Source organism: Cyprinodon tularosa, unplaced genomic scaffold, assembly GCF_016077235.1.
Source record: "Cyprinodon tularosa strain WSP-4 unplaced genomic scaffold, ASM1607723v1 ctg197, whole genome shotgun sequence".
NCBI lineage: Eukaryota > Metazoa > Chordata > Actinopteri > Cyprinodontiformes > Cyprinodontidae > Cyprinodon > Cyprinodon tularosa.
Window position 1 is genome coordinate 3,739,569 of NW_024038720.1, and position 288,358 is coordinate 4,027,926.

General features: G+C 36.7%; 10 protein-coding genes and 2 long non-coding RNA genes across 14 annotated transcripts; 4 read left to right on the forward strand and 8 right to left on the reverse strand.

Annotated features, from left to right (window-relative positions):
* Window positions 1-23,860: 23,860 nt before the first annotated feature.
* LOC119782797 (glypican-5-like) lies at window positions 23,861-200,092 on the reverse strand. The gene is made up of 9 exons (XM_038283955.1): window positions 199,729-200,092; window positions 194,942-195,103; window positions 172,013-172,473; window positions 171,691-171,924; window positions 170,865-170,998; window positions 170,621-170,746; window positions 114,300-114,420; window positions 92,368-92,521; window positions 23,861-24,440 (listed from the first exon to the last, which is right to left on the reverse strand). Exons 1-9 carry the CDS (start codon window positions 199,871-199,873, stop codon window positions 24,286-24,288), a joined length of 1,692 nt encoding a protein of 563 aa, XP_038139883.1. The 5' UTR covers window positions 199,874-200,092; the 3' UTR covers window positions 23,861-24,285.
* Window positions 200,093-200,517: 425 nt separating this feature from the next.
* Window positions 200,518-202,961, reverse strand: LOC119782791. Its single transcript, XR_005280707.1, has 2 exons — window positions 202,736-202,961; window positions 200,518-201,525 (listed from the first exon to the last, which is right to left on the reverse strand). It is a non-coding gene; the product is annotated as an uncharacterized LOC119782791 (long non-coding RNA).
* A 6,772-nt stretch (window positions 202,962-209,733) lies between these two features.
* On the reverse strand, window positions 209,734-217,699 carry LOC119782683 (ephrin-B2a-like). Its single transcript, XM_038283745.1, has 5 exons — window positions 217,337-217,699; window positions 216,587-216,870; window positions 215,568-215,660; window positions 211,546-211,638; window positions 209,734-210,555 (listed from the first exon to the last, which is right to left on the reverse strand). Exons 1-5 carry the CDS (start codon window positions 217,441-217,443, stop codon window positions 210,167-210,169), a joined length of 966 nt encoding a protein of 321 aa, XP_038139673.1. The 5' UTR covers window positions 217,444-217,699; the 3' UTR covers window positions 209,734-210,166.
* A 23,201-nt stretch (window positions 217,700-240,900) lies between these two features.
* Window positions 240,901-243,714, forward strand: LOC119782668 (C3a anaphylatoxin chemotactic receptor). Its single transcript, XM_038283726.1, has 3 exons — window positions 240,901-240,995; window positions 241,583-241,694; window positions 241,948-243,714. Exons 2-3 carry the CDS (start codon window positions 241,590-241,592, stop codon window positions 242,884-242,886), a joined length of 1,044 nt encoding a protein of 347 aa, XP_038139654.1. The 5' UTR covers window positions 240,901-240,995; window positions 241,583-241,589; the 3' UTR covers window positions 242,887-243,714.
* Window positions 243,715-247,060: 3,346 nt separating this feature from the next.
* Window positions 247,061-254,210, reverse strand: LOC119782675 (centromere protein Q). Its single transcript, XM_038283733.1, has 8 exons — window positions 253,998-254,210; window positions 253,844-253,904; window positions 253,674-253,764; window positions 251,629-251,697; window positions 250,310-250,439; window positions 248,315-248,434; window positions 247,814-247,888; window positions 247,061-247,540 (listed from the first exon to the last, which is right to left on the reverse strand). The coding sequence occupies exons 1-8, from the start codon at window positions 254,088-254,090 to the stop codon at window positions 247,358-247,360; spliced, it is 822 nt and encodes a 273-aa protein (XP_038139661.1). The 5' UTR covers window positions 254,091-254,210; the 3' UTR covers window positions 247,061-247,357.
* A 1,122-nt stretch (window positions 254,211-255,332) lies between these two features.
* Window positions 255,333-260,273, reverse strand: mrpl16 (mitochondrial ribosomal protein L16). The gene is made up of 5 exons (XM_038283850.1): window positions 260,041-260,273; window positions 259,395-259,466; window positions 258,703-258,851; window positions 257,937-258,230; window positions 255,333-255,696 (listed from the first exon to the last, which is right to left on the reverse strand). Exons 1-5 carry the CDS (start codon window positions 260,105-260,107, stop codon window positions 255,505-255,507), a joined length of 774 nt encoding a protein of 257 aa, XP_038139778.1. The 5' UTR covers window positions 260,108-260,273; the 3' UTR covers window positions 255,333-255,504.
* A 1,727-nt stretch (window positions 260,274-262,000) lies between these two features.
* Window positions 262,001-264,056, reverse strand: txnl4b (thioredoxin-like 4B). Its single transcript, XM_038283851.1, has 3 exons — window positions 263,894-264,056; window positions 263,652-263,803; window positions 262,001-262,491 (listed from the first exon to the last, which is right to left on the reverse strand). Exons 1-3 carry the CDS (start codon window positions 264,023-264,025, stop codon window positions 262,326-262,328), a joined length of 450 nt encoding a protein of 149 aa, XP_038139779.1. The 5' UTR covers window positions 264,026-264,056; the 3' UTR covers window positions 262,001-262,325.
* A 1,129-nt stretch (window positions 264,057-265,185) lies between these two features.
* trmt10c (tRNA methyltransferase 10C, mitochondrial RNase P subunit) lies at window positions 265,186-267,041 on the forward strand. Its single transcript, XM_038283845.1, has one exon. It carries the CDS (start codon window positions 265,436-265,438, stop codon window positions 266,924-266,926), a length of 1,491 nt encoding a protein of 496 aa, XP_038139773.1. The 5' UTR covers window positions 265,186-265,435; the 3' UTR covers window positions 266,927-267,041.
* On the reverse strand, window positions 267,018-273,107 carry blzf1 (basic leucine zipper nuclear factor 1). 3 transcript variants are annotated; one of them, XM_038283847.1, is made up of 7 exons: window positions 272,731-273,107; window positions 271,509-271,578; window positions 270,574-271,028; window positions 270,168-270,367; window positions 269,910-270,038; window positions 268,008-268,236; window positions 267,018-267,920 (listed from the first exon to the last, which is right to left on the reverse strand). In XM_038283847.1, the coding sequence occupies exons 2-7, from the start codon at window positions 271,531-271,533 to the stop codon at window positions 267,735-267,737; spliced, it is 1,224 nt and encodes a 407-aa protein (XP_038139775.1). In that variant the 5' UTR covers window positions 271,534-271,578; window positions 272,731-273,107; the 3' UTR covers window positions 267,018-267,734. The 3 variants fall into 3 exon arrangements, with proteins under 3 accessions (XP_038139775.1, XP_038139774.1, XP_038139776.1); XM_038283846.1 differs by lacking the exon at window positions 272,731-273,107 and adding an exon at window positions 271,871-272,026; XM_038283848.1 differs by lacking the exon at window positions 272,731-273,107 and adding an exon at window positions 271,670-271,743.
* Window positions 272,166-282,790, forward strand: ercc5 (excision repair cross-complementation group 5). Its single transcript, XM_038283841.1, has 15 exons — window positions 272,166-272,391; window positions 272,512-272,687; window positions 272,764-272,879; window positions 272,962-273,063; window positions 274,760-274,823; window positions 275,801-275,950; window positions 276,026-276,236; window positions 276,484-277,317; window positions 277,389-277,663; window positions 278,367-278,486; window positions 279,413-279,626; window positions 279,749-279,893; window positions 280,001-280,201; window positions 280,445-280,529; window positions 282,066-282,790. Exons 1-15 carry the CDS (start codon window positions 272,304-272,306, stop codon window positions 282,570-282,572), a joined length of 3,288 nt encoding a protein of 1,095 aa, XP_038139769.1. The 5' UTR covers window positions 272,166-272,303; the 3' UTR covers window positions 282,573-282,790.
* On the reverse strand, window positions 275,610-278,031 carry LOC119782741. Its single transcript, XR_005280703.1, has 2 exons — window positions 276,009-278,031; window positions 275,610-275,890 (listed from the first exon to the last, which is right to left on the reverse strand). It is a non-coding gene; the product is annotated as an uncharacterized LOC119782741 (long non-coding RNA).
* Window positions 282,791-283,054: 264 nt separating the features above from the next.
* mettl21e (methyltransferase like 21e) lies at window positions 283,055-286,480 on the forward strand. The gene is made up of 5 exons (XM_038283849.1): window positions 283,055-283,373; window positions 284,595-284,755; window positions 285,290-285,407; window positions 285,511-285,608; window positions 285,897-286,480. Exons 1-5 carry the CDS (start codon window positions 283,286-283,288, stop codon window positions 286,212-286,214), a joined length of 783 nt encoding a protein of 260 aa, XP_038139777.1. The 5' UTR covers window positions 283,055-283,285; the 3' UTR covers window positions 286,215-286,480.
* The last annotated feature ends 1,878 nt before the right edge of the window (window positions 286,481-288,358 follow it).

Sequence of the window (288,358 nt, forward strand, 5' to 3'; positions counted from 1 at the left end):
TCATTAACATGCACTTACATATTTCTTTTTATTCCCAGAAGACTGGAAAGGCAAATAAAGAGAGATGTATTGCAAAGGAATATTAAGTTAATTTATTTCTCTGGATTTCAACGATAAGAATGAGCACAACACTGAAATTAGCATGTTTTTGTTTGAGCAGCAGAAGCAAACCAGCCCATCCTACAACCTTGCATTTTTGCGTAATTTGATATGGCATGTACAATGTCACCTCTAAAAGAAGAGGACTGCCAAGGTTAGGGACATTGAGAACTAAAAATTTGGACTTACTACTTTTACCCTTCAGTCTGTCCCCTATAGGCTTTGACCTTTATCGGGCTGTAAAGGCTTAGTGTGTAAAGCAAATAACCTCTGTTCCAGAAACACAGCACCTGAGACCCCTGGTCATGCAGAAAAGGTTAGCCTTAGAAAGTGTTACAGACCCGCTGCTTAAATTAACAATGGGAGATCTGTTTTAACATTTTGCACAAAAGATGAAAAAAAAAATGTGTTTGCTCTCATGTTTGCTTCTGTGGGATTGAAAACCAACCAAGTAATGACCAATGAAAGCTGTTTCCACATTACACAGGATCATTATCACAGCACTGACCTCTCCAAAGGAATCAGTGTAACAAATTAAGCCCTGAGCACACGCTCACCCGTTGGGCTTGTTATTTGTTCTGTTTGTATTAACACATCTTCATCACAACTTTTTCATTTTAAAATCTGTGGACAAAACACCAGCAGATGTGCAAATAATTTTTCCCGGTCATGCCTATAGTAGGGGGTATTGTCTTTGAAAAACTTTCTACTTTAACAGGCGCCAGCATGAAATTAAATTCTAGAAAAACAGTGATCCAAAGATTTTAAGAGGACATAGAGGGAATTTAAATGGTTGTTCTAAGATGACTTGGAATTTAATTAAAACAATTAGTGTTGATTTTAAACAGGTTAGAATCTATTATCAAGTGCACATTCATTTCAATTTATTGCATTAATACCTAAGCAGGATTTTCTAATGCAGAGTCAGTTTTTCGTGTGAATACAACAACAGAAACAGGAATATCATTAAGTCATTTCCCTCTAGAACAAATTTTTTAAACCTTTCTATTAAAATAGGAAATGTGTGCCATTATCACGAACATAAAGTTTAGAAACGCTGCAGAACTTTTCACTTTGAACAAAAATTTAAAGTGAAGGTCCTAACAGCAGCTTAAAATATCTCAGAGGTTATGTTTAACCAACAGCATGTAGAAAGGAGGATACTGTAGGACTGTATATATCTGCCCTTACCTGAAGGCACCACAGGGTGAGAATCAACAAAAAGTATCTAGCACAAATTTTTACTCAAGCATCACAGCTGATTTTACACAGAGCACCAGAAGGGAAATCTGTCCTCAGTGTGCTTGTGTGACTCACAGTCAAGGCCCTGAGAGCCACAGGAAGCTCCCACGACACAACAGTTGACCTCTTTAAATTCACTCCTTGCCGAAATCTATTTAGGAGAAAGTGACTGATTAACACCCACCTACCCAACAAAACCAGCATGGCATGAGGAAGGCACTGAGGCATGAACCTTAATTGTAGAATGCAACAAGCAGAGGCCTGAGGAAAGATGCTGCAGTGATTAACATAAGGTCCTCCCCAATGTCAAACTGTCCAAAGGTAAATCTGTGGAGTAAAAGTTAGAAAACCAAGTACACTTCAACTCTCCCTGATTGTTTCAAGTAGTGGAAAATGAAAGGAATAAGCAAAAATCATATCCAGTGTTTCATAGTGAAATCAAAATTTTAGCTATAAAGTCAAGATCCTGATGTTATGACTGATAAAAAAGACAAAGAGGGAAGTGGTTGGTACAAACATAATTAATAGCCTGCTCTCCACTCCAGATGTTTTAAAGATTGTTAATATTTTAAATTGTGAAGTCTACTTTGTTTGGTAGTATGCACTTTCCTTCATTTCAAGCTTGCAAGACATTCCAAAAAGTTTGGGTACTTTAGATAGCCAATGGACTAGTTTCCTGGTTTTGATAGAAAAGGTTTTAACAAGCTAAGAAAAGTTTACCTTCAGACGTTTTAACAATCCGAATAAGAAATTTCAAAGTTGTAAAAGAATTAAAACAAAGCTACAAATGGTATCGGATGCAAAGATTATATCTTTAAAAATGGTGGGTAGATGCACTTTTTTAAATTTCTTTGGCTTTGACAAGTAGAATATCTTCCATTAAAGAACAACATGCCACCCTGCAGACATGAGGAAAAGGCTGCTGGACAAGAGAGTGTGATATGAGTACAGTAATCTTAACGCGTCAGTGATTGTGAAGAGAATTTGATTGAAACAGCAAAGTAATACCAGATATGGTTTTTCAAGGAATAAGACTTCAAAGTCCTCATTTGTTAAAATGTGTTATAAAGCTTCAAATGCAGAAAGAGATTTCACTGTATTAAAAAATAAAAGAAAATCAACTACACCATTCAACAGTCCTTCCATCCGACAAAGAGAAATACATGGCTGATATAAAAGATGTGACTCAAATATTAACTTTCATAATTAGATCAGAATATTTGATGGGTTTAAAGATTTGTGACTGAGCTTGAAATGAATTGATGGTGTGGGTTAGGGAGGTCAGATTATATACTGCAAAAAGCCGACAGCTTTTTAATCATGAGGCATTTTAACATTTTTAAGAACAAAATGTGGCTGAGGAAGAGTAGAAGGAAGAAAATTGTGCATATTTTCATTTCAGAGCCTGCACTGAAGAAAAGATGTATTTATGAACTAAGATTGTAAAGCCTTATAACTGAGTAAACCAATGGTTTCAGAGGTGGCATCCTTTCGTTTATTATTTAATATGCTCACTCCTGCAAGCCATTCAATAGGATGCAGATTAAATTAATATTGGTGGTTGTGTTCACATTATGATTTTTAAGTCAGACTATGATTAAGTCTTAATATACTTTATTTGCTTGTTTTATTTCTAGTAAAGAGAGTGTGTGTTTGATGCTCAAGATTGTGTTTTTACGTTCTAATATTGGCAGCTTTGCCAAAGAAAATCAAAAATTTACAAATTTATCTTACATTTCCTGAAAAAACATGAGTGCTTTTGGATAGACAGTTACTATTATGTGGGTTGTGCTTGAATCAGCGCGTCTCTTTAGATAAGAAAAAGAGTGGTGGTCTAAAACACTTTCCAACCAACAAATTGTCTTAAATTTAAGATTCTAGAAGGATGACACGTATGGGGGTAGAGATGCACCCACATTTGATGCATCAACGTTATTGGAGCATGAGGAGGATAAGGCCACCTCCATGTCCTTGATCTTGTTTCTCTTGTAGACCACTACTGGGTCAAAGAATCCAGTTTGATTGACTGAACATTTCAAGTAAATTTCAGAGAAGAATGCAAGGGTGACTTAGTAAGCCCCGTTCCATGTCTGAGCCTGGATCCTAAGCACATGAACACAACTGACTCATCTCTGAGATTTGAATTAGCCTCCATGCAGAAGTTGGTGGCTGCATTGCACTCTACTTCGATCTGGTAAAAGGTTTGATCACCCAGTCGTATTTGGTAGAAGTCAAAGTAAAAAATCCAGAACACTTATAGAGAAGAAAAACAGCTGATGGTGCTTTATTTGGTCAGAGTGATGAAAAACTTTCCCTGGAAAGTCCTAAGAGCTGAATGTGGAGTCTGCTGTGATGTGCAATACTGACTTTTCTTGACCTGATTATAAGCGAGACATTGGTGAAAGATCCAATAAAAGGCAAATATTGTTTTTTCTAAGCTGTGTGGCTGATTATCTGCAAACCTAGAATGTTGTTTCATCAATACCAATTTATGTAAAATGTGATTTACATGAGAAAATATCTAATTTGCCGTAATTTTGGTATTTTTCCTAAGGAGATTCAAGCTGGCAGAAACAGCACCGGGTTCAGAAACCATTACCCTGATGACTTTATGCTTGGCAAATCAAACGAATATTGGTATGTGCAATATACTAGGTAACAGTGAAAAAATAATTCATTTGAAAGTTTTAAAAAATTAAAAAAGGCAGGTTTCTGAGTCAGGCCCTAAGAGTCGCAAACTAAAGTTTAAAAAGGGCAGAAAGTCAGCAGATAACTGTCAAATACTGTTCCTGTTTGATCTTTATTGTTGAGTCTTAATAAGTATGTTTTTGTGCAGTTTAGAAACACAATAAGCATCTGCAGCCACACAAAGGTTGAAGGTACCCATTAGAACCTTTGCTGGAGCTGTGATTGCATCATAGCTGGGGATGAGTGAGGATAATGCTGGGCTTTGCTGGGGTTGCTGAAAACACAGCAGTGAAAGTGAATTGAGAATCACAGCCTGGTCCAGTTTTTCCAAAGAGCTTGTATCTTAAGAAAGCTGGTGTTTTCCCACAATGATAAAATGTGCTGATGGCTTTCTCTGCTAGCTTCTTTTATTCCAATCCTTCTTGACATGTTGAAGTTATTCTCGCCAGAACTACAAAGATTATTTATCCATGACCCATAAATAAATCATTATCAGCCTTCTGGATTATTTCACCATTCAAAAAAAAAGAGAAGACTGTAATCAACAGTGTCTGATTTATTTTTACTCAATGTTTAGAACACAGTTTGTTATGTGTTTTCATTTCAGCAAAAATCATTTGCTGCACTATTGCTAAACAAATGCTATGAGTGTGGTACTTTTGTGACTTGCAAAAACGTTATGACTAGGGAGCACGTTACAATTTTTTGAAACTGTTCAGTGCACGCTGTTTAAAGTGTTTGGGGGAACTGAAGTCGGTGGTTATACTAGCAGACATGCCTTACCATTTTTTAAAAGACTAAAATGTATTGCTTATTCGGCTTTTGTTACACATTCTTGTATACAGAAAATATTACAATGGTAATAATAAAAATTTTATAAAAAAAAACAACAATTCTTCTTGGATTTTTTACTGCGCTGTACATCATAAATAACTATTTCCTTGCTAAAAGTTGTTCAGTTGTTTAAGTTTTGTGACTATTTCATGAGTATGACACCATCATATTGTGAATTTAAAAAGTGGTTGAAGACTGTTACCTGCCCACCAATTTCCTCCGTGTGTGCCCTTTCTCTAGCTTATTGGTGCAGCTCCCAGCCCTCACCTCGGTCAATCATTCTTCAAAATTCTGCACTTGAAGCTCCCAATCCAATCAACGACTTACATCATCAACTCATTACATCAACTTATTCCACTGGCCTCCCTATGCCTCCCCTCATTCTTCCGTGTCTATATTCCACCACCAGTGTCAGACTCTGGGGGAAAAGACATTTCTATCCAAGGGGATTGAGCACCAACATCTTCTGCTGGAGTCTGAGAGCCAAAAACATATATTTTAAAGTGTCAATACAGCTTTCGAATTGCTGCTTTTTCTATATGTGTCTCTCCAGGTTAAAATAACATTAATTATTATTATATGTCATGCTACTTCCAGGTATTTGTTTTTTGCAAAGTTATGCAGCATTGAAGTTATTCTCTTGTTACACTTAGATTTGTGCTTTCACAGAATTCTGTGAAAAAATAACTTTTTTTCACAGAATTCTTTAACTATTGATGTGATTGAGCCAAAGTGGGAAACCTTCAGAGATTAAGAAGCCTGTGCCTTAAGATACCAGTACAGGCTGACCATCTGAGATTAACCTTTGGTAGAAAGAATTGCTTTTGCTAAATCCAACTATCTCTAAGTTTTAAAAATATATCAATACAGGTATATATACCCATATATTGTATGTATAAATATATCATGTATGGGTAGGAACGGTCTGAAAGGAATAAGAGCAATAGATGGGAAAGTTACTTTAGAAGGCACGTCTTTTAGACTGGTTAACCATCTTAATTTAACCTTATTTGGAATTTACAATTTTAAAGTAGGTATTTGAATAGGCTGTTAACCTCTTTTATGTAGGCCCCTGAGCCTCTTAGACAATTAGATAATTTTCACTCTAGTGCTAATATTTCATAGCCTGATGAACCAGACTAAATGTGAGATTAAATGTATAATTTAGTCTTGCCCCGATGAATGAGACATCGGAAGATTGTTGATGAGAAAAAAACGTTGTTTTTCAAACCATGTCTGTGGCTATTGGCCAATGCTCTGACCAATGAGAGGAACTGACTGTGACGTAGTAAGCACGACAGAAAGCTGGTGGGGGAATGTAAACAAACAGCCTGTCGGTAAAACAGCGAATACGTCATTCTTAAAAATGAATGGGCGTAGAACCTCTTCCTGCTCACGTTTCAACGAAAACCCCAAGTCTAATCCTTCCAAAACTGATTCCAAAGCTGAGTCAAACGAGAGCTGTTCAATAGTTGCCATCTTCATTGTTGTGCTTTTTCCAGCGTCGCGCAGCTTTGTCGTCTCCGCCCGCTTTGCATCCAGAAATTCAAAACACATCTCTGCCTTGTGATTGGCGTTCTAGAAACGGGGGCATTGATGGAGGCTAGACCGGTGAAAATTATTTTGGCTGCTGGCAGGTGGGGCTAGTTTACTAGGCTAATTATTTCATACTGCATATTAGAATCTACAATAGTTTTTCCTTCTTCAGTTATTATATAAAATTTTTTTTTCAAATAATTATTTTTACCCTGATTTAAAAAAAAATTAAGTCTTAAGTTGAGTTGATTTAAGTTGAATTAATTGCAATTTTAGTTATTCTCCTCACATTTGTTAAATTCACAATTCAAGGGAGAATGCTACAATCCCAAAAAAGAAATTAAAATTAAAATGAATAACAATAATCATAGTTTTTTCTTTATTGAAAAAATAAGAGATTAAATACAAACTAATATAAATTGAAGCAGTTTTAAATTGCTTGGTTTATAAACTTAATCAATACTAAAAGTCCTGTACTACTAAAAAACAATACTATAAATAAATATTAAAGTTTACCTATGAGATTTTTTTTAATTTTCCAATGTTTGAATAAAATAGTCAGGTAGAATAAAGGTTAAATAAAATTAAGTTTTTTTGTTGTTACACTGCATATTGTTAAAATACACTGAGGTAAAAGAAGGATCAAGATTTCTTATTGTCCCTTCAGGTTGTGTTAAATGACAGTAAAATGTCAACCTAGAGATTTGTAGTTCTCAAACGTGTCACGACTTCGCCTGCCATAACTACTCCTATTTCAAAACCAGACTGCAAGGTGTCATCCTCCCACAACGGTATGAAGAAGCACTTGAAAAATGAACAATCTGCTATAATGACAAGTGACATGGTGTGGCGTTTTCTTTATATGCATTTCATGAGCAAAGACTGACCTGTTTTTCGTGGTCCCTGGCATTGAAAAATCTATATGTGACTGATTTATGATGCGCCCACTCACACAGACAGGTGGGATGTATTTTGTTTAGCTAAGTTTAAACATGACTTGAATCAGAAAACACAATAAAAAATTAGGACATGTTTCCAAAAGAAAGGTTAGACAGAATGGTGTTCTTCTGCATGACATTTCATCAGCACATTTCTATGTTAATAAAGAACTAATTACATAAATCTCTCAGCAAACCACTTTCCTTTTAAAAAACGCCCCAACAAGGTCATATAGAGGTCAATAAAAGCACTGCTTAAAAAATTTATAAAAACCTGAGGGCTACAATGCAAGTTCTGCTAATTTAATTTTGAATAAATAAATGGTTTATCTCTTAGTGATGAGCCCTGCTTTGTTCTAAAAAACACAAGGCCAAGTTATCCAAGTACTGTAGCATCCATATAAAGCTCAATACTAATTGAATGATGTTCTTTGAAGGGAAATTTCGAAAGTAAACCACAGTTCACAATAATGTCTTGTCAGAAACCCAAACGCAGCTTATAGATAGATAGATAGATAGATAGATAGATAGATAGATAGATAGATAGATAGATAGATAGATAGATAGATAGATAGATAGATAGATAGATAGATAGATAGATAGATAGATAGATAGATAGATAGATAGATAGATAGATAGATAGATAGATAGATAGATAGATAGATAGATAGATAGATAGATAGATAGATAGATAGAAGATAGATAGATAGATAGATAGATAGATAGATAGATAGATAGATAGATAGAACATTTGATTCAGTTTTATTGCAAATTAAATTGATCTATTTGTCTTGAAAACTGCTCTCTGGTGCAATTTGTTCTCAACCAGGTCTTTCGAAATTAACTTAACTCAGCTATATTAAAACAGCAGATTTGACATTAAGTCCATTGTCCTCTAATTGTCCTTAATAACTTGCAACACTCAGTGATGCCACAGAAAGTAGGGTGGAGACTGTAAATATTGAGGTCTGAGAACATTGTTAATAGATTCTCTGATGACACATTTCATCTTGGCATAGATTGTAATTGGTTTTTACATGACAAGTAATAGTGCCAGGGCTTTAGAGACAGTGAAACAAAATCCCTTGAAAATAGAGACCTATGAAATTAAACCTTCGTTTTCAATTTTCTCTCCCACAAGGGTTGAGCAATTAAACGGATTTAACCCTGTGCTGTATAATAAGACATAAATAAAGTCTGTCTGGTGGTGTGTGTGTATGTGTGTGTAACATTCTTTCTAAAACATATATACTTACCTAGACTGGTGTGAATGACTGGAAAGGTTCAACCTCATCTGTAGTAACAAATACAAAAAGTGCAGTGCATATTCATAGGATAAATTCAGTTTTGTGTCAAACTCATTGACATTTTCCAAACATGTGCAAAGACATTTGTTTGTTTTTTACCTTCATATTCTAGAGATATCTGTTTCTGTCTCTCTTTTTTTCTCTCTGTGGATTTACACAGCAGAGCAGTCCTGGATAGCGGAGACAGAGATTACTCCCCCTGATCTTTTTACAGACACGAAATAGTTCAGTGCAAACCCTCCCTAAGGGATTTGCCACCTCTGTACTGAGAGACTGTGCATTAGCATCCATCAGTGAAGGGAAGGAAAACGGTTTTATCCTCTTCGACCCATTACTTACTCAAAAAAAGAAATGGAATGAAGAAAGCCAAAGAAGTGGATGATATCCTTGTCACTATGGTGGATAATCTGGAAAGCATGCCGAGCCGGAGTCATACTGAATCAGAGCCAAAAGCATTGTCTTTTTCTTCAAATGATATAGAGAAACATAGCTTAACTCTGACACCACCAACAATTTGTCATGTCTAAAATATGTATAAGGGGCCAGTTTGTCTCCTGCTGTCAAAATACTTTTGCTAAAAAACTGTGGAACTAATGGTTTACCATGATAACAGATATTCATTAATTTATTTCATCATTTCCCTCCACCCATCTTATCTATCTATCTATCTATCTATCTATCTATCTATCTATCTATCTATCTATCTATCTATCTATCTATCTATCTATCTATCTATCTATCTATCTATCTATCTATCTATCTATCTTAGACTTAGACTTAGACTTAGACTTCTTTATTTGTCATTTTGTATGCACAGGGTGCATACAGAACGAAATTGCGTTACATACAGCTTATGAACGTTGCATTGATATTTCACAATGGCACGAGTTATAGAAAAATACAAAAAGTGCAGCAGTGGTCAAAGTGTGAACAGTGCAGAGGATAAGAGACAGTGTGCAAGTTGCAGTGGTTCAGTGCAAAATGGCATTTGTGCAAAAAATGCGTTATTGAAAAATACAATGAGATGAACAATTTAAAGGGCTAAAAGTTAAAAGTTCAGCAGCATTTGATGCCCGATAATGTGCAATAGGTGCAGAGTTCGGATTGTGGATCAAAGGTTCAACAGTCTGATGGCAGTGGGGAAGAAGCTGTTGCACAACCTGGTGGATCTGCAGCGGATGCTGCGGAACCTCTTTCCAGAGGGCAGCAGGGAGAACAGTCCATGGTGGGGGTGTGAGGGGTCTTTGATGATATTACGGGCTCGGGACACACAGCGCTGTGATGAAATGTCCTTAATGGAGGGAAGAGGAGCCCCAATGATTCCTTCCGCTGTCCTCACCACCCTCCTCACATTCTTCCAGTCAGAAGCTCTGCAGCCTCCACACCACAGAGAGAGACAGCTGGTCAGAACGCTCTCTATGGTGCTTCTGTAGAAGGTTGTGAGGATGGGCGGGGGCAGGCGGGCTCTCCTCATCCTCCGCAGAAAGTACAAGCGCTTCTGTGCCCTCTTCACTAGAGATGAAGTGTTTACAGTCCAGGTGAGGTTGTCCGTGATGTGCACCCCCAGGAACTTTGTGCTGCTGACCACCTCCACTGCTATCTATCTATCTATCTATCTATCTATAACAGATTTTGTCATAATTTAACATTTGTTACCATATTTTATTTTATTTTATTTTTTGCACCCGCTAAGAGGTGATGATAGTGCTTTAAAAAGGACCTTGATGTGCAAGATGTCAAATTATTTCTGGAAAATGCCCCTTTACTCTCTCATAATTTAAACATTAACTTGTGTCATAAACTGAGCTGGCAGTATCTGGCCTGGATACACTCATGTGTCAGGCCTCAGTCAGAAGCTTACATTGAGCAGGAGTTCCACCTTACACAAGAGATCTATGGGGTAAAAAAGAGGTTGGAACAGAAAGAGAGGGCTGTGGGTATTGGTAGGAAGGTGGAATATGGGTGAGTAGATATAAGCATGACTTATGTGATCTGAAAATGTGAAATTTTGGAAGGTTGGCTTCTCTAGCAAATGGGTCACTGCACATGGTGAGAGCTGGAGAGGTTCTTTGTAGTGGCAGCCATGTTTTTTGTGAGCTGTATTAGTAAATAGGTCACTAAATAAATAGATTTTTTTTCTTGTGGAAATTATTTTGAAAAGATAGTGCTCTTGGATCAAATCTGTGCCAAATGTGTAACCGAACTGACACAAAGAGGAGGTAATGTGTGCATAGGAAAAAATGGCATCCAAATGTATGACTCTGAAAAGTAAATATTCAATTATTTTTTTCCATAAAATATTTAAAACTGACTAATGAGCTGTTAGTCTGAAGCATTTCTAACTTTATCACCATTTAAATTTGTTCTCTAAGCAAGCATTTCGCTCCCAAAGACCTTGTTCTCTGTTTTTCTTATCAAACTGTAGGATCACTTGACACCTCAGCAGTATATCTGCAGTCATTTGCAAATTGACAGATGAGCACATGCATATTCCTGTCCTATTTGGGGTTAGTCTCACACTTAAAACAAGATTGTCAACTCTTGGAGAGAAAATCCACCATGCAGCCTAAAAAAGTCAATTTCAGTCAATTTCAGTTTAAGGTAGCAGACAAAAGAAGTTTGATACTGTGATGGCTAAAATAGCTGTGCCTGCTTTATAATTTAGATGCATGACTCAAATAATAAAAAACTGAATATGAAACAATTCATTTTCACTTTGCTTAGATCAAAGGTTGCTTAACAATTACCAAAGAACCTGAAAACACGTTAAAGGACGGATGCTGAGGATAAAATGACGTATTGTAAAACCTATGCTCTAGTGCTATGTGATAATCTGGAAGCAGTAGGTGGCAAGACAGCAAAAAATACTATATGATGAGAATGTTTACTCCCTGGTCAGCAAGAAAAATAACATGAATCCATCAAAAAAGAGGGTGAGACAGACTGGGCTTCTTTTTCCACCAGCAGAAGTGAAATTGTGGGTAAGTGAATGTGAGTTTCATTAAGTTTTCAGAAAAACCGGATAGAGCATTTTTATTCTAAATGATGTCAGTTGCTATATTTGTATTTGTAAAGTATTATGAAATATGTCTTAAATTCGGGGTGTTGACCTTGGAATTGGACTTACCGGTAGCTGTAAATATATATATTAACATAGATCTGTGCTGGGACATAATAAATTAGAAATTCTACCTTTTGCAGGTCTACAGCAGCACTTGACATGGACTTGGTTCAGACACTACAACATGCTTCACTTTGTAACAGTAATTATTTTGTATGTTCTGATTTGTACTTGGTAGATGGATGAGTGTTACTTCAGTGTGGGAGGGATTTATGTAAAAGTTCACACAGAATTGCAAACTGCACTTCTGCAAACACTGGAAGTGATGAAACAGATCAAAGCTGGGCATTAAAGCCTGTATTTTTATGAGCTATATCTTCCTTGGCAAACATAAAAAAATACATTTTCTTGAACTGGTGCCAGTATTTATATAAACAAAAAATTCTAATATAAGATATAACAAAATCAGGAATAAGCATACTTTGGTGTGGCTCTCGATTTAATACATGAATTACCGGTGCAGTTAAAATAAGTTAAGTCAGTTAGGATTTACTGAGATAAAATATTTCCAGCAATATTGGAGACACACAAATTGTCAAATTGACATTAATATTATCTGCTGGATATCAACAAATGTTTTAAGACATTCAGATGAGCTGTGTTCGCCATTTGTATTGACTTAGATTTTGACAAACTTTATTGTCCTTTTGTATGCACAGAGTGTATACAAAACAAAATGTTGATGCATAAAGCTTTTCAAGAGTGAACATTGAGCCTCATACACTGGATGTATATCACCTGTGACAACGTTTTATGTCTTTTCAAATTCAATGCATTATATTTCCAGACTTTTCCAAGAACATTCTATGATATGAATATTTCTTCATCCTGAATTCATTGTTGCTCTAACATGTTAAGTATTGTAGTATTTTAGAAGGTTAATGCCAGGGGTCCCAAGTTTTTTTCTACCCAACAATTCTTTCTGGATTTCCCTATAGCTTACTCCATCTGTCTCCCAATGAACTACTGTATAACCAGCTGTCCTACCTCTACAGTGAAAAAACTGTCACTATAAAACCTAATTTTTTGATTGCAAGTATTATTTCAAAATAGGGTTTTCTTTCTTTTTTTTTTTTTTTTTTTAGGTAGGTGCTCCTTTTATAGTGATATATCATATAAATGTATTAAGATAGTTGTGGTTAAGAAATTTGTGGTTGAACGGTCTAATGCCATGAAAGAAACTCTTCATCAGGAGTATACTGTTTACAAGTTTATGATGCTAACACGTAAATATAGCACAAATTATCCAAGGAAGATAGAGTTGTTGCTGAAAATATGCTGCATTAAATAATCTGTATTTGGGAAAAAAAAAGGCCGCTGTGGGTCTAAATTAAAAAATCCATGTGGACATAACAGAGGTGGAGCCTTAAATCTTGTGACTTAGGGCCGGATTTATCAAAGGTTTGCGTGTATTAAAACGTGAGCTATTTCACTGCGCACGCAAAAAAATGTACAAACTGATCTATCAACAGCGTGCTAAAAGGATTTGGTCTTTAAAACGTGCTAAATAGCGTCTCTTATCCATTTAGTACTTTTTCTGCAATGAATATTCAATATAGGGCGTTTACACGCAAAAGTGCGTCTTGTGGGAGGATAACATGTAAATATATTAATTTAGCACTCGCAAAGTGATTTATCAAACCTGAAAGCAATTTTGCTAACGGTATCTGACTCTATATTTAACACGTTTCAAAAGAAGGTGCAAATGGTCTGTATGCGTAATTGCGCACACATGGCAGCGGTTATTGTCGCAAGAAGGAGAAATCGAAATGAAGCAAGGAGACGCAGAGAACGCATTTTTTCACTCCGTGTGAATATTTTTGGAATGAACTAGGAAACGATCATCAAAACATATCGTTTATCCAGCATTGCCATTTTGGAGCTGTTGGGGGAACTCCGAATGGATTTGGAGCCAGGCACAAGGAGGACCCACGCAATACCAGATATCACGAAACTCCTTGCAACATTGCACTTTTTTGCATCTGGGATCTCCCAATCTCGTTTTTCAGAAGTGCTGTCCGACGTTCTAAATGCCATGTCGCCCTGACGCCCTACCGGAGAACCCCGACACCCTGCGCCTGTGGAGCAACATGCCAATGCAGTCATCTTATCCACAGTCACTTCTTGTGAGCCATTTGGTATGTGCATTTTTCTACAGGCCGATAAAAAACACCTGTTTTATTTTTGTTTGTGTGTTTTTTTCTTACTGCGGTGAAGTAGAAATTCAGCCACATACCACCTTAGGGAATAAAGGTTGCCAAAGTTTATATATATATATATATATATATATATATATATACATTTCTTTTTTTGGAGGGGGTGGTGTCACTGTAAGATTAAAATTTCTTAATGCACTAGTTTGCACAAACTACAAACTACTTTGCCGCAAACCACAAAACGCGCAAAACCATCATTTAAATAGGGCGTCTCCAACAGTTTTGCGCCTGCCACCAGTTACGCAATCGCTCTTGTTAAATCACCCGCAAACCATGGTTCAGCCCCTCGCGCAAAATTCCACTTTGCGAGCGCAAATTACTGCACGCAAAATTGGATCTTGAAAAATCCGGCCCTTAGACTCAAATCAGTCTTGAGTCATTCATTTTAGGACTTGGAAAAAATGTTCAGAGACTTGTGATTTAACTCAAAAATGAATCAAAAACTTGTGATTTAATATTCAATTGCACTGCTTTCATCCCATGCTGAGATAAATACAGTTTGAAAAAATAAAACAGGAGAGATGATTTACATTTTACATATAATTTAACTTTGCTTTATTTTATTTTTAACGACTTGAAATTTGAAGTTTCAGACTTGGGATTTAACAAGGATGTTACCAGTCTTGACTTGGGTCGACTGTTATGTTATTGCTTGACACTTGAGTTGGGACTTGAGTAGAAAGACTTGAGACTTACTGTAGACTTGCGAAGAAATGACTTGGTCTCACCTCTGGGAGAGTTTACCAGAGGTTAATATTATAGAGACAGACTATAATAGACAGAACAGCTGAACCATAAAGCCGAACAGCATTGTGCTAAACCTACAAAAAAATCAATGAATGAAAGGATGAATAAATGAATATTTATTTTAGGTAAAATAAAACGAAATTATGATTTTTTTTAAGACTTGTTGGGTAACATTAATTCCTCTGAAGCAGTTTATTAATATTTCTATAACAAACTGTAAAGAATTAAGCTTTTTAAAAACGATCTTCACCAGGAAAAGTTTTAAAAATATAACTAAGTGTTGCCTGTGATTGAATGGGGATGATTAAAGCTGAGGTGTGAGTTGAGCCTAAACATTAGATATTGTCAAGGTCACATTAATCGTTTTAGTAAAACAGAAACCTCAACGGGAAAAATGAAATTAATCTTTGTATACATTTAAGCAGTGCTCAGCATTAGTCTGCTTTCAAGGTCTCGGGAGTCTTTCTTTAGTATGAAAAGATAAAGACTCAAAGGGAAAGGCTCATAACCATCCGAGGCCTTAACTGTATGCAACTCTATAAACTATAAAGTTAATCTTATAAGACCCCATGTGACTTTGAGACAAAACTCTTTTTACATTTGTTCAAAAGATTATCACTCCCTAAAATGAGGAATTAACCAGTATCACTCTTTACCTTTAAGCCTTTGTGTAAAGAATGAAAACCTTACTCAAATACTCAAATATAATAAGAGAGATTAACCCAAGAATAATAACACATTTGGACTTAGTAACATAGGTAAACAATAAATTAGAGTGATTTATTTAATGTGGAGTTAAAATAAAAACCTTTGCCAACAGGTATTTCAACATAATCAATTACATAAACTAGTCTTAAAATTTTTGTCAACCAAATTCAAATAAAACATTTTTATAAAGCTAACTCCTAATATGAAATATCACAACATTAATTTTTAATCTTTCTTTACTTGAGAAACCAGTCTCTTGACTCAGATGACTCTGTGAATTATAGACCTATATCCAATCTTCCTTCCTTATCTAAAATTCTTGAGAAAATGGTTGCTAAAGCAGTGTGTGACCACTTACACCATAATTAACTTTTTGAAGGGTTTCAATCTGGTTTTAGAGGTCATCATAGCACTGAAACAGCTCAGGTTAAAGTCACTAATGATATTCTTGTGACCTCAGATATTAGACTTGTATTGATACCAGTCCTGTTACATCTCAGTGCTGCATTCAGTGGAGTCAGTAATAATATTTTTTTTAGAGAGGCTTGAACATTTTGTAGTAATTAAGGGAAGAGCACTAAGCTGGTTTAAATCTTATTTGTCTGACTTATCATGCTATAGGGTTACCCGTTGAGTGACTACAGGCAGACATAAAACCCTGGATAACTCTTAACTTTCTGCCTCTGAATGCAGATGAAAAGAGGTCCTGGTGTTATTTTTGATCAGAACCTTTCATTTAAATACCATATCAAAGAGGTTTCTTGAATGTCTTTCTGTCTTCTCAGGAATATTGCAAAAAATAGAAATATCCTGTCCAGAGGTGATGCTGAGAAACTAGTCCATGCATTTGTTACTTCAAGGCTTGACTGTTGTGATTCTTTAATATCAGGAAATCCTCAAACTGTACTAAAAACTCTTTAGCTGATCCGAAAGGCTGCAGCCAGAGTTCTGATGAAAATTAAATAGAGATCATATTTCTCCTATGTAAACTCCCTTTATTGGCTTCCTGGTAAATCCAGAATAGAATTTAAAGACCTAAATGGCCAGCTCAGTCTTAAGTCAGGGATCTGATCATTCCTGATACTTATCAGGCTCCTCTCCTGTGTAACCAACTTGTCATGATTTTGGTGCTGATGACTGGCTTGAGTGTTTATTCCATTTACCTGTGTAGCTCCTCACAGTTTCTCATCACCATTTATCTGTGCCACATGCTCCAGTCTCTATTTAACCTGCCTGCTTCTAGTCATCAGTGCCAGATTATTCGAGCCTTTGCCTGCCTGTTATCGTTCTGATCTGTTTGCCTGACCTGTCTTTAGACTCCTGATGACCGAACCTGGAACTTCTTCCTGACACCGACCTGGATTTCCCTTTGGTACCTTAGGTAAGGGAGACACCTTATCTATTAAGCATAAAACTTTCCTTTTTGAGCCTATACTTAAAAAAAGAGTGATGCTTGCTTAGTTGCTTGGTGAGTAGGGATGTAGGAGAAGATAGAGTGAACAGTGCAGTCCGGCAAAGGGAGACTTCAGTCTGGACAGATGTTTCTCCTTGGCGATACTGTGGCTCTATCTTTCTTATACCTAATCCAAAATGGCTTATTCTGAGCTATTTTTTGTATTTGTGCTCTTGTCCTCTGCACTGTCGCTACATGCATGCTCAGTATGAGGGATTGCTAAAAAGTCAACGACACAATTCAAGTGAAGGTCGTCACCAGCAGGAGCGTGTATTGCAGGTCAATTCTGGATCAAGCCATTTAGGGAAGTGTTGGCCTAGTGGGTTAAAGCAGTGCGTTTGTGCTCTGAGAAGGTTGCAAGTACCTGGTAGATCCCCACAGCTTGAACTCTGGGTTCCTGAGCAAAACCCTTAACCCCACACAATGGCAGCCCACTGCCCCTCAAGGGGTTGGGTCAAAATGCAGAGACTGAATTTCCCAATTGTGGGACAATAAAGTGATTTAAATGTAGTTTTCCTAAGCAATCTGACAGTATTGTCTCTGTTAAGTACCTTGTGTTATGAATTTGCGCTATATAAATAAACTGAATTGAACTGAATCTGAGAAAAATTATCCAATACTGATAATGGGAAGGCTATATGGACCATCTAACTTTCAGATAAGATTAAGATCTGGATGTTCTGGTAAGCAGTTTATTCATTAAATTGTAGCTTCTTGAAGTTCCTGAATAACTCGATAAATGCTATCATTTCCATCCATTACAAGATGAGTTCAGTGATGGGCAGTAGCGCCGCTACATGTAGCGAAGCTATTAGTTTAACTACATTTTCCAGTAGCTTGACCGTAGCGTCGCTGCTTTATTTATCAAGTAACTTTCCTGTAGCGACTTTATTGTTTTGATCAAGTAGCAACGTAGCGTCCACAAACGCTACAAAATCCAGGGCAAAACTAAGAAATGAAACCAGGTTTTCTATTTTGAAACAACAATCAGCCACAAGCTACTGTAAATAGCAGTTTCAGCTGACGCTCTTATAAGTGGCGTAGTAGCACAGGCACACTCAGTAGGGTTAAACAAGCGCACCCTTTCCGAGGCTGTCGTTCTATTGGCTGGAAAGGTTGCTAGGCAATGATCCAACTGCAGTCTGAGAGAGCAAAACAAATCCGCAAGCAGAGCCTACGGATTTGCGAGCGTAACAGAGCGCGGTTTGTGCGCGAAGAGAAGGAGGCAAGCGAGAGGAGAAAATATCTGTGCAAGAAGCATTAAATCTGAGTGATGAAACAAAGAGAGAAGAGAAAATATTTGAGAGAGAGCGCATGTTTTGAGTGTGAGCATTGTAAGTTTTGAGAGCAAGAAGATGAAATTCTTTTCTCAAATTGAAATGATGTGCTCTTGCATTATGGCAGGATAATTCTCCCATATCTATGTGCCACTAAGATACTCTAATTAGAGAGCAGTAGTGAAACTTCCATATTGTATTTTCATGGCCTAGTTTACCTGACAGGATGTTTACATAAATCGGTTTTTAGGCTGTGCACAGATAAGATTTTTTATGGAGGAACAGCTCTACCGTATATAAAATAAATACATAAATAAATAAATGCTCAATAAATAAATAAATAAGCATTCAATTAATTGCCTCCAAAAATACAATGAATAAATATGTAGGTAGAAATTAAATTAAATGGTGAGACATATATATATGTATCTCTTAATTAGCTTCTTTATTTTTTCACCTTCTTTTGTAAACAGTTTTGTTTGTTACTTGAATCAACTGTTTAATTGAGGTCTTTTGTAGGGTTTTGTTTTCCCTAGAGATGTCCATTTAATGCAAACTCATAGCCATGTCTCGGTGTGTAGAACACTACACAGTACCTTTCATTTGGTTCTAATAACAGCAGATTGTTTACTAGTTTGTCTACTAGTAATTACTTTAGTTTTTATTTTAATATGCTGATCATAAAGCAATGTTTACACTGTGATATGTCATTGGCTGATCTTTAATAAATATTTTAACTAGTGTGTCAGACTCATTTTGAATTGACATTAGGTTGGTACAACGTTAAGTAGCTTCTGATGTAGTTAAGCTACTTTTAACACATTAGTGTAACTTAGCTTGCTATAATTCTTTAGGTGGTAGCTTTTGTGTAGTGAAGCTTAATTTATTGTTGAGTAGCTGATAGCTTAGCTCACTACACTGGACAAGTAGCTTGCCCAACACTGGATGAGTTCAATCTTAAATGATGTCAGAGTATATAGCATGTCCTCATTAGGCCCGAGCAGCGAAGCGCTGCGAAGGCCTATTGTATTTCGAAAGTTTCTTATTATTATTCTTGTAGCACTTTGAATGCATTTTACTTCTTTTCTTTCAAATGTTTAATTTATAAATGTTTACCAAAAAGACAGTCAATTTCGGGCTGTAAACATTGGCTAGAAATGTACTTCACAGTCAGTTGGGCTGTTAATCACAGACCTTCGTTTTGTTCAAACCAGGCCTTCGTTCAGCTCTTGCCTCTGGTCATGACTGCTCACTAAAGCGTGAGATAACAGATTTAAAAGGCAGCATGAGGGCACAGTATGGTTCAAGTTCCTCAGACAATAGACAGCTATGTTTACAAAGAGAATGAACACTGCTTCTTGTATCAGTGTTGTTACACACAAGCAGAACTTTTTCAGTAATCTTTATTTTGATGAAATATTGTGTATTAGGAACTTCTAAAATGTAATATTGTATCAATCAAAGTTATCTTTAAAAAAACAGAACACAAAAAAATAACATAAATGGGAAAAACAAAGTTGAAAGTCCCCTGTTATGCATTGATTTTAATGTTCTACATCTAAATAAAATATAACTCACCGTGCAAGTTCATTACAAGAAAACAAAAGATTTTTTTTTTTTTTTTCCTGGAAATGTTTCATATCAGAACAATCTGTCTCATACTTCAACTGCTTGGGTTTTTTGCAAAATTATAATAAGTTGAATAAATCACTTGAACTATAGGTTTGTAAATTGTAAAGTATTTTTGAATAAAGAAAAAAAAACAAAATAGTGTTTTTACAATAATTATTTAAATTATGCTTTATAAGTCTATCTGTTCTCATCGATATAACAAATTTTGACAAGTTTCGGTGAAGGAAAAGCTTTTCAGGTTACTATGTCATTAAGATGGCAGAAATTACAGGATCTTACCTCTTTCCTTGCTCCTCTACAGGAGTGAATAAAAACAAAATCATTCTCTTTAGCTACAGCAGTATCACCATAACCTTACATCTATATTTAGCCTCAAGGAACCTTTGTTTCAGAGACTGCTGGGTGTCAATGGAGACTTGACACTATTCTTTGGTCCTGTCATTAACACGGCTGTTCAAAGTATAATGCCACTGACTTTGAGTGTGGCAATATTTGGTTTCCAGGGAGAAGCAGGGACTTTTCACAAGTTTCGCTTTTAAGATCTTTGATAAATGATTGTAACCATGTAGGAATTTCCAATAACGAGACCAAAAATAATAAAAATAAGTAAAAAGGAAAGAAAGGCATATAGATACAGTAAATGTTGAGAATGTAACAAACATCTCATTGGGCAATTCAAACTGGTCTGTCTGTTAAAGTCATTGATAATAATACACAAAAGTGTTCAAGGATTTGTGCTCTAAAAATTATTGTGTGAAAAATTATTAAAAAAAAGAAACTAAAGAATAAGATATGTAATCATTTCTTTTATTCTATTTTTGTAAAATGATGCTCAGATGTATTTGTTGATGTGTACGATAAGTGATACATGCAAATCTACACACCCTTCCTTTAGGTGCATTTATGTACTTTTCAGGAAGGCTTCAGTTCTTATTTGACTAGCATCATCCATGTCCGAGTCCGTCTACTAATGACTTCCTCAAGGCTATAGGCTGTCTAGATTCAGCGCAGGAGTCCAAAGTTAATTTTCTAACCAGGATAGTGTTCTTACTGAGTTAGGAGCAAAAATTTGCCCAATTAAGAAGGAGCCAGTGGCTTCTGGAAAAATGACTTAGAGAACCCCAACCCAAAGAAATCCATAAGAATTTACATTTAGGTTGTTGCTATTTTTCTTCACCGATATTATGTTGTTGAAGCTGAGCAAAAAATCTATTTAAAAGAAAAAGGCAAAATAATAAAGCAATAAAATCTGAGTGTATGATTATTATTATTATTATTATTATTATGATTATTTGGTTTTCTTTCTGGACAGATTTTTGGTTATTAAGGATTATCAGGTACGGGTCTGAACTTGAAAAATCAATTTTTAAGTGGCATTAGCACTGCTCCATAATTTTTTTTTTCTTTGTTAACTGAGCCTTTAAAATTGCAAATGTAAGAACAAAATCAGAATTAGAAGATGCAAGCCCATGGCCCATGGGTCAGGTTTGGTGCCCAACACACTAGTTTCATTATGCATGCAAATTATCATAGATCATTTTTTATAAAAAATATAACAAGAATGATTTGTCTCAGATTTTCACTCCCAATCTTTCATTTTATGAGCTTATCCATGTCCTTTAATCCCTTTGTTCAGCAAACTGAAAGTGAAAATATCTGGATTTTACATATGGGTCTACTTGGAAAGCGTTTTAGTTCAACAATACCATGATCTTTCTCTCAATCCATTTGTGGAAATCATGAGAGAAAAGGAATCCCTGGTTCCTTAAAACCTGATAAACTTTACAGGTTCCCATTTTTACTTCCACGTCTCAACAGAATAAAACACATTAACTGAAATCAGACATAATGTACACAGATTACTTGACTGAATCTTTTATACAGACTGCCGTACCTTAATACGTGGGGAGGGAGGTGTCAGGCATTAAGAGTGGCTTGGCATCTGAGAGAGAGTGAGAGAGTTGAGACAGGAGAGAAAAGAGAGAGGAGAGCAACTACCAGCAGACAAAGAAAGAACAAAAAGATAGCAGAAGCTCTGGAAATGTCAAAACAATTTTTGACTTCAGTTTAAATGCTTAATCAGACATTTTACAATTATGCTTCAGACAGTAATAATTACCTATGTCGATGTGCAGTTTTTATTGTTGCATTGTAACAATCATTAATGTAGTTAATAATAATGGTCAATAATTTGGCCATATCACATCAAAAAGACTAATTACCAATTATCCAGTTGTCTATAAAGTAGACAGTGCTGAAAGTTCATCTGCACATTCTATAAAATTACCGCCCCCCCACCACCCCCTGCCCAAACAATCAAATGGCAGTTCTGTCTTTGCTTAACAGATCCTTGTTTTTGTTTTTAAAGCAGTACCTTTGACAGACTCCAGTTTTTGAGAGGGATTACTCTACTAGGTTACATGCAGGAGTTAAACCTATTATGTTTTTTGTGCATAATTGGCTTGGGTTTATAGTGGGTGACTTAAAAGACTACTACTCAGTGGTGTTGTAACATCTTATGATTGATATGTGCCATTTAAGATAGAAAATACTTTATTTATACACAAACTGATATATAATGTATGCATATTGTTGAGACATGAATTATTGAAATTTTGAATTGTATAAATTAAAAATGTCAGAGAAGTTGGTGGTACAGGTATCAGAGAGATTTGTCAAAAATCTCCAGAGATCAAACTGAATGTTAAAGATAGTAAGGGTGGCCTTTTTATGATTTTACTAATGAAGCAGTTGGTTTGCATGTTTGTTGTCCAATGTGCAGATTTATTTGCAAGACAACTCAACTTATTCTTCTCTGTTCTATTTGCTGTAATTCTATGGGTTAAAAAGAAAGATACTGAAGACAGGAGAATAATTATTTACATGTCTTGTTGAGACCAAGCTTATTTTTTTTCACTAAGATTGTTTGCTCTTTGTTTGACATTGTCCTACATCCCAAAAGGTCCTATATTTAAATACGGTAATTTAAAATCATTGCCCATTTTAAGATTTTGAATTCTCCATGCAATCCTGTGTAGTTGGCACAATGTTACTTTTGATTATAGCAGAAAACTCTTCAATGTTACAGCAGCAAAACTAATTCTGATTGAGATTTAAACAGAAGCATTCAGTAGAAAAGACATACAAATTAACACTCGAGTGAAGCTACATCTGAACACTGCGACAATGACAGTCATCTGAAAGACTATCATTGAAACATAACCACTGCATTTAGCTAAGAGGTTTCCTTATTTTTTTAAATCATAATTTACAGGATAATTTCAACATTTTAAAAGCATGGGCACAAAAGGGCTCAAATCAGTGAAATACCTCTTTTTTAATTGAATATAATTCACAGCATTGTACTTTTACATAAGAATTGATGGTATAAATTCAGGAGCATAATCTATTGCTGCATATTACACAATAAAATAAATAATCTAACTTGGTTTGGGAGGCGCTTGGCCCTTCTTAACATGTCTGGGTAAAAAATTACACTTTTCTACTATCATTAAGGGCTTCTCTCTCCCAGCCACTGACCAAAAATGCATGACTAACATTAAAATAAATCTATTTTTATTTACATGTATCAGGATAAAAATCTGTAAGAAACACACCAGCTTTATGCAGTCAGAAAGCAGGTCTAGGCAATCATATTTTTCTTCGCTCGTGGCTCCTGAAGCTCTCAGCCCTCATCCAGGCCTATGAAGGCAGCGTTGGATTGAGTTTGAAAGATGATAATAGACTCCTGAGGAAACTAATCTATTTCTAAGGAAGAAAGTGCCATGAATTCTCTCACATGCACCCTATCTACACCTTTCCACTCTTCTCCTTCTGCAGTTTTCACCCTGCAGTTGTATTACTGTACAGTTCCCTGAATAAACTATAAAGCATCAATTAATCTTGATTTTTGACGGTTAAAAAAAGATAGTATTTCATACATGCCTTACAGTTCTTTTAAATTTCTTTATACAGTCATAAAGTACTTGAATAAAAAGGGGGAAAAAAGTTGGGGCCAGTTTTCACACAGAGTAATTGTTATGACAACCTTTTATGAAAAAAAACGCATTTTCACCATATACAAATATTTCAACTGCAGAAGAAATAAATTCCTTTTTAAAACAATCTGCACACTACTAAGTTTTGCAGAAGTACAGTAGTGCATACATATTTACAGAGTATTTACTTAATGTACAGTAATGTAACTTATTATAGACCATACATTTATAGCATAGGTATTTTCTTATGCTTCCTTTCATAAATAAGTCATTATAAGCATTTAGAAATGTCCACCTCACCTTATCCAATCTTAACTTATCAAAAATAACTGATTTCTTAAAGCCATGATATGCAGTCTTACATTTAGCTCAGTAGAGGTTGTGTCCAAGGTGGTATATCACAGCCAATGACGTCCAGTGGCTTTTTCATCTTAGGGCAGACAAACTAAATATCTAAATTCAATCTTTAATGGGGCAAAGAGACAGCTGTTATAAGTCCAGGATCATTTGTAAGCAGGGTAATGCTAGGACCCAGATAACTCCAGTCAGTCTGAGGCTGTGAGAGTTTCCATTTATATTTGAGTCCTTGGCAGGTGGATGATGATAATGATGATGTTTGTAATCACCGGTCACATCTGGACTCACTGCAGAGAGAGCAAAGATGAAAATTAGCGTTTGAAGGATACTCATTAACAGCATAACTCAAGTATGTACTGCGATTTTACATGTTAGAATGACATGGGTGATTTATTTAAGAAGTTTTTATAGCAACAAACCCCATAAATAAACAAAGATTCAACACTTAATCTTTCAAAATTCTTGCATTTTCTTATCTGTTAAAGAACTGTCCAAATATTTACCTCTGTTTCAGACCTTTGAGTTGCCAAGAGCTTTTTAATTTGAAGCCAAGATTTGAATGCTAATTGGCTTGTGCATACATTCTCAGTGTGATCAAGTGATGTGTACTTTAAACCAAGGTTTATTCATGAAATTTCAAAACACTAAATAAACCAGTAAGATTATAACATAAGAACTTGGTATAGTAATCACTTGAACCAGCTGGAATATTTTATCTTATTCTCCAAGGACCTTTATATTCCTTATTCTGAATTATTTGTAGACTGCTGTTATTTTAATACCAGGGAAGCTTGTTTTGAGGAAAACCTGTTTAATAGAGTATGTTGATGGGGAGTTGTTTCTGTGCTAAACCTTGTTTTTGATAGACCGCATCTAATTGTTTTATATAAAGTAGGCTCATATGGTTGTCAGCACTGTTGTCTTGCAGCAACAAAGGTCATAGGTATTCTCCCCATGTATTCCTGGTTTCATCCTAGTATTTAAGAAAAACAGGTTAGGTTAATTGGCCACTTTACATTGCACTTAGTACCAATTGTCTGTGTATGTGTGTGTGTGTATTGTTATATGCCATGTGTATCTCTGTGATGGACTGTGGACCTCTTCCTGGATGTAAGCCCCCTCTTGCCCACAAACTGTTGAAAATAGACACCACCTATTCCCTCAACCCTATAGGGCAAGCTTAGGTTTAATTAATGGACACATGGATAGACTTTTAAGCCAGTTGTAATACACCTTTAAACTTAGTAATTTTTTTTCTTCCCTTTTTTGATGTATTTACAATTTTCCTTTTCACATTTTTTGTTGAATTATTTGCTTATCTTTTTGCTTAGATGAATTAAGGACATCTTATATCCTTATATTTCTAACATAATTTTTATTTGCATTGTAATTTTGTGAAGCACGTTGTGTCCTCTATGTCTGTGAAAGGTGCAATATAAATAAACATTACTTACTTGCTTACTTACTTGCTTACTTACATAGACATAGCCGGAGAGATATTTAATTTGAATTTTGAGAGATCTTACCAGAGGGCTGAAACACTTTTTACCTACTGTTTCTATACTATTTCTATTAATTTTGTTTATTCTATGATTGATCTATTGTTGTAGGGTAGGGGTGCTTTTTTTATGTCACGGTGCATTGATCTTAATCTTGCTTTAATGGTAGCAAGTGTTTATTTTGTTTACAGCGCTTTGGTCCTGTGGGTGTTTAGATAAAGCTAGTATAGTATTGTACTTTGCAAAAGGACAATGTGTAGCCTGTGTAATTGCTGCGATTCCTGAAATCAAAAGCAGTGATAAAGGACAGAAAATTAGAAAAAAAGCCTTTTTTGTTAATACACCCTCTCACCCCCCTTTCTTAAGGCTAAGAAAGTAATATATTATCCTCAGTTACTTTGCAAGATATTAGATATGTCTTACAGTAAAATAATGGCTTTTCCATCATTGCTGTTTCTAGCTATCACTTCTACATAAACAATGCAAAATAACTTATAGGTAACTGACTTAATCATTTGGCAAATGCCGATGAACATTTAAATATTTACAACCCAGTGTTTGCATGTATTCCACAACATAAAGCTGAACCAAACCCCTGTAGAGACAGAAGCAAGAGCTAAGCATGATTTGGTTAAATGTAATCATAGATGCCTGAGAGACTGACTTAAAGAGAAGTGCACAATGGCATATTACAACTGGAGAAGGTTAATCATTTCTTAAATGTACTTTTATGGTATAATTAAGGTGTTTTGAAATATTTCTTTCTGGTTTATATCAGATAGATCGATATCAGAAGATGAAATATATCTAGCTGATTGTCTTTATTTTTGTATATTTTGCTTTTGATTTTTTCTGATAACCCAGCACACCTTCCTGTGCCTGGTCCTATGTCCTAAAATCAAATTATCTAGAAAAGCAGAAACTAACTGAGCCATGGTGCAGTATAATGCAGATCAGGGCAGTCTCTTCCTTACTGACAAAACCTTTGCATTTATGAAATTCCTGGTAACAGCAATGTTTCCCATTTGATATTTTACTTCAAACTAGCAGAAATCCAGACACCCCTAGGCTAGTTTTAGAAGTACCTGTCAATGTGTAAGTGAAGACTGTATACTTTTTCCAGTCTTGATGGAGTAAGCTATGCTGAATATGTTAGGTTTTTCATTTCCCTCTTAATTACAACTACAGCAATAATGCTTCATACATCTTTTGCAGCTGCAATACATTACCGCTGCTGTTAAACCATTAGGGGAGTCTGTTAATTTTCCACTATAAATAGCGAGCTGATGCAACCACAGGGCACCTTCATCCTCCACCTCATTCCCCGGAGATGCAGCAGAGATCATCCTGGGAGCAACCTTATGTCAACAGACATTGAGTGTTTATGGTAAGGTGTTAAAACCCATTCAATAGCATTGCAAAAAAGAGCTGTTGATGATTTGCGTTGTTTTATTTCTGTGCAGAATTCACCTATCTGGGTTTTTTTTTTTTTGAGGTCTCGAAAATTAATCCATCATGGCTGATTTTGTTCATATAAACTATTTAGAAACAATACATTTATACAATGAGTGTCAAAGTTAGAACAATACTAAAATAAGTTAATGCAATAGTCCCCTTATTCATTCGTTTTTTAATTTTGAAATGTTATAGCACAGATCAGCTCACCACAAAATCAAACACCCCATGTGTCTGTCTCTGAAATGAAACTTCAGCAGATATATAATCAGCCAGCTGCACCACACCATCCATTCTGTTGTTTACATGTGGTTGGAGGCTTAAGTGTTTGAGAGGAGAAATTCTGTGTTCCCTGCTGTGTGAAACAGAGCGTCTTTAACCCTGCTGATGAAGCCTCATTCTGCACTGTATTTTCCTTCCCCTGGGGGAAGAGGTAAGGTTGAACCCAAATAGATCCACAGCTGTTTTAGGATTCTGTAGTTTCTCGCTTAGGCCCAAGGGTCATAAGTCTGTCATCGGCTAGATTAGTCTCACCTACACCCGTTCAGCTATCAAAAATAAGACCTGCTGCAGATGCATTTGTACTCTATGGACTCAATTTCAGTTTTTATGTTGCGGCAGAAGAGAACTGCAATTCTTTTACCCAGAGGAGGATCAACAAAGGTTACCTGATTTAGTAAAGACAAACACAATCCTAGCGGTATACTGACATCTAAATCATTTATCTATCATCATGTAATTTATGTGATAATAAACAGGTATTATAAAAAGCATTAAATCAACTGAAAATCCTAGGTTTCACCAGATTTAGTGGCTTGTCTTACTGTCTTATTTACTTAGAAAGAGACTGTTGCTTGTTGTGAAAGCATAAGATCATGTTGTCCAGTCAAATGCCTATTGATTTCCTACCTCAGAGCCCCTGGGATGGCTGTTTATAAGAATACAGCTCACTGAAAGTTTCTAACCAAAAGTGGTAAAATGCAACCATAGACTTTTTTTACTGAAGATAAGAGGTTTATAATGCAACAAAAAAATAAATAAATCAAAACTGAATAACTGACTAAACTAAACTCTGATAGATCACTTTTTTTACTTTAATGACAGCTCATTTGAACCTCTAATAAAGCCATGAGCATGAACTATCAGCTGTAATATAGATTGAATTTAAGAGAATAAAATAAAATAGAAATATAGTTTATTATCATTTACTGGGGAAAATAGCGGTGTCAGCCAAACACCGTTGACAAAAAAATGAAAACAACTTCAAACAAGGTCAAATACATAGATAATGAAAACTGATTACACAGTAAGAGCAAATTGACCTTATGTGAAAAAAAATCACAGCCAGTTATTAAAAATACAATAGTAAAAGTCAAAGAAATAAAATGGTAAAAGCTTTTTCAAGTCAGGAGACTTGACCAAAGCGCTTAATTAAAACCAATTTGTAGATTTTTTAGTTTTTGTTCTAGGTGGTAGATATGCCTGTATTAATACATAAAATGCCGCAACAATAAATGAAATATTAAACAAATGTTTATACTAATGCTTAATTTAAAAAAAGACCAGGGAGAAAAATAAGGAAAATTTAATTACCAATGTTTAAAAAAAAATAGGAGATTTAAATTGCTCATAAAATATAATATGTTTTAAAAACATAACGAGAATATATCTTCACTAGCTGATGGGTAAACATGACCAGATGTTACTTTCTTAAGGAAATTAGCTTTGAGCTTCTGTGACACAGATCAGTAACTTGCCATGTACAGAAAATTTTGCAGTGTTAAAGTAACACTTTAAGAGGTCAATTTAAAACCAATTCAAGTGCATATTGTCCCACTCTGAATTAGTGTTAAATTAACTCTCTACATACTGTATATCTTACACCAGTACATGTAATAACTGAAAGAGTCAACACTGCATGTTTAACACCATGGAATTTGGAGTTTTCAAATATGAATGCTCTAAATCAGGGGTAACCAATTAAAAATCAGCAGTGTCCATAAGTAAAATTAGGTGTTTATGCAAACATGTTATAGGGTGACTTTTTAAATAAAAAAAAATATACCATATCATATACCATATTGTGCAGTGAACAGTGAAGTTAGACACTGTCATTGGACTACATGCTGTAATTTATAAATGTTTTAAATCAGGTTGGGTCTGGATTAGCCAGCAGGTAGGTCCGGATCCAGACCGCGGTGCGCTAATCCGTGACCTCTGCTTTAAATTAAACAAATGTTAAATTTTACATCCTGCCATTTTTGTACAACATGAAATATTGGAATGAAGGATGTATACTACATCAGAACAGGGTACAATAATTCTGGTGCAATGTTACCTTCTTTTAAAATTCCATTTTATTTTACTTATTCAAGGATTAACTGAGAATCCGAGGATTACACTGCAATGTTCAAAGAGTGGCCCAAATTATTATTAGCTGGGGTCAGATGACTCCACTGGCATGAGTGTTTTCCATGTGTAGGTAATTAATTCTTCAAAGAATTATTCTCAGACAAGTTATATAATGGAATATATGTGGCCTCTCAGAGAAGCAACACTCCATAGTAATTTTTTGACATCCACTAAAAATGGGTGACAGTCTGTTTCAGTCTGAGATCAAACTGTTTATGCTGCAGCTTTATAGACATAAGAAGATGCTGCTGAGGTGTGCTAAAAATCTAAAGCAACCTGCTCATCTTCCTACGCTACTGCAGCCCAAGGCAGTATGACGGTTATTAGCATTAGTCAGTTCAGATCAGAAAAATATAGCAAGCAAAGGAATATTAAAATTCCCAGGATAAATAATCGCTCACTCTTATCCACCAGTAGAAACCACTAAATAAACAGTCCATGTTCAACATACTGTACGTGTTTCCTCTTTTAAAATATTGTCTTTTGATCACATTTTTGTAGTTTTTCCAGTGATAACAAATTTTCAATTCTTATCAAAACCCTCTTGTTTAAGTGTTTGTATTTTTTCACTGATGAGATTGTTGACTGACATCAAAAACTGTTTAATTTCAACATACAATGTTATAGTAAGTATAATACATGTCCTCCCTATCAATACTCCTTGAAATGTTTATCAAAACATATTCTGGAACCATGTGTCAATATTTACAAAATAACTAAGAAAGAGTCAACATAAATTAGACAGTTAAACAATGTTTGTTATGGTTCTTCCCTTTTGGGAATTTGAGTTTTTATTTTCCAGTTATCAGTTATTCTGTTTTCTCGATCTTTGGATTATTTTCCAATTCACGTATATTTAAGCAGTCTTCAGTTACTCTCTTTTGCCCCTTGTGTCTGTCTCCTTTCCCCTAGCTCCCTTTCCTTCTCTACCATCCACACCTGCTCCATATCAGTTGATTACACCATCCTTTGTTCAGTCTCCCATATATACTCTTCCTATGCAGTTCTTCAGTGCTGGTTCTTTGTTGTTATTGCTGCCTCGACTCTGGCTCCCCACGTGAGTTTTCCTGATGTTTGCTGTTTTTTGGTTCTCAGTATTTTTGTGTTTTTGGATATTGTCTCAGTTTATTTTCATCAAACCTACAAGAACTAATTTCTGCCTCACTCATCTCTGCATTTGGGTCCTCAAGCCCACATTGACAGCATTGATGTAATGACAACTAACGACAAGCAGCCAATGCATGTGAAGCCTGGCGTACTGTAAAATGTACAAAGATACAGTTTTTACTCCTGTTTAATCCTCAGCACTGGGTAGGATGTTCACATTTTGTATACAGATACTAGACTTCACATATTGACCAGCCAACAAAGGTCAAATATGTTAAATACTAAAAACAGAATAACAATTCTGCAATTAAACATCTAGAAATGTTTGACAAATAATATTTTCACAATTGAAGTCATTTCTCAAAATAACAAGTGAAATATGTAGCCATTCTCATTTAGCTGAAGCTTACTTGATTACAAACAAATGCATGTCACCTAATATCTTTCCAAAGCACATGGACACACACACTCTATTGACTTTGCACTGCAGCTATTATTATACACAGCCATCAATGCAGACTGTCCTGGCTCTAAATGGGTCGACTTTATAAGACATAATGAAGGTCCACACAAAGGAGCATATTACCTCTCTAAAAGTACAACTACATCCTGAGTATTATAACCCAGCAGGGGCAGCACGTTTCTTCCTGCTTCGCTGACTCAAATTATTGGTGGCTTTGGTCTCCAACACCTGAAATAGCTGAAAATGACTTAACTTTTGTGAGATCTGAGAATACATGATTTGAGAAATTGGCCTGGAATTACATGTTTTGCTAAACCAGTTGCAGAGAGGTTAGGCTGTTAGAAAGGGTGTTTAGTCTGAGAGTAGACATGTGTCAGAAAGAAAGTCCCTTCAACAGAATATAAATCAATATAGGCTGCATCCTGATGACTTGGACAAACAATGCTCAATAGCACACTAACTGCTCCATGAACAAAATGCATAACAACTGCAGTGACAGAAATTGTATTTTATTACAGAGTTAAAAGTAGTATTTTTGAATGCTCCTGTCCTTTCAATGGAGCTAGCTACAGTAAAAATGAAAGGCGGGAGAGTTAATATACTTAAACCTTAATTCTTATACTTTTTCAAACTGACTTTTGTTTTGTACTGGAAATTTCATTGCCAGTTGTCCAACATAGAGAAAAATAGCTCTTTTTCATCTCCTTCAAACACTCCAACTTGAGTTGTTCTAGCTAAATGTAAGAAATGGTAGATAAATACAGAACCCCAGACAAGTCAGTTTTGGAGAAATAAATACCATAGTTTTCCACTGTAAATTCAACATAAAAGATCTTTTTCACCTATAACTAATATCCCAATTTTTGTTTTGCTTATTACCTACAGAAACTTAATGAGATGGTATTGTAAGGTTCCTGTTCCATATGAGATTTTTTACTGCATTCAGGTATACAAGCAGCTCACTCTATGTAGCAAGTCAGGCTGTACTCCGCTGCCTCGGCAGCACTGGTTTTATCAATTCCTGAGTCAGCATCTTCAAGCAAACAGCTTGAACTTATAAGGCTCTGGCCAACACGGCTCATAAAAGCCTCCCTTAACATCAACAGGTCATTAATATCTGATAGAGATGGGTCTGTTTTTCAGTGCTTAGTTCTGTTTCTCTCCTAGACATAGCTATTGGCTTAGCTTTTACTGCGACTATCAACATGTGCTCTCTTTCGAGCTTCTGAATGAAAAACCGGCTCAAACCTCTCCTCAAGATTTTCTTTCTTAGACAAAGCCACATACAGTATGTAGCTGGTATATTGTTACCTTCTCTAATAAAGATTGCTTCTATGTTCCTTTTGTGTGTCTGTCTCTGCCATTTTGAACCCCCAGTCATACTTGGCAGAAAGTTGCTTACACTGGGCCTGGTCCTGCTGGACGTTTCCTTCTATTTTTCCTCTGCACTATCTCTATATACCTGCATGGTGTGAGGGATTGATGCAAAGTCAATGACCCACTGCAAGTAAATGTCTCCTGTCACTATATGCCCAGCAAGGAGAAGCCTAATACGCAAAGTCAATGATTTGTTAAAAATAACCAGGGTTTCTTAGATAGAACTTTGTCTGAATTATTTGTCTGCATTGTCTCTGTGATTGTGATGACGTGTTGAGAGTTGGCACTATGTAAAAAAACTTGATTGAAATAGTATCCTGACAACTCCAGTTTGAATTTCTTCTCTGAACATTATAGCCAAAGCTGTAGATTTTACTGGAGATGCAAATGTTTTCTTTTTAATATTTCACAACGTTGTGACAGTAGCGGCAAAAGGCAGACACTGAGTGAGCCTACAGGGAATTAATCATGATAAAAACAGATTATTGTAAATTTCTTTGGGATTCCATTAAGAGGGCATTCCAATTACATCCTCCATTTAGGGAAGGAAAACTGAGACAACTGGAAAGCTGTAATGGGTAATTAAAGGCAGCAAAAATGGCTCTCCTTTTACTCTGTAACGTGCAAACAGCCACTATAATAGCTGTTGTTATGAGCAACATGCTCATTGCACTTTCCACATGGCTACTGGAATAACACTTTATGTGCAACATTTTTTTCTCATTAATTAGATGCTAAAATTTGGGACATTTCCAAGGGCAGGTCGTCTAAAAAAGGGACTGTCATCAGAAATCAGGGATGTCTGGTCACGTTATTTCATAATATCTACAGCTTCTCCAGAGACAGATTACCTCGGTTGTTTCTCTTTTTCCTCTGTCAGTATAGGTGAGAGGCCATAAATTCTTAGATTTGTAGTTGCAACAGTACCGGGTTCCTCTAAGATGTTCAAAGCTTGTACTGTGACAGTTCATGGGTCTTTTTTTTTGTCCTTTGTTCCCTAATATTATCCAACAACTTTGAAGCCTTCACAGAAATGCTGTCTTCATACTAAGAATAACTCACTCACTTGTGAAACCTATGTTTAACTGAATTCTGACAGCAGTTGGTAACTCTTTATTTTAGAGAGAGATATTTTTTATCAACTGAAAACAAATGCGTATCAGATCTTAGATTTATATTGCTCTTAGATTTATATTTGAAATAAACCTATGAACCAAATTTTTTTTTCTTATTTACAGTTATGTATTATTTTTCTTCAAAAAATATCCCACAATAATTTAACCTTTTATTGGTAATGTGATAAAATAAAAAAAAAATAAAGCCATATAAATACAAGTCACTATATTTTTATAGAATCAAATAAGTAGAAATGCAACATTTATACAATTATGAAATAAGGTTACAACTAGCGTTGAACTGAAGCAGGCATTAGACTCACTTTAGTTAAAATGTCGATAGGAATACAGCCATATCTAACATTTCTGTGGGTTGTTTTTCAGTCTTAGCTGTAAATGTTTCCCATCAGCATAAAAGCCCTGCCCAGTCATTTTTCAAGGCCCCCTCTGAGGCGTAAATATGTATTTTCTACTTTACAAAGAGATGATCCCGAGAAACAACCTACAGTTTGGGTGTATAAAATACCCTGGGCTTTCTTAGGAACGCCTACTTCTTCATGGGGGAGAAAAACACCTCGATTACACGTTTGATGAATTAGAATTTAAACTTAAAGACATATTTTGTGTAAAATAGGCATTTATTAGACACCTAATATTTTTTCTTACTGAATAAAGCAGAGGTGTGAAGTTTTTAATATAATGTTAAAATGAAAGTTTGAGGGATAACATTACAAAAAAAAAAATTAAAAACCAGTGACTCAATTTTTTCTTATGCATTCTTTTTCCAAATTTGTTGATATGGTAAATGAAAAATATCCAGTAGTTATATAGAAGATTTTTGAGTCGGGAGACTTGGCCAAATCTCTTTACACATTAATCGGTCATTTACCCATTCACTCACACCGTGATGGTGGCAAGCTACATGGTAGCCACAGCTGACAGAAATTCGAAGCCAGGCTGCTCTTTGACCAACATCAGTGGGCAATGTGGGTGAAGGGTCTTGCCCAAGGACCAGAGATGGCAAAAGTACTCACTTTCCGTACTTGAGTAAAAGTACAGATACTTGTGTTAAAAAATACTCTGGTAAAAGTGGAAGTACTGATTAAACTTCTTTACTCAAGTAAAAGTACCAAAGTACAGGCTTGTAAATTTACTTAAAGTATAAAAGTAAAAGTAGAAACCACTTTTTTCATGCCGTTGCCTACATTTTAAATGGATGTCTGCCAATAGGACTAGATCTCCGTTGTGTTCATTTTCAATCATCTCGTCGTCCATGCTACTATGCTAACGCCACCGCCACCAAGCTGCAATGATTTGCCGCCAATGAATACCGCCGAATCTGTCGATTCATCTTGTAGTGGTGCGTCAAATGCAACGTAGATTCCCATCCAATTAGATTGAATTTGGTATTGATGACATGAAAAATAATAACGGTAGCTCCATTGTTAATGATTCAAAACTAAAGTAACGAGCCAATTTTTTAAAATGTAAGGAGTAGAAAGTACAGATATTTGTGTAAAAATGTAAGGAGTAGAAGTAAAAAGTTGCCATAAAAATAAGTAGTAAAGTAAAGTAAATATATCAGAAAAATCTACTTGAGTACAGTAACAAAGTATTTGTACTTCGTTACTTCCCATCTCTGCCAAGGACACAACAACAATGATATCCTGGGGCTTGAACCAACAACCATTTAGTTGCAAAACAAACTCTTGCATCTGATGCCACCATCCCCCATTATGTACATTGCTATTAAAAGCGTGAGAAGTAGCTTAATCTAATCTGAAACAGGTCAATACACAACATTGTTTTTCCAAAAACAAATAGAAAGAAATCACGCAATATTATTGGCTTTCTAGAAAAACCTTAACAATTTTTCAGCGTACAAAAGATTTGTCCTGAGCTTGGAGGGAGATTAGGACCACTGAGAGAACAACATTGTTTGTGTTTGTAGCAGATTTTGCTTTATTATTTAGAGAAGTAGGTGGCTTCCATTTTTAGACATTTGGGATCATGTCCTTCAAAGTTGACAGTCATTATTGATAATAAGATGGTATCCAATACCAGGCTGTTCCTGGTTACTGCATTGTTAATACCAACCATGGGGGAAAAAAATAAATAAACAACAACAACAAAAAAACTCTTTCTCTGCATGTAATAGAGTGGGGAAGTACAAGAACATGTATGGAAATGGAAGAGAACCATTCATATCTATCCATACCAGTCACATTTAAAGACAGTAACCCAATAAGTCATAATTAGTAGTAGTTGTTGGATTTGAGGTACAGGTGCACCCACAAACTGGTTTCTCTCTGATAGGTGTGCATGTGTGCACATGAAAAATACAAAGTGTGTCATGTACGAGTGTGGTATTGTAGAAATGCAGGTGTATCACGGTCAGTGCATGAGAGTTGAGTATTTCAACCTTGAAAAGGGATTTTTTAAATTTCATCTGGAACAATGCAACATATCTCATGATTAATTAGATAATGTCATGATTTTAATCAATGATGTTGATAATAAAGTAATATTCTGGACAGTACTATTGAGTTAGCCAGATGTCTCGTACAGGTGGAAAACTAATAGAGGTTTGTGCATTTATATAAACTAAATTTTGTACACTAACTGTTATTAGTCAGAGCCACTGTCCATCTGATTTGGAGTTTTTCATGTAGAAATTCTGACCAATTTTATCTCCCTACAGAACTCAATATATTTATAATAACAATTAATGCAGCCCCAATGCTATTAAGAAGCTTGCAGTGAAATCATTTTCTAAAGCCAATAGCAATCAGGATTTTAGTGTTACATGTGTTTTTAAGTCCAACTTGTGCAAAGTTCTTTGCAGATTGTATCATGTATTTCCTGCCACTATATGCAGAACAAGACACAAAATCATCTTTATTTAACCCAACTGGGGTTAACAAAGCTATATTCCTTTCCCACCCATGACAGTAAGACAATCTCTCACATATTTTCTCTCCTAAGATTTGCCATTGAATTTAGTCCAACAGTAAGAGTAATAACTAGGTGGCATGTTGGAACAGATTCTCTGCTGCAGGATCAATTTAGACACACAAATGGGAATATGTTTCATATTCAGACTTATTCCTCTTTACTGGATTATATCTTTATCCCCCTAGACAGTGTCATCACCCAGAAAAAGTTATCCGCTGGATGGAGATCCAATGATTCAAGCTCATTCCTGTCATTGCAAAGTTCTTAGAACAGCTGTTTCTAAAGTATTTCATTTCCTATCTGCCTCCATCTCTGGACATCACCAGGTTGCCATGAGAAGAACAGCACTGACGATGCAGTCTTCATAGTGGTGCACTCTGTTTTCTAATAAATGAAACATGGGACATATGCCAGACTCCTGTTCAGTTAAGCATTTAATTTTGTTTTTCACCAGACTTACAAATATGGGCATCAGCACCTTTGTAACTGATTACTGGTCTTTCTGAGAAAGGGTTGGGTATGTTCTTTTGCTCCATTTTTACTCATGTTCACAGACAGGACATGGTTTAAATAACATGAATAAACTTGTTGTCGACACGTCATTTATTTGCCTCCTCAAACGGATAATCAGTCAGCCATAAGGGAGGAGGTGGATCTCCTGGTGTGTTGACAACAACCTGCTGCTCAGCATCTAAAAAACTAAGGAGCTCATTGTGTATTGCAGTCAGATTACTGTCATTCCCTCACTTATTCATGATGTGGTGATGGAGAGGGTGCCAGATTCCAATTCCTTGGGACCCACTTTCCACCTGAGCTCACCCGAACATCTCAGCTCCCCAGGTCAAGAAAGTGAATATGCACCTACTTTTCCTGAAAACTCTGTGGAGAAACTCTATGGAGAAACTCTGAGGAGAAACTTCCTTGCACAATGGTAAACTTCCTCATCTCTGCACCTGCTAGAGCCTCCTAACCTTCGGTGTTAAAGCTGTGTAGTTGAATGTGAACTGGAAAGTTTTGCAGAGGAGGGTGGAAGCTTCCAGGCAGATTTTGGTGCTCCACTTTCTGCTTCTGAGGACATTTGCAGGAAGTGTTCTGTCAGGGGGGAAGTTAACATCAGAAAAGACCCCTGCCACCCAGAACATAGACTGTCTTCCTGTTTTGCCCCTCTGGGAGGCACTACAGAAGTCAATGACAACCAGGTTAAGGATGAGGTGTTTTTTTTTTTTTTTCCCAGTGCTCACTCAATGCTGAACCGGATAACCTAGATTTTTAACGAAATGTATAGTCAGATCGTTCGATATCTAAACAGTGTCCTAACATGGTCAAAGGACTCCTTCTTGTTAGATCTAATATTTATTTAGTTCGTATTTTGTTAATTTATTGCATTAACTTACTTTTTCCAATTTAAAATTGTTGGCAACAATTAATATTTACTTTTTTTTAATTTCTAAAAACAGCAGCTCATTTCTAAAATATTTTCACTGAAAAAATAAAACAAATGTCTCTATTTAATCTCAATTCTATTCATGTTGTCTGTCATACTCAGCAGACATACAGTAGGAATAGATGTCAACATCATATCACCGGTAAAGATGCTCACGTCTTGCATTCCTAGATGTTGGCAGTTTTCTCCCATTAAGGAACACAAACCCTTCACTACAACCTATGCAGGAGTCTAAAGGAAAAGCTAACTGTCAAAATGTCAAGCAGACAGACAGACTTATTCCCATTTTTTAAAACGAGGACACAGACACACAGGCGTATAATGTGTGCCATTAAGCTACTCAAACCACATATCAGTGATCAGGGAAAAAAAACAAATCTGTTGAGCGATATAGAGCGTGACAGCCAGGGTACATATACGTAGACATGGATATTTCCCAGTTGTTTCAGCTTCAGCTGTTTTGTTCACTGAAGAAAAAAAAATGAGCTAACGAAAAAAAAATAAAAAGAAGGCAAAGAGAAACCACCTGAGACCTTTAGGAGAGAAAGCTCAGTAGTCCCATTCTCATGCATTAATTCTATTCAGCTCTGAGCTGGGTGCCCTTTCAATTAGATTCAAACACCCACAGACAACAGAATAAATTAAATCTTTATCTACAAAAACTGCATCATTTTGAGACTCATTGTGAATTCACTCATCCTCATTGTCTGTACAAGTTCAGTGTTTAATGAATCACCGGTTTATGATGATTTATCCAGTGCAACTACTCTTTTCTCAATTCCCTTTCTCATTCTTTTTTGAATGATGACACAATTAGGATGTGTCACATCTATTTTTCTGCACCCCAAGCAGAGCTAGTGGGTTATTTAAGCTTAATTAACCCACAACAGGATCACACAAAAACAATAAAAGAAAGCTTTAAAAGCTATGCACTTTTGTAAAGAAATAATACATGTTGATATAATATTGAATTATAGTTTGGGATCCATGAAGTGTAATTGAACTGAATTGAAATAGATATTACATATTCGAGGTTTAATAATTTGACTTTACTTTTTGGCTGGTCCATTAGGTGAATTATACAATGTTCAATGGATCAGTCTGACCCAACAAAAATAGGAAAGAATAATTTGGTATTTGAGCTAGTTATTCTGTTAATAACTAGATTATTCTTTTGCTTACTCAGTAGGCTTGATTGTTAATTTAATATCTGCAGGGGATGCTTGCCTGATGAGAACGTTGTTTGTATTACAAAGGTGTAATCATGCAATAATTGGTTATACTGGGTTTAAATGTTAAAAGCTACACTGGTGATTATGTTTGAGATAGGTTATGAGAGGAGACCAAATTGTCTAAATGTAATTTTTTCCCTCAGCATAAATTAGTGTTATGGATGCAGACTGCTTTCCCTCACTGTTAATGTCTGTTCTGCACCTGCGTGTCATGATATGCCCAACTTAGCTAATCTATTAGCTTTATTATTGTTATGATTTATCACAGGGTTGTTTGGAAATATTTTCAGTTACCTTTTTTTCCAACACATTTTTTTTTCACATCTTTAGTTTTGCTACCTAAGCAAAGTCGCTAATTTTACAGCAGCCTTTTAAGAGCAAATTTCCATCCTTGAAATGATCTAATGTTTCAATGTTGAACATATAAAAACACTTTTTAAGGGATTGCTAGTCATAAGCATTTCATGTTTCATATGTTGCAAAGAGGTACATTTTATTGGAATTGTGGTGCAAGAATATATTGTGCAATATTTGAATAAAATCTTTTTTTAGTCCCACAGCATCCTTCCCTTGCTGTACACTACTGTTTCGAAATGTATCACATATCATTAGTTTTATTCCAAACAATAAATGGAAGTAAATTTGGTAATAATAAAAACAAACACAAGAACATTGTACTTTTAGCTTATTAGTACTTTGGGTCCCATGTTTAGCTCAAGGTTATAAAAAATAAAACAATATAATGCAATATTTAAAACTTGAGTTCAAAAGGCAACATAATATTAACACAATTTAGAACTGTAGAATACAAAGCAATAATTAAATGCAATACCATAAAACTATGACTGCAAATCCTTCCTTTAAAAAAAATACTACTTCATTTGTGATCTGATAATATGTGAGACTCAATTCTGCAGTAAGGAGGTTCCTTGTGCCATTTTAACAGAGGATGATGTGTTGCTAAGAAGGCCTATGCAAATCTGTTTTTATATTTGATTATACAAAAAGTTAAAACTAGTAGAATCCTTTGAGGAAGATTGCACCCAAAGAGCCTTACTAGGTAAGCCTCAAAAATAAGTTTTATCTTTCAGAAATAACTACAATTAACAACATTGATCATATTCAGTTACGAAAATTATATTGTTTAATAAGATTTCCAACTGAAGGTTTGAAATATGTTTTTGTAATTGTATATGGTTTGATTGTTGTAGGCACTGCTGTTGAAATTACAAAATGTGTCTAAATATTTGCTGCATCAGATGGTATAGAGATTATTATTAGTCTACCGGTAATAGTAGATAAATCTGCTTGAAACCAACCTTATAACCTTGTGACATTTGTGATGGAGCAATATAAAGTACAATGTCCTTACTAGTTGGACATAAAACAGTGATTAACATACATCTGAAAACTTGCACCAGAACACCACGGTGTCAAGGCCAGCGGGTTTAAACTAAACAGAACTGAGCTTTAGGGTTCACCTGTTTTAATCTTTCTAAGCGATGATGTCTCATAACTTTCATAACACGTTGTTCATGATTTATAATTTAGATATGTGCTGCATTGGGCACAAAGGAGATATCCCTAACTCTGGAAACTATAAAAGGCATTTGAGGCTTAGTTTTGAAGACTGAAGCATACATAGAACCCTATTTACTAAAGCAGAGTCTTATGGGTTAGCAAGAATAAAATATAAAGCATTACCAGCTTTGTTTGGAGCAATATCTAAAGATGGTTGTATTAGTTGATTGTAAATGTCTTATTTTTTTTAACTTACTGAATAAGGGGATGAAATTATCGTGATTTACACATGTTTATGTATACAATATATGCAATCCAAACAATAAATGTGTTTGGATGTTTCTTGAAGCTGATACCCTAGATAAATAGTAGGAGAAACTAAAATGGAATTTATCGAAGTAGTTATTTCACCAGATGAGCAAAGAACACACTAACAACATATTGGTGTGTGCATATTTTTACCATTAAGTTGGATAAAGACAGATATTTGTTACCCTTTGAAATGGACTATTTAAACTTGTCAAAGCCAAGTCAGTTTGAATCTGCTCTATATCTGTTTCTGCCTGTTTGCTTTGCCTCTTACACTTAAATCTAAAGAACTTCAAAGTCTCTATTTTGCCCTCCATTAAAACCAGCATCCATCCTGTTTGTGGTCGTATTGAGAAAAGGGGGATCAATGAGATCTAATTTAAGGCAGGAGTATTATTCTGAAAAAGAAAGCCCAGTGCATCTCTGCATGGAGCCAGTGAAATGATTAAGTGCCGTGGTTTTATCCCGCTTGGCTCTGATCCACACGCCACAGAAGAGGGTGTTCATGTCCAGGATCCCATCACCCCCAGCCTCTATTACATCCTCAGAGCAGTCAATATAGGGGCTCTGACCACCAGTCACTCACTCTCATGTTGCACACACAAGCAGAATACAAATCAGCTTGGAAAACCCAAAGCTCAGCATCCCCTCTGTGTCCACACGTTTACTTACACAAACAACACAGCTAAACGAATTTAGAGAAAAACGAAAGAGAGGGACAATCACTGTATAATTGAGGAACGAATAAGAAATTAGTCAAATTATTAAGCATTATAGAATTTAAGTCATAAAAACGTTTTCCGGTCGCTACTAAATCTAAATTAAATCATATAGGATTGATTATAAAAGCAACAGTGCAACACTTTGAGATTTAGCTATTTAGTTGTTGGATAACAACACTAACTATTTTGATAACAAATTAATTGCAAAGGGCATCGGCAAGCTCTGGATTGCTTTGTTTTTTTTTTGCCTATGGACAATCTACAAGCTTGGTGTATATTTATTTTGAAAATAAACCAAACCAAACACTAATGCTTCTGGCCAAAAAATATATTTTACCATTATCCACATCCATGGAGAAAGTTAAACCTGCAAAAAGCAAAAAAACAACACCATCTTCTGAGAATAATAAGCAGAACTCAGCCTTCTTAATATTGTAGCGGAAAAAGTCAGGGAGTGTTAACAAAAGGAGGAAATGTTCTGAATTTTTTATGCACACTTGCGTTTTTCCTCAAAGGAAAAGAAAGTATATGGAGCTGATTAAACTGACACTCTAGTAGAGGGCTCTGTAAATGTCCTCCTCTTGTTCTAACCCTTCTTCCTGCAGCAAACATCAGCTCACATCCTTAATTTTCATGGAAGTCATTCTCCTGTAACAAAAAAACTAACCTTCTCTTTTGCTTTTAAACAGCACAGGGTCATCCAGCTTTTTCATCTCTATCCTCAGACAAAACTCCAACTGTAAATAAGGGAATTAAAGGCTTCACACACTTTTTCCTCAGTCAACCTCCTCACACCAAGAGAGTTCTCTGTAGGTACAAAGAAAATCAAACTTCACAACTACTTTTGGAAATTACTCACCCGTTTTTACCAAGCTATTTAAAAAAAAAAAAAAGTCTTACATTTAATCCAGTGGCCATGAAAAATAACAGTCTTGCCAATATGGAGAAAAATAGATAAATCTCACAAAAAAGTCCACCGAGCTTTGTAGCACTGTGTCTCCTTTTGCTGCAAATTGATCAATTAAGAAACAGATCTTTCTTATTGCTATTGCTTCTTCCCTGGGGGATTTAATATACATTTAAAAAAATATTGCAATAACTTCAATTGCATTTTTTTATCATCTTTAAGGGATCTTTAAGTAATAAAACGAATCAGAAAATGTTGATACTGATTTTGATACTGAAAGAGGTTGTTTAGCTGAGTTTGCTTATAACAATGGAAAATATTCTGCAGTAGGACTCTTTAATCCTGTTTGTTTGATAAAAATGCTACTCTATATGGTAGATTTAGCAACATCTTGCTACATTTATAATCCTAAGGAAAGTGAAATTAAGTTTTATAAGAAAATTAAGGTAAAATGATGCATTGCTGTTTTAATTTAAAGTACGTAGTTCAGAAGTGGTACATAAATGCATCACCGAGGCCTATCTCAAAAGCTCTAAATATTTTTGTAGATTGTACATGACTGAACTGAAAAAAAAAAACAGGTACTGTAACACTGATCTTACACCACTATTAGGCTGTAAGCTAAAAAAAACTAGGATTAAAAGGGATTTTTTTTATTGATCTCTTAATAACAATAATAATTTTAGTGTGAGTTTATGAAACACCAAATAAAAATATTTAAAGTGTGTACTGTTTCTCTCAGCATCCATAATACCTACGTAATAGATTTCGCCAAAACTTTCCAAACACAAAGTTATTCACACAAGTTAAAAAGTTATCTTCTAATTAATCAAAATTCAAACCAAGATCGACTAAAGGAAAAACAACAACCTTAAAACAAAATTTTAGGAATAGTGTCGAGTTCGAGGTTTTTTTTTTTTTTATTATTAAAAAAGCTTCCTGGATTGGAGGCGAAACGTCTTCAAATTTTGGAAGCCAAATCCAGTGGATTGTTTTTCATTTTCTTTTTTTTTTTTGGAATGGCTATGACCTGGATGACTGAGAGCCTTCACCAGGTATAAATTATACTTTCAAATACAGGTGAACTGGAACCAATTTTTATGAAGTCTGGGCTATTTGTATGTTAGGATCTTCTTTCTGGGACTCAGTTCAGCTTAAAACTATATCTGAAAATATAAGCAAACCCTTTTTGGTTTCTTTTTTCAAATATGCTTGCACATATGTCATAATTTGAAGCAATTTACGACTTAATTTGCAAATCAGAAGAGTGCACTGCAGGTTGCACTGCAGGTTGCAGCCTGGTTCCCATCTGCAGCATTATGTTCAGGTTAGATGCTGAGCTCAGCATGATGTTAAACGCATCACCAGCCAATTGGAACTCATTGCTCTCAGTTTAGATTGTCTACATAATACGATCTGCCCAGACATAGAGAAAAGAGAAGATTAGACAGGGAAGATGGTGCAAAACTAGGTGTCACACTGTCAGTTCACCAAGTATTAATGAGACACCTTAATCAAGACATATTTTCCTGTGTCAGTGATCAGCTAATTTAAGCTTTAAAATAGCATTTTCTTAGAAATTGTACCTCAGAGTTGGCTCTCTTTAAACCAGTATGTAGAGAACCTGCTAATTAACAAAGCCAAATCACAAACCCATATTACTCTTTTTAGAAAACATAATTTGCATAATAAGGTTTTGAAATTTCCCTGCTCCCTGTCTTATTAACCTTCCATTAACCTTTAGATAAACATAGACAGCTCTGAGCATTAGAAAAAAGGATCAAACCCCAAATACCTTGGCTGAAATTCATCAGACCAGCTGTAGAATCGCTTCAGGGTGATTAGGACACTGATAGATGCTCAGTGGACTTAAGATGAAGAGCACATTGAAACTGCATCAGAGCAAAGAACATCTGGAGCTCAGGGTATGCCTGCTCTCTGACCAAAACGTAGTGAGCGGCCATGATTTGAGACTTTTGAATTAATAAAGATTTCACAGGGGTTACAAAATTTTTAAGCTTTCTTACAAGAAAAAGAAGTTCATCTTCTGACATGTTTTCAGTAGAATAAAAATCATACACTTTCCTAAAATTGGTTTGAAACCTTAAAGAACCTTTAAAGACCTTGAACACGGTGTTAAAGAGGTTCAAAATGCTCTAAGGAAGACACTCAAAAGAAAAGAATACATTCTTCATTTCTGTTTGCACTACTTTATCTACTCCCATGCTCTTCAGATGTTAAGTTGTTTATATTCAAACAGCTCTTGTGGTATGGTTGAAAATACAATTCGAGCATACTACCATATTGTGTTGAAAAAACGAATAACTTTCATTTTTATGTCTCAAGGTTGGAGACACTGCAAAAACAAATATGGAGGTTTATGGTTGCAATTTGACAAAATTTAAAAATGCTTTAAGAGTTGAATACTTTTGCAAGGCTGCTTCAAGTGTCTTCCTGTTCAATGCTGTCACAGTTCTTTGCTGTTTAACTTCTTTAAGAAAAATCAACTACTTTAAAATCTGTTTTTGAGCTGAGTCTGAGAGAGGCTTTTATAATCATCACAAATAATAAATAGTTTCATTCAAATTTCTGAGTCGGACAAGGCAGCTAAAAAGAAACTATTAAATTAGCCAGGTCCACAGCTAATCATATTATGTGACATTTTGAATGCACAGAGCATCATCACTTATCTTAAATTGGGGCAACAAATCAAATAAGCAAATTAGCTTATATAATTGCTCATTGGATTTTGCATTTGTTCTTTCTTGAAGCCACCGATTGCTGCTGAATAAGGTCTCCCCGGCCTGATTTAATCCACCACCAACCACATGCACTTCTTTCAATTAAACTGATGGAAACTGAACATGATGGCTTCATGTCTGATTGAACATTCTCATTACTTTTTTAATAGAAGCCACACCAGCATTTTTACTAGGTCAGACCTAGTGGCATCTACTTATCACGTTTCTCACAACTCATGTCTATGCTGCTTGAAGTCACATCAACCGGACGATATGCAAAGTAAGGGGTGATACATTTTACATGTAAATACTTTTTAGCAAAGAATGTGACAGATCCGGCCAAACAGAAAAATTACAGCAGAGTACAAATGGAGCTGGTGTAACAATCCCTTTTTTCTAACATGTAATCTAACTAGATAAAATCAAATTCAGTGTGCAATACTTTCCTATTTTCTTTATTAATGTTCTACTATAGTTACACGAAAGGAAAGAAACTTTCAGCAGGTGATATGTTCACCACCTCCTAACAGCTACGTTTGGTTTTCAACTGATACTGCACTACTGCAAAACGACCACAACATTGTAAAATTATGCACTTATCTACTGTGATGATTAAAGTTCCGACAATGTACAGCGAAGTCCAAACAAGGCTAGAAATACACATTACATAAAGTTCAAAAATCAAATTATATTACTTTTGCTTTTGGTCATAAAAAATGTGAACTACTGTAGAAGATGAACAAAAAAAAATCACACATCAGTTGTCTAGTGTGAACTGTGCAAATGAGAAGTTATCAGGTACAACCAACCTGCTAATGGGAAAATATGCAATATGCAGTTTTGAAATGAGTGTTTCTTGGCTCTGGTAATATAGAAAGCGCTTAGCTGCCACCAATATAGTCCATTTGTGACCGTGGCCATATATACAGTATATACACTCACTGGCCACTTTATTAGGTACAATTGTCCAACTGCTCGTTAACACTTAATTTCTAAGCAGCCAACCACATGGCGGCAACTCAGTGCATTTAGGCATGTAGACATGGTCAAGACAATCTCCTGCAGTTCAAACCGAGCATCAGTATGGGGAAGAAAGGTGATTTGAGTGACTTTGAACGTGGCATGATTGTTGGTGCCAGAAGGGCTGGTCTGAGTATTTCAGAAACTGCTGATCTACTGGGATTTTCACGCACAACCATCTCTAGGGTTTACAGAGAATGGTCCGAAAAAGAAAAAACATCCAGTGAGCGGCAGTTCTGTGGGCGGAAATGCCTTGTTGATGCCAGAGGTCAGAGGAGAATGGCCAGACTGGTTCGAGCTGATAGAAGGGCAACAGTGACTCAAATAACCACCCGTTACAACCAAGGTGGGCAGAAGAGCATCTCTGAATGCACAGTACGTCGAACTTTGAGGCAGATGGGCTACAGCAGCAGAAGACCACACCGGGTGCAACTCCTTTCAGCTAAGAACAGGAAACTGAGGCTACAATTTGCACAAGCTCATCGAAATTGGACAATAGAAGATTGGAAAAACGTTGCCTGGTCTGATGAGTCTCGATTTCTCACTGCATGAAAAGTGGGATTTTCGTCAATATACGGCACTGTAGATTGTCGTGGAACTTCAGGTTAGCGGCAGTTTACGACAATTTGCAGGCTTCGCCGAAAACTCCCGTAAATTGTCAGAAATTGACGTGGAATTTCTTAGGCAGTGTTCCCCCCATGCCTCCCCCCCATGGAATTCTAGAGGAGGCTTTAACATGTAAATGAACATGCTGTGAGCTATACAAATGCAAACCAGGGTTGCAGGAGGGGTAAAACCCCCCCTGCAACCCTGGGTAAGAAAATCTCTGATACAAAGAGATCAGGTATAGCCTCTTACATTTTAGCTTGAATTGATTTATTTAATTAAAGTATAGAGACCAAAACAGATCTTTAGCTGACAGAGCAATACATTTAGAGCAGTTATTTTTTTTTTTTTAATTTGCATTTAAGATAAAAAATAAAATGTTGTCTGTCAATATGCTCAATTCACAATTACTTAAGTGGAAAAGTTTCAAGAAATGATTCTGAGATGATTCAATTTATAACATGGCGCATTATCCTGTTGGAAGTAGCCATCAGAAGATTGGTACACTGTGGTCATAAGGACATAGGTCAGCATGCTAAATTGGTTTTAAGTGGCCCAAAGTGTGGCAATAAATATCCCCCAAATAGATGGTAGAAATAGATCAGGCTCAGTATAGCCTAATTATAGACTCTTACATTTTAGCTTGAATTGATTTATTTAATTAAAGTACGCTAGATTACGGTGTATGCAAATGTTATGTAAAAAAAATACACAAAATAATTTACTTCAAAAATTAGTTTTAATCAGAATCAGTTGGCTGTAATGGTTAATTTTTTTTTTAGATTTCCACTTTTTTTTTTTTTTGTTATTGAATATATAAGAAAACAATAACAGGCTGCAGCCTGTCGAGAGTAAAGATGATTTCACCATGTTCTCTATCTATCCATATCTATATCTATATATATATATATAAACTTGAGTCATGGAACTGTGCTTACAGCTCCTTATTTCATGTAAACTAATAACTTGTGTACATGATACTTGTTGATGGCATTAAAATTATTTCTAATAGCATTAAAAGAGCATTAAATTAGAGTTCCTCATTCCTGTATAAAACCTGTGAACTCTTAATTTAATCTGACATATTAAAAAAATCCCCATCATCATCCAGCAGATGTTCAGTTTCTGCCCAAATATTTTCTTTCTGTTGTGGATTTTTGTAACAGGGATAACTAGGATCATACATAGTTCTCTGTTTATTCTCTGCTTCCAAACTCATCATCTCTTCATCCATTCCTGCAATAAGAATTTTCTTTTAAAGTTGTGAGATTCACTCTAGAATCTCACAACTTCTTCCTGGTCTGTTGAAGCACCAATAGTCTGCATCCAATTATTTAATTAATTGCTCTTAGTTTTTGGGAATATATTCAAACTATGCTCTAATTTCTAGATACCGATCTGTTTTTACTATAATTTAATTTGACAAACCGGGTCTTCTCTACATTCTTTTTTCTGTTTGGTGCGATTGCAATAGCGGGTCTTGATCTGGACGGACCGGAGGGGAGCAAAAAATAGCTCAGCTCCGTATTTTGACGGTGAAGGACGGAGAAGACGTACGTGGGCGGTGACGAGCGGAGGATGTGGAACAGCTCTCATTGATTTACATGACAGACAAGTACTCCGTACGTGAGCGGGGCGGAGCGCTGACGGAGTATGTGGGGTAAAGGAGGACAAATACACAGTCATTTTCATTGCCGGACAGTGCAATGAAAATCCGGACTGTCCGCCCTAAAGCCGGACATCTGGCCACCCTAATACGAACTCGAGGAAGAGAAGACGGGTGCACAACGCCACGCTAGCGGTAAATATATGTTCGATTACTGGTAGCTATGCTAAAAGCAGCCTAGCTTAGCTAGGCAAGCTAAAGACAACCTAGCCTAGCTAGGTAAGCTAAAAGCAGCCTAGCCTAAAGCTTTATTAAAGTGTATTTTTTGTGATTCACAGGAAGCAATATGCCGTCTTAACAACTCGGAGACTAATTGCAGGCGCTATGAACCGGAGCAGGGGTAAGGTTTAAAGAATATGCTTTCATTCTGCGGTAAAAGGACATGGATACGGATAAATACCGACCATAGCTGTACTTTTTTTTTTTCACAGACTACAGTCGCCTCACAATGAGGCGGTGACCTCCTATTTGCTCGGATTTGCACGATGTTGATAAAGACGACATTGTGTGTAAGTGACTTGTTTTAATGTTTTCTCCTTCCTTGTTACTGTGACTTGCGTTTGATTTTTTATTCATACCACTCTCATTTAATTGTTTTCCAGCTGCCTGTAAGACGTATTATGAGACGGTATGCAGGAGCTTCAGATACACGCTGCTAGCCAGCACGCTGCGTGCGGAGCCTGCCAGGCTATCTGCTCGGAGTCGGGCCAGAAGAAAGAGGGTAAGACTTTATTTGGTGACTATTTTTCAGGTGCATTGATAGATGTGTTGTGTCCATATGCAGTGCGCTGATTCATTGTTTTTTTTTTCAGCTGCTGAAGGCGAGGCACAGTGTGCTAGCAGATGAGGAAGTGGAACTCTGTAAGTCCGCCACTGTCGACCTCATGTCCGACGAAGAAGATGGCGTCGTCGGCGGTGTCTCTGGATGGATTGTACGGTCGCCGCCATTTGGTAGGCCGGATCCCTCTGAACTCTGTGTTAAGCTGCAGTCCCGGTTAGAAGCGATGCCGAAGTACAGGGCCACGCACAGTATGCGTCTGCACATCGGACCTGCCTCGGAGGGAATGCTGCCAGTTACCTCCAACCCCGAGGAAGCAAACAGACCGTTCACGGACTTTTAATTTTTAGAAACGCATGTGTTTGGATATGCGTTGTATATAGTTGTGTGTGTTTTAATAAAGCTCTTTCTTTGCATAAACAGCTTCCTGGCAAATCTTCATTTCCTGTATAAATTCATTCATGTCCTTGATGGTAGCATAATAATTGTGTAGTAGTGTAGGATAACATAAATACACACCATATGAATGAATAAATATATATATATATGAATATATATATATATATATGAATGAATAAATATATGAATGAATAAATATATGAATATATATATATATATATATATATGAATGAATAAATATATGAATGAATAAATATATGAATATATATATATATGAATGAATAAATATATATATATATGAATAAATATATATATGTAAATATATATATATGCCAACCAATCACGAGCGACTTTACTTGTTTAAAAAGAAGTGGTTCCGTCCAATACTCAGTAAGAAAATTAAAGCCTGGCGTGGCCACGTGTGGTTTTGCTGCCAATCACGAGCGATTTCACTTGTTTGAGAATAGTGGTTTCAGCCAATACTGAGAAGGTTATTCAAGCCAGACCTGGCCAGCCGCGCGTGTTTGCTGCATTCATATGCTAATTAGGGCCATTAGTACAGCTGATCGCTCTCCACATACGTCACGGTACGTTTCCGACAATTTGTGGCACGACAAACGCGGACAAGCACGGGTTGCAAATTGTCGGAAACTGAGGAAAATCAGGCAGATCTGCGGGAGTTTACGGGGGTTTACGGGGACGAAAATCTCACTTTTCATGCAGTGTCTGCTGCAACATTCGGATGGTAGGGTCAGAATTTGGCGTCTACAACATGAAAGCATGGATCCATCCTGCCTTGTATCAACGGTTCAGGCTGGTGGTGGTGGTGTCATGGTGTGGGAAATATTTTCTTGGCACTCTTTGGGCCCCTTGGTACCAATTGAACATCGTTGCAATGCCACAGCCTACCTGAGTATTGTTGCTGACCATGTCCATCCCTTTATGACCACAATGTACCCAACTTCTGATGGCTACTTTCAGCAGGATAATGCGCCATGTCATAAAGCTGGAATCAACTCAGACTGGTTTCTTGAACATGACAATGAGTTCACTGTACTCAAATGGCCTCCACAGTCACCAGATCTCAATCCAATAGAGCATCTTTGGGATGTGGTGGAACGGGAGATTCGCATCATGGATGTGCAGCCGACAAATCTGCGGCAACTGTGTGATGCCATCATGTCAATATGGACCAAACTCCCTGAGGAATGCTCCCAGCACCTTGTTGAATCTATGCCACGAAGAATTTAGGCATTTCTGAAGGCAAAAGGGGGTTCAACCTGTTACTCTATACTTAACAATACCATCAAACCCCAGGACCCTTTCCCCCTGCACCTTTACACAACCTCCTTCTGCAATGACATCATGTCATACTTCACAGAAAAAATCAAGAACATTCACCAGAACCTTGGATCAACGGCTCATCTCAACAACTCAGCAGATCTCCCCCCGCCTACACATTTATTCTCCTCCTTCCATCCTCCCACTGTCTCGGAAATCACAGAGCTCATCCGGAAATCCAAATCATCCACCTGTCAACTGGACCCCCTCCCAACACAACTTGTCAAAACCTGCCTTCCCTCTCTGGCTCCCCTCATCTCCGCTATCATCCACTCCTCCCTCACCACTGGAACTGTCCCTACACCTCTCAAAACTGCTGCCATCACCCCGATTGTAAAAAAAACCTGGTGCCGACCCCACCAACTTCAACAACCTCCGTCCTATCTCCAATTTACCCTTCATCTCCAAAATTCTTGAAAAAACAGTTGCCTCCCAACTCCATTCTCACCTATGTGCCAACAGCCTGTACGAAGAATTTCAGTCTGGTTTCCGGCCACTCCATAGCACTGAAACAGCACTCATCAAAATCACCAATGACCTCCTCATGGCATCTGATTCTGGACTACTCACCATCCTCATCCTCCTCGACCTGAGTGCAGCCTTCGACACCATCTGTCACACCACCCTCCTCAGTAGGCTTTCTTCCATTGGCATCACAAGCACTCCGTTGGACTGGTTTATTTCTTATTTTTCTGATCGCACTCAGTTCATTCAACTGAAGACCCTCAAATCCACCCCCTCCCCCGTCACCTCAGGTGTGCCCCAGGGCTCTGTTCTGGGGCCTCTGCTCTTCATCATCTACCTCCTTCCCCTTGGCAATATCTTCCGTAAATTCAACATCCACTTCCATTGCTATGCTGATGACACCCAGCTCTACCTCACCACGCAGCCATCGTCCTCTCTTCCGCCCGCCTCCCTCAGAAATTGCATCTGTGAATTAAAGGCCTGGTTCACCAACAACTTCCTTCAATTAAACAGTAGTAAAACCGAGGTTCTCCTCATTGGTACCAAATCAACTCTTTCCAAAACCGACAGTTTCCAAGTCACTATTGATAGCTCCTCCATCTCCCCCTCCCCCCATGTTAAGAGTCTGGGTGTCATCCTCGATAGCACACTATCTTTCCAATCCCATATAAATAACATTACCCGGTCTGCCTACTTCCACTTAAGAAACATCAACCGCCTCCGTCCCTCCCTTACCCCACACACTACTGCCATACTTGTGCACAGCCTTGTCACCTCCCGACTAGATTACTGCAACTCCCTCCTCTTTGGACTTCCTCAGAAATCACTCCACAAACTACAACTGGTCCAGAACTCAGCTGCTCGCATCATAACCAGAACTCCCTCTATCCACCACATCACTCCGGTCCTCCGACAGCTCCACTGGCTCCCCATACAGTTCCGCATTCAATATAAAATTATCATGATGACTTTCAAGGCACTTCACCATCTTGCCCCCCCATATCTGTCAGACCTCCTGCATGTTCCCACCCCCTCCCGTGCTCTTAGATCCTCATCTGCTTTGCACCTGTCTGTCCCCTCCGCCCGTCTCACCACCATGGGGAGCAGAGCATTCAGCCGCTCTGCCCCCCGCCTCTGGAACTCTCTACCACCCCAACTTCGAAATACGGACTCAATTCTCCATTTTAAAATACAACTCAAAACCCATCTGTTCAAGATTGCTTATTCTCTTTAAAAATATCAATTTCACTGTCACAGCCACTGTATTTTTAAATGTTTTTAAATGTTTTTATAATTATAATTTTTATTTTTTCTGACACTTTTTATGTTTTGTACGGTGACCTTGAGTGTCCAGAAAGGCACCTTTTTAAATAAAATGTATTATTATTATTATTATTATTATTACTAGCATGGGGTACCTAATAAAGTGGCCGGTGAGTGTATATATATATATATATATATATATATATATATATATATATATATATATATATATATATATATATATATATATATATATATATATATATATATATATTTTTTTTTTTTTTTTTTTTTCTCTTACCCATCCCATATACTTCTGGGTGACTCTTCATCCCAAGATCGGGTTCTTTACCAGACGCCTGGGAGCTTTAGGGTTCGTGCTCTACTTTTTTTATTTTTACGGAATGACTACGACCTGGATGACTGAGAATCTTCATCAACATATCTACAGGACTAAGTTATTTGAGGCAGGGGTTTTACCTCCTATGATGGTTCCTCCAGTTCCATTTCTTCCAGCTTTCAGCTTCTGAGATATTCACTAAGTGTTTTATCCCTCTGGGCCATATTCCTGACATTTTCTTGGAGCTTAGATGTTTCATCCTCACTGGTGGCTCTGAGGCTCACTATACCTGTTCTCCCTTCCTTGTGCTTAAACTATAGTCTATAGGTACTATATTTGGGATGGAATCCACTATGCCTGGTGAGTAGCTTTCATGTTTTAACATCAGTGGCCTGAATTTCCTCTATTGACTAACTAATTACCCCAGCAGGGTATCTGATTACCAGCAAGACACAGCTGTTGATTCCTCAAACTTTGTTCTTGCCATTGAGCTAACTTCTTAGAACTTGCTTTACTCATTGCAGGTTTTTTAGCTTTTGCTAAGTTAATTCCTTTATTAGCCACAGAATTAATTAATGTATTTTTGTGTGATCTGAACATAATTCTAGTAGCTCTTCATCTATTGTAAAAAAAAAGTTGATCGCATGTCAGTGATATCGAACCACCCCTCCCAAAAATCTCATATCCTGTAAACTGAGTTGTTTTTAAACACCACATTAAATATGTGTGACTGAATCATGTGGAATTCACTCAAAGTAAAGCATGAAAAAATGCTTTTTTTAAAAAAAAAAAAAAAAAGAAAAGAAGGTATGCTGTAAATAAAGCAGATAAAAAAGTATAAAGTAGGTAAAAAGACAGTGAAACTGTCATGGCGAAAGCAGCTTTTATCAACGATAAGCTACATATCATCGGCTATAAGACATTTTATAAGACATTTAATGGTTGATCACATTCATAACGGGGCTGTTTATAATAAAAGAGGCAGAAAAGAATATTGTCTCATGCTCATATCCAGCGTGCGCTGTGCTCACAGATTAACAGCTATAAATTGGCTGAAGTAAGAAGGTTTGGCTCGTTGCATAAAGAAAATACTGTTATCTGGATATTCTTGAATCAATGTATTTTTTAAGATGTAGAGGTATTAAATAAGAAAAGTTTTACTCAATTATGCTGTAACTCTATGATACCAGCCTTTTGTTCATTTATATACTTATATTTTATACCAGTAGATATACTAATAATATTAATACACTTTATTTCAAAGACGCCTTTCTGGACACTCAAGGTCACCGTACAAAAGATAAAAATACAATGTGTTTGAAAACCAAACTGTTTACAAAAAGGTGTACATTTTATGTGGGTACCCGCCAGGTATCCGCCGGTACCCAAACCGGTGCTGGACTCTGATCTTTTTTTCTTCCTTCTTGGAGTATGATCTCCTTTGTGTGGATAACTTTCCCTCTTTTGATCACCATCTGGCCTGAATGACAGTCCAATGCCCTACTGTAGCTTCTGGAGGTGTGGCTCAGCAAGTTAATGTCTCACTCACTATTAGGATACAGTTTCATGTCATCCATGTATAAGAGGTGGCTGACAGTGTCCCCATTTCTCAGTCTTTATCCGGTCTTGTTTATTATTTGGCTGAGGGGCTTTATGCCTATCCACAACAGCAGGGGGTGCAGAGCATCCCCACAGTATATTTCACACCTGACGAGGACTTTCATAGTTGGTCTAAAATAGGACTCAAATGTGGTTTTCCAAAGCCTCGTGGAGTTTTGCAATGAAGGAGTGTTGTTGACTTTGTACAGCTTCAGCCAATCCAGGATTCATGTGAGGGGCATTACTAGGCTTTCTTGTAATCAACCCAAACACAGGTTTGTTTGTCCAGTTTTGCAGTCTGCGGTCAATAGTTCTATCAACCAGTAGTAGTTGGTGTTTGGATCTTCTAGGATTTTCACCATTGCCTTTCTGTGCTTCTGTCATGTGGTGATCCATGTGCCCAGTTATCTCAGCCACTGTGAAGCTTGACAAGAGCTTCCATGTTGCAAATAAGCTATGCACACAAAATCAACCCAACTTGTGTCACTATCTTTGCAGGGCCTTTCTGTTGACTTCCATCAGCTTCTACAGCCATGACTCTAAACCTAACCATTACAGGTTTATACCTAACCCTAAACCCATCCTTAACTCAATGCACACCTTAATCCTAAACGTGACCCCTGACCCAAAAACAGCAATTACCTTTGTAGGATTCAGGCATCGGGCCCTACATAGAGCAGTCTGTATTTTTTCAGGAGTTGGGCCCTATAATGCATTAAAAATCACAGTGGTGACTTTCCATTTACTTCCATTATTTGCAGGCGATTTCTATAGCCTAACCGTAACCCTTACCCTAAGCCTAGCCATTATGGTTACATACTTAACCCTAACCAAAACTCAAGTCTCACCATGGTCTAAAACCTGGCATCTAAGCCTGAAACCATTACCAGTGCATACCTCAGCCTAACAACAACTCTAACCAAATTGAGACCTTAGTCCTAAACCTAAGCGTGAGCAAAATATCTTCTGAGGACTGGTGTTCTGTCAGATCAGCATCCCCATAGTCAATATGCATGTGCAAGACATCAGATTTGCATTTATCCCTTTAGTTTTATAAGAAAACCAGATTTTTAACTACCTTGATAGGCGTGTATCCCCTTAGTGATGTACAAAAAAAAAAATTAAGGTCAGATCGCCATACACTTCAAAAAAACCAAAAAGTAAGTAATTAAATAGTTCCTTTGAACATGACTATAGGGCCTGTTGAGGTAGTTTAAAGTGTATTTTTCATACAAAACTAAAGGGATAAACTAAAGGAATAAATGGGTATTGACTATGGGTATGCTGGTCTGACCGGATATGCTCATCTGACAGAACACCAGCCAAAATAACCTTGGTTAGTAAAAAATGTTGCCACTCCAAAACAGGAGCATACTGTATATATTGAGCTTTTTGGTTTGATTTTCGGTCTTTAAACATAGCCTCTAAACTCATTCGAATTGAAGTCTGTGCTCTTTAAACTGCTGCACTGACCAGAATAAAATCAACATAAAACATAAAAAAAATCTGAAAAAAAATAATTACTGAACTAAAGATATACAGAATAAAAATCGGCACCTTAAACTTTCATTCTACCAATTACTTTTATATTTTTAATCGATAATAATGTTTTTAAATACCACATCTAAAAGAGGTGATGCATGTGAGTCCGTCCCACAGGAGGACAGTCTAATGTTTCAAGTCCAGTAAAGCTCTTCCTGTGGTTGATTAGCTTTGTGATCCATTAAGTGGCTTCATCCCCTCAGCAGGGAACACATGCCCTCCACCCTAGCCTCAGAGGATTAGGGGATCTCTTAGACATCATCACAGAAGCTCCAAGGTTAAAAGTGCAGGTGACTTTTAGTGAAATGCCACGTTAGAATGCTGTACATCTACTGAACACTAAAATCCAAAAGAAGAAACTGTATCAGAGCTGCAACAATATATCCTACAACAGTTATGTCCCTTCAGAATATTTGCACCAATGATACATAACACATTTGATGTTGTTTTTTTTTTCAAAGAATAAAGAAAAAACTTTCCATTTGATTTTTTTTTCCAGAATTGTTATTAGTTAACTATAATAAACTGTCAAATGTCTAATATTTGTCTCTTTTTGACAAATTAAGACATATTGTACAATAATGTTGCCAAATGTTTTGTCAAAAATGTATATTATTTGTGTCCATTGGATAACATTTGAGTTTAAGGGTTAATAAATATAGTGAAGCAATAAATAACGACTTATCTTTTCTTCCATAGGATTTCATTACAAACCAAAACAAGCCACGTATTTTAGTGAATATATATAGATGTGATATAATACAATATTTCAATTTATTGTTCTCTCTATCAACCTGTAATTTTCCAAATTATAGCCAATAAGCTCACAGATTAGAAGTGTAATTTATTTAAAGTTATTTTTCTAGTTACTTATATTTTACAAATGATAGCATAGAACGGAACATTTTTTGCTGGGTTCATAAGCAGGTGTCAACAGAGTATTTGTATGTCAGATTATAAAAAAAAAAAATGATATATGTTGTGCAAAGAGTTTTAGAGTACCCTCAGAAAATGTTTATGGTTTCAAATATGATCAAATAAAAAGTTGTGCTTTAGGTTTCAAAATAAAACATTCTCCTAACATTAGGAGTTTTTTATGATCTTCTATGATTTCTAAAGCATATTTGTTCTGAATCAATTGAAAATTTTAAAAACCTATAACCAGCAACTGAATAGAGAGCTATCGTTAACCAAAAAGAAATGCTCAATACTGTGTGGAAAATATATGCTGGCATCTTGAAAGCACAATTAGATCTTTTCCAATGATAAACAAAACATTCTTTAATATAAATCTCTTGTTTCTTCATTACCCTACAAGATATAAAGCTCAAAATAAACAAATGTGTGTAATAATTAACACTGGTTATTGTCTTTACTGCTAAAAACCATGTAATTTTTTTTTTAAACTTGTACGTTTAAGTTCTCGAATGTGAAGTGTGAAGTGTGTAAACCTGCAATACCACGAGTTTCATTGCAACATTCCCTCAACAAGCACAGACAAGGTGTGAATGTGGCATGAAATGAGGTACAGAAGCAGGGCCGATTGATATATAATTAATGTTAGGCCTGACTGGAAGGACTGGGCTCATCTGCTGCATGCCTTATCCAATATGCATGATTAACAAGCTGGAGGCTCCTGACCATAGCAAACTTTTTCTACAGTAAAAGGCGTCCATGTGGTACACATGTTTGGCTTTAGAAGTTAACATATTTAAAGAAAAGAAGATAATACATTTTTTATAAAACTGAAATCCTCTAACCTGATTTTGATAAATAATATCAATATAGTATAAATTACTCTAAAAAGGCTTTTGAAATATATTTGAAATATTCATAAGTAAAGCACAGCATACACACCTTTGCTGTTTAGAAAGTACAAGGTTTCTGAGTACAGCCCTTCAAAAGCTTATCTTTTATTAATAAACATACACTATGAATAAATATGTGTCGTTGACTGAACTAAAATGAGAAGATGTATGTTTAGAGTATGGAATGACAAGTGGATATGAGTTTTGTTAACCCTATTGCAAATGCTATCCTGGAAATAATACATTTTAGATGCGAACATGGCATTTAGTGATTCCAAAAAAGTTAAAGAACATGCAAATTGAACTGAAAGAACGGGTCCGCCCCTTAGGAATGTGGAGTTGTTTGGTTTCTTTGTTAGCCTGCTGTACTGTACCTGATACGGCTCTATGCCTCTGAAAGGGTGGTCATTAGGGGGAATTGTGGGCCTGGCTGATTAGGCAAGATGTTTTGTTCCTATAAAGGGAACCAAACAGTTCAATTTGCATGTTTTCTAAGCCAAAACAACGTTTTGTTTTGTTTTTAGGCCATAAGGCTTCAAACTCAACGCTAATTCTGAAATTTTAAATTGAAAAAGCTTCCTGATGGGAAGCGAAATGTCTTCAAAGTTGGTAACAAAATCCAGTGGATTATTTTTTAACTTTTTTGGAATGACTATAACCTCGATGACTGAGAAGCTTCACCAGCAATGTATTTATTTATTAAATATTAACTGACCTGAAAAATAGTAAAAGATTATAAATATAAAAGATCCACCAATAATAATGATATAGCCATGGCACAAGTCAAACGTGGCAATCATAGTATTTTCAAACCATAAGACTTAGATTGATTTTATTTTGTCATGTTGTACACACAAGTGTATACAAAAAGAAATTTTGTTTAGTACAGCTCTCAAGACATTTTCATTTTTTTAAGTAAATAATATAATTAAATAAATTTACTTATATCTGTAACCTGTCCTATCTAACTGGTTTATTTCAAAACAAAGTGAATGTTTTACCACCCTGTGGGAAAAGGGACACATAGCAATTCACAATTTACAGAACAGGCTCTGTACTTTCACAAATTTATAAAAACTTTATGAAACCTTTCACACACAGGGTTACAAAGGGGTTACAAAGAAGCATCAACTCCTCACATAGAGCCAGTATGGATTCAGACTAGAGATGCACGATATAATCAGCCCCCTATCGGTATCGGCCTGTATCGGCTTTAAAACTGAATATCGGACATCGGTCACCGCACCGATTTTTAACCCGATATTTGATCAGCTTCTGAGTTTCTAAAGTCTAAAAAAAACTTGTAAAGACGGGGGAAAAATATTGATACATTAGAATATCACAATATCTTCATATGCTGATATATTGCCATTTAAAAACACCATATCAATCTCTTTTACTAATGAAATATTGCTATATGTCATCGTTATGCTACAAAATCCCCCAAAAATTCACAAAATTTTGCCATATTTTTCTATGTTGATATATTGATGCGGTATCGATCTATTTTACAAAATCTCACAAGAATTTGCAAAATATCACAAGAGTTTGTAACAGAACGATGAAATTTTACGAGATTTTGAAAGTAAAATAGATCGATAGCGCGTTTTTAAAAATCTATTTGATATCAGCATATAAAAATATATTTGAGTATATTATTTTTCAAAGTGTCAGAAATGGATAACAAAACTGCTATTTTCAATGACTACGTATTTTTGTCCAACTTTAACATCAGTATCGATATCGGTTATCGGCTACATGAGTTTTAAAATATCGGCATATCGGATATCGGGCAAAATCCCAATATCGTGCATCCCTAATTCAGACCCAACTAATCTACAACAGTTGGGTCTGAATCCAGACGGAGCAGTAAAATAAATCACAGGCTCTGCTAAAAAAAAAAGTTGACTGTTATTTAATTTGAGAAATGTGAATGTAATCAAAACACAAAATGTTAAACCTTAATAAAGACATTTATTAAATTATTATCTATCCGAACATATATAACTTAGACAACAGATAAATGTTATAACACAATGAACCTAACGCACTGTAGAAGGTCATGAAAATCATTCCTAAACTTTGGCCACCTAATAGACTAGAATTCTTTCAGGCATGTCAACTTCATATCATCTGAAGTTGCACTTACACATTATTGTAATTTTATTGGACAAGAAACATTAAAACTGTAAGAAATTGGCTGCAGTTGTATTTTACTATGCCTGTTAAAATCATGTGAGTGCACCAGCTGCAGGGCTTGGTCCAGGATTAAATTGGTAATGCCATCAATCTACTAAAAAAATCTAATATAAAATTAGCTTTCAAATAAAAAAGCAATAAGGGATCTCTTTAAATGTATTTCCTCATAAAATTGAAAATGTAGTTAGCATGAAAGCATTCAAGACAAATGAACAGATAAGTATATAACAAGGATTACTAAGAGATCAGGTGATACAAATCGATTGTTTAAACTATCCAAACAAAGGTAGCTAATTTAAAATCTGACCTTACCAAGCAAAACACAGCACATAACTTAGAACTGAATGACAAAATCTATGTATTTAAGTCCAAAAAGCTATTATAAACGTACAAAACATATAAACTAACTTCAACATACACATACATTACACTTATATCAAGGACCAAACGACAAATCTTTAACAGAATATTACATTCAAAAGCAATGTTTAGATATAGATTTATAAAACCTGACTTATATTTGCTCCACTGTATTATCCATTACTTACTTGGTAAAAGCACTGCTTTTATATGAGAGCATGTTAGCTTTCATTTTATCTTTCTTAATACAGTAAAATTAAATTCTGAGAGGAGCCCTATGAGAAAAGCAGCATCTAAACAGCATGTGTCAAATGTTTTGTTTATAATTCCAGCTTGCCACATTTCAAAATTCTATGAGCAAATTATGGAGAAGACAGAATATTGTAAAAGATAGGCTAATGCTGCAATAATAAGTTGACAGTCTCAGTAAATTCAAGCTTCAACATTCTAAAGGTTTGTTTTATAAACTATAGCACTTGTCAAATCCCTTAAAAGTTAAAAAAAAAGAAGAAAAAAAGCCTTCATTTACAATTATATTTAAATCCCAACTGGAAGTTAAAGGCTGTAAACACTTTCCCAGGCTGCTGTCCAATGAATTATCATTTTTCCACCCTGGGCCATCTGTCAGCCCTCTACCTTTGCCCATGTTACATTAAATAAATGCCTGGCTTCTCTCAGGGGTCCACAGCACCGTTATTAAACTGCCTACCTGTGTTACGATGATAGATCTGCCTGAAAGTTTGGGCCCCAAACAAGCCCGGGTTACCCATAAATGCAGAACATAAAAAGATTGCTGTTGCTGACAACCAGTAAAAGCAATGAAATAAGGCAGCACACAGATGACTAGCTTTTGTATTTTGAGAGAGAACCTGTGCAGATGGAAAGGTAAGTAGACAGTAGTTCAAGGACATGTTAGCAGATGGTTAAGGTTAATATAACAGCAGTGCAGAGCCAAACATACAGTACTTGTACATGATTCAGTACGAATGATGGTTTTGAAGTTTGCAAGCAAAATCAATACTGTCCACAAGAGTAAAAAATAGAACATGAACACATTAAAACCAATAAAAGAGACCACTGATATGTTGAAAAAAGAATCACAATATTCAGCATTAGAAGATATCCTATCAAGGTTTTTTTTAAAAGCCACTATTTAGGAATAAAAGCAAAAGTAAGGAACCAGACGTGACAAGAGCTAAATCTTTTATTACACTGTAAACTGCACATTGTGTGGCTGATTATTCATGCCCATGAAGGAGAGCTCAAAGATACTCTGAGCTGCAACAGTCCCATACAGTAGAGAATACAGCCAATTAATTATGCAGTAGCTAACTGACAGGAACTAGAGAGTCTAATTCTGCTTCTGCTTCACAGTCACAATCATGTCTGGTTGCCAATTTCCCCACCAGGCCCAAGTGACAAGCCAGTGGATGTTGGGTGTGATAATGGATGGTTCTAATGGTCAAGCCTGGACCGCACATTAGGATTCAGGTCGATTCTTAGTAATGCACACAAGAAGTGCTGCCAGCAATCAATGCCAGGCTAATATGTGAAAAGAAGTATGTTGAATGTCAGTGTTGCTGATCAATATCTATTCATTTTCAGTAACCGCATTTCCACAAATGGGACACTTAATATTGTGCAATTGGATAATTACCACACCCAATTAAGGATGTGTGACACTGGGCAATAAATGGTTGATGGAAAACAACTGCCAAAAGGTGCTAATGGAGATGCACCCGAGACTTGGATCGACATTTGGGAGATGGATTTTGATGTCTGCACACCGTGGGACGCCAGCTGAACCGGAGGGAGTCAGATAATCTTCTCTTCTCCTCCACAGCAACAAGGATAATAGATGTCCACTTTCAGATTGAGCTTTAAAGGGAATATGTTACCCCAAAGGTAAAAAGGTCACCAACTCTTTTGCAAAACGTCTGAGACGGATTTCTACATTTTCTTCTATTCCTAAGTTTTCTTTTTTCAAGATAATCATTTTAAGCAGAATTTTTAATAGTTGTTTATGTTCTTTCAGCGAGGGTCTAAAGCAATTGAAGGTCAGTACAGATTATCTTGTACTAGGACAGACTGACATCTCTATCTTGCTGTTGCCAATCCATGTGAATCCTCCAAACATATGAAAAAATCTACAATACTGCTGTCTGCCAACATGGCAATCAAACAGGAAGACTCAAGACATGGGGGAGAGTGTTCACACCAAGTTGTAAAGCTGATGCACATCATGTTTTACCAATAATCCTCATTAAAAGTAGGGCTATACTTGGAAAAACTCATTATATTATGTAATCTTCAAAGCTTCCTTTGAAATCCCAAAAAGTATCTTGATCAGCAGATCAGTGCAGCCACAATCATGCGGTGAAAAAAATAAATTCAATTTAATTTTTAGTTTGATGTAGTTGCATATTTTTCAAGGGATTTTTATCTTTATTATTATAATTAGTCTTGATTTTTAAATTGAATGCAGGTTTCAAATGCTGTAAGACCAATCTACCAACTGCCCTCAGTGGATTCTTATCGGAGTGGGACTCTGGTCACCTCTGGACTGTTTCCCATCACCAGTTTGTTCTTTCTCTAACCAGTGTGCTCACTTCTAGAACAGTTAAACTGTTTCAATAAACCTTTTAAAAGCACACTTCTTGTCTGGCTGAATCATGGACCCTCAGAGATCTTCAAGACTCTTCAAAACGTTGAGTTGAGTTCTATTTGGATGTTTACAAGCGTGCAATTACAGTAGATTTATAGTAGTAGCAATTCTTAAATTTCCCTGTACAGATTTGGGGTCTTAATGTGAATAAGTAGATAGCCTCACTTTGCAAATATTGTAATAGTACACTACCTACAATGGTATTTAGGTCAGAACATTTAGATTAGCGTTGTATTCCCAACTAAATCTTAGTGAAGGTAAAAACTATGAAAACCAGTCAAATGGTTTACTACTATTGGTTTAATGGGTGTCCTGTTGCCCCATCTGATTGTGAAGTGTTATGCATAAAAGGGCCAAAGGAAAGTGCAGTTTAAAATGAACAAAACCCCAAAAATATCGATAACACAAAAATATAACAACAGACAGAAGTGGCTTGAGATAATAAAAAAAACATGTGTACTTCCTGCAAAAACCCACCAAAATCTCAAGACATGCCAACATTTTTGTAATAATAATGGTTCTTCTTGGCTCTAGAGACGGATGTTTACTCTACTGTTTGATGGGTGCAGATGTCAGGATCTTCCTTAAAGGTGAAAACTCACATTAAACCCTTGTGTTATCATCAATAAACCTTATATATCTAGTAAGATTAAACATTCTTCTTTTCGGGTTTTATTTTGTATTACCTACTTCTCTTAGGTAGCCTTGCAATGTAATAAAGTGTATAATTACAGGTATCAAATGTTGGTGATAGAATGTTTGTGTGATGCATTTTCTAGAAGTAACACCAGATCAGAAGATTTCTGCTTAAAGGGATTTAAAGACTAAAATATTTATAAATGTAATAAATAATTTACAATATATGTTATTGTTATGATATTTTGAGCTCAAATGTTATTTTTAATTGTCTTCATGTAAAAAACCTGCTGATTATTTTGACAATAGGACTTTCTATTCAGGTTTCTTTTGCCAATAAATCTAAATGGTATTTGGTGAAGGCTATTCGATCAATTGCTGAAATGATGTTATAATTATAACAACAAAAGGATCAAAATATTTGTTTTATAAAAGTTCTCAAGGGTCAATATTCTCTTTTTAAAGCAACTTCTAAAAGTAGCCTTTATACATTGCCGATCAAAATACAACACAAGCCGAATCTACTTGTGTTATTAATTTATAGAATTGAATATAGAAAACTCATATTATACAATATATAACTGATATCAAATTTCACCATGTTTATATTAAGTCCCCATGAAATTGAAATTTTCAGGAGCTTTACAGTGATTTGGCAACATTTCCTTGACAAAATCCAAGTGCATTCAATAAAATAAGGTGAATATCTAAAGAAATTTGTTAAGTCGAACAAGCAACAGAGTGTGGTTTGAAAAAAAAAATATGTATCTGTAACCAATAAGGAGTAATGTAGTGGATATCGATTAATTTAAAACAAAAAGTATTCAAATTAAATATGAAAAAGTGTAACAATAGTTTTTCTTTTTAAAAATTTTCATAACAAGACCCACACATTACAGTCCAACTACCCATCCATCTGCCCTGATTGAAGCAGTGCTTACATCACAGCTGCAAAACTTGAACAGTATTTTATATTCATCCATGCACTGTATCAGCACTAAATATGCAAACATACTTGTTCATCAGCTAAAAATGTTAAAAAAAATTGTAATAGGATTCTAACCTTTAAATGTCTTTACTTAATGAGGATATTAGCTATTATTTTAGGGTTTGCAGAGTGATGAGTCCTACATTTGGGTGGGTCATTTCTATTCATTCATTTATATTTATTTTTTTGTTCCACAATTAAAGATTACATAGGAGAAGACCTTCAACCTCTTAAGCTTCTTTTTGTCTTAGATTATTAAAAATGTGGCTATCCAATTTACAAAAGCCTCTTTGACTAACTGAAGATTAAAGTCTGCCAAAATATAAAAAATGACAACTAAATTTAAATACACAGTAAATAAGCATCCTCCTAATTTTACAAGCATGCACAAATATAAATACACCTATGTTGAAAAAGAGAAAGAAAAAATTGAAAATATCTCATCTCTGTGTATCTTTCACCTCTGATGTGCATGTGTCGGACTTCTTCTGTACATCTCATCAATTAAAATGATTGAGGCAATGCTGAGGCACTTGCCACACACAGAGTTGTGACATTCTATCACTCTGACACAGGAAATGAGTAATTGTGTGTTTGGAGTAGGCAAACCCAGGGAAAAAAGGTGACTCCCTCAGGGGGATCACAGATCAGTGACACATGTGCTCTCTGATATCTGACTGATAGGATCAGACGGCTACAGTTCTGTTGACACTGTTACACTTTACCCAGAGTGTTATCGCTGTCAAATGTTCAGGCTTGACCTTAGACACTTATCCTAATTAGATAGAGGTCTTTTATATCTTGGGATCGCGCAGTTATTAGTTACGTTTAAACTTTAGGATGCTTTTTTCACAGATTTAAAATAAAATGGTCAAAAGCGCAGTTATGCTTGACATATTTGTTAAAAAGGGAATGGCATCAGTGGTTATCTGTTGGTTGAAAGCATCTTGGCAGAAAATGAGGTTGAAAGCATCTTGGCAGAAAATGAGGTCAAAATAAATTGGTTAAACCTGTCTGAAGTAGCAGGAATGTTTTGAGGTAATGAATAGGAAGTGTAACAGCAAGGTTTCTTGCAAGGAGCATTCACTGTTAGATTTTATTAAACCTTGAAAATGTCTAAGTCGGAGCACCAAAAAGCCTGCAAGGTTACTTTACTGTCTGGTATAATGTGAGAAATAAGGCAGTGAACAAAAATATTCAGATTATAGACTAAAGGAAAGTGTTTTGTTTTTGTTTGAGCATGTCATTGTGTTGCAAAAATGTGTTTCCAATAGTAACCGTTTAGTATGTATCAAAGGAATAGGATAGGAAGATCTCTGTTGGAAAACATAAGAGAGCATTTAATGCCCACTAAGCATTATTAACATGCTACACCTTACTCTGCAGGTCGCTAACAACATCCCTCATTACCGGAGTCTACATTCTCTCTGAAAGGAATGTCCAGCAGCCACACACAAAACTAATCCCCAAATAATTCTTGTATATCTTAAAGAAATTGTAATTTTCATATAAATAATTGAATTCCACAAATTAATTTGCATTTCGGAGTGAACTATTACATATACCTACAACAAAACAATAAAAAAGTCTGTTAATGTTTAAATGTACCTGAAGCAAGACAAGAAAAAGCCATAAAAGGGTAATGCTTTATAACATGTAAAAGCTACTAAAAATGTAATAGTACTCAATACAGTAAAAGCCGAATGCGGTATCATACATTTTATTCTCATTTGCAATTGTCTCTAACATCAAAGTTTCTGAAATATTTCCTTTCTTTTTTACTTTAGTCCGTTATCCATCATTCCTCATCCATTATCACTAAGGGTCAAAAGAAAACATCAGCATGAGAGGATTCAAACACTTTGCTCATCTTCGGCAACTTAGATTTTCACTGGTTCACCTAAAATGTTCCTGTGCACCGTATGTGGTTATGGGTGTGCATGCTGTTGACAGAGCGCGTGAGCTGAGGGCTTTTGCAGCAGACAGAGATGTTTTTAGTTTTTTTTTTCTATCTGCCTGGCAGGGCAGTCAAACGGAGAGGGAGGATGATGGGAGAGTAGTGCGTGGGTCTGCCGATGCACATCTGAGGATGACCTTGGAGGTCCAGAGATGAAGGCTGAGTTAAATTTTAAGAGGACATGAAAAGGAAGAAAACAAAACCTTTCTGTCATGTCGATATGCTGACAAGTGGTGTGAGTCATGCAAGGCTACTTTCATGTCAGTATAAGATGCAATACCGAGTTGTGTGTGTAATTAAAAAGGGGATTACAGTGTTTTTAATTGGAAACTGAAACAAAAAAACTTAAGGAATTTGTCACAACAGGTTGGATTAATACAGTCAAACTGGACCAGATAGCAGGTAAAGCCATTTGCTAACAACTCAAAAACTTAAACAGGTGCTCCATGATAGAACATCTGCTGTAAATTTGTGATTATTAACGCAGTAGTCTGTCGTCAAACAGTGGACGGAATAAAGTGGATAGCTCCATCCTCAGAAATGAAAAAAAAAAATCATGTGCTTCCATTGTGCCGTTACTTGTTTGTCAGAGAGGAACTGTGATGTAAAACACAATCTGGTTACCATTGAGGGCCAGATTCCACAAAATGGGAATCGTGGGCTGTTTGTTTTTATTAAAACTAGTCAATAAGATCCGATGCTTATTTACAAAAGAGTTATCAAAGCCATTGGGTGTGAGGGTCAATGCCTTGAGGATTTTTCGATTAAAGGTCCTATCTTTGCTAATAGATGGGACTTTTGTGCTGGCCATATTTATACATACAAACTTGTCCAAAGTCCACACTAACATATCAATCCTCCTGTTTGGGGGTTTACTATAAACCATGATAAAAACATACTGTAAGAAGTGAAAGTACTTCTCTGGCGTGTTTTTTTTTATTTTTTATTTTTGTCTCAGTCTCTAAAATGTATGATTGTAGAATAAAGTGTTTGCCCCTTTCCTGTGATTCAAAGACTGCACAGGTGAACACAAAATGCATTTTTTAAATGAGGGTATTCGCTATTAACAGAGTAGAATAAGAAGAATCCAAACCTCCGGAAGACATGAGGCTAACTTTGGAGGGTCACGTAGGAGGTTCTCAGAGAAACAGTCTCTTTATGGTTATCCCAATGCCTCTCAATAGGATTCAGGTCAGGTCTTTGACCAGGCCACTCAAATGCTAAAACAAATTGGACTTTTGTAGCCATTTAAAGGTGGACAGGAGATAGGATACTGCTCCTGAGAAATATAATTGTAAAAACCTTTTTTTCAAAATTATAAATGCAAATGAGTTACGCAACAGAAAGTGGTTTAATCAGCAGGCCTTCCAACAGCTCAAGCTGTTCCATTGAGGACAGAAACCCTTAAATAAATTGCACTAATGTATAGAAACTTGTGAGTCATTTAGCAAATCATTATTTTTATCTCTCCACCTGACATAGAATATCAATATCACAGGTGGAGGTCCACATCAAGTTTTCTGATTAGTTCATTCACAAAATAACCAGGATTATTTTGTTGGTATTTGTCTAAAACCAAATAGATACAGAAAAAAATGTACTACAGTTGGAGAATACTGAGATGAAAACACTGATAAGCATCACGCCAACTTTTACTGAAATATTAATTTAACTTAATCAATTCGCTTTTGAAAGGTTTACAATCTTAACTGTAGCAACTGTATTTATACATCAATTGCAGCGAAAGTCTATCCAAAAGAATAGATATATATATTTTTGGCATTTAGAAATTGATGCAAGGATGCACTCAAAATTTCCTGTCCAGTATTGCATTAAGGATATATTTCTTTTTTGTGCAGCTGCCATATTGCAAGTTAACGTTAAAGACCATCTAAACCCAGTATTAGAGATTTATTTTGTCCGTAACTAATATCTGTCTGAAATATGTGCCTAAAATAGATGGTGCCCAGCAGACCAGAAAGAACTGAAAATGGATTTCAAATCTCACCATTTAAACTCCAACTTGCTACAGACGTACTGTCTGCTAAAGACAGAGAAGATTTTATACCCCACAGCAGCAGAGCTACTAAAGATGAGTTACAAAATGCTTTGAACACATACCCATACTGATTTTAAAATCAAAATACAGTATACTCATAAACATGAGGAGGGCACCACAAGTTTCAGACACAGAGGAAAGATTTCCACAAATTTGAAACTGTCTAAACAATACAAACAGCACTAAAAGGCATCTATAGAAAGCGCTTATTGGCAAAAGAAGGTAGATTTGGGTGCTAGCTATTCATAGGACACTTGCAAACAAATATAACGGGCACCTAACATGCAGCTTTTCTTACGTCTTTTAAAAAAGACATTTCTATAATCTTGTCTCTTCTAAATGTTTTGAAAGATCTATTAGAACCTATCTTAACTTAACATGATAGGTCTTAGGCAACACTACTCACTGGATTCACAAAGCAACAGGAGGAATGCTCGAGCTGATTACTGAGCTATTGCAGAATAACTTGATTAAATGAAACGTTCAGCATCTTTGCTTATGGACGAAGCAGGCTTTTGGAAGATGGGTTGTGTCTGAGACAGCGAGCTGATTATTAAAACAATTCACACAATAATGTGCGCTTGCCCTTTTCATGGTTCATTAACACAATGAGGTGTCCTTCCACATTCAAGCTGCAGCTCATTAAGCCAGCCATTAAATCATGCAAAGTCTGAGAAAATGTTTGAAATACAGGAATGCGCCGTTGTAGATAACGACAACTTGTTGTGGTTAAAAAGCTATGCTTCAAAACCCACAAACACCTGGAAGCAAAATAATAAAGAAAATGCAAGGTTTCTATTATCTTACAATAAAAATGTCATTATGTTTACCGTGGCAAATCAAAAAGCAATTGCATTTCATTTTCCCCCTGCCATGTTTGAGTTACAGCAGCCAATGGAGTTGAAAGGAACACACAGAACGTGTGTATTTTATCTGAAGAAAATCCAGTCTGAGCCGTGAGCATATGTTAATAGCCGATGAAATCTAAATGCTTTATCTACCTGGATGCAGCCCTGGCATGTTTCTGTTTTTGATTTAAAAAAAAAACATTTATTCTCCTGTTTACATGAGAAGGAACAGAAGTAAGGAAAAGTCTTTAACTAACTGGAAAGTTGAAGGTTGTCTGGTCACACAGCTCGAGTGCAATTTACAGTTATGCTAATCATATTTTAACTACAGGGATAAGTGGTACAACCCTGCATGAAAAGTAAGTATACAAAAGTCACATCTAATCTTAAATCATTTTCGTTTGGAAAAAATTGTGTTTCTAAGACTTTTTCTTCTTTTAAATTACCTGTTTGACTTTGCCCATATAAATCATTTGACAGTTGAAACGAGACTGAGAGGTTAAGAACTGCATAATATTCAGTTTAATTAGATAAGCCAACAAAGCATTCATTATGACAGAAATAAGACGTATCATAAAGACAAAATCCACATTGGAGCTAAAACATAAACCAGCCTGTTGTTAAGCAGGTCAAAGTGGAAGTAATATGTTGTTAGAGATAACTGATAAATTGAGGGAATTTCAAGGAAACTTTCAGTATACTGGTAAAGCATTACACCAAGATGCAGATTGGAACACAGATGCAGAGTAGCGAGAATTTAAGTAAGGAAACATTCCTGATGATTTGTCTATTTTTAGAAATTAGTGGAGGAAAGGGAGGTGAGAACCTGTTGCTTCTGCTAATCTCATCCATTTCTGATAAAGGACAAGACAAAGAGCCTTTTTCCCACCAATAACATAGAAACTTACAAAATAAATTAAATCAATTATTAATACTTTAATTGGTATTTTTATTGTTAAAATCCAATATTTCGCAATAAGCAGATGAGTGAACTGTTTAATATCTCTCTTTGTGATGCGTTTCCAAGGTAACCAGGTCTGGCCACAAAACCTGCAGCTCGGCCAGCTGCAGTGATGTTAAGTGTTACAAATTTCTGTTTTATAAGGAGCTAACGCAATGACTTAAAACTATCAGGCTATTAAACTGAAATGTTTTTGTAGGTTACTTATCACACTTTATAATGGACACCATGCAGCCTTTTAGTTTCAGGTTTTGCCCATACTATGGTATAATTACAAAAGAAACCACAGGACACAAGAAACTCAGAAGCCAGATGGATATAGACCAAGGAACTGATCAAACAACCAAATACCAGTAGCAGGCTAAATAAAAACAGGAATGTAATCAATTTTAACAAAGAAAATGTAAGCATCATGAATAAAAACATAACAAAAACAAACAAAGAAAAAGCAAAAACTTATGGGTCAGTTTAATTTGTACTCTACTTAAGCAGAAAAATTTATCAAAATATCTCTTTGTTAAGTCCAGATGATTTTGGACATAAAAGATACTTAATAAGAAAGTAATTTCCCTCACTCTGCAGTAAGTCAGTCATTATGCCACAACGTCAAGTTTCTTATTTTAGTTTAGTTTCATTTTTTTTTTTTTTTTTTTAGAACAAACACATGCATCTCATTCATTTCTGGAACATGACACACATTATCACTCCTATACATAAACAGTATACTTTTTTTTATTTTTGAATGACTGCCTTTATTGCCATTATAAAAGGATAACAAACTTTGATAATGCAATGTTCCAGTTTATCTGATTATCGAAGATTAAATCTTTCAAATTGTTGTCATTCTTAATGTCATACAAGCAGAGGCAGATTCTGTTCTCTAAAAAAGTTACGACTGATACATTTCTTTTTCTATAGTTAATTCCGATGGGTTTTTTTGAAGAAAAAGTACAGAATTGAATTGCAAATATATCTTATATTGTCCCATTTTTTCCATTAGACACAAAAAGGTATTTACTGTAACTGCAATATCTATACATGTAGAAACCAACCAGAAGAAAATTTATTATTACAACTATGTTCCTTTTTCTTTACCTCTTCAGTTAAAAGCTACGGTAGTTTAGTACACTTTAATAAAAAAGCATTTAAGTTAAAAGAATCTTTTTTTGACTGAAATAAGTTGCTTTTAACCCTGTAAAAGCAATCAAAATCTTTCAAACTTGGATATTAGATCCTATTTTAGATCAGATCAGAGTAGGATTGATTTTTTAGAAGACATTTGCTAAATTCTGTTGAGTTACTTTTACTGTTTATTACATGTATTAACCACAGCTTTTTAATGACGCTTGAGACTACAAGTTTTACTTTTATTTTCTATCCCAGGAAAAAAATATATACTATGGCTCTTCTGTTCTAGACTGGGCAATTTTCTTCACTCGCTAATAAAATTGCTTTCTCAAGCTTACAGTACACATCTCTACTTCTCAGCCCACTTCTGGTATAGTTAAAAGAGTATAGTTAAAAGCTTTTGTTAATAGCTTTTGTATTTTGTAAGTCTGCAGTAGGGGGAAATTCAAAACTTTTTGAATAAAAACCTTTTGATGTACCTAACTGTGCACACCTTTGTCACCACACACTTTACTTTCTTACTGATAACATGGAATTGACTTCAGCAGCAGTGTATTTTCATATGCACTGTGCACACCCCTAAATTCATATGCAAATAAGTGTAAATACTTGAAAGGTACCCTTCATGTGTCAAGGCTGCATAGAGAGACTTTGTCAACACGCCTCAGGGATATTTGTTATAGCCAACCTACTACTTCTTGAGTGATGTCAGAAAATTACTAAAAGCCATCTGTATGTAAAAAGTCTCTCTGTGATGTGTTTTATAATGTATGGATCAGGTCCAAAAGCCTGTTTAACTGCTGCTTTTAGCAGAGTTATAGAATAAAGTACTTGAGACATACTTTTCCTATTATAAATTAATAAAGTATGGATAGGTTACGTTGGTACAATATTTCTTTTTTAAAGTAACGTCGCACCACTAAAGAGAACAGTTGTTTAAACAGATAAACGTGGGTTAAGTCTCATTTAAAAAATATTTCAGACCTCCAATTTGTAATTTGTTGTGCTCTTTCTGCTAATATCTTAACATGTTTTTAAGTGACTTTTATAAAATGAATCATTCTGGAGTTTTCCTTCTATATTACTGGACAGCATTGGATTGTAAAATTGTAAGAAGTAAATAAGCCCATTTTGTGCCACACATGTCATTTATTACACCTTTAATCACCACATAATGTGAAAAAGCCGCCAAAAGCAATTTATACTTACATATTTTTATTCCACTTCCTGCCTTTGTGCCTAAAGCATATCGCTTTAATGCTGATCATTGTGTTGTATAACAAATCATTATGACATGAATATATAACCATATTTCTATTAGGAACATGTCACCAACAAAATACAAAAATTGAATAACAAGAATAAAAAATCCATAACAAAAAAATCCTAGAAGCCAGGCATTTTGAAGATTGTTCCTGATAGAATTATAATACTTAGAATGCTAATACCTATTAATATTGTGGAGTTTAAAAACCTCAAAGTAGCCAACCACAACAATTACATATACCTTTAAGCAGCATATGAGGTCATGCCTCATTGTGTTCACTATGACCATTCTATGAATAATCACACCTGACTTGTTTGAAATTAACCTGCTGATCCATCACCATTTCTTCTTCAGTCAGAATGAAAGTGCCCCTTTGAGAATATAGCTGTATATTATGCTCCATTATGCACAGCACAATGCATATTTAAGTGACAAAATCAAACATGTTTTCCTTTTACTTTCAATAAAGGTTGTTTCTGTCATTATTTGGTGTGTGATATTATTATTTGAAGCTTATTGCAATTGTCCTGGGGGGGTGTTTCAAAAAGCAGGTTTACTGAAAACTATGTTCTAAACCAGAGCTAACCCCGTTGGGAGCAGGTTTTCTTTAGTAAATTTGGAGTTTACTCTGTCTCTGCTCTCTTTACAGTCAATCATGTTGTTTTATTTCCTATTTAGTCATACGATTTTGTGGTAGTTTTGTGCATACAAGAACAAAAAAGATTAGTCACTGGGTCAGTTAGACACATTTGGTTTTAAAAAACAAATTTCACATGTCCTTTTGACAAGGACCTTTTTTAAGAATAATCAGCATTAATTCAGAGGGAATGAGTGCATAACTTTCAATTCACAACATTTTTAATGAGCACTACCGTTTCACTTTGCAATACATCACATTCGTCCACATGATCTGTCCTTATATTACAGCATTATACAGACTCATTAAACAGAACTTGATATCAGTGAGAAACAATGCTTTGTGTGAAAACAGCATTATAGAAAATAAAACTGCACAGTGAAGCAGCACCCTTCAAAGTGTTCCTCCTCTACCTTCTAGTTGGTTTCTTACAACTAATAATATCCATGTTATCATTGATAACAGTCGCTTCAGCTGCGAAGTTATTTTTCTATTTACCTAATTTATAGTTTTGTATCTACTTTATTTAAAATGCAAATATAGGGGAAAAAAATTATGGTTCACAACTTTACTTGAAATGAGTTATACAATTTAAATTTAATGTGGTGATTAAAAACAACAAACAAGTTGATAGGATAGGACATTTTTTGTTTTATGTTTGAAACATAGCAATTTTCAGATTATACATTAGATTTGTATTAGTTTGACAGAATATGTATTTCTGATATCTAGGGAAAAACATTTTTTTCCCTTGTCAAATTGACCATTTCAAACAAAATGAAACTTTACATCTAGAATAAAGATTCTGGATGTCTAGAAATTTTTATCAGAACAAAATATTCCTATTGTTAGTTGTCAGCATTTGTATTCTTTTGACTATGAAGAAATGTATTTCAGATATCAAAAATACATATTCATTTAAGCGGATGAATGTCAAAATGGCTATTTAAAATGTGTAAACATTTCTGCATATAAAAAACTTAATTCTTACTAGTGTACTTTTTTTGTACTTTCTGAAAATCAGTTTCTGCTGCAAAAATGTAATATAGAAACTGGCAATTCCTGTTGACCTGTTGTCATAGTGACTCGTCAAATCTGGGCTCCACTGATAATGGCTTTTCATGGTTTACGCTAATTAAACTATCCCACAGCAGCTTTTATAAAACTGAAAATTCAGAGTTTCCAACCTCGGGCTAGATCCATTCAGAGTTGAGTTTGTTAAACCTGTTTTGTGAAGCGAACACCAGGTTTAACTCATACAAGCCCAAACTCACAACAAAGCATCCCATTCTATCATATTTCACTGTACTGTATAAGAGGAAGTTTTGATGTTTGTTCTTTTTGATTTTGTTCTTGTTGAGTTTTATGTAACACATTGCCCTGCAAGTATTTAGTGTAGATGCAACATTCTTGCATGAGACTCATAGTAAGGAGAAGGATCTGTTAATCAGTGTCAGCTTTTTTGATGTTAATTGAATTAACAACAGATGTGCTGAGACAACCTCAAAGACATGAATAGTTTTGGAAGTGGAGGCCATGGACATTTTCCCCGTTACACTTTTTCTGATAGCTCATTAGTAGTTTGCATTTGACCAAAGTCAGTGTTGTTACTGGTTGCATGAGGCAATAGCTGGAACCTATAGATGTTGCACAGGTAGTCCAGCTTCACCAAGGTAACACATCAGAAATTGCTGTCTAAAATGCAAGGAGGAGATTCCAGGAAGCAGGCAGTTTGTCTAGGAAAGCTGGACAGGGCCGGTCCAGTTTCTGCTCTATTGTGAAAAAAAGTACAGGATGAGTCCTGTCAGAGCCATCCAAAGTGATCCCCAGCGGGCCACTGGCATGCATTTGTCTGGCCAAGCCATTACAGACTTCATGAGAGTGACCTGAGTGCCTCTAGCAGGCCTTGTGCTATTTGAAGGAAGCATGGATTTTGACCTGCATTTACCAGAGATTAGCAGAATTGGCAGATCTGGCATTGGCACCCTGTTCTTAAACACATAACATCAGGTTCACTCTGAGGTCATGTGACAGAAATTAAGTCGTAGAGAAGCAGCTGTGAACATAATAATGCTTGTATTACTGTTCAGCACGATCAGTTTGGTGAGTTAGTTTTGATTTTATGTTTCTGTTTTTTTATATACAGCCCTGTGTGTTGTCATGCTGCTAAAATGTGCTAAAATTGTTTTGCTGTTCTGTTGGAAAGCTTATCTATAGAGGGATGTATGGGCCTGTACAGGATACAAAGATGCGCTCTTACTGCCATTAGGTTTCAGGTTGAACTCATCACACCCATTTTTAGACCATTTGCTCATGCAGCGTATTCAGGATTCCCCCTGGTGTGTGATAATGCCTGGCCTAATGCGGCAATCGTATAGATGCAGTTCCTGGAGGATGAAGAAATTCATACCATTAACTGGCCTTCACACTATCCTGACCAAATAGCAAATGTACTAATTTTTCTTTGAAAGCTATGCTACCAAATTTAATTACGTTATGTGCTTGTGCATGTATATTAACAATTAATGACACTGATATTATTGATGGCCAGCATGACTTCTTCCATTTAATATCTAATGTGCTTTTGCACTATACAGACACACAATTTTGTATTTTAAGTCATATTAGTTTTTTTATTTACTGCTGTTTAGTTTAGTTACTTCGTTAGCATAACATTTTCCCTGTTACAATTGGCATTATATTCCTTACCCTAAAGGTAGTTCACGTATCACTAATCCCATTCCTGACATCAAAAATGGGGATCTGCCACATCCGTGCCAGATTTTTGTCTTCAAAAGGCCTGTGATCCATTTTACAAAGCAGGTTTAACAAATTCAGATTCAAATCTGCAACTCTAAATTGATGAGGGCAATGGCGGGAACTCTGAGTTTTCGTTTTCACAAAGGCTGCTATCAATTAGTTTAATCAATTTTAACTAGCTCCACTCAAATTTAAGCGCGTGCATAATAATGCTATGTTCACACACACATGCAAAGTCAATGGTTGATACACATCAAGGCGCAGCAAAAGGTCCTGCAGCGTGTTTTGAGCAGCAAGCGCAGCGCGTCTGAGCAGCAGGAGACATTGTGAGCGTCTGAGCATGTCATGCATGCGACGCCCTGCAAACGCAGCTGCTGCTGGAGTTGGAAAAATTGAACTTTTGCTGCTGAACGCGCCTCATCAACCAATCAGAGAAGCTGATCTGGGAGCTGGCAGGGAGACAGACACAGCACTGCTGATGCAGAGCACTATGATTCCTCCTCTGAAACAGTTTATTAACACCTAAATTAACTCAAAATGCCAAAATCTGCCGGCAAGACATGTACACTTTTATTATCCTGGTGCCTGCAGTTTGGATTACGTAGATGAAAAATGTTTTGCAGCCGCCGTGGCAAACTGTGAAAAGGCGACCGGGCCAGAGGCTGCTGTTGAATGGGATTCCCAGTGACAGAGCACCGCCGGTGTACTGGGATCTGAGTGGCTCTGACAGCGAAATAATATTTGAAGGCAGGATGGTAATCTGGATGAACTTACTTCACAGATGAAATTTTAATGTGGACTTTTTCACTTAAAAATGTGTTAAAACTACTTTATTCCCACTGATCACAGCAAATATAGCTGCCATTGTTACAGGCAGCTCTGTCCAACGCGTATCACACCCGCTTTTTCCACCACGCAGCTAGAGCAGCAAAGATGCTTCAGTCGTGCCAGAACTAAACTTGTACAAGCATCAAAAAGGAAGCAGCACACGCATTTTTGCTGCGTTTGCTGCTTTTGGTGTGAATGTATGAAATATAAGGATGAAAAGCCATTTTTGGTGGAGTATTGATTTGAAGAGTCACCATGACAAGTGCCTATTTCCCCCCACTGGAACTAGAGATTTTAATGCAGAAGTGCAAAAACATAAACTAAAACAAGAGAATGTGTTTAAAAGACAGAGAAACAGCGCTACAGCTACAAAGGAGAGGAAGGGCGCAAAAGAGAAGATTGTTGCTCCAGTTAATGCGTAAGTTTATATGAAGTGGGCTATGCCAGGCCGTTTTTACATTTATTAAAAGCACTCTGCTCTCTGTTGTTTCATTATTTGTAAATAACTAAAATAAGATAAAATCACACTCCTAGACGTAACTGTTTTCTGGCAGAGGGTGAGGATGAAGACGACCATCCCTTCCGTCATCATGGGCAACGTCAGATCTCCCTCTAACAAGGTGGATGAGGTGGTGGCTTTAACTCACCATGAAAGACGCTACCCAGAGGCCAGCATCCTATGGCTGTCGGAGACCTGGCTAACTACGCTAACCCCGGACTCTCATGTAAATAAATTTCATCTACTTTGGGCCGACAGAAACAGGGAGAGTGATAAGAAGAGAGGAGGGATCTTGCTGTGTTTGTGAACAATAGATGGGGTAATTCTGAACACCTAGTCATTAAAGAGACACTCTAAAGCAAGGACATTGAGGTGCTAGCAGTTAGCATGAGGCCAAACTACCTGCCCCGGGAATTTACACACATTATTGTGATAGCTGTGTATGTCCCACCCTCTGCTAATGCGGAAACAGTCTGTGATGTCCTGCACACTACCACCAGTAGACTCCAAACACAGCACCCACTCTTTTTCTGATCTCTGGGGACTTCAGCTATGTCTCCCTTCCACCCTTTCCACATTCACACAGTATGTTAACTGCAGGACCAGAGACAATAAAACATTGGATCTACTGTATGGTAACACTAAGGAGGCAGCTCATCACCTTTCCCTCCCCTGGGGAACTCTAACAACAATCTAGTTTACCTCCAGCCTGTGTACAAACCCCTAGAGTACGGAGAACCAGCTGTGAAAAGCACCGTGATGAGATGGTCTGTGGAAGCAGAAGAAGCTTGGAGAAACTGTTTCTCCAATACTGTGTTGGAAGAGCTCTGTGCTCCTAATCAACAGGACATTAATAGTATCACAGACTGCATCCCCGATTACATTAACTTCTATGTGGACAACACTGTGCCTATCAGAAACATTTGTCACTTCTCCAATAACAAACCATGGATCAACCCTGAGATTAAGCATTTCTGAAAGAAAAGAGGGGATTCTTTAGATCAGGGAACAAGGAGGAGCTGAGAGAAGTGCAGAAAGAACTGGAAGAAAATCAGGGATGGGAAGAACAGCTACAAGAAGAAGATGGAGAATCAGCTGCAGCAGAACAACATTAGAGGGACCTGGAAAAGCCTGAAGACAATCTCAGACCAAAATCAGACCACCCAGGCTGTTGGAGACTTGAAGTGGGTTAATGATCTGAATCAGTTCTGAATCAGTCTGAATCACCGCAGAACCCTCTGCTGTTACCTTCACCTTCTTCACTACATTTACACCTTATGGACAAAGGGCAGTCTTTTGAGGAGAAGAATGTTCACATTTTGGATAAAGAAAATAGGTGGTTTGAGAGAGGCATGCAGGAAGCCATCTATGTTAAGAAAGAAAAACCAACCTTAAACAGAGAGGGTGGACTCAGGTGTCAGCTTTCAAAAACCTACAATGCAGCAATTGAGTTAATCCCTTCCCGCTATCATTGCAGCCGCAGTCCCTGTACAGGAGAGCTGAAGACCTCATCTATTCAGTCAGGCAAACAATCCCCTTAATGACCCCCTTTTTTTAAGACACTTGAATGGGTATAGGTATGTAGGTTAACAAAAGAAACTAAACGACCCCCATTCCAAAGGGGTGGACCACTTCATCTCTTCCAATTTTCATGTTTACAAAACAAAAACAAGGCTTTGTTTGGCTACTGTATAAAACCTCAAACTCAACTCTATTCCTGACAATCAAATTAAAACTATCTAAAATGCATCTGAGGCCATAATTTACATATCCTCATCAAATTAACAATTATTGAGTGGAAAAATGTTTTCAGATCCCATGATATGATACCTCATAACTGAGTCTAACTTTACTTGCAAAGTTAACCTTATTCAGTTTTTTATATATGTGTATTTGATAGTAACAAAATAAACCCTGATCTCAGATACGACTGCAAGTAGCAAAAAAACCTTCATTTGGTGAGTAAAGGTGTAGAGGAGCAAACAACTTCCAGTAATACAGGAAATACTGATGTTTTATCACAAGATCTCCAACATATAGATATATAAAAAAATATATAATAATCTGATATGTATATCTTTGATCATTGTTAGGAAACTCAGCAACCTGTTAGAAATAATGCATCTCAGAACTGCTCCTAGCTTACAAGCAAATACTGTAAGATTTTAAAATGATCTTTCACAGTAGTGACAGGGCCTACATAGGCGGTATTAATGACAAAAATGATAAATCACAGATTTCTAATGAAAAAATGTCACTCACCCTTCCACCTATAATCACAGAAATTTAATTAAAATACTGTCAATGAATACCATTAACTATTCAAAAGTGCTGAATTAAGAATATAAACCTCTGATCACATCATTTGCTGAATAAGCCTCCCAAATGGCAGATGGTGTCTTTCTCAAGCGATCTCCAGCAGCCACCTCATCTGTCAGAAAATGACAGGAGCCATTTTTACTAATGCACATACAGTGTCCTTGAGGCTCACCTCAATTGTCTGTGGTTTCAGTGAACTATGATAACCATGAACAAAAAATTACTGATGTAAGGTACAGTTTTTTTTAATTGTACATATACTGCACATAAAAATATTACTGACACATATCAATATATGGAATAAAAATATATTATTGAGACAAACGACTGAAATTACTCAAATTACACTTGCATAACTGCTACAAGGGACTAAATGCATTTTTCATAAAATGCAATTTTGAAAATATTCCATCTAATATTCTTTAACTCAGTCAGGTATCTATCATACTCAAGTGTGTTTGCCCACAAGCAGTTCAGTTGTCCATTTAGTCAGGTTATTGGTTTGCATTTAGAGCACAGGTTGTGTTCCTGAACTGGATGCACAGACGCAATTTTAAACAAGCCAAAATGTGCCTGTGCTTTGATTATGTCTGAAAAAAAGATTGTATCCACATCAGCAAGAAGAAACTCTAAACTAATTAAGCAACTCACACCCTTACTCGACTGGGTGCTTTAATTTGACCAAAAAAATGCACTTTATGTCTTCTTTACCCCTTTTTAAATCAATTTTATGACACAGTATACTCTTATTGTTTACTTTTATAAAGAAAGTAATTCTAGAAGTACAGCCTACCTGGCTTTTGCCTAAAACGGTGAGACTCCTTTGTAATTCAAGTTTTTTTTTCAAAAATTATTGCAGCACTTGTGACTTACATCAGCCGATGTATAAGGTTAAATTCACTGTATTGTGTTTGTGTAAATAAAAAAAGGGTGATGCATATGTTTTAATAAAATAATGAAAATTTGAGGTCTAGAGGTATTTTATGTGTAACTCAAAATACAATATGTGTACTTGTTTTATAAAAATGTAAGGGGGTGTAACATATTCTGTGAAAGACAGAAAGAGAAATATACATTCAAGCATAATTTTTTCTTTTTGGTTTGAAATTCACGCTTGCAATGCATGAACACAGTACTTTTGCACCAGAAAAACCTTCATAAATGGCTTCTTCTAGGTCTATTGCAGCAGTGGTTCAGGTTCATCTGTTCCAGTGACAGCTCTGTGTTCAGCAGCTGGTGTTTTGCACCTCTGGTGTTGCTTTCAGTCCCTCGCTGCATTGTACATGTATATTGACACATGTCTCTTTAGCTTTGAGACTTTGATGTCCGACAGGAACGTTTGTGTTTCACAGTACCAGAATGGAGCTGTTCCCCTGTCAAGATCATTAATGATCACTTGTGGCATCCCTTGTGTTCGACAGTCTTGAAGTCTGCTGTTACTCCATGGGTAATTTGTGCGCCTGGATTCCACAATGAGTAAGTCTGAATTTCAGTCTCCCTTTCAAGTTATACTAGAGACTGGCTTCCACTGTTTGGAACCATGATTGTCTGATGATAAACTATCATATGGTCAGTTTCGCCCATGCAGCATGATTATACTTTTGTCAGAGTTTATTAATGCAGGTCTGTGTCCCAGAGCTACTAAATAAAATAAGCTCTCAATTTGTGAAACAAACTTTTAAAGGTATGCTTCAATGATCTTTAATAAATAAAAAAAACGTGGAGGTAATCCTCTATGGTAAACACAGCATATGATATGCAATCCTTCACAATTAAGTGGTTCAGAGGGTTGACCTAATCTAGTAATATGATCACTAAAGAGTCCACACAGTAAAACTCACTGACCAAAGGCTTACGAAACACTGCAGTACAGTAAATGACTTTGATCCTATTATTTCTGGTGCAGAGGAGGGCAAGAGTCACAGCAGGTAAGCTAATTTGATCTTACACTGTAATGAAGATAAAGATCTTTTTAATGGGCACAGTAGAGTGCTGTAGGGCCTAGTAGGAAAACTCTTAACAGTTTTCAATGATAGCCCTATTACTGTATATGCTCAACAAAGAGGACACGTCATTATCCTCCATGCCTCCGATCTCTGATTTTGACTTGATCACATGCAACATAAAATAGTTATGAGAAAAAAATTATATAGTTATCCGGTACAGTAACGTAATTATGAGTTAGAATTAGACAACCTCAATCTAATAATAAATAAATACAGTTTTTTTTTTTTTTATATAGTAGTAGTTGCTTGAAAGCACTTGAATTTCTCATGCCAAGAGAGTATTTGTTAATAAGCGTTAGATAAAGGAGCCTATCCCCTTGCTCACATTGTGCTTACCTGCAAGAAATCGATTTCTGTCTCTCCTGATGCCACTGTGTCTGACAGACATCTTTTGGCCATCCAGCACTCATGGTGCGAGTAGTCACAGTGTCTGAAGCTAAATGATGCCAGACCTGATAAAAGGCATCAAGCTGCTGGCTGGGGTTAGAGCATGAAAAACCTCTTAGCTGTTTACCACTATGGGCATTACTGACAAGTAAAAGAAATCCAAGAGTCCACTTGGATAAGAAGAAACTGAGAGAGATCCTAATTTTTTTTTTTGTTGAATCAACAAGTAATTGGAAACTGTGTCACAATGACCTTCTGTTATCCCTTTCACTGCAGTGTACTTGATCAAAAGCACATGAATAAACATTTTTGTGCTTTTCAATAAAACAGGTTTCCAAGCATAATGTGTGAGCATTAATGTCATATTTTTTTGCAGGGTTAAAATGATTAAATGCATCTGTTTTTTTTGCTAGGGTTTTTTTTTTTCCAAGGTGGATTTATAGTAAAATGCAGAAGAAACAAACAATCCTTTAGGTTAAAATGTAATGTGGGATTTCTTTGATTTACACAAAGTCAACTATGAATATACATCATAGTTAATTCAACGACACATAAAATCTAAGGTCAATTGGATTTTCAAGAACAACACAGCAACTGCGGAAGCTGCTAAGAAAAAAGCTGGAAAAACATATTGTCACTGTCCAATATAAGCACTTTATGCTATTGGGATTGAATGATTTGTGCATGCCATTGTTGATTCATTGGTGAATTCAGCAGCCATTCCTTTAGATTGAGTGAACCACAAGAATTCCCATTCATTCCATTAGCTATACATAGTTTGATTTGTCTGCTTTAATAAAAATAAACAAAAAGCTAAAAAAAACTATTTTGTTCTTTGTTTAGAGAATTGCCAAAGATTTGTTACACATTTGCCTTAAACACCTCTGTGGGTCAATCTGTAAATGAGGTGGGCTGACCAAGACAGAAGGGCACACTGAAATACCTGCATCTTTAAGATGAAGAATGAGGTTCATCTAACCAATAACCAGAGATGTCAAATACCTAGTTACTGTACTTAAGTACACTTTTTAGGTATCTATACTTTACTCCACTACTTAATTTTCTTCCTACTTCTGACTTCTACTCATTCCATTTTCGCACAAATATCTGTACTTTATTCTTGGCTTCGGTTTAATGTTTATAAATATTTATTTCAGGTCATGTGCGCCATCCAATGCAGATCATTGGCGCCATCCACATCTAGTGAAAACTATTGTAATTGGATGAGTCATATAACGCAAACACTCATTGGTTAGCTAGAAGAAATCATCAGAAGCAAACGTTATTCAAACTGCGAACGTGAATTGTCTTTGCCATGGTACAATGTAGGATTCAGAAAAAGATGTCAAAATGTCTGAAAGGTTGGACACAGGCGAGTGCGTATCTGATGATGGAGACAGAGGAGACAGACCAACAAGACCTCCCTCATCCTTGGTCCTACGTATCTCAAAGAATTTTTCGAAATAGTCGAAAAATTTAGCTTTCAGTTCATATAGTGGCATCTGGCTGTTTTGTTTCAAAGGTTAACTTATACTTTTATACTTTAAGTAGTTTTTGGAACACATATTTTTTCACTTTTAATTAAGGAAAGAGGTCAAGTTAATACTTCAACTTTTACCAGAGTGTTTTTAAACTGCAGTATCTATTCTTCTACTTACTCAAGTTGTAGTATTATTTTTTAAGTTGGGACAAAAGCAGCCCAGTCCACAGCCAAAACAAAATAAACTTGGCAGCACAGGAGGATGCCATCGCATCTGTTTTGTCAGAATCCATGATTTCATTTTTGAACAAGGAACAACAAAAGCATTATAAACAGAAGTTTTTGTGGTTTCTTGCGGCACCTGCTGGTATTTCAGTTTTTACAATGATTGGCTTAAACCAAACTTTGGTAGGCTTCGAGCACTAGCAGTCAGCTATGAAGAGTCCTGCTGAATCTCACTTGTCTCCTTAAACAGATTCAATGGCAGCAGATCCAGATTGATATTGTACAGAACTAAAACTGAGTGCTGCACATAATTAACCTGGCTAACCAGCTTAGCTAACTAAATGAAAAACTTCTAAGGAAAAATTAATAATCAAGAAATACAAAGCTTATGCTTTGAGAAGAAAAGTTACCAACTTTTACAATGTACTGTTACATTGTAGAAGTTGGGACAAACCTTGCAAATAAGGGACGTTTTTCTAGTTCCATTGCAATAACATATCAAAACTAGCTTGAGAATGGTTAAATGCAACGAACATAAATCTTTAAGTACGTCGCCAATCTTAACTATTTTACTATTTACTGTATGTGACTCTAAAGTCTTGCACAGTAAACTAACAGTTAAGTTTAACAGTCAAGGTGCACATGCCATTTATATAAATGCAGATTGCATCCTACAAACTCTTGCTTTTTTAACTATGTACTGGCAAAAAGCCTCCCTGTCCATTTATTCATCAGCGCAAATGGATGCAGAAAGAAATATACATTTGATTCATTATAAGACATAATAGTTTTACACTTGGTTTTTATCCATTTTACAGGGCTGCTTTTTCAACACCTCAATAACAATGCATAGTATTTTCCTCAGGGTAGATTGATGTAAATGGGAAACATAAATAAGAGCAAAATCAGTAGGGATGGGAATCGAAAACCGGTTCCTGTTAAGAACCAGTTCCGTATTTTCCGATTCCATGGCATCGTTTGGCAGCTCACTGAACGATTCTTTTTTCGATTCCCGCAGCACCAGAGCCTAGAGCGCCGGTGTAGGTACCAGATTGACTCGGGCTGCCAGATTGACTCGGGGGCCTGCGCCTTTTGAGATGCGTCAGAGCGTCCGCCATCTTAAATGTGGCAAATCTGCAGTTTCTCAGTCACTTAAACAGTATCAGAGGGACTTTAATCTCTGAATATACTTTGTATTCGTAGTATTTTTGGTTTTGTAATATTACAAGTTTATTTTTTGTATCCCTTTAGCTTCATTCTCCTGAATTTATTCTCGTTACAAATGCAGACGGCGGGCTCAATGTAGTTTGTTTGAGTGGCATTGCCATAATGTCACGTCATCGGGAGGCGCAAGGCCCATGGCGAATTCGGTGACGTCATCAGAAGGCGCAGGGACCATGGAGAATGTCTTCGTAAAATTGTCCGTTTACAAACAGCAATCCCGCTTTCGAATAAAACCTACACCCCGCTATAATTACTTTAGTAAGCTGTCCAGACCAATCAAAATGTTTTGCGCAATTGTGCAAACGTTAAAACAATTATGTATTGTGACGTCATCAAAAGGCGCAGGCCCCCGAGTCAATCTGGCAGCCCGAGTCAATCTGGTACCTACACCGGCTCTGGGGAGCACGACTTACGTCACGTTTTTTACGTAAGTTACGCAAGTTACGCAAGTTGGAAGAACTATTCGAGGAGGAAGGCAACGAGCTGCGGTCACTTTGTGAATCAAAGCCCCGTCTTTCCTTAGCCCAGAGGGTAGATCAGGAAATCCAGCTCTATAAAAGCTTGCCCTCCATCCCCTGCAGGGATAGCGCCACACTGTGGTGGTGGAACAAGCAAGATGTGCTGCCCTTGCTATCTGACTGGCTGAAAACTACCTCTGTGTGCAGGCTTCCTCCACCCCATCTGAGAGGGTGTTCTCCACGGCTGGAGACACCATAAGCCCTGAAAGATCCTGTATCCTTCCAGAAAAAGCAGATATGCTCATCTTTCTGCAAAATAACTGTTAATTTTCCCTACTACTGTTTTATAATTAGTATTTTTTGTTATTTAAAATAGGTTATTATCCCATCATTTGTTATTAGACATTGTTGGTTATTAAGTTTGTTCTTGTATATTTATTTTTCATTTAAACACAGATGTTACTCCAGTTTCACATTTCCTGTGGACATCTTGATCTTGTTGAGTTTGTAAGATTGTGCAATAGTTAAGTAAACAAAGTTGATTCTGATAATCAAACTGTTTGTTCTCCTTTTTCCCCCAAATTGGAATCGAAAAAAGAATCGAATCGTTTCATAGAATCGAAAAGGGAATCGGAATCGTGAAAATCTTTTCAATTCCCAACCCTAAAAATCAGCGACATTAACTACAGGGTTTATAGTGCCACTCAACCTCATCATGATGTATGTTTAGAAGCCCATCCTGTAGCCATCTAATCTGGCAATGTGTCCCCCGAGGACAGCAGCATTCCATAACAACATACTAGACTGTTCTCTCTTCATTATGAGCGGGCTCAGCAGTCCCGCTTTGTTTGATCTGCACCAGACTCTGAGAGCTCCGAGAGCTCAGAACCAAGAACCAACCTATTTTACCCACAATTATCCCTATTTAAATGCCTCCTTGAACCCATGAATACTAGAGCATGACCTGACCCGTGAGGAGAATGAATACACACAGCCACTCATGTTCATTAAATGCTTATTGTCACAAAGTGTTTATTTTTCTGGTTTAATGCTGTCTTAATACAACAGATGCATCAGAGCTGATGCCTACATACCATTGTGCGCTGCTCTACCAGATGAACGGTGGTGAATAAGCCAAATGCCGAAGGGCCTTTTCCTTCTCTCGCAAACACAAATACACACTCACACACAATCTGTACATCATGTGTTGTTCAGTTTGAAACAACAATGAAAATACATGAAAGAACTGTTTTCTTTTTATTTGTTTCATGGAAAAGTATAGAAAATGGAGGGCAGTTATTCATTTTTCATTTCCATTCTAAATGAAATAAATAAAAAGGGATGAGGAGCAAAGACAAACATTCTTTCCAAAATTCACATTGGATCCTATGGTATCTCTTTATGAGAGCTATCATGAATACCTCAGCCTGCTGGATTACTTGTGCAAGCCAGCTGTATTTAATAAACGAACAAAATCAGCTGTTCCACCACACGATCTATACTTGAAGCCCATGTCCTCCAGAAAACAATCAAAATCCAATCAGTTCAAGATTAAAGTCATTAATAAATGTAAGAATTGTCTTTGGATGAATATCTTCAATAAAATGTCAGTTTCCTTTAAAAAAAAAGCTAAGCAAATCTCCTTATGCAGTCCAAAAAAGACCACTGCAGCATAGAGAAATAACCCAACAGGATTGTGACAGCCCTGCCACCCTAATGACCCACCTGTTTGCAGTGCAGCTCATTGCACCGTCTGACGTTTTTTGTTATTGTCGATTTTTTTATGCTCTAATCAGACAGGTTTGTTTCAGTTTGATCAGTACAAAGATGACTGTTTATGCCTGATAAACAAATGCTAAACCTCATATTTTTTTCCCTAATTGCAGGCAGCTACAGCCTGCTAAGAAGCCTCTCCGCCTTTAGTTTTTTTTTGGTTCGATGTTCGATTCTTTTACTGAGTAATTTTATAAATTCTTGTATTTGCATAACATAAAATATAACAGTATTTATTTAATATTGATAAACACTTGTTTGAATATTTACATCTGAAATGGTATAGGTGGCGGTTTTCACACTAAGTAGTAACTTGACCTTATTTCTTTTATCTGGGTTAATACTCGATATGCTGTCACATTATTTCCTAAGAAACAAAGGTTGGATCTCCCTGTTCTTAGGATTGGATGCATCAGTTCAACATTTCAGATTCTGGTTTAATTGTTTTCAAAAGTTTTATTTAGGGAATAACCCAAAAAAAAATAAATAAATAAATACAATTTACAGTAAAAAGTTATCTTGGTCAGTCTTAATCTTAATCTTAACCTTTAAATGTTATTCAAAGTGAAGCTACATAGAGCCAAAACAGAGACTATAATCTTGTATTGCAATTTTTACAAGTTAAGACCAGACAGCTGCATTTACTGCTGTTACAGAGAGTAAGATATTAACTATTCTATTGAGCTTAAATATAGAGTTATCTAACAATGAACTGTCTCATTATTTCAGCTTAGAAAGTCTTATTCAGAATTAATTGGCACACAGTCTAAACTGCAAAGATCACATATTCAACAAACAATGACCACTAAATATTATATAAAAATACAATAAGTATAATTTGGAAGACAAAAAGAATAAAAGCTCCTCTGTTAGTAATAAATTTTAAGAGTTGTGAACAATTATGTTTCATTTCAGCAGCAAAAATGTATTTGATTTTCATTAAGTCACTATCTAAAAGAAATTGGTCTTATTAAACATTTTATCGATATATTGAAAAAGATTGTGACCATTAGCGGTAAATGTTTATTTCAACTAGTATGTCTGTCTTGAGAAAACCTTCTTATGCTATGAATTTAGATCTGTGCTAATTGATTTTCTGTGAGTTTTCTATGTCAGTGTCGCTCAATGAGCTGTGAGGAGTCAGTGCTCCTCCGTAATGAGCCTGATGAAGTGAATCAATCTTCTGTTTTCTCACTGTGCATTCAATAGTTTGAGTCTGAGCTTCTCAGAAAATAATGAAATATTCCACTGACCATTCACCAATCTGAAGCGAAACGCAGGGAATGGAAGAACAGCACATTAAAGTTGATTTGCTTTAAGTAAACATTTAGGTTTCCATGATAATTACAGAAACACACACGGCTCATTTTGCTACATTTGATCTCACAAATACATGATGTTTCTATACAATGGTTTTACCTAATGAGGAAAATCCTTAAAAATCTAGCTTGAAGTGTCAGTATTGAGCTATTTCAATTCATTTCTTTATCACCGAATCAATGCTCTGCATGTTCTGCAGATATATATCAAAGCCACAAAGCAGAGAGATATTATGAATCACTGCAGACAAAGAAATCCAATTAAATTATACATGGTCTTTAGGCTCTGAATCTGATGATAAACTGGATCTATCACAGTAGATAATACACTTTAACTCACTTGAATACTAATGATGAAACAAAGGCTGGATACTGCATATCTGCATTTTATAACAGAATCTTTATTTTTTTAAAAGTTTTTACTGTATAAATATTGTCAAAACTGTTTTCAAACCCATTTTTGAAAACCAACACAAAATATATCTAGTGCATTCCTTATCTTTGCAGAATGCCTTTGTTAGTTTATTATTTGTAGCTAGTTTCGTGATTTGCCTTTTAATATTTCAGTTTGTTGGTTGAAATATTATAGAGGTTGTGGTTCAAAATGCATTTCACTTTTCTTATTTGTGCCTTTTTTTCCCTCTGTATTTTGGTCTCTGAGGTGTCCTGTTTTGAAGTTGCTGCACGTCCACTAAAAAAAAACTACTACCAGCAGTCATTGAAACTGTATCTCACCAGAGTATTTTAACCCCAAGGTAGCCAATTAATGAGCTCTGTTTCTAAAGAAGCTTTGCTAACAATGAAATTCAAAGTCATGTAACTGACATTCAATATTTCAACGCATGAAATAAATGTGTGTAAAACACAGGCAATTACTACAGTTAATTACACGAATCTGAAATTTGATTAAGCTTCTATGATATGTACATTAATTTAGTAAATTTGAATATGCATTCTGATGATGCTCGTTTGTCAAACGAAGCACCTTTTGAAAATAACTTTTAGCAGGTGTCAAACATGCTTTTTATTCAGCCTGCATTTCTCTATCAAAAGTGATTTTGTCATCTGTAATACCCTGCTTTTAAATGTTGTGTTTTCATTAAAAGCTGTGGGCAGAGAACTCCTCATAATTAAAAGTAATAAAGGCTTGAAAGTGTCAGTGCATGATTAATTTATGTAATGTGCTTCACTTGTGGGATTAAGTCACTGAAAATGGCATGAATGAATGTAATTACTTCAAAATGTATGATTGTAAAATATAATATTACAGGTATAATGGGGGATTTTCGTGAATTTTTGAAAAGACCCGCCCTCTTCACTTTAAAAAGAAATACACATGCACGACCCTGTACCTGCTCCCGAGAGGGATTGCCTACTTAACGCGTGTGAGCGCATGCAGGAGCCCATTTCTCCTCATGCACGCTCTGTTTAAAAGTTGCTGTTTGCATCGCTTATACAAGCTTACTTTCCAAAATAAGATTTGCAATTTTTTCCACTATGTCAGACTCACCACCGGTAAGTGGAAATAGGGACGAGAAATTGGACGGCCGTACGTAAACATATCACCAAAATGATTGACAGTTAGGAGGACCACTTATTTAAAGAACATCTTAAACTAACCCTTCATCCCCTTGTTTCAGTGGTCTTTGTGTCGGAACTGGGGTACACCCTGGACAGAGTATTTTAACAGAAATAAAAACAATTATCATCAATATTTACTAGATTAATAAAAGCAATACCCTAATTTCTCTTTGACAGTTGAATCCCTGCCTGAAAACTTGCTGCGTTTCCCAGCATGCAGTCATTGTGCACAATTTGGAGGAGTGTGCGCCTTTCACCGGCTTTGAGCTCTATAGTAATAACTGTCACTGTTGTAACAGTAACTTAACTCGTGGCATCTTCAGATCATTTTAACAACAGTAAATTTTTTTTTTTAATGTTGGAAATGTGTCAAATATAGCACAATAGAATTTAGAAAGAATATATGAAAACAAATTAAAAAATGATCAAAATTGTAATTTTCCCAAGAAAAATTACAATAAAAATGGTTTAAGAAATTTTTCAATAATCTTATTAGTGCTCGACACATTGGTCAACCAGTTTGCCATTTTATTTTGTCATCATTGGTATATTGTGGAATGAACACTTACTAAAGAACCAGGAGAACATATTTGTTTTAGCAGAAAATGTCTTAACATCATAACTTCCAGTTCCCAGATTTAAAAAAATTATTTAAAAAGGCGCGTTGCAAACTGTAAAAAATATTTAGCCTAAATGTATGCCTGCTGTAGAAGTTGCCATTCAGTCCCATAGGGACTAAGAAGAAGTCCCTTGCTGGAGGAAACCGTGTGTTGTTTTGAGGGTCAGGCACCAGGGGACTGATGTTCAACAGAGGTCACAGCAGACAGCGGGATATAAATATAGGAGGCAGGCTGATCTGGCCTATGACAAGGAAAGGGCGGCTCAGCTGTAATGGGTGATAAATGTCAGAGCCTCCCGACAGCTTCAGATGAGTGATTGTTAAGCAGCTTTCCTGAACCTAAGCGGCTGAAACATTTTCATGGATAGAATGGTGTGTTTGGATGACCCCAGCTTCCTTGGAGTCGCCATAGGCAAAGTGAGAGAGGTAATTAATCAGGTTGTTAGCGTGTCTGATGGAGAGTAGAGGAGCGAGGAGAGGGAAAATCTATAAGTGCTAAAAGAAAAGTGCAAAAGGTAACAAAATGGAGAGAGGAGCTCTGCTGCTGTGATTCATCGAAGGTTGCTGAACCGCTGAGGAGCAATAATTTTTCAAGTTACAGGCCTTGATTGCAATAATGTCCCCATAGCAACTATCATCTTTAATGACTATTATTACTGCTGTCATAAAATGAGACTGGAACCAGTCCTTTGGAAAAAAAAAAAACATGTAACTATCTTTGCTTTCTTTACTCATAAAGAAACCACTTCTTTGTAATACCGTGGAAAAGAATGTGGTAGGATTTTTTTTTTTTTACAATTTTAATTTAGTTATTCAATTAATACCATTTTGTGTGCAATAAAACTTTAAGGTGAGTTTGCAGATTGTTAATTATTTGTCTGTTTTATCTCAAGACAAATATGTCAGTTCAAGGTTTAGTCAATGTTATTATAAAATGTGACTTACGTTTGGAGACTTTCCTGGTAATCTCACTCCCACCTGAACCTGCACACCCATCCTCATCATCACAGTCACCGCTGTAACGCCCTTCTGAATCCCCACTTCCTGCTTCAATCTGGTCCAGGGAGCCAAGTTTAGGGATCGTCTTACCTTGCAGCAACTGAAAGTCAAAAAGCAATGCAACGTTAGAAAAAATAGCTAAAAAGAAACATTTTCTATTTTTTAGCTAAAGTACTGATGATTTTGCGTTTTACAGCGCTTATATCTTATGAAAGGAATTTGTGTATCAAATGGAAATTTGCATCACAGTACACTAGAGAATGTTATCTAATGGCAAAGACAGTTTAAAATACTCAAATTTAAGAGAAACTCACCTTTTTGTTATTTATTTATAAAATAAAACACATTAATACATTTTTCCCAGAACCCCATGGTTTAAAATCAAATGCAAACTAAACCTTTTATTTTCTAAAAGTATATCCATAGATTTTTATGTGCAACAAACAAAAGTTAAGACTTAAAAACAATAGACTTGGGATGAACGTAAAATAATTCTAACCAATACACTCACTAACACAAGTATAAATGAACCCACAGCATGACGCTCATTGTTATTGGTCCCTATGGCCCACAGGGCAGCTCCACTTCTTATTGTACTGCTGTGCTGCAGAATCTCAATCAAAGACTAGGTTAGCTTCACACACACTAATTGGCTCATTTTAATTCTTGTTGTATGATTGGGAACAAGACAGAATGCCCTGTGTTGATCAGAAAAGTAAGAACTGTGGCAATTAGTTACCGTTGAAGCTTACAATTGGCAGACAAGGGACAGAGGCTATGTTGCTTTCCAAGGCTCAGATGGAACGTATATAAGACTGCGTAGAGTCTCCACAGCTAAATGGTAACATGTTAGATGATGGACAGATTTGGACTCTCAGGCCATTTCTGTTACTGTGGCTTCTATGAAATTTCTTTTCACGCAATGGTAAAAATAGATCAAAATGTTGAATGTACCATGGAGAAAACTTTCTGTCTGCAGTTTCCAGGCTTTGGACTGGGCTTTCTTTATAATATAAAATAATACATAAGGGGAGTTTTAAGGTTTACAGATTCCTTTTTATTTTTTTATTCATTTTTCCACATAAAAAACTGTGTGCAACACCTGTTTATAAATAAGGAGCAGTGTTATTTCTCACATTCACAAATATAAGTGTAAATAAAATATCATCGTCCTCTGAAGAAAATAGAGGGAGAACACGGCTCACTGGAGAGCTGCCTTAACATCAGATCAGGCTCTTGTAAAAATGTGATAGTATGAACCAGTTTTATCAATTTTACGACCAAATGCAGTTTTTTCTAAAACATAATTCTAAATTAGAACAAATTGTCTAAAGATCTCATTAAAAAAAGGTATTTTGCCCACTTAGTTAACTTATAATGTAGCCAGCTGAAATATAAAAGTTCAACCATACTCTGACTTTAGAAACCTTGCTGTTATAACCGATCAAAATCAGAATAATTAAAACTTAAACAATGCTTGCACATAAAATCTTCTGCTCATCATTCATTTTGTGAAAGCTGATTTTAAACGTAGATCAAAGACTGCGTTTAATGTGAATTGGGGATTAGGGACTAAAAATGTAAAGAAAAACCAACATCATTAGTCATCAGGCTTCTTCTTTTCTTTTTTTAAGCTTGGCAGCAGAAAAATTAGATCACAGGAAACATGCTTCTGAATCAGCACTTAGGGAAAAGTGGGTGACAATGGTAGCAGGTTTGGATGCTGTTTTTAGTTCATCATCAGCCTTATAAACACTCTGCTCGCCTATACACACTGGATGAACCTGAAATTTAGTATCTGCATTTAAAATGCTATCCAGGGGAGAAAACTAGGTACAGCATGTTCACCAACTTAAAAAAAAACAGTCCTTCGAGTGAAACACTTTTCTTTAACAAGTACAAGAAAGATGGTCAGAGTTGATAGAAATGCACAAATGCAGATATATCAAAAAAAAAAAAAAAACATTGGGATAGAAGTTTACTTTCCACCAGAGAGACGGCCCTAAACTTGCAACCAGAGCTACAATGCGCCAAATCAAAGCCTACATTGATGTAACTGTAGACTGGCCTGGTAAAAGTGCAGATTCTTGATGCAGATTTTCAGAGAAAATCATCAAGAGTTAAAGGAAATGTTACCAGGATATAATCTTACTGGGGTTTAGCTATTTTTCAAAAAGGAATTAGAGCAATTTTAATCTGTTCCTCAAAAACCGTTGAAGCTATTATCAAACAGAAGCTAACTGATCATTGTTTCGTCATAGGGTGGCTAGACACAGGTTTAGGACACAATTTATAACTTAATAAATGTCTTTGTGTAGTTTACAACTGAAAATTCTGAGCTGATTTCAAAACCAAACCAAAGGAATTAATTCTGATTCACAGCCTTTTTCTCAGATAAAGTCTGTGAAAAGACATGAAGTAAGCAGTTTCATACAACTAGTTCATTAACACCTGTTTGATCTTTCTCTGAGAAAAAAATCATTACATTTTTATTTTAATAAAAATACGCTTTAAAGTCAGATACACAGCAAAGACTGTTAAGAAATGTTATTGCACCCCCTTTAAAAGCAAAATGAGAAATTCTAATTTTAAATATTCCAACAAATAAAATACCCCCTTAATTAAAGATAAAACATGTATATACTGTTCTTTTTGACATATATAAGAAATAGGTTTTGTAATATAGGATAAACTTAACATCTCAAACAGAAACATAGACGTAGATTTATTTAAGAGGCTCATCACGTCACATCAAAATACTTACACTGACTCCTACTGTATAACCTGCTGAGTCTCTTTTTAAAGGGAGAATTGAAAATATGTGCTCAAAATATGTCTTCCCTAACAATATAAATAAAAGGCAACTATAAAATTGAGTTCCTCAGTTACGGAAAAAATAAAAGTAAATTAGAAAATCATTCTTAGGTTGATGGTTCAAAAAATTGTTGCTTATGAATAGGGCTATTTGAAAGCATTAGAGCACAACTCCAGACCTAAGCAGAGCAGAGCAGAAGCCAAAAAGTATTGAGAGACAAACAATTATTTGTTTTTAGTCGTTTTGCAGTATTACCTAGCAGTAAAAAGACAGGTTAAACTACAGATCCCTGTTTGACCAGCTATGTTTATTTAATAAGACTGCTTTATAGGAATTTTAAATACAGTGGGAAAAGAGAATTAAGTAAAACTTTAGTCTGAATTCACCTCATAAACAAGAATTTGTTTTTTTCTAATTACATCCTTCTGTTTTGGTAATTCTCAGTAAATCCTGAGGTACAGAGGTGTATTGACAGGATGTTTTGACATATACTCTGCGGCTTTGTTTTTGTTTTATTCTCGTCAGCAGATTACGTTTCTTGTGCCAAGGAGAAGTGAATAATTAAACAAGTCTTAGAAATATTTCACAGCCAAGTTCTGATTAACACTGTCCTATCGTTTTGATTTCTTTGCTTTTTTTTGGCAGAGGAAGTATCTGTTCAGTGTTCAGATTGAGCAGCCGCATTGTTCTCACTGACACACGATGAAGCGAGCCTGTATTTCCTAACTGTGTTATTAGCCTCATCTCTTTGAATGACACAAGGTCATGTGTAACACTGGCCTTGAGACAGGTGCTTTGATTTGTTCTGACTCCACACAGCCCCCACCTCCCTCAGCTAGCCTCTGGCTGTTATTGCACTGTGTAGAGAGTACATAATGACCAAATAAACCAATTACTCTGTTCACAAAAATAGCCACACATGTGCAGATAAACTGCACTGCTTCACACTCAGTATGATCCTCTGCTAATGGGGAATTTTCTTTTCTTTTGAAATAATTTAGAGCTAACATGACTAGACATAATGATAAAAAAATGTTTCTGCAAAATCTTTTCAGTGGTACTCTTTGAGAGTGGAACATTAGAGACAGTATAATAGATGTCAATGAGTTTACTTAATAACTGCCCTCTAGCCGGCAGCAATGACACCGACAGCTTTTTGAAAAATACGCAGGGATTTCTTCTGTAAATTAAGCCATCAAATAATGTTCTGAGATTTTTTTAAGGTTACACAGCAAGCTTGAAAAATAAATGATTGACAGAGCATTCTCTTCACAAATAACACCTTCATTAGTTTATTCTTTTCATCATTCACTACACTGTATATTCTGATTTATTTGAAACATATATAATTTAAGATTACAGTGTTACATAAAGTCCATTACATGAAGAAGAACTATATTTGAGGGTTTTAACGTACAGCCGAATTAAGTTCATACAGAAACCATTATTACTTTCAAAGGTGAGATTTAAGCAACTCTTATCACATAGTGTGGTTCTGACTTTGATAAGAGGCAAAGTTGCAGTGGGACCAATTTACCTGTCAAGAAAAATGCTAAGAAAAGGCTCCATGACTGCATGTACAAGTAGAGAAACTCCTCTCTGTAATTTATAGACCTCAGAAGAAATAACGTTCTGCCACAGTAGAAAAATACAAAGTCTTGTAAGTTGTCACTTGAAACTGACGGCACATGTTTAGTGCAAACATAGATTATGTACAACACATTACAGGTTGTTTTTATTTATTTCTTTTTTTCATTCCTGCTGTTTGGTTTGGCTACAATAAAATACAATTCAAGTGAACAATTCAAACTAAGGATGCACAAACTAATCCAAGAACCAAAATTATGTCAAATTAGGTTCTTATCTGTTGTATTGTCTATCAACTGTTACCTTAATTAGCTCTCATGTTTAAGGGGGCTCAGACTCCTATAAAGTGGACCTCTGGGTCATATGACTCATTAAGCGATAGATACAAATCTCTGAAGCTGCATAGGTAGGTTTTGAAGAGGGCAGTCTGCACAGGGCAGTGATACATACACCAAGTGCTGCCGACCTGTTAAATCATTTCATTTATCTTGAATTAAGCTAATACGTGTCACGTCTTCTTGAAAACTTAATGTCCAGTTACCTAAACTTAAATTTTTCAAGCTTGACTATGACCTGGATGGCTGAGAATATTAACAGGTACTGTATGTTACTAATCTGATAGACATCCTTTATCTGGTGCAGGAGTATGAGAGAATTTCCAGGTCTACAGAAACCACCTGCATTTCAAACTAAGATGCAGATGCCACAATGTCATGCCGAAGAGTTCACACCTTTGCTTCACAGTGAAAGGTCAAAGAGCTGGGAAGATCCTTCTGAAAGCACAGCACCAGCTGCTGAAGGAACGCATCAGATAAATACATTCCACCATTGGCGCTCTGAAAGGGAAACATGATCAGACAGGAGAGCGACTCTCCGCAGCACTTCCCAGGGATGTCATTCTCCTCCGTCTCTAAGTAGAATAGAATTTAAATTTATTGTCATTCCACTGTCACGAGTACAGAGCAACGAAATTAATTATCGCATTTAATCCATCCCCTTGGGGAGCAGTGGGCTGCCATTGTGCGGCACCCGGGGAACTCACAACCTCAGGATTCAAAGCCCCATGCCCTAACCACTAGGCCGCCACTCCCGCAGACCCAGCATAACAAAGACAGTGAACGTCAAAAACGTTCATTCCTCCAGTCCAGACAGACCACCTCAGAGGAACTCACATCCGCTAGCGGGAACACCAACCCTACTCAGCAAAACTTCACAGATAAGTGGGTTAAGAATGTTTCTGACAGGACCCTCACCCAGCCTGAAAAGGAGGTCTTAGCCAAAGGTCTGAACTTTGCAGTTTCCCAGAACTGATCCCCACAGTGGACCTCACAGCCACGGAGACAGACATCAGAAACATCAAATTGACCTCCACAGCAGGTTGTCAATAAACAATATCTGATTAAACGTTGAGATTATCACACGCAGTTGTGTCTGCTCTAAAGTAAATTAAACGAAGGTTCAGCCAATTTACTTATTAAGGGATTTCTAAAGGTGATCGGCAGACTAGGTTTTATAGGGGATGTCAGACTAAAGGGAGGTGTTTTCAAAATGCATTTCATTATTTCCAGGTTTTAATAGTAAAATAATTTGCAAAAGAGCGCAACGTAATTTTGCTTGCTTTCTAATTATGCACAACCCAATCATTTAAAATACCACTAATGTTTGTTGATTAGTTATTAGAAAATGTGAATAAAATAATCAGGGGTAGAATAACATTTCTAAACTCCTGTCTCAGTAGTATTTTCATTCAAAATCATTTGCTTCTAATTAGCTTTAATTTCTCAGAAGCAGAGAAAATATTATTTGTTCTGCAGTTAATTACAAACAAACCGTTCCAATTCTGCTGCTAAACCGTGAGGAATAAAATCTTGAATGCTCACCCGGCATGAAATAAAAAGTGTTTTATTACAACCATATTCTCTGAGGCATACTTACATCAGTTGTTACAGATTTATGGCGCATTCCTGTGAAAGACACTGCAAGAATCAACCACAGCTGAGGTCCTGAATGCTATACACAAAACAGTCAGTGTGCATATCCCGCCGTTCTCTTTTAGATCAACAGACATCTGCATAAAGCATCTAAAATATCAAGGTAAGAGTGGATAAGACCTTGCTTCAGTGGAGTGAGAAAGCCATTAACTTTGCAGACTTCAAAGTCAAAAATCTCATAAATGCTTTATTAATACTGGTCATTTAACTGGGCCTAATTGCTGTGAAAATATATTAAACAAACTCCCTTGGAAAACTCCACAATGCACAATGCATCTGAAATGTTATTCCATTTACATCACATACCTTCTTACAACAGCTACTTCCATCAATGTCTCTCTGAAAACACAGCAAGTGCATTTTCTGGATTGTCTAAAAAGCTTTGGTATAAAAATTGAGGCTTTGCTTCACTATCATCACTTCAGCATAAAAGTGGATGCTGAACCATCAGTGAAAATGAATTACTACTTAATACTGTACTGGTCTGTACAGGACTGTGCAGAACTGGAAACTGTGGCTGTGTGATATCTTCATTGCCACTGCAGAGGGAAAGCCTGGAGCATAATTAAGGAAACCAGTCATCAAGCCATAAACACACACACACACACAATTTTTAGTCTCCCTTCTGCCATCTGGAAAATGCTACTGGAGCATTAAATCATGCACCACCCATGTCAGAGGCTGTTTCTCCTCACAGGTAGCTAAAATAATGAATATTAACCACAAATAAACAAACACACATACAAACATTATATGTGTGCCTTAAAGTAAACAACTGGTCTGTTGAGTGTTTTCTTTCTTGAAGTATCATTTAACGATACAGGCTGTTGTCTTGCTTTCTTGCTTGTTCACAGTAGAGAGCAACACAGTTCAACAGTTTTATTAGCGCAAATATTGGCATCCGTCATTGCAGATAAAAAAAAAAAAAAAGGGAGAAAGCAAAAATTTAACAACACTACTATTCCAAATTCACTCATTTACTTCTGGATGAATGTGCTTGGTTTAATCGCTTGAGTCATTCAAAGCACAAAACCTAAATGCTCCTCTCAAATTCGGTGTGCCAAGAAAATACACAACGTTGTCATCATGCTCGAGTCTAATGCTTCACATTTTCACTCTGGTGCCAGATGCAATTTGCAACCTCATAATCTGCAGTGCATTTGCTAAAATGTAACAGTGTGACTGCTATGCTGTAAATATAGGGGTATAATCATTATATTCATCCTGGAGATGCATTCTGTTCTATAGACAACAATCACATCGGGTTGCAAAAACGATCAAATGATCAGAGGAAACTGAAAGTATGTATTGATCTATCTTTTAAAAACGACTATGGATTCATCTGTCAAAATGACTCGTCCTTAGAGATCTAAGAGGTAGGAACCTACTTCTGACTAGCTTTTTAGGCTCTTTAGTATTCTCTTTGAACCAGTCCAAGACTCTTTAAACATGAGATTGGGGGACAGATCTTACAATGATCATATCAGAGCACAAAAAAAGGTCAGGTGATGTGCTGGCTCCTTGGGTACGCACACGTCATTATCCATTTTCCTCTTGATAGAACCTACATTTATAGTATATTTATCCACACAAAGTGCATCAGCCGGAAGAAACCAGAAAGTCAGAGTGAACAGAATTTAGAAGTGTTGGCAATTCAATTTTTGCTCATTTTTGTCTCCAAAGAGCTCAATATTCCTACTCTTCATGTAAATCCTAATGTATATGAGATAAACACTATGTCAAATAAAACTGCTTTGCAATGGGGCATCTTAATTTTACTAAACTGACTGTGCTGTACATTAGTAAATTAAAAAATAAAGGCGAAAGGTAAAAATAAGTGTGAATAAAAACAATACATGGCCAAATAACTGTAATGTTTTCTTCAGTTAATTAATTACTAATGTGGCAAACGATGTGACATTTAGACCAAATGTCAGGCCATGCATGCAAAGATATTTAAAAAATAAATAGGTCCACAATGGAAGTTATGTATAATTAAGCTGAATGAAAGATGGAATAAGAAGGAATAAGTATGGAAAACACAAGCAGCTTAAACACAAACAAAACCAAGAAAATCCCTCAAATCAAGAGCAAATTATGAAGCAATACTTTCCTCTGTATGTGCAACTTAATATCAGCTAATTTATTCCAAACATAATAATGTATCAAATGAGAAACAATTAACAGCTCATTTTAAGCTATATTCAATCCTACATTTGTAAAAAAAAAAAAAAAATATTATTATATCCATCAGTTATTTCAGTTTTACTAATAAAGTACTGTCTGATCAATGTGTCTCAGTTTCTGCTTTTGAGACACATTGTCTTTTGTCGATCTTTTTAAAGCCCCAGTTGTTGTTAGTAGATAAAATGTGTTTTGTTCTCCTTTATATTTCTCATGAGGACTCGATAAAATCGGATAGAAAACTTCAATTCCATTTGGGATAATAAACTGAACTTGACTCCATTGTGAGGTAACTAGGATCAATTTGAATGCAAGAAATTGACTTTCAATCTGTCTTTATGATCGGACTGCATTGCCATTTTAGGCTTTAGGAAATATTTATATTGAATTGGCACTGCGTAAGTAAAGTGAATAAAAGCAAAACTGAATGTTCCACTAAGCATTTCAATAAATCCAGTACTTGTTCCCTAAGTAATCAAGGATTATTCTACATAATTTCATTATTTACAATATTTGCTCTTGATTTATTCATATACTCACTTTTTTATATACTTGGACTATTACTTAGACATCTGAGGAAAAAAATGTTTTAATAGTCCCCATAAAACTACATTTACTGAGAAAAATTACAGCTTGCTGTACTTCACCAAACAGCTTCTGAATAAATGCAATGCCTCCTCTTTTTAACTCTCCTCCATCTCCAAAACCATTAGTCTTTTTAGTCATCAATTTGATTTAATCTAGCTTCATGTTTTAATAACCAAACAACCTCATGTATATTCTAACAATGCGCACTAAGGTAAAGAAGTTCAGTATCATACAGGGAAACCCAAAAGACAACCTTTAAAGAGAAAATTATAGAAAAGAAGAATCAGTTGGAAAAATGATAATTGAGGGTAACTTTGCTCATGTTTGTACAAAAAGAAAAAGGGAACAAGGCACCTTTGCTGCAAAGAGTTTTTTTTTTTTTTATAGAAGTCTGCTTCTTCCACAGTCGCCTGAAGCAAAAGACATGTCAGAAGGTCATGGTAGTTTTGAGCTGTATCAATTCAAGCGGCTGAATTCAGCCACAGTAATGCCTGAAGCTAAATTTCTCTTAGCCGAGGCAGTGCAGGAGAAGAAGAGAGATGGGGGGGCATTCCCAGAGTGGTAAGTCAATGGGTTAAGAAAGAAGGTAGACAGAAGGTTCATTCACTTTCATGAGAGGAACCCAGAGTTAAGGCTGTTTCTAAAACTCTAAGTAGATTAGAAAAAAAATTGCATCAACCCCTGTGCTGAGAAAGGACAGTTGTGCACATCTGGTCAACTGTTAATCACGTCATTTTAGTAACAAAAAAAAATATCCATTGAGATATTATTCAGGTATTGATAAGAAAGTCTTTTTAAACCAAGAAAACCGGATATTTAAGACATGGTTGAACCCCCCAAAGAGTAAAGCAACAATTTTCGTAAGAGTTGGAGATTGTGACTTATGCAGCACCACTTTTAATATAGTATTTTTTTTTCTATTTAACATATTTAAAAACTTTTTAAAGAAATATTTCATAACTCATTTATTAATGAACCTCCAATGCAACCTGTTGCAATTATATTTTTCCCATTTCATGTATCTGTGCCACATTCCCCTAAACAGGCAAAATAACAGTATTTCCATTTAGCTGAAAGGATGGAGTTGGAATGCTTCAATTAAACACAGAGGATTATGCTGCTGCTGCAGAAGCAGCAGTTCAGACTGTAAGCACATGCAAGCACTTTAGATAAAGTTATCTATAGGTGTGCAGCTTAGCTGGATTTGTCTCTGAATGTTTTTATTCACTGCCCTTATCTCACGGTGTAATGAATGTCACAATGAGCATGGGTTAGACAAACAAACCAATCATTATGCAGCACATTGCTGTTTTCGATGCAGTGTCCCATGGGACCTTAATGCTGTCTTAGTGCCACATGTTTAGGGATTTGTTTCCCGTAAGAATCGCTCTCAGAGTCCTGACATTCTGCTCTGTGGGAATTAATCAAACAAACTGTATTTGGACGTCACATTTCGCCGCTTATAACACAACGCGTTTAAAGAGGTGTATCATGCTTATTAATAGGATTGTCTTTGCTCCCTGGCTAGGTTTTTCGTAGCATTCAACTGCTGTTTTTTAGTATGCAAATTTAGGAGCAAAACACATAAACTGAATGCATTCTAAGTGTTAATCCTCTGGACTAAGAGGAGAGGGGATATGAATAATTCACAAGCAAAACTGCTAGTCAACCACCACATCAATGAGTGGTAAATAATTCAGCCGGCAGACTAGGTGAGGGGCTGCTTGCCCCTGATTTTGATTGAGAGACACAGGGACAGGGCCTACTTATAGATTCTTGATGGGTTTTACCACATCAAGAGGGGAGGACAGGCAAAAAAGGAGAGGAGCCAACAAATAATTCATTCAAAAGAGCTGCTGATGAGCAAGTTGATGAAATCCACAGTTTGTTCACTCAGATTGCATGATGGATTTGTCAATAACTGCTTTGCTGTTTTGTGTTTTTCCCTCAGCCTTGGCTGAGGAATAGTAATGATGCATTTCCATTTGGTCCAGGAGAAAACTGGGGGCAGGGTGTATACCTTGTCAAGGTCAGGGGTAAATGAATAGAATTCATAAAGAGGATTACCAATGGGCAGATTAAAATTCTTAAATATCAACATTAGCATAGAGACACCATTTGAATCCTCATACATAATGTTGAAAAAAGCATCTTTTCAAGTAAAGTCACCCCTTGAGTTTTAACCCGCATTTCTGTATGGATTTTTTAAAAATCCACCACAAATAAATGCTCAAAATTCAGCATTATAGTATTCAATAATGGCATTTCTCAAGTGTTTTAAGTATCAAGGCTGTTTGAGAATTAGATTAATATAGCTGTAAAAGACTCTCTCTGGTGTAAAACAATAAAGCATGTTCTTTAACACATGATCAACACCTTCTAAAAGAGCAGAGGAGAAGTTTGGTGCAGAAGCCGAAAAAAGAAATCCAGGTCAGACATGCAGGATCACACTTCCTCTGCACTTCAGCGGTTAAAACAAGATGCCAGTCAGAGCTATTTGCAAATCAATTCCCAGTGAGATGATCATGCAAACTAGACTCAAGAACTGTGAACACACAAGCTGCCTCTTGACTTGTGCCTGATGTGTCACACAAAAGGGCTGCAACTCATAAGCATAGCATTATTTGCCAACTATCTTATATTGATATTAAAAACGGAATATTTTTCATCCTTTTTGCAAACTTGAATGTGGAACCGCATATAAACGATAAGCTCTTTTAAGTAATGGCTCACTCTATAGTTCCACTGTTTCATTGTCATACAGATGAAATGTCAGGGCTTCTTTTCTAGAGCCCCTTAATGATTTTATTTATTGTTTTTATTAAAATGGAATAATAGATGGCACACAAACTAAGTAAGCTCTCACGACTGAAATTAAAAGATAATAATTTTGTCATATGTGATTTGAGATTGAAAATCAAAGAAATGCAAGTTTGTACAAACCACAGAGTTATTTATTACACTGATGCCATTTATAGCAACTACGGCTCTGTAATGAAGAAATGAAGAACCTCAACTCTAACACATGATAAACAAAAGCACAAATCCCAATACTACCACAAGAGGCATGACAAAGTTCATTAAATGTTAGAGTGAATCGGACAATACGTGTCAAAATGTATTGATTATCTTAAAAAAAACATTAAAAACCAAGTTTAAAAACTATCACATAAAAATACATCATTGTAATTTCCGTGAATTATCTTTTTCATTATATTCGAATGCCAATTAACAAAACGATTTAGGACTGCACAGCAGCTCAACTCACATTTAACTAAGACAAGTAATGATTTGGATTATTTAGTGTGTGTCCTCTAAGACATTTTCAGTCAATTATGTTTTTACTATTTTGCTTTAAATACTTTTCCCTCCATCAGCAGGGAAGCATTTAATAAAACATTGCTGCTGATTGATATAGTGTCATCAGTCCTAAAACAATCGGAAAAGTTTAGCATGTTATGTATTCAGAATTCTTATCTTCATACTTTATATGTAAGTGTTTGTCTGCATATTAGGAAAATTAAATGTTCCTCTTTGCAAAAGCTCAATTGGATTGGATAATGAAAAGGGCCTTTTGAGGATTAGATTTTTAACCTTTGTCCCAGATTGTCAGCATGACTTAGGCCTAGACTTTGGTTAAGCTATTTAAATGAAGAATATATCTTGATCTAAACAATTCCATCGAAGCTGTGGTTGTCTAAAGCTGCTACTCCACAAGAACCGAGACATTTGTTTTCACTCCCCTAGCGAATGTGAATTTGTTCTCTGAGCTCCGTCTTTGAGGTCTAGTTGCTTGTTCTTCACACATCTGAGCAGAACTTTTTTTCTTGTGAATACCTGACTACTAGTGTGATTGGACAGGGTTTAAATAGGCATGTTTAGGAGGACTTCTGCTAACTTAAAAGTATAGTCGCTCAGTTCAACTTTGGTGGTTTAAGCAGTCGAACATGTCAATCCTGCTGCCTTTTCCTCTATAAATAACCCCAGTGGGGCGTAGCACCCTGGTGTTTGCAGTCTTTCCAAACAGTTGCAGAGTACATACTGAGCTCTTTTTTTCTGTCTGCACCTCTACTCTCAGCTCTCCACCTGCTTCTCATGGAGTATGAATACTTGGAGGCAAAAAAAAAAAAACTTTTTGTTTTGTCACCTCAAGAAAGAAAACTGATGCTTAAAGAAAGCTTTTCCATTTTTCAGTCTTTTGCAGCCATTTACTTTCTGCTTGCCTTCATCCACTAAGCCAGTGGTTCCCAAAGTGTGGGGCGCGCCCCCTAGGGGGGGCGCAATACCATTGCAGGGGGGGCGCGGAAAGCGGTATGGATGAATGAAGAAAAAGAAAAAAAAAACAGCGCTTGCTTGACTGAGCATAATGGACAGTTGTGACACTGCAACCCAGATTTGAGAAGATCTGCAGCAACAAGCAGGCTCACTACAGCCACTGAAAAGATGGGAGGATTAAAGTACAAAGAAAAAACTCTCAGGGAGCTGATACATGTTTTCACTCCATTTTGCACAGAGGCTTTTTTAATGTATAGATGATAGCAGAGTTAAATATTGTTACAAATAGAATAAAAAAAAGAAATATGTTTAAAATAACACAGACAACAAAGAATCCTCTTCTAATCTACAATATAGAACTATGAAAAAAATACAGTTACACAAAAGTGTTCCACTGTAAAGATGGTGTGTAGTTTGTTTTGTTGCAACCTGAAGTGTGAAATAAACTTCAGTGGAGTTTGAAAACAAAATATGTGTATAGTTTTATTATATGTGGTTGAACGATGTGTGTGCCCAGTTGATTTTTTTTTTTTGGGGGGGTCGGGGGGTTGGGGGGAGTGGAAATTTTATTGTAATCCAAAGGGGGGCCCAGAAGAAAATCTTTGGGAACCACTGCACTAAGCCATGATACCAGGGACAAAATTTTGATTTATTCAACTTTCTCCCCTGTATGTTTTCACCTTGTCTCTTGCATCTCCACTATCCCTCTACTGAAAAAATATATGGATGCATGACATGAACAAATGGACAATTTGTGGTACAACTATCCATGTAGATAAAAAACACATAGTATTTAAATCATTATGAATTTAGATATATAAAAGGGCCAATGAGGGCCAATTGGAGCTTGTGCGCGGTCTAAACTCAAGGAAGCGGGCTTCAGATTGAGCAGCGTTTTTTCTGCTTGGTCCTAGTGCTCGACGAGTGACTGTGTACTGTAGAGTAACATTGTTTTTGGACAGTAAAAAGTGCAGGTTTGGTCTAGATACTTTATAAGCTTAAAAATCTCCAAGATTGAATAAAAAAATCAGTAAACTTTGACACCACTTCAAGAAATTCAATGAAAGAACAAATTCCATCTTTGCAAGTTGAGGATATTTTTGAATTGCTTTTATTGCCTGCAAGTAATAACTTTCCAGGTTTCCCTATTATTATTAGAATTAGACACTAAAAAATCTTTTTCTTGGCTGCTCTAAGAGGAGTATTTAGGTTTATAGATATTTTGTGACTTACTAAATTGATAGGAGCTGGTGATGTAATATAGTAATGAGAAAGTTCATTCTTTGTAATAAAATACTTTTTTTAACCCAGCGTGTCTGTAATTATCAGAGAAATTAATGATCAAAGAACATATTTTAAAATGACTAAATATTGTAAATATGGTAACACCTGGAAAGATAAAGTTGTATATCTTGTAACAAATACCCTTTTTTCTAAGAAAAAATAACAAGAAAAAAAGTATCTCTTAATGCTTGAACTGAAGATTCTAACAGTAAAAGATTTAAAAATTATTTTGAGACAATTTGAAAGACTGAAAAATGATCCAAAATATCTAAAAAATAAAATATCAAATTGAGTTTTTTCAATTGTTAGGATTTCATGAGACATTATAAATCAGAGGAGCAGATTTGTCTGTCATTCTAGTTGGTTTACTAATAATGATAGAAAAAATGAGCATATAACTGATATAGAAAATGCTCTACTGGAGAATGGATTTCACAGTCTCTTGCAACAGCTCTTAAAGTCTATAGTTTAACTGAGACAGCATTGTACTTCAGCATTTTTAAATATTTATTTATTTTATATACCAAGAAGGTCAAAATGTCCCTCCAGTGCAATGGAGAAGCATACCTCATTAGTCAGGCTCAAACAGACATTGTGATCATTTTAAGAAATGTAAATCATGTTAACTCAAGACACATATTGTGTTCAACATAAAAAGTATATAATCAAATTACATAAAAAAGGTTCAATCTTGTTTAAACACTGACATGAGTCAGTGTCAATGCAGAATAGATAAACATTAAACCAGAATATGCCTGCAGAGAAAGAAAATAAAATGAAAATAAACTATAACGATGGTAATCATTACTTTAAATTTGCAAAGAATATCTCCAAATTGTATATTTGCTTCTACGGAGGTTTAGATTAAGAAGGTTTTTGTTCACATAATAATCTGATCTTAACACATTACAGCATTTCAAAAGTGGCAGCTTTGGTAAAGTTTTATCATTTAACAAAACCAATGTAGCAAAGAAACATGTTTTGAGAAGGAAGTACTGAATAATACCAACAATAGAGCTTCACTTAAATACATTATGATGTTAAAAGGAATGTAAAAAGCTGTAGTGAAGTGCATTGCATCTGATGGGTCGGAAAAGTTTTTAACACAAAGGTCTAATTCTGTGATTTCAAAAGATAATATGTGTCACTAAATTTTATCATTTTGGAAATAATGAAAAAGGAAAAAAAGAAAAAAGAGATGTGGGGGGCAGAAATGCACAACACGCTTTTCAGATGAGTATCTCTATAAATGTAAAAAAAACAGATAATTTTTAATGCATGATCAAGATACATGGAAGCTTGTGGTTGCACTGTGATGAAAGACGAAAAACTTTTACAGGTACTTAGAACCTCTGTGTGGAAATTGTTTCATAAAAAGGACTGTCCAAACTTGGAGACACAGGGTGTTTAGTTTTTACCCTGATCTCGCTGACATTTAAGAAATATCTCATGCTTTCATCCTTTTAAGAGATGCTTGTAGATAAAAAGTCATATCTTATCAGAGCACATCCTTTTCTGCCTTTTAATAGTGTATGTTTTCCATTTGCAGTAGCGACATGAAGAAAACATGCCCAGTGATGAATTATTCTTCAGGTCTTTACATTATTAATTGATATGAGGTTTACACCTACAGCAAGCCAAAACTATCCCCTTTGAAAACCTATTTTAACCCAGCAGTGGAGATTAAATTAGTCTTAAGGAAGCAGGAGATGTGTGTGTCTTTCTTTTGCTTGGGACTTCAATTTGTTGAAATGAAATCGAAACAAAATGTTGAAATTCCCTGAAGCAAAGAAGGGCTCTTTGAACTTTGATCTGTTAGGTCTGTATCGTGACTACATACTAGAGAAGGCATGGGTCACTATTTTCCCTGCAGTCCTTTCTGTTGCCTTCTTTGTCTGCTTGTGCTGAAGGCACTCCTGGCACATGCAATGAAGATCTGGCAAAATCACTTGTGCAGGAGGGCAAATGTTGTTTCAACACAAGTAGGCTTGAACTAGAAAATCACACATCTGAGAGCCTTCTGTTGCATTATAACATTCAAGATGGGCACTGTAGCTTGGTTACCTTTAGCTTGTGCAAAGAAGATAAACAAAAAAGCTGCAAAATCAGTCTTCACTGTTGGTTAAGTGCCTCTTAGATATACACATTCGTTTTATTTATAACTACTATGACACTAAAGATTTAGCTGAGTATAAAAATATTATTTACAATAATGGCAATGGGTTGATTGGCAGTCTCTCATAGAATCTAAAGTACTTTAAACACCACAATTGTACAATTTAATGAGTACAACAGAACACACAACATGGTTTTTATGTTTCTTCTAATTAACAAAAACAGTCTGACATTTTACATTTGCACTTATAATATTTCCTGGGACTAATTACCAATATGTATTGCTATGCCAGGGAGATATTTGTATTTCTCACTGGAGCTGATATACGGTACTTGTAACACCTTTGTTACGGGTTTCTAAGTAGAAGAAGGGATGTTAATTTGTGGCATTTAGACTACAAAGCATGCTGTGCTGGTACGTAATCACAACACGGAACCTCAGATGGAAAAAAAAACAACAACAAAAGGAGTAACTGGAGACCAACTTAGGGTTATTTATAGTTGGAATAAGACTACAAACATGTCTAAGTAACCAAAGATAAATACAAAATTGTCTAGATATTCTGAAAAAGAAAATAGCGCAGTGGTTTCATTTGTACCTATTTTTTCAGCCGTGAAATACTTTAAAAACACCCATTAAAAGCAAATATACCCAGTGCAAATGCAGTGCCCTCACACTATACATAGTGGGGGGGGTTTTATTAGTGACGTGGCTTTAATGTGATTAATTAACAAGATCAAGTCATCTCTGCAGCAGACGAGAAATCTGCTGAGCAAACGGATTAGAAAACCAGGTGGTCCAGATTACCTGAGATTTGTTTGAGAAGTAAAGCTAAACAACTGTTAAATGATGAGTTATTTCCTTATGATTTATTGAAATATCTGATTACCACTAATTATAATTTCCTCACATTTCTCTCTATTTTTTCCATAATCAGGATCTTCCCACCACTCTGCTTTATTAATCCCAAAGGGAAATTAAATGTCTTTCAGTAACTCAACAGGTTCTAGAGGAGTTCCTAGCATAGAGCTGGCCTTCTTAAATAGCTTGTTGAGTTTTTGGTTTTTTTTAAACACCATCGCTAATACTGTTACCCCAGCAGAGGTATGAAGAAGAAATCAGGACCTAAGCTTCCTAAGGTAGTAAAATCCGCTCTGTCCCTTCTAGTAGACGGCTTCACAGTTGTGTCTCCAGTCTAGTTTGTTGTCCAAGTGAACACCAAGGTAGAAATACCTTGGTGTTCAAGCCAGAAAGGCTTACCCACCTCCAGTGCCCCAAACATGCCCACCCCCGATGCCCTACACATGTCTTGGAAATGTTTTAAATGATGCTGGCTAGGGTGTTCATTCAAATCGGGGCATAGGACACCACCAGCAGGGGAGGACCAGCCCTGCTCACGATCTCTTCTCCGAGATCCTATTTGTGTGGTAGTGTGTTTGTGCAGGTTAGAGGAAACATGGGAGACGGGGAGCAAAAGACTGGAAAGCAGGGTTCAGCCTGCAGAACCCATTAGTTTTAGGTTAGTTAGTTTTAGGTTTTTATGTTTTTCTAACATATCTGGATATTCAAACATTAAATGTTATTCTTGTATGATACAGAAATTAAAAAAAGAGAGATTACCACATAAAATATTCTTTAAAGGACCTATCTTACGCATAATCAACTTTTAAAACTTTTACCTATGATATAAAGTCAATTAGTAATGTCATTCATTTATCAAAATCATAGAAACAGTGTTGTTCTGCTTGAAATATCTGAGTTATCCAAATGAATACTGAGGCAAAGTCTGAGACATCTGACATGGAGACTTCTCGGACTATGTTCAGCCTTCAGAAGTGGAGGGATATGGCAACCTAATGAAAAGGACAACACCCAGACACAGAGAAGTATATTTTCTTCTAGGTTGGAAAACAACTACCTTTCATAACAAATTAATAGTCTGTATTATTAAAGGATATAGATTATAATTTGTGTGCCAATAGTTGACTTTGAAAGAGGTTTAAAAAAAAGCATTACATTAGGGGATGGGTTTAAAAAAAAATTTGATTAATCGGTGTGAATAGCCCAATATCAAATCATAAAACACTTAAATCAATCCTTTTTTCCCCAAAATTGGCACAAAAACGTTGTCGGACAATCTAAGTAATCAAGTAATCTACTCATCCATTCTAATTTGTCCTAAACATCACATTATGTAGGCTGGTCCAATAGCACCTTAACGACATACATCCCACTCATCAATCACTGTTCATGCAAAAATAGTATCATAAAAAACACATTAATATGCAGCAAAATCCCCCAAAAAGCCTTTTGGTTTTCCAACCCTTTCCAAACAGCTTACTGCATGAGGTTTAGAAATCCTGACCTCTGCAAGCTCTCTGGCCAAAACACCAAGTTAAATTAAGCGCATCAAATCCCATTTTAAGACTGGTCAACAGGCCGTTTGTCTCTGGTTTTGGCTCACTGCTTCCCAATTATAGCTCAACCGTGTGCATCCATGTGTATTCATAAAAAAGGCGAATGACATTAAGTCTGTCAAATTACAGTGCTCCATCACTGCCATGACATTCTGTTATTCTTGGTCATTATTGGTTTAACGACTTCTAAAAACGGCAGCTCACGTTGTTCTCCGTTTAAAGTCTCAATCTTTCTGCAAATGGGCCAAGTATTAAAAAAAAGAAGTAATGATCTTGTCATAATGGGGATCTGCTTAAATGAGATCTGTTAGGTATATTTAACCCCAAAGAACTATTCTATACTGTATACAAGCATATTTCTACAAACTAAGTGGTCTAATATTAGTGGAACCCATTTTAATTATATCTTTTTTAACAAGTAAATGTCCCAAATTTTTTCACCTACCTACTTAATAAGTTGAGTGAAAGAAAAAAATAGATAATGAAAATACATTTGCAATTTTTGTTATTCTCTTTCAAATATCCATTTTTTGTTTATGTACTTGTGTTCACTTATTTATTATTTACACATTAAATTGCTGTAGGTCTCCAAAAGTAAGTGTTGGATGATTGTTCCACCTCTTAATTCTCTCTCTTTTGTGGGTGTGTAAGTAGGTGGGTGGTAAAGGTCTTAGTCCAACTCTGTTTTTCCAAATTCTATTTTGTTTCCTTCACATTTTATTTCATGTTTTGATAGAGAAAAGAAAAAAAAACTCATACCTTTGGTTATTTTCCTTTATAAATTCCAAGACTCATGAGAAGCAAAGCACATTTACCTTTTTACACTGCAAAAAATGGAAATCAAAACAAAAATTCTTTTGCTTAAATTAACACTTTGCCAATGGAACAAGACAATTTTCGTTTAAAATAAGACAAAATAATGGCTGTGTCTTATTTCAAGTGTATATTATCTAATTATCTTATTTTAGGAGTAAAATACTCCTAAAATAAACATTGCCATTGGCAAATCATCTTATTTACCTATTCAAATTAAGGGTAAATACACTAATTTAAAATTTTTTTACTTATTTCTAGATTGATTTTGCAGTGTAGGATGGCACGTTCTCCTACCCTTCAAATTACAAAATGACCAATGAGCTTCTGAGTCACACCACATTTGTGGTGTTACATAAAAATCCCTGTGATCAACTTAAAAATGAGAAATTATTAATTTTTTTCTGCTACATATAGAGATGTCTTCCTTCAACAAATAAATATTCAATTTAAAAGTTGGATTTCTCTTTTTTATCTTAGATTTTGCTACAGCAAAAACGACTGAGTCGCTTTTAAATCTTTCTTTAATTAATCTTCAGCAGGCAAACCAATATCTGTGGTGAAAGCTGTACTTAAATGTTCTTTTACATGTAACGATGCCGTCCTGTTGATTTTTAAACAATTCTATCATTCTTGCTTAAATTATATAATTTAAATGTAATAGAAAGCAGTGGAAAAAATCTAGAAGATAATAACAGACATATTTATAAAGATATGGGGAACAGAATCTTATGCAATAAGAAGAGCCAAACCAGAAGCTTTGGAGCATAAAGAACAACATTGGGTTTGAAATGGCACCGGCCGAAATACTTGGCCTCAGCAGATTGTAGGTGATTATATAATCTGGGTAGAGCTCATAATCATAATCTGTTCCATGGTATTTAAAGTAAATCACATAAACCATTTCCAAATCAGTCAAGCCACCCCTGAGTATTTAAGATTAAAAAACAATCTTTCCTGCTGCAACTAAATATTCACAGGGCCAAAGGACACATGAGGAAACACATTTAAAATGCAAACAGCAAAAAGGCACAGAGTGAATGTCAACCAGGCACAACAGAGCCTCTCAGATGGTTATGATATAGATTTATGTGTTCTGACACCCCACAGATGGTGAGAATTAGTGAAGGAGGAGGTGCCAGTAGGAGGTCAAGAGAGATGACCTGGCCTTCAGTCCGCCACTTGGGAAACCAAAGCGGCAGACATCTGAAACTGCCGCTGCAGCTCGACAGCCTGAATGTAGCCAGAGCAGCTGTTATTGAGGCAGGAGGAAAGAAAAGTGCTCCCGTAAACTGCTCTAATCTCATCATCTGGAGAGATAAACAGCACTGAGAGGTGTTATGGCAGCACAAATGCACATAAAGGTAGACTGGCAGGTAGAAAATGCCACATTGATTTTGACATAGAGCAGAAAAAAGAATTTTGTAAATATGGAGGCACACAAACCAGACCAAATGGGGCTCTAAATGTGTAATGATTGATTTTCTTTTTCATTCATCACCTTAGGAATGATTCTGCATTTCAGATTCTTTTTCATTATGCTGTTACTTACTGGAAATATGACAGAGGGTACAAATAAATGATTTTAGATGAGAATTTAAGGTTAAGAGTGAAAGGCTTTAGTCTTATAAACAAGAGGCATCTGCATTTCTGAAAGACTAACAGAGCAGCAAAGGGAATTAGCAGATTTCCAGAGGACATAGTTACCTCATCTTTGACTAACTGAACCGTGAAAATATGGATTTCAAGGAAATGAGAGCAAACCATGCAGCTCTCTATAACATCCATGAAGGAGGAAATAATCTTACCTGATTGATGTGTTTCAGTTTGTCAATGATCTGGTTTATCACAGGGTCTTCTCCTTTCACTTTGACTTCAGGGTTGGTACTCTGGGCCCTGACTCCATTCCCAACTACGCGCCGTGTGTAGCTGTGAGGAACACAAGCAGGTGAACAGATAAATATTCTTTTCATATGAACACCTGGCATATCAAAACAAAATAAATCTGAATCAGTCCTGCTTTCTCAACTGAAAACCCTTTCACATTTTAAGAGACATTTGATGCTTTCTTTCTTCAACTCACCAGAGTCTTAAACCATTTTACATTTGTCTTTAGAGGCATAGAATAACATGTTTATGTAATTAAAGCTGAGTTCTCTATACCTCCTTATAATTGCAGGCCTCAAATGTAAAAATTAAAAGCTTTCTCTCATTTTATGTAGTTGTTTTTTATGAATTTTTTCTAAACCTAAAAAAATGTTTTCTGTTAAATAGATTTTTGTCTGTATGTCCTGCCCAATTTTATAAGATTTCAACTTCAAAAGGAGTTATTCACATGCAGGATCTGTTAACTGACCTGTCTAAAGCTCACAGATTCCTGAAATGAACTCTTAATCCAAATGTGTTACAGAGGAAAAGTCTGATTGCAAAAACGAGTCAAAAACAGTAAAGGAAGACGTTTAAAACTTTTCTTCCCTAAATCTTTGTGGGAAAAATTAAAGTTTTGCCAAATAAAACTTTCTATATTCGTAAATCGACAAAGAAGAAGAAATATCAGAATTGCAATATCAGTTTCATTTTGACATAATAAAATACATCTGTTGGAAGAACAGCAGTTTTTCTCTGGGTTTAAATTCTTAATCATCAAGCAGCCATAAATTATAATAAACAAAGAAAAAAATATGCTTATCTAAGTACGACATTGATTGATCTGCATCCTTTAGCTGAATCCATTTTTCCAGATCAGTTACAAAAGACCAAAATGCTTTCAAAGGTATCAGTCAATGATAAGAACATATGGGTCAACAGTAACATGATCAAGAACTGGACATTCACCCGATTTAATCTGGAAGCAGATCAGAGGAATCTGCCCAAAGGTTGGCAGCAACACTGAAGGAGCTCCAGGGATTTCTGCTTGGTAATGGTTGTTTGTTTTGATGTTTTCATGTGTCAACAATCCCCTGCATTTTCCACATCTCTTTTCTTTTGTGGTTAGAGAAGCCTTTTATCTTCAAAGAAAATATCAATCAGGAATCAAGAGTCTTTATTGTCATTATCATTATTATCACTTTATCGAGCAAACAGGCTCAAAATGCACCTGTATACTGTACACAGACATAAATTAGAAACATATTTAGAAAACAAAGAAAGAGCATCCATAGAGGAGACGTCAAATTGTAAAAAATTAAAACATGTAAATGCAATATTTAGCTTTTACATCAAGTGAAATTAGTGATAAACCATAGATTTTTATTTTCAGTAGGTGTGTTTAGTATCCGCTTGAAGAGGGAAGATTGCCTGAAAATGAACATCAGGAAATCATTTATTTTAGTTTAACACTCAAGCAACCATATTGAACCAACATGTTTTTATTTTCTGCTTTTTGCTTGTTTAGAGTTAAATCCAGGACACATTTCTCACAAAAAGCTCAAAAGACACATTTGAATCATTCATAACAGTCTCAATGTTTACATCAAATACTCCAGGAGGTTTTTAACCATATACTTCAGTGCAACTGTAAACTTTGCTGTCAGTGGGTCAGAATAAACAAACATAATAGTAAGACAAAAAAAAAAAGGTGAAACATATCATTTGACAAATTAGAAGACGTTACCCTAAGCTTTTTGAAATGGAGCCTAGGCGAAAGTTCAACTGAAGAAACTAGTTGCTCTCTTATATCTACCTGCGACACAGCCAATCAGCTTTGAACCACACCTCCACAAAAGCCAATCAGCATCCAAAGTTCATCTTAAAAGGCCTCCTATCTGCACTAGTCTGCTCCTGTGCGCAGGCGGCGGATGCGCTGTGTGACTTCATTCAAATGACACAGTTTCAACCCACCTCCAGCCCCTCCTCCACCATCGTAGCTAAAGCTTCATCAGAGTTCATTCCTCCCAGACTCTTACTGCGTTCCCTGTCTCATCCGGCAGAAGACCGCCATGTTGAGCCTGGTTCCGCCAGAGGTTTCTTCCCAACGGGGAGTTTCTCCTCTCCACACTCCCCTCTTGCTTGCTCGTAATGCACAGGTTCTCTCAACCTGTGTTATCCAACTGGACTTCCATCTTCCAGGTCCCTAAGTGAAGCTCTAGAATCAGCTCACGCATTCCACTGGATCTCCCCATAAAGCTCAGCAGACCGTCTCACTAACCAGCAGTCTACAAACTGACCAACTTCATCTATCTCCACTCCAGCACCAGTTTAAGGCCTGGGGGGAAAACAGACCTATTCTTTGCTCCTGTTCATGCATATCAATCATAATTAAGTGCTGTGTTTCCTACCGAGGTCTGAGCGCCAAAGACAAAGTTATTGTATCAATAAATTTCTCCTAATCGTCTCTTCGTGTGAGTTTTTCAGATTGAAACTTTTGTAACCTTATTAACCAAAAAAACAAAAAAAACAAAGCCATATCGTAATAAAAGATGTTTCGGTAGTGAATATAAATATAGTTATCAAAACCACCAGGTCTGGAGATTTACTTCCAGAAAATGGCTTTGAGCTCTCAATGTGTTTGAAAACCTAAATTAAAAAACGTTCACACTGAATTAGATCCCTTATGTTATCGCCTCCACTCATGGTGAAGAGATGAGAACAGTTTCAAATTCTAACAAAAGCGAGGATTCATTTGCAGGAATTTCCTAGGGTTAAAGCTAAAACACAGTCCAACTGTTTTTTTACTGCTAAGAATTAGCATTACGTGTAAGGTTTAAAAATAAGGTTTTGCAAGGCGGTGATTCCTCATAGAAACAAAGCTACTTAATGACAGTGTATGTGCAACATGGCCCACATAAGGGTGAACTGTTGTTATAGGCTGGTAATAGACCTCAGTTTAGCTCAAGGACTCTGCTCTCTTTAGCTTTCCCTTAGTCTGTGAGGGGTAATGACTGTGACCATGGCAGCAGGTGACTGAGCACATTTTTCTCACATCTCAATCTCTAACATTTCATTTAAATCATACAAGAGGATCAAGGTAAAGTCACTTATTGCTGAAATTTTTCTTCTTATTTTGCTGATGCTGAGCACATGTGCCTGTAGAGGTTCTGACAAAGAAGGTGTTGACCTTTCAACCTGAATATCTGAATTGGAACGCAGACAGCTATTGAAACAAAAATAAAAGGCTTTGTGGGAACAAGTTCAAATTAACTATGACTATCCAAAACTACAAAGTCAGAGAGAAAAGCAAAAACTATGAATAAATAAAATGCTGCAAGCGTGGAAGTTTAATTTATTCAAAGGAAAAGGTGGGTGGTTGAATTCAAACATAGGTTTGTCTGGATCTTTGAGATGCATTTTTGAAGTTAATTTCCTGCCAATCAGAGCCCGCAAATGTGATTAGTTTTAGAAAAACATTTTCACCAATCAGTTTCTGGCAAGCAAAAAATATATATAAGAAAGGCTCTTATCTCCCCTACTTTCTTATTACAAAATCTTTCTTCTCGTTCTGGAGCCTCTGTCGTCTGTGTCTCTGCACTTGCATTATAGAAAATGAAAATTAAACTTCAGATTTAAAGTCGGCTTTAGGTCTCCATGCCATCTATGGTAATTAACATATAAATGCCAAGCGTTGTGTTTTTCTATGTCAGTCAGATTTGCACTAAGGCTACTACTAATCTATTCAAGATTTTGTGAATCAGTGTTTTCAATTCAGCTTTGGAATTCTAAAAAGTCAAAGTTGTATCTTAAAAAGAAAAAAATAAATACTTGAAGACCAATATCTATGGTAAACATGCTGCAAATTGTTGTTGAAATAGCTGTGCTTAAGAGTATAACTATACACTGTACATTATACATAGCTGCATGTAAAAAATTACTGCAGCCTGTCTGTTGTATGTAATTGATGGTTTAAAATATAGCCTATGTAATTGCAGATGCATAAATAAGCTCTGAGGCAAACATTTCTATCTAACCAAGGGGTTTTAAAGATCGTGTACTGTATGTCACATGAATAGAAAACACTTGTTGCATGTCGTATAAAATCTTCCACTAGTGTTAGTCAGTTTGTAAGAAATTATTTTAATGAATCAAGTAATGAATTTTTATAACAAAAGGATGGAATTTAAAAAGCCTCATTAAACTTCCCACAGGTTTGCTGCGATGTGTGAACCTGCACATTCTAAAAAGAAAAGGCAGCTCCGACTTAAATCATTTGATTCAATTTGTAACAAGTAATTAACATTAATTTATTTTAGTTTTTAACTTATAGATTTAAAATATGAAGCTGGGTCAACCTGATTCAATTGCTTAGTTTAAAACTTGATACAGTTAATTCATGAATGTCTATTTTTTCAAATGAAGCACATTATTCTTTTAATTTTCTTTTGTATTTAGCATTTTTAAATCTCTTTTTGCTGCATTACTTTAAATTTACAACTGAGTAAATATTCCTTGCAATCAATCTTTTTACACATATATATCCTGTAAATCCTGGATGTTTGAAGATGCTGCCTTTTAGAATAAAGTTAAAAAATTTCATTATTTGGCATCTGGCTTCAACCCAAAACACATGAAACTCAGTGGCGGCTGGTCAATAAAGGGCGCTATGGCGGGTGGGTGGTTATAAATTAGGTGGGTATAAATAAATAAATATATATATATATATATATATATAGCATTGTTTAATTTTTTTGTTGGATTGGTGACATATTTCCGCCCTAGGGTGCAAAAGTTTTTGCCCATTGGGTGCGTTGGAATTCATGGGATGTGTCCTCCGAAGGCCAGATTTGAAGGCTGATTACGTCATAAGGCGGCGCTGAGGTCTGGTCGGATTCCAAGACTCCTCATTATGCGGCCAACAAATGCGTCCTTCTTTTTGCCCGATTTGAAGGACGGGTCCAGTGTATAATCTCTATCCTTGGTTATCCGAGGATGCATTGCAAGACCAAGCAAGCCGCCTGCTCCGTTATCAGAGGAAAAAGGTACTTGGTGCCAAAAAGTGCTGAATATTGGAAGTTCAGTTTAATATAACACCAGTATGTGAAAAGTTCGGTCTGAAATTAATGAAATTAGTTGTTTTAATGGTTTTTTTGAGTCAGATATATGGCGGGTAATATTAGATTAAGTTTTTAATGTGATACATAGGTTTTTAACTGTTGCTGTGTAAATGGGTTTGGCTGTAATTTAAGGACAGATTCTAATATATCTGCAGTGTGGGGACTATAAATCTGATATAATTTTTATTTTATAATTGCTATTTTGTACAATTTGCTTAACTAATTAGTAACTAAGTATTTTTTGTTGTTGAATATAAGAGATTTTGCTAATATATTTTTATACATACATTGTTAAATTTACTTATATTTTTCTACCCCTTTTATATAATAGAATAGAATAGAATAGAATAGAATAGAATAGAATAGAATAGAATAGAATAGAATAGAATAGAATAGAATAGAATAGAATAGAATAGAATAGAATAGAAAAGACTTCTCGTGTTTACAGCAGCAAAAAGATTATAGGAAAAAAATGGTAACACAAATGTGGACCTTAGAAAAATGTATAAGAATAACATAATAGTGAATCATTAAAAGATAAACAATAAAATACCGTACAGTAAAGTGATTTAACAATATAAATCCTGTGCACCTGGAGAATAAATAACCAAAATACAGCTATGGACATTTTTACAGTAATGGATATTTGAAAATCACAGCAACATCAGTTATGTGCAAAATGACAGCAGCATGTTATTTAACTGACTAAAGTTTATATCACCACTTCCTGCCACAGCACTGACGTTTTGCAGGTGATTGACAGGTCAGGTTGCAGGAGTTGGAGATGCATTGGAGAGAGAGAAATGGTGCAAGAAATTTCGTTTTCCAGGAGCTGGTTTATGAAGAAGGCTTGGCTAACTACAAGCAGCGATGCTAACGCTTTATTCTGCTTACTCTGTCTCCTTTTTCAAATGTCAAAATCTGACCCAGCATGGATAATGACAGGTATGAGTGATTTAAAGCACTTTTTAGAAAAGGCAAAGAAGAATAAACAATCTGGGATTCACATGGAAAATAATATAATATAGTGCACTTTTTCTAGATCTTTGTTAAATTGCATAGTTGCTCTTAAATAAATACATTGTCAGAAAATAAATATTTTTTATACATTACACATTATACATATAAAGCTGACTAATAGCTTCTCCATTATTAAACTGGTACATTATTTTTTTAGGTCTGTGACAATATTGGACCATGCAAAACATAGATTTGTCTTTACAAAGCCTCCAGAAGGGCAAAATTCTAGAAGATTATGTACAAAAGAAAACCTGTACATAAAATTACAGGTGCTGGTCATAAAATTAGAATATCATGAAAAAGTAGATTGATTTCAGTAATTCCATTTAAAAAGTGAAACTTGTATATTATATTCATACATTACATACAAACTCATATATTTCAGATGTTTATTTTGTTTAATTTTGATGATTACAAATGACAACAAATGAAAATCTCAAATTCATCATATCAGAAAATTAGAATATTGTGAAAAGGTTCAAAATTGATGGCCCCTGGTGCCACACTCTAATCAGCTAATTAACTCAAACCACCTGCAAAAGCCTTTAAATGGTCTTTCAGTCTAGTTCTATAGGCTACACAATCATGGGGAAGACTGCTGACTTGACAGTTGTCCAAAAGACGACCATCGACACCTTGCACAAGGAGGGCAAGACACAAAAGGTCATCGCTAAAGAGGCTGGCTGTTCACAGAGCTCAGTGTCCAAGCACATTAATAGAGAGGCGAGGGGAAGGAAAAGATGTGGTCGAAAAAAGTGTACAAGCAAGAGAGATAACCGCACCCTGGAGAGGATTGTGAAACAAAACCCCTTCAAAAATGTGGGGGAGATTCACAAAGAGTGGACTGCAGCTGGAGTGAGTGCTTCAAGAACCACCACACACAGACGTATGAAAGACATGGGTTTCTGCTGTCGCATTCCTTGTGTCAAGCCACTCTTGAACCACAGACAGCGTCAGAAGCGTCTAAAGAGAAACAGGACTGGACTGCTGGTGAGTGGTCCAAAGTCATGTTCTCTGATGAAAGTAAATTTTCATTTCCTTTGGAAATCAAGGTCCCACAGTCTGGAGGAAAAGAAGAGGGGCACTTCATCCACGTTGCTTGAAGTCCAGTGTAAAGTTTCCACAGTCAGTGATGGTTTGGGGTGCCATGTCATCTGCTGGTGTTGGTCCATTGTGTTTTCTGAGGTCCAGGGTCAACGCAGCCACATACCAGGAAGTTTTAGAGCACTTCATGCTTCCTGCAGCTGACCAACTTTTTGGAGATGCAGATTTCATTTTCCAACAGGACTTGGCACCTGCACACAGTGCCAAAGCTACCAGTACCTGGTTGAAGGACCATGGTATCCCTGTTCTTAATTGGCCAGCAAACTCTCCTGACCTTAACCCCATAGAAAATCTATGGGGTATTGTGAAGAAGAAGATGCAATACACCAGACCCAACAATTCAGAAGAGCTAAAAGCCACTATTAGAGCAACCTGGGCTATCATAACACCTGAGCAGTGCCACAGACTGATCGACTCCATGCCACGCCGCATTGCTGCAGTAATACAGGCCAAAGGAGGCCCAACTAAATACTGAGTGCTGTACATGCTCATACTTTTCATGTTCATACTTTTCAGTTGGCCAACATTTCTATAAATCCTTTGTTTTTATTGGTCTTCAGTAATATTCTAATTTTCTGATATGATGAATTTGAGATTTTCATTTGTTGTCATTTGTAATCATCAAAATTAAACAAAATAAACATCTGAAATATATGAGTTTGTATGTAATGTATGAATATAATATACAAGTTTCACTTTTTAAATGGAATTACTGAAATCAATCTACTTTTTCATGATATTCTAATTTTATGACCAGCACCTGTATGTTTTGTTTTTATAAAGTGTTTTATAATGGGTTTTTTGTTGGCATTCCTATGAATATACTGGTGTGATAACTTAGTATAAGTTTGATTGGATTTTGGTACACGTCTATGGAGAAAACTCCACCAGCCGCCACAGCTGAAACTCTTGCTGAATGTTAACTAATGTTTCAGTTACCAATTATCAGGATTCTGGTGCCTGACATTCCAATAAATGTGCTAATAAAATTTGTCGGGGAAAAAAAATCTATGTATAATATAATTAATTTTTGAGTGAAGCTTCACAGCTATTTTTTGGTGTAAGGAAAGGTTTTTTTCTTTTTTAAGTGCACATCAACACAACTTTAGAATCTCATTTTTTGCTATTTGAAAAACCTGGTTTTGTGTATGCATCCAAACCTGGTTCTTGCCTGAAACACAGATCTGAGAGTCAAGGTTTGTTTGCGAGATGCAGCAGTTGCCTGTGGGTAGAGGTCGATGTGTCGGGAGGACTAAGCCGCACCTGAACAGTATATGCTGGAGGATCAACGTATGATGCACCTGCCTTCAGCTTTGCTTAATCCCCGGACACAACCACAGAGATTGGTCTTTGTTAAAGCTGAAATCAGCACAGTCAATTCTATGTCTGGCACTGCAAAAAATTCCACACAAACAAGTTAATCAAATAACATTCTTCTAAGCATTTTATTAACACTGCTCTGCCTTTTTTACCCAAATATGTTCAGACTTCATTGCGTAGCTGAGATCCAGTTATATTCAGATAGTATCCTCCGAGCATACCCTTACACATACACACATGCAACTCATCGTGTATTCTGGAGCAGCACTTGGATCCATATCCTGAAAAGCATACAATCTTTTATAATGTGCTGCTGGTCTGCCGATGCAACACAAAAGATATCGGTGGAGTATAACACCACAGAATAAGAATACAACTTAAAAGGTATCAGAGATGAAAAACACTGATTATAGTCATCATATATTCTTCAAGGTGAGCGAGAAAGCAACACAGTGGCATCGAGCAGCGCCATAAAGCGTCTGAGTGATTGCCCAGAGTCTCTGTGGACCAGCAGCAGGATAATATAATCCATACAATTCCCCCGAAAGGGATGCTTGGTTTGCAGCTCATTCCTACTGTTCAGCCCCAGATTGAAAATTTCAATCATTTTATCCTTGTGTCTTATCCCTTTTTTATTCCACACAGTAAGTGCAGAAAAACTTTAAGTGTTCAACAAAAGTAATCTGAAGCCTTAGATGCCTTCTTTGACGTCACTCCACAGTAGGATAAGTACAGCAAAGTAATTTGCTCTAATTGCGGTGCTTAAGGAGCTCAAATCCTCTCCACAGATGAATAAAGTGAGCTGTACTACCACGATGACACAGGACCCGAGCCACGATTTTTGGGGGAAATTATTTGCTGGCTCATTGTGTTATTTTGGTCTGAAATGCATCTTTCTGATGTGAAGTACAGCAAAGATTGCACAAAGATAAAAAATGCTCTGAGATTGCCTTAATATTACATGGATAAGAAAATACCCCTTAAAACTAAAATCCCGTCAGCATCTTTAAAAAAAAAAAAAAACAGACAAAAGTTGTGCAACAGAAAGAAAATCCAAACAACCCTGCTGCATGTCATCTCTACGTAATTCATGTTGTCTGCATGATATATTCTTTTGTTTCAAGCTTTGCTTAATCTCAAACAAATGACTGCACATTACAACAGTCTGCTCAGTCTGTTTGTTGTGATTTCGGGAAGGAGGTTAGTAATGGGTGCTGAACACTTAGGATCTAATTTAAGCAGCAGGATACAGAATATTTGTTCTGTGTTTGTTTAAATATTTTTGCTTCTGCTTTCCAAGCCTTAATAGCATTGGGAGTTTCTGCAGCTGTCTTTTTGTTGTACATGCATACATGTTAGCAATTTATTAGATTGTTAGTGTGCTAATTTCTGACAGTAATTATTACGTTATAGACAGACTGACCTAGGAGAGGTTGACCACCAAACGTACGCAAGGCAGGTTAATTGCTTTGCCCAAGGACACAAAAACGGAGACAGTCGGAGCAGGACCCGGCAACCTTCCAGTTAAAGGACAAACCCCTACCTTCTCAACAGCCAATGCATTAAAAAGGGATAAAAAACACTAAATGTAAAAGAATACACATGAATCATAAAACCTAAAAAAAGCGGATCAATTGCTCCCCCAATTCCACGTCTGACAGACGTTACTTTACGAAGCAGACATAGTCAGTCTCACTATAGAATTAAGCTCTAAGAAGCTGCATTTACCTTAACAAACCCCCACACAGCCCCAGCTTGTTCCAAAATAATGCAAACCAGGTAGGCCTACAATAATTACAGTGCAAAAAAAAAGTTTTACTCAAATGTAACAAAAGTTAAACTCAAAAAATAGAGGCACACTTTCTGGCGTTTCCGCCTCCAACAGCCACCACCTTTTCAACCCTGTCCCTTTACAAGCTCTATAATGGTGGCTGTCATTGTAACATTCAGTTTTGGGGTTTTTAATAAACCTGCTACAGAATTTTGGTGAAATGCATAAAGATCATCAAAAACTGAACTTGAATCTGTATTCATATTTAAAATGAAATGCATTTGTTTGAAAATCAATTTCACAATATTGACACTAAATTTAAGGGTTTGAAATTGAAATTAATTGCTTTTAAAGTGTGTTCTGTTGTGTTTAAAATGCCATTTGCGTATTTTACCTGTGGGGCGACAGTGGCGTCGGATAAAGAAGTTTTCCCTGCAGCCAGAAGGTTGTTAGTTAAAGGTTTCAGTGCCGTTGTGTCCTTGGGCAAGACACTTCACCTGCATTGCCTACTGATGGTGGTCAGAGAGCCCGGTGGCACCAGTGTACGGCAGCCCCGCTTCTGTCAGTGAGCCCCAGGGCAGCTGTGGCTACCATGTAGCTTGCCACTATCCGTGTGTGCATGAATGGGTGAATGACTCAGTAGTGTAAAGCCCTTTGGTCAAGTCTCCTGACTTGAAAATGAGCTATATAAGTACAGGCCATTTATCATTTACCAATAAAAATTGTTTTTCATCCAATCACTATTATTAACAGACATTTTGAAGCTTTTCCTCCTATCCTTGAAAAATCTAGTGTATAAACAAAGTGGATGACCGGTTATTTTCCACATAACTGTTGTTTTATCATATCTTATTACATTTACTGTGAAGTTTTTCCTACCTCAAACGACCAGAAAAGGCAATATTCCAGAAGCATTAACTGCCTTCTAGTTCAATTTCCACTTCTTTTGCTGCTGTTTATCAGTAACCTACGGAAGAGGATTAGGGCCACTGAAAAAAAAAAAAAGTTAACTGATTTTTTTTTTTTTAAATTCAGTTTAGTACGGAAAAAAGTCAGAATTCTGACTTTAATCTCAGAATTCTGACTTTTTTCTCAGAATTCTGACTTTAAACTCAGAATTCTGACTTTTTTCTCAGAATTCTGACTTTAATCTCAGAATTCTGACTTTTTTTTCTCAGAATTCTGACTTTTTTCTCAGAATTCTGACTTGAAACTCAGAATTCTGACTTTTTTCTCAGAATTCTGACTTTAATCTCAGAATTCTGACTTTAATCTCAGAATTCTGACTTTTTTCTCAGAATTCTGACTTTTTTCTCAGAATTCTGACTTTAAACTCAGAATTCTGACTTTTTTCTCAGAATTCTGACTTTTTTTATTGTCAGAATTCTGAGATTAAAGTCAGAATTCTGAGATTAAAGTCAGAATTCTGTGATTAAAGTCAGAATTCTGAGATTAAAGTCAGAATTCTGTGATTAAAGTCAGAATTCTGTGATTAAAGTCAGAATTCTGTGATTAAAGTCAGAATTCTGAGAAAAAAGTCAGAATTCTGAGAAAAAAGTCAGAATTCTGACTTTAATCTCAGAATTCTGAGAAAAAAGTCAGAATTCTGAGATTAAAGTCAGAATTCTGAGAAAAAAGTCAGAATTCTGACATTAAAGTCAGAATTCTGACTTTTTTCCCATACTATACTGAAAAAAAAAATAAATAAAAATCAGTTACTTTTTTTTTTTTCAGTGGCCCTAATCCTCTTCCGTAGTAACCCTTGCTTGAAGTAATTAAAAAAATGTTATTAAATGAAAAAAGCCATAAAAGAAATTTTGGGATGACTGTAAAATTAGTTTTTGTTTGGGGGTTTTTGAGACATGTATTGCAATTTCTTATTCTTAGTTATTAAAACTGAATTAAATGAAGCCATATTTGAGAGAAACAAATACCAATATACTGAGATCAAATTCAAATTATACTTTGCCTTAAATTGAAGGAGCTATGTAAACATTTCATGTTTTCCCAGAAAATATTCAGTATTGAAAATATAAAGGTGAAGCTGGCATTTTAAACACAAAAATGCACTTCTTTCAAGAGCACCTTCATCAAATTGTTTTAGAGAGAGGTGTTTAACAGCTCAGGAGATGAAAGAGGCAGACAGTTCACACTGTTCATGGATGGCTGAGTGAGAAACAAAGCCGCCCTGCAGTTAGTAGGCTAGAAGGAAATACCTGCCTTTTGAGTTGTCACTGAGGAAAGACAAGCCATTATGGCTCACTGCAAAAGACGGAATGAAGAGGAGAAAAGCTGAGCCCACGCCGATATGAAATCTGTTCAATTAAGCTCAGAAGGACAAAAAATACCTCAGGCAAGACGATTGAACGGACGCATTTTAATGTTCAAAATCAATATCAGGACCACGCTTCAGAAAACCATCTTTGTGGTACAACAAACACAAAATATTGTGTTTAAAAGAAAGAAAAGTGCATCAGAAACAGGCTTTTTTTAAACTGTCCAAGAGTCTTATTAATACCTGACAAATAAATTCATTGACAAAACATACATAGACAGACAGTAATGAGGAATATTCATAAAGGATTATGATTATGCTTAGAAGGTTTGCCAGAGCATCTCGAGCTGTGCTTCTTTACTTAGAGGTGTGACAAAGAGGATAATATGACAGCAGTGAACTGTGCCTGTGGCAAAGATTTAGCTCTAAACATCAGTACTGCCATGTTTGTTTCAATTACTAAGAAGCCCTGAGCCTTAAAGTTGTATTGACTTGTGCCAGCGAGAAACATGAAATTAATCAGACAGGGCTGCTGGAGCAGTGTGGCAGGCAGCTGTAATTAATGTGGTCTGGCAGTGGGTTTGTGGTCAGTGGGAACTGGTGTTTACACTTTTACTGATATTTTGAGGGTGGCAAGCTCAAAGGAACATTACGTACAGAAAAGCTTGAAAATAAATAAATGATCAGAGAGACAGTTTAGCTCAGTAAAGTGAGTTTAAACTGAAGAAAATAGAGAAGAACTATTTGAAACATAAGAACGGTGCAAAAAAGTGCAAAATATGACATCACGGGTCAATATATTTATTAACATTTGTCTTAAAAATGTGGTTTTATTCAAACATATTAGTTGGGATGGTAGTTTTGAAATAATTTGTTGATGTATCCCTGAAAATGTTCTTAAAATCAAAATTATGCTCCTGATGTTAATTAAGGTAGAGACATGTGGGTGTGGATGTTTGCAGAGCAACTTATTCTGAGTCAACACTCATATCCAGCTGTTATATTTCAGAAAAATGATCCCAAACCTCATTAACTTGTAGTTTCTCTTATTACATCTTCACTGTTTTTCCTATTTTCTTTTTAAAACACACTGAAAAACATGACTTAAATAGCGCAGAGTTTATTCACGTCTGTCATCACAGACAGAAATTAAGCTTTTCAATGATTTATTATGTTAATCTGAATTATTTTTGTTGCTTTTTGTGTAAGACATAGGGTAGTGCTACACTAAATCACATGTGGTGAACCCTCTGCTGAGATGCCGCAGATGTTTCGCTTAGAGAAGATGTCATCTGAATAGTTACATATTTATGCATTTGGCTTTTATCCAAGCGACTTACAAATAAGCACATAAAAAAAGAAAAATAAGCTACTTAGAAAGAAATACACTAGATAATAAACAGTACTAGACAATGGAAATGTAAAAGATAAAAAAAAAAAACTTTTTTTTTTTTTTATTGTGTCTTTGTTTATATGTTGATTGCTTTTAGTTTGGATATGAAACAACAAACAAAGAGGGCAGAACTTAGGGTCAGTCACCCTAAGTTCTGCCCCCATCTCCTCTACATCCCTTGTGTAAACAAATCATTTCAAACCCATACAGTTAACCATTAAAAATCTGTGAATAATTGTTTTACTGGTTAAATGTTTTTGATAATTTCTGAAAATAGTTACTTATAACTTAATAATTTGAATAGCCTAGTACACCATATATCTACTAACAATGTTTCCAGGCCATGTTTTTATGACACAGGACAAATTATGACTGCTTAATGATGATGCATTTTTGTGGGTTGAGCAAAGCTGGAACCAGAAAGATTCCCAAAGAGCCCTTAAACAATTGTAACTAGCAAGTTTTGTTAGCTTTATTTTGTTTGGGTTTTTTTGTTTTTAATATAGCTATAGAAAATCAGATTTTATCTGAATATGTAGCCTGAGGTTGTTTACTTTCTGGGGCCAGTATATTTATTTAAACTCAATGGATGGACGATCTGAGAGGATTACCTCTGGCTGAATGGCGTGACGTCTACACATACTGGAGAACAGAGGGTTATCCAAAGTTGTACATAGCTGTGCCAAGGCCAGAAATCGAACCTGTTGCAGGCTTGGGTCATTGTTAACCAAAAGAAACAGCTATATTCTGATAGCAAATTGCACTTGGATCGCTGATTGATTAGCTTATCTTAAGCAAACAATAGTCCGTACCAAAAAAAGACAATCACTCCCCTCATTTTATTGCTTTTAAGTATAGAACCTTGTTTTTTGCCAGGCAGTAGCTGCAGTTATGGGATAAAACTGGGAATAAACGTTGTTTACACTCTGTTGATTCTGGCAACCAACAAAAAAGCAACATGCTGGTTTAAGTACTATTTTGTGATTAGTGGATTAATGCTAATCACTTTAAACCACTTCTTCTTTGGTGTTAGGTCACATAAACCAAAGGAAAATCTTGCAATGTAAGTTGTCTAATGGTTAATGAGTACATTTTCAAATGGTTAATAAATACACAAATTCATAATTGTGAAGTGTAAGAAACATCAGCGGTCCTATGGGTTTGAGAAAGTCCATTAGTTTCAGACCTGTGGCAATTTCTCAATAAATATTAGGGAGGCTAAATCTTTATCATAGAATGATTGGTTAAACATGTATTGTCAGACTTCATAAATGTAATCATTAAAGTACATTAAAAATGCACTAAGGTGCACCTGATTTCTTGCGTGTGTTGCACATTAATCAGCTGTTTATTTTGCTCTTAGACGCAATCTCCCCTCCGGCCTGGAGCAGCTGCCTTTCAGCCTCTATAATAAATCTCTGCAGAGGTTTGAGCCTTGGTCTATTGAGGTGAGTAGCGACAAAGTAGAGCCCTGATTGGATAACACACAAAAATACGTCACTTCCAGTGAGGTTAAACCTCTTAGCGGTTCTATTGAGAAGGGGCGGGTCATGAATCTGGCTGCTTGATGCTGATTGGCAAACATACTTAAGGATTTTTGACTGACGGTGGCCAGACAGTGAGGAGGTTTTCCTCATGAGTCGAAAGAGAAAAGTGATCATTCAGTCAGAACAGTCATCCTGGACTGAACTCTGGAGTTTATTATTTCAAAGCGCAACATCACAACATCTATTTTCACCCGTTGCAGTAATGTGTTTTATGAGTTACATTTGTTAAAGTGATACATGATGTTTGGATTTAATTAACACAACTGAGCCTCCCCTGTTTCAGAGAGCAGCAGCCACCACTGTTTGAAGCTTCCAAACAGACAGAAATGATGTTACTAACAAGAGTAAACTCAGCATCTTTAATATAAAGTAAAAAAGTAGTTTTACTAGAAATGAAAGACCGCACTGGATTGGAAAAGATAGCAGGAGAAACTGCAAATTAAATGAGAATAAAGGTACTTTGAAGGAATTACTCCAGCAATTTTGTTGTTAGAATGACAATAAAGTGACAGTGCTATAAATTTAACTGAAGCTTAATTGAAAATTTAATCTGCAAGACTTATCAGCTTCACCTGAACCCACTGTGATGTTTCTCATTTAGCTCAGATAATCAATATAAGGGCCATAAATCCTCCAAAGCCTATCATTTTTCAAGACCCCCTTTGTTTAGCTCCTGGCCTAGCTTCTCTCCTGCACGGCAGCAAACTTTCATCCACCTCCACCTCATCTCTTCCCTCGTTCCCAGACTCTTCTCGCTGGCTTATTCCACCACCACAAGCATGCTCTGTGTGAGGGATTGCAGAAGAGTCGATGTAACCAGCTGGTTTTCCTCTGCTAGAAAACTTTTGACCAATCTGACTATGATCTGGTTGGGTAGTCTCTGTGGAGGCCTTGGAGTGGTACATGTTGTGGACTGTGCACTGAATAAACTGAATTGAATTTAATTCAACTTTTCTAATTGCAGATTATCTCGGTTTGAGTCTCTCCAGGTTGAATTACCATCAAGTTGCTGCAAAGGAAATAAAGCAGTGATTACTTCACACTAGTTGCAAGCAAGTTGCTTTAAAAATAATAAAATGAGCGAACGTACCTATTTTGTCTTACAATCCACATATACACTACATCTTACAGAAACATAAACTACTACAATGTTTTTCTGAATGATTTTTGGGTCTATTATGTGTGCAAAATAATCTTGAAAGTTGCATTTCAAACAGAAATATTCTAAGCAGAAATTTATATAAACACATTTTCAGACTTTTTTTTTCCATTTACAAAGAAAGATGCACTTTAGGAAAAGTTTGGGTCATTTGATGCTAACTGAATTTAAGAAAATTGTTGCTCAGCATAAAAAAACTTGCTTAACATAGACAATCTTCATTGGCTCAAGTACAAGATACATGATTTATTAAGCAATATGCTTCTGTCATTACACCTATGAACCATTTTCCAACAGGTTCCTGTACCCATGGTCTCATAGGAAGGATTAAAAGGGTCTAATTTATTCATTGATCATTTTACAGCGTGCATTGCTTGGGGAAACTATGAAACAATCTCTTCCACTGGCAGAGAGCCCCAAAGTCCCAGATCAAGAGAAAACAATGCACCACAACCGCAGTGGTCAAGTCAATGAATTAATCAAATCATTTAACAAACTCCTTAAAAAACAACAACTTGTAAACAGCATTTAAAAGAGGTAGAAGAATATTGTAGACATTGTAGAAAATGATGTATGTTAGCTACTTCTTAAGGTTTTCAAGTATATTTATAGAAATAAGTGCCAACATATGATGTGGTAAAATGAGATCAACCTTACAATCAAGAAAATCCTTTATTGGAGCTGTAAATGATGTGTTATATTGCACCAATAATATCCCTGTAAAGCTAAGTGGCTCTAAAAGTGCATGAGCAACTGCATCATGCACACAGTTAATGTCAAACAGATAACAAAAATCCTCAAACAGCAATGTTCCTTCTATAATACCTCCTAAATATTTGATTTTTATGGAAGATAATAAGAGCAAATGGAAAACTTGGCTATCTGGGAGGCACGATGGCCCCATAAATGCAGATGGTCACCAAAAGAGTGAAATTTTAGGGCTGTTAATGTCACATAAAGGCATTAATGCTGAGGATTTAACAGATTTTGTAGGAGCAGGGCAAACAATAAAAGATTCATCAGAGTTTTTATAATGTCATTGATCAACATGCTCACATCCAAAAGGATTTTAGGCTTAACATGGTCGAGTAAAGCAGTTTTCTGAGTTTTATTCTAGTGCAGAATGCCAAGAAATGATGTGCACATTTTAAAGGACTGATTTCTTGTTCTCAATCCAGTGCAGATTATCAAAATCATCAATCTGATGAAAAGACCCCCCCTCCCTCTCTTTGGCACAAATTTTAAGAGGCTTATGAAATCTTTGCAGTCTTCATAAATTGACCTCCCTCTTCTGAAATTTAGCACCTACTTTATGGAGATGCAAAGCAACACAACAAAAGCGTGATTGTGAATTTATGAAGAGGTCTGTCAACAAGCTAAAAACAAACCAACAGGCCTGATGGAACATCCTTATTCCCATCAAGTGGTCGAGGCAGCGAGATTTAAAGTAAACACTCGAGCAGTGATTGGAGTTGCTCTCAGAGAGCCACTGTTTCATAATCCAGCTGAGAGTTGAGACAGAAGCAGATCGCTGCAGCACTCTTGCGTTGAGATATTCAAACAAGATATTAACATAGAGTGTTTCAGTCTGACGCATCCCTGCTCCAAACGTTAACTGTTGATAAATGATCAGTCGTTTACTAGAGAGAAGCAGGAGGCACATGCTCAAAAGCAATTTATAATACATCATTAGAAGCTCAGTGGGATCTTTACTTTTTTATTTCAATAGCCATTAAAAGTTTTTTTATTAAACCAATTCAAAGGTTAAATTATGAAAAGGCTTAACAGGTCAAGATATAAATAGAAAGCTTGGATGTGTGTTTCATTTATAATAACCCTTTCAAAATTATTGATTTTTCAAGCAACAGTTTAAAAGCAAAAAACATTAAAGTAAAATCAACATGCATTTGCCTCTTTTATTGAGCAGTATAAATGCAAGCTGGATATTTTGTTATATTTATATAAGCATTTTAATTTATGCATCATTTATTACTAAGTATCTTCTTGCATTTAAACTGCTTAATAAGAAGCAATTGTTATGTTGATTTTCTTTTATTAAATTAGAGATTTGTCTTGAAAGACCATGAAAATGATCACAAACCAAGAGTGCCTTTAAAACCAAACTTTTGTGAGGTTTTGTTCATTCAGTTCATAATTATTGTTTTGAACATTTTTTTAAAAGTAATAATCAAACAACTGTAATTATCAAAGCAAATAATATGACATGTCAATTTCACACAACCCTTTTTTCCAGTAATCTTTTCAATGTAAAAAGGTGCTGGAGGGTTTTGGTGAGCTAGAAATTGGATTAAAAATGTTTTTTTTTTTTTTATTCAGTCTAACTACAATAATTCTATGAAAAAACATTGTGCTTATGATATAGATGTTGATTAATTCAGGATCCAATTATCAAAGTATATTCTGATATTAAAATCTGCAGAAGAAGTAAAGATTTCTAAGGGATTGTAACCCTGATGCTGCAATGAGTAAAAATTAGACATAAAAATGTGTTTTTATCACTAATTGTTTTTTATTTATTTAACTGCAATAAATAGGCTATCATGATGTTTATCATGAGTCATAAGATACCCAATACCTGGCTTTGCAGTATCGGCCCATACTGATACCATCTGTTTGAAATTGATATGTGTGTGTGTGTATGTATATATTAAGAACTGCATACTACTTGGATGTAAAATAATTGCCATCAAAAAAGACTAATACAAAATTAATCCAGTAGAACTTTTTATTGCCTACCTGGAATGGGTGACAATAGTTGAATAAACTTTTGGCTCTCAAAATGGTATTGGTGCCCTTTTTGTCGATACTCGCCGATACCGATACCACCATTTTAGTGCTGGATCTGGGCCCCATCCAATACTGGTATCTGTATCGGTGCAACACTAGTTATTTGTTGAAGATCTTAACATCCATCCATCTATTCATTCCGTCACGCTTTATCCCAGCTGGTGTCACAAGGGGTTCTGCTGCAGGTAGAGTTGCTTTATCTCCATCTGTCTACGGGCCTCATTATAATTCTTAACAGAACAATATTTTTTCTTATTAAAGTGATATTGAACTAGTAACAAGACTTCTATCTTTTGGGGGAATCAAACACTAAAACAGACTGTAGCCAAAGTGACCACTAATTGTAGAAGAAAACTGAAAGGCTGTTATACATTAATCGGGATAACAGCATCAGATTTGAGCTGTGATTTATTTCCTAACACAGTAAATTATTAAACGAAACTAAGACAGCATCTGATCTATACACATCTTTATAATACTTATGGGAACATAGCTAATAAAGTTTTGGATACCTGTCCAAAAGTCTGAAGTTGTCATTAATTTCCAGTGATATTAACATACTTAAAACTTTTTCACATTTTCATATTTTTGGTTACTTAACTATTTTATGAATAAATAAAAACTATGAAAACAAATATAATTTTTTTTGTTTGTTTTTTAATAATGACAGATCCAAAAGTTTGGTTTGCTTATACAGGTGCTGGTCATAAAATTAGAATATCATGAAAAAGTAGATTGATTTCAGTAATTCCATTTAAAAAGTGAAACTTGTATATTATATTCATACATTACATACAAACTCATATATTTCAGATGTTTATTTTGTTTAATTTTGATGATTACAAATGACAACAAATGAAAATCTCAAATTCATCATATCAGAAAATTAGAATATTGTGAAAAGGTTCAAAATTGATGGCCCCTGGTGCCACACTCTAATCAGCTAATTAACTCAAACCACCTGCAAAAGCCTTTAAATGGTCTTTCAGTCTAGTTCTATAGGCTACACAATCATGGGGAAGACTGCTGACTTGACAGTTGTCCAAAAGACGACCATCGACACCTTGCACAAGGAGGGCAAGACACAAAAGGTCATCGCTAAAGAGGCTGGCTGTTCACAGAGCTCAGTGTCCAAGCACATTAATAGAGAGGCGAAGGGAAGGAAAAGATGTGGTCGAAAAAAGTGTACAAGCAAGAGAGATAACCGCACCCTGGAGAGGATTGTGAAACAAAACCCATTCAAAAATGTGGGGGAGATTCACAAAGAGTGGACTGCAGCTGGAGTGAGTGCTTCAAGAACCACCACACACAGACGTATGAAAGACATGGGTTTCTGCTGTCGCATTCCTTGTGTCAAGCCACTCTTGAACCACAGACAGCGTCAGAAGCGTCTTGCCTGGGCTAAAGAGAAACAGGACTGGACTGCTGGTGAGTGGTCCAAAGTCATGTTCTCTGATGAAAGTAAATTTTGCATTTCCTTTGGAAATCAAGGTCCCAGAGTCTGGAGGAAAAGAAGAGAGGCACTTCATCCACGTTGCTTGAAGTCCAGTGTAAAGTTTCCACAGTCAGTGATGGTTTGGGGTGCCATGTCATCTGCTGGTGTTGGTCCATTGTGTTTTCTGAGGTCCAGGGTCAACGCAGCCACATACCAGGAAGTTTTAGAGCACTTCATGCTTCCTGCAGCTGACCAACTTTTTGGAGATGCAGATTTCATTTTCCAACAGGACTTGGCACCTGCACACAGTGCCAAAGCTACCAGTACCTGGTTGAAGGACCATGGTATCCCTGTTCTTAATTGGCCAGCAAACTCTCCTGACCTTAACCCCATAGAAAATCTATGGGGTATTGTGAAGAAGAAGATGCAATACACCAGACCCAACAATTCAGAAGAGCTAAAAGCCACTATTAGAGCAACCTGGGCTATCATAACACCTGAGCAGTGCCACAGACTGATCGACTCCATGCCACGCCGCATTGCTGCAGTAATACAGGCCAAAGGAGGCCCAACTAAATACTGAGTGCTGTACATGCTCATACTTTTCATGTTCATACTTTTCAGTTGGCCAACATTTCTATAAATCCTTTGTTTTTATTGGTCTTCAGTAATATTCTAATTTTCTGATATGATGAATTTGAGATTTTCATTTGTTGCCATTTGTAATCATCAAAATTAAACCAAATAAACATCTGAAATATATGAGTTTGTATGTAATGTATGAATATAATATACAAGTTTCACTTTTTAAATGGAATTACTGAAATCAATCTACTTTTTCATGATATTCTAATTTTATGACCAGCACCTGTATATCCAGCCCACTTGAGTCAAATTCTTGTTCTTTATAACACACACACACACCACCAGAGATTATTAATTAATGTATTAATTTTTTACTAATTCAACTGTGGGAAAATTACCTTGAGCTTCAGTCTTAATACAGTTTGTCAATTAGATTCAGTACTGGACTTTGACTGGACCATTCTTAACCAACTGTTTGATTTAAGCAAAACAACTAAACTGAGGTGGAGCCTCTAACAAGTTTTCTTCCAGGATTAGGCTCAATTTTCTTAACAGCAACTCTGCCCTGCTAAAGATAGTGATTCCCAAAGCATCATGCTGCCTCTACCATGTTAAAATTTGATAAATGTAAGTTCTGTGTGGGGTTAGTTTTCTACCACACACAGCAAGATGCCTATAGGTCAGACATTTTCTGGCTCGACTTCTTCGTCCACATGTACAATTAGAAATATCTTCTTTTTCTACTCTCCCGATAAAGGTCAGATTGTGGAAGAGTTGTCCAAACGGTTATTTTCCCAAACCTAGCGGTTGGTATCTGCAGCATCTCCAGAGATACACCTGTTGGCTCTTTCTCTGATTAATGCTCTCTCTGCCATCCCTGTGGAGGTGTTATCAGGCTTTATACCTGATACGTCTGCTCTGCTCATTGGCGTTCATGGTGCCTTTGTTCCCTTAATGTCTCTAAAAACTTCTGAGGCCTTCATAGAACAGCTTTAGTTATACTGAAATAAATGGCACATGTGGAGTATTTTTTATAGAGAATAACTTCTTGAGGCAGTAGGTTGTGCTTGATTTTATCTAGGGGGTTATTGTATACTACACCTTTCTAATAATTAAAAAATAAAAATAAACACCCTCCCTTTTATTTCACTTCACAACTATGTACACGCCAAAATGCAAAAGCATTAAGTAAAATGCAAGCTAATGTAAGGGATATAAATACTTTTTAAATGCACTAAATTTAGTTTTCTAAAGGAAAAGAAATCTGTAATCTGAAAATAATGACAACAAAGGTAACATTTTCAATCAACATTGATACTATTGCCAAATAATTAAGGCATAAACTGAAGAGATGGCTGGTTTGTACTTATGGTTTGTACTTCTGCAAATGCTTACACAGAGAAAATGAGTAAACATATTATCTAGGGCTGAAACAATTAATCAGATTAATCTTGATTAATCGATTATTGAAATAATCATCAACTAATTTAGTCATCGATTAATTGTTAACTGGAGTGTACAGACCCTAAAACATGCCTTTAGCTGACAGAGAAACCCACGTAGAGCAGTAATTATACCAAAATCGTAAAAAAAAAAAAAAAATATGTAAAAAATATTGCGTTTAAGATAGAAAAACCTTTTTCGTTTGTCAATATGCTCTATCCAGAACTCCTCAAATGGAAAAGTTAGACTTTTACCTGGTTTAATTTTGTAAAAACTCCTCTTTAAGGAACCTTGTGCTATCCAATTATAAATCAATGAATCTGTCCATTATTTTTTCAATTAATTGATTGAAAAAAATAATGGACAGATTGATCGATTTGCAAAATAATCGTTAGTTGCAGCCCTAATGTCAACAGATAATAGGGCTATAGATATCTTGTTCTATCAATCCATAAAATGTTTTTTCGGAGATACCATGCTGTTAGTCTGGTATAAAAAGCTATAACCTCTTTTGCAGTGTTGTTTTTGACAGCCATCTTAGATTTAGTCTTAGTCTTAAGGCCAATTTATACTTCTGAAGCATAGCCTCTGCAACCTTCAAATCTGTCTCTGTGCCTCAAAAAAATCCTGACTACACCTTGGACGGTCACAAACCCACACAGACCTCAAGCGGGAACAAAAGTAGCTGTGATTGGTTCTTGATATGCTTTTCTGGCTGTCTGTGTGGTTGTCCTTCTCATTTCTCGCCTTGACCCAACGTGGGAAATCTATGTTTTTGGGTCAGTTTTTGGGTCACTTTAGGGACTAAGGTGTGAATTAGTCACACTAGTCCATTACAGGTGTGAACCTGTAAAGGGTTAGGTTTAAGGTAAAGGCCAATTTATACTTCTGACGCATAGCCTCTGCAACCATCAAATCTGTAAAAAAAAAAATCCTGACTACATGTTGGACGGTCGCAAACCCGCACAGACCTCAAGTGGAAGTGAGGAGACAAAAATCAGCTGTGATTGGTCCTTGGTATGCCTTTCTGGCTGTCTGTGTGGTCGTCCTTCTTTTTTCAGTGCCAGGGCGCGCCATTTTTAAAAACCGAGGAGTAATAACAACAATGGATAATCACGGCGAAAGGTTGATCGAGAAGGTTCAGAAGTACAAACACTTGTATGATGCCTCAGACATGTTCTGGAAAATTAAAACTCCCGCCGGCGCCGCCGAAGAAGTTTTCGCGAGTTCTCGAATAGGCTCCCCCTAGCGCTTTGGAGGGAAACTGCTGTGCGTCCCTAGAAATTCCAGACCAAGGTTGCAGAAGCATACCAGCAAAACTGGTTCACGACCAAACGCAAGCGACATTTCATGTGTGCAGTTGCAGAAGTATAATCCGTCCTTTAGTCTTAATGACAAAAACAATCATTAGTCTTAATCAAATTGTAGTCATTATAATATGTGATAGTTTTAGCCGTTTTCAGTTGACTAAAACTTAAAAAGGTTATAGTCTAGTTTTAGTCAGCTTTACATTGCAAAAAAGTTAACCTTTACAATTTCAAATAAGAACTAGATTATTTACCAGGCTGACAGCTCTTATCTTGATCTACAATAGCTGGGTATTGAATGCTGCTTCACAGTTCATCATTACTGCTGGGCAGAAAACTTTGATTTATATAATTCAAATAAAGGTTTTTATGAATTAATGCCCTATTTTATAAAAAAAAAAGTGTCTCACAAAAGCTGTGAAAATAACAGATATACAATAAAGGAATGGTTTTAGACGTACAAGGTTTGTATCCCAAAGCAAACACTTCCTGATCTCCTATGAATTATGCATTATACATAGATCAATAAAATCTTCATTACTACAAAAAAAATCAAAGAACAAAAAAAAAAATCTTTCTACTTTGCAATATTGGCTTTATTTCTGAGAATTTCTCCCTTTGTTACCCCTGCTCAGGGGTCAAAGCAGAGTTTTGATGCTAAAAAATACAGAGAAAACCTTCATAATTGCCTTGTAATGAAATGGAAATCCATGCTAACTAATATGTTGACATATTCAAAGGAAACAGAAAATGTCTTTATAACAATACAAGGAAACATTTAGATCATATTGAAATAGATAGAAACAAGAACTATGAGAAAGAATAAACAGTATGCAATGAAATATTTGTTTTGGATATAATTTAGGGATTCCTTTTGGTAGAATTTAAAAAAATGTTAGAATGTTAGAATAACCTCTTGTTAGCTGGAAGAAATCAAATCTTGACAGTTAGTAAAAGGGATTTTTTTATGCTTGGCAGAGGAGGATCAGCCATGTATAGTTTATTACCGTATTTTCACGACTATAAGGCGCACTTAAACGTCTTTTTTTTCCCTCAAAATGTGCGCTGCGCCCTATGGTGCGGTGCGCCTTATGTGTGTTGTAACTGCGACTTTTGAGACCACCTCATTGAGGAGATGATGAAAGAGTGGCTGAATGTAAGGAGACCAGGTGTTTTTTTTCCACCCCTCACCATCGCTGTTAATATGTAACTCCATGCGTGCCCATCTCACAGCTGATGTGAAAAACATGGGGAAACAAATTAACGCTGTGCTCGCTGTTCAACCGCTCGACATCGGTGTGAACCGGACCCAGCAGGTGCAGCAGAAGCAGCGAGTTTACATGCAAAGTCAATGGTTGACGCGCATATAGGTGCAGCAAAAGGTCCCGCAGCGCATTTTGGTGCAGCACGTCGGGAGCGTTTAAGCATCTTAAGCGCCGCGCTTCTGCTGCTCGAGATGGAAAAATTGAAGTTTTGCTGCTGGACGCGCCGCATCAACCAATCAGAGAAGCTGATCTGGGAGCTGCCAGCGAGACAGACAGCGCTCTAATGACATATGATATTAACGCAAATGGAAAAGGCTGGATGGATGCGTGGCTGAGGCAGGTGTATGTGAGAAGACTAGGTGGTTTTTTCCACGCATCACCATCGCTGCGTGCCCATCTCACAGCCGATGTGAAAAAAAGGTGAATCAAATGAACGCTGTGCTCGCCGTTATCCCGGGGGTCTGACAAAGGAGCTTCAACCGCTCGACATCGGTGTGAAGCAGCCGTTCGAAGTAAGGCTGCGAGCGGCGTTGGAGCGATGGATGACCGACGGAGACCACAGTTTCAGGATAAGAAGGCAGCGCCGGGCAGATTACGCCACAGTTTGCGGATGGATTGTAGATGCTTGGACTAAAATGTCTGCTGGCTCTGTTGTTCAAGCTTTCGCAAAAGCCGGCATTATTTCTGAGGAGCTGCGCTGCACGGAAAGTGACTCTGACAGCGAAGAAGGGGAAACTGGCATGTCTGATTTAGCGCAGCTGTTTTATTCAGAAACAGAGGATGATGACTTTGATGGGTTTGATTAATACTTTGTAATAAATACATGAATAAAGCACAATCATACTCAGTTTTGCTCCCGCTGTATTTTTCTCCCTGAAAACTTAATTCAACAGCAGCCTCTGGGCGCGTCTCCTCCTCTTCATCGCGGCTGCTGGCAGGTGTTTTTTCATCTAAATAATCTAAATCTTGCAGCTATATTTGCTGTGATCAGTGGGAATAAAGTAGTTTTAATATGTTTTTAAGTGAGAAAGTCCACCTGAAAACTTAATAATTGCAGTCAGTTCATCCAGATTATCTATTTCTGTCGGAGGCGCTCAGACCCCCACATACCAGCGGTGCGCCGACAGGAGAAATCCTTTCGTTCACCGCGGCTGCTTGCAGGTGTTTTTCATCTAAATAATCTAAATCTTGCAGCTATATTTGCTGTGATCAGTGGGAATAAAGTAGTTTTAATATGTTTTTAAGTGAGAAAGTCCACCTGAAAACTTAATAATTGCAGTCAGTTCATCCAGATTATCTATTTCTGTCGGAGGCGCTCAGACCCCCACATACCAGCGGTGCGCTGACAGCAGAAATCTCTTCATCAGCAGCCTCTAGGCTGGGCAGCCTGGGGTTCACCGCGGCTGCTGGCAGGTGTTTTTCATCTAAATAATTTTAGCTGCAGGCACCAGGATACCGGCAATAAAAGCGAACATATTCCGTCAGCAGGTTTCAGGATTTTAAGTTAATTTAGGAGTGACCACAGCGCTGTGTCATCTGCGATGTCTCTGTCTCACGGCCAGCTGCCAGGTTTGATTAATACTTTGTAATAAATACATGAATAAAGCACAGTCATACTCAGTTTTGCCCCCGCTGTATTTTTAAATACGCAGTAGAGGTATTTAAAGGTAGTAGAGGACTTGTACCTGTATATAAAAAACGCGCCCTATAGTCCGGTGCGCCTTATGTGTGTGTTAAATACAGAAATGGGACACATAACTGAGAGTGCGCCTTTTAGTCCGGTGCGCCTTATGGTCGTGAAAATACGGTAAGTAGCAAGAGCAGGAAGAGACATTCTGCTGAGAGCAAACCATCATTGTGGAGCATATAGCGCAGACTCTGAGCTACACTCTTGCAAAGATGCATATCTAAAGAAGCACAGAAGATCAGAGCCGCCGCACGCCAGGTATGCTGATACTGCTTAGCAGATTATGCTCAATGATGCATTTTAAATGTCTGACTGACCACCCATTAATTTTTATTTAGTCTTGTCTCGTTGACATAAACTGAAACCTACGACTAGTCATGTTTTAGTCATCAAAGATCCATGTTTAGCTTGTCAGTTTTCATTATCATCAGGAAAAAAAGCAGCGTCAATGAAATAATGTCATCACCATCATCGTTGACAAAAACAACACTGCTCTTTTGTCAAGCTGAAGTCGCTAAAAAAACCTTCAAACTTTTCAGGAAACCAGCCCACAAAGGCTAAAAGAATAAAACCAAAGCCTCACATTGAAAGCAAAAATAATTTTGGAATAATCAGAACATTAAATATTTGGTGATGTGTTGGCTAACAAAATTATACTTTTTCCTTTTTTTTTTCATTATGTTAGTGCTTAGTTTCAAATAGGGGTGATCTTTGAAGTTTTTGTTTTATGTAAAATAATTTCAAAAGGGTAAGCAAGGCATAACCTTTCCTCAACTCATTATGATGCATAATTCTTCAGAAATGTGTCAGATGCAGCTGGCTTTACAGGGCTTTTAAACCTAATCTGGAGAAAACTATTGCTTCAGCTTGATTATCACCATACTCAGTTCGAGGTTTTAAAGTCCCAGTTTTCAAAATCCAAGCTGTAAGCCTCTTCTAGGCTTTTGTCCTCAAATATCACTGTTTTACAACAGGATGGAGGAGGAAGTAGCCACATCTGCTGTCTCTGTAGCTGTGGCTAGTGAGATTCACAGCAGTGTCACTTCAGCTCCGAGGGAACAGAGGCAGTAAACAAAACTCTTGCAAAAGGGACCAAAAAAACCAACATCTAATTGCCCTGGTGAAGCTGTTTGTGGATGTTTGCTTTCAGCCCATTTTCTCTATTACTCTGAATTGCAGCGGGGCAAAAAAAGGCCAAAAAGGGGAGAGAAAAAAATGCTGCCGGGGGGCAAAGCATCCTTCAGCTCTGAGAAAAGCTCGAAGCAGAAAGATGACTGCAAAGCACTAGCTAGAAGAGTGGTATTCAGGGCTCCTCAGATTAAGAAGGCTGTATGTTGACACATTCAAAAGAATCACTCCTCCTTGAAAGGCAAAAAACTGCAGCTGCAGCAGGCAAGACCAAAAGGCTAAGAGAAATACACTGCATTAAAAGTTTCCCAGATTAATGTTTAAAACTACCCGTAAACCATACCTTACATTCTAAAATTGTGATTTTGTGCCTCTCAGTGGGAATATTAACACATGCTGTTATGTACTGTATAGTTATGGGATAAATGTCCTCCTCATTACAATTTCAAGGAATGTGTAATGTTCTGCTTTAGTTAGGACACAGAAAACCATTTCACCTAAAGTTTGATTTATTTAAATATTTTGACAATGGAAATAATAACATAAAACTCCAACAAAGATGACTCCTTTTCAATTATTTGAATTCTTTAATAAACAACTAAGAAGAAAAAAAGATATGAAGCTGTTTCTATATGCTCTGAAAAGAAGAGGAGCTTTTTTATAAGCGGGAAAGAATGCACCAAAAAGGGACTTGCTGTTAAGGCATACTTCTAGTTTTGATTTACAAAGTTTGTTTTCCCCATTAAAGCAGCAGCTGTGGATGTTAATGACTGCTTGTACTCTCCACTAAGATGGATGTAAATTTCTGACTGCTATGCACGGATAAATTTAATCAGACAAGCCATTCGAGTAAACTTTCATTTATAGAAGTTCCTATTATAATTCCTCTGATTTCTTTATGAGTCATTACTTGGTTGATTTCTTCGAACCATTAACCAGCTGAAAATCAATCTACAGTTTAACATTCAATACATTAGACTTCATGAAATCACTAATAAAGATGATAAACACAATACAAAACATAATTTATGTCTGAGTGAAGTTAGGACAGCCTCAATACATGGTACTTCCAGTCCTGACTGACTGGGTATGAAGTTTTAGTCCTATGAAGATCCTTCCTGAGTTTATTGCATATTTCTGTTTTCTAATGTTTTTCTCTAAAGAAAAACAGCAGGTCCTTGAAGTAAACTCTGATATGTCAATTTTCTGTTCATTTTGTGTGTTCTTTGCTGAAGGAATTCAACTAAAGTAAATACATTTAGAAATAGAACTTATCAAATATTATGTCCTTAAATCACTTTCATCAGGTACTTCTGCACATGTTGGAAGCCTTTAGTTAAATAAAACATTTCCACATGAAACAGTTTGACTGCTGAATTCCAAACTTTGACTGTCACAAAGGATCATAAAGAGATTGCTTTCATATTTACATTCAGACTTCAAAGTCCATTTCCATCCATTATGCCTCTCAAGGATGAAACTCGAGTACATGTGGTGAAGAACGGTTTACCGAGCCATTCATTTATGCCAGTCGGGATATATAACTTTTATTAAATATGACTTATTTTCTCTGCCTGCATTTGACTTTATATAGTTTAGTGACAGGAAACACATTGGTTTCCTGATCTGCACTAAACATCCCCCTTCAAATTTAAAAGGTACACCTGTTCAATAGGGAATCACAGCAGCATCACAACGCGTTAAGCAACAAGGGAAGGTGAATATGCCTTGGTGGATATGGAGGCCGGATTGTGGAAGAAACTGGGTGTTAGGGTGCCTTGACTGAATTCTGGAATTTGAATTTCTATACCAACAGCTCAATCTGGTTCACACGAATCCACTTATCAAGTTTATCCAGGCTTATTCTACTTAGTTTATATTTTTACTTTGTTTTTACTTTATTTGTTAGTAAATAATTGAATATTTACAATCAATTGTTAGCTAAAATTTAACAGATTTACATTGTCGATGTTTTATCTTGAAATATGATGCGTACAACAGTCATACCAGGGACCACTCCTGTCAGGTAAAATCAGACAGATTGGAAAAATGTGTGATCTGATAAGTTAAAATGTCAGCTGCCACAATCAGCCAGATGCTAAGTCCATAATTTGGCAGAATAAAAGGATGAACCCATCCTCCCTTGTAAGTGTGGAAGTAAGTTGTAGTGTAAGTGGAACTATTAGCTGGTACTCTTTGTGACCATTACTACAAACTAAACATCAATTAAAAACCAACGCTTGCCAGGGTATTGTGGCTGACCACGTCCGTCTCACGTCCATGGAAGTACTTTTGGTGCATGGGGGGAAGGGGGATTGGCATCAAGGGTGTAACCTTGTAATGAAAGTTGGTGGGGACACTCTAAGGCTGGGTGGGGGCTGATGAACCAAGTTACTCGACACAAATGCTTTTATTAGGTTTTCTGTATTTTCCAAAAATTAACTCAAACATATATTTATTGAATGCTTTCCAATGTTTGAGAAAACAAGAGAACCATAATACACTGATATTAATATTTATAGATAGTTAGAGAGATGACTTTTGCTTCATCATATATATAGGGCCCGAAAATATTAATGTATAAAAAAAACGATAAATCATGAATCCCTAAAATGTACAATTTCAATTCCATCCATCCATCAAGATAAATATATGGGTATGCTACATTTTAAATATAGAATAGCATATTTCTTCAAGTAAACTTTCTGGTTGAATTGCCGGGTCTGACTATCGGGACATATTGAACGACCACAATGACCAAAACAGTGGCGAGTTGTCTTAATTATGGAAGTGCCATGACCTGTGAAGCTAAAGACCCGGCAATTCAATCAGTTTCCCGCCAGCACACTTACAATGTAATGCAATCCAAACGTGCACAGTGCCCCATACCGAACAAGATGGGTAGCCCGGTCAGCAACGACCTGAGGAAGAGCGGCTGCTGACGTCACTCTGCTGCGCCCACCGCTCAGAATGCTTTTTCGTTTTGGAGTTATGGACAGTACTTTGCAGGCAGACCACGAAAACGAAAAAGCAATGTCCGCTGTGTTTTCTTTTTGATTATGGCATAAAATGTGCCGTCTTAAAGCAGAAAATGCAAATGCAAATAGGATGATTGATTACTAATTTATTTATGAGTCAAATAAGGCAGCCACATCTTAAAATGAAAAAGCATTTCTGAAAATGCTTTTTATTTTCAATTTTTACATTTCAAATTGAATTTTGGTATGTATTTGCTGGGGTACATTTTGAAAAATAAATCTCAAATGTCTTTTTCTTTTTCATTTAAATTAAATAAAAGGATGAGCAGTGTTGAAGAAGAAAATGAAAATGCAAACAGGATTATTGATAACAAATTTCATTTATGAGTCAAATAATGCATCTACATTCTCAAAATGAAAAAGCATTTCTGAAAATGTTGCCATTTTTGCGGAAAAAGCTCCGTATGTCTAAGGAACGGATTTTTCAGTGGCAGCTCCAATTTTTTTTTACTTTTTCTTAAACATCAAAGTAGCTGCTATTCACTGAGTGCTGCTGTTTTTCCCTCCTGTTCCTTGTAGCTAATTTTTATGCAGTGAAATGTGACCACAAATCAGATGTCTCAAAGCAACAGATCCGATGATGTCACACCGAGAGGCGGGATAGGGAGAGAAGCGCGAGAGAGGAAAAAAAACACTGACTCAAAACGCTCTGAACACAGATAGCTGCACCCAACCTCTGTTACCTTTGGCTAAAGAAAATGAGTGGAACAGGGGAAAAAAATCGGAAATTATTGTTGGGGACCGTCCCCACCAAGCCTTCAGAAAGTTATACCTGTGATTAGCATCATGCAAACAAATTAGCATTTTCTTTTTATAAATCTATGCCAATACCAATAATTACCTGACTGCTAATAATATAGGGACATGTCCCTACCAAAGTTTTGGACCAACATACTTGTCCCTACCAATAATTCCCGTATTTTCACGACCATAAGGCGCACCGTACTAAAAGGTGCACTCTCAGTTATGTGTCCCATTTCTGTATTTAACACACACATAAGGCGCACCGGACTATAGGGTGCGTTTTTTATATACAGGTACATGTCCTCTACTACCTTTAAATACCTCTACTGCGTATTTAAAAATACAGCGGGGGCAAAACTGAGTATGACTGTGCTTTATTCATGTATTTATTACAAAGTATTAATCAAACCTGGGAGCTGGCCGTCAGCGCAGATGACACAGCGCTGTGATCACTCCTAAATTAACCTAAAATCCTGAAACCTGCCGACGGAATATGTTCGCTTTTATTACCAGTATCCTGGTGCCTGCAGTTTAAATTATTTACATGAAAAACACCTGCCAGCCACCGCGTGAACCTGGAGGCTACCCGGCCTAGAGGGATTTCTACTGTCGGTGCACCGCTGGTATGTGGGGGTCTGAGCGCCTCCGACAGAAATAGATAATCTGGATGAACTGACTGCAATTATTAAGTTTTCAGGTGGACTTTCTCACTTAAAAACATATTAAAACTACTTTATTCCCACTGATCACAGCAAATATAGCTGCAAGATTTAGATTATTTAGATGAAAAAACACCTGCCAGCCACCGCGGTGAAGAGGAGGAGACCCGGCCCAGAGGCTGCTGTTAAATTAAGTTTTCAGGTAGAAAAATAGAGTGGGAGCAAAACTGAGTATGATTGTGCTTTATTCATGTATTTATTACAAAGTATTAATCAAACCCATCAAAGTCATCATCCTCTGTTTCTGAATAAAACAGCTGCGCTAAATCAGACATGCCAATTTCCCCTTCTTTGCTGTCAGAGTCACTTTCCGTGCCGGGCGGCTCCTCAGAAATAATGCCGGCTTTTGCGAAAGCTTGAACAACAGAGCCAGCAGACAAGTTAGTCCAAGCATCTACAATCCATCCACAAACGGTGGCGTAACTTGACGGCGCTGCCTTCCACTTATCCTGAAACTGTGGTGTCCGTCTGTCATCCATCGCTCCCACGCCGCTCGCAGCCTTACTTTGAACGGCCGCTTCACACCGATGTCGAGCGGTTGAAGTTCCTTTGTCAGACCCCCGGGATAACGGCGAGCACAGCGTTTGATTCACATCGGCTGTGAGATGGGCACGCAGCGATGGTGATGCGTGGAAAAAACCACCTTATCTCCTCACACACACCTGCCTCAGGCTTTCATCATCTCCTCATCCATCCAGCCTTTTTCATTTGAGTTAATATCATATGTCATCAGAGCGCTGTGTCTGTCTCGCTGCCAGCTCCCAGATCAGCTTCTCTGATTGGTTGATGCGGCGCGTCTAGCAGCAAAACTTAAATTTTTGCATCTCGAGCAGCAGCAGCGAGTTGGCGGTGCGTCAGATGCTTAAACGCTCCTGACGCTGCGCCTGCTGCTCAAAGCGCGCTGCGGGACCTTTTGCTGCACCTATACGCGCGTCAACCATTGACTTTGCATGTAAACTCGCTGCTTCTGCTGCACCTGCTGGGTCCGGTTCACACCGATGTCGAGCGGTTGAACAGCGAGCACAGCGTTAATTTGTTTCCCCATGTTTTTCACATCAGCTGTGAGATGGGCACGCATGGAGTTACATATTAACAGCGATGGTGATAAGTGGAAAAAAAACACTTGGTCTCCTTACATTTACCTCCCTCAGCCACTCTTTCATCATCTCCTCAATGAGGTGGTCTCAAAAGTCGCAGTTACAACACACATAGGGCGCACCGCACCAAAGGGCGCACCGCACATTTTGAGGGGAAAAAAAGATGTTTAAGTGCGCCTTATAGTCGTGAAAATACGGTAAATGTGAATAACATGTTTATAATTTACAATACAGCATTATTGCAGCAGTTACTTCTTTTCCTCTCGCAGCTTCGCTGCCTGGTACCTGCTGTATTTACCTTCTTCTTAGTCGCTGATAACCTCCAATGCAACCCTTTTCAGGGTGGAAAAAAGTCCTAATTCCATATTCATCAGACCTGTTGATGCTTCAAACACTGATAAACAGCATCTAGTGTGTGTAGTGCTTATAACATTTGTATAAATGTAGCTTTAAACTAGATGTACCCTGATGCTCACGTCAAGCATAAAAAAGAGCATGCATATTTTTGTATAGGACCAATGACATCAGAGCAATGAAACTTAAGACCAATAGTGTTCCTACCAAAGTTGAAATCAAACCTATGCCCTTGAGCTTGGGTACAACCAGGTATCAGCAAAGTGTACCAAAGAAAGAAGGAGGTGAGATTATCTGGTCTTTTACATTTACTCTACCTGTCACATGCCAGTCTTTCCTCAAAAGACACTGAAAGTCAATTTTATAGATGGGCAAGTGGGTAACTTAAGTCCCTCTCTTCCTCCTCTAATTGGCTTATCTGTTTATTCTGCACAGTACTTAATGACACTCTCTGAGGTCATCCCCAGAGAAAGCTTCTCCTAACACCACCTCTTCCCCTCATCTCACTCTTAAAACAACAGCTGCACTGCCCAAAGGTCCATCACAATTAGACTTATCTGGGTCTCGATTTGATGCAAAGTCTATCAATATGTTTCATCTCAGGTGGGTTTCACTGCTTAACTTTCCTTTAATTAAGAAAATCCTCAAGAAACAAAGCTTTGCATATGTTTCTCACAGCTGCATGATTTCATTGTTTGGAAAACAGCCTTAACACATTTGTTTTATTTCAAAATGCATGAATGATAAGCTTAAAGGCTAAACAAAGCGAGCTTTGCTGCAAAACAAAGGTAATATATTCCAGCTCACTTAGTTTAACAAAACATTCAACAAAAAGCCTGAGTGATTTTGGAAGATGTGCCCCAAAAGTTTTAGTCATTTAGTAAGACTGAAGTTTGATGTTTATTCAGTTGGAGAACACAAATTGGACTGATCCTTGTTAGCACAGCCTTCTATGCATACTTGTTGACTGTGATATGTTGCTTGGAACAAACAGTCATCTGTGCACAGATTGAAGAATACACTAATTTATACTCCACCACAGCTTTTTAGCTAAATCACTAGGTACACTTAAATCATGCTTGAAAGAAACACCTACACACTCAGAAATATCTCGTTATGCCCTTAAAGTTGATTTTCTTGTTTTACCTCTGATGCAGCGCATTCATTTATTTTGTTCAAACAAGCATAAGCAAAGGCTGGAAAGTTTTCTATTAATGTGTTAAAAAGCATTCCTTATTTAGTAATTATGACTCAGCTCTTTAACAGACAGACACCTTAATGTTTAAGAAATGCCATGAGATTATTTTAACATCATAACTTTAAACTTTTGAAGGGCAAAACAATTTGCCATGGAAATACAATTACATAACTTATTATGGGGCAGGCCCTGAGTATTAATTTAATTTTAGAAACATGTTTGTATTTAGAATAAATAATCACTTTAAGCCAAAAGGACAAGGCCACCCATTAAATTCATAATTTAATAAAACCCTTGGGGGGAGACCATTTTGGAAACTCATGCTCAGTGATAAATAACAATGGAGATACCATTGGGAGGGAGCACATGTTTTTTGTTATTGAAGTTAATTGCAGAGGGTAAACTGAAATATGGTCAAATTCTTGTTTGGTCTGTCCCTTTCATTTAAGCCTCTCTTATACCTTACTTTAACTTAATTATGCATATAAACTAATATAATAATATTTTTTGCTGTATATTCAGAGGTGAGATCTACATTACTGCTCTCCAAACATATTTTTGGGGATAACATTTCCACTAAATTGATTAGAAGCTGTGCTGCTGTGGTAGACATATCCTACATTAAGGTCTAATTCAATGTATTCTAATAGAATAGAATTGACTTTCTAAACAAAATGTCACAACAAGAATGAGACATTTATTATGCAGACTGTTCAGAACCACAGTGCTTGTATTGTTGGACCTCATTAACTAAGTTGACATGGACACATATATAATAGTAATGTGGCCCTGATCAGATTTAAAATGTTTTGTGTAATCATGTCGGACTGATGATTCTAATCCAATCAAGAAGACATTTCATTCCAATTTAAAGAGCTTTTTTTCCCAATCACCTTTCCCATTGGCGTCCATCTACACACCCATTTGTATCTTTGGAGTAAAGTAAACTTTTCTGCACCTGTGTGACATCATTGGGACATTTTTTTGTCATTGCTAACCTTCATTCCATGGTTTCTGGTCCTCCTTAGTGGAGAATGTCACCTATAAATGTAATGTGCAGAGCAACAATCCATTCTGTCCTCTACCCCTTTAGCAAAGTAGTCTTAGCATAAGGTAACACTGAGCACTTAACTAAATGAACGGCAAAAACAAAAGTATGAAGTTTCATATTTGAAAAGAAAATACAATCAACACGACTAAAGAACCGAAAAAAGAAAAATGTGAGGCGCAGGGACAACGACTAGCTAAAGTGTACAATGAGCGGACAAATACGGGCTTGTTTAAAAAACAGGCAGCCTCCTCTTCTAAAAATTTTGCACATGTAAACATAGCTACTGTAACATTAACACTATTCTTCACACCATTTTATTGGAGCTGTGGTTTGAATCCAACTTAAAGGACTGGGCCTTTTTGCTTTAGAAGATAACTTTACATCAGAGATTACAAGGATCACATGTGGCGTTCCTCAAAGATCCACCTTAGGGCTCATTTTAATCAATATCTACATGCTCTCACATTTAAAAAAAAACAACAACAGCAGACGACACACAACTGTTGATGTCACTAGGTGACAATGAACCATTCAAACATTGGGTAAATGCATAGATGTGCCAAAGTTTTCTTCAGCTCAGTCAAGACAAAACTGAAGTAATGGTCTTTGGATAAAAAGAAAAGTGTTCGAAAGTTAGCACTTTGCTTTAGCTAATACAGCTAGGAGCCAACAATCAGGATCGAAATCAGGATGCTGGGGGTGCTGCAGCACCCCCTAGTGGCAAGAGGGAGATTTTAAAAAATCTATTAAAAGTACTTTGCACATTAAAATTCTTATGAATATTTTGGGAAATTATGTTGCCTCTTTTTTATTTTGCCATAACGTGTATTTGAATTTTTAATTTTATAATTTTAAGGCCTAATCAACACAAATTCATGGAAGTCACGTTGTCATGGCAACATCAAGCAAGCTAGGTGTGGTGCAGACCAGTAAATCTACATAGTCTAAAGACAGAAACGAGGAGGAAATATGGCACAGAAACGCATCTCTGTAAAACGCATTCCGCCCTGCTGCACTAGAGACTGCCTGCACAAAGCAAAGCCTACGGCCTCCGCTGTTCCTCCTGTCATGCTCTGCTTCGACTGCCTTGGAGCTGGAGGAAAGCAGGCGCTATATTATTGTTAAATGCATAGGAGCAAAACATGCAGAAATGAACGCTTTATTTATTATGACATTTAAAAAATCCCCATCAGCATCCAGCTTATGTTCAGTTTTTGTCCAAATATTTTCTTTTTGTTGTAGATTTTTGTAACAGGGATAAATAGGATTACAAAATCTGTTTGTATGAACTATGTTTGTTCTCTACTTCCAAACTCAGCATCTCTTCATCATTCCTGTGATAAGAAGTTTATTTTGAAGTTGTCAGAGGCATTCTTGAAGTTTTGACTGGATTTGATTAAACTTTTAAGCCTCTCTGTATAAAATACATATTTTGATCGAGATGAGAAATCTGCTTCCTGATAGGAAGTAACAATAGTTCACATCCAATAAATTAAATATATGTTAATATCTATTCGTGCAGTTTAATGTAACCATAGTATTTTACAATGTTAATTTGATCTTGTGTTCAAGACTGTTCAGAAACGTTTAAATAGCATGATAATATAATTATTTCCTTGTGGTTTGCATAAAAGTATTTTGGAGCAAATAGAGTCACATGTGACATAAGCACAGTGACTCAGGTCCATGCCAGCTGACCAATCTACATCTTTATAATGTTATTGTGAAATTTAAATAATAGCGCATGTATTCACCTGAGAACTGATGTGCTACAGACCTTGGCTGTGTGCACTGAAGCGTATATGACAATAAAGTATTGAATATCAATCCATCTTATTATATAAGATACATTTTTATTGTATTTTAAATACAATAAAAATATATAGGCCTATAGGCTGATAGGTCTTTTGTCCAAAAAACATTTCACAGCACCCCCTGTTCAAAAGTACTCCCAGCTGCCGTGTGTAGTGATAAACTTAGACCCAAACCATCAGAGTACCATAAAGACAGTAACAAAGTAGATCTTCTATCCCCTAAAGAACATCTCAAGGATTAAAGGACTAATCAACAGGACCCTGAAAAATTAATTCATGCCTTTTGTCTTTAACAGATTTCATTACTGTAATGATATCTTCACAGGTACGCCTAAAAAGCTGTATAGACAACTGCACTTGATCTAGGGTGCTGCTGCCCACGTCCTCACTAAAACTAGGAAAGTGGAGCACATCACCGCAGCCCTAAAGTTGTTAGCCTAGCTACACTTCTCTCACTGAATATTTCTGTTTGTCAATAAATCACTGAATGGCTTAGCTCCAGAATACATTGCAGACTTGTTGTCAGTGTAACAACCATCCAGGCCTCTCAGATCTTCCGGGTCCTCTGGCTCCAGTCTATTTTACATACCAAGAACCAGAACCAAACATAAAGAAGCAACGTTTAGTTCTTTTGCCCCACAAATCTGGAATAAACTCTCATAAAACTGTAACCCTAAGTTTATTTCAATTCAGATTAAAAATGCTTTCACAGTGGCCTTTGACTTTGTTTTCCAAATACTATTAAAGTTTCCAGTCTAAATCTGGTTCCATTTTCTTAATCATTTTAAGTTTTTATGATGCAATTACTGTGTGTAGCCATCAGTACCAAGTATACCGTGCCTTTTATTTTAACGGACAGCAGCCATATTGGATTTTGACGTTTGGGCCCAGATGAACGAGTTTGGGGCTGGATTATTCTCTTTAGAAAGATGGAAATTATGAAGCATAGTACAGTAAAAAATAAAGTTGTTTTTTTGGCTTAAATGTTCCAATTTATTAAACAAATTAAATTATCATGCAAAAATAAACTGATCAAACAAAAAAATTGGTTTACACTGATGATTTCATTCATCAACTGGAAAAGAAGTGGTCCGAACCAACCCTTTGTAAAAAAAAAAATAAATAAATAAAAAAGAAAGAAATAATAACCGCACAAACCATTTAACTTGTTAGGGTATCCTTTGGAACAACTGTGAAGGATTTATGACCCACTCTACTTGGTAGCATTGTTTATTCAGCCACATCTATGGGTTTATAAATTGAACTCAGAAAAAAGAGGTACCGGTATGCTGTATATTAAGATATGAGCCAAGGGCAAATATATATCATTTAAGTTTAGTTCTTCCAGTTCTTCCAAAGTGAACAGATTTAGGGGGATAGCAGAATTTGATGGCCCCTAAATTGGGTTAGTCTTGTGTATCTCTTTCCAGAGTTGTGCAGATGGACAGAGCCAGAATATGTGGATGTGTTCATCAGTGCTGTTAAATGTGCAGTGTGCAAATAGCTGAGTCAAAGAACATATTATAACCAGATCTAGTGTCTGTTGATATACTGAAAATAATCATTCCTTTTTATTAATCTGTTAAAGGAATAGTACACCCAAAACATGATTAGCCTTCATTTTCTACTCACCCCCATGCTGAACAACACTCTGGAGTACTTTTTTGATATCTCAAATGCATCTGGAGATCTGGGAGGCTTCTTTCTGTCTGCTGACATTCAAATAATGGAGGTCTATGGCGCCCGAGACAGAAAGGTCCATAAAAGTCCACAAAAAACGTGTCAATATTCCTCCATACTGCTCGTCCAATGTATTCCAAGTGTCCTGAGTGGGTAGCGTCCATAATTTACTCGAAACGAAGTCATTTAGAATGTTTTTAGAGCATAAACAGTAGTGTATAGGATTTCCTGAAAGCGCGCACATGCGCGCTCACGACGCTACGGAAGCCGGCAGACCAAACCAGATGAAAGTGCGCATTCAGCGTCTGCTCTGCCGATAATGCAAGCGTAGAAGAAGAAATGTGCTGTTTACCTGTGCAAAGAAAGAAACAACGAAAGAAAAATGTCTGAGGACTTCAGTGTTGAGGAAGAGCATGAGTTCTTTGCCGAGCTGAATGCGCACTTTCATCTGGTTTGGTCTGCCGCGGTTTCCGTAGCGCCGTGAACGCGCTTTCAGGAAATCCTATACACTACTGTTTATGCTCTAAAAACATTCTAAATGACTTCGTTTCGAGTAAATTCTGGACGCTACCCACTCAGGACACTTGGAATACATTGGACGAGCAGTATGGAGGAATATTGACACGTTTTTTGTGGACTTTTATGGACCTTTCTGTCTCGGGCGCCATAGACCTCCATTATTTGAATGTCAGCAGACAGCAAGAAGCCTCCCAGATCTCCAGATGCATTTGAGATATCAAAAAAGTACTCCAGAGTGTTGTTCAGCATGGGGGTGAGTAGAAAATGAAGGCTAATCATGTTTTGGGTGTACTATTCCTTTAATATTAACCCCAAATATTGGATTCAACTTCTATTGAAATTATTAAGGAACTTTTTTCTAGTTACATACATTTAGAATATTTTGTTTACTTGCAACTGAAGAAATTGTTTTACACAACCGAGAGGCTAAGCCAGCCTTCTGTTTCCCAACTAATCACTCGAAATAAGTCATCATTTCAGCTCCAAACAGGACCATAAATAAGGTTTTTAGCTCATAAAACATGCTGTAAGATGTTAAACAGCTGTTGTTTCCTAGGGCTCTTTACATCTTTCTGCTGAGCAACTTGCTCACCTTACTCAACACACTAAAACAGACTTTACTAAAAAGACAAAGACATAAACCCAGAGGAGAAGCCATTGAACAACTCACATAGCTCCACTTCAGGTGTTATGAATGTGCTGTGATGAAAATTCATCTTATTTTATAACACACACAAAAATGTTCCCCATGCAATCCTGTAAAACCGTCAGAATGACGAATGGGGCGCCCTGCGAATTCGGGGTTGCTTGTTTTTTTGACTGAAAAACGTTTTCAGGCTATGTGGTGAGAACCGGCGCTAATCTGCACAACTTTTTCACACTTCTTCAGCTTGTGTCAACAGCACTACAAGTCAGTTAGCCATTCATATGCTGCTACAGATGGTCCCATCTCTCTTCTTGAGCTCGGTGGCTGACATGATTCATGGGGCTCTGTGTCTTGATTTAGGGTCTCTTTCATATTTCTACAAGCTCATGGTGGAGGAGAATTTCTCTAAGACACCCCTGAGGCAATGACCCTGGTCTGTCTACCCTGGTTGCCTGAGAGAAATATAAAGAGAGCTCACCTGAGCAAAACCGGGCTCAACACAAGGGTCTCTGACATGTATGAAGGCACACATATCTTTGAATTAAAAGCACATTCACATTGGAATGAACATGCACACACAAAGAAAAGGTAAAGTCTCTTTGTTTTGTCTCAGAAAATGTTCCTTAAAGCCAACAACAACATTATGAGTCAGGATTAAGTGGACAACAAACAATTATAGGTAATGCAACAACCAAGGTCTCTGTCAGCTCAACATAACAGAAATATCTAACTTTTTTCTTTTATATCTGCTGCAGCTATTACCTTGTTGTTATTTCCTCTCCTAAAGCCCGGTAAATGCACAAATCAGGAAAAAAATGATGCTGCATTTACAGGTAATTGTTTACTAACAGTTTTGTGTACCAACAGCAACCTGACAAGTTTCCTTTCCCATCTACAACTAAAAATTTTCCTACAATTTGCACTCAGTGGGCTTCGGATTGCCTTGTCAGAAAGAACTATATTGCAAGACTTTGCGCACCACTTCCTTATCTCTGGCAGTAAATTACCTCAGGATCAGATACAGGCTGCCAACTTGCCGAAACTCCACAGAAGAAAAGGATTGGGGTAAAAAAAGAGAGCGAGAGACGAAGAAAAGAAAAGTGTCAAGACATGACAAGAGCAGAAGAGTGGCCCTATGGAGACGGATTTTAGCTGCTCTCAAAGGCCATCTGATGTTATCTAAAGATCATCTACAGTCGCCTTTTTACACTCCGCTCAACAGCTGGAGTCAAGCACCTGTCAATCAAAACTTTAATAACCTGCAGGCACCACAAAGAGGCTTTCTCTTCCAGATGTAATCAATCTGAAAGACAATTCCCAACAAAGCAAATCCAGGTGGCAAATAAAGAGCCTTTTACTTGAAAGAGGAAAGGAATAATGGATCCTCTTTATCCAATTTGTAGGCAATTAAAATATTACTCATCAGTCCACATAAAGGTCTAGAATCAAAAGTACATTCATTCTTACGTAACATACACAACAAACAGAAAAAAGATGTCTGAAAATTAAAACAACAAAGAAATTATGAATACCTTAAAACAAAAAATATTTTCATTTAATGTGTTTTAAAACATGAAAAAAAAAGGTTGGAGATCTAAGATCTGAAGTGTTTATCAAAAAGGAACAAATAAATCTGTTTTTATAACATCAACTCAGGTCAATAAACAAGTCCATCTTCAAACTTGACTAAGTAAAACATGTTATTATTGGATTTTAAGTTGATTTTCTCAACTAAAAATCCTGTTTTTAATATTTAAGTCAGAATCTTGTGGGAAAAAAACTATACAGCGTCTTTAACATCTATAGCAATAAAAAAAATCTATAAATCTTTTAATCCTGCACCCTAATCTAAGAGTGGGCTTTATTGGTATTTTTTACCATCCAACCCACTCTGTGTTTGGCTAAGTTAGACTTATTGGTCTAACTATAGACACAGGTGAGTTTATATGCAAAGCTATTGTCTCATTAGCTTGAATTAATCCAACATTTAGGGGCATTTAAGGATTTATTAACGTATCCTTTAATTCAACACCAGGTTTTAGTTGGATTTTCTCACCAGCTGTAATTTTATATTTTGTTTTTTTTTTTTGTTTTTTTTTATATCATGCTACTACAATAAAAACGTGTTTTACACATCTTTATCAGGTGGGCTAAAACACCAAGAGCACTGTACTACATAATACATCAATAAGTAAATAGCCTATAAAGGTTTGATTTCATAAAATCATAAACAATTAAATGCAACCTTCGAAGTATTTGATGAGTGACACTTGACATAATATCATATCATGGAGTTTTGTTGTATTTGCAATGTGTTTATAAAGATGTATTATCTTAAAAGCACATTTGCTTTATGGACGGAATTGCTGTAACTCATTAACAAGATTTTTCTTTTCGAAGCATGCTCACGTTTCTTTAAACAGAATGCTGCATAAATTATAGAAATGTTGGGACTGCTGTCACGGCAACAATCTGCTCTCCTGTGTAGACAAGTTCAATTATGTGTTGTCTTTTTGTGTATCTGAAAAGAACTTAATAAAGATATTTTGGTTGCTGACTATTAGTTTTTGTTATCTTTCCAAAAACAACATAAGGTGTGTGATCTGAACACTGAATAAAAAAAGAAAAGAACGGAAAAACACAAGGCACAGATGAGACAATGAATGCATCGCTTATTTAATCAACTCTGACATCTTACACCACAAACAGGTGTTGCTCAAAGGTTATCAAGGGGTTTGTCTAGTTTTTTTCCCACTGGTGACCACTGTCTTATCATTCCACTCACCCTGCCTGTTCAGGGGATCTAAGAGAAGTGACCTCTGAGACTTGTCACTTTAACAGCTTTAGGGTGTGAAGGTATGATTAAACTAGCAGCCTGTCATCTGGATGCAGGCAGCGGCCTTCCACACATGCTGCAGGAAGCTAGCGCTGCTCTGCCGACGTGCTTCGACTCCTCTCAGCTGCATTGGGAGGACCGAAAGCAACTCCAGCCTGATAGAACGGAGCAGATGGTGAACGTATGCGGCACTAGTGCATGTCATCATCACCTTCATTAGCTGAAGGTGACATATGACATCATCTGGCCTGGGTGTGTAGCACAGAAAGACTTGTTTGCCTCCTTTTTTTCCTCTTTTTATTGCAGCATGGTTCAAGGTTGTTTATGGGAGGTATTGTGAGTAATCACAGTAAGTTTCTACTCCCACACACACACCTTCCACCAGCTACCTCAAGCCTCCCTTAGTCTCACCTCCTCCCAGCATTAAGGTAAATAAGGGCTTCCAGCAGAGAGCCAATGAGCACGGGCCACTGAGCAGAGATGCATGTTTGTGTTGCCTTCCTCTCAGGACCCGGCTCGTTTATCTTGGCTGTCAGGTAAAGGGCAGACTCAGAGAAGGTGAAACTTTTTCCTTTTTTTTTTTTTAATAAGGCCTGCTTGGTTTCTATAGAAACTGCAGCACAACATTAGGGGTCCATCGATAGGAGAGCAGAGTCTGATCTCAGGGCATCCCGCGACGTGCCACATAGCTACCCGAGACATTTCTGTTTACATCCCTGAAATCATGGAGTCCTTTAGATTAATTTTCAGGGACCCACCAGGCTCAGACCTTTTACTGTGGGAGGTGAGATTAATGAGAACATATTCACACCCAGCTTTCAGCTTAGGTCAGGAGCTAAAAGGGGAGGTTTCACTTATAAAGAGGTGCTGACTCTTCTGTGGGTACAAATCCCTGATAAAGGCAGAAAAGACCTCCAGTGACTGCCAGGCTTTTTCCTTTTTCTTTTTTCTTCTCCTGATAAGGAAATGATACTTCCTGAATGCACTGTTTGAAGAAATATGAACGATAAAGCTTAGATCTAGCAACTCTCACTTTTTTTGTGAGGTGGAAAAAAAATCATAAAAAATTAAAGAGTAGTAAAACTGCCACTCTAAGCTTTCCCTATTTAAGATGAGAATTACCTACGTGTGCAGCACCTTCTCCAGTCCAAAAGTGCAAAAAGAAGAAACAATAATGAAAACTTAATGACTACTACATTTTTCACTTTGTGGCAGTAAATGGAAAGCCTGTGCAGTTAACAAATGAGAGTGAAAATTAAAGGGAGAGGATGTTCCGCATGCTCTGTCAAAAGCCTGCAGCCAGGAGATAAACCAAGACAATGATACAAAGATATGGCAGCCATTGTTTTCAACCATGGAGGGACATTAAGTCTCTTTTGGACCAGAACTCAACGACCGTGGACGACATGTAGCCATAACATTAACAGGAAAATAAGGCGTCCTTGATGAGACAGCCCATCATTCTAACTCATGGGCAGGCGGACAAAGACTCACTCTGGGTGAGTCTGACTTCACCGTCTGGCTTCCAGTGTTTATTCGGTATTCATCTCAACACTTTGACTGCCTCAGTGTAGCAGAGAAAAACATACACCAAGGCAAATTTCTACACATGAAACAAAATGAGAAAATAAATTCACCAGCTTTATTGTAGAGGTCCATTACTGAAATTGTTCTATTTGTCTATTATTTGCAGCGTTGAAATTATTCTTGGTGAAATAGCGCTATAAAGCCAATCTTGCTGTGTTCTTGCAATTTAATCACATCTATGGTCCTTTTTCTAAGAGTAATTTCTGACGAAAACAAATAGATTCGGCTGCCTCTGAGTTTCCCATCACAGAACCTTTCCTCTCCCTTTTGGAGCATTAAATCCACATTTTTTCAGCCGGCGCTGATTTATGTCCGAGATACAGAGAAAGACCGCTCCAAGGGGGGCCGAGAGTGTGTGCTCAGTGCTGGACAGAGACAGTCTGGTGTCGTTGCTAAAGGTATGCTCCCTGACAGCTCAGCGGTGGACAATAAGGCCTTGGATGTTAATGTCCTGCTACCTGGCAAGCTTCAGGGCCACAATCTGCTCCAGATGCCGGAGGCAGACATCCAAGCCCAGGTGGCAGAAGCGTGGTGTGTGCGGGGATTGGTGCTCAAGAAGCAAAAAGGGAGTGGAGTCACTGAAAAATGAATGGGACTAGACAGACGCAGGCATACAAATGCACCACCTGCCACCAGCCAGCTCTGGATTCACTGCTTTCCCTGCACAGTGCTCTCACTGGCAGTCACTGTAGCAACATCAGGGATAATATCTGAGCACAAATAAATGAAATCTCCCTTTTGCGGCGGGTGAGATTGAAAATTTATCTGTTCAGAGCAATCATGCATTATACAAGAACGTGGGGCAAAAGCAAGCTGGCGTACACGGATGTGCACGGGCTCACACATCCTCTCACCGATGCAAGAGGGACTTATGAACTCAATTTAGTCAGCCAGACAGAGTTCTTGATTCTGTCACTTGGGATAATCGTCAGGATGTGGCACTACGACCAAACCCCTGCGTCTAAAACCCAGGCAGGATATAAGGTCATGTTGGAGTGGAACTCTAGCCATGCAGCACCCGGACCTCAAGTGCTCCGGTGGTTTTGTGGTTATCTGCTGAAACCAGCTGTCGCAATACAAAGCTTTTCAAGAACGTCCGCTCTGCTCTTGCTCCGCTTCTCATCTTACCCCCCTTTTCTCTCAATTGCAACTGCTCAATTAACCCTCCCAGTTCAATCCTGGTTAGAATATCTGAATTTGTGCAGCAATTTTTATATAATGTTCTATTCTTCCTCAAATAGTTTGAACTATCTGTTGATATACTTTTGAAAAATGGGGAAAGTCATATTTAATTCCTGCTTAAAATGTCTCATTTCAATTATTTGCTGAAGGGAAACAACTCTCTGATATACTTGCACAAGTGTGACTAAGAGGACAGTTATGAATAAAATATATATATATGACAGTGAATGTTTAAAAGGTTATTACCTCCATTTAAAATTAGGTCAGCTCATCACTGCAAAGGAAGGGGTGGAGGAGGCTGTAAGACATGATGTTCTATGTATCTGTTTATCACTTAAATTTAGTTTTCTGTCAGTCACTGTCAGGAACAACATGGATAAGAACCGCCGTAGCTCAGCATACATCATCAAAACAGATGCAGAGCAGCAGCAGAGTGATAGCAATCTGCCATGTGTCTGTGCGCCCTGTGCATTTGAGTGTAACTCAAAGTGCAGAGCTCCACCTACTGGTCCCAGGGAGTTGCAACAGGTCCTGCAGACCAAGTGTATGGATTTACAGCTGTAATGACCACAGTCAATTCACCGAATGTGGCACCACAGCTTTCCCAGCAGGTTTATTAATAGATGAAGCATCTTCATGTGCTAAAAAAAAAACATAACCAGCTGTGAACATATTTATTTGAAGCTTTTCATCTGGAGGGTTCTCTGCATGGACATGTACTGTGGGTTTAACATAAGGCAATTATTTATATATGTAGTGTTTGGAGGAAATAAACCACAGAGGTGCTGCTGTTAGAAGAACATACAAACAAACTGCAGCGTTCTGATTCATATATATATATATATATATATATATATATATATATATATATATATATATATATATATGTGTGTGTGTGTGTGTGTGTATGTGTATAGTTTATACAATCAGAAAAGTCAATCTGTAGAATATTTTCCTTTTCAGGACTTAATATTAACAACTTCAAGCTGCACAACACTGACCACACATAAATTCATCCCTGTAAGAGCAGATATTACATCGAAGATATAGAAAATCTTTAAATTCGAGCAAATTTAAAGTAACCAAGAGGAAAAGAGTAAAGACAAAATTCACAAAACTGTTATCTAGAAACTGACTTAACATATGAGAAAATATTCACATATTAATGTTTATCTGCAGAGAGCTAAATGGCAAGTCTTTAATATAAAAAAAAGCACAGCCTCAAAATGGTAGTTTGGAAAGCATATTTCAACAAAGCTTTCTTACAAAATCCTATTTTTTTTAACCAGTCAACCTTCTAGGACTCAGAAAGTTTGTTGAGCAGATCCAAGCCCCAGTCTAATCCATAAAAAAAAGGAAAAATATGACGGTTTTTATAAACAAACAATTATAATTGCAGCAAATTTGCAGAAAACTTCAAAAATTTGTACATATAGGTATGCAGTATTTATTAACAAAATAAGCTCACTGCGACTTTCTGAGGAGTCACAGGAACATTTCACTCACCTGTGAGGTTCCCATAAATCCCTCGATTTATTTATTTATACCAAGGTCTACGAAAATTTTTAAACTTGTTTTCAATTCACTTTATTTATATAGCACCAATTCACAACACATGTCATCTCAAGGCACTTTACAGTTCACCAGATCATATAGTCAGATTGAATCAGATTTTTCTATCTTAGGAAAACCAATTGATTGCATGACTCATCGACTCATATGCAATCCCTCACACTGAGACTGACTTTGACTTTTCAAAAGGTCCAACATTTTCTTTGAAACCATTCTCATCGTATGATGTCCTTTATTGAAATTACAGGCAAATTACTGGAGTAAATGAAGATTTTTCCAGCTGTGTGATGCATATGGTATGTAGGGCTCCTCCTATCCCCCACCTACACCTACTGCTAAATGTACCCTTTGTGGTAATGTATAAATGCATCCCTTACTTTCTGCTCACTCACAAGAAAGGATAGAGTTTGAAAAAAATGTATTTGCTAAAGAGACAGACATTTATGATGTAGAAACTAAAGGAGTGCTATCCTGCTATTTTATACATGACGTATAACAAGAACTAACAGTATTATAGGCAATGTGGAATTAATTGTTCATTTATCCTAAATTCTAGGTGAAAAACATGGATCCAAATAAAAATAAAATTACTAAATATGATAATTTTTTCTACCTTGATAATTCATATCTTCCACTATTTTGCAGTGGAGAAAATAATTACGACTTTACTGTTTTTCAATGACAGCCGCTCTAGATCACATCTAGGGTTTCTGTTTAAAACATTAAAATCTGTCACAACCGGGTGCTCCTAGTGATTTTAAACCATGAGAATCTTACACTGTCTGATGGCTACTCAGTTTAACACTCAAAAACACTAATCAATCATGCATAAAACAAACCCTGCTTTATTATCTGCTTTGTTTGAGATCAAAGTTTAATTAACAAAATCAAGCTCTCTTGAAGAAAAAAGGCTTAACGTTTATTGCTAAAACCAGGAAATTCGTTTGTAATGTGCTTAATTACTGTAAGTATTTTGGTTTGATTCATTCAGTTTGTATTAACATTTGCAAAACAAATGAGATTACATTTAAAAGCAGTTGTATAAATTACAGCCTAAGGAGTAGAAGGTAAAAGGGTAAGCTTCCATTATTTTTTCCTAAATTGCATCACTTTTTCCTTTTTCAAAACAAAAAGTAACAATAGGAACATCGACTGGGATCTGAGCTGATCGTATATATATATATATATATATATATATATATATTCATATTCACAAAACTTCCTTGTTTTTAAACCAATTAGCATCTGTCTTTTTACAACATCATATAAGATTTTTTACCAAATCTTCTAATTTAGCAGTCTTCAAAGGGGTCATAGAATGCAAAACCGAGTTTACATTGTCATAGATGAAGAACGATAGTTCCGTGGTTGAAATGGACGTACAGATCTAACTCACAAATCTAAACTTCCACCATAAAACAGGCGAATCCAAACGAAGCCCCGGATTGATGTAAACACGGGGATGTTGCCTTATTTGGTTCTGGCCTGCACTTGTCACGCCCCAAATCTACATACAGACCAGCCCACTGGTTCACTGGCCCAAGAACATGAATAGAGGTCGTGAACATGTACGACACTAGTTTAGCAGTTTAGCCTGCAGTGGGGTTTACTTCTACAAGAATTAAAAAGCAGGCAGTTTCTCTACTGAAAATGAGCCAGGACCACGGGCATAATTGCAGTGTTCCAGGCTGCACGGAGAAAGGGGAAATTTTTCACAGTCTTCCCAAGGATCCGAAGACTCGACAGGCATGGATTATTTTTGTCTATCAGAAGATCCCAGCAAAGTTTGGTTCAAGTGCTGGTGGGATTCGACAACGTGCTGCACTATAGTAGTCCAAAATCCTGGAAAATTTTGAAATTCCCCCAAACATTTTTTTAAGTATGAAAAGTAGGACATGTCCGGGAAAAAGAGGACGTCTGGTAGCCCTACCATATCAACAAACCAGTGAGTGAGTGCTTGTTGCTATGATGTGTCTTTGTTTAGCTGCTTCGCTCGTTGTAAACCAACCAATCAGCGCACAGCTCATCTAAATATTCACGAGCATACCATAAAAGGAAGAAAACCTGTCGTTTAATTCCAGGACTTTTAACCAGGCTTGCATTATGGCGTATAGAACAACAAATATGCCATTTTCAGCCCAACCAATGTTACACACTCTATTCAGAGACCTTAAGGACCAGCACCAAATGCCCTATATAATCATTCTATGACCCCTTTAAACTCTAATCCTCGAGGGTCAGTGAGCTGCAACTTTTAGACATGTCCCTTGCACTATACACCTGAACCAATGGCAGAATTACCTCACTAGCAGCAGTCGAGTTATGCACAGCTCTGCTAATGAGCTCAGGGGTGTTGAAGCAAAGACGCTTCTTAAATTTGCAGGACAACAACACTTCAGGACCAGAAATTGAGACCATTTCTCTAAAGAAACAGAAACTGATGTATATTTGAACGTTATCTTCTTGATGTGAAAATATATTTGCTCAGCAATAGGAGCAATACCAAAGTAATGGGTTTGGTATCATCTTCCTTCTACCAAATATTGATGATGTTAGGCTAACTAGCACCAGTGGTGTTTCTTCTCTTGTTTTCCTTTTAACAAAGCCTTAAATATGTTTTTTTAGGTAATCTAGAGAGGATCACTTAAGCAATGAATCAAACATGAAATCCATGAAAATGATCCATAAATAAATTAACCAGAAGGAACATTTAAATTGAATAAAAAAACAAATTAAAACAGAGGATGAGACAAACATCCACAATATCAATTGGTTCCTCTGCTTACTGACCGCACACTGAGAGGGGCCTGCTCTACAACTCCAAGGCTCCTATTACCATGTGATTAACCTCCACAGGATCAACCAGGGCAGCAAAGACAAGGAAAAGGTGAAAGGACAGACAGCTCTAGCAGCATAAAGGGTGGCCTATTAAACAAAAGGCCACGCTCAAATCTGCCTCCCTGTCTTCTGGCATCTTCTTGAAACATGCTGTTGGTATTCACCTCGCTGGACTCTTCACCACATGTTAAACTTAAACGTTAAAGATTTTTTATTGTGATAATGTTAAATTGCTGCTTTCAATTAGAAAAAAAGCACAAGTATGGTGCCAAACACATGGTGTGTCATAGAAGCCGTGAGACTAACCACAGGTGGGGAGGACTTAAAGCGAGCCTTCACCAGAGGAGGTAATCATGAATAAACCATCACACTCTGCTTCATGAACATGGTTGAGGCTTTTTAGCATTGCTTCTACAACACAGGGCTGTTTTCACCAACTGGTGAGAAAAATGGGTGAAAAGGGGGCGATTCGATTTGTTTTCTTTTTCGAGTTCAAAATTTATAGTCTGTTGTTTGTCAGCTGGTGATCAAACCAGAGACAATGAAAAAATGCAAGCAGATATCTACATGCTAATGAAGAAGAAACGTGTCCTGCAATGTAATGTCTTGATGAAATCAGCTGGTTTTCCTTAAGTAGAAAACTTATAATCTCTCACTATATGATCTGATAGAATTATTTCTGTAAATTGAATTCATGTGTTGTGAATTTGAGGTTTTTGAATAAACTGAATTGAAAATTTATTTGAAACAGTCATAGAATTCATTTGATCCTTTAACCAGTGCCGGCTGGCCAAATGGGGTGCTAGGGCGCTACCCCACCAGCCCAATGACCTTGATTAAGACATGAAAAAAAAAAGATTAAAATTAAATTATAAATTTATATTTTATACTTCATTTTAAAGAATATGTTTCGAAATATATTGATATATCTTTTTTTGATGTGCAAGATAAAAATGTAATCTTTAATGACAAGTAAAGCACCATTTCTTTTTTTGTCAGATTGGTGACCTATTTCCGCCCTAGGGTGCAAAAATGTTTGTCAATTGGCTCTCTTAAAAGTTGTACATGCGCAGGAGCTCCTGTGCAACACAGCTGTATAGGACGGCTCGGGGCACAGCTGAGCTGCGACCTGGAACTGTTGTCTCAGTTGTTGTGTTGGTCATTGACAGGCCGAGGTGTGGGAGGGAAGCAAACTTACCAGTAGAAGCTAGGGGTGAAACCGTTTGGACCTGATCAGCCAAACATCCAAATTAATCAACATTCTGAAAGACAGATGGAGAAGGTACACTCTGTCTTCTTCAAGGATCTGGTTTAGTTACAAGGCTTGGCTAACTGCATGCAGCGAGGCTAAGGCTTTATTCTGCTGCCTTGGCTGCCTGCCTCCTTTTTCAAATGTCAGGATCTGACCCAGCATGGATAAAGGCATGTAGGACTGACAAAAAAATTATAAACCTGTCTAATAGCTTGTAAATTATTCACTGGAAAAAAAATTTTTAGGTTTGTAAAACAATATTGGACTTCAAAAAGCCTTGGGAGAGCAAGATTTTTGTACAAAAAGTAAACCTGTAGATGATATTTTGTTTTTATAATGCTTTTTGTTGCTGGCATTTATATAAATATACTGATGTGATAACTTAGGGTACGTTTGATTGGTATATGTCTATTTTCAATTTATAGAAATAAAATTGGTTCATTACTTCACCATCTGTTGCATTCCCAGAAATAAACTGCAGTAATAAAATTTCTGCTGCTTATTTTATTTGGAACTAAATGTATTAAGTGTTTTTATCACTGCTAATTGGTCGTACAGTACGGGTGACAGAGTTTAGGTTATAATAGTGCACTACCTTTTCAGCCACTGATCAATCAGCAAGCAAAGCTTGCATTGAGCTGATAATGAAATGATATCAATAAATTCAACAAACTTTTTATCCTTACAAATTTTGCTCCATTTTACAAGCGGAGTAGCCATATTGGATACTGGACCCGGGGTTGCATCCTGTCTCTTTTCCATGCAAAAATCAGATTACGAGAACTCATCTTTTATTTTCAAATTAAGGTATCTTGTCCATAATGGAAAATTATAATAGGTGATAGCAGGACAATGTTCTTGTAAAAAATGATAAACAGTAATAAATAAGTGTCTGTTTGACCAAAAACTAAGACAATTATGTATCAGAATACAAATAAAATGCAACATTAATTATTTTATAGATGGCTTACATTTCAGTAGAAATTACATTTAGAAAATAAAACATTTCTTAACTCTTGCATTACATATGCAAAAAAAAAACTGATAAGCAAAGATAAGTACTTGCAATGAATTTTAACATATATGAATGCTTAGGAAAATATTTAATTATATAAAAATACTTGTTAGCATCCAAGAAGACAGGGTGCAAAGAATCTGAAATTAATTATTTGCATAACTATAGAAAAGCAGCTCACATTAACTGTGTCGAAATCTATAACACTAATTACAAGATTGCTTGTCTAATCTCTTTCTCTGCCAATATGAGTGATTGAGTACGAAGCAAACCACGAGCAGAGGAAGAATGTGTTTACAAATCATCACACTGTAGAGAAACCCTGATCATCCACATTCTCAGAGAAAGCTTAATTAAAGCTGCTGGTGTTATTCCTTTGTGATCTTATCCAATTGTTCCTTATCTTTCTGTTTACCAGCAACCCAGATAAGGAGATGCATTCAATCTCTCCTAAATCTGAGACCCCCCGGGTCTTCTTTTGTATTTCCTTTATCGTGCCCATTCTAGTTCAAAATTCTGCTTGTTTTAGGCCATGAAATAATGTTTGCCAGCTCGCACAAATGCATGTTATAAAACCACATACACACACTTAAAAGCACATGTTTTTCCTCTCACACGCAAACATAAGCATACATCCACTGAACCAATCATTTAGGGTCTCTGAGGTCTCGATAAGCTTCTGTAAATCAGCCACCATCCAACAGCCAGTTTTATTCCCCCCTCTCACAGTGGGTGTTGGGTTATGACCTGTAGGTAGGAGGTTATTTATTGCCTTTGTCTCAGCCTGTGTTGACTGCCGGCCATCCATCTACAGTGCTGGGGTAATAGAAAGCAGCAAAGGATTGCAGATCTCCAGAAGCTAGAGAGATTTTTAGCTCGATACTCTCCTCAGAGGCTTGTTTCTTAATGTCTCTTAATTTCTACTTTTTCGGTAATGGCTGAACGGAAATGAAGCCAAGTGGACCTAAGGTGGAAGAATCCCTATCAATAAGTCTAACTGTTAATAGACAGTAGAGAAAGGAAGCTTAAACAGATAAAAGATGCCCAGAGACCATAAATATTTCCCACAGGCTGCTGCAAGTAGTGGAGGGCCTGCAGCATCCTTCTTATTCCAGTATGAATTCACTGTGAATCTCACTTCTCTGTTATATAAGTCATAGCTCTTAAGTGGGAAACAGTAAAAATCTTCCAATAAAAAGTTCAAATGATCAATTATTTAGTGAAAGTGGACTTTTAACAGATTTCTTCATCTTTAATCAGCACGGCCACTAAGATGTCTAAATAGGAATGCTAAATAGGAAAAAAAAAACTTTCTGGTAATCATCCAGCATCTTTTTTGTAGTTCATAAACTCATTATCGTCGACTGCAAATGGTTGAAACCTGAACTGACAAAAACCACAACCAGCCCACCAGCTGTTTCAGTTCTTTTAAGAGTAGCTGACAGTTAAAAAGAACAACCCCCAACCGGGGATAAGTGTAGGAGTCCTTGAGTGATGACAGCACGGGTAAGATCGAGAGCTGTGATGCAATGAAGACAAGGCCACTGACTGATCGCATAAAAGAGGCGCGATGTGTGCCTTCTCAAGTTCACATCCATTTCTCAGATGCACATCACCAACAGCTGATAGATGAAACCTGAGGAAGTGTCATCATGTTGTTTTGAGAATCTATTTCCAGAATTAAGTCAGAAAGTTTGTGTTTTCACAGAGCAGTTGTATCAAGCAGAGTATGTGCAACATCATAACCATCCTGATGACATCCTAAACCTATCATGTACATTAACTTCAGCTTTGTTCTTTGTTGTTCAAATGCTTAATGTGCAGTCAATGGAAAAAGGGAGCATTCCTAACTTAAAGGAACAGTTGAAAATTAAAAAATAATGCACCCTCTACAATCAGTGACATGAAATAATTCTAAAAAAATAAATACTAAGATTTTAGGAACATAGGATTTCATAAAGTTTGTGTTCCGGACTCAGAGCATCATTGATCCTCAACCGGAATTTACAGTGAATGTAAGAAGCTTCTCCTGATATCCCTCCTTTGTATCACAGAGAAAACAAATTGTAACTCACTCATCCTTAATTATTAGATTTAAGTTAATAGAACAGAAAAAAGATGTAATGTTATCCGAAAAAAACAATAATTCTCACTTAAAAATTCTCATCTACATTAAAGTTAATCTACTTTACTGTGGAGAAAAGCGCTGTCGTATCATATTTTTTAAACTAGAAAAACTCTGCAAAGAAATTAAACCTTTAAGGACTTTACATATATCTCTACAAGGGCTGACAAGAAATGTAGATGGTATTGTATAGTGGAACATTTTGTTTAGTGAGCCTAAGACCATAAAAAGACCAAAATCTATGAAGCATGTTTTCATACCTTTTCCTTCTTCTAACTTAGAGCATATTTGTGTCCATTTAACAGCAATAAAAACTCTGACCGTGCAAGTTTAAAGAAAAAGAAGAACAACAACAAGTGACTAGCTTAATTAACGTTTGTTTATCATTTTCAGATGGTCCTTGATGGGTTCAGATTAGGTTTTAAGGGATTGATTCTGAATATTGTCAGATCTATCTACATCAGAGGTCTATGATGAAGAAACTTGTTAGTTATCTTTGTCTATAGGGAAATACTTCAAAAATAGGCAAATCTGGGTTTCAGAAATGCAGGCATGTCATAATATTGTAACTGCTTGACCTTTTTATAAAAAGAATCTATGTTTTTTTATTATTTTCTTTTAAAACCAACCTCTTTACAATGTTGGTTCCATTCCAGCAGGGCACCCCGTCACCAGACGAAAGCTCCTGCAGACACATGTGATCTGCCAGGCCACCGTAGAAAGTGCTGAATGCACGAAGGTTCTTCAGAAAGTCCCTTAAAAAAAAGGTAGCCACATGAGAGCAGGCCTATTTTTTATTTCTTACATCCAGAACAAAAAACTGAAAATGACAGCTTGCTGTAATTTCTGTGTGTTTATCCAACATCCACCTACTTTCTCATGACAGACAGTGAATCTTCTGATCTCCTGTTCAGGGCTTTGAGCGGGATGGAGACCCTGGTGTTTGTGTCCTGGATGCTGAACGACTGCGCGGGCGTCCTGATTGGTGGGCTGCACAGTTTGTGAACCTAATGCACAATAAAACAGCCACAAATTGAATTTCATAACACTAAGCGAATAGTGTGTATTTTAAGAATTTTATAATCTTGTTATATATTACTTATGCCTCACAAATAATATGTGTTTTGGATTGCTGAGTAAGAAATATTTGGGTTTGGAACATTAGTGCTGTCTTCTCTAGTTTCTGTCAATTACTGACAATGTGCCTGCCAAACAGCAGCCTATCATATTATCCACTAGATAGAGCTGTTGCATCCAAAGTAGTGAATAGCAACAGTGTAGTTTAAGAACAAAATGGGTCTTTAGAGTCTGTTTGTGAATGGATCAACAGATGATAAATTTAGGTCTAGTTTCTCTCTGCAGATTAAGTCCTCTACTATCTGTAGGTTTTTAATTGCCTTGCAGCTGCCCAAGCGGATATATTTTCTTCCCCAATCTAGCTGTTTTGTATAGAAATGTGCCATTTAAAGCAATGTATCTTTAAAATAAACCACTGTTCCTCTCTGCCGTGGAGCAAAAAGCTGTAATTCCAGCAGATTTTAAAATAAAACTGCTCCATCATGCCAGTGTGAAGCACTCTATATTTTGTTTATCCTTTCAGGCCTGCAGGTGACAGTGTTTTCGCCTCCTGTACAGAGCTACAGGATAGATTCAAATCGAGCATCAAAATCAATAATACATTTCTGCTCATGATCCAGACCTGTGCCAAGAGGCGAGCTCCATTCTTCTGAGCCTGCCTGATAGCATCATGAAGCATTGTGTGAGCTCCGAGAAGCACTTGCTCCAAATCCTGAGCTCCATGCATCCTAGCTGACAGTCCCTCCAGTGAGCGAACAAACTCCCTCCAGTGAGCGTCGATCTCCGCCATGCTCGCCAGACACCCCCGCATGATGTTGAGGCAGTAGCCCATGCAGGGCTTGGAATGTGTTATGCCCTGTGAAGGGAAGTGCTCTGAGATTAGTGCTGCCGGTAAAAACGCTTCATTAACTCGGATCAATGCACTTACATCACTGCACCCATACCTGACAGTGAGGACAGTATTGCATCTTGAGCAGGGCCCGTTTGCATTCACGGCTCAGCTGTAAGTGGTCTGTGGTATTAATGACCTCGATGCCAAGGTGCAGAGCCTGCAGTAGTAGCTTCCCAGAGACCCCAGAGGTAGCAATCTGATCAGCGAGGAGGCTCGGAGCTGCACCAAACGGTTTGATAATGCGGTTAAGTGACCTCACACACTCATCATGGCCTGGTGATGGGTTACTGCCTCCTGGGTTTATATAGTTATTGTAGACCAGTGGGAGGAGTGCGTCGAAAAAGCGTTGCACAAACTCATCAACGTTGAGCTCGGAACCCAGCAGGAAGAGACTCACATCGGTGAAGAGTTCCCTCACTGAGGCAGCAGCAGCATCAGCTATTTTCTGATAAGACACCTGGATGACTTTGTTGGTGTGATTCTCGGCCTGCCTCATCAGAACCTCAAAGGTCTCTGCGGAATACAGAACAGTACATTAAAAAAAATCAAAATACAGAGATAAAACATGATGAGATGCTGCAGCTAGTTTTCACATATCATCTTCAGCATCGGGCCATCTTGGCGGCATGTGAAAATTTTATGAAAAAAAAAGAGAAGCACTAAAGTTCAAAAGAAAAAAGAAGTGAGGAGACCCCACGACTCCCAGCAGGGGCTGCAGCTCCCTGAGTTTTTTTTTATTTATTTCCATAAGGAGCTGGTATGTAGCTAAGCAATTTGTCCTCCATCCAAAATCCATAATTCTGCTGACATAGAAAAAAGAAAGTGAAACTTTAAAGAACAGAGAACTGTGATGATTTTGATGACTTTTAGAGCAGTAAGTGAAAAGATGCAACATTTAGAGTAGCATCCAAAGAGAGAAACATGTAAAAACAGAGAACAGAAAAAACATAAGGGTTTGGCATTGGCATGGTATCAGAATCAAAGTGTAACAAAGCTTAAAAAGTTACGGCCTATAGTTTTCTGCCATACTGTCCTGCAATTTAAAGTAATAAGAAATAGAAAGTCCTTGAGAGAGCAGAGGTTTTGGGGTTTTCTGTCTGTAGGTTATTGGAAATATTCCAGACATATTTAAAAAAAAAAAATTAAGTAGATTTAACAATCAGTCTTATTAGGATACAGCTGTTTAAGCTAGGCGGTGAAAAACCTGACTGCTAACTGATAGTCCAATCAATTCAACTACTAATGTTAGCTCATCATATTACCACTGGTACTCTATAAAGGCCAGGGTGTCCATAAGGAGCAATGCTCTGCATAATAAGCATGCAAATATTACTGTTAAATTTCGTAGGCTTTTATTTTATAGTTTTATATACTTGAGTTTGTATATAAAAGGTGAAAATAACACTCAAATGTATTGTAAATGGGAACAAATAATCATTACAAGAATTGTTTTAAATTAAGACATATACTAGAATTGACAATGTGATGAGGGCTTAGACAGCCAAATGCTGTATAACGTGCACCCATGTGAAAGGAAAAGCCAGACGAGGGCCACCACAAGGGGAAAAAGGGGAGGGTTCTGGAAGACCTGCAGGTGCAACTTCTCATCTTGTGCCTTTAAACTTGGAGGTATTAAGAACTGGGTCTTATCGCAGCCCCTCTGCGATCTCATCCCCATGTGTTATGTCTAACAAGATCTGAGACTGGGAGAAGTGTCTTTGTCTGCAAAAAAAAAAAAAGAAAAGAAACCAATACCTCATACACCACAAAGCTTGTGGTCAGAGAGAAAAGCAAATATCAGAGAGACAATCTGCAAAAGAAAAGAGAGAAAAGCAAGACAATCTGCCCGTGTGTGCGTTGATGAAACAGAGTGCAGCCTCAGTCATGGCAGATAAACAGAGAGACATAATATGAGCTCCTAGAGATGATGAGATTATTATGGACCTTAGGTATATGATGCTGAGCATCACATGTTTCAGGAGAGGGTAGTTAACAATATATTATAAATGTAATGGGTCCCATCTGTCCTCTCTTTCCTTCTGAGAACAGCAATCTAGTAATTCATTTACCGAGATAGGGTCTCATGTAGCCTCCTGTAACTGGGTCCTTAAAAATATGATACATGTTTAAAGAAAAAGCATCAATCAATCATTTAATTGGTTGATTAATTAATATTAATTATTTATTTTAAACACTACTTGCATTTAAAAAAGGGGCGGAAATCCAATGATTACTAAAACAAATACTGTTATATTCAAAAAGGCTACTTATTAAAATTATTATTTTTTTTTTTTTCCACGGGGAAGGATGCTGACTTAAAAAAATATCAAGAAGAAATTCAGAGTGATGTGTCCAAGAGTATGTATAGATAATCTAGTGGAAAGAAAAAGTGTGTTGGGAGAAGGTCCAAACCACCAGGACAATGTATAACCATAACCTTCAGAAGATTGTACACTAAAATACATTCTACACTTTGGAATGAATTTCATAAAGGATGGACTGAGGCTTAAGTCAGTGCATTATGAGATACTGCACACAGACGAACTCCATCATGAACAAGATACAACATCAGTACCAACCTTCCTGGCTAAGGAGAAAAATATTTGGACTGTTGCTCAATGGTACTTATTTCTCTGTTGAGAGGAGGAAGTTTGAACTTCTGAGGTCCAAGAGTTTTCTTAGGTCCAAAGTAAATGCATCAGAAAGTTCTAGAGCTCTTCATGCTTCCTTCTGCTGCTGATTTCATTTTTCCAGCCGGACTTGACACCTGCCCACATTGTTAACTACCAAAAGTGTGAGGTGTTACTGTGTTTGACTTGCCAGAGAACCTGCCTGACCAGAACCTCATAGAGAGGTGCTGAAGAAGAGAGACACCAGAATTTACAATGCAGATGGCAGATATCAAAATGACCTGGTATTGCACTGCACCTCAGCTGATCCACAGACACGCAACACTGTAATGAGGAAATGCACAAACATTTTAGAAGTCTCAGTCTTTTTAGCTGTTCCCTTATTCATGAGTCGCCACAGCAAGTCATTGCAACTTGCTTACAGGCTCAGCTGAGTTTTTATGCTAGATGCCCTTCTTGGCTGCCTGCATTACAGCTAATGACTTAAACCACTGAAATTATTACACAGTGTAATAATATTACTTTGTGAGAAAAAGAAATTGCAGGTTTTCACTCCAAGTATCCCGTAATGATCACAATCAAAACATAAAGAGTTCAAAACATGGCCACCCTTAGCCAATCAGTGGCCACCCCTGTGGCCACCCATACCATTTTACCCCTGTAATACAGATGGTGGTAGCAGTATTACTCTCAAGTGGAATATTCAAAACATTTAAATTTTTTGTGGTTAATTATACACATCAATAAACTAACATCAAGGATGATAAGTACAGAATTCATTCTCTTTTCAGAACTAGATTTTGTGTTACATGAGGTAAAGAGAAAATGATGTGCCTCTGCAAGTCATCTAGGAGTCTTCAGTGAAATCATAGATAAATAACTATTTTAATAAAAACCTATCAAATGATCAGTTTATTTAGATATTAGTACTTGTAAATATCAATTTTATGCAGAATGTTTATTGATAAAAGTAGGTGAGTAATGACAATGGAAAAGATTTGCGCCCCAGAACTCAAAACTGAAAAAAACAGAGTTTTATCCACTATACCTTTTATATAGAAATTATGTCTATTTGTTAGCTAAGGCTGTAGGAAAGTATGGTTTGCCTTTATTTAGAAAATATGGATGTTTTGCTTGTTAATTTTCCTGTTGGAACAGTGTAGATTGACCCTGAGGTTCTGGTGCCTATCCGCTTTCGGCCCCCACTCAATGAACATTGGTTATTGCCTGGCCACCCTTATAAACACTTTCTGGTTACGCTTCTGCCTGAAGGACAGCTGCTAATTTACATTCATATGCAGGAAATTATCCATTAACAGTTGTACAAAGGTACTACAACTAAATAAATTTTTAGAATGATAGGAAGACAAATGTTTATATGGACAGATGACAAGATTTAACAGCTTTTTTAATTCAAAACATCAAATTATAACACCAAAACTGTGTTTTTGTCAGCATACATTGTGTAGTGCATTCTTAGAACCTGCATTAATTACTCTACTTTAAACTCTCTCAGCTATCACTATTGATAACTTCTTTATGAGGAAGATGGGGCATCAGCTTCAATCAAAGTCAATCTTGCTTATTTACAGTGTTTAAAAATGTATCAAAAGCTAACCATGACGCTTTCCAAGGTCATTTAAAAGTAGAAAAAAGCAAGAAAAAAAATGTCAAATTAATACAATTACAAAAAAGTATAAAAAAAAAAAAAAAAAAAAAAAAAAAAACACAGTTCGGAACATGCAGATTGTGGATATATTCAGTGTCACTGACCTAACTGATAAGAAAGAAATGTTTTTGCCTCTGGTATGTGAAGGAATGGTGAGAGGAGGAAGAAATTCCTGCAAGGTTTGTTAAAGTTTTACTAAAGGGGTTGATTTTCTTAATTTAACAGCCAGTTTCAAGCCCACAATACTTTTTAAAAACCTTTAATTATTTGCACATTTGGATAGACAGACAACTTTCTTTTATATGAAAAAAAGTATTTCATGTAGTATATATACAATATATATCAGAATGTTTATTTTGTACCAAACAAAGATACTGATATTTCCAAGATATACTGTGGATCAAACTGCAAATATTTCTCCTACTTTGGCTGCCAACCGCCAAAAAATCCTAAAATTTAGCAATTTCTTATAAATACATTTCACTTTGTTAATAATAATGTGTTATGTGTCGTATTATAATGTGTCGAAGAGGCCTTTGTTTGCAGCAATGCTTCCACAAATTTTACTTCTTAACTGAGGAAAATTATACACTGCTAAAAGTTACTTCTACCACAAGAGGGCGACACAGTTCACTTTTTTCCAAAGAGATTGGATCTGAGGAGAAAGGTGTCCCTAAAGCTACATGATCCTCAGCTGAAATCCTGAGGAAGGTTTTACAGGTTAAAAAAAAAAAGACAACTACGTACTCCTCCTCCCTCTGTATTGATTTCTATGTGTTTCCTTTGAAAACCAAAGCATGACTTTAATCACAGCTCATTAACACTAGAATGCTTGTATTAGGATCAGAATAGATACACCTTTTCACATTGGCAGTGAAACTCATTTACATAGGACACGTTCTTTACAAATCCCACAGGATTTGCTGTAGCTGCAAATCCTTAAACGACAACTGGCTTAACAGGCGTTTGCGTTTGCATTGCTCATATATATATTTGTATTCATAAGTGTGTCAGAGAGGAAGAGGATCAGTCGGCAGGAAGAGAAGCAAGACAAGTCTTTGTAGTTCAAGAGTCTTTTGACATAGACAAAAGAGCAAAAAAGCTCCTGCTCTCACACGCTCACTCTGAATAAGCATGGCTGACACAGTGAATGCACTTAACTGAGATACATCCCTAAAAGCAGGCTGAAATGCATGAACAGAACACATCAGCATAAGCTGGTTTGTTTGAAATCTGCAGTACTTTCAGGTTTCCAGCTCTCAAATGCCACCAGCTGACCCCAGCCGAGCTGCCAAGCAACGCAAAGATGGCTTTTATTAATGTGATTCATCCCCTGTGAATGGCTGTGACCACAACAGAGGAGCCTAGTGACATCTGATAGGCTACAGAAAAGGCCATTCTCCATCTAGAGAGGATGAGTCAGTGGCGCTGTGGGTTCAACTCATCTCAAGGCAAGGAAAAAAAAACACTGTCACAATGGAAGTCTATGACTTCCAGGGCTACACAGTCAGTACAGGAAACTGGAAACCATGTGTCCTTTGTGACGTATTAAAGGGGGAAAAATAGGAACACCCCACTATCGACTGGTAAGGGCTGGTGTTTAAGCAGATTTGTAATAAACTGGATATAATGTTTTTTTTTTTCCTTCTCCTAATCAGTGTGGTAAAGCCAAACAGGTGTCATGCTGATTATATTGCCATATATCAGCATTAGCACTTAGTTAGTTAGATATATAGTGTACTAAGGTATATCCAAAAAGTAGAATATTCTGAAGAAATTAAACAATGTAAATCCCTTCAGTTAATTATTATGATATATACATTTATTCCACACCTTTCAATAGTGATAATTATGGGTTAAAGATAATAAATGATAAGAATATACTGAAAAGGTTTGCTCATAAATTTGAAATTCACTGTGTTTCATCCCAACCAGGAAATTAAATCCATCACCTGTAAAGTACTTTGGGCCTCTAGTGTTTTGAGTGTAAAAATGATATAAAGAACTAAATAATGTACCATAATAGCAAATACCAGTCTTAGAAGCAATAGTCTGTTTATAAAGAGTATTTATAATGAATTTTTACAAGATTGACATTATAAGCAGCAGAAATGTGTTTTTAGAGTTATTTTTCTTTTTAATTAGCTTAGAAATTATGTTTTATTATTAAATTTTTTTATATCATATAATCTCCTATTGTAAAAAAAAAACCATCCTTCATCAACAGATTTCTTATGGCAAATATTTAACATGAATACCTGGTTGTGTTTAAAAAAAAAAAGTTGTAACATTTTGCTACTCTAAATGACTTTCGCTTAGGCCTTATGGTAGGATGAAAAGTTGCAGACCCGTGCTCTAAATTGTCTTAGTCTGGGTCAGTATGCCATGAAAGTAAGCTACAAAGGGCCACTTCTAAAGAATCTGGTTGTTCACATAGTGCTCCATGCAGGTTTATTTATGGAAAATTTTAAATATCTTAAACGTTTTATTGGACAGAGGTTCACCAGCACAACGGAAAATTGCATTGGCCCAGAAAACAACAATGTCAACTTTCTCCAATCAGCGAATGGTGATGTGAAGCAAAGTGGGATGGTTCTGGCTCCTAACTGAGAAGAAAGTGGCTATTTTAATGTAAAATCTGCACAGTGACAGCAGCTGTTATTTGGCTATGGATAATGTATAAGTGGAAAATATGTGGTTTTTCAGACTTTGTTCAGTCTTTAAAAAAAAAAAAGAGCGTAATTGCCAAAGGTGGCGTGATGCCATCTGGTGAAACACTCAGGGAGAGGCAGCTTTGAAGTAAGGACAGAGTCTTTCTTTAAGCTTGGAAAAAACACCAGAAAACAACAAATATTTCATAACCAATATATAGCCTGCAGTGCTAAAAGCAATATTTCATTTGGCTATGGATGACTTTGGAAGGCTTCAAAAACACCTTTACAAAAGAATCTAGCCAAACTATCAGCATCAAGGCATGCAAACATGTTTACTGTCTGGAAGGCTGCCACGAGTTTCCAGGAGACCGAGGTGAGGCAGAACGTGTTTTCCAGATAACATGATTGAGCTCAGCTTACCTGTTGCTCTGACTTAAGATACAAAGCTCGGAGTTAACATCAGTCTTTTCTCCTCTGTGACAGTTTGGGGCATGCAGAGGCACGACGGGGAGGAGGGGGGTCACACATCTGATTTCTTTCTACAAAATGTCTCTCTGCAAATGTATCTAGAAGCCTGCAGAAATCCTGCAAACTGTGACAGCATGAGCACAGTGACACGCAGATGTTTACTTTTTATTGCTCCGCTATTTGATTGCTAAAGGCTTAGACAAAGGAAGCATTGTGTAGAACTGAACAGTCGCCTCCTCAGAGATGTTACAGAAGTCTGCTCAGGTGATAAAGGTGGTGAGTGTGTGTTTGTGTGTGTGTTGTAGGGGGGGGCATGATTAATTTGGTTTGGTTTGGTTTGGAGAGGAAACTAATTAATCTGAGTGGATTTATGTTCTGCTTACAACAAAGCATGACTCTATTTCCCCTCAAGTATTAATAAACATTATCCTCAAACATTCTCCTTTCATACATTAACTTTAGCCAAACAAAGATTTAGCAAAAGCAAACTTAGCCCTTTATGAAATATATCTGCCTACCTTGGCTGTAATAAACAGACATTTCTTCCTGTCTGTTTTCTCTGTGCAGGTCGTGTTTCTCTCCATCTATCTCTGTTCCCCCCTTTCCCCCGAAAGGCTTAAAAGTCAATATTTGAGGATCTTTTGCAGCTATTGAGCACTTCAAAGAGCACGGAGCATGCTGTGAACTCAGCCTTTAATATGCTGTTTAGGAAAAGAAGCATAAAGAGCCAATAAGCACACAAGATTATCTTGCAGGAAGGTATAACTTAGTGTGTGTGGGTCTTCATGACTCATGTTGTAAGGCCACATTTCTGTTTACACAGTCTAACAGCCACGATCTGGCTACGGCATATTTGGGACGTATCTTGAATAAATGAATGCAAGACATCCTTGGGAAATAGAAACATGACTGTGGGCCTTTGTGTGAGGGTTAAAGACTCCTTCATATAAGCTGCAAAAGCCCAAGTCAGTTATAAGCAGTCCTTGACAAATTTTCCCTGTGCACTCAGAAAAAAAAGGTCAGCTGGGAAGGCGCAAAAGCCTGGGTGAAAATAATAATATCATAATAAAGCTTTCATTAGCTTTCAAAGGTGTCTCTGTGTGAGGCTGTTAAAGGTTTCCTGTAGCTGACCTCACTGAACTGCTGGGTGCCAGTGAAGGAGCCAACAAGGTTTCACCAGCATCCGAAGAAGAAGAACAGCAACACACAGCACGCCAGTGATTAGTCTGCTGAACAGAATAATTACATTACATGTACAACACACGCCAAACGAAGGATCAAAGGTCACAGCGTCAGACATTTAGGCCTAAAATTTGTCTCCTGGCATGTGCATTTTATAGAGACAAGCCTTAATCAAGTTATCTTTAAATTCACTCCGATACCTGTCTAAAATGCTTGAATTAAAAGAAATATGAGATTCTTTTTATTTATGTAAAACTTCTAACAGTTCAATCAACACAAACACCTTCAAGGGAGGCTCAGACATTCATGTTTTTCAGAATGTATCTTCAAGTAGATCATAACTACCAGTCAGTGGGCTGGCATTCAAATGGAGCATAGAAAATTAAATTCATTTACTAGATATTTAAAATCAAAGTGGATTTACTTTGTAGCTCAGGGTGGTTGAGCTGATGCAATGCCTGACCTGTTTTGGACTTGAACAGCTCTTCACATTTGCATGAACCTCAAGATATCCAGATAAATTGTTATATATATTACATCTGTTCTGCTACTAGAACATTTACCAGCACAAATAAAAGATGCCAAATCCATGCTGCATTACTATGGTAAATTTTCATTATAGGAGCCTTATCCAGGTATGAAGGGGTTGAACTTAATAATAGCAAAAGTTTTATTTTGTTGCTAAGAGATATATTTCAATAAAAGAAGACATTTTAAGTTGGTCATTAAGAGTGTGATCCAATGTTTTGAAAATGCTAGTCTGACAAATTAATGTGGCTAATACATTTTTTTTTTTTGTTGTTAGTCAAAAGATGCATTTTTACACAGTAACCTTAGTTTTCCCACTGTTACCTACATATCAGGTAAAAAAAGGAAAGTTTATCGGGATGTTGTTGTTCAGTTTTGATTAGTTTATTTTGAGTAAAAAAAATCAGCTTAAAAAGGTGATGTTTGTGTGCAAACATATTTTTAATGTTTGACAAATTTAAATAGAATAGAAATAGAAACTAAATAGAATATTGTTTGAAATGTGCTTTGAAATGATTATGGTTTGAATGTTTTTTCATAGGGTTTTTTTTTTTTAGAAGTTAGTTGTTTACACAGAGCAAATCTGATTTTGATAAAAGAAAAACAACAAAAACAAAACATGATCATGGATTTCACATAAAAAATGTGGTTAATTATTTTATAATACCGGACGCCCCCATATTACCAAATCCTAGACCTGGACATTGTGCAAGATCCTCTTCACCTTAGTATTTAATTAAGTTTGAAAATGTATTAATTAATCAAATTAGCCATGTTTAATCCATTATTAAAATAATTGCCAACTAATGTTTGGCAATTATTGGTTTTCACAATTAATTGTGAAACAATTAATTGTTAACGGAAGTATAGAGACTCTAAAACATGTCTTTAGCTGACAGAACAACAGAGCAGCAATTATACTAAAAAAATATGTAAACATTTAGTATTTGATTAAGATAAAAACATTCTGTAAAAAAATCTTCTTTAACAAACCAATCCAATCCAATAATCCAGATTCATTTATTTAAAAAAAAACTATCGCTAGTTGGAACCCTAAATTTCACCATTAATGATTTGCTTATTGTGGTTATGTTTAATCTGCACAACAGCATTTATAACTTTATTTACCTGATACCAACCCTACCTTTTAGACACCTGTAAGCCATAAAAAGGGCTAAACTACAAACACAAGACAATAAAAACATAACAATCATCAATGCTAGGCAATGCAAAACATCATCATCAATCAATGGATGGCACAGATAAAACCAGCACATATAATAAGCCCTGATGAAAAACAATCACTTTTCTTTGTGACACTCTGAAGATTCAAGATTATTTTCTGGGAGGTAATCAAACCTAAAATAGGGTTGAAATATCTATACCACACAGCCTTATCAGACCCTGAACTTCTAGTTCTCAAAACAACATTCATTTGTCACTCATGCCAGCATATTAGTGATAAGGAGAGCAATTATACGGTTATATAAGCCATGTAGCCAAGGAAGGCAGAGGAAGGGGAGGAGAGACGAGGAAGACAGAAGGCTTGGTGTTCCTATGTTTTTAAGATTTCAACGCCTAATCAACTATGGAGCCTAATACCAGGAGAGCCGAACCGTACTTAGTAAATACTTCCTGTCCTCTGACTGCCAAAACAGACAAGAAATGACAGTATAAAAGAGAAATTTACCACAAATCAGTTTCCCTTTGAAAAAAAAATATAAAATAAGCATCCACATTCTGCTCACAGCTCTGTGTTTTTGCTTAAATTATAGGGCTTCAGTTAGGGTCCATCAGCTGACCTTTTAAAAACTTTAAAGTAACATCTTCAGCTAAGTGTTTCATGGTTCTTTATGACTTTACTAAAAAAGCTAAGTGCGGCAGCTTTTAATGGACAAAAAAGTCTGATCAGAGTTTAATGTCATGTTTGTGTGATTTCAAAGATTTAATTAATGTCTCTTCTGTCCCCATGGGAACTAAGTATTTCTGTAGCTTTTAATGCAAACCAAACATCATCTGCTGCAAACTTTTTTTGTCTTACAATGAAGTCTCTACCCATTTAGAAGTTCACATTTTTTTCTCCTGCAGCATTGCAGCCATTTGCCGCATGGAAACGAGCCCTAAAAATACACAGACTTGTCAGCACTTTGCATTGTCTCCTGTGTGCCTGTTTGATATGGAGATTTATGGCTACTGTTTGTCGTCCTAAGGCCATTTTTGAGGCGATACAGCATACCGCTACTCAACAGGAGATCTTCAGGACAATCTAAAGCTGTTTTTCTACTTTTTTGTAGAGCTACATTTTACCATCTAGGTGAAATCTGCAGGAGGAAGCTGCATTCTTACAATCATCTCTAGCTTCTGCTAATGACTATTATGTTAAGTGGTCACCTACATAAAATTCAACTCCATACTACACACCTTTTTTTATTCATACCGATTTAGTGTGACAGTGATCTTTCCATCTTACTGACATGTTTATTTTGAGCGATATTAACATTTTCAAGTGGCCCAGTAGGAGCTCTGACACTGAAGCTTAAGGGGTCTGCAGCTTAGGGTGGTGCAATGGAGGCCTTCCAACCTCAAATACCCAAAGATAAAGAACAAAATAGAAACATGATAAAAAGAAATACTTCAAAACAGATTTTATTTTCTTCTTTCGAGATAGATCACAATTTTTCTTAGCTTTTAAAAAAACGAGATTGCTAATCAGAAGCCAATCCAAACAAATAAGCCGCTAAAGCAGGAAGGTCATTTTGACTGTTATACTTGGTTTGTATTTTTTTTAAATAGACATTAACTTGTTAATTAGTGACCATAACAGGTTTACTGGAACTGTTCTTTAACTCTTTATAGTCAGACTGCGGGTTGAAGTTTAACATATTACCTTTGAATAAAAGAAAGTTATCCTTGACTTATTTCTTCCTCAATTCTAGGTTAAATATTTTGAAGCTTTTCATCCAGAAATCCTGAGTGTGATTGGGGAGTGGCGGCCTAGTGTTTAGGGCATAGAGCTTGGAATCCAGAGGTTCTAAGTTCATGCCCCACTCCCACAGACTGCCACTCTGGCTCTCTGAGCAAGACCCCTTGGGGATTGGTTAAATGAACAGAGTGGATTTCGTTGCTCTGTACTTGTAACAGTGTAATGACAATAAAAGCTGAAAAAAAAGAATGCATCATTTTAACTCACAAAGTTTCAATAGAAACTGATAAAAGGGCTACCAGAGGATCTTGCTAAGTACATCAAACATAGAAGATGTAAGAAATGGCAGAGGAAAAACAGCCACTTTGACTTTGCAGCAGTCCCACGACTGGACTGCTGACTGCTTTTGACTCTAAATAATCCTGCTTCCTTCTAAATCCTTATCCTCTGACTTCAAACACTTTGCAAAGACCTTTAACAGAATCTGGCATCCTTCCAACCTTCTCTCGTTCAGCAAGTCATTCTTCTTCTGTGCTTTCTTGTCCTCTTTCCATCCCTCCCTTGGATCAACTGTCCAGCCTTGAATCACAAAGCCAAGCTTGAATTCTGTGGGAATGGTGCAGAGAGTCCTTTGCAGAGCATGCATATGTTCCCACATCACTACACTTTTTGATAATCCTCTGGTGAAGAGTTAAACTGATATTTGTAGACCTGATGTGGACCTGGCTGCCGTTAAGAAATTAGATGCAATAAATCTAACCAAACTGGATTAGTGCTCAAGAATACTTTGTGCACAAAATTTAAAAACAAATAAAACTACAGAAATTATTCAGAAAGTTTTGAAACATATAGGGTCTAAAAAGAGTATCAATGGCCTGTAACCTTTGCCATATGTTTTCTTCACATTAGTGCTCTAACATATATATTGTGATTTTTATTTTTTTATTTTTTGTAATAGACAAATTTATAATGGAAAGTGGACTTTACAAAATAAGCTGTTTGGGTGTGTTTACAAAATCATAATTTACATCAAATCATATGAAACTTTTATTTGGCACCTTTCAACATGTAAGGATGTTATGGTGATTAATGAAAATAACACTGAACCATACCAGATTAAAGGCAAAGAAAACAAACAAATTTAAGTTAAATAATAGTATGTAAACTTTTTCACAAATACTGGCCTTAATGAAAAACATATCTAAAGGATATATGTGTATTTAGTTGTTTTTATTTCAAATACTGGCAAAGATTTCTTTAAATTTTACCACCATTCCTCTATTATAGATATCTTTTGAGACTTTTTAGGCAATGTATTGCAACACCTGTCAAATCACTTGGACTCAGCTAACTTACTGAAGTATCTGATGCTGCGGCTTATATGGAGACTGTCCATCACTTCCAGCATCCACCTTTTTGGAAAGTGAAATTGCAAAACAATATAGCGGTCTGATTAAAAAAACAAAAAGATCAATGTGGAAAAGCTTTAAAATACCCTGCAGTGTTCTTTGGAAGAAGAAACAAGTTCATTCCTAACACAAAGGATCCTAAAATGCAGAGTCCTATAAAAAGCAGCATAATTTCTTCAACAAAGGCAAGCAGCCAAGCTGTGACCAACATATAAATTTCACTGGAAGCAAAGAGTGTATTTCTAAAGTTAATGATTCAGTGCAATTCACGACTGGTCACAGCACAATATCTGTATTTGGTAATTATTACTTTAAACAGGATTCTTGGAGAAATAAAGATTGCAAAGCTAAATGAATTGGCCTCTTTGACTCCAAAAATATTCTAAAAAAGAAGCTAATTTAACGTATTTCCAAGTGAGCCTTTGAGAAAAAATATTAATGTCCAGAAGGAGTTTCAGTACAACAGAGTTTTAAGTACAAAACAGGATTGCAATTAAAATACCAAAGTTTATACATAATAGCTGCCACAAAAAAAAGACACATTCCACTTAAATAGTCACTAAAGTAATATACCTAATAGAGAATAGAATAGAATAGAAATGTGATTGTTTCTCAGTAGGAGAATGTAATGTACTGTAGATGTAAAGTGAGATAAACATAAAGACAGCAAGAATAAGAGACCATATAGAGCAGGCATCCCCAAAGTCGGTCCTCGAGGGTCGCTGTCCTGCAGGTTTTAGAGGTCTCCCTATTCCAGCACAGCTGATTTACATTGATAGTTGATTAACAGGCTTTTGCTGAAATGCAATCATCAGAATCAGCTGTGCTAAAGCAGAGAAACCTCTAAAACCTGCAGGGCAGCGGCCCTGGAGGACCGACTTTAGGGATGCCTGATATAGAGCATAATAAAAACTAAGAGTGTTCTTGCCAACACGAACAGCTGTATTTATGAAGACCGTCTGTATGATACAAACAGGTCTATTTAGACCTTTTTAGCATTTTAAACACAAATTTGGTGGCACAGATTGATGTGAAAGAGTATTAGCCTATTAGAAGTGTTTTCTGGGGTATTTTGTAGCTACGCTTGAATATTCAACACATCTACAGATATTCTCTATTATCAAAAATGTGAACGATAACACTCAGGGACAATGTTATACAAATCTGACTAATGTTAGAAAATTAATTTCCCCAGAAACCTGACTGGTTGGGAATGTGGCTGTGCCCTCATTGGAAGCAACAAGTGTGTGCAATAGCTGTTCCTGAGTTTTTGACATTGCTGTGAGATTGGCCTTTGTGATCTATTTCAGTCTGCAGTGGTTTGACCATTTGGATCTCTCCCGTGGATGCCATGTTTACCCAGTTTTTCTTTCTCATTGTTGTCATAAAACAATGAACTTAACTGACTTAATTGAGGCTTCCAGGGCTTTAGCTGCTATTCTGGGTTATTTTGTGACTTCCTGGATGAGTCATTTATGCATTTTTGGAGTATTTTTGAAGCCCTACCACTCCCAGGAAGGTTCACCACTTTTCCATGTTTTCTCCATTTGTCAGCATTGACCATCACTCTAGTTTGTCTAAAACTGTTTTTAACTGCTGTTTATTAAATAAATGCAAATGGTTTTTCTCTTTTTTTATTTTCTGCAATATTTCAAGATCAAGGCCTAAATCTTTTCTTGTTCTAAATCCTTTAGCTGACTTCATTTTGTTTGACAGGTAGTATTTAGTTGATTTCATGGTTCTAGAGAGATTAACCTCGAATAAATAAATAAAAAAGTTTGGTTAATTATGAGTAACTCATGGTTTGACAAAGGAGGAAATTACTTCATCATTAAATGTCAGATTAACCCAGACTTCCTTGTCCCTTAACTTCATTAAATAACCATTTGAGAAATATCTTTTGCCTAAAATCTTTCAAATGATCTCCACCTTTTAAATGTAATTTTAAAATTGACAAAAACAGAAGGCACCTGCAAAGGGTATTTTACATTTTGATTGCGCTGTAAAAGTAAATATGATTAAACCCTCTGATCTTAACACAGTAATTTATAAAACAAAAAATATAAATATTGGTGGTTACTGAGTAAAATTATTTGAATAAAACATTATTTCTTAAATTGCTTCTGAGTTTATCATTCTTAAAAATATATATATAAAATTATGTTGGTTAAATGTAATTTCTTGTATATGAATTTCTTATTAATACTTTTCTTTTTGTGTTTATTTTTGTTTCAAATTGAAAATGATAATCAACTTTTCTAATTATACATTGTAGTCTGTATTCTTTATTGCAATATCTACTATGTTTTATACAACCAGCAATTGTAAAGTGAAGGCAGCTATAATCTAGCTATAATCTGACAGAATTAGCTGTCAACTTTCATTAATATACATTATACTCTTCTAAATAAAAAATCAATATAGTGTCCAACCTAAAGAGGTTTTAAAGAACATTTTCATGATAGGTAATGGGACAGAAAAGTATGTGTTTCATTTGTAAAATCTACATTTGCTTCTTGTTGCGCTTGAAACGTAGCGCTCATAAATCAACCAGACAGGTACCTAAAAAATTCTGCATCCTAGTTTCCAGGTAATATGGAAGCCAGGTTAATACTATGCCCCATTTCTTGGACTCATTTGAATGCTCTTACAGATTTTTTATTTATTATTTTTTAAGTGGGACAAACTTGTCAAAAGAAAGATAAATTAATGTAACAAAGAGTGTCAAGATTACATCCTAACAAGTTGATCAATGCTGTTCCATGCTGTTCTGTACCAATAAAACTGATAAACAATCCTGTAATTTTGCCATTGAAAAAGCTACAGAGTACAAATGGGAGGAGAAAAGGGGAGCCTGGGTACCACAGTGAAATCTGCTTTGTTCACCATTGGGGGTGGATATTAACATAAAAGACCAGCAGGTGGTCCGCAATAAATGATGCATTCAGTGAGTGTGGGTGCTGGTTTTTAGAGAGCAAGAAAATGTTTCTATGGAACAGGATAAAAACACCCTGATAGAAGATTTATTGAGTTTATTTATACAGCAGAAAAAAATAAAAAATTCCTTCCTACTGTAGGCTAATTCACAAGACAAAGTGATCTAGCTTGAATCGGTTATATTAATTTCAGCTCAGTCCAATTCATTCACATACAATCCTACCTATACAATTCAATTATATTAAATATAGATGAAAGTTCAGTGTAATTTGATCATTAAAACATGACCAAAGTTTAGTTGAATATAATAAACAAATAGGTGGACGTTTGGTCTGATGTGCTAGAACCAATGTGCTGCAAAAGTTATTTTAGTTTTGTTTTAGTTTAACAAATATTAATGCTTTTAATTGAACCTCTCTGTGTTATATCCTGTAACTTTAGGAATGTTTTCCATTTTGACCCTCAGTCCTAACCAGAAGGTCTCATTTTGAAACAAATGCAAATAAAAACCCGAATGCCTGCATCTGTGCCCACTAATTTCCTCTGTCTCATGCTGACTTCTTGCTTGAGTTTTTTCTTTCTAGACAAAACCAAAATGACATACTGACTGGAAGCAAGACCACAAGCCGCAAGATCTCTAATGGTCACAGCAGTTTCATAAAGCAGACATTCAATAACAAGAGGATTAACCTTAAAACAGTCTGTCTCTATTTGCTCTTCAAGCGGTCTTGTTCTACTTATTAAGACTTTAAGCTAATTGCCGGTTAAGAACCTCTGTCTTTGTGATGCACGTCTTCTTTTTTGTATAGGACAACCAACTTTACTAGCAGTCTGCCGTGTATATAGTATATTGCTATATACAATATTTTGTATATAGTATATTGTATGTTTTTACATTTTATATAAGGGTATAGATTGTGTATTGTGTATATATATCTAATTTGTCTGCACCATCAACAAATTCCTTGTAAGTGCAAAACCTACTAGGGCCATAAATGTGATCTGATTCATAAAGATGTAAAAACTAGTTTCAATATTCATGAAGATAAATAGCTAATTTACAACAGTCTTTTCAAGGCAACAAATAAACTTTTATGTCTAAAGTGTTAAAACGGTAAACATAAATCTCAAAATGTAGCTGAGGGGATGAGTTTTGTGGTGAGGATAGGAATCTGAAAATGACTCCGCAAACTTCCTCCAGGCATGAATAAAAAAGAAGCACAGCTCATAACAATGGTTTTTGGTTACATACACTTTAATATACAAGACATATGTGTGCTATTTGACCTGCTGTGTGAGTTTTGGGAGAAGCTCTGAGTCGATTCCTCGCGCACACTTCCCAGAATAAATCATTTTACTGGTACGGTTAAAGTGTATTTTTGTGGCTGCACGTTTGTTTTACTGAACTCCGGTTCAGTTGAGTTACGACAAAGTGCCACAGCTGAGAGTTTCTGAGCATTCTTCTGCTATTCCTCTTGACACGCATCGACAGTTAGTGCGATACAAATCAGTGCTTCAGATATTGTTCAAATAAACATTTTACCAGAGGAGGGCATTGCTTTGATGTGGTGCTTGTTTTTTCAGACTGGTGTTCTTTAATTTGGGCATCTCAACAGCTGATTCATGTTGTGCTTCTCTTTGACTTTTATGTGACTCCTGCCCGACGGGGCAGCAGGATTGCTTAGGTTGGTTGCCATGGATGTGAGACAAACCTGCACGGTATGAAGGAAAGATCTCCCCTGAAGGCCTTCTCGGCAGGCTGGATATTTGTGCATTGTGTGAAGGAAGTGGAGAAACCTCACTACACCGGAAAGAAAGCATGCAGGCTTACTGACAGACCAGGGGGAAAATACTAGTACAGAAAAGAATGGAAAATATATTTTAATAAAAGATGAAACACAGAAGAAAACAATGAATTTCCTGTAATATTTGTTTGTTTATTTTTTTTGTTGCTTTTTAGGAAAAGAAGAAATGACTTACAGTTTATGTCTCATATAATTTTAAGTTTGTTGTTTGGCTACATTCCGCTAATGTTTTTATCCCTCCTCCCCTCCCCTTTACTGCATCATATAAAGAGACATAATTGAAGGCTGTGCAGAAGACAAATGACCACATTAGCTGCCCTCTTTTTATCTCATCCCTCTTCCTGTCTGTGCTGCTATATACTGTTTGTATCTTGATGTCTCTCAAATTACAGCGTCAGCTGCCAATCATCACTAAATCTATGGGTTTTTTGTTTCTCAGTAAATTTAGAAGTATTTCATATGCTTTTTTTTGTTCATCCGTAATCTCTTAAAGTGGATACTAACTCAGAAAAATGTTCTTGACAGATCTGAACAGCTGGTGAAATGCTCGACTTTTTGTCTGTATAAGAAAAATGCCTCCTTTCTTTCAGGAGAATCTGGTGAACAATAATGACCCTCCACACTTCCCATACAAATTGTGCCACAGCTGGTTTTCACTCTGTGACAGTGGTGCTTAAAACATCCAGAGCAATTTACAATTGTTGCTTGAGTGGCTTGTGCATCTTTGTGTGTAAGGCTGGTGTCCAAAACTCCTAGGACTAAATTGTTTCATCTGTGTAGGAGGTGGAAGCATGTAGAGATACAAATACAGACTAATTTTAGTAAACTAGATAAAACTGCTGTTTATATCTGACTTTTTTTCTTTTGTTTTTTGTTTTTTTTTTAACTGAGTAAATCTTTTTGTAGAGAAGATATGTTTGGATTGGAGCAGGAAAAACACCTTATCTAAAAGTAATACAGAAACAGCTGATATTGCAGTGATGAAATTATTTAAATGTGCTTCACACACAAAATAAAAATAATCCTTTGAATGCATGCTCATTTCAAGGATCTTAATAAACACCAGTTTACTTTTAGTGGATTTCCTAAAAAGAAAAAGAAAAAAGAAAGGTTTTGAAACATTTTAAGATGATTTAGGGATTGCCTAAAAAAGCTTTGCACGTGTTGTATGATGTGATGATTTCCTATGATGGACTGAGCATTGCTTTATGAATTGTTTAAATATTTGTGTATTATTCAATAATATAACCTGGCATTGAAATTTCCCTTCCACTTCATCCATGACTTGCTCATATCCTAAATTTAAGCTAAGATGGAACCTAAGGAATTAAGATTAATTTGCATGTGCGTCGTCTTTTTTGACCAAACAAAAAACTTTTAAAGGCCATTGGATGCCCCGGATTTCAGTGGTAAATGTTCAGAGGTATCAAAACAGTTGAAGTAGAAGAGTATGTGAGCATAGAGTTTTATCTACAAAATATTTTGAAAATACAACCAATAATTTATGTATTTTACTGTATAAATAAACTAGAAACATGTGCATATACTGTATGACCAGCCTTAAATGAGCTAACAGATTATTTCAACTTTATATCTCTTTCTAGTCTACATAAATCTTAGTTTAAAGCAGGAAAGCCAAATTTCTACCCTTAGAAAATTACTTTAGCTGCAACTGGTGTCCTTAATTAAAAAAAAACTATTAATTTAATAGGGCTGCTTAATTTAAGAAAAAAAAAAGAGTAGGGATTGTGCTAAATATAGCGATGACATTGATTAAGAAAAACCTGCATCATTTAAAGCTACAGTGTGTAATAATTACAGGGATATACAGTCAGAAATGTAATATATTATACATAACTATGTTATTTATCATCATCTACGAGCTCAGCCTCTTAACCTTAATATTTGCGTTGCCTTAGAATTCGTTATTTATAATTACATAGGAGCGGGTCTCGCAGCCATGGAGGCAGACATCTTTGTGCTACGGCAGCGCAGAGCCAACAAACTAGCGATTGCGAGATCGCCCATTATGCTCGAAAGTAACTACGGCAAGTTGAGAGAGATGAACTGAGACGGTACTGAACACACAGACTAATGAAATACTATCTGTAAAATTATCTATGTAAACAAACCTCATCACTTGAGAAGGTAGGTGATGCGGACGTCGTGGAAGACATTTTGTCCCGTAACGCTCGCCGTACTGTTGGGGGGAAAAGCGGTGGGGGGAAGATGTTCATGTTACTGCGGTCTGTAGGGATGGGAATCGAAAACCGGTTCCTGTTCAGAACCAGTTCCGTATTTTCCGATTCCATGGCATCGTTTGGCAGCTCGCTGAACGATTCTTTTTTCGATTCCCGCAGCACCAGAGCCTAGAGCGCCGGCTCTGGGGAGCACGACTTACGTCACGTTTTTTACGTAAGTTACGTAAGTTACACAAGTTACGCAAGTTACGCAAGTTGGAAGAACTACTCGAGGAGGAAGACAACGAGCTGCGGTCACTTTGTGAATCAAAGCCCCGTCTTTTCTTAGCCCAGAGGGTAGATCAGGAAATCCAGCTCTGTAAAAGCTTGCCCTGCAGGGATAGCGCCACACTGTGGTGGTGGAACAAGCAAGATACGCTGCCCTTGCTATCTGGACTGGCTGAAAACTACCTCTGTGTGCAGGCTTCCTCCACCCCATCTGAGAGGGTGTTCTCCCCGGCTGGAGATACCATAAGCGCTGAAAGATCCCGTATCCTTCCAGAAAAAGCAGATATGCTCATCTTTCTGCAAAATAACTGTTAATTTTCCCTACTACTGTTTTATAATTAGTATTTTTTGTTATTTAAAATAGGTTATTATCCCATCATTTGTTATTAGACATTGTTGGTTATTAAGTTTGTTCTTGTATTCATTTTTCATTTAAACACAGATGTTACTCCAGTTTCACATTTCCTGTGGACATCTTGATCTTGTTGATTTTGTAAGATTGTGCAATAGTTAAGTAAACAAAGTTGATGCTGATAATCAAACTGTTTGTTCTCCTTTTTCCCCCAAATTGGAATCGAAAAAAGAATCGATAAAGAATCGAATCGTTTCATAGAATCGAAAAGGGAATCGGAATCGTGAAAATCTTTTCAATTCCCAACCCTAGCGGTCTGCAGTCTGGACGTTAGATGTCGCTGAAAATTACACACTGTAGCTTTAAACTCACACCTTTCTTTAGTTTTATCCAAACGTCTCCATCACGCTTTGCGGGATCTAGCATCTAGATTCTCAATTTAAGCCATTTTATTGTATTCATAGGCAGATGATTTAATATATATAGTGCAGCCTTAGAATTAAAGGCAAAAGTGTTTGAGTTTTGAATTACTGTCAGTATAGAGATGGTAGTAAGAAAAAAAAAGAACAAAATAATCATCAATGGCAGTGACTTGACTGATCTTTGCTTTGATAGAAAGAAATAAAATAGTGCTGAAATATATTAGTAAGTTAACAAGTAGGACTCTAGAGGCAAAAGAGTCAAACAGTAACACTCAAAAGTAAGTTAGAAGTAATGTAAGATTGTCCCTCACCTTTCGCAGGCTGGATGTTAGAAACAGCCGCTTGTGTTTGTTGACTGATGGGATGTTGACAGTGAGCTCTGTTTGGTTTGGGAAAGACTGAGCATCGGCTGCCATTCTAGAGACGTAACCATGTGAGTTTAGCATCTACTTTCATACATCTACAAACTCTGCGCCAGCAACACTGTTTGATTTCTTATGTTCAGATTGGCCCAAACCTTACCAGAGCTTTAAGAAATAGAAAAACATAAGAGTCTGTATGCATTTGAAAACAAGTGGCCTATTAAGGGACAGCATCAGGGTCGACAAGCACTTCAAAAAGAAGCACATTTATGGCAGGCAGCCATAAATGTGATTTTGTAATGTCAAGTATTTTCTGTAGAAACTGAAAGAAGAACAGAAGACTGGCTGAAAAGGATTAGTTACATCAGCCTTTTGCTCTGCAGCATCAGGTGTGCTCCTCTTTTAACTTTAAAAGGACGCTACAGTAAAAATGTAATTTTAAGTTCAAACCCTCAACAAGCAGATGACACAGTAACCAACAAAAACAGGGCATTGCCCCTTCAAACCTCAACTAAAACACTATAATCATGAGGGGCTTTCCTTTAGATCAATGGCGTTTCAGGGGAGGATAACAGCCTGTCTTTACACTGAAAGGCAGCATTAAAGTGAACAACCTTAATAATATGTCTGCCATCTCAAGTCACACGCTGTGGATCTTTTGCCCACCAGCTTCAGCCACCATAGGACCGCTATCAGCCAGGGTAAGACAAAATATATTTCACTGGATGGACAAAAGGAGCAAATACACACAGACAGAGAGAGACAAGTCGATGCTTGTAAGTAAAATCCTTAATGAAATGATAGAAAGGAATGGGAGTCAACACAAACACCCGCCTGTGTGATTAAAAATAATGATTTAATTCCATAATAAGATACAAAGTGTCGGGGAAAGCTTACAAAGAATTAGACAGGAGTTGCAAAATACCCTGAAAGGTATTTTAGCCCAAAATAAAAAAAATTAAAAAAATCTGATGAAAGGGCCGTATCTCTCTGAGCAGGACGGCTCAGTCTCATCTACTGATGAATCACAAACACACAAGACTCATCTGTATCTTGACAACACCCACACAAACATCTGCACATAAACAGTACATTAGTGGGGTAAACATTTGCACGCAGCCTAGCGTTCGCAATGCCACAGCTGCAACGCCTAAAAACACACAAGCAATTACCTTGAAAAGCAGCCACGTAGCGGGACAGGAGAAGCTTCAGGCTGGAGCTGTGGCTCTGCAGGAGGTTTTGGACGTCTCGCCGGGCCGCCACCTGGTACTTCTCCTCCGTCTTTTTGGTGCAGCACGTCAAGGTTTTGGAGGTGCACACCTGAAGATTAGAACCTTAAAGCAGACATTAATAGTTAGAATTTGAAGGCACCAGACTAATATATTACATTTTTATCTCTTAACATTTCAAAGCATGCCTTAATGAATGTTAAGTTGACAAGGATGAATGATAATAACTACAGCTAAGTTTCTCATTCAAAAATGAATAATCTAATGCTTTAAACCACCCTCAGAACATTTATGTATCCTCTTTAAGCGCCTTTCACTGCCTCCTTAGATCTAATGCTAACACACGACTGGCACAAACTGAGGATGAGCACATTGCCTTTAAGTTAATCCACTTTAAAACCTCTTTAAGACAAACAAATCTGATGGATTTTCCAACCTTCAACTGGCCAGATTCATAAAAAGGAAGCGTATTGCTATTCAAAGTTAGACTCACACCTTCCTAAGTGGAAAAAAAAGTATACAAACATATGCACAAACTGAAAAAGCAAAAAACAAATAAATTACAGGAAAAGTATAGAAAACATGATTTTATTTTTATTTTTTATCTTAGGAATCTCCCCTTGCTGTCAATGATGCCTTGCATTCATAATGAAAATGTTTTATGATCTTGCAACCATGAACTTTAATGTATTGTCATGAGATTTTCCTTGACTGGTTTGTTTTGCAAACAAAGTCTTTTCCAGCATTGTTTAGCATTTTATCGTCATTACACTGTCACAAATACAGAGCAACGAAATTAACTCTTTGCATTAAACCCATCCCCTTCGGGAGCAGAGGGCTGCCATTGTCCACCGCCCGGGGAGCATTGTGTGGGCTAAGAGTCTTTTGCTCAGGGACCTAAAGTGGCAGTCTATGGGAGTGGGGCTCGAGCTCAGAACCTCAGGATTGTGCACTAAGCCGCCACTCCCCAAAGCAGCTCTTGTTCCCCAGCTGGGATACAAACCCTTCCTGTTTGCAGGACGGGTGACTTACCACTTGACCTAGCCTGTCGCTCAAATCTATACATGTATTAAAGTCCCTCTACTCTGAAACCCACAGCAAAATCTAGTGCACCCTTTATAGCTCTGCAAAACAAAATCGAATGATTCTTACCATGAATGTTTTTGAACAAATGGCATTAAGATGACAAAGGAACTCGCCCAGACAGGTCAGGGATAGGGTTGTGGACCTTTAAACTGAGTTATCTTATAAAACAAAGTCTCACACCTCACAGGGCATCATCACGGTGGCAAGAAGTTTTAAAAAGTTAAAACAACTTTTCGTCTCCATGCAAAACCCCATGCGCCATAAAAAACTGGCAATTAATTCTAAACAGACTGTCCCACCCAGGAAGCAAGGTAGGGGCAGCATCATGATCCAAGAGTACTTTTCTATTGGGGAAAAAACCCAAAACATTAGGATAGACAGAAGGAAGAAAAAGCTGAAAAATAGCCGCCTAAGAGTTATTCTTCCAGCAGGGACAACTCTAAACAGACCTGCAGATCTATGGAGGAAAGGGTAAGAAAAAAAAAAAAGCATTACAGTGTCCATATTCATTACCCATTGTTTGACCGCTCCTGTCAGTGTCCATCACTAAATCTAATGGTTACAAGAGATACAACCTAATGGCCACAATAAAATTATCATGTCAGAGTCGGTGAAATCTAATGTATGTTAAACTTTCAGAATTTAATTTACACCCTTAAGAAACTGTTCTTCATTTTTACTATTCTAGGTATTACTGCGCCTCAGCAGACAACCCTGTAAATCTCCAGCTCACACATAAGACTGCTGTCTTTGCACTGTTCCAGAAAGATGACAAGGCCGCTATAGGACCTGTGTGTTCGGGACCTTTGGGGAAAACGGAGGACTTTCAGAACCCCACCCCAAACACAGGAACATACTAGCTCCACTCACGGTCCTCAATAAGACTATGGACCACTTCTGGTTTCTAGGGAACCACCCTTTCTCAGGACCTGAGACCATCCTCAAACATAAACACAGTTTGGAAGAAAACCCAACATTGCCTTTATTTTGTGGAACTGAAAAGGTCCAACCTTCCACAGGAGCTACTGGTCATCGTCTACAAAGCCACTATTCAACCTGACGGACACAATGAACAACTTAAAATGGGGCACGTTTGAGTGTAACAACCTTACTTTTCCCCTTTTTCTTACACATGTAGAAATGATAGGAAATAAAATCAAATGTCTAAACACGTTGTACTTTTCTTTTATTTCTCTGTCTCGTGTTTATGTGAATAGTGACTCGTCCTTAGCCAGACAAACTGATCCTGACAGCATGTCACATAAAGCCCTCCAGAAAAAAAATGAAATGTGAAAAGGTTAAGGGCATTAAAATATTTTTCAAAAAGCTCTATGTGGACATTTCATTGAAATAAATGGTTAGAGGTATACCTAAACTATCAGATACATATACAGTTTAAAGGTGAACTAATAAATTTCGATCTTAGATTTTAAAGTATATTTTAACTGAATCAAACAAAGTCTTGTTTTGTTTTTCTTTTACACACAGACATAGAAACCAGAGTGGACCATCTATAGGACAATCAAAACATCCCTGAGACCCAAAAACCTGCAAAAGCCTCCACAACAAGTCCAGGCAGGGTTTGGAGACTTTTGTCAGACGCCATTAAGTCCCCGCAAGGTCTGACGGTGAGCAGAGCAAGTGATGGCATACATACTGGAATTCAAAGTATACCAGATAAGGCAGCATGGAGGCCTTTGCTTTTTTTTTTTCACCAGATATATGCTGGCCACTTCCTATACTGCCTACAGGTAGTAATTATGACTCGCTATGTTTTAATTAAACTTAATCTTTTTTGGTTTTTGTTCTCATTGTGAATGGTTATATTCCTCTTTGGCGTTAACATTTTTGCAGGTTGTTTTTCACAAACACCTCGGCCCCATAACGCCTACTATTATGTGTATCTGTTTCACTTTGGAACATCATCTAAACCCATCAAGAAAGAGATAAATGTATTTGCAATGGATTTTGATGTGATAAGAGGCAGCAGTTAGATATTTTGCAACAGTAGCAAATTTTTTTTTTCATATCTCTTAAAATAAATATCTCCTCAGCAAACAATTTATCTAAGAAGAAAACCATTTTGTATTCAGTCATGAATCAGCCCCGCCACTGAGGCTCCTTTAAGGAGAGGCGATGTGGCACTTAGAGGTTTAGGAGGTTTTCTGTTAATTATGTCAAAAGTTAGGGAGATGGGGGTGTGGAGACTGCATTTTGTGGCAGAATGGCAGGCAACACCATCAAGCTTTATTTAGGGGGGGCAGACTGCACCATGACAGTCCACATGAAACAGCCATAATTCTTCCCAAATCTTACACATAATTACCATGGGTGGCATATCCAAAAGCCACTTATCTGTGGTAAACACTCCAGTGAGGGAGTTTCTGTTTCAATCTGTGCAGCTTTAGACTGTTGAGTCAAAGGGTAAAGCAGCATGGCTTTAAGGCAGCAGAGACTCTGGTAATTCCAGGAATACAACACAGGCTGTTGCATGAACATGTTGCTGCCACTCTATGTGCAAAATTACTGAAGGAAAAAAGGGGACCCATCTATCTTTAAAATCTAGGGTGCAATATGAAAGGTCAGCATCTAAACACTGAAGAGCACCCAGGTTCATCATATAAACCTAATCTCCTGTTGTCTGGAAATGTAAGACTGTTTTTAGGATTAAAAACAATCATGGTTAATTAACCAGATGAGATTTTATCCTATAAGTTATTGACTTCATTCACTTAGATTTACACATTATTTGGTCTTCTATGTTGAAATCTATCCTCTGGGTCATTGCCTTGTTGGATTTTTATTTCTGTTGAAATTTATCATTCAGGTGCGTGTTCGAAAAGAATTTAGGACAAAACATACATTTAACAACCTCACCAAGATTTCAAAGTTATACAACTAAAGTACACATCAACCTTTAGATGTTTCTATATGTACTTAAATCTGATGCTGTATTTCATGATGAAAGGACTTCGATTGTCCAGAAGGCCCAAACCATGACCTGCACGACCTGTGCATTTGAAAGCTGGCATCTCCAAGACAAAACTGATTCAGAAATTTTTTTTTCTGTGTCCGATTGTCATTGCAGCTTATTGCAGCTCAACAATCATGCTCCATGATTATATGCGCTCTGATAAGGTTTAACCCTCGAAAACAGCATTGTTTTCTTAAATCCTCATGCAGCTCGAATGATTTAATGCAATATTAGACTTAACCATGTTTACTTATAGCCATGAAAATGTATTGGGAATGAAAAGTTACTTTAAAAAAAAAACGATAATCTGCCTGTTTGGAGGGGATATATGTGCAGCAACTGATTAATCTGCATTGATTGCATGGAAGGACAGACACCGATTTATTACTTTCCAGTCATGCTTAACAGAGTGGTCATTTGACTGCTATAAGTCCCGTTAGGATTATGTAAAGCAGCTGATTTTTCACAAATTTGTCAGCCACAACTGCTTCCAATCACAACTACATAAGGATGAACCTTTCAATACATTTCCACGTGTATAAAAACTTGAGCTTTCTCGGTAAATGGGTAACGTGGGAGTAATTTTTCTGTATCCCATTTTTATTTCCTTGCGACAACTGCTTCATCAGCATCTGCAGAAATCCTGGCAGGTATAAAATGCTTAGCTTACCTGATACAGGACCTGAAGGCAAAACATGACTGGGTCCGATTTGCCTCAGGTGAAAAACTTTATGCACCTCGTCGCAATTTTCCAGCTCAGCGAACCCAGATCCATACGAGCACATCAGAAAAACGCAGATCAATAGCGTACTCATTTTAGTAAAACTCCTGCTTGATGATCCAGAAAATGACTTGCTGGAAGTCAGGTCCCTTTCTTCACAAAGATGCAGGCAGGTATCAGACAGGTCCGCATTTCAGAAAAGGAAACACCATGTTTAGATAGTCCTGCTCTGATTTAAGTAGTGAAACTGACTCAAAGTTTCAACTGTGCGACTTCTCTGAATGCTGCATATGGTCCAAGTTGACTGGACCGACAGCAGAGGCGGTACCAGGTTACCTGGACATATGAGCGGGCTGACTAAAATCTATAGTATAGCGCCATCTAGCGGACAGCGAATTAAAATGTCAGAAAAAAACTTTCCAGCATCAGAGTAAGACAGTTAACGGTCCTGATTTAACAAAATTTATAACCAGATTTTCAATATTACCCAAATCAAGCAAGAATTTTAAATATAAAAATATCTATTCACTGTCCCAGAATACCAAGCCTGCATTAAAAAAAAAAAAAAAACTAAAATACAAATGATTCGATTTAGAAAAAAATACAGATAAGGCTGGAAACAGATTAGCTCATCATAGTATTACTATATTAAGTAAAAATTAAAACAAAAAACCCCTTTCAATTAGAAGGATTTAAGGATCTTAAGAAACTCGAGAGCAGAATAAAGAAATCAGGGCATTCATTTTGCTGAAAATTTTTTTATTTTTAATGATCAACCTTACAATTACCCAACTGGGAAGAAAAGAAAAAAAAAATACAGACATCTAAAGGATGCAACAGTTTGGCAAAGGTCAGCTAATCTCCCCGCTCCTTTACAGGCCGGGACAAGTGCAATACCTCAAGGAGTACAGCATTGCCACCGATCCCCACCTGAATAGGACAGGACATCCCAAGACAGCCAAGTAGGACAGAACACATTTCCACTTAAAAGACTGTGGCCCGTCAACTTAATCAGTTTTGCATGGATTTGCACAGCACACATCTGTTTAAAGCTGAATGCAAACCAGCAAAACTGACCAAGCAACGACTAACAGATTTGTCTTCAGAGTATACAGTCACAGCTGAGAAGATATACAGTTGGAAATACTTCAAGTGCTTACATTGCAGTAGATATGGGGACAAACACTACCTGCACTATAAGCACTTTAGTACTGCAGAAACTGTAGTCACCGGAAACCAGTAAAGCTTTTAAACTGATAGAATACAATGGTACACGTAAAATGTGAGCCCCTCCATGAAAATAAAAATCCAACTCCAAAATAGTTGTAGAGCAAGCAGGCCACCATCAGTTTTGCATAGATTTGCACAACTCATCTATTCTTGTAGTGCAACTATGCAAAACTAGCAGTGAACTGCAAGACATATGTGCCCAATTTGAAGTTTTTGATTACGACCTGATGGTGTATATCACAGCCCCTTATGCCAGAAGGAGCACTTAGGGCAGTAGGTGCTAGTCTATTTCACTATCTGCACTAGATGCACCTTAGCACAAAGACAGTATTTCAATTGACATAGCAAAACAACCTGTATACAAGTGTCTGTGTATTGCTGTAAGTGCCTCCACTGCAGTAGGTATCACATACTACTACCTGCACTGTAAGCACTTTGACAATGCACAGACTGCATCACTGCTCCACAGCAAAAAAAGTGTCCACAGCATGGGGTCCACTGCACCTCGTGGTGGATCTGAAAGTAGGAAAACAAAGTTAGAAACACTCTGGCTCTAAAGAAATGGCGGAAATGCTCACTACTAGTAGTCGTGAGGATTAAGTGGCACCACGAGCTACGGTGTGTTGACCGTTTCAGTTTTAGAGCAACACGAGGTCGCTGAAAATATGAATGAGCGTCCCCGCTGCTGCGCATGCGCAGAAGGCGCCAAGCCGTTCACCCCTCCCCCACATCTTCTAACATGGCGCACTTAGCACTTCAAACGACTTTAGATTAAGCAAGCGTAAAAAAACCTAGTTGTGTTGAAAACAGGAAAAATAAAGCCACGGCTACGTGCTTTGTGTACAGACAAAAATGCGACTTGTGTCTTTTCGGTCGCTTTGGGGAAAATAAAAACAAAAACTGGTTCGTGTTGGGAACAGCATCCGCAGGTAGCTTAGCCGCTACGAGCTGCTGTTTGCTAGACTTGGGATATAAACCCTCGTTAACTTTCTAATAACCGCTAGAGCTATTAGTAAGTTTGGGGCTGTGACTCGCTCTGGAGAAAATAAACTGCTGATATTAAACTATTAGCATTTTTGGTAGACGTTAAATATCCGCAACAACTAGCAAACATGTTAAAAAACACGTTGTAAACCCACGTGTGCCCGTTAGTTTTGGTGGCTCTCATGTTACATTTAATTCAGATTTCCACTCTTAAAGTGTAGGGCTTCAAATAAACAAAAGTTTAGCAGTAGCCTGGTGCGCACAGGCTAGGCTAATTTAGCTAGGCTAAGTTAGCTAAAGCGCGCGGCCTAGAGATGCCCCATGTGCTGCTGCTTTGTTCTGGGGGGCACTTTAACTCACACACCACTGCACTCGACACTCGGGCGCAATTAGAGCACATTTAGACAAACTTTGCAGACGCCACGCCGTTGTTTTAGAGTGCGTTTTGTTGTAATCGACAAGCTGTGTAATTTTCCACGCCGCTTGCTGGAAACGCAGCAGAGGAAGCTCCACGCCGCTTTTTCAAATCTCGCTCATTCCCTCAATGGTGGAGCTGAGGGGGCTGCCATGCGCTTCACGCTACTGTGTTTTCATGGTTGAAGCTGTGCGTTTCCACTTATAAAACGCTACAAACACACGGGGAAGGGATAAAGAAACAGAAATATCCAACAGCGGCGACTATTACCACTTAAACATAGCCTGGAACTACACTTCCTCACCGATAAACATGCGCTCCACTCACCAGCCGAAATCCACCATCTTCGCTTTACTCGCTCGGGCTGCCGTGCTGCTCTCACGGCGACAAAAGAGGCGAATAAAACCTCTACTATCCCAAAAACTTTTCAAATAGCGGACCAAAATGAGCCGTAAAGTGAGGTGGGAATCGAAGGAGAGCCCATTTGAAGTCAAGAGAATCTTCTTATATATGATTACAGGGTTAAGAAAGTGGCGCGAAGGCGACCACTTGGTAACCATGTGGGTGAATGAAGGGCGGCTCCCACTGAACGTAAATATCTAGCTACAACCCCCAACTCCCCCTATTAGCATACATAAACTACTGCACTTCCGACATACATCCTACCAAACTGCCTTCTTTCTAAGGGACAGGAATGCACGCCATGAGCGCTTTCTGCTTAAAAGCTTTTAATCAATAATAATAAAGGGGAAAAAACAGTAATTACGCACTTTGATCTCTTTTAAAATTTTCCACATAAATAATCAACATAAATCTAATCTAAATGATTTAACTTGTCTAAAGCAAACTCTATGAAGAGAAAAAAAAACAATTAAAGCTCATTTAAATCCTTAATTGCCCGGTGTGCAACTGAAAAAAAACAAGACAATTAATCAACCTTCAGCTAATTATAATTCTCAAACTGTGTGTTAGAGTTGCATTAAAAACTGCAGGTCATAAATTAATTATTTTATTTCAAAATTATTTCAAAGGGGGGTGATTTTAGAGATACATTTTGTTCTTTTTGCTTTGAAGCTTTTTTTTTTCCTACAAATTTTTTTTTGTGTCAATATTATTTAAAAAGATGCATTTTGCAGTGGCTAAAAAAGTAAGGAAAAAAGCATCAAAGATCAGCAATGGTAATAGGATGTTTATTGCATTATATATAAAACAAATAAAACTTGTTAAATCAGTTTCATTATTTTGTTCGTGCTGATTTTATCTATTTCTTTTATTATATTGTTGTGTGGGTTTTTTTATGGCTAAAGATAAGACTGTGGTGTTTTTTTGCACCAAAAATTTTTTTTTTTTTCCAATTAGAGCAGTTGATTTTGGAAATAAAACCTGATTCCCTTAATGATTTTTTGATTCTTAGCTGATATAATTGGGGGAAAATGTTTTCTTTATTTATTTGTTTCTTTTAATGACATTATAGTTTTTTTCTTTTATCAAATTTGCTACATTAATATACCATAACAATGAAAAAACGTATATTTCAAACAAATGAGTGGAAGGTAAGCATTTGTTGAGCTTAAGTGAGCAACAACATTTTAAAAGAAATTTCCTAGAAATTTCTTTAAAATAAAATAAAAATTCTTTATTTTCCATTTTTTCTTTTAATTTCGTTTTGTTGTAGGGGTCTTATTTCCTCCGCAGAATATTTTAAAGTTATGTTCATGCAAAACCTTCACCATGATTTGTGCAGTTAATAACATGTTTTTCTCAAGCAATTCAGACTTGTAAAACATTTAAACTAACATTCCAATACTTTTTCTTTATATAGTTTTTGCTGAATGTTTTAGAACTGTAGAAAACAATGCACAAGCAAGCAAATACAGCAATAAGTTCTGCACTTCAGCTCACATATTTATAGTTTTGTTCCGCAGCTATATCAGGGAATTGTTTGTATTTGTAGTAGAGTCATTTAAAAAACAAAAAAAAAAGTTTTTATAATTAGCATGCCTAGTTAATTATTATTATCTTAAAATGTGGGAAAAAAGGTTTATTCTTAGCTCTTAAACCTTACTGCCTTATTTTACCAAATTTCTATCTTCCGCATTAAATAGCTTTATATTTATACACCAGTCTGTTAATCCTTATTAAAATCCTTTCCACACATGGAAGAAAAAAAAAGAACATCTTTGTCCCATTTTGCTACAAACCTGTGTTAATTATGTAACTAATAAAATAACTATAATAAACTCCAGCTACTCAATTTAATTTTAGAAACATTTTCTTCAGTGTATAAAAGTGGTAAGGTATTCATTCTTTAGTCACTAAAATTGAAATCTGATACAAATTTATTGGTTGTTTTTTTGTTTGTTTGTTTTTTGTTTGTTTTTTAAGAATATGCAGTTTAACTCGTGAAATTTCTCAGTCACCCAGGTCATAGTCATTCCAAAAAAGTCATAAAACAAAGTCCAGTGGATTGTTTTTTACGTTTTTTGGAACTCAAATAATTGTTTCTGTTGAATCTCTCCTAGGCCTAAAGAGGCCATGTAGCTATAACCTTTTACTTATAGGATAAATCTAAATATTTAGATGTATTCTCCCACCAACAAAGGCCACATGTAACACCCTACTGTGCCACTAAAAAAGGGTTCTCCAATGATGTCTTTGCACCGAGCATAAATATGGAAATATATAAATAAATTACAAAAGCAGTCATTGTCACAACAGTTTAAATGACAAAGAGCTAACAGACAATCCCAAAAACTAAAGAGACCCCCCCCCCCAGCCGAATCACATGGTGATTAGGATTATAAAAGCGTTCTGATGTAGGGAATTTATCTGAACAGAAGGTATTTGCAACTCCTTGCATTTCATGTTGCCGTTTTTGTAATTATGCTTACAAAACATGTTGATCATTTTTTTGCTACTGAAGCCTGTTGAATTAAAAATTAAATATTTCAATACATTAAAGTGTATAATGTGGCCAGCAGAGGGAACCAGCATACTTATAGTGTACTGTAAAGACCTGATTGTTACTGTCTGTGAAACCTTTTTCCCTCCCATCACTCAGTTCCGTGGTTTGAAACTGGCCGGTTTTACCACAGCGGTTAACATGGTGGATGGAAATGCTGGTGCCAAGCCATGTGCTATAGGTTTTATATCCCTATTCAGCTGAGGCTAGTGGTTCATTTGGTCGAACAAGAGGCAGTGCATTCTATTTAATCCACTCTCTCAATAAAATCTGTTAAATTCTGATCCCCAGTCACCTGACTGATAGAGACTTGGACAACACCTCACCATGACTGCTCTTCTCCACTACAGAGTGTGGTAGTGCTTAGTCATGACCCCCAACCCCCCACACAAAGCCAGTAGTTCCTCTGCATATGGAAGTGAGGTGGGGGGTGGGTGGACACGGGGAGGTTGTAGACCTCACATCGTCCCATGGGGTCAGATAAAAGCTTACAGCTCTCTTTCTTTAGACCTCCCCCTCTGCCATCAGCTCCAAGCTTTCTGCAAAAGTAGAGTGAGAGATTCATCTGCATTGCAGGTAGCAAAATGCTATAACTTTTTTTGTTCATTTAATGCAAGTAACACTTTACATTGCATGATATATATATTAGTTTATAATAAGACCTTTTCTTCCCAGATTAAAAATACATCAAAAATCACCAAGCAGGCATTACTGTCCTTTTAAAATTTATGCTGGATTTCTAAACATCCCCTCAGATAGCTTGAGCCCATCTTCCCCTTCATTCTAAAATGGCCCACCACATGGAAGCCCCTCCCATGTCAGGGGCCATCAGCCTGGGGGTCTCTGTTTTGTTCTTCCTATAGAATCCTTACCGCCATTGTGTCAGCACGACCCCGAGGTCAACTCGACTCACCTCGCACGGCCACGACCCATTCAGATGTGAAGCTTCACATGGGACAAATACCACGTCTAAAGGGTCTTTTAAGACTCCGGGGTGGACAGACGCTCATGTACATTGAAAACAAACACCTTAGATGAAATGTGTTGCTTTATTTCATAAAGAACTTTAATGTTCAAGTTGACCATCGTAATAGTTTAACTTTTGATTATAGAAATATAACTCTTTTAATTTAAGTTCAATAAAAATCGCCTCCATAAACAGAGCATGGATTTTAAACTGCCTGAAATGAACCAATTGGTATTATAAACTCATTTTGTTTTCTGTTTATTTAAACTCATCTCTTTAGGAATAGCGTTAAGTTTGAGGTTTTATACTCAATGCTATTCCTGACATTTTGAATTGAAAAAGCGTCCTGGATGGGAAGCGAAACATCTTCAAACTTGGACACCAAGTCCAGTGGATTGTTTTTAATTCTTTTTGGAATGACTCTGACCTGGATGACTGAGAACCTTCACCAGCACCTTCTTTACATTCTTCCTTTCTCTCTTCCAAACTGTATATTTGCTTATGTCATTTCCTTTTGTCCAAGATTCCCTTGCATGTTTTTGCTTTTCATTTCTTTCTTTCATTTCTTTTCATTTTCCCCCACATTTCCTTTTCTTATTTTCATTTTTATTCCTTTAAGCCTTATTTTCCAAAGATCTATTTCTTCCAACTTTCTTTCGTTTCATCTTTAGCTTCCTTCCTTCCTACCTTCCTTTCTTTCTTTCTTTCTTTCTTTCTTTCTTTCTTTCTTTCTTTCTTTCTTTCTTTCTTTCTTTCTTTCTTTCTTTCTTTCTGTCTTTCTTTCTTTCTTTCTTTCTTTCTTTCTTTCTTACCAATTGATGGTGTAAATCAGTTAAGAATAAAGAACTTGGAATTGTGGAAAGCTGAATCTGTGGAATCCGTTTCATCTGCACTGTTATTAAACCCTTACTGTGGGCAAACATTACGTCTCATATATCATATTAAACAAATTAACTGAAAACAATTCAGACCTTTCTCTTTATTTTTGAACAAAGGGTGTTTAGTTCAACACAAAGAGATCAAATGTCCCAAAGCCTCTCCTGTGTGGCGTCTTGCTGTCAGAGACAACAGTGTCCCCTGTGGAGGGGAAGCTCATGGAAGCTGACAGGTTGAAAATGTGAGGCATGATGTGGCTGGAGGAGCATGAAACATGTTCACTCATGAGCGCCTTACGCGTCGCTGCGGGAGAGACAGTTAAATGAGTGTTTTTACATAAATATGTTTTCTTTACCTAAACTGCTAGTTTGAGAGCTTTTAGACACAATGTGCAGATGATTTGACCTGCCAAGTACGCTCCTCAACTGTTCGATTCAGTCATGAGTGAGAAAGTTAAGTGAAATAGGAAAACTTTCTTTCCTGTATATATTTCGGGACTTTGATGCTTTAATCTTTTCTTTTTATTATTATTGTTCAAATTGAGAGGGTGAAAAGGAATTCCAGGCAATATTTGTCTAATTAATAATTCTCAGGGATTTTTTTTAACTACCTTTTGAAAATTAGTTGATTTTACTTGAAATTTTTACTTGAGAGAAGAAAATCAACATTATAAGAATGTGGTATATTTTTCAGCTCTGATCTAATACACATTGACGCTTTCCAAGATGTTTTTCACAAAGGCAGGGGAACTACCTGTGCAAAAGTCTTGAGTCATTTGTTTTCTCCTCTGAACATTTTCCTAAATGTCTTTAAAAAACTTTGGTATGTCTCATTCATAATTCTGCAAACCTCTTTTTTTCAGAGAAGATATTTATTTTGGGGATTAAGCAAGGGGAAAAAAAAGTAGACCTATAAACGAATAATTTTATTTCAGACAGAAAAACCAGTAAAGTCACAAATTTAACACATGACAACATTATTTATAATTAATGTTATGTATAATTAGGTTATATCTGTAATGCATTGCTTATGAGGAAGTGAAGCTAATTGTATCTAAGAATCATTTAGATAGAGCCCATCATTTGCCCCTTCATTTATTTGAGATTTGCAGGTCGTTTTTGTTTTTGGTCTGACTTTTTATGCACGGAAAACAAACGTTTTCCACATCTTTCCGTTCTCACGGTAAATATTTTTATAACTGCTTAGACAACTGTGCGTACTGTAATATTATCTACTGTAAGGAAACATATTTATGTGACACCAAAAAATATTATCACTTTTTGTTTGAAAGGGCGTCATTATCTTGACTTTCCTAAACAGCAAAAGGAAGGAATGTCAATGGAAATAAAGTGCTGTACAAGATCCTCACAAAATAACATACAGATTTAAGATATATTTATTCTGACTACTATGTAAAGTATGTTTTTAATCAAAATAATAAAGCGGAAAAGATACAGCTTGATATATAATACATGATTATGAAATGTTTCCTTTGTATGGTAAATGGAAAAAGGATGAAATACAATGTGAAAGAATAAATTAATCTGAAGCCAAATTTATGCTTTGAAAAGGACCTTAAGCTATAAGAATGAATTTGTTTTTTGTTTCTATATAAATCTATACCTTCTGACTGAAAATAACTTTAAGCTGAACCTTTATGTTAACAGCCCTAAAATGAACAAGTTGTTCCTATTAAATTCTGCAAAAATATGTTGAAATAATTAAAGATAAAAGTTTTTTTTTTTTAGTACTTACAAGATTATTTCTAAAGAGATAGTAGTGGCAGATTAACAGATAGGAACGATAGATTTTTTTATGTCCCTTTTTTTTTCCTTTCAAAGACGAGACACAAGATTTGAACTGAATTGAATTTAATTGGACCTAACTAGTACCCAAAATTTAAAATATTATCAACAAGGTTGTTTGTTAGGCCCAATCTATTAAAAAAAAAATGTTTTTTTTAAAAAACTTTCTTTGTTGATCAAACATTTATCACAATGTCCCTTAAAGGTATTGGGGAGGATTTTTGCAGAGTTTTGAAAAGACCCGCCCTCTTCACTTAAAAAAAAAAAGCACATGCACAACCCTGTACCGCTCCCAAAAGGGAACGTCTATTATAAACGTGCGTGAGAGCATGCATGAGCCCATTTCTCCTCGTACACGTGTTGTTTAAAAGTTGCTGTTTGCATTTACTATTTCGATGATCCACTAAGAAAAAGTACATCCTCCATTATACCTTTCTAAATTTGTCTTTTGCCTCAAAAACGAAGAGATCTTGTGATTTATAAATCAGCCGTTGCTTGATTCAGTCTGAGCTTATGTAACTTTGTGAGCATAAATTATGTCCTATAATTGTGGTTCCACTTTTTCTTATGATCTGTATCTTATGTTTACTATTTCATGTTTATCTCTAACTTCTCCTCCCTGTGTGAAGCATCTTAGTTTTAAGAAACACAGAAAAAAGACAGAGCTTTAAATATTACATATTTAATAATTACTAAATTAAACTTAAAAGACTGATTGTACATTATTGATTCAGTTTAATAAATATCTGTATTATCTTTTAGTTCACAGGATTTCAAACATGTTTAGACAACAGATGCTGAAAAAAACTAATCTATTTCTGTTCAATATTCTTCAGTGTTCTATTCATCAATAAGTTAAATAAACTACAGTTAACTCTCACACAGGGTAGCAGTAAAAAGACATTTTCTCATAAATAAATCTGATTTCTCTGTTAATGAGTAACAGGAATGATGTGTAACAGGAAATTTGTTTGATCAGACTGTCCTTCACAGCGTTTTGTGGATTCATTGCAATGTTTGTAAACAGTAGGACAGAAGTCTCTGCAAGGTATAAAGGAATTCAAACCCAGACTTTAGTTTAAAGTTGACAGCTGGAGTCCTCTTCTTGCAAAGTTATTCTTAAAGAGAAATCATAAGAGCAGTACACATTAAACTTTGTAGTAGACGTTGGTGGGGCTCTGAGGCATTATCTCCTGAACTATATACACAGGAGGGCCATAATCACCGCTCACACGCTCATAGTGACGGCAGATCATGCTTTCTGAGGGCCGCAAAGGGAAGACAACCTCGCTACGGTCTGAGCCGTCGTTATCGCTGCTGATGCTGTCCCGCTTCGGCACAGCCAAAGTGCTCAGGGACACGGAGACAGGCGGCTGGTGCTGCTGCTGCCGATCAGGGACACGGCAGCGCCGATGGTACTTCCACAGCAGCACTAAAACAACTGCAGTGACCAGGAGCAGGATCAAGCAGCCAGATATGACCCAAACGATGACACCCGGCCCTGAGGGGAATGCCTGTCCAGCTTCAGAGCCCATACCTGTCATGAAGCATGGAAAAAAAAGAAAAGAAAGACAGAACATTAGAGGGAGAGCAATGCCATGCAATAAAGAATTTCACATCAAACTAACATGACATTGTAACACCAACAACTACAAGCTACATTCCTCAGTTATTTTAAGTTTGTTAAAGAAAAACTGTGTTTGACAAATTTTAGCAAGTATGATTAATTTTAATAATTTATACACCCATAATCATAATCTGTACATTTTCTCTTAAAATTTATGACCCATGAGCAGCAGGCCAAACCCTGAAACATCTTGTTTATTCTGTTAACATTTTGGAGTTTCGTAGCATTCAGATTACCTACTGGACACATGCTTGTTTCTCTTTGATTTGTAAATTCAGATCCAGGTTTCCAAACAGATAACCTTCCAACCATATATCAGATCTCCTTTAATCATTTTCTTTCTTTTTGGGCTTTAAGACCTTCAGACCAAAGACTCTTTGCTGTCCTATGAGGATCAATCTTTTAGGTCAGCAGCTGCAGGCACTCAGCAGCACTATTGGGTCTGGAATACATCTTATTCCTCCTGCTTCTTTTTATCACTTTTAATACTTTGTAGGTTAGTTTTAATCATATTTAACTTGATCTGTGAATTACCTTGTGATTTCTGTATTTCTTCATTTTCTAGGTAAACAAAAGGCTGATCGGAAGAATCCCTACATACAGGGTCTTAATAAAACGCTACTTCATCCAGAGTTGGCCAAACTATTAAACATGATAATTTACTTCATTTTCTAAATGATGTCACAGACTCAGCATCACACTGACAACACCAAACCAAAACACTGCATAATTGCACCATATATATTTAATGCTCTGAACCCACACTGTTTACATTTGAACACTTCTGCACTTTAAGAAATGGAAATGTCATGAGAGCTGTTTTCGTTTTGTATAGACTCTGTGTATACAACATGAAAATAAAAGTTGTCTAAGTCTAAGTAAGTCTAAGTAGAGTCTTGCCTTTTGTGAAGATATCCTTGTTTTTTGTCTTTGGTGGTGCAGGTGGGAATCTGGTCGGGGACTCCTGAAGCGTTAAAAGTGGCTCGGAGGAGTCTGGAAAGACGTCACAGGGAAAACATTAGTAAGAGCATACATGTCTTCAACTTTGCTGTATCATTGGTTGAGGTCATATAATAATTCAGTGTTCTGCAACTGATGTTGTTCATGTGATTAGACATAGCTGTTTTATGTCAGCTTGTCAGAATAAAAAAAAAAACAAGAAATAAATGTAGATTTCAATTAAGGGGAAAAAGAGTTTCTAACCCTGTCAGGCCACAGTAAAGCTTTGCTTTCAGTCATGACTGGGATTTAAAAAAATATATATATATCTGCAAAAATGTAAATTTGAAGCACCTACACAATAAAAGAACATGGCAGATTTGAGTCATTTTTGATATTCGACAAATTATATTGTGTTTTTATTTAATCAATTGCAGAAAATGGAATAAGGTGCTTTCTAAAATAAAATTAATTTGTTTGTCTTGCCCATATATGAGCTGTAGCTGAGGTCTAATTCTCAGGCCCAAGTTGGCTTTAAACTCTTCAGCTTCTGTCCATGGATTCATTTATCTATGAGAGATAGTAACAACCTACATGCAAACAACTAAAGAAGAAAAGCTAAAGAAATATATACATTGCTATTACCAGAAAATTAACACAAGAAAAGCACTGACTAGAATTGAATGTGCAAATTGATTGAAGTAAAACAAAGGACAAAAAAAGAAATCTAAAATAACTTAACCTTTTATTAAAAATGTTTTTAAATTGTAAATACATCAACATCCTGCTATGGTTGGTTTAACTCACTAGACAAAAGCTTTCGCTTTTACAAAAGCAAGCTAAATCTTTAGCTAAAGCTAAAAGTCTAAATATTTCAAATCTCAGAAAACTTTTGTTGTTTTTTAAGCTTATAATGCTAACACTAAATTGGTTGTGTTCTGAAGTGTTTAATAAGGGAAAGCAATCTAAAGTTTTAAATTCAAAAAAAAAAAAAAAAAACACTTCTAGGCTATTTTGGATCCCTCATAGATTCTGACACAGGAAGAAATAACTTATAATGGATGGTAAATAGTCATCAATTCTGATGTGATATTTTTATAGCATCTAACAAGGTTACTTTTTAATAACTTAAAAACAATGTGTTAGGTCTACATGTTTAAAAAAGACAAAGCAACTAAGTGTCACTGATAACCAATCAGTGATCAATGGACATAATGAATATATCTAGTTATCTATTTGTTTTTTGTTTGTATTTTTTACATTCTGTAGGATGCTTTTTTCACTCAGCAATCAGATTTTACAGTTTTTTTTTCTTTTCCAAATAACACATTTTGGATCAAAGTAAATATTAACAGTGGTTTCAGTTTGTTAAAGAGGTAAAGATTTACAAACCAACATGGCCTGTTGTGAAAATTAATCACCCTTAATTGCAATGAGGTGATTTGCAAATAAATGCAGCCACAACAGTCATCAGTGGTGACAGTGTGCAATGAGTCACGTCTCTGTGGTATGTGGAACTCCCAAAGCGTTAGAATTGGCTTTGTGACGTCATTTCCAGGCCAACTAATATCCACAACTTTAATTTTAACTTGTTCTCAAATTTCTTTAAATCAGTGGACGATGTGTTGATTTTGGAAAATTTTTGTCTGATTAAGGTTTTCAAACAGTTATTTTTTTTTTTTTTCTTAAGTTCTGGTTTTAATCAGACCTGGGTGTGGCTAGTAAAATTGAACCAACATTCCATAAAATCTTGTTGAATACATTTAATTTATGATTCAGTTGCTTTTTTTCATACAGGTTTAGCTTGGATTAGTATTTGTAATTGAATAAAGACTTTTAGTATTTACTCAGGCTATGTGTGTCTCTTGTTGCATTTCTTTAAAAATCCAAAACATTATAAGTGTTTAAAAGTGTGTCTTTACAGCACTTAACTTATTGCATAAGAAGAGCAAAATCTTTAAAACAGCTCCACAAATGATTATTTTTTTCTCTGTAAAGAACTACACCAGTCACGTACCACTGAATGCATCCGCTATTGGCATTTATTAAATCATATTTTTTTCTTTAACACAATTGTTTTATGTCCTACCCTGCTAACATGAAACAACTGTGTTAAAGTAATTAGATATGATTAAGTAAATGCCAAAAGTGGTTGCATTATTTTTTTCAGTGTTTGAATGAGAAGGCTTGTGGTTTCTTTGGTAACTAGGCTAACTAAAATTGGTGAATGACATGTTCATGCAAGTAATATATTTACAGGAAGTACTAAGTGGAAACAGGGAAATCCCTTCATCTGAGTGAAACATCACCACGACAACTGTTAACTTACTTCCCTTTAACATTCTTACAAATAGAAAATAACATATTTTTAATATTTTGAGAACATGAAAGTTAATTTGCATATTGCATAAAAAACGTATCTGTTACTTCCGAAATGACAGAGTCGATGGTGCAGGATTTCTTTTTTGCAGAACCAGAAAACATATCTTCAGTTAAAACGCTTCGTGGATTTAAAAATGCAAAAGCATTTGTGGGAGGGTTTGAAGCGACCCCCTGAGGACTTTTACACATTGGCATTTCTATAAGAGCGGCAATTATAAACAGAAAAAGAAACCATGAAGACATTAAGAGCAAACTTTTCTTTAAGAATTTGGTGAAAATATTACATAGGAAAGAAGAAAGTCCCTCTGATATGTACAGCCTTATTAAAAGGTGGCTGTTTGTTTTCAATCGTTGCAGCTTTTTATACTCTAACTTCAAATAGTAGCAAAGGAAAAAAGCCTTTATATCTAAATCAATACATGAGGCACTGAGCATTTCCTTAAACATAGATCTATATCATGACCTTTGCATGAACAGCAAGTAAAGTCAGACTAAATGCTTCAAATTATTTCCATTATAGATTTGTAATTTATGCCTGCATGAATCAACATTTTACATCCGTTAGCAGAACTTCAGACCCTTTAGGTCTTGCTTCAGTGCATTATCATTAAATTCCCCTCTGGCCTTTAAACTTCCTGAGCACACATTTTGATATTCACTGACAACATAACCACTGGACGTGCTTGAGTTTCAGTTTTACACACTCCATATGCTCAATCAAATCCACTATATTCGTGACAGCGACTAAACTACATGACTTGTAACACGCGCAGAGATTATAAACAAGATTGCGACCAAATCAGAGCTTTTAAACCCATTTTTTTTATTTTTCAGCTGTAAAAAGGGTTTGTTTACACAAGTTATGTTTACAAACAGCGCAAGAAATATTTTTTCAGTTATGATCAGCATAAGTAGTGCATGAAATGCTGACTTTTCATTTTTAATGCTGATTAAATGAATTATTTATTCAAATAACCCTTTACATATTTCAAAAAATACATAAGACAGAAAAATATGCAGACAGTCTGCATGTGTTTAATATCTAATATTGTGGTTTTCATGCAGTAAAAGCATTTATATTAACATATTTCCTTACATATAGGCCTATCTGATTAAAAAAGGAAACAATATGCTCCTTTAACATTTTGTCCGGTGAATTCAAAAGAAGGAGGAATAGATGTGACCTTACTTTTTTAACGTTGAGAGCAGAGATAAGAGGATAAACTGCTGAATATACTTTTGTATATGTTGTAGAATAAATATAAAAAGGGGGAGTAGGAAAAAAAAAACATGAAATGATCATAATTTCAAAAGATCTGCAGGATAATAATGACATCAGTGAGCTACTGATGGTTTGAATAAGAGATGTAAAAAAAAAATCCAGTGATTCATCATGCAAATCTCTTTTGGAGAGAATGGCTGCGTGATCAGATTATCAGAACTCAAGCAGAGATGATATTATGGCATTACACACATAACCTTTGAGAGCAAAACAACTGTTGCTACTTGTTAATTCGGCTGCACAAATCCGGATCAATGTATTGGTGAGTGTGCGCGCGCATCTTCGTCCGTGAATGCTAGAATAAACACATGCTGCTTACTTTGGCCGACTCTCAGCACCAGTTTCATGGATTTGGACCTGCACACCCCTCCACTCATATTATCCAGCCCTTTTAGAGACCCTGTAGAGGTGGCTGGACAGAAGACAGAGGAGACAAATTCAGCTGAAATAACTGATAAGGCAACGTTTTCAAGCAATTGTGGTTTCTGGAAGTTTTTGCATGATTTTCTCACATGTTGGATGGCAGTTAGGTGTAAACCACATCTTTGCAACACCCTTCCCAAAACAGTCATCAAACATATCTCAAGGTGTATCTATACAGTAACTAGAATTTAAATTTGAATGCATTACTGCAACGTTAGACCACATTAGTCTGAGCTGCACACAGCTAATAAACTGGAAACTGGAGGGTAATATTCTCATTAAACTGAGTAACCAATGACTTCTGCTCTACATGCAGCCTTGGCATAAAAAATGAAATTAATAAAACATTATTTCACCCGTCTTTAGGAAGCAACTCTCGTTGCAAAAATCCAACTTATGTGGAAATATTAAAAAAAAAACTCTCCTCCCATAACAGACGCACACCCCAAGAACTCTGTTTCACCCCTGTCACTCTCACACACAAAGACTTGTTAGGAGCATTTAGGTCAGATAACATTTCACAGGCTACAAGGCACGTTGCAATGAAAGCCCCCATCAAATCTGCCTGATGCTGTAAAAGCCTTGAGTGATTTGGGGCATGTAAGCCCCTGGAATCACACAGGCCAGCCAGAGCCAAGTTTGCCGTCGGAGCGTGGCGAGGTGGTGGGCGAGGCTACATGGTTGGGCTTGCTTTCTATCTCATGCATCACTTGCCACTGAGATCCTGCCTTAACCGACAGCGGTCCAATAACAAGGCCACCATTTTTTTTTCCTTTTTGATTCTCACCCAAACTGACAAATTGAGAAGGATCTGAGTATGATGTCCTTATCAAACCCTGGGAATGAAAAAAAATAAATAAAAGGAAATTCTTTGACCGACTTATTCCTCCTGTAGGACACACAAATCTAACTTACAAGTGATATAATAGTCCCTCCCCTTGAGGAACTCCAAGCCCCAGAGGTTTGGACTAAACTCCTGAAACTTGAATGTGAATTTGACATCCTGGTCAGGCTTGTCACAGTTAAGCAGAGGCGTGTCCGTCTTCTCCACACTGCAGCTCTCCATCTGACGTTTGGTCACCAGGTAGACTTTGTAGAACTCCTCTGTCCTACCTGATGAGGGATCAGCCCGGGGACACACAATGTCCATCTTGTCCCCTATCTGAGGGTAGAGGACCAAACCCTGAGTGGAAGTGAATCTGCAAGATAAGGGCAGAGAACCCTAGTTTATATATGGTTAACTTTTGCAAGCTTTTATGTAAGATTCTTTGCTCAGATTAATAAATCATACAGTAGCAGTGCTTTTAGTAGGACACCAACAGGTGAAGACATCAATTTCACTTTCTGGATGATCAATAATTGTAAATAAGTAATTTTGCACTAAAAAAAAAACATTCAAAAGTTAAAATTCAGAGATCCTTGCCTTGTTTTTTTACTTAAATGCTCCTTTTTTAATGCCGATCAGTCAATAATGAACATTTTAATTAGGGTTTTCCACAGTTTTAGACTACAAAATGAATATTCAAGCTAGAAATTAACAGAATTTCTGCAGATTTAAAAGAACACAACTAGAAACAGCTAAAAGTTCACTTCTTTAACTTTACAAATCCAGCGCAAATATGCCTGGTCAGAAAGACAATCATTTATCATCTCATGTCTCCTTACTTGGTGTTGGAGCTGCTCCAGTCGATAGGCTTCAGCGTTAAGCCTCGGCAGGAGCCAAGGATGGCCAGAAGGACCAGTGCGCCGCAGCTCCGTGCGCGTCCCCCCATCACAGGAAAGGCACCGCATGCAAAGTATCATAAATAAGAGCGAAAAGTGTCCGATATCTGCCGCATCTGCATGTCTGCTTTAGATCCAGGTGATCGTAGAGAGGAGCGCAAACCCGATGAAAACCCCGCGGAGTTATCAGGAGTCTCCTCCTCACCGCGGAGCCACATTCTCCACATTGCGCGTAAATAAAGTCTTTGATGTGATGAGATGTGCAGACAGTGAGGAGAGAGGCTGAAGTGTTGGAGTCATCAGCTGACTGACCGTCCGCCCATCAGCAGCTTCTCATTGGTGGGAGGCAGTAAAAGGTAAGAGGAGAAACTGAAATTGGCTTCTGGGTTGGAAAAAAAAGGCTGCTGTGTAAAATCAAATTTTTTTAGTAGCAATGTTTGACTTTCCAATAAACAATTTTAAATGTTAGATTCTTTTACGTTTGAATTATTTTATTTTACAATCTTTTTGGGTTCAATGTCAATGCAAGCTGTCAGTGGTTTATCTCCTAAAGGGCAGCACTAATCGATTTACTCACACTCTTTAATTTGTGTTTTCTTTATTTTCAGAGAGATGTGTTTTATATTCTGAACATTGATTTTATTGTCAAAGCTCAAACTTAAAAAATGTTAACATCTAGTTCTGATAGGGAATTGTGTCAATAACTGATGCATTGATCAGTCGGTCCACTTTTTTCAATTATCTAGATCACCTGGTCAAATCCCATGAAATGTTCATATTTCCTCCATTTAATTAAATACATTAAAAAGTTGTTGTTGTTTTTTTTGCATGAACAGTTTATTCATTCAGTAAAATCCCCTCCAACTTCCAGCCATTGGCCTTCTCCTTGACATTTTTTTTTACTCTGACTCCACCCTTTCACTGAATTACAGGGTCTGATCAGGAGATGATGCTTTTCTTTAGACCTTAATGTCTACTCATCATGAAAGAAAGAATAATTTAGTACAAAGATTGATGCTGAAAAAGGAATTGTAGGGGATGAGGCAAGGACCAGCCAAGGGTCCATCAAGGAAAGTGGGAGACATTTTGAATGGCCACTGCTGTAAATATGCCAACTATATTTGAAGATATAAATTAAGATGATCATGTTATTTATTCGTTTTCTGCCCCGCTTTCTAGTTCTCATTTCTCCTGCTGTCCTTTTGAAGGGATTGCCTTTCAGTCAATGAGTCGATGCAATCAGCTGGTTTTCATTAAATAGAAAACTTTGAACCAATCTGATTGTATAATCTGGTTAAATTGTCATTGTAAAATGCCTTGAGATGATGTGTGTTGTGAATTGGTGCTATATAAATAAAACTGAATTGAAATGATCCTTTAAAAACATCTTCCTTTTCTTCCATCTTTGATTGATGATACTCCTTGACTCCGATTTACTTATAAACTATGATTTTTGAAGTCTACTCTAAGCTTAGATGCCATGAATTTCAAATAAAATCCATTAGGGTGATTTCATCATCTCTTTAAACAAAATAAACACAAACAGACTTTGTATTTGTAATCATCAGACTCATTTCCTTAAAAAAAAAAAAATCTTTTATTTCAATGTATCCCTTTATTCTTGCCTAAACAGTTCTTCAAGTCCCTGAATCAGATGGTTTCTTCATTTTTATGGAACAATAAGGCCCCCAGATTGAGGCTTTCTCTATTGCAACAGTTCACGACAAGTGGTGGTCTTTCCTTACCCAATTTTGCAATGTATTACTGGTCTTCACATATTCATAAATTGATTTATTGGCTAAATTCACCCAATCTGTTCTGGTGTAAACTTGAAATTCAATCGATATCTAGATCTTTTTCACCTGCCTCTATTATCTATTCATCATTACCAATTAAACTTCCCTCTGTTTCTAAAAATCCTATAGTGCTCTCTACGCTGAGGATCTGGTCACAATTTAGGTCCCATTTTAAATTTACGTCTCCCTCTAATAAAATGCCGTTATTAAAAAATCCTATATTTTCTCCTGCGACCACTAATGTTGGCTACAGAGTTTGGCATGAGAGAGGCATCTGTACAATGAGAGATCTCTACAAAGATGGTCTATTTCTTAGTTTTACGGAGTTGTCCTTAAAATTTAATCTACCTACTTCTCATCTGTTTCTCTATTTCCAAATTAGACATTGTGTTTCTTCGCTGTTCCCAAATTTTCCAACTCTTCCTGTTGACCCACTATGGGTCGACCTACTAGTTCTGAAACCCAATCTGAAATCTCCCCTTTCTAATATATATGGAAAACTTATGGGAATTGACCCCGACTCATCGGGTAAATCCAGAACTCTTTGGGAACGTGAATTGGGTGTTGAACTGTCCGATTCATGGTGGGATAAAGTTATTCTCAGTATACGCCAAAGCACACCATGTGCCAGGTTACAGCTTGTACAGTTTAAAGTGATAAACAGAGTCCACTTTTCAAAATCCCGTCTTTCTAAAATTTTTCCTTCGATTTTGGACCAGTGTGACCGGTGCCGGACCTCTCCCTGCAACTTAAGTCATATGTTTTTCTTTTGCCCAAGTTTACAAAAATTTTGGGACTATGTCTTTTCCACACTCTCAGGGGTTTTTGGAATCCAGATCCGAAGCGACCCACTAATTGCCATTTTTGGAGTTCCAGGGACCTCAATTAATCTGTCGCCCCTGCAGGGGAAGGTCTTGGCTTTTTGTTCTCTCCTTGCCAGGCGATGCATTTTACTCTGCTGGAAATCTCCTATACCTCCATCTACTTCTCAGTGGCTTAATACTGTTAGATCATGCTTAAAGATGGAAAAGATTCTATTAACAGTAAAAGGTAATTCAGCAAAATTTACTCACAAGTGGGCACCTCTTATGACATACATAAAATCTCTGCCTTTATAATGTATAGATAGATATGATTGACCCTTCATGTCATGTGACTTAAATTTACACATTAATTGAGTGAAGAGTTGTTGCCTTTTAGCTTCTCAATGCCGTCCAACCCCCGCTCCATCCCGTCATTATTATTTTCATTTTTTGGTTGTTAATGTATCCCTTTTTTTTCTTTTCTTTTTTAATATAATTATACTTATTTGGTCCTGTTTTTGTTCTGTCTATACAGGGATTTAAGTTTGCTATGGGGAAAGGGAAGGGAAGAGGGAAAGAAGAGAGAATGTGGGGGGAGGAGAAGGAGGGAAGGAAGAGGGAAGTGGGGGAAAAAAGAAAAAAAAAACTGTAAAAAAGAAAACAAAAAATTGGAGAAGTCATGTAAGCTTTGTACAATGTATGTAACATCAATATATGTATGATCTCCTGATGAGCAAATAAATGATACACAGTTAAAAAAAAAAAAAATCAAAAATCAATGGAGTAGTCAATTTAACAATTAGCTGTATCTGCTTTCTTAATGGTCAATGCATGAAAGGTCTGTCTTGCCAGGATTAAGTGAAAGTGGGTGATTGTGTTTAGTCCACTTCATTCTCCATGTTAGCCTTCAAGACAGTAATCCTCTCATTTTCAGGGAGTGTCGACTAACGACACAGTGGTTTAAAAGATTACATGGGACTTCTGTCACAAGACTAAAGCTGCACACATGGAGGCTGAAAAGCAAAGAAATGTCTGCAGATTCTAGCAGGGATGGACCGCCTTGCATGTGTTCAAAGTGCTAACAGCATCACACATATTTATAATTCAGTTAAATCTCGACATGACACCAGAATCCAAGAGTTTTCTCATACAAACACAAATGATTAAGTTAAAATAGATCCTCCCATGAATCTTCACACACACAAGCTCCAGGCTTTTTTAGTCTTTTTAGTATATTATCTCTACATGAACCAGACAGATTCCAAACAGAAGATTCATAGATACCTGTCCAAACTTTCCCTCCACCCTCCACAACTAATCTGTTTACAAAAAGCAAAACTAAAACAAAACAGATTAAAAAAATACAACCAGAAATAAATGACTGTAACCTGCTTTATTTTGAAAGTACCTTTGGGTAAAGCTGCAGAGAAAGAGCTGTGTCCACTCAACAAGTGTGCTTTCTACAAAAGTCAATTTAGTACAAAGCAAATTTATGATTAATATTATCAATAATTAATATTACCAACTAAAAATGGGAAAAGAAGGAATTAGGTTGGTGATTTAATAGATTGCACATAACTGTTAAAACTTAGGTCCATACCGATACATAAGTTTCTTGCATTGCGGTTTCAAACTTCATTAAGATTGCTGATGTCCAACATGGTCTTTATAACAAAAAACAAAACAAAACAAAGATTCCTGTATTTTCTGCCCAATGTTGGAGAAATCCAGTCCACTCATGTTAAATTATGGGGACCTTAAACCTATTATGGCCTATTAATCAGGATTAAAGGACTAATGTCTCAGCATGATCTGGAAAAACTAATCCATGTGTTTATTTTTAGTCGAATTGATTACTGCAACGGTGTTTTCACAGGTCTGCCTAAAAAGTGGATCAGACAGCTGCAGCTGATCCAGAACGCTGCTGCCCGTGTCCTCACTAAGACTAAGAAAGTAGAGCACATCATCCCAGTTCTAAAGTCCTTACACTGGCTACATCTCTGAATGGCTTAGCACCTAAATACATCACAGATTTGCTATCAGTGTATCAACCCTCCAGTACACTCAGGTCTTCTGGCTCCAGCCTGCTCTGCATACCTAGAACCAGAACTAAACATGGAGAAGCAGCATTTAGTTCCTATGCTCCACTTATCTGGAACAAACTTCCAGAAAACTGTAAAAGTGCAAAAAGCCTGAGTTCCTTTAAATCAAGACTAAAAAGACACTTGTTTAGGATTGCCTTCGACTGTTCTAGTTAACAGTTCAACTAAAACATATTTTCTTTAGTCCAACTGTTTTTAATATTCTTTTTTGTTTCTGCACTTTTTATTTTATTTTATGTATTTTTTTTATTTTTTCCTACTTGCTTTGATTCTGTTTTATCTTCCTGTATTTTAATCATGTAAAGCACTTTGCATTGTCTTTGTTCTGAATTGTGCTATACAAATAAATTTGCCTTGCCTTGCCTATTAGTTACAGAGAAATATAAATCCAAGTGTCATCAACGTATACGTTGAGCCTCGAGAAACCCTATATGGAATCAATTTGCTTACATTTAAAGCTACCCAAATGGCACAAAGCCAGTCTTTTCAGTGTTATTCATCAGCTGCACTGAGATCTGGTAAAAAATAAAATAAAAAAGACAAGGTTTTGGACGTTTGATCTGCTACAATATATGTCTTAACAAAGTAGATCATGAATCTTTGTGGATGAGTGTTGAAAACCAGCAAAATAAGAAAATTTTAAATGACTAGACTGCAGAATGATCCTTTAAGTGGTATCTATTAACCAAGAGAGAGAGAGACTATTAGGATGAATAAAAAAAGTTAACTGAGATATTCTAATTACGACTGAAAAATACGGCTATTAAAATGGATGAGATAATTAAGCATTTAAGAACTCAAACTGTATCTTGTGGAATCCAAAATTTAGGGTAGAGATCATTGATCCCAAAAAGAATCCTAACAAAAACATGTTTGTTCCCAGTGATGAAAAATATAAGCATCTTTGCTATGATGTTTGCATTATTTAACGTTCAGGAAATGCCTATAAAAATTCTTTATAGCTCAAACACCTCACATGAATTAGAACATTTTCAAAAATAACAAATTAACTACATATAGCAACATTATTTAGAATAAAAATGGCACTAACAAACTACTCTTTTCTGTTGTTTTTTATTTTTTTAAATAGGGATTTCCCCAACACTAAAATAAGTCACGTTAAGTTTCCCCAAGTGAAGATGACGCAGGGTATTATTTTTAAACATCCACATGCTCGGTTGCTCCTTCATGTGATGATCTCCAGTTCATTTTGCGTTGAGCTCTCCCAGAGTGAAGATAATGCTAACATGTTAGGTGCCAGCCAATAGACAACCCCTATCACGATTAGCATTAACCTCATCCTGGGACTGTCACAGAGGGCGGAAGCTCCTTCGCTGCTGGTGTCCGGGTTGTCCTGCAGGGGGCGAAAAAAGCAAGAATCAGTCCTCCAGTGTGAGATTATTTTATGGTTTTGAGGTAAACCTATTAAGCCAAAATAAGAAACAGAGCAGCACTGACTGAAACTTTATACAAATCTGAATGTCAGCTACAACAACAGCAAAAAAATACATATATATTTTACTTCACTCAATTGAAATTACATTCGTTTTAGAAATGTGAAATAATGTCCGTGTTAAACAAAAAACTTATATATACTTGAACATATGAATTTCCTCATTGCTTAGTTCACCTTTCAAATGGCTACCTTTAAAACTTACTATCAGAATCCTCCAGTTAAGCATTAGTTCAAGTGAGTGTTGGCCTTGTGGTTAGAGCAGTGCACTTGTGCTCTGAGAAGGTCACAAGTACCCGGTTCAATCCCCACACCCTGCACTCTGGGATCCTGAGCAACACCCTTAACCCCACCAGCCTGCTGCTCCCCAAGGGGAGGGGTTAAATGCACACAGTTAATTTCCTCATTGTGGGTCATTAAAGGGACTTGCTTTACATAAGTCAGAAGAATTATCTGTATTTTTATCTTTAGTTGACCTCAATGATAGATGACAACACTATCAGACGGATTGCTTAATCAAGTTCCCTTTATGATTACCGCGTCTAAAATAGCCAAAGTATGGAGCCACTAGTTGTCCGTTAAGAGCAGACAGGATGCAGCAGGTGCTGTTACTTCAACTTTGGCTGATGAATGAGGAACTAACCAATGAATTACTGCTAAGAAGCAAGTCTCTATGCGAAGACTTTTACCAAAATCGTGTCGTTATACTAACCTGCACCGCTTCCTCTAATTGTCCAACCGTTCGTTGTCTGCCTCTGTCGTCTCGCCGCCTTCTGAAATTGTCAGTCTCATTTTTATACCTGCGAGTGAGTCATGCGAAAATCCCCACCTTATGTATTAAGTCCCAAGCAACTAGGTTTTTTTCTTTATGTAAATGCAGCCTACTGAAAAAGATACTTCATCCTGCATCTTTTTATCCCTTCTATGATGAGCACAACAAAAAAAAAAGAAAAATCCACAAACGTGACAACTGTTTTATAGTTATTACAAGTCTCTCACGTCAAACAAAAGAAGAAAAAAAAAAACTCTGACAAGTTTAGTTTTGATTCTTAGCACATAAAAAACAATTCTGCCTACTTTTCAAACAGGAATATGTTTAAAACATTTAAGGCTAGTTGTGTAATAACTACAGCCATTTACTGACAGAAATGCAATATATTATACACAAGTGTGTTATTTATGATCATCTACGAAAGAAAAGTCTCAATGTTTATGTTTGTGGTGCCTCAGAAATGGCTCTTTATTTTTAGCTACATAGGAAAGGGGTTAAGCATTTGTTGAGGCAGACATCTTTGCTCTACGGAAGCACAGAGCTGACAAAATAGTGACTGTAGAGATCGTCATTATGCTCGAATGTTAAAAATCTAATGTAAAAAATCTATATACTACTGTTTAAAGGAGAATTCCAGTTTTTAACACTTTTAGCCCATTTTCTGTAGTGTCCAGGATGAAATCGAATGATCGACACCAAAATTTTGACAATTGGTCCTGTCTCTGCTTTTTGGCTCATGCAGAATCCCCCCCTGGCTGATTCAGAATGGCTTCCATTGTGCATGTCCGATAATGTCCTTAAAACAACCTTAAACGTTCTTTTTTTAAAATATGCTACTCACCAGGTCGTCAGCGCTGTTCAATGACGTTCCAAAAAAAGTTTCGTAAAGAAAAAACGTTCCTGTAGTGTTTTATTTAGCATTTTGTAAATCCCGTTGAGTTCTGTTGGAATAGTCAATATTCCGCTGCCACCGGAAACGGAAATGGGGCCTGTTTACACAGTTGTAGTCTTTTCGCTTCACTCTGTGTACTCCGACGTCGAGGTGCTAACGTCTCTGTTAAATACTTTAAAAAACTCTGAAAATGGAATACGAAAGGTGGATTCTTGATTCTTGACGTCGGAGTACACAGAGTGAAGCGAAAAGACTACAACTGTGTAAACAGGCCCCATTTCCATTTCCGGTGGCAGGGGAATATTGACTATTCCAACAGAACTCAACGGGATTTACAAAATGCTAAATAAAACACTACAGGAACGTTTTTTCTTTACGAAACTTTTTTTGGAACGTCATTGAACAGCGCTGACGACCCGGTGAGTAGCATATTTTAAAAAAAGAACGTTTAAGGTTGTTTTAAGGACATTATCGGACATGCACAATGGAAGCCATTCTGAAGCAGCCAGGGGGGGATTCTGCATGAGCCAAAAAGCAGAGACAGGACCAATTGTCAAAATTTTGGTGTCGATCATTCGATTTCATCCTGGACACTACAGAAAATGGGCTAAAAGTGTTAAAAACCGGAATTCTCCTTTAAATACTGTATACATCTTTATACTATATAGTTTTCTTAATGAAATACTATTCATAAAATTAACTATGTAACCAAACATCGTCACCTCTGTGATGCGTTACGGAAGCCGTTTTGTACTATGGCCTCATTAAGCGGATGCTAATATATAAATTAGATGCTTAGATGCTAATATATATATATATATATATATATATATATATATATATATATATATATATATATATATATATATATATATATATACAGTATTGGGCACGTTACTTTGAAAAAGTAATTAATTGTAGTTACTAGTTACTTCTCCCAAAAGGGTTAGGGTTAGTTAGGGTTAGTTACTCCACAATAAAAGTAACTAGTTACTAGTAAAAGTAACTACTGCGTTACTTTTGTGTTTCTCGCCCCTGTAACCCTCACTACCTGGCCCCCACCTTCTCGCCGTGTGTTTCAAAAGCCAGCTGAGAGTGGAAGACAAAGACCTGCAGAGAGTTTTGCTTTTATTGCAACTTAATGTAAATGACATCAGGGGGGAACGCTATCTGATGGGCCTATAAACCCAGTCCATCCATCCATCCATCCATCCATCCATCCATCCATCCATCCATCCATCCATCCATCCATCCATCCATCCATCCATCCATCCATCCATCCATCCATCCAACATTAGATCGTTCACGCTCTCCGTAGTTCCCCTGTGGCGCGAGCACAGCGCGGCTGCTACACGCCTTTAGCGAGCATGCGCATTTCCTGTCGCTTGCGCGGTGAATCGTGCCGCCTGCGCTGTGCAGAGATGCATGGGAAACCATCTAATGGGGAAACGCAGCTCGCTAGAGTACTCCTCACTCTGACATTGAAATGTCCTTATTTTTGAAGGAAAAGCACTGTACTTTTCAATGAAGATAACCTTAAACTAGTCTTAACTTTAAAGAAATACACTCTATACATTGCTAATGTGGTTAATGACTATTCTAGCTGCAAATGTCTGGTTTTTGGTGCAGTATCTACATAGGTGTATAGAGGCCCATTTTCAGCAAGTATCACTCCAGTGTTCTAATGGTACAATGTGTTTGCTCATTGGCTCAGAAGGCTAATTGATGATTAGAAAACCCTTTTGCAATCATTTTCATACATCTTAAAACAGTTTAGCTCATTACTGACCTTCCTTTGAGCAGATTGAGTTTCTGGAGCATCACATTTGTGGGGTCAATTAAACGCTCAAAATGACCAGAAAAAGAGAACTTTCATGTGAAACTCGACAGTCTATTCTTGTTCTTAGAAATGAAGGCTATTCCATGGGATAAATTGCTAAGAAATCGAAGATTTCCTACAACGGTGTGTACTACTCCCTTCTGAGGACAGCACAACCAGGCTCTAACCAGAGTAGAAAAAGAAGTAGGAGGCCGCGTTGCACAACTAAACAAAAAGATAAGTACATTAGAGTCTCTAGTTTGATAAACAGACGCCTCACAGGTCCCCAACTGGCATCTTCATTAAATAGTAACAGCAAAACACCCGTGTCAACATCTACAGTGAAGAGGCGGCTGCGGGATTCTGGTCTTCAGGGCAGAGTGGCAAAGAAAAAGCCATATCTGAGACTGGCCAATGGATTGCGGTGTCCAATACCCAGCCAATCCCATTACGTTTTCTTAGTCACGTGACGTGACGCTTGTGGCGCTTACACTAAAGGAAAACCAGCATCACGGAGCCAGTCATGCAAGTTAACGCTAACTCAACGGTGAATTTGTTACTTTCATTTTTCTGTATTTGAGTTAGCGTTAGCTTGCATGACCGGCTCCGTCATGCTGGTTTTCCTTCTGTATGAGCGCCACAAGCGTCACGTCACGTGACTAAGAAAACGTAACGGGATTGGCTGGGTGTTGGACACCACAATCCATTGCTAATGTCTGTGACCTGAAGTAACCTTCCCTTTTTACACTGAATTTAGACGCCGAGTTTAAGACGGTGAAATAGAGCAACTTGAATCTCAGGAGTTTGAAAATATTAAGTTTGAAAGGTTGAATTTGTTTAGATGCAGATTTTTTTTAACACTGAAAAATTAAACTGAAAAATAAGTATTGAAAATGTAATCACTTTGAAATAGTAAATTGAAGAGAAAATAAACAAATGAAATTTCAACTGTGTAGAAATAATGACAATGAATTTTTTTTTAGGTCAAAAATGTGTTCTGAATATATTTTAACACTGTAACAGTAAGTACAAAGATACAACATTTAAATTTCAGTGGCATTTTTAATTCAAATCCCAGCGATACACATTTACTTCCATAATAGAGAGGATTTTTTTTTTTGTTGGAAGACATTGTGAAAACACAATTTACATGACTGTTAGATTACAAGCTGTGTTAACTAATTCTGAAAGTTTGTCATGTTTAGTTTGTTTCTGTAAAGAAAAAAAAAATAGTCAATGCAGATGTTTTCACTTTTAGAGTAAAGCCATACTTTTTTTTTTTTTTTACACCATGAATAGCTCCTCTACCTCTTTGGTGCATAAAAATGCATGAGAGGAGCTCCCAGAAAATCAGTCACTTTTTCTTGTTGGTTCATTCATATACATCTCAGTTACTTTGGTTAAATAATACTTTACAAGTCGATTATATCAGAAAAATAACATGATTTCAGGACAAAGATAAAGAAGCAGTTAGAGATGATTTTGGTTACCAGCAGTTAATGGCTGGCACAACTAATGATTCCTAAAAACATACTCTTAAAGCAGTTTATGTAAATTAGACTTTTTTGAAATTGATCAAAGTGCCTGAGGAACTTTATAAATTATCCACAGCTTCCAGTTTATCTGGGGTATAAATAGGACTTGACACAGAGACCTATTTTTCTATGAAAGGAAGAAAACATGCCATCGCATTAAGGCAGAGCTCTGCTGAATGCAGGCCGTCTGGAGCATACGACAAGCAGGCAAACATGTTTTAACTCAATCAAAGCAGCTTTTAGTTCAGAGTTGGGAAGTTTTCACTAAAACTTCATAAAAGGGATTTAATCAGGTTTAAACACTCAGAGAAAGAGAAGAAGAAACAAGCTATAACAGAAAAAGTTCAAAGAGATTAATTCCAAAAATACAAATGCACCCGTTCTTGTTTTCCCTAAATATTAGATCTCTCTTTACTGTTTTTCTCGAAAAGGAGTTATTCTTTCATTGATGCACTGACCCCTCATTTCTTCATCTACTGTTTGCACAGCTCCACTCTCTGACTTGGAGTATAATTTTCTCACCCTGTGCAGTTAGGGCAATCACAAACCTCTCAGATGTCTATAAGAATGGTTTGAGTGGAGATTAGAGTGGACAGGAATTTATTACTCAGTCTAATGTCAGGGAATGTTTAACCAGATACCACTCATGCTTATTGTTCATCTGGTGGTGGATATACAGTGTAATGGTTGTTTTATCCTCAAGTTGCATAGAAGGCTTCCAAAATCTTGATGCTTTTAAAGAAAAACTATTTTGCTAGAAAACTGACCTTGGTTATCATTGGGTGTTTAGTAAAGTTTATAAACCAAAGCAAATGGCAAACTGTCCTCCAGCCACAATATTATCCTTGATCCTTGTGTATCTCAGCTCATGGACCTAAATGTAACAGGGCGCCTATGGCTGTTGTTATGCAGTCTGTGTTTATGGCTTATTAGGTATTCTGACTGAAAATGATTCACTTTCACATTTTCACTATTACCCAGATGAATATAAAGGAGCCATTTCTTACCATACCCCCTTTTATCAAACCTTATGACTTAGCACGGACCTGAAATGAACTGGATTTCTGTTTGACAGTTATAGGAGTGTCACCTGTGGGGATTTTGATCAAGAGCCTTTTCTAATAAATGACTTGAGGATGCACGACAATCCTCATACCAGGCCTCTGTTGAAAGTTGTCCTGAATCGAACTGCCCCGTTGTGTTTGTTGTGGGGATCCAGTCATAGTGATCTGCTTCTGAGAAGGAAGGTGCCTCCCCTTCCCTTCTCACCACCCTGCACCCCACCAACCTATCCTCAGCATTAACAGCATGAGATACGACATGCTGCACTCTTTAGCTTCATGCATTTTCATCAGTCTGACCCAGTGAACCACTGTCGCACTGTACACATTACATTCCTGCAACTGTGTCAAAGAGGAAGCATGAATCAAATGATGTAGAATTTAAAGAAAAAAGGGAAAGACTGAAAGTACATGAAGAGGCGGGGAAGAAGCCCGGATGCAGCCGGGGACCTCCCCTTCATATACTGGAAATTCACAGCCTTTCAAACACATAGACGGTTCCTTCTGACTGGCTCGCCTTTCAGAGAACAAATTTAGGAAGGATTTCATTTCAAAGGTTTTAGTCTATACTGTTGGAATAGGGTTAAAAACAGGGCAAGTTTTCCATGTCAAAAACTTGCCAACATCACTTCAGGTGAACTGAAAACCGGTCCCAAATCTCTGTTTTGTCTTTGATGGAAAGGATCAAATAAGATGTCAAAGAGCATTTCATAACCTCACACACTTTCAGTTCTTTACGAAATACTACGAGGAAATCAGAAATGAAAGCCCCTCTGCATGTCTATTCACAAGGGACAGAAGAGAGAGAAAAAAGTCAGCTTGCTGTGCATTGCTCTGCAGAGATCCGTTTCCACGTGGGCACCGAGGTCTGACTTCACTCTGTTTTCCTGTCATACATGGGATATATGCATGAGGCCTGACAGACATACAGCTGATACAATCAGATATCATTTCCAGCTATCAGTGGCGTCATCTTGCCTTGATCTCTCACCACAGAACGAAACATATGTCGCACCCCTGGGAAAACTTCACACAAACCCCACAGAGTCATCGGCTTGAATTCGTTAGAAGCTAACTGTCTGTGTTTTTACTTTGTTTTGTTGTCGAAGGCAAAAGGCAAAAATTGTTTAATAATATATAACAGACTCCTCTTACACAGAAAATAACTGACATTTGTTTCCCCTATTGTAATACCGTTGTTCTATAATTAGATGACTGAAAGAAAGTGTGGGTGCAGCTTTACAGGTGGAAAAACCAGCACTGCTAAATATCTAATTCCACAAACCACTTTCAATATACACACAGGCTTTATAACTCTTTATTCTGAAATATTTACTTCATATCTACTGTATGTAAAAAACAGAACTAGATGCTGTAAAAAAAAAAAAAAAAAATTGTAAAGTCTAGAGGCACCCTTCGTCTCTTTAGATTTGCTTTCCAAACTACATTTTCATACAATAAGCAGCAGTTTTCATTTCAGCTTCAGGCTCCTCTTTTAGTAAAAACCACTTTCTCCCATTTCTTGCTTCAGTTTAAAACAACAGTATGGGAAAACTATTTTGCTTTCAGCATAGAGGGTAATTTCCATGAAGGTCTCATTACTCATCACAGTGTGCAATGTTTTCTTACTTCTTTTAGAAAAAAAAAACAGTTAAATAAACTATAAACTGTAGACAAAACTGTCATACGACAGTGTGACAGTCATTTGGTTAAGAAAAAATGGAAAAACCCAGAAAATGACTGATAAGAAACCAGAGTAATATTTCTCTCGTAAAAGATTAATGGTTTTGGGGTAAAGTCTGTTTGAGAATCACATTTTGCCCAGGCTGTTATATTAGTCCGTTTGACAATTGCTAAAAAAAAAAAAACTGTAAGAAAAGAGAAATCTTTAAAAATAACACAAATGTCCCACCTTCTGTTCTTTTATTTCAGCATCCTAAATGGATTATTTTTGGTGGGTTTAAAATTGCAATGTGATGATGATCTTCATTTAATCTTGACACGAGTTGCCTTTTTTAGTGTAAACCTAATAACTTTGAAATATAAAGGTGAATTTGGTGCTTAGTGTCTTATATATGGTTAGCTAGTTGGTTTTTGACATAGAGCAAGAAAAACCTCTCAGGTGTTTATTTACTTTTCTGTCCTAATTGTTCAGTTAACCTAATAAGGATGCACTAGGGTGCGTATGATTGCATCTCCATTTCCTATTTTATTAAAACTATTTAGGTTTTAAACTTTGCGTTTCTGTGAAACATATTTTAAAACTGTTTGGTGATGTGCATACTTCTTTTTTACATTTATTTAAAAAAACAATGCAAACCATATTTCAATTCTAAAACAATACATTCTTGTTCTATCCCTGGGTACACAGAAGGTGTTTTATTTTATTTTTTCTGAATCCTCTAGGAAAGCCCAGATGAAGTAGCAGGAGTTATCAGCACATCCTGCTTTTTTTGGGTACATTTTAAGAACAATATAAATTATTTTTATTTTATTTGTGTAAAACATTTTATATGAAGATTGGTTTAAATCAAAGCAAATATCTAACAGAATTATTATGATTATCAAATGTCATCAAATTTTTTATTGATTTTAATGTATTATGTAACACATCAGGAAAACTAAGCAAATGAAAAGACAAAAATGGGTGGAGTTATTCAGCACCCTCTGTTGGATGAAATGTCTTCTTGCTTTTAGGCAGAGGAAAAAAAATATAACAGAGATGAATAATCCAGGTCCAAAAAGTGAAACTTTGCCTTTTTTCCCCTTCAGTCTGTTCACTTTATCAGAACTAATCTCTTTTCAGGCTTTTTACTTTCTGGACCTTGATTATCCATCTCTGAACTTGTCATTTATTATCCAAGTATGCCGACTGGTCTGGAGGAAAAATTAACTTATCAGCATAACAAGCTGCAAAGAGTTGTAGGGTTAATATAGCAAAAGTCCTGAAGGAAATAATTTAACAGCTCAAATAAACAATCTGCAGCAGACAGCAGCTTCTCTAGAAGTTACTGGAAGCCAGAGATGATTATAGAAGTATTCATCTGGTTGAAGTATTAAAGGATGAATAGGAAGCATGTCTTAACAAACAGCAAGAAGGAAAGGTTTAAAGAGATTAGGGAGATTATTAAAGTTAAAATGTGGTCAAGATACTGAAAAAAAAGAACTCATAGAAGCATAATTTTAAGCAAAAAAAGTTACTGAAGTAACATCATTTGGCTGTTACGAATACTAACCATGAGGGCTAAGAAGTGGATCTCGGTGTCTCAGTGAAATGACAAAGGGAGGCTACCAGTCATATCTGAATAGGAGTGAAGGATCCCTGGGAGTGAAAGAGGAAATCCCAACTGAAAACTGAAAGACCTGAAAAAATTGTCCCTGAGCAGCAAAACTGCAGAGGAAAGACAAGCTTTAGAAAGTACTGGTATGACAAGTGGAGCACAGCTGGCATCAGCCCCCCGATCAGATCAATAGCACTTTCAGCCTTCAGTGGGAAGAAAGAGGAAGAGGAAGAAGGATTATGGAAGCCTTTGAAGACAAGGAGACCCTCTTGGGTCTGCTGAGGTCAAACAGCTTGTACTGCTAAACATTAATGAAAGATCTGATTGTCAACATCCAGCACTGCAGATGAGATAAAAACAGTTTTTATAAAGATGTCCGACATCTCTTGGTCATGTTTCTAACTGAAGAACGAGCCCTATAAACTGTGAGACCTCCTTGAGCTCAAACACCAAGGAAAACAACAGGAGGTGTTATGGTGCTAAAGAAAAAGAATAGTTTATGTAAACCCCAAAACCTCTATTTTTTGTTTAGGACATAAAATATGTTGTTGTATTCTACCTGCAATATTCGTTTTTTTTTTTTTTTTTTTTTTTTTTTCCCAGCTAACAAGCTTATTCAGCAAACCCAACCGTTTCCAACATTTCTCCCCTCTGGAGGCATTTTCATAAGAGAATATAAGCTTGACTCTTCTAAAAAAAGACACCACTGATAGAACAAAAAATATGTTTAATTGAAAACAAGGACTTATGCTTTACATCATTAATATTTCGTGCAATAAAGCTAAGTTAGACTTATTTGTTTGCTTGATACAGTGTCTTAATTATTTGGGTTTTAGAAATATCAGTTCAGACTACTTTCTATATGCTTATTATATAAATTTAACTTAATATGAAGGTGAAGCAAATTAACAGCAAAACCTTTTTAAACGACGGTAAAAAATGCTCAAAATGTAAACAATTCATAAAAAAAAAAAGACAAGACAGAAGCTGGTCTGAGCTTAAAAACAGAACTAAGGAGATCCACCAGCACTTTCCACGCCATGAACTCCTCTCTTTCCCCGTCCTGTCCGTTTTTCTGATGATAAATGGTCAGCCCGATTTCCAAACTGCCACTCTTCAAAATACATTTTACTTTCATCTTTGTTTTAATTCTTATGCATTTTTACAGCAATTTGATGCTTAAATGACTTTATGAGCAGATGATAATCATGTTAGGCAGCAGATCTCAAGTGTTTCTGTTTCTTTTGATTAAAGTTTAACCATGATTGTTTGGCTTTTGGTGCTTTAAAAAAATATTTCATTAAAATTAATTATAGTTTTTGTGTGTGTATTTTGTTACTTTTACTTGGAATTAATTGAGGATAGCAATTTCACAATTAGGAAATATATTGTTTTCTAATCTTTGACTGAATTATGATCGTTATGTTTAATAAAAAAATCTCTGGGACGTGCACATTGTATCTTTAATATATATACAGAAAAGCTATGTGTATTTATTTTCATCTTTATTATCTTGTGTTGTTGGATGTATATACAGTGCTGCTTGAAAGTTTGTGAACCATCCAAACATGGCCATTGTTTTCTAAAGAAAAATTATAATAATCATGTAAAATGAACATCCAAAGCTCAAATTGTAATGCGGACCTTCCAGATAAGGAACACAAAGACAAAAAAGATGCATCTTTTTATTATTTATTCAACAAAAGTATTTTATCTGTCAAAGACAGAAAATATGCCAAGTGCAAAAGTATGTGAACTCTTTCAGTTAGTACCTTGTGGCACCGCCTTTTGCAGCCATTACTTCAACTAAACGTCTTTTGTAACCACAAACAAGTGTCTCACATCTGCTTTTTGGGATTTTTGTCCACTCCTCCTTGCAGAACTCTGCCAGTTGAGAGATGTTGGAGGGACATCTGGCATGTACTGCCCGTTTCAGATCTTGCCACAGCATTTCTATGGGATTGAGGTCTGGACTTTGACTGGGCCAATCCAGAGTGCAAATCTTCTTTCTCTTAAGCCATTCTTTGGTACTTTTGCTGAAATGCTTTGGGTCATTGTCTTGTTGCATAATCCATTTCCGTCCCAGCTTCAACTCCCTGACTGATGGCAAGAGATTCTGATCAAGAATTTGTTGATAGCCCTGGGAATTGACGGTTCCCTGGATAATATGGAGTCGTCCAGGTCCAGAGGCAGAAAAGCAGGCCCAGACTTTCACATTTCCACCACCGTGCTTCCCTGTTGGGAGGAGGTTCTTCTCTTTAAATTCAGTGTTTACTTTTCTCCAAACATGGCGCCTGTGATTGTGGCCAAATAATTCAATTTTGGACTCATCCGTCCAGAGAATGGACTTTCAGAAAGCCTCTGGTTTGGCCAAGTGTTCTCTGGCAAACTTTAAACGTGCAGCTTTGTTCTTTCTTGGGAGCAGAGGCTTCCTTCTAGCAACTCTCCCATGAATGCCATGTCTATTGATATTTCGCCTGATTGTAGACGCATGTACATTTATCCCAGACGCTGACAGAGAGGTCTGCAATTCTCTGGAGGTGATGCGTGGGTTGGACTTTACCTGCATCATTATTTTTCTGGTGCTTCTTTGTGAAAGTTTTGACGGCCGTCCACATCTGGGCAGAGTTGTAGTGATGCCTAGTGCCCTCCATTTGTAAATGATTTGTCTTACAGTGGATGGATGAAGCTGGAATCTTTTGGAGATGGTCTTATAGCTTTCCCCAGTCTGATGGGCTGTCACCACCTTCTTCCTGACGTCCTCAGATGTCTCCCTTCCTCTCGGCATTGTTGATCTGGTCTTTATGCCTTGACACAACAGTGGTTTGTTTGGTTTTGTCTCCCTTTTAACCAGTGCACCTCCAAACTTTTCCCAAGGACGTCTCATTTGATTGGTCTGCTTAATTGATTACTCAAGCACTAACATGTGCTTCGAGGGTAGTCGGAGAAGGCGCATGCGCTCGGAAGGTTGGTGGGTCGTCCTGTCGGTTGGGCCACGGAAGGACAGAGAGAGGAGGATTGCATGTGGATGGTCGTTTGGTGCATGGCGCGTGTTTTGAAGCTGCTTATGGAGAAATGTCTTGGGCCGTGAGTAGTGAGGAAACAGGAAGCGATTCTTGTGGGATGGAAGAGGGAAATAGTGACAATGAAGGTTGGAAGATAGCAACATCAAAAAATGAGAAAAAGCGGAAAAAACAGAGATCAGTTCAAGGGGAATCTAGTTCAGAACAATCCAGTGATGATCATTCCATACATTCCACAGCACAACAAAATGAATTCAAAGTCATATTCAAAGTCGTTAATCAGGCAGACTCTTTTACAAATTGGAATCCGGTTCACTTAACAAAAACCATCAATAAACTTGTCGGAGAAGTCAGAGGTGCCAGAATTCTGTACAGTGGAGACCTGCTAATTAACTGCAGAGACAGCGCCCAGCAAGGCAAAGCAATACGGATCAACAAAATTGACGGGATAAGAGTTCAGTGCAGCCTAATGGAGAACAAAAAGATCAGCAGGGGAGTCATTGGAGGAGTTCCTCTAAAAATTTCTGAAAAAGAGATTCTGGAAAACATAAGCGGTGCAAAAGTAAAAGAAGTAAAACGGTTAAAAACAACAAGAAACGGAGAAAGATCTGACAGTTTATCAGTGCTAATTAAATTTGAGGAAGAGCAATTACCAAGCAAAGTATTCATCGGTTACATAAGCTATAATGTCAAAATCTACAATCCTCCACCATTGAGATGTTTCAAATGCCAAAAATTCGGTCACATTGCAGCAGTTTGTAAAGGGAAACAGAGGTGTGGAAGGTGTGCAGGAGAACATGAGTACGGAAAATGTGGAAAAGAAGCTATAATAAAATGCTGTAATTGTGGTGGAGAACATACTGCTGCCTATCGCGGCTGTGAAGCAAGCAAAAGGTCTGAGGAAATTAAAAAAATGAAATTTGAGCTCGGAATAACCTACGCTGAAGCTGCAAAAAGGATCCCATCTCAGTCAGAGAAACCCAAACCTACAGTTCAACACACGGCAAATTCCAAACCTCTAGAGAATCAAAAAATTGATGAAGACTCACTTATTGTTAAAAAGACAAATTTTGTTCTTTTCATGGTAGAAGTAATTAATTGTACTGCACAGACAACAAAAAAAAACGGAAAAAATCAAAATAATAGTGAAGGCTGCAGAAAAATACCTGGACATTAAAGATTTGAACTGGGAGATGGTTGGAAGTATGATGGGAGGACCGATGGGACCATCAGAAACTGGCAGAGTTAAGATGACCTAGAGTAAATTAAAATTATATGGGCAAATGTGATTTAGTATTATGTTGGTTTAAGTTACACAGGTTTTTTTTTTTTTTTTTTTTTTTTTTTTTTTTTTTTTGGGTGAATCGTTTTCTGTTTTCTTGCTTTACTCCATATCAGTTGGTGGCGGTAATGCACAATTCACAAGCCTGCCAACCGCCATAAAACCCCATAAGAAGAAGAAGAAGAAGAACATGTGCTTCACCTGAGTCTTTTACCTGATTGTCTTTACCAGTGCAGCTGTGGTTCATTTACTTTTGCAGATGCTCTGATTCCGTTTTTCATTTAGTTTGCTTTCAACTCCCACATTTTCCTCAAAACAAATGAATGGAATTGATGAACATAAACCTGACATTTCATATACAAAAACTGGTGATGAAAAAATAAGAAAATCATGGTAAAAATAAAGAAAAATCTAAACTACTCAACTAGTTCACAAACTTTCAAGCAGCACTGTATATATATATAAAACTGTAACTGGAGCGTGTAACAAAAGTAATTTCCCTCTGGGATTATTAAAGTATTTCTGATTCTGATTAATTCTTTGAATCTAGTGCCGGCATTATTTTAACCAAGATTTTTAAATCTAACTTTGATTTCATGAGACTTATCTGGACTAATTTCTGAGAGGACAATAAAAGTTTTGTAGCCCTTTTAATGTGAAATTACAAATTACAGTTTTACATTTTGTTGAGTTAAATGTTTTTATCTGATTTTGGCAGTGCATTGTGAGGATCGTGAGTCATCAAGAATTCAAATTGGTTTTTGATGAAAACATGTATCACCATATTAAAATATATCTTTATATAGTACTAATTTGTCAATATCAAACATTTGCAGTATAGTCTTTAAAACATGCAATAGAATTCAAATAATTTTTTTCATGATCTTATTTTATACTTTTAGTCAGACATAAATAAATTTTTTTCCCTGCTTTTTTGCTTTTCAATTATACACATCCCCATGAATGTAGTGCAGATATTACTATAAGGCCAGCTAATCAATTCCCTGGACGGACGGAAGCAAAGGGACGGACAGATGGGATAGTAATGCAATAGGGAATAAAGTCTGGAAATACAAATATTATTTTTTTAAGCTTTATTTTTGTTTCCCAATTCTGAATCGACAAAAAAAGGGAACTTTAGCAAAAAAAAAAAACTTCTATGAAGGGTAAATTATTTGAGACATGGCTTTATTGTGATTTCAATGAAGATAATACTAATTATTAAAATTTGGTTCAGTTTTCTTGATGCTCAATATCACCATCTAGTGATAAAAATGGATTACTGCATCCACTTGCTACTAAAGAGGGTGTGGCTCTGCATCATATCTGAGCCTTCAGAAAACATATAATTTTTTTTACATAAAACATGCTGTAAAAGTATCTAACTTTAAATTTGTCACGTTTCTACTTCTAAAGTCAGAAAATGAAGCTAAATTCTGCAAAAAGCAAATGTAAAAAGTATTATTTCATAACTACCAAGGGTTCAGAAAAAAATGAAATTTTATATATATATATGTGTGTGTGTGTGTGTGTAAATATACATATATATTTTAGTTGTATATATGTATATATATATATATATATATATATATATATATATATATATATATATATATATATATATATATATATATATATATATATATATATATATATATATATATATATATATATATATTCTTTTATTTTAAAAATGTGCCTGTATTTCTACCAAAACGTTTTGTTTTTTTTCAACTGCTAGTCCCTCAACATCGTTAGAAATCTGCGGTAAATCACAGAATTTTTATATGTGCTCGCTTGATCGATACAGCTTAAAGTTGGATGCAGGTGTAATTACACAAAAAACGAAGCGAGCAAAGATTTTCCAAGATACAGAGGCAGTTTATGACAGATGTGGAGCTTCACCCTGAAATCTTGCGCATATGATTTATTTTTTTTTCAATGTCCAGCTTTGTAAGATTTCTGGAGAAATTACGCACACATAAAGGTTCTTTAAAAACTATTCACATCACCACATATTTGTATCTTTAGCCATCATTCTAGCAAAGAATTATGTCTGTAATTGCTAACTGGAAATGACTCTAAATCAAGTCACAAATCTAGACTCTGCATCACACTGATATCATGATACTTGCACTACATGGTGAATGTTCAAACTAGAACGCAACTCAAATATTCTTTACTACATTTTTGCACCATATCTAATTATTTTTGCACAGCTCTGAACCTTCCACATCAATGCCTTTTTGCACCATGTCTCTTCCACAGTTTAAATGTTGATCACTGCAGCACTTTATTGTTCTTTTTCACTGCTACGCTGCTGCTAAAAAAAGTCACTGTTTAGACAAATTGACAATACAGTGTGTCTAAGTCTAAGTTTAAAATAACAGTATGGGTAAGAGAGATTATGTCCTTTTTAAATCATTATTCAGAAAAGGGAAATGTGAACATGTTTTTTAATAAATGGCAACCTTCTGTAGACTTTTTTGCAACCATGTAATCAAACCTCATCTCTTAGTTTTTTTTCTAACTTATGTTGCTTTTTTAGTCTTTAGTTTTACTTGGTGTTTTCTTTTTGTTTTATTTTATTTTTGTTATTTGTTATTTATTTATATTTTCTAGTTATTGTTTCTTCGAAAAGAAAATGTAAAATACTTAATGCTGTATTCAAAAGTTTGAGTGAGTGAGCTTGAGTGGGATGGATCACCTCTTTTGCGCTGTGTACGTGTTAAAAAAAAACTGGATTAATCGTAAATAAAAAAATAAATCCAATCCAATCCACTTTATTTATATAGCACGATTTCAATAAACACAAGGTTTCCAAAGTGCTGCACAAAAAAGATAAAATAAATAAAAGTAAATAAAATAAAATAAAATAAAAGCACTGCCCACACAGGATAAAAATATGCATGTGTATACATAAAATCACAATAACATAGAGACTGAAATCAGGAAGAACTTCACTTCATGCCAGCAGGAGGCCAGTGCACCCTTTAACCACCCGGGCACGCAGACATATGCACTGCATGCACACTCATGCACCGCAGAAGGAAATTATGTTAAATTTATCAACATCAAAAATCAGTAAAGATTAGTATCACGAAGACAGCTGGCATTTGTAAGACAGAAGAGAAAAAAAAAAAACAACAACAAAACCAAGAACAAAAACAAAACATTGTCATATAAAAATGACTTGAGGCTAATATGGGACTTTAAACTATAATAATCAAATCTTCCACTCTCAGGTTTTCTTTAGAACTATGAAAACAATATCAACAAAAACCTAATTAAGACCTCTTGAAAGTGAACTATATACCATGAAAGTGAAAAAAACATGAAGGTTCTCTTCCCCTTTTTAAGGAACCACTTAATTTCCTATTTAAACATATATATGCTGGCAGAAAAATAAACTTTTCTCCTTTTCATTTTAGATAACTGAGCCCTGCAATGCCCATTTAACAATTGCATGCCCAAAGGTATGCTAGAAAAACATCCAATAAAGTTGTCTAAACTGAGAGAGCGTATTTTTTATAGTTAAAATGTCAAAGCTGTTTGCCAGATCTGCAGATATGATTGGGAGAAAAACTCAATGTTGCAATAACACACAGGAAGGAGAGAGAGAGAGAGAGAGAGAGAGAGAGAGAGAGAGAGAGAGAGAGAGAGAGAGAGAGAGAGAGAGAGAGAGAGAGAGAGAGAGAGAGAGAGAGATGTTAAAAGACCAAACAGGATCTCCCTCTCCTAGGTGCTGCTCCCCTTCTTCCACACTCAAGGAACATTGAAGAGGTATGTAACTAACCCTGTAATATTTTTAACAGCTTTTAATCAGCGCATTGTGAATCATCTTTAATTGGCACTAATCTAGATTCTAAAAAAAAAAAAAAATAGAAAAATCTTGTAAAATGTAAAAAGCTTGTAATGAAAGCTACAATCAGCACTTTGGCACACGCTTACTCTGCCTAAATGTAACGTGTTCATTAAAATGTGAATGGTTGCATACGGCTACACGCACAGGTCTGGCTTGGATGCTGGTTCTTGCAGGACCCTCAGGCTACCTAAATGAACTAATTACAGATTCCTTTCAGCGTTGTCACTATTGTGGATACGCCTACTGTTTGCACATGTTTTTATTAATGGCTCATTATAGGGAGGAAAAAAAACATCATAAAGGGTCACATATTGATGATGCGGTACGGTGGTTTTCATGTAGTTTTTAACATTTGTTCTTGTTTAAAAAAGAAAGGGGTGAGAAAAAAAGGAAGTATGTGGTCGTCTGCCCTTTTCTTCATTTTAAACAGGCAACACATGTGCAATCTTGCTCCTTCTGTGTCTTTGCAACACTAAGGGATGGGTGTGTTTCTCCTACTCCACAGTAGCTCGATGGCCGGTGAGAACGCGACACTGCCCGTTGGAAATTCCAGCAGCTCCTGGCAGACAGAGGCCTCCAGGGGAATCCAAATTGCTGTCACTCTGCTTATTTTCCTGGTAGGAAATCCACGACCTTAATTTATGCATTATTTTCTTTAATATGCAGTGATAGTTTTGAATAAGAGGCTGCATGAGTATAAATGCCTGAGATTGGATATCCTGTTTAATTTTGGTTTAGGAAGTTTGTGTTAATCTGCTGATTATATTTGTTATCTTTATGATCAAAACCATTTAGTTGAAACTCAAAGAGCATTCCGGCTGTCTTGTGTTGCATAGAACTGTTAAATCTAAGTCTGTTTGGTTCCCAAAGGTGGGCGTGTGTCTGAATGGGTTGGTGGTCTGGGCTCTTGGACTACGGGGTCGCCGTCATCTGGTGCGCAGAGGCAGCACTGAGGAAACGCGTGCTGCCAACAGTTTCCGAGTCTACGTCCTGAACCTGGCCCTGGCTGACCTCATCTTGCTCCTGCGGACTCCTCTCATGGTGGGCTACCTACTAAATAATTTCAGCTGGCCATTTGGAAAGGCCGTCTGCCACCTGATAGTATTCATGAGAAGTCTGGGTCTCTATGGCTCAGCTTTCGTGCTTTGTGCTGTGGCTATGGAGCGTTGCTTGTGTCTGCTCAGGCCTGTGTGGGCTCGACTAAAACGGCCCTCCTGGGCGGTTCCACTGGTCTGTGGACTCATATGGCTTGTGGCCTTAATCTTTGCTGCTCCCTACATCTACTTTACTGAACTAAAGGGTGTTAATGGCACCCTTTGGCAGTGCCGGGAGAGCAGGGATTTCAATCTAGCATTATTTCTGACGGAAACAATAGCCGGCTTCTTGTTGCCCTTTATGGTATTCCTAGGTAGTAACATGGCTGTTTTTCTCACCATCAATAAAGCCCTACCATCGACACCCACTGGCAATACCCCATCAATGGCGCGAAAGATGGCCAGGATGTACCATGTGCTCTTTGCCACCATGCTTCTTTTTCTCACCTGCTGGGTCCCCTACTTTGTCTGTCGCTTCATCCTTGCCCTGGCAGGCAAAAAGTCTTCTTTAGAAAAATCAGCAGGCAATGCTTTATACATCTCGCTATATCTAGTTTATATCAAAAGCGCTCTTAATCCTGTGCTTTATGTGTTTGCTGCCAAAGGCCTCAGCCGTGCCATCAAAGCCTCACTTGTCTCCACAATAGATCGCCTCTTTAACGATGAATCCTATGAGTCCATACGAAGAAAGTCAATCAAGAACTCCCAGATGTAACTTGAGATGTCGAGAAGTGCTTTAACAGAACAGACATGGGGAGTGGTGTCCAGCTCTAGCAAGAGAAAAGGTGGTTAAACCCTAGACAGATATTCAGTAAAACACAAGGTAACATGTAGAACTCCCAAGCAAGGCCAGCAAAGAGTGTTTAATCAACCAGGCTAATGTTTTTGATTTGTTAAAAAGTAGAATACCTGGAAAGAAAAAAGGGAAAACCAGGATTGGAGCCCATGGCTTTTATAGCTAAGAACTCTCTTTTGTATGTCAACCATAGAACTCTCTATCTATGGTTGACCTCCTTTATTTCTATAATCTATTGTTCTCTCTTTTCCTTCTTCATAGCGACATTAGTATTATGACTAAAATTAAAGGAATGAGTTACTGTAATGCACTTTAGGTCAATGATTTTTCAATGTGTATTTGCGAAAGAGAAATGTGTTTTAGGAATGTATAAAATGTGCTGTGATATTGTGTGTTTTTAAACTGTACTGCAAACTTATTTTGTAGCAGACATTTTTGCAGGGAGTTCATGTAAGTGTAAAAGATTAACAATTTTCATTCTTTCTTTTAAATAAAAAAGTATGGTCTGTGTATCTATTCAGTCTGCTCTCCATGCCCAGTTTGGATGTTGAGTTTTCTTTTTTTTATTTTCAAAAAACAATGTGAAAAAGATCAAATGTTGTACTGATTGTTCAAGATATGTTTTATGAATGTATTACACTGGAGCAGCTAAGGTCTTTTCAGCTGTATGTATTAATGTTTTTATGCTTCAAAGGATCATATTGGATGCATTTTAGAATTCAAAATAAATAGTAAATGCAAAGTAAAGACCCTCTCTTGTTGCTGTTCTGAAGCTCACCAATTAAAGCTGGACTTTTCCCACACATTTAACCCCTAATGTGAACAGATATCATTCTTCCTCTTCTTTAGTGCAAGGCGAGCTAATCCAACTTAGCATTCATGTTGCGGATTTTATTACGGGTAAACACTGGGTAAAAATATAGCAGCCTTGCACAAGTTAAGGTGTTTAAGCAATTGATTTCATAACTCCATATTGTCAAAACATTTCCTTAAACTATCTCTTTTTTTTCTGCAGCTGCTTAATATATCTTTAGTAATTTTCCTACATATCAATATTTGATTGTGGTGAATGATTTTACCATAACACCAGACTGAGAGAAACACCTGGTCAAAGATGCTCTACATAGATGTATTATACGCATTTAAACTGAGAAGAAATTAAATCTGTTGAAAGTAGAAATATAAAACAGGTGCTAGAAGTCAGTTGGATGAGTATGCACACCTTTTAATACTTTCTTGGAGCACATTTTTATTTAGTTTCCCCATTCAGTCTATCTGCATCCCACATCTTGATAGTAGTAATAGTTACCCACTCTGCTTTCCAAAAGCTTTACTAATTTATCAGCATGTGAGGACATCCCTTCTTCACAGACGTCCATTAGGTGATCCCACCGAGGCTATAGGCAAGGCAAGGTAAGGCAAGGCAAATTTATTTGTATAGCACAATTCAGTACAAAGACAATGCAAAGTGCTTTACATGATTAAAATACAGGAAGATAAAACAGAATCAAAGCAAGTAGGAAAAAAAAAAACATCAATCTGTTTCATCTGGTACTGTAATGTCTGATGAAAGAAATGGAGTCATTTTCATGAATTGAACTAGTTCATTCCTACCAGAACAGCTAGACTTTAGTTAGTGTATAGTTGACAAATGTGTTCTGACAAAATCTTACTGTTGTGTACAATTCAGTTAGAGTAGGATAAGTAAAGTTTATGCAGGTTATGTCTGTTTCTGTCCCAAGTTGGCTTCAGCAGATGACCGCTCACTCTGAGCCTGGTTCTGCTGGAGGTTCCTTCCTGTTAAAAGGGAGTTTTCCTCTCTACTTTCACTACAAGCATGCCTATTGTGAGGGATTGCTGAAGAGTCATTGGGTAAATATTATCAACTGGATTTCCTTAGACAGAAAATTTTGAATCAATCTGACTGTATGATCTGGTGGACTGCAAAGTGCTTTGAGATTGCATGTGTTGTGAATTGGTTATTGGCTATATGAATAAACTGAATTGCAACTATTGCAGCTGTATTATTTAGTTATTTCCCCATAAACAGATTTGTTTACATAATATGCATCACAATAAAGGTGAAATAAGATTGGAAATGATTTATCATGGTCACATGTTTCAGTACATCACTAACAGCTAGTTTTAACAACATTGTGGAAGATGTTTTAATCTACACCAGGTTTTATTTCCTATGTTCAAATTCTAGATTTTCAAGATCTTTCAAAAGCCTCCTCTTGGCTGTTTTTCAATTCAGGTTAGTATGAAACTAGATTTGCAGTAGCAGCTCCAATGCCCTAAATGACTACTCTATTTATATATATATATATATATATATATATTTATATATATATATATATATATATATATATATATATATATATATATATATATATATATAGAATGATTTTTTAAGGCTGAGCTAATAAAATAGCTCTTAGAGGTGTGCGTATTCATCAGAGAAAACATTCCTGCCTGTGTTCAGACATGCTGCAGGCGGGTCATGGTTAGATATTAATTCATGATGCATCTTGCCTGTAGTTTGGTGACACTTAGAAAAAATATGGAGGCAAGTTTACTCTCAATATTTTACCTCAAGGATATAAGATTTACTTCATAAATTCCAACTAGATTCACATTACTAAGCTGGCATGCTGTCACCCTTCAAAATAAGGACCTGATACTACACCATGGGTATGTGTAAAGGAAGTAATATGCTGAATTTATGCTTTCAGGGGGAAAAAAGTTTCAGTTCATAATCTTTAAATCTAGTGAAACATTTCAGAGCTGTAAGTTTCTTAGTTGGTTTACATTAAGCTGATTTTTTATAAATACGTTTACAAAAATATATGAAAACAAACTGTCTAGTCAGCTGTTCGCTCGGCGTGGCATTAAATAGGCTTATTATTAATAGAGCCATATGATTGTCATTGACCAGGAATGACCCAATATCAAACTATTTTTATTAAAATTTTCTGGGAAGTCTTGTTTTTTTGGCATAATTTGAAAAAAGAAATTAGAATATAAGGCAGATGTTTTTTTTCCCTGTGAGATAAACTACCAGTTGTATCCCATCTACTTCAAAAAATAGAATTAAAACAGACATCCCCAAAGTTGGTCCTTGAGGGTCCTCCTGCAGGTTTTAGAGGTTTCTCTGCTTTAGCACAGCTGATTCTGATGATTGCAGTTCAGCTAAAGACTGTTGATCAACTATTAATGTAAATCAGCTGTGCTGGAGCAGGGAACCCTCTAAAACCTGAAGGACAGCGGCCCTCATGGACCCACTTTGGGGATGCCTGACTTAAAAGGTTCCCTTTACGGTGAAGCTTATAGTTACAGGGGCCAAGGTTATCCTGAGCCATCTCTGCTGGTATAAGCCAAGCTGCCGGAGGACATAATGACCACAATTTCCCCCTGCTACTCTCAGTTTATCATTTACTAGCACTTGTACAATTTCCATTGTTTTTTTTTGGTTGTAAGCTGTTATGCATAGCCCAGTGCTTCTGTGTTCAGAACTCACTTTTGTTCCCCAAAATAAACATCAAATATGCATGCTTTACTTATTTAAATATATATCATTATGTTGGCTGGCAATTGGGTAATGTTTTTAACTCTGGAAAGACTTTTTATTGCACAAGTTGTATGATAACTGCTTTATAAATACATTTAGATTTAATATAAATAAAAAGGTACTCCTGGACCAGTAATTTATTAACTCTCCATCAACCCCCAACCAGTTTCTGCAAATCCCCTCTAATACCAAAGCCAGGCTCAGCAGAATGTGGTTTAGAAGGAAATTTGCAAAATCAGGTGTTGCTTTGCAATGAAGCCAGAAGTTTACACAAGATGAGGGGTTGCTGTGAAGGCAATGACTCAATGCCCTCAGGTGTGACACTAGGTAAGCTTTTACCAGAAGGGTGGCTCAGATTCTACAGATTTGCAGTGGCAACATTTATCTTCTAAAGTTTTGTGAATCTGAGCTGTGAAGAAGGACTAAATCTTTTTTTTTTTAACTTGACAGTAGACTCAGGAAGCCACTGGTTGCTAAAATTACCAAAACTTTTAAAAACAAACTTTTCATTTTCAAATGACATTTGTTTGACTGTTTATATGTATTTATTCACAAATTAACAATTCAAAAACAGCAAATCTTTAACTGAAATTACACAACTGTAAAATAATAGGGATATAATACTACAGTGATATATATTAGTGGCATAAGGCTTGACAGACAAAAGAAAAATATGAATTGCTTTCAAAGATCAACGCTAAAAGCATTTTAAGATGTCAAATTTATATGAAAGCAAAAGCAAGTTACAGTCCGACCACAGAAACCACAAAAACAACCAATCAAAAAAACGAATGAAGAAATTCTTCAAGAAAAAGGCATTTATACTCTTTCCAAATGAGATCCGCGTCTGTTCAGTGAAGGGAAGAGGTGACCAGCATGTTCCTGGGCCTGTTGAAGTAGAAGCTGCTCATCATGGGTGGGCTCTGGTTTTTGCAGGACGTCACCAAGTTTCCGAGCAATGGGCTCACATTCACTCTTTGGTATGATTTTTCTTAAACGTGACTAAGATAGACAAGAGGTTCACTGTGATGCAAGAAGTATTTTTTTTTACAAAAGTATTACAGAAGTTATTGTATCCAGTCAGAATTGAATGGATGGTGCAACAACTAAAATGGGCTTCACCACAAAGAGCAGTTTCCTGTTAGATTTCTTAGGAACTGAACATTCAGACAGTCTCACTTATTAAAGAAGCAAACTTGTGAAGTAGAAGGGAAAAAGAGACATATTCTGCAATATGGTCAAAAACACATCCTTTTTTTTTTTTTTCACACTCACCTCTAATATGGCTTCCTCTTTTTGGGGATGAAGAGGTGGAAGCTTTAAAACACCTCGATCACGTTTTGGTAAAACCTGCATGAGTACAGGCAATATTTATTTACATTGTTTTCTATAGACCCTTATCCTAAAGCTGCTACTGTCAGCAAGTCTTATAATATTCTGCACTCATTAATCAAACCGCTTTTGGGTAACAATAACATGCAGAACGGGCACATTACGAAATATTTCCTGAACAGAACTGAAATGTCTGATTGTCCTTGTGCAAAACAGTCCTGGTTTTGCATGAACAACTGTTACTCATTCCATCTTTTAAGAAAAGAAAAAGAATTGATTTCTATTGTACCACTAAAAGTAACAGGTATCAACAAGAGAAGAAAAATGTTAAGTTTCCTGTTGAAGTAAAGCGCAGAACAGGCAGAGTTTGTTAACCACAAAATAATCTAAACAATCAGTGCTATCACAGTCATTTGTAATCATTATTATTGTTGTGTTTTGCACCTCTGCAGCTTTCCCTTCTTCTTCCTCCAACTCATCCGTCAGTATTGAGCAGCTCTGCTGTAAAGACACAGCCTGTTCCTCTGTCTTTTCCAGCAGGCTAAGAACAGCCTTCAGGTTTTCCTGCACAATCAAAACACAGAAACTGATTGGAAAACAGAGACATTAGGATTTTAAAAAATGTGTTAGATCAATAGGAAGATTATGACTATTAACAGGTAAAAAAAAAATTCATCTTAAAACAGGAGCAAACAAGTTTATACGTGCAAAGTTGCTTTTCAGAGAAGGTCAAAAGTGATTTGCATCTGCAGCCAGCCAGAGCCAACCATTTTTTGTCTCGTTCTTCAATATGCAGGTTGTTTTTTAATGAACAAACTGTGCAAATTAATGGTTGGAGGATATGCATATGTAAACATTTATCGCATGTAAAGCGACTGTCCTCAACTCAACTGCAGCTTTTGAATCTTTTTTCAGTACTTCTGAAAGTGAGGAGCAAAGGGACTTGAAAATATTAGCACCTATTGTTGCCACAAAGGAAGCATTGGTACAGAGATATCCTGTGCACATACATCAAAAATGTCAACACAGATAGGTGTGAATTAACACAGCTGATGGCAGACAGTCTGTAAACAATTAAACCAAATAAAATAATGACTTAAATATTAAAGTTTATTAAAAAAAATAGAATATCTGTAAAGAGAAACCCCTTCATGGTCAACATCTCTTCCTAACAGTTTTTTTTCCCTCTCCCCTATTAAAAAAATAGCCGTACAAAGCTCAGTTGTGTTCCACCTGCATATTAGTGCCTCTTATTTGGAAACTTTGAATATCAGGCCATTTAAAAAGGTATAGAGGAGGATTTTCAGGAATTTCTAATAAGGCCAGCCCTCTCCACTTAAAAAAAAAAAAATGCACATGCAACCCTGTACCTGCTCCTGAGAGGGAACGCCTATTAAACATGTGCAAGAGCATGCACAACTCATTTCTCCTCATGCATGCTCTGTTTAAAAGTTGCTGTTCTCATTGCTCAAACACGCTTACTGTGTCCGAACATCCGCCCTAACCCCTACATCCCTCAATCACTATATAGAGCAGGGAATATATAGTGGACTTAATAGTGACGGTGCAGAAGCATACCAGCAAAACTGGTTCGCGACCAAACGTAAGGGACATTTGATGGGTGCAGTTGCAGAAGTATAATCCACCCTTAATGATGCAGTATTCCCCATCCAGAATCGTTTCACTGGTCTACACCATGTTGAAAGGTCAAAGTTTACCTCAGGTATCACAAGCTTTCCAGCAGAAATCACGACATGAGTTGGTTTTCATGTGCAACTTTACATGCCAGCTTTTGATATTTACCATAATTACGATACCGCCTTGAAGGCACCATTTAGCTGCCTGTGGAGCGGATCTCTTCTCTCCTTCACTGTGGTTCCATCAAATGCACAGACACGTCCTAAGGTGCTGATGCTGCTCCATTTTGGACCCATGTTCAACAAGCATTCATAGGTTGACTTTGTTTATTCTGGTTTTTCTCTGTTTGAGCACTAAAGTGTCTGAGAATCTGGTCCTCCTCACTTTGTTCCAATTCAAAGCCCACTGTAAGAGGGGATATTGATCATTTTGGGCTTAACTGTCCCTCCAGGGCCCTAAGAAGGAACGCCTCCTCTCAGATAGCTGAGGAGTTCATATAACCCCAAAAATCTCATGAGCTAAGATCTACAGGAAACATCTGTGTAGGCCGTTTTCTTTCTTCTTTTTTTTCCCCATCTTGATTTTAGCTGTGATTGTGATGGTGAAAAGCAGCAGACGTACCAATACAATTTATTGTGTTAAGCAACATCCTGGATATTAATACAAATACAGAACCTCCAAAAAACAAAAAAACAAAAGGACAAATGCTGACAGAGAACCTTTAGATAAGGTAGACACATTTTTTGTTTGAACATTGTGGGATTTTTTTTTTTTTTTTTTTTCTGGTAGCACATTTCTCACCTCCAGAGCCTTTAGTGTCCTCTTTCCAAGCACAGATTTCTTGGTCTCCTCCTGGTGGCGTACAGACGAACACTTTAAATCTTCCCCTTTCTGCACTGGAACTTTAAGCTTTGCACAACGAGCTAAAAACCTGAAAATGTTTGGAGAAAACGTTTCAGCCTTGCTGCATCATATGCATTCGATCAATAAAACAAGGGAAACCCTTTGAAGATTGGTTCTTTTATGGAAAGAGTCCTTTCTACTTGATAGGTCCCTTGTCTTTCATATTTAGACCAAATGTCCTTTAAAATAAAAGGACCTATTTCAAATCAATTTGGCATTGCAAAATAAACTCAGTAAGAGTTTAAACATATCAATTTAACAATTTTGATAAATGAATCCTTTATTCAGAGTTCCTACAGCATAAGGCAAGTTAAATTCAAGACTTTTTAAGACTTTTTAATGCCACTTGAAATAAAAATTTAAGACCAAATTCAAAAGAAACACCAGACAAACCTGCTTGCGACAACTTAACCCAAAGGTTTGTTATAACATAAACCGCTGCATTAATGTTTCAAATTTTGAAAAGCTTCCCATACAGGAAGAAAGCTAAAAACACACAAATGACAGATTTATTTTAACAATTATTTAACTGAATTCACAATTTTTGTTTTAGCAGGAAAAAACAAAAACAAATCAGTTTTAAAGCCACAACATAACCAGTATTTTTTGCAGTTATTTTTCTTTGTATCGTTTTATTAATATGTTTGATTTGGTGATAAGGGGAGGAGTTGCAGAGACAAGGGTGGAACAAAACCGAGAAATACCGACTGTTTCTCGGTAACTCGAATTTGACGCTTTGTGTTTCATGCTTGGTATGTGTGACTCCACTGCCTTAATTCCCATCGTTCCGAGCTTGAATCGCTTCTTGCACAAAATACACTGTGCCTCATGTATGTTCCCTGGTTTTAGCCATGGAGAAAACTCTTGGCTGGAGCCAATTTTCGTTACATTTACACTTGCTCATATTTTCCAGACAAAAAGTAAATGGCACATCTCCCAAATGTCCCGGCCGCAACGACGCTTTTATTGGTTCCGCTATCGGGACGGAACCAATAATGGCGAGCCATTATTTTTTTTTTATAAAAAAAAAAAAAAAAAAAAAAGGGTCAATTTTAATGTTTTATTTAGATTACAAAAATAAACCATAATAAAAATAATCCTATTTATGATGTTTTAACAATTAAGCTCTGTTTATTAGGCTTCCAAAGTATTTTTGAAGGCCTACATTCCATGTATGAGTTATTTGATCTATTTATACTTAAATACTGAATGTTCACCTGTTTTTAATGATGTTCAGATGATCCTGGATCTCTTTCTTCTCCGTCTGCTTCTGAGCAAGGGTTGCTCTGTCAACAAAGAGAATACGATCATTTCCATCCTTGTTTTGACTTTTATTCAGCTGCTGTAAATGCATCGGTTTCTCAGCTGTTTGGGTCCATGATGTTGGCCTCGGATGCTTTGGAAGTTTTAGACTACAGACATAGATTTATACAGAGCAGATGTGTTTCCAGCAGATACAGCCAATCGAACTAGAGATAGGGAGAATGGTTAGCTCCACATTAATATCTTTTTACTGATTAGCAGATTCAGAGTCCAGCTGGAATGTAAATAGACCAAACTCTAATTGGACTGCATGTCTTTAAATGGATTCAATATACTTGGATCAGAACAGAGACCACTATAGTTTTACTGCGAAAATAATTGTATTCTTGCAAGGAATCTTTTATTTTTTCCCCCCTTTCTTGACCCTGATTAATTTGTACATTTCAGCATATGTTCTTAATCATTATTTAGTCAGACCTTTGGATTCAAACATCAATAAACATGTAAAGTTTATACGGTAATCTGCTAAAAGTTTCACAAAGCTCTAAACATGTTTTTAAGATCTTCCGGTTGTGTTTATGTTATTTTGAGTCTTCACTGCACAAATCTTTCACTTTCTGGTTCTTTTTTTTTTTGTTCAGTTTATAGACAATAATAAGAAATAAACATAAGTTGTATAGCAGGCATGAACAGAAAGTACTTTCACATTAATCTATATTCATGCTGTCCATGCAGATCCTTTTGATATTGATATAATTTTCTGGGAATGGTAGACACTGTACAACAGGAATCAGGAAACTATAGAGAAAATATAGGTAAAATCAAAGTCTTTGGCTAAAATGTCAACATTTAATATCCTCCATTAAAGCCTTTGCTGGTAAGTGTGACACCTTGGGTGTTTTTCTTTTTTAACAAAACATTATGTGCAGAACCAGACATGAATCACTCTTTATCTGTTACAATGAGAATTTATGTCGATGTTATAATTGATCTCTCTTTATTGTGACAGTATGTCCTGTTTTTAATATTATAAACTCATCAGAATTATAATTTATCATGAAAACTAGGGCTGGGTAAAAAAACAAACAAACAATTTAATTGATTTTGGATCGATTCCTTTACAGTTTTACAAATGTGCAGAGAATATGATCGATTAGTTTTATAGTGACGCGCACGGCGTTCACATTCACATACATTGATAATGCCTCGCATCTCGTGCTACAGACCACCAAGATTATTTCAAGCCAGAGAGCTGCAAATATAGCCAATAGGTTGACTGAAGACATTAACAGATGGAGGCTGACCAGCAAACAGTGAAGATAATGCAGCTCAGCTGTGTCCCCTCTGTGTCAGGTCTGCTTGCTCCTGAGGCTTCACTTTTTCACTTTTCACAAACAAGTTTGCACTTTTGAGACAGTTTTGTTCACATCTCAAGTTAAAACTGTCTGATTTACAAGTTTGCACTTTGTGCTTAATATGACAGGGAAAAAATAAAATACATGAGTATTTTGCAGCACAGTTGAACCACTTTCATTATTGTAAAAACAGATTGTATCGAAATTGATCGATTTAGTACTGTATGAATCAAAGTCGAATACCCAGTCCTAATGAAAACAATTACTTCCAAAAAATGCTGTAAGGAAACCCCTCCAACTTAAAGTATTATTGTGATTTTATTTGTGTTTGTTTGTTTTCTCCATTGCTGGTTCAATGAAAGCATTAATAAAATATCAAATATACCTAAATGCAGGCACTGTGTGCAGGTTAGTGGTGAGTATTTCACTTTTTTGTATCCCTAGAGTCCTGAAGAAGCCTTTTCCTAAATTAGCAGGTTATTAAATGTGGGGTTTGTGTTTTGCCTGCAGTGGCATATGGTCAAAGCCTGATATTTAATGAAATTAGACTAAAAAAATGAACAGAACTAGTAAATATAGTAATAAACGTTTATGTTCCAGCTGTCCTACTGCTATAGTGAATAGGTGAAGGAGATGAAACTCACAGTATGGAAAGGTCCAATATGTTCTCCATGGTGGTAATGGTGGATGGAGGGGTCAGTATCCAGCTGTCAGGAACTTTCTTTATCTTCGACACTGAAAGGGAACCTCCTTCCCAGTTAGGAACAAAGATCAAACTAAACAACACACACCTGGGTAAAGAATTACCTCTTACCTTTCCTTTTCTGCAGTGGTTTTGATTTGTTGATCCTGTCATGTCTATTTTGCACCTGACCCTAAAATACGAGGCAAAGTTGGGATTATTTAGAGACAAACTCCTCCAGGAACAGATTAATATCGCTAACAGATGCGGGTTTGCTTCTTCTCACTTGGTCTGCTGTAGATCCTGATGTCTTTCCTGGTTTCTTTTTCCCGTTGGGGGCTTTTGATGAAAGCCGCCTTGAGCCTCTTGTGGGTTTCATGTCAACTTTGGAGAAACCGTAAGGTAAATGTAGCTAATTAGCAAACGCCTTCGGCTTCGCTAAAAGAGATAAAACGGAAGGCAGCTTAAATAGGTGCGATAATGTGATTTAGAATTCAAATGAAAACTAACATGAAAGCCCGCAATAGCGACTTGTATTTTCGCGCTGCTCGTTTGGAACTTTTTTGAACCTCTGCGCATGCACTAATATTTCATTTTCTTCGCAGGTTTGGCGTTTGTTTAAAAAAAGCGAAAGGTGCGCCCTACTGCCACATATCGGCATGGAAGTGTGATACAGAATGACTTCAAGATCTATAAATGTTTGTGTAAAAATGAATGCGTTGAGTCTCCCTCTTGTCTAAATAAAACTCGTTCGAGGTAACATCAAATTGCTTTACTGAATTTTCATTAAAGAATAAATAAATCAATAAAACAAGCACCTCAACTTTGCGCCTGTTTAAAGTGTTTCCTTATATTGCTGCATTTCCATAAACAGTAACTCATCCCTCTACTTCAATTTGTGTTTCTGGACAAAGATCCCTTTATTCTGAGATAAAGTTATTGTTAAGGTTAACATAATCAGATTTTTATTGACCGTTATTTGAAAGACTATTTTTCCTCCATACATGTAACTTATCTCTGTTAAAATATAAGTGAAAATAAATTGGATCAATTCAGGTTTATAATTTGTTAAAAATACTTGACCTAGATGTTTACAAATCGCCACCTGATTTGTAAATATGCAATATAAATCTACTAACAATTTAATTTAAAACAAGTAGAAATATCTACTGTTTACATTTATGTTATAAAACTTGTAAAACAAGCTATTTAATCATTGAACCACACAATCAAAGGTTTGATGATATGTAACAAACACCTGACTTTCAGAGACCCAAAATATGCATGAGAGGGAAAGTAAATGTTATCAAAAAGAGATATTTCAAAAAAATGCTGTTTCTCAACATCAAATTAAACATGAATATATAAACTCTGTAATTCTCCAATCATTTAAACCGGCAAATATCTACACACATAGTGCAAATTGATGAGTTTACAGAAATGTTTTGTACAAAAATTTATTTATTTATCTATTTTTTTTGGGGGAAAAATGTCTTTCTTGTAATTTATATGCAATGAAATGTTTGCAAAAACCACTTAAAAAAACACACTTAGAAAAGCGTATTAGCATATTATTTCATGTTTTCATGTTGCATTGTGGTTTTCAATAAATGAAGTATAATCATTTCGTTTCCATACTTTATTTAGTTTTTCTATGAGCCAGAACCAACATGATATAAGAAAATGACTTGACAAAATGTTAGAATGAAAAAAAAAGATCATCCTGAAAGCAGGGAAATAATCATCACGCTTTCATTCATGGTCTGGATGATGTGAGCTGCTCCACAGGTCCCTCACACCCTCCCTGGAAGGTGAAATTTGCCAGTAAAGCGTCCATGGTTGTTCAGGTCAAATGGACTAAGCACCTTCCTGATGCCCAACATGTTGCCCCGGGCTATCTGCTGAAAGGTCCAGGGATTCTGGTTGTTCTTCTCCATCTCTTCCTGTTTTCTTTGCATTTCTTCCAGACTCTCTCTGCTCATTACCTGAAATAATAAATGGAAAAAAAAAATTATAACCTTGAACAAACTGGTGAGAAAGGCAGTTTCTGTCCTAGGCTGCACTCTAGACTCAAAGGATCAAGAGGCTGAGAGGAGGCGGCTGTCTAAGCTTACACCCATCATGGACAACACCTTCCACCTTCAGCACAAGACTATAGAAAAGCTGAGGAGCTTTTTTAGTGAAAGACTTTTTACCGTTTGTAAAAAGGTGCGCTACTGCAGGTCATTCATCCCTGCTGCAGCCAGACTCTACAGTGTGACAATAAAACAGCAATAACTTGTGCAATGTATAATGTGCAATTACTATTTAATACCCCGTGCACAGAGTATTAAAGTAGGAAAAAATGTTCTCAGAGTAGTACATAACCTGTTAAAATACACAATGTTTTCAGCCAGATTTCAGAGAACATAAATCATAATACACAGCCTTTTCGCTTGCCGTGTTGCTGCTTTAGTGAAACCATAGATGCATATATGCTGCAAACAAAGTGAACTTTTCTCAACCTTCCTTCCTGCCAAAAAGCATCCAGGTCTCATCTTGGATTTCATAAATGACACAATAGAGATCCCTAAAATAGCTCAATTGCACTAATACCAAAAGATCTAGATGGTCACTCCATAACCTTCTAGCCGGAGGGGGAACCGGGATGTCCTGTTTTTTTTTTTTTTCATAACGTCGCAACGTTATAAAAACGTCGCAATGTTTTTTTTTTTTTTATAAGCCATTGCAATGTCCATGTTGCGATGGATTTTGAACATGCTTTCTGTGCACATGTAGCTGACACACCCACGGTGTCTGATCCACCTCTTGAGTTTCACAGGAGGAAAGGTGTGCTTGCTGACCATATTCAAGGCTCTGAGCTTAAAATTTAGTTTTTGCCTTGTTAAGTTTTGGCTCATCTGAGTAGCATCCTCTATTTGGATGTGGGCCCCTTAGATGCAACTGCATCATAATTGTTTTCTTCTCTCTGCTTGATCCTTTTCTCTTAAATTGCCTCTTTGTGCCGTTTTTATAATCTATACCAATTATTTTAGAAGGTCCTTCACGTCTGCTGAGATTTTTCAGGGTTTTCCTTTAATACTCAGCAGTTTTCAAACCAGATGTTAATAAATTTTTTTTAGGGGTTCCTGACTTTAGCTTGTTTTTTTAACAGAATATCTCACTTTCTACTTCTTACACAGGATTAGGACAAGCTCATATTATTTTACTGTTTTCTTTATTGAAAAAAATAATAATAATCAAGTATCTTCACAGATCACAATTATTTTGCTTCCCTCAAGGTTGAGTCCAGCAACATTATTATAGACATTAAACACCCAGACTAATTACAAGTAGTAATAAATAAAAACTGTAAGAAAATGGAAATAAATAGCCATCGGAAGCCGTACTGCGTGATTATAAAATGAATGAAAATTTTCCAGCCTTATTTAAATTTCTATTTGCTTGTATGATCAGAAAGTCATGCAGAGAGACACTGTTGATGAGGATGCAGCCATGTTTCAGAGAAACACATCATACTGCACTCCATATTTTCAGACTGGGACTCTACTGAAGCCTGGGTTCTTCTACCTTATTTGAAAAAGATTTCACATTTCCCATAACAAATGATCTAAGAGCTGGTTTGGTTTTTCCTCTATTTCTCTCTTCTCCTTTCCCCTGCTTTGCATTCTTGGCTCGTCCTTTCCAACTCATCTTAGACTTGTGAAAGTAGTTGTATTTTTTCAACTTTAGTGATTTTAATCAGCTGCTCCTTGCACACAAAAAAAAACTTCTTATGGTTACAGCATCATAACAAACGCCCTAAAACAAAAAAGACACCAGCTAAAATCCCCCCAGCTACACAGCATCCAACAGCAGAGAAGATAAACACCCAAAAAAAGAAACCCTGGTCCACGTGCAAAGGAAACTAAGCTATTCTAGAACAGCCCATTAGAATGAAAACAGTAGAGCTAGTGTGACATGCAGCCACCATGAGCATCACAATTTCTAATGATGCAGAGATTTTTTTTTTGTTTTACTTAAATCAAGCTTATATGTAGGTTATACACACGTTAGATCAGGGTTATTTAGGTGGTTACTGTTTTGAATATGAGCAAAATAGAGCCAAATCAGCTCTTTGATCAAAAACGACAGCTTCTGCAAACCTCTAACCACAGGAAGAGAACTCTTCTTGCAGTATCATCCACATACTCAGAAAAATAGTCAGTAATCTCTGTGATCTCACCTTAGCAGGAAAAGGCAGCTTCTTGGCCACTTCAGTCAAGATATGCTCAACCTCTCCCAGCTCTATCTTTCCTCCCACCTCCACAATCAAACGTCCGTACCGGACCGGTGTCACGTAATGGTCGATGGCTCCTTTCCCTCCGCCCATGCGCTGGCCCAGGCCTTTACGTGTGATTGGTTTGTACGGGGCATTGATACGCCAACGGGCGAACGTTGTGCGGGCATCTATTTTTCGGTTAATTGTTAGACGGATCATCTCTAAATGACCCCAGTGCAGGTAGCCTCCACCCATGGCCTGAAATGTAAAGCAGGAAAGTTTGTGTTTCATTCAAGGGTCTAACTTTAAACTTTTATACAATTTGACATTACAGAATAGTTAAAAACTGGAGATACAACAGATGGAATACACTTTAATTAATCAAATATGATTAAATAAAATTGCTTAACATGAAAATTTAAAAATAAAAACACAAAGTTTTTATACCTTTACCCCATTAGAGCAGTGAAATTTGTAATATATCCGGTAAAATCTGTATATGGCTTCCATATTTATTTATTTTATAGCCTCTTACAATTACTCTTTATTTATATATACAGTTTAAGTCCATACATAAATAGGTTTGTACACATTTAAATAAATATTTATATCCTGTATAGCACATGTGGATAGATGCAAACTACATTTTGTTGCTTTTAACTTGTGACATTGTAATGACAATAAAGTTGAATTGTAATATGTGAAATATGTGAATTATCAGTGCACTCACAATGATGGCATACTGCCCTGTAGTGAAGGAATTTGCTGCCTTGGCTGGTCCTTGGATATCCCGCAGCTTCTTACTCTCTTTTGTGGCTTTCTTTAGGTTCGGCACCTTGTTCAGAAACTTCAGTTTGGGTTTCTCTGGTAGCACAACACCTTTAAGAGAAGGGAAGGGTTAAAAATGACAAAAACAGGTTCAGATGTGGGACATCAGTCGAAAACAACAACATGATAACAAATAATCTACTAAACTCTAAAACCTGCATCCATTAAGTGTTAAACATGACATATTAGAATTACTGGAGAGAATTCAGTAAAGCCTAAACTCACTTATTCCCATTACTGATCTGCTGATCTATAGATTAGTGGGATGGTAAGGAGGCCTACGTGGATAAATAATCACCTGTGGAAATATTCACAAATCTGGTCAGCCATTCTGATAAATTTGACATTTTATTAAGGAAGTTTGACTACTGTAAGACAACAAAGATTTTCTATTGACTGTTATGAAATGTAGAAATAACTTTTGACTATAAAATAATACTTCAATCTTTTTTTTTTTTTTTTATTGATGCCCTTCTGAATCTTATCTTATCTTATCTTGATTTTACACCATAATCTGCCAGGAGTATGGATCCTTTTTGTCCCAACTGTAATCAGTGGAGGCATGAATCTGCGGATGAGAGGATGAAGTCTTACTGCTGTAGTCTGGAGTGATCTGATATGTCTTCAGGCCGGCAGCACTGATTCTCAAACAGCTGTGCAAAGGAGCTGTGGAGTATAAAAAAAAATTAACAGATTTAAGCAAATTTGTTTCAAGAATATCACGCTGTCCACAGCATTGTCTATTTTAATGCTAAAACTCACAACTTCTCATTTAATTTCAGTGTAGCGAAGATAAAAAATAAACTATTAATGATGTTATTACAATGTAATTATTCTGTAATGTCATTTTGGTGATTAGTAAATAAAAATTGGTTAGAAGAAGAGTTGAGACCTGGGTTAGAAGTTTCCTCTAGATATTAACTAAATAGAACGTGCTTACCTGAAAATCAAACCTGAAATAAGTATAAGTATTTATTTATTTATTTTTTTTTGGCTTTGGGTTATATATGCGTGTAAAAGCTTTGTGTGTAAAGCTCTATCGTATAAAATTGGGTGGACCATGGGAACACAATGGTTTACAATCATATTCATCTATAACTCGATGTATCAAACTAGTGATTCAGAAAACATTTATTTTCTGTTTACAATATACATATATAAGTAATTGTTCCTAAACTCCTCCAAGGATTCACTAAATATTGTTTGTATTTTCTAACATTTTCTATCACAAACTTCCTACCTTGTTGGCTGTGAGCTCTGCAGATTGCATTCAGGCCGCGCGCTGCAGCCTTAACAAATGACATCATGTTGTACCGAGCGATGCTACAAAAAACAGAAAGTTACCCCGACACATTCAGTCACAAGCATTTTTAAAAAAACACTAGCGAAATACTGTGTTCTCATAAATTTAAGCCTAGATCAACAAGGTCGCAGTCATTCACATGTGACACGTGACAACTACTTCCGCTTACGTTAGGCAAGTACTTCCTGTAGACACCGACTTTCAAAATAAAACTTATTATTCTATTTTTATTAAACCATTGACATTTACATGAAAAAAAAATACTGTGATGGCAAAAGTGTACATGAACAGATTAAGATTAATTGCAATTAAAAAACAAAAGTAGAACAAATAGCACGGGATTTATCTCAAAAAACATTTAAATCAAACATAGAAAAAACCATAGGAATATGAAAAACATAAAAGGTGGATGTTGGGAGAATTCAAGACTAAATTTTTTGGCATATTTTTTTTTATCGTTTTAGGAGAAGAAAAAAAGGTTTTAAAGTCATTAATAAACCAATGAAAGGAATGTTTAGGATTTCTTCAGTTAGTACAGTAGATATATACCCAACAACAGGAGGATTTTAATAGTATCAGAAACAGGCTGGGGAAGATGGTCTCCCCATTTGCCTTAAATGACGGGATTTAAGGCAAATGGGGAGACATCATTAATCATTAATAAGAAATACAATCTTTCAACTCTTTCCAGAAGCGATTTGTAGGAGGACACAGGTAAAACAAATGTTCAAGAGTTTCACTATTATTATTACAAAAGGAACGTTGATCCACCTCAAATCTTTATCAACTGTTTCTGAACTAACAGGAATATCTCTCTTCCAGGTAAATCTATCAGAATCATGAAATTTTCTGGCTAGCAAAAAACTGCTAATGAATTTATAATTGCATTTTTTATCAAACAGATTGCATTGTGCAATCAACAAGCTGGGCAATATTGGTGGTTAATTATTATATAACCTAGAATTTTTAATTAAATGAATTAACGGCAGTGGAATCGATTAACACAGTTTTTTATACTCCCTAAGAGAACAATTTACATAATTTTTTTATCTGAATGATTTAAAATATTGCTGTTATCATAAAATAAATCTGTAAACCTCATTATTAGTCACTGGTTACTTTTCCTAAGTTTAACAAAATAAGGTCAGTGATTTAATTTCAGTACACGCACAAGGATTTTTTTTCACATATAGCACACATATGTGAATCACAATGGACACTCTGTCACAGTTTATGGATGAAACTGTTAAACTTTGTGTTGAATGTTCTGTTAAGCAGCTGGTAAGCTTGGGTCAGCTGTAATGTGTTTAAAACAGCAAATATTGTTCCTGTCATCTAATGAGGAGAAAAGATAAACAACCTATGACGCAAACCTTCGAGTTTTCTTTTTTCCAGAAGTTTATTGACAATTGTAAGCATCTAGACAACTAGAAAACTCAAATTATAGCTAAATTGTATAATTTACAGAAGAATGTATAGTTTATAAAAAAAAAAAATAGATGGACATGAAATACAAAAAACAAAAGCTGTCATATATGTGGACGCACTGTATATATTCCATGCACCTTTTTTTCTTCCTTGGGCACTTTCTTCTCTTTGTTGACTATTTGAGTCGGAAGTCACGAGTACATTTCTCCACTGTGAGATTAATAAAGTCAAATCAACCAACCAAAAAGAGAATAATTTTAAAAGCTGGTTCCTCATAAAGCTTTGTTACATCCCTTATCTATAAGTGTGATGCCAGCAATAGGATAACTGGATGATGGATATAGAGAGTAACTGTTAGTAGGCTATTTGCTAAAGAGACTATACTAATAATTCACACCTTTAAGTAGAATGAAGACAATAAACACTGAAACAAGGTCTTTAAGCTGCTTTATTATCACAAGTATTTTTTTTTTTTTTTTTTTTTTTTTTTTTTATTATTACTATACTACAGATACATTTAAAGTTCTTTAGCTGGTCAGTGGCTATTTTCCATGGGAAACATAACTTCTGCCTCTAACAAAGGAAACAATATCCTCATCCACACAATTGCTGTCACATTAGGAATGAAATAAAAATAAATATTCTAGATAAAACAGAATGAACACAAGGCAACACTATAAACTACTGAAACAGTTTCCAGCAACTTCCATCAAATACATAAGAGGAGGATTTGGTGGCTTTTTCAGTCAACAGAATAACAAGTCTCTTTAATATTTGGCCTTGGAAGAATGAAGCTAAATCCCATGGTAGACGAGATCATACTTTGGAATATTCTTTGGATCTATGGGACTCTGGACAATCATTTTCCCCCTCATGGCTCCTCTGTAAATCACCTCGATCAGGTCTATGAAATCCTGTTTGGTTTTAAAGCTGCCAACAAACTTAGTGTGATCTGGAGAGCTGGAAAGACATAAAAAATGAATAAACACTACTGTAATATAATAATACATGTCTAATTAAAATAAGCAAAATATCACTCACTACTATTTTAGGTACATTCCTCTAGCACTTGGTTGGAATATTGCCCTCAGATCTTTCTTTATTGAACGGATTACACAAGATATTTTGTTTTAATGTGATATTGGATCCCATTTTCTGCCCCAATCTTACCTGTAAGTTTGTGTCTCTAATGTGGATGAATGTCCAGATGCTCAAATGCATTAAAATGTTTTAATCTCATCTGTTACTGAACACGTTAACTTGAAAAAGTAGCTGATAAGAGCACTTACTAAGAATTATTCCGACAACTAGCACTTGTTCTACACAGCTATATTACCAGCAAATTTAGAATATCAAATAAACAATATTTTAAAGCAGATATCCAGAATTTTTTTTTCAGTATAAAAGTGCAACAATCTTACAGCACTTTAAAATGACTGAAAATAAACTGGATCCATTTTTGAAATTATTTGTAATGTCCAACCTTATCTTCAGTTCATTGCTCACTTAATTTCACTTTAAACTATCTTTTCCCTCACTTTACATCTTATTTGTGCCTCATCGATTTCCTAAATTCCTTGAATTCAATTCAATTTCATTTTTTTATCTGTCTTACCAGTTTATTCTCACTTCCGTTACCATTATTTTAATATCACTGCTTATGTTTATGTATAATTTTAGTGTTTCATCAAAAGAATAAAACATTTTTTTTTCTGGTTTCCATGTTTATTATTATTATATATATATATATACATTTTTTTTCATTTGTATCTGTTCTATATAATCTTGTTGGAAATGTCTAAGATAAAAACTTCATTTTGTCCTAATGTTTGTGTATTATCCCATCAGTTATTTTCCCCAAGTGCATTCTTGGATATTTGGAAATGCTTACATTCTTAAACATTCTCAAAGGACCAGAATGTAATAGATTTTGATATTTATAAAATAGTTTAGGATAACAAATAATATAAAATAAATCACTTCCATAAAATGAATTAGCAAAAAGTGAATGATCAAATGCCCTTCATTTCTGCTTTTATCACTAAGTTATAGTTCCCTTAAATAGACTTGGGTGGTATTTTAATTGCTGATGCAAATACTAACCCATTTCCTCAACATACCCATAATCAACTTTCATGTGTTGTCCATTAAAAAAGAACACAGTGGAGGGAATGTAGCTGATGTCAAAGTATCTGGTGTAAATAGGAGCTTTGTCCACATCAACGATGTAGATGGATGCCATGTTACTCAGATCGTGAGCAGTTTTTGACAGCTGAAAAAAAAAAAGAAAAAAAACACAAGAGGAAAAAGTTCAGCCACTGCATTTTCAGAGCGGATGTTTTCTTATTAAAGTCACACTTACGATCTCGTCGATCTGGAGACAAACTGAGTCATCATCTCTTCCAAACCGCAGAACTAAAACTTTCTCCGCTACACCTTTGATCACTTCGTCTATGTCTTTTTTACTCGTTAGTTTTGGTAAAAAGAAACTCATTTTACAGGCTATGAGGTTAGCTTTGCTGCTGCTGCTGACAAACGGAAGTTACGTCAATTGTGTGTGCCTTTAGTTAAGATTCCCCAAGAAACAAGAAAAGCAACTACATTATATTCAAAACCATTTTTTTTTTTTATTAATTGAGTTTCTATTTAGGACATTTCGGAAATTTTACTCTGAATATGTGGCAAGAGAAAGCTTTAATAATTGCGAATTCTAGTACTGTATTAGCCAGTATTCAAAATAAGAAATCAGATTCAAAGCAAATTATTTTTCTGCAAATCATCCAGACTTTTATATAGACTGTTCAGATCTAAGAAAGAAGTTGTATTTATATGTGTTCCATCTCATATGGGAGTAGATGGAAATGAAATAGCAGATACGTTTGCAACGCATGGAGCTTTTAAAACAGCTATAGATGTTCCATTTAAAATAAGAAAATCAGAGATCAAATGTATTTTAAACAGGAAATAAAAGGCGATTCTAGCTATTGTGTAGAATTAGAAACTCTATAACCTGTCATTATTTATTACACTAAGTATAAAAACAGAATAGAATAATAGAAAATCCCTTTATTGTCCCACAATGGGGAAATTCTAGTGTTTAAAGCAGTAAAAAGATTATAGGAAAAAAATGTCACATGGCTGTGAACCTTAGAAAAAATGCATTATAATTTACTAGTGAAGAGTTAAAAGATAAACAATAAAATATTGTCTTGAGTAAAATAAAATAACCAAAATACAGCTAATTATAGAAAAACATGAACAATTAATAGCTGCAGGCAATGGACCAGACTTAGTTTATTTATATTTTTTAAGATCCACGATTATTTAATAGAATTTAGATAGAAATGCTGGGGCCTTCCTGTCCCCCACTCTATTTTGGAAGATGGCGGTGATGCATATCAGAAGTTGTTTGCCAACCGCGAGAACACAATATTTTAAGGAAAAGCACTTAGATTAGGTTATAACATTATGTTTCATTATTTATTGGTAACAGGTTTAGCGAAAAGAATATAGTTTTTTTTGTTTGTTTGTTTTTTAGCATGTTTGTCCTAATCCACACTCCTTACTGGTTGGTGGCGGTAATGCACCATATAGTTGTTTGCCAACCGCAAACAACTAAGAAGAAGAAGCAGAACCGCGAGAACGAGTAGTACGACACATTATAATGTGACACCGTGTAACAACGTGACCTTCCGACACTTTTAGGATGTATATATTAAACACATGTGGGGACGAATATCTTTCTTTTCATGATATTTAATACAATCTACCTGTTTTTTTCTGTGACCGGTTTATGAAAAGAGAATGGGAAGATAATCTCGTTAAATCATTTCCGGGTTTTTCGTGTTCAGCAAATAGTTTTTGACAATTCTTTTGAGGAAGCCGTTGTTCTGTTTTTCCTATTATGTTGCGGCACCTCTCTACCAGATGCTGCATTTCGCTTTTGAAAAGGACTTTTTTGACATCCGCAAACAAACCAGCCTTTGGTGTTAAACCTTACAGAGGGTCCTTCCTGGTCAGACACATCTGTGCAGGTAAACCTTTGAGGAAAGATGGCCTCGGAACTAAAGAAGATCCATCAGAGATAAAAGAAGCTCTTGATCTAGACAAATGGAAATCTGTAATGAGATCCCAGGCTACATTCCAGGAGCAAAGACAAACCCGGGAAGAGGAAACAAGTGAGGAGGATGGTGGTCTGGAAGATGAAGGTGATGATATAAAGGGCAGTTCCTCATTGGAGGCAACCCGTGAACTGGTGTCTATGTGGCGTCAAGCTGGGAAGCTTGTACCTCAGGAAATGACAGAGGAGGAGGTGAGGACGCTTGCAGATCTCACCACCAAGTCTTCCAGAAAAAAGTACCTGAAATACCTGGCCATCAAGGAGGGACATAAACTAGCCCGGAAGGAGAAGCAGCTGAAGAAGAAGGCTGACAGAGCAGCCATGATGGAGAGCAGTGGTGATGGAGAAGGGGATCGTACTCTGAAAAACACCATGTTTCTCCAGTACTGGGACCGCTCCCTGGACAAACTGCTGGCCTGGAGAACTGCCCAGGCCATGATGTTCGGTCAACCAATTGTGTTTGATATGAGCTACGAGTCCAACATGTCTAGAAGGGAGATAGAGAACACCGTCTCCCAGCTGATGGAAGTGGAAGGGTGGAACCGACGTGCAGCCGAGCCGTTTCACCTACATTTTTGTAACCTTCACCCAGATGGGTTCTACAAGACGGAGCTGCTGAAACGATATGGTGAAGAGACCTGGGAGCGCCTGTTCATCACCAGCACTGAGCAGCATTATATTAAGCTGTTTCCCAGGGAACAGCTGGTTTACCTCACTGCTGACTCCCCCAATGTCCTCCGCAGCTTTGACCACTCCAAGGTCTACATCATTGGTGCCTTGGTGGATAGGTCCATCCAGTCTGGATTGTCTCTGGCCAACGCAAAGCGCCTAAATCTAGCAACGGCTCGCTTACCTCTTGATGAGTTTCTTCACTGGGACATGGGAGCCAAAAATCTGACTCTGGACCAGATGATTCGCATCATGCTGACTGTCAAAGATACAGGGAAATGGGAAGAGGCCTTAAAGTTTGTGCCGACGCGGAAACACGAGGGCTTCTATCAAAGGCAGCCGCAGGCAGAGGAATCAAATAACAGACCCAGAACTGGAAATAAACAGAAAGTGTATGGGAATGTGTCCCTGAGATCTGAAGCGAAACACACTGGGAGAACATTTAAGAGCCAGGAAATCTACAAATCCAATACTGACAGAATGATTGAAGCAAATGGCGCCAGAAAAGGATCGGATGGGGCAACAAAAATACGCACGTCGCTCAAAAGCCAGATGGAAGCAAGAAAAAATACAGACAAGTCCAGGATCTGGTGGCATGATGAGTGACAGGATAACTAGATAACAAAGGACAATGTATCAAAATCAACATGGAAGGTGGTAAAGAAACTTTTCACTGTGTACAAATGACAAAAATATCTTTTATTAAAAAGGTAGAAACTTCTTTGGTCTTTATTTTTTGTCTGACAGAAATCAAAAAGATTCATAAATAATGTTTTGAAACAGTTTCATGGTAACTGAAATCACACCTATAACTACATTTCAAGAGGGATGAAACAAAACTAAATACTATACAGCAGGTATAGTATTTATTTAAATACTGCAGTATATAAGTAGCAAATACATAGTGTATTCCAGAAAAAAAAGGTATCTGACATTTCAGCAAAACTGCACATCATAGTAGCATCAGTTCACCTTTAAAACACTGAATCTGCTGAGTGTTATTACTGATTTTAAAGCATCCTACTCGCCCCCCCTCCAAAAAAACTAAACTAAAACATCACAAAAACAAAAAAAAGCAGCCTTAATAAAAAGATGCACACACTTTTTTATGTGCAAGCCCTTGCATCTGCCTCCTCACCTAAAAGCTCATGGCAGTACGAAGAAAGCTGTTAAGAAACATCAATTCCAGCTTAATATTACAGATAAAACTGAGCTGGCAGTCACATCATAACACTGACTCCCTCATCTAGTTTTAAACATGGTTGATATTGGGCTAAAATTTCTTCCCTAATTCCTTTTTTATGTTAACTGAAATGACAGGATCGAACCATGCAATAAAACAGCTACACCAGTAGTCTGACAAGTTTTTCACAGAAAAACAAAACGGACTGATGCTCTGTGTGTCCAATGAGGTTTATAATACTATGATGTCCCCGGTGCAGCGCTCACAGCAGTTGAAGGTTATGTTCTCATAGCGGGTATAAGGATGAAACCTGCCGATGCTCTTCTTACTGTTCAGAAAGTTTGGAGAGGGGGATTCACAGAGAGGAGGTTCTTCCTTGTTTTCTGAACAAGAAATTGGATTCAACACCTTCAGCACCTAAGAGTGAAGAAAATGTAAAGAAATCAGTTGTTGGATTCTAAAACTAGCAATTTTAAGGAAAGAAAAGATATGTGAAACTGCTACCTTCTCAGCCATCTTCTCTGCTGGCGTGCTGCAGAGCTGCTCTGCTGGTGCACCGCTGCTCTTCCCAGTGTTGCTTTTAGTGTCGTTTTTGCCCAATAGATGGGAGTTAATGGCGTCTGCTAGCTTGTGATTGGCTGCAGCCAGCTCACCGAAGCTAAGCGGCTGTGCACTGGGGTAGTATGTCTGTTGTCTGCCCCACTGCAAGGACACCAGGAGCTGTTCCAGGGATCTGAATACACAAAGAACAAAGGTCGATTAAACTCAATAATTACTCATAACATGACCTAAACAAAAGCTTATAATTTTTTGACTTTTTTAATCTCTTTATTTGCTGTGACGGATCAGTTTTCTGTGCAAACAGCTCATCCAAATAAAGTGGGCGTGTGGAGCACATAAAATTAAAATAAAATATAAATCAGTTTCTCATTGAAATAGAGAATTAGAATCACAAAGAAAAATCCCCACAGAAAGCAAAATATGGAGAAGAACCAGTGCCTTAAAGCTGACCATTAAAACTATTGAAATAAAAATACAGTTTTTTTTTTTTTTTACTCCAGGAGGATCAAACCCACTGTTTCTTATTATAAAGTTGAGCTTTTAAACTTAAACAATTAATGCAGACTTACAGAGTAACGTGCCTCAAAATATGATGGAAAGACCCTTAATCAAAAGTAAACTTTAAATCTTCCACTGTTTTTCAAGCAAAGATGGAAATGTGCCTCATGTTAGTGTGATAAGGAGCATAAACTGCATAGAAATCATCTAAGTGTTCCATTATTCTCTGAAGAACACATGGTGATGATTTTTTTTCTACAAGGTGTGGACAGCCAAGATTAATCATAAATGGCTGCATTACGTTGCACATGATTCTAAAGGAATGACAGGTTTGGCCCTCATAGAGTCTGTTTCCAGATTCCTCTTGCTGCTCACTGTTGCCATGGTTACCTTAAAACACAGTGGGTTCCTAGTATTTTAATAAGAAGAAAGGAAGGGTGTTCCAGATGGTACTTTCAGCTTTAATGTGAATGAAAATGTTATAAAGAAATGTACACAGAAACATGCAGAAATAAGGATTCATACATCAGACTTTTTAGCTTTTTAGGAAAGCAGAGGGGTTCCACAAAATACCAAATCATGAGATTTAATCCTGCTTTAAAATAGATACTGCTTTTAAAAGGAAATGGCATCTTTACACTTTTATTTGATAACAGTGATAACAGAAAAAACACCGGCGTCCAAACCTCGGTGTCCTAAATGGTAGGGGTGTAAACAATAATCGATTCAGCGATGCATTGCAGTGCGGGGCATGCACGATTCAGCATCGATGCGGCAACGTGCCATAATCGATTATGTCACTGTTTATTTTCTGTCCTCAAATGGACAAGTTGTGAAGTTTCAATTACTTTCGGGGGCATACCAACAACAATCAAGATGGCTGAGGCGGAGGGAGATGACCGCGATAGACAGGTAGGTCTAATTAAAAACGCACCAAAAGCTTGGAAAGCGGATATCTGGTCACATTTTGGATTTTACGAAGTCAATGGGATTTTGATGCATCGCAATGCATCGTAGAATCAAATTGAATCGAACCGTTACCTGGTGAATAGTAATCGAATCGAATCGTGAGGGCAGTGCCAATGCACACCCCTAATAAATGGTAGATATGTTTCACCCACTGGCGTTCAACTAAAGCGTTACGATCTAAAGCATTCTTTAATGTTACTGCCAGAGCTTGGTGACAGCTTCCTGTTCCATTAGTGTGAGGGAAGGCTATCGCAAAAGCCGAGGTTGTAGTTATACCCTATAACACCATCAAGGGCACTCAGTTCAGCAGCGAGTAGAGAAAGAGAGAGTAGCCACTGATTGAGAAAGGCCCTTAGGCTATGACAGTGGTAGTTTCACCTGTGGCTGAGCACCATGTCCCTGGAGAACTCCTCCCTCTCCAGTAGCAGGTCCTGAATTGCTCCTTGGGCCTCCCTGATTTGCCTCTGTAGAGCTGCTCTGGCATATGTCAGTTCCTCTGCCATGACTCTGGTGAGGCAACATTTATTTAAACCAATGTGAAAATGGAGCTTATGTTCTAAGAGAAATACTTTTCAGATTGTTTTTTTTTTTTCCATTCCTACCAACAAAGACAAAATCAAGTGGAGCGTGTCCCACCTGCTGGCCAGGAACTTGCTCCTCCAGACATCACACTGGATACTCATGCGTTCCAGCTGCTCTGCAGTGTGCGCAAGACTTCGGCCTAAAGCCTCGTTCTCCAAGATGAGCTGGTTTTTCTCCCGCGCAAGGCGCTCAAACTGGTACTGAAGGTCATCACCCATGGATGCTACCAACAGTTTCTTAAGTTCCCGGTTCACCTGGCAGAGAATAAAGCAAAGTATTTAATGTAGATCAAAATTTACATTCACAAGCATAATACATACATAACTATGGTAAATTCTGTAAACAAGAACAAGCCTTGAAAATTAAAGATGTTGCAGAGTATTTGAACCTTACATAATATTTTTCTAAATATTCTAACACATTTAACTGAGAAATCTGTCTGGTTTTATTTGATTTGTACCTCTGTCTGCACACGGAGCTGATTGGAAAGCCCTTCTTTGTCCTGCAGAAGCCGGCGTTCAGAGTTCTGCAGCTTCTCCAGCTGCCCTCTCCAGTCCTCCACCAACAGAGGAGGGCCCTGCTCTTCGGCCTGCTGTCCCGCCTCGTCTTTCCCTTCAGATGTTGCCACTCGGCCGCTCCGAGAGATAGCAGCTCGCGGCACAATGATCCTAACAGCTTCCACTTCTGTACATGCCTCTCTCTGGACTTTTCCCAGATGAAGTACCCCAAGAGGCTGTGGGGCAGTGGGATGTGTGACATGCGTAGGTTTTGGGTTGTGCTTTGGGCTAGCTACTTTGAGGAGAGGAAGTTCAGGTAAAAGCGTCGGCGGGGCGTCTGTGACGACTTCAAGTATGGCTGGTGACTTTTCAGTTTCCATCCCATCGCCTGCTCCTCGAATAGGCCCGACGGCAGAACCTTGAAAAACAAAAAAGTAAGAATGTCGGCTCATCTCAGTAACAGATGTATAAATAATTCCATTAAAAAAAATGAAAACTTGTGTAAACTAAATGTGAAAAATAAAAAAGAAGGAGATTCTTGGCTTTTGTTGCAAGAGGTGAGAATGGAGAGAAAAACTAAGATTTGCAGAGAAAAAGTTGTTGTAATGGTTGTAGCTTTTAGCATTTTATTTCTTACTGTACTGAAAGATGATTTTAAACTAGTTAAATCCTCAATCAGGCGGTCAGATTAGTGTAGATATTTGGGCCTTATCATATTCAGCCAACCCAAACAAAACTAATTACTTGGACAAACATTGGTCAATAAAAACATACTAAATTGTTCACAATGTCCAGCTTTAGAAAACATTTAACAATTGTGGCCTCCTTGGTAAAATGATGACATCATCTGTATGGTTATTTTAGTACAAACAGGAGCATAAACTAACAAACTACCAACCTCTTCCAACAGCAACAGCAGCCATGGTGGCGCAGACGGGACTTTATTTATAGCCTGGCGGTTCTTCAAGCTGTGATAATAAACAGGAGATAAAGCGATTATTCAGCAACAACGGAAATATTGTTTGTTTACGAATCAAGTTACCGTCCGTCAGTGATCACCTTTTATCAGCTGAGAGCTGATAAGGTCACTACGTAGCAACACTTAGCCGTTTGGCTAGCTGTTGACTAAGATAACTCACTTTGTCAGCAAAACTATAGCATCGAACACTCATAAAGTAAGATCACGTTTAACAAAATCAGTTCCAATTGACTGTGAGAAAAAAATCTTAGAATTTAAATATTAAATATTTGTTTACATACCACGGAAAGATGTAGTACACCTCCCCCCTCAGTTAAAACGAAGCTGTTAGCTCTGCTACCCGGACATGGTTGGCTTTTCACAACAGCACTTTCGGGTTTTTGTTCTTTCCTAGGCTGGACTTTCAGGCTAAACTTCCGGTCAAAAAAATAATAATAATAAACGATACACCCCAAAATGTAGCGTCACAATTTATCTTCATAACACCTTTAAAAATGTATTGCTGTTTTTTGTGTGTGTTTTTGTTGATTTTTTTTTTTTGTAAACAAGGCTACGTAGGATAGCGGAACCTTTGAATATTGACTGGGTTGCATTACGGAATTAAGAAGCGCTACAAAAACATCCCAGTTACCACATTTCTTTTGTCTCATTCATTTGTTTAATTTTCTAAGGTCCTGGTTAGACTTTCCTCGGTGTTTATATTGAGTTGTTATCATGGGAGTTCATGGACTTTGGAGACTCCTGGAGAGCACAGGGAAACCAATCAACCCCGAGACTCTGGAAGGAAAGATCCTCGCTGTCGGTATCCTAAACTTTGTTATTGTTTCTTGTTATTAAGATGTCCCGTATTTACCTGCGAATTGCATGAATGAATCGCTACCAATGTTGAGTCACCCAAAGCACCTTAACCAGTCTGTCTCAGATATCAGCATATGGCTGAACCAGGCAGTGAAAGGGGTGAGGGACCGTGAAGGCAACAGCGTCCAGAACGCCCACCTCCTCACTCTGTTCAACCGCATCTGTAAATTACTGTTCTTCCGAATAAGGCCAGTGTTTGTGTTTGATGGAGATGCTCCCATGTTGAAGAAGCAGACCCTGGTGAGAGCAGCAGAGGTGATCACTGTAAGGGTGCGATGCTCACCTGGTTTAATAACATGGAGTCTTTCCTGTGCAGGCTCTGAGGAGGCAGAGGAAAGAGGAGCTGACCAGTCAGTCCAAACAGACCAATGAGAAACTTCTGAGGACGTTCCTGAAGAGACATGCTATCAAAGCTGCACTTGGAGATCATAGGTGAGCAGCAGTGGGAAATGTTTTCACAGAAATCTGCTGAAGTCCAATCTGAAATATTCCTCACTTCTGTCCCCCACTGCAGTAAGGAGCCTTTACCCAGCCTTTCTAGTGTGAGGAGAAATGAAGTGGATGACATGTACGTTCTACCCGCCCTGCCACCTGCAGAGGAGAAGGAAAAAAGCAGGTCAGAGTCGAGAAATGTTTCCTCCAACCAGTACTCGAGTTGAGGGGGGATGGCATCCACCTTCTTAAAAAAAAAATCTAAAAATCATCCTCCCATACATTCCCCCGTGACATTTTATTACTGAATGTGTAACATTTCTACTATATATTAACACTAATGGCAATAATATTGCCCTTTCAACATTGGGCGGGCTTTGGGTTTACGAGTGGCCTGAGCAAAATAAATCAAATCACGGCTATGAAGCTGATCCCATTGGGAAATGAGTCCCTAACTATGTAGGGGCTGTGATAGCCATGCCAGTCCAGGGACTGACTGCAGTTCTACTGTAAGGTGCCTTGGTCAAGGTCAATGACCGACATACCTGACATGTAACAACCATACCATGCATAGTGCTTTAGGTTAATAGAATCTGTTAATTAAGCCAAGTATGCTTCCAAAATAGTATAAAACAATCCACTGTACTTTGTTTCTAAGTTTCCCAAACTTGTTTTGGCTTAGAAAACATGCAAATTGAACCAGAAGAAAAAGCAATTTTTCGGCTACTATATAAAGCTTCTAACTCAACACTATTTCTGACCTTTTGAATTGGAAGCGCTTCCTGTAATGGGAATAAAAACATCTTCAAACTCGGAAACAAAGTCCATTTTTTTTTTTTTTTTTTTTTTTTTTTTTCTTTCGGGGGTGGGGGGGGGTTATGAATATGACCAGAATGTCTGTGAATCAAAAAACAACTAAATAAATTCCACCAACCCCCTTCTTTTTTTTTTTTTTTTTTTTTAAACTAGACTACTGCCTCCAACTATGTACAGTAATTATAAAAGAATCAAAAATTTGCTCTGAGACATTTGGGTTTTGATGTGACAGACCAACACACCAAGCATAGTTGTATAGTAATAGAAAAGTGACCCATGGTTTTTGGCAATTTGTTATGTGACCCATTTACTCTTATACCCCTTAAATGTAGTGGAGCCGTTGGAAGACGTCACCTATTGCACCTCTGGTTTATCGTTTAATGTAAATCTCAGTTTTCTAAAGCACTGTGTTTATTATCAATAAAATGACATGTTACTTATGCACAGGTGTCAGATTTGAAATTAAATCAAATTGGTGTAATTATGAGTGTAACTTATATAAATTAAATAGAATAGAAAATCCCTTTATTGTCCCACAATGGGGAAAGTCTGGTGTTTACAGCAGCAAAAAGATTATAGTGCACCTGGAGAATCAATAACCAATATACAGCTATGGAAATTTTTACAGTAATGGACATTTGAAAATAGCAGCAACATCAGAGATGTGCAAAATGACAGCAGCATGTTATTCAGCTGAGTAAGATAGAAACAGCAAAATCAGTATAAATGTAACAACTTATTGAGGTTGTTGAGAACAGTGATGGTTATAAAGTCTTACAGCTGCTGGGAGGAAGGATCTGCGATAACGCTCCCTGATTTATTTAGGATGCAGCAATCTCTCACTGAAGGAGCTCTCCAGCTCTGCTACAGCTTCATGCTATAGATGTTAATTTAGGTAGGATCTTTTTGTTTCCCACCTCCTGCACTCAGTCCAGAAGGCATAATATCGCAAAGCTGAATGGATGATATACAGAAACGGGATGATCATGAAGGCAGTCTTTAGGTCATATAGCGGCGTGTATTTTAACCTTCATTAAAGAGGAATTTTATTTTTTTTTCTGCAGCTCAGGTGAAGATGAGGAGGGGAAAAACGGTGAGGAAACGGCTGACAGCTTCCAAACGTATGAGGTATGAATGAGTGTGTGGAGTTTTGAATCTTATACATTCAGTTTAGTCTAAATTGACATTTGCGTGTCACATGACAGAGAGGCAAATAAGCTCAGTTTATTTCCTCTAAATCAAATTCATTTGAGTTCAACACTGTCGTATAGGTAAAGGTAGAGGCAATTACATCCGATGATATCATGGAAATAATAATGATGTCTAAATTATGTCTAAAATCACTTTAAAGTGAAGAATTGGCATGAAATCATAGAAGTTCCTCTTAGGAAAAACTTTAAGGAAAAATCAAATCTGGCAGTATAGAGAGGTGATAATTAACCCATAAAGGGCCACATCCAGGAAAAAGAGACAAAAGAACTGAGTCTGGAATACTTTCTGATGTTAATGAACAGAGGTAATGGCACTAGTCATTTCAAATCATGCATAATAGGAGAACTGATGGAAGAATTAGCAGAAATTTGTTCATTATTTATCTGTGTTCTAGTTTCAGAAATGTTTGGGATACTAAAAATGCACATTTTGATTAAAACACTTGGAAACAAATAAAGTGTAATAAAACAGTTATACGAAACACAACATTTTTAAAGTTTGGGGGAAATAAGTTTCTAACTTTTAATTTAGCAGCAGTAATTTGTTCCAAACGCTTGAGAGATGTTTGTTTTTTTAGGCTTTAAAAGTGAAAAACACTGTCCTTTCTATCTATTTAAACAATAGCTGCTTTGCATAAGGATGTTTCCGAGTGACAAGGCTAGATGATTTAAAAAAAAAGCCTTTAGGTATAATTTCTTTGGGTTTTTGTTTTGTTTTTTTTTTCTAAGATTTCACCAAACTTGAGATTATTAAAAAAATTGAGGAGGACTCAATGAAAAAGGGGCTTCAACTACATTTTCTTTCTAATTTGTTCGTCATCTCCCAAATATATTTAATTCCTAAGATTTCCGTGTGCCTAAACGTTTTGTGTAAACTCTTCCTTGATGACTCAGTTTCACGAAGAGCTGTATGAGGACCCAAACTCGGTGGACATCAACTCTGAGGATTTCGCCAACCTGCCTCCAGAGATGAAACACGAGATCCTAAAAGAGATGAAAGAATTCTGTAAAAGACGGCGCACCATGTTTACCAAACCTCCTGAGGTATGTCACAGTCTGCTACACGCTCCACTCCTCTTTTCAGCGCCAACTTCATTCTTACCTTTCCTCCTCTTTTAGCGTTCCAGAGACTTTTCGCAGTTCCAGTTGGCCGGCCTGCTGCAGAGGAACCGACTGAACCAGCGTCTGGAGGGCGTTGAGAAGGAGATGTGCCAGCGTAGCGCCGGCAGCGCCCCGCAGCTCGGCCAGCAGGACGGAGATCAGCAGAATCACAGCGTGGAGTCAAACCGGCTGCTTTCAGAAGACCACTCACACTATATACTGATCAAAGGTGAGGCAGATTAAGCATCTGGTTTATGATTAGTCTCTTATGGGAATATTAATTGCTAACAGGGCTTATTCAATGTTTGATTAAAAGTACAGCACATTTTTACTAAATAACAATTTTGCTCACATTGAAATATCGTAAGTCATGTCGATTTCAAAGGTTCCCAATCCAACCTTAGATTTGGTTATTATTTTGATTTCCTGCTGTTAATTTTATGTAGAATTCAGCTCTTTACTTTCTATGCATGCAGGCTCTAAAAAGAACGAACCAACCTCAGAAAGCCGACCTGCAGCTGCACCCTGGTCTGGCAGCTCCCTGACGGGCTGCAGCAAGAGGAACGCTGACAAACCGGAGCCCCTTTGGCGACCCGTCACTGGAGATGAAGACGATGAGAAAGATGAAGTAAGAGCAACCTGCTCTGAAGTTTCCCCCCCTACCGTGTCGAAACCATCTCCACCGTCCCCTCGGACACTCAAGGCAATTCAGGCTGCTATGAGCGACAGCTCGGAGGAAGAGGACCCAGATAAAAAGGATGGAAGAGTGTCTCCACGCACACTCCTAGCAATCCAGCAAGCATTAACTGAAGAGGAGAATGAAGCTAGTGTCTCAGCCTCCACACTCCAGACATGTCTCCCGCGTCCTGTGGGAGCAGTGGAGAGCAGCAGCTCTGAGGAGGAAGAGGAGACGGGGCCTTCGCTGAAGGAGGGCTTGGACTTTGCTCAAAACGCCGCACACCAATGTTTACAAATGGATGATAGTTTACTTGGCAGTAGCTCAGAGGATGAGATGGAGGAAGTGATCGGACAGAGAAATAAAGCTATTCGGTCTGCAGCACTTGGAAAAAGTTCCAAAACAGAGAAGGAGTCAGAGGAGGAAGCAAATAAACAAAACGAGCCGGAGCAGAAAGAGACTGAGCGCGAGTTATGTGTTTCTGCATCCGGTCAGGAGCCATCCATCGCCCCGCCAAGCGCTGAGGCTGAGGACAGCGCTCTGGATAAGAGGAGGGATCCCCTCACTGAAGGCCCCGAGGAACCCAAGAGAGTTGAACTGAAGTCAGAGAAGAGTGAGGAAAGTGATTCTGAAGGTAAAGTTAGACACAATTCTTGACACCACTATTTCATTTATCAGCAGATTTAAAGTTTCTGTTTTCCACAGAGAGCTTCATTGAGGTGCCTGAGGAGGAATCTAAACAGGAGGACACAACAGATTCATCAGGAGAAAAAAAGGTTTTAGAGGCGGTCCAGAAAGATGAGACGAAAAAGGAAGAAGATTCGGAGGGTCGTTTGACAGAGGTTCCTGATAAAACAGCTCTGGGTTCAGACAAGGAGGAGGAAACCGAGGTTAAAGATCAGGAGAAGCAGCTGAAGGATGAGGCAGACGAAGGATCGACAACAACAGCAGCAAACGATGAATGGGAAGAACTCGACATGGTTAGTATCCCCCCAAAAACTAAACACATCTGTTTTTTTTTTTCATCTCTTGATAACCTGGGTTTTTCTTCTTTTTGGCATTGAATATTTTTTCTTTTTATTTTACGTTTTCTGCTACTATACCACTACAATGATTAATTTTTTTTTTTTAAACGGATGTTTTGCATGAAGAATTTTATTAGATTCAATTATCCAGAACCAAGATATTACTAATTCAGTTAATGTTAAAACTCTTTTCTTTCTAAAGCAAACCTTAAAGGTATAATGGAGGATTTTAGTGAATATTAGAAAAGACCTCTCCAATAAAAAAAAAAAAGCACATGCACAACCCTGTACCTACCCCCAAAAGGAAACGCCTATTAAACGCGTCCGATTGGACGAAGCCCATTTCTCCTCGTGCACGCTCTGTTTAAAAGTTGCTGTTTGCATCACTCATACAAGCTTACTGTCCAAAAGATTTTCAATTTTTCCTCTATGTCAGACTCAACTCCGGTAAGTGAAAATGGGGACAAGCACGTAGGAAGGCCTTACGTAAACATATCACCAGACTGATTGACGCTTAGGAGGACCACTTATTTTGATGATCCACCTGGAAAAAGGACATCATCCACTATACCTTTAAGGGACGTCATGACCCTTTAATTTTAAGTGAAGGCACCCATCTATAAGTCGTGTTGTGTTTTTTGTTTTTGTTGTTCTTCAGGAGGAGCTGGGGGCTCTGGAGAGCTCCCTGCAGCTGGAGCAGAGCAACCTGCGGGAGCAAAAACAGCAGCAGGAGCGAATGGCGAACACAGTGACGGGGCAGATGTACCTGGAAAGCCAGGTGAGCTAAACCAGATGTAGAATTGGATCGGAGAGGAGAAAATCTGCCTTCAGTGATGTGAAAAGAACATGGATGTTTTTTTCTTTTTTAAAGCTGAGGACATCTGATAAATTGCAGCAGGTGCAGGACCTCTGGGGGGAGAGTTTATTCCTCTGTGCTGCATTTGCCAAAATATGCAGCCTGATTTGTGTGTGCAGTGTTTGCTCTGCGTAGCAGAACGCTTGTATCTGTATGTACGATCAGCAGTTGCCTGTATGTTCTAGATCATAAAATCAGCGCTAGTGTTTCCCTGTCAGAGTGCTGGATCTGCATTAATCTTTTCAGCTGTTTGGATAATGAGCTGCTAAGAGTGCAGGGATTTCTCACATGACAACAGAAATAAGAATATTTTCCCCAGGGGAAAAACATGCTGTAATGTTAAGAGCACACCCTGAAGTGTTTGGATCAATAGTGACAGCAACATTAACAGATCAGATGACCATTAAAAAAAAAACAAAAAACTGTCACAAGATGGAAAATAAATAAATGGAGATATATAGATAGACAGGCGGACAGAGACATGTATGTAGGTATATATATAGATATATGTAGATGTATATATGTTATTTAATTTTTTATGTTATTCATATTTTTTCATTCATATTTGAAGATAATTGCGGAAAGTTACAATTTCTTACATGGTAAAGCATTATTTTTTTGTAATTTATTAATATATGCCAATGAAAACATAAACTATTTGATCTAAATGTTAAATGGTAATCCCTGCATTTCAAGTAAATTTAATGTTTTTATTTGAATTTTACCTCACCTATCTAATTTGTTAGTGCAGTGAATGTTGTCGTTAGATAACACCCAGTTTCTATTAGAGTCAGCCCTCCTCATAGAAGTATTTGCCCCTTTAAACTCATGTCTGTCTTTAAATCAAGGAGCTGCTGCGACTGTTCGGCGTGCCGTTTCTGGTGGCTCCGATGGAGGCAGAGGCTCAGTGTGCAGCCCTGGACCGCGCCGACCAGACGCATGGGACCATCACAGACGACTCTGACGTTTGGCTGTTCGGAGGACGACACGTTTACAAAAACTTCTTCAGCCAGAACAAATATGTCGAGCACTACCAGTACAGTGATCTCCAGACTCAGTTAGGTCAGTGGTCTCAGTTCAGGTAGAGAATTGGTAAACATGCAGCAGAGAAGACATTGTACCTACTGGATGAAGGTTTTGTTTTGGTAAAGGAGTTAATCTTAATAGATTAGCTTTTCTCTCAGGTCTGGACAGGACAAAAATGATCAATCTGGCCTACCTGCTCGGAAGCGACTACACAGAGGGCGTGCCAGGTGTTGGGTACGTGACTGGCATGGAGATACTGAATGAGTTTCCAGGGCCAGGATTGGAGCCGCTCATGCAGCTCAGGTTTGTTTTTGTTTTTTGTATCCCACTCAGCAGTTAAGACTAACCGAAATATAGCTCTGCCCGTGTTAATTAATGAAAAAATATTGAAATTATTTAAATCCCTGCAGAAATTGGTGGTCTGGGGCTCAGGAGAAAAAGCGTCTGTCAGATGATCCCAGAGACACGAAAGTGAAGAAGAAAGTGAGGGAACTGAAACTCAATCCTGGTTTTCCCAACCCGGCGGTGGCTCAGGCTTACCTTCAGCCTGCTGTTGACCAATCAGAGGCCTCCTTCAGTTGGGGGCGCCCACAGCTTGACATGATCAAAGAATATCCTCCATTCTCTGTTTGTGTAAGAGTTGGATCAGAAAATGTATTTAGTAAGCTACCACCTCAAAATCTGAATTGTCAAAATTCTTACTTATTTACATTTTCATTTGTTGTTTTATATTTAATGTTTACCATAAATTAGAATATGACCTGAATACTAAGCTCCAACTGCTGCTCCTCTATGTATTTCTGTTCCTTTTTGTGTTTTTATAAATGTAACAGTTTCCTTGACCAGTTGCTTAGATTCTGTTTGAGTCGTTTTGGCTGGAGCAGCAGGAAGACGGAGGAGACGCTGCAACCTGTGATCAAACAGCTCAACTCCCAGCAGGTAACAGAGAGCGGTCAGCAGCTCTGATGGCGGTACAGTCATATCTAATTGGTTTATCGTACCTTGGTAGCATGACTATAGCCGCTCAAGTGAGATTACATCAAACCTCATAAGAAATGAATAATGATAATAATATTATAATAATACATTCTATTTATAATTCATTTTACATTTCAAAATAAAATAAAAGTGCTACAATAAGGGGTTAAAAAAGTTCACAAAGTATAATAAAAAAAAACACCATAAAATTAAATTGAAAACTATAAGTATTAAGCACCGTTTGAAAAATTAATGTTTTCAGCTGCTTTTTGAACACCTCCACAGATTGTGGGGCCCTCAGAGTCTCTGTGCAGGCAGTAGGCAGAGTTGGAGGAGCAGAGGCTTCATGGGTTGATGTGTGCTTTAAGGAGATCACTGAGGTAGGCAGGGGCAGTTCCATGTACGCACTGATGGGTGAGGAGACAGATTTTGTAATGGATTCTGTGTTGAGCAGGCAGCCAGTGGAGTGAATTCAAGACCGGAGTGATATGATTGTATTTACGCCTCCTCGTCAGGACCTTTTGCAGGCTCCTGCCAGTGATCCTGACGAGGAGGGCAATGCAGTAATCCAACCTAGAGGGGATAAAAGCATGGATTAACTTCTCAGCATCCAGTTGGGGGAAGGAAGGACGAAGTTTGGCAATGTTTTTAAGATGAAGGAAGGAGACCCTACAAAGGTGGCGGATATGGGTATCAAATGTGAGATTTGAGTTAACTTTTTTCATAAGAAACTAAACAAAACTACTTTAAGAAAGCTGTATTATAACTTCTGACATTATAACTAGAACGAAATAATTAAACTGTTTAAATGTTTTATAAAATTAGCTGGATAAAAAACTATTTTGTTAAATTGTTTCTCTGGTAAAGCTGGAGTCCTTAGCTAGGATTCATTCTGCTAATGAGTAGATCAGAATCTGCTCTTAAAACAGAAGCTTAAAGTGATTGAAGTGGCAGGAAGGTTGAAAAAAGTGAAATAAACATTTTTCGAAAGCTGTAATTTAGTGCAGTGTTAACAGGTTTTTTTTTAGTCTTTTAATGTTATTTTTTTTTAAGGTTGGTTTGTATTTATTCAAATTGAATCAGATAAACCTCTCTTCGCATAGAAAAATATTATTTTCATACTTTACAATTTTTGTTTGAGTATTTGTGTTTTAACATCCCTCAACTATTGTTTTCCATTCAGCAAAATTTGTTTAATGCATTATACATTTACTGTAAATGTGTGGGTATTGTATGGAAAAAAATCCATTTGTACTTCTTGGATAAAAAATAAAAAAATATTTAGAATTCATCAATTCTGCTATTTTGTACCTCTGGACTTTGATAAAAAGCTGAAATAGGAGAGAAAAAAGACTACTTCCATAACTTAAAAAAAAATAAAAATAAGAAAGACCATTTGATTAATAAAACTGGCCTATATATTCACTGATATTTCCAGTATTTTTATCTTGGTTAAAGTTAATGCCCTGCTTTTGTCTCTTATTGTTTTCAATGCAGACTCAACTCCGAATTGACTCATTCTTCCGCTTGGAGCAACAGGAGAAGCAGGCGATCCGCAGCCAGCGACTCCGCCGAGCCGTCACCTGCCTGAAGAGAAAGGAGAGGGAAGGAGGGGAGGGAGAAAGTAGTGAAGAAGAAGAAATGTCTTCCCCATCCAAATCCAAGAAAGGAGAGAAAGAACTAAAGACCTCAGATGGACAGGAAGAAGATGAGGGCCATGTGACAGGGGGAGGTTTCCTAGTCCCAGAGTCAAAAGCAGAATCTCCTCTTACGTCCCTCAGGGATGTCTGCAGTACGGGACAGGAATCCTTCATAGCAACTGGTCATCAGACCAGTAAAAAACTACCTCAGAAGCCCAGGAGGAAAAGTAGCAGCAGCAGCTCCTCTGGTGAGGACAGTGACGAAGGCAGGGATGTTACCATGGTTACAGCCCGGTCTGTGTTCGACGGCAACAGACGAGGCCGTGGAGGAAAACGCACCAGAGGAAGAGGAAAGAAGCTTTAAAATGTGCCTAAACTCTTGATATCAAATGTGAAATTAGCTTGAAAGTTTTAAAAATAAATTCAGAACAGAAAGTTTTCTGTAATATGCATTATGTGTTGTATGTTTTTTGTTGTTTTTTTAATAAACACTGAAGATGCTGAGAATATTTTTTACCTCCTCTGATATGTCTGTATAAGAAGATTGCCTGTCTGCATTAAAACTTTGTAACTTTTCCCTAAGTATGTGTCACAGGTCATTTCATACTCTGCAACATTAAGAACAGTTGCACATCCAATGTGTCTTAATACCTTTTCCTCATCATTTCTATCCCTTTGACAATCAGATACGCTTTGTGTAACAAAAAAAAAACAACATATTGTTTAAGCATAATTAACCAGTGGTTCCATAAAAATTGGAGATATTATTTTGTTCAATATTTCATTCAGTCTGTAAATAACCCCTCCTCCCTGTTTTTCCTGTCCATCAGCAGGGCAGCTGCTGTTGTCAGTCAACGCCCTGCTTCAGAGGGCGGCATTAAGCTTGACCGGAGGGAGACAGAAATATGTGCAGGATCCAAGGCTCGGCATGGGATTGTTGGACAAGAACTTTTTAAACACTGTGTGTAACCTAAAACCATAGAGGGTTAGAAATAACGTCCCGTCTGAGATCAGCATCCACAGTGACCCACATCTGAAAGAGCTTCACCTTTGACAGCAAGGCTCATACGCAGTAACATGTCCTGTTTAAGCCATGCTTCTCCTCCTGCAGACACGGACACCCAGCAGCCTAAAGTCGCAGAGGACTCCAGCACCAAACAAGGCGGTGAGAATTTGAATTTATACTTAGAGCCTTTCATATATTAACTCTATAGATTCTTACTTTAATACTGTAGCTTTAAGAAGCAGATCCCATTTCTTTCTGGAGGTGCTGTTGTGCTGCAGCTGGGCTTCTCCACAGTCATCACTGATGACAGCAAGAAGTGGGGACTTGAAAGGGTTTAAATCCGGCCAATGAAAACAGTCCCCAAGCCTGGCATTGTTACAGTGGGCTTTCCTGACCTTTTATCTAAACCAGCATTGCATAACTAAAGTTGTGGTTTGGATGCTCTCATGTCAGCGCCTGCATGCAGCCAGTGTGACTCACAGTCCTTACCTGTGATCGAGAAGGAAAATAAAAAACACATAAGTGGTTTTCTTGATTAAATATTCTAATTGAAGGGTAACAGTCACAGTAAAATATGAAAGAGAAAAACATAGATGATACAGAGAATTCTTCCCATCAGATAGTTTTTGGTATGGTGTTACTACTTTATGTTAGAGGGGACAAGATTTATCCTTTGAGCATCACACAATGCTACGAAAATTAAATATAGATTTTTTTTTAGATTTGGTTTGCTTCTAACAATAAACATAAATGTATTATTGTTTTTTTATTACAGATGACACAAGTAGATAAAAAAACTTATAGGTGTATTTCTTTCAAACATTTTATTCAACAGCAGTGTAAAAAATGACATACATTCACTCTCAACCAGTCTCCTTTAATTCGATAGCCCGACATAAAGTTCATCCACCAACCTTGGATATGAAAACATGTGAAAAGGTTGAATGTATTCATAGATAAGGAAAACTTCATCTGTTCTTTATCTCCAAGAACAGATGGAAATAAAGAGTGTGAGACGGCTGAACAGGATGTTACACAGTTTGGGCTAAAAAAGACTTTACCACAAAGCAACAGATCTGAATGTGTAAAAAGTCCTTCCCAGAGACTTACTGGTAAATAAACAGGTTTTTTTGTGAATACATTTTTTTTAAAGTGTGAAATAAAAGCTTTACAGAAGATCTATACTATTTTTGAAAATTCTGGCTTCAGTAGATTTTAGTCATTGTTAAAGTGATTATCTGTACTGTAAATGTCCTGCTTTGTTTGACCGTTAGCATAAGGATTTACCTCTTTGCTTTCAGTTTTGTTTCTCTCTGGAGCATTATTATATGACAATAATGATTTAGTGCAAATCCTTCTTTTTTTTTTGTTTTTTTTTAGATATTATTCCCGTTGATGCAGAGCTGGCTAAAGCCATCATGTCTCGCCGTTTCCAGCCGTCAGCCATCGGTCCTGAGACGTGGGAGGGATACATCTTCTCTGATCTGGAGATACGGATCAAAGAATCCACAGACCTCTATGGAGCTGTCCTCTGGCCCTCGGTGCGTTCTTATGTTTAGTGACCTGAAATATTAGGAGACGCCATGAGAAACTTTGTTTTTTTTACCAAAGGATAGGTTCATATGTTGATGATTAATTAGTATTATTTTTTTTCTCCTAAACGGAAAATGATTCAATCAAAGCTAATCATAAAATACAGTGTGGAGAAAAGCGTTGTGCATCCTACTGCCAAGCAGCTAGTCCACCTGTTGCCATTTCTTAGTTTCTGCCAGCTCTTGGTGGATTAGCTTGTATGATTTGGTCAGGTTGTAGGGTCCAGTCTCTCTGTATTCATTTTAGAGATGATCTGAGGCATTGATTTGGCTGGCTCATACTGCAGCAAAGAATCCCCTTACCATGAAATGACCTCCTCCATGCTTCACAGTTTGCATCCTGCAGTGCTGCGTTTTGTTTAAATCAAACATGTCCTCTGTTTATTTAAATTTTAGACTCATCCATTTAAAAAAATAAATCATGATCCAGGACTTTATTCCTTTAGTCTGTGTCTCATATTTTTTCTGATCATTCTCCAACAGGCAATGGTGCTGTGCCACTTCCTGGAAACCAACCAGGACAAATACAACTTGGAGCATAAAAATGTGATTGAACTGGGAGCCGGAACTGGGCTCGTCACCATTGTATCCAGTCTGTTAGGTACATGCATATAGATCCTGTGATTTTCAGGCATATAATCATACGTTTGTGAAGTTTAATTGGGAGTATTTTATTTTTCCTGGCACTTCTTGTTTTCTCTCAGGTGCTAAAGTGACATCCACGGACCTGCCAGATGTTCTGGGTAATCTCCAGTACAATGTAACACGCAATACAAAGGGCAGATGCAAATATATCCCTCTGGTATGTTTTGTGTGGAAGAAAGTCTTAATTTAAATAAGTTGAATACCTCAAGGTTAATTAACTGGGTTTAGGAAAAACAGAGCAATGTAAAATGCCATAAAATTAACAGATATTTTATGTTTTCAAAGTAGAAACATTTTTGTTTTTCTTGATGTCTTTAATTGGCACGATCTCTCACTCTTTAACGGCAAATACATTTCAACATATCTCCAAAGAATGTAATTTGAGCTGAAGACCCATCAGTTGTTTACTACCTTCCTAATCAACCAGTGTAACCACTCTCTCCAGGTCACCGAGCTTATCTGGGGTCAGAATGTGGCTGAACGTTTCCCGCGTGCAACACATTGTTTTGACTACATTCTTGCAGCTGACGTGGTTTACGCGCACCCTTACCTGGATGAGCTCATGGACACGTTCGACTACCTTTGTCAAGACAGCACTCAGATACTTTGGGCCATGCGTTTTAGGCTGGACCCTGAGAACAGCTTTGTGGATCGCTTCCAGCAGCGGTTCAACCTCGAGGAGCTGTATGACCTGCCGAGTCTTAGCATTAAACTGTACCGAGCCTGGAGGAAGATCAAGAGGACCAAAGAGGCTGCTGCATGAGCTGAAGAACAGAGGATGGCTACCATAAATCTGTGCCAACTCAAACTCTCATTAAGAGTCATCTAAAGCATGGTTTTGGTCTGTAACATAGTTGTCCTCTTCCCATAAAATTCCGCTCTGATTCATTGTTTACAATGCTCCCAACAAACAGCTATCCTATGGTAGAAATGAAACGAACTTGTCCAGCTGGTTGGTTTGTTAGACTTAAAAAAAAACTTTTTTAAAGTTTAGACATTCTTAATTCAATTAAATTCTACAATGTTGTATGTTGCCGTGTGTATTTTTTATGGATTCATCCTAATGGGTTTTTTTATCTCTAAAAATAAGGCTCAGTGAGCGTTGAGTTTTGGCTGATAATCTTTTTGGCTGATAATGTTGCTAATTAATTCAAGGTGAGCTTGCTTACCTGACCGCTTAAGATCCATCCCTCTCTTTATGCAATTATAGCACTTTTTCCAGGTTTTGAATTAAGAGCAATCCCAGACCATGAAACTACCACCACAGTTTGTTCTTTTTTTTTTTTTTTTTTTTTTTTTTTTTATACTGAGCAGATTCTGAAAGAGTTGAAGTAAATAAATGAAGAAAAGCCAATTGTTTTTTTTTTTTTTAGAACACTTTAGATAACAATCATCTAAATAGAATACTAGACAAATTTTGATCATTCAGAGTTTTATTCCGTTTTATTTCAAAATCCAATACTTCTCCAAACTGCAATGTTTAGATTGGTAATCTGTCATTTTCTGGTCAAAGGTCAGCCTTAGACTCTAAATTAAAGCTACTTTTTTTAAGATGCTTGCAACTGAGCAATACAAAAATTATGGATAAAAAGCCAATAGGGTATCACCACTGTACCATCCTTGAAAAAATAAAAAACAATGAGTATTTTTTATAGTTTTACTAATCTTTCTTTCCTTAAATTGATTGAGAAACTAATTAATGATTCAACACCTGAGCCACTAAGTGGGTACGTTTCTAACCCATACCTCTGTAACCCTCTACCACTCTTTCTGTACTTCCCTCTATCTCTTTCCTGTCACCACTGATTCTGACCAGGAATTTTCCTCTCGAGAAGTTATTGTCATATTGATGATAACTGTAACATTGCGTTTACTTTGTAAATCGCTTTAGATAAAAGATTCTGCTAAATGCATAAACATAAGTACGTTTGTTTAGAGACAAAGTATCCTCCGGGTTACTAGAAGTTGCTCAAACCATGACTTTAAAATACGTTTTGGACAGACGGCCTTCGCTGTTAAAGACTCTAGAGCTCATTACCATCTGATGTCAAAACGGTGGCTGATTTTAAAATGTTCGTTACCAAACAAAAAACTGGTTAGTGACCAATCCGAATTGTACTCAGTTTCAATTTTTTTTAAGTAATAGTCGTATATGAGATTTATGTTCTACATTTATTATCCTTTTTTAATTCTTTGAACATGAAATTGTGTTTGTAAATTCTATTGTACATAATAGCCCAACCAGGGACAGTAGTTGAAAACTACTGTAGCTACAAAATTTATGTGGAGTATTTAAGTGACTGTTTTGTCACTACGTTAGTTTGCATTATCCTGTCAAATAAAGATAAAATGGAATGAAGCTTCAATCGGCATAAAAACAGGAACACAGAGATAAGGCAGATTAAATAAAATCAGTTAACTGTTTTCCAATCAAATTTTCTGCATTTATCTCCGGTTTTAATGGAAGATAGGATAATTTGGTATGTTATTCCTTGATTTAGTTTTAACTGACACGTGTAGAGCATATTGCATTAAATTCAATTTCAATTCAATTCAGTTTATTTATATAGCGCAATCCCCAACACGTCATCTCAAAGCACTTTACAGAGACAATTCAACCAGATCATACAGTTAGATTGATTCAAAGTTTTCTATCTAAGCAAAACCAGCTGATTGCTTGTACATTCTGTACTTGTGTATGCTTCCAATACATTCATATTGTGGGTGAACGTCGACATAAATGTTTAAATGGTTGTGGTATTCTCTCAAATATAACTTCTTTTTAACTTTTTGTAAACAAGCTGTCTAAATACCTATGGCAGGCACTCCTAATTGCTTATTTCAACAAAGCATACCCACCATGGTTTTAACTTTAAGATTAGCTTTTGAATCAACCCCTCAGTGTAA

What these genes read in the sequence shown, in the direction of transcription:
- txnl4b (XM_038283851.1), bottom strand. Translation starts at nt 264,025, where the DNA reads ATGAGTTTCTTTTTACCAAAACTAACGAGTAAAAAAGACATAGACGAA. An exon ending in GTCTCCAGATCGACGAGATC is followed by an intron (nt 263,804 to 263,893) that starts GTAAGTGTGACT and finishes TTTTTTTTTCAG; the next exon opens with CTGTCAAAAACTGCTCACGA. An exon ending in CACATGAAAGTTGATTATGG is followed by an intron (nt 262,492 to 263,651) that starts GTATGTTGAGGA and finishes ATGTCTTTCCAG; the next exon opens with CTCTCCAGATCACACTAAGT.
- mrpl16 (XM_038283850.1), bottom strand. Translation starts at nt 260,107, where the DNA reads ATGATGTCATTTGTTAAGGCTGCAGCGCGCGGCCTGAATGCAATCTGC. An exon ending in CAGAGCTCACAGCCAACAAG is followed by an intron (nt 259,467 to 260,040) that starts GTAGGAAGTTTG and finishes TATACTCCACAG; the next exon opens with CTCCTTTGCACAGCTGTTTG. An exon ending in AGCTGCCTTTTCCTGCTAAG is followed by an intron (nt 255,697 to 257,936) that starts GTGAGATCACAG and finishes TTATTATTTCAG; the next exon opens with GTAATGAGCAGAGAGAGTCT.
- trmt10c (XM_038283845.1), top strand. Translation starts at nt 265,436, where the DNA reads ATGTTGCGGCACCTCTCTACCAGATGCTGCATTTCGCTTTTGAAAAGG.
- LOC119782797 (XM_038283955.1), bottom strand. Translation starts at nt 199,873, where the DNA reads ATGAGTACGCTATTGATCTGCGTTTTTCTGATGTGCTCGTATGGATCT. An exon ending in TCACTGTCTGTCATGAGAAA is followed by an intron (nt 170,747 to 170,864) that starts GTAGGTGGATGT and finishes CTTTTTTTTAAG; the next exon opens with GGACTTTCTGAAGAACCTTC. An exon ending in GGAACCAACATTGTAAAGAG is followed by an intron (nt 114,421 to 170,620) that starts GTTGGTTTTAAA and finishes TGTTCCTCACAG; the next exon opens with CTACACACGGCGCGTAGTTG.
- blzf1 (XM_038283847.1), bottom strand. Translation starts at nt 271,533, where the DNA reads ATGGCTGCTGTTGCTGTTGGAAGAG. An exon ending in AGCAAGTTCCTGGCCAGCAG is followed by an intron (nt 270,039 to 270,167) that starts GTGGGACACGCT and finishes TTGCCTCACCAG; the next exon opens with AGTCATGGCAGAGGAACTGA. An exon ending in CAGAGAAGATGGCTGAGAAG is followed by an intron (nt 267,921 to 268,007) that starts GTAGCAGTTTCA and finishes CTTCACTCTTAG; the next exon opens with GTGCTGAAGGTGTTGAATCC.
- mettl21e (XM_038283849.1), top strand. Translation starts at nt 283,286, where the DNA reads ATGTCCTGTTTAAGCCATGCTTCTCCTCCTGCAGACACGGACACCCAG. An exon ending in CATTGTATCCAGTCTGTTAG is followed by an intron (nt 285,408 to 285,510) that starts GTACATGCATAT and finishes GTTTTCTCTCAG; the next exon opens with GTGCTAAAGTGACATCCACG. An exon ending in GATGCAAATATATCCCTCTG is followed by an intron (nt 285,609 to 285,896) that starts GTATGTTTTGTG and finishes CACTCTCTCCAG; the next exon opens with GTCACCGAGCTTATCTGGGG.
- LOC119782668 (XM_038283726.1), top strand. Translation starts at nt 241,590, where the DNA reads ATGGCCGGTGAGAACGCGACACTGCCCGTTGGAAATTCCAGCAGCTCC. An exon ending in TCACTCTGCTTATTTTCCTG is followed by an intron (nt 241,695 to 241,947) that starts GTAGGAAATCCA and finishes TGGTTCCCAAAG; the next exon opens with GTGGGCGTGTGTCTGAATGG.
- LOC119782675 (XM_038283733.1), bottom strand. Translation starts at nt 254,090, where the DNA reads ATGAAACCCACAAGAGGCTCAAGGCGGCTTTCATCAAAAGCCCCCAAC. An exon ending in ATATTGGACCTTTCCATACT is followed by an intron (nt 251,698 to 253,673) that starts GTGAGTTTCATC and finishes CTTTGTTGACAG; the next exon opens with AGCAACCCTTGCTCAGAAGC. An exon ending in AAGAGGAAGCCATATTAGAG is followed by an intron (nt 247,541 to 247,813) that starts GTGAGTGTGAAA and finishes TGTCTATCTTAG; the next exon opens with TCACGTTTAAGAAAAATCAT.
- LOC119782683 (XM_038283745.1), bottom strand. Translation starts at nt 217,443, where the DNA reads ATGGGGGGACGCGCACGGAGCTGCGGCGCACTGGTCCTTCTGGCCATC. An exon ending in GAGGGACTATTATATCACTT is followed by an intron (nt 215,661 to 216,586) that starts GTAAGTTAGATT and finishes TCTTCTGTCCAG; the next exon opens with CCACCTCTACAGGGTCTCTA. An exon ending in CAAGGATATCTTCACAAAAG is followed by an intron (nt 210,556 to 211,545) that starts GCAAGACTCTAC and finishes GCTTCATGACAG; the next exon opens with GTATGGGCTCTGAAGCTGGA.
- ercc5 (XM_038283841.1), top strand. Translation starts at nt 272,304, where the DNA reads ATGGGAGTTCATGGACTTTGGAGACTCCTGGAGAGCACAGGGAAACCA. An exon ending in AGGAAAGATCCTCGCTGTCG is followed by an intron (nt 272,392 to 272,511) that starts GTATCCTAAACT and finishes AGTCTGTCTCAG; the next exon opens with ATATCAGCATATGGCTGAAC. An exon ending in TGTTTACCAAACCTCCTGAG is followed by an intron (nt 275,951 to 276,025) that starts GTATGTCACAGT and finishes CTCCTCTTTTAG; the next exon opens with CGTTCCAGAGACTTTTCGCA.